Source organism: Aethalodelphis obliquidens, unplaced genomic scaffold (genome assembly GCF_003676395.1).
Source record: "Aethalodelphis obliquidens isolate GAN/ISIS:26980383/991018 unplaced genomic scaffold, ASM367639v1 scaffold12, whole genome shotgun sequence".
NCBI lineage: Eukaryota > Metazoa > Chordata > Mammalia > Artiodactyla > Delphinidae > Aethalodelphis > Aethalodelphis obliquidens.
In genome coordinates, this window is record NW_020837956.1 from 3964362 (window position 1) to 4252719 (window position 288358).

At 40.6% G+C, this 288358-nt stretch overlaps 3 protein-coding genes across 8 annotated transcripts; 1 reads left to right on the forward strand and 2 right to left on the reverse strand.

The window, feature by feature from the left end:
* The first annotated feature begins 8191 nt into the window (after positions 1–8191).
* On the forward strand, positions 8192–69899 carry LHCGR (luteinizing hormone/choriogonadotropin receptor). Of its 2 annotated transcripts, none has more exons than XM_027113894.1 (11): positions 8192–8427; positions 27506–27577; positions 29572–29646; positions 32653–32727; positions 34765–34839; positions 34928–35005; positions 45169–45237; positions 50304–50378; positions 54083–54268; positions 57554–57634; positions 68833–69899. In XM_027113894.1, the coding sequence occupies exons 1-11, from the start codon at positions 8252–8254 to the stop codon at positions 68873–68875; spliced, it is 1005 nt and encodes a 334-aa protein (XP_026969695.1). In that variant the 5' UTR covers positions 8192–8251; the 3' UTR covers positions 68876–69899. The 2 variants fall into 2 exon arrangements, with proteins under 2 accessions (XP_026969695.1, XP_026969694.1); XM_027113893.1 differs by having other exon boundaries at positions 8252–8427; positions 68567–69899.
* Positions 69900–76424: 6525 nt separating this feature from the next.
* Positions 76425–205949, reverse strand: STON1 (stonin 1). Of its 2 annotated transcripts, XM_027113162.1 has the most exons (11): positions 205872–205949; positions 165711–167672; positions 158270–158472; positions 133506–133607; positions 133189–133312; positions 112002–112057; positions 102787–102871; positions 101135–101724; positions 84878–85135; positions 84092–84181; positions 76425–76626 (listed from the first exon to the last, which is right to left on the reverse strand). In XM_027113162.1, the coding sequence occupies exons 2-11, from the start codon at positions 167623–167625 to the stop codon at positions 76519–76521; spliced, it is 3531 nt and encodes a 1176-aa protein (XP_026968963.1). In that variant the 5' UTR covers positions 167626–167672; positions 205872–205949; the 3' UTR covers positions 76425–76518. The 2 variants fall into 2 exon arrangements, with proteins under 2 accessions (XP_026968963.1, XP_026968962.1); XM_027113161.1 differs by lacking the exons at positions 76425–76626; positions 84092–84181; positions 84878–85135; ... (3 more) ...; positions 133189–133312; positions 133506–133607 and adding an exon at positions 152724–155753.
* An 11142-nt stretch (positions 205950–217091) lies between these two features.
* PPP1R21 (protein phosphatase 1 regulatory subunit 21) lies at positions 217092–273853 on the reverse strand. 4 transcript variants are annotated; one of them, XM_027113164.1, is made up of 22 exons: positions 273634–273853; positions 265206–265274; positions 262250–262396; positions 260027–260128; positions 258720–258884; positions 258090–258148; positions 257021–257115; positions 254818–254870; positions 254179–254328; positions 251589–251690; positions 251413–251501; positions 248931–249067; positions 242970–243062; positions 238691–238818; positions 236110–236262; positions 233700–233792; positions 230757–230999; positions 224690–224722; positions 223384–223500; positions 221182–221280; positions 220035–220163; positions 217092–217767 (listed from the first exon to the last, which is right to left on the reverse strand). In XM_027113164.1, exons 1-22 carry the CDS (start codon positions 273688–273690, stop codon positions 217738–217740), a joined length of 2343 nt encoding a protein of 780 aa, XP_026968965.1. In that variant the 5' UTR covers positions 273691–273853; the 3' UTR covers positions 217092–217737. The 4 variants fall into 4 exon arrangements, with proteins under 4 accessions (XP_026968965.1, XP_026968966.1, XP_026968967.1 ...); XM_027113165.1 differs by lacking the exon at positions 273634–273853 and adding an exon at positions 269496–269528; XM_027113166.1 differs by lacking the exon at positions 273634–273853 and adding an exon at positions 265344–269454.
* Between the last annotated feature and the right edge of the window lie 14505 nt (positions 273854–288358).

A 288358-nucleotide genomic window follows, 5' to 3' on the forward strand; every position in this document is an offset into this window, starting at 1 on the left:
ACACAGCAAAAATAAAGAGAATAAAATACACAGCAGTTAATTAGAAAGGAAGCAAATGCCAGGGCTGTGGATGGGGGAGGAATATGAGAAAGTATTATATGTTTCCATATTAGCTGTTTAAAGCCATTGGGATAGTTTTAGCAAGAACATTACTTTGATGTGATTTTTGTAAAGTAAAAACTTAAACACATTAAAGGACTGTTGAAATGGGTGTTAGTACCTGAGGTGGTCTGACACTGGGACAGCCAGTCACAGCAGGGTCTGAGGGGAAGATGAAAGTCAGGAGTGGAAGAAGCCACATGCTAATATAAAGTGAGGAGGGTCAGACGTGGCATCCTAAGCTCGTATAAAGAGGCAAGAGTGGGAAGGAAGAGTTGGAAACCAAACCAATAATGAAGCTAGCGAGAGGGGAGGGGTAGGCTGTTTGCAGAGCTATCTTGGCCATGTGAGAAACACATAACACCAACTGGTATCTGTGTTTTGGTTTATGGATTACCGGGTATACAGTACATGATGTCCTGAGCTGACTTGGAGGTGTAGGATTAGGACAGAAAATAACTCTCTGTTGTTTTTCTCCTCAAAGGAATATGTTTACCTTATTGGATTTACAGTGTAAATATTACTTTGTATTCTGACTTTTTAACACATTCAACTTTCCTATGTCTCTCAAATTATTTTGTTACTGCATACTACATTGATTAAATGAATCGTAATTTCTTTAAATCACTGTAATACTGCTGAATATTCAGTTTATTTCAAATGTGTCATGTGGAATGGACCATAATGAGCATCTCCATTCTCATGGCATTTTTAGTCTGTTCAATTATTTTCTTTGGAAAATCCTCAGTTCTAGGGTCACTGGATTGAGGAGCATACACATACGCCTAGATCTGGATGGGAATTACCACATTGCTTTCCAAAAGGCTTAAACCATTTTCAACACATGAGTGTATTTGTTTTACAGTTATTTCTCTACCATTTGGTGTTTCCTTTAACTGACATTTCTCTTGGCTAGTTAGTAGAAGTAAAGTCATACACAGGATTTTCTTTAATTTTTGTAGCTTTAAATTCAAGGAAGAAAAAAATTTACTTTGTGTTTGTCTATCATTTGTCTCGTTTCCTGCATGGATAGTCTATTCTCTGCTGCACAGCCGGCTCTGACAGCTCCTTTTTTTTTTTTTTTTTTTGCGGTACGCGGGCCTCTCACTGTTGTGGCCTCTCCCGTTGCGGAGCACAGGCTCCGGACATGCAGGCTTAGCGGCCATGGCTCACGGGCCCAGCCGCTCCGCGGCATGTGGGATCTTCCCGGACCGGGGCAGGAACCCGTGTCCCCTGCATTGGCAGGCGGACTCTCAACCTCTACGCCACCAGGGAAGGCCCTGATAGCTCCTTTGATTCCTCCTCCTTCCTGGTAGGTATCCTGCCTGCCATGCCGTCCTGAGCCCACGGCTTTTCTCTTCCAGCAATCTCTCCCAGGGTTTCATTAATCACTCTGGAGCAGTGTTTCTCAGAGGGTAGAATGGGGTCCCTTCTCCAAAAAAAAGTCACTTGAGATACTTTTAAAACGCACATTTCCTATCCTGATGCCAATGTACAGAAGCAGAATCTCCCTGCATCTGCCTCTTAAGCAACTTCCCAGAAGTGATTCTAAGAACTTGACAACCACTGATGTAGAAAACCCAAGTCTGTCTCTCCCATTTCACTGTTTCCCTTGCTCCGCACCAGTGAGGTTCAGCCACCTCCTGGGTCTCTCCAGCCTGATGTCACCTCAAACTCCACACATCCTAATAGCACTCCTCATCTTCCAGCATGGCCCCTCTCTCACAGGCCCCCTCAGCACTGTTGCAAGTCAGCCCCTGCTACATTCCCTTGTGATGAAAACAGGACCACCATTCTTCCAGTCCATGGGCCCCACGTGCACCGTTCAGTACTGACGGCTATTTCCAAACTAATCTTTGAAGGAGATTCGCCTTTTGATAAAGGCCTTGCAGACCCTAGGGTAATGACTGGCCTTTCTGTTTGTCTGCATGCCACATCATGTCCGGAAAGCATAACTCAGTGTGACAGATATGATCAGCAGTAGGCAGACAGATGGTACGGCTCCCCGTGCATCTCTAATAGAGCCGCACCCAGCAAGGGGCTCTCTCAGCAGGCCTGACAGCCCGTCACCATGCCCGCCCAGGACAGGATGAGAGCAGTAGGGTGAGGGGAGAGGGCCGCGGCCTCCACACAAAGCAGCCGGGAGGAAAACAGAGGTTTTCTTCACTCTCCAGGCCCTGATCTCTGTGTTTTAAATGCATCTGAAGGCAGATCACAGACCGGGGTCCTGACACAGCTCTCACGGGAGGAAGCTTTCTGCGAGCTCTTCCCTCTGTGCTGGCAAAGGGCGTCTACCTCCTAAACTCGACATACACATGGACTTCAAAAAGTATTCTAAAAATTAATAATTCAGGTGAAGATACAATCGAATCAATATGCTCTCACCCTGTGCTGTATTTTCATTTTTAAAGGGGACCTGGGAAAGCAATGCTTAGCCTAAAATAACATATTGATAACATTGGGATTTCTAGATCTTGAGTATCTAAAAATACTCAGAGGATGGAATACTCAGAGAGGGATCCAGGCAACCTTGCCTTTCACCACCAAAGCCACACATTAGTGGGCTATATCCATGCTAAGGTCAGCTCTGGCTTCTAGTTCAGTGAAAGAGTTCTTTGCCCTAAAAGTCAAGTGCCTGAACATTTGTGAATAACTCAGTTTTCTCAACCTGTTTTCCCAAATCCGTATTCTCAAAACATGTCCCAAAGTCACAGGGCCATATGCTATGGCCCTCTTGGAGATTCAGAGTGCATGTTAAAAGTTCTGAGAAATTGTCTAGTAAAGAACCTTATTTAACTTTTTTAACCCAATTTTTCCCAAATTTCTTGAACTTTGACACATTTTCCCTAAATATTGTCAATGAGCATGGCAGGCAACCAGTATCCTGTGGTACACACTTTGATTAATGCTATATCTGCTTTTAAAAATCAAATCCTGCAAGAGGGAGGAGATATGGGGATATATGCATATGTATAGCTGATTCACTTTGTTATAAAGCAGAAACTAACACACCATTGTAAAGCAATTATACTCCAATAAAGATGTTAAAAAAAAAATCAAATCCTGTTTCCTTGTGGATTTATTTCACCATTTCAGAAAGTTTTCTCTCTTTCCTTGTATTGGCTCTAGCTAATATTTTAGCTTGAGATTTTATTTCTAAACCAAGGTCTCCGTTTGCTAGGAGGCCTTGCCTCAAATGCAAAGAATGTTTTGTGAATTCTTTAGCAAAATGCAGCTTCTCTAGAAAGAATAATATGGTTCTATGTCACTACCTCTTTGTTCACTCATTTATCATTCATTCATTTGTTCATTCACTGACTCCACTCCTTTATTCCCAGAAGCACTGTGATAAATGCTGCCAGTGCAAAGAGGAAAAATTCACTGTGTTTGTGATGAGTCCTATGACTGATATAAGAATAGAAAAGTCCTATTTCTTTCCCAGCTGAGAAGGGGTGAAGGAGGTAGACAGAATAAAGGTCACAGCAAGGCTGATAGTGGAGATTAGGAATTCTGGTTGCAAATGAGTGAGATTCAATTTCAATTTGCTTTTAAGCAAAAGAGGTGATGTATTGGCTCATTACATTGGCAAGTCCAAGGGAGGTGCTGGCCTCTGGTCTGTCTCCCAATGTGTCTCTCATCTCTGTTTTTCTCTCAGTAGCTTTAGTCACTGCCAGAACAGACAGGCTTTTTCCAGGAGACAAGGAGGACAGCAGCCCCCAATTCATTCACAGCCTTCCGGCAACATAACCAAAAAGGCAAGCCCCCTTCTCTAGCTCTCTCTCTCTCTGTCAGCGTTGCAGAAGGAATCTCATGCCCCAGACCAGCCTTCGCCCTCCATTTCCAGACCCACTCCTAGGACCAGGGCCCAGGTGCCCATCAGCCTGTAGCGCTGAGTTCCTCTCAAGGCCCACAGGAACCCCAGGGCCACGTTGGAGGTGGCACACAGCTGACCACATCTCTGTTTCCACACCATGGATGAAATTTTCAAGCAGGCAACAGAGAGGTTGCATGAAATATCAGAATGTAACTTTCAGGGATCATCTTTTTTTATTTTCTTTGTTTTGTTTTTTGTTCCAAGTGGCAAAAGTGGACAACTGACAGGCATAACTCCATTTTTTCTTTCTTTTCTTACACATTTTTTCTTCCTCTGCCCTTACATTCACATTTCTTCTGAGGAAAAGGTAAAACCACTGCTTTTAAGAGGAAGATGTATCAGTTACGGTACTCATAGGGCATGTGTTCAGAAGCACAGAATCTTGCCTAGTGTACTTGAGGATTGTTTTTTATTACTTTGCTGACTTCTTCCAACTCCAATGTCTTAGTGTGACATCAAGTGCTGTTGAGTTTTGATCTAGTAAGACATGAAGAAAAACAGGATCCATGATCTTGTAAAATTGCTCACTCCCGCCCGAAAAGAAAAAACTTAAAATAAGTAAACTGATTGCTACTTAAAAGGAAAAGCTTCAGCATTACAACCAATTGAGCACTTTTGTAAACACACACACACACACACACACACACACACACTGCTATTTTATGCATGTGCTTGTATACACCAGGTTTCTTTGACAGTGCATCCCAATTCTTAGGCTTCACTCAGAGTCCTTCAAAAAGATTCTTGAACTTTGTCTTCCCAAAGCAAAAGTAATTCTAGAATTTCCATTTTAGTGTTTCGCCAGTTGTGCTCTGGCAATCCCGTGCATCAAAATTCCATGGGGGTTGGGGCTTCCCTGGTGGCGCAGTGGTTGGGAGTCCGCCTGCCGATGCAGAGGACGCGGGTTCGTGCCCCGGTCCGGGAAGATCCCACATGCTGCGGAGCGGCTGGGCCCATGAGCCATGGCCGGTGAGCCTGTGCATCCGGAGCCTGTGCTCCGCAACGGGAGAGGCCACAACAATGAGAGGCCCGTGTACCGCAAAAAAAAAAAAAAAATTCCATGGGGTGCTTGTTAAAATGCAGACTCCTGGACCCCACCCCATACCAATTAATTCAGAATCTCTTTAGAGAGGGTGTCCCAGGAATCTTTGTTTTTAAAGCTTCCCAAATGATACTTCTGTCCCCTACAACATGAGAAGCTCTGTTCTAGAATTCTGGAGAGCTCTATTAGGATTTCTGAGTTGTGGTGTCAGATATTTTTATATCTCTAAGGTAGAATAAACTTCTTCTGAATTCCATGAACTTTAGTTTGTCAGCAAAATATAATTAGCAATCCTTGTGGGTCATGCTCTTTTGCAGTTCTGTGACAAAAGCAACTATAAGCATAGTTATATGACTCAGAAGTCCTTCAGGTTTAAAAATACTCACTCTAAATAGGTCACATATTAATGAGTAGGATAGGTAAGTTCCATTGTAACAAACTTTTGTGATTATAGCAAACAATTCCATATGATTTTGTTATAATAGGTACATTGCAAGAACTGACGTGATGATTAAGATCCAACTGAAATTACTCATAGATAGAAAAATTTTATGAAAATTCATTACAGTTGTGAGTTTTCTTCCAAATAAACAACTTCACCTCTTCATAAACAGGATTTGATTTCCAATCCAAGACAAGCAATAAGAAATCAATGTAAACAATTCAACTCCTTCTACTTCCAATACAATAAGTGCATTAATAATACACAAAGTCCTTGCATTTTAGAGCTAGAAAAGCCTTAGGGATCGTGGACTCCAACCCCTCCTCCTACAGATAAGGAAACTGAAGACCAAAGTCACACTATTGATGATGGTCAAGATATCCTGACTGCCCAAAACTTCTCCTACTGGAGTGTAAGTAGCCCCCAGGGATATCCAAGCACAGAATCAAATGGTTCTTCAGGGATGAGTGAGAACAATGGTTCATTTTATATAACAGAAATGCTATGAAGTAAAAAGAAAAAGCCACATAAAACATAAGACTTGGAATAAATGCCACTCGGCCACCTTGAGTTATTCATTCCTTCCCTCCTGCACTTCATGCTACATGGTGGAAACGTTTGAAAAGCCAGTGCTATCCCAACTCCCTTACCAAAATCTGACAAATTAAAAGGGGAAAGAAAATGTGACCTCAAAGTAGTCATGAGTAATTACTTGATACTTATCCAGATAGATCCATAGTGGTTGAGAATTAATCAAGCAAGTCTGTTAAGCTCATCTCAGATGATTTACCGAGCATCTATATATAGATCTGTGCTTGGGTTTCATTTATTCATCTTGTTATTCAACAGATATATACTGAGCACCTATTAGGAGCTAGAAACATGTCCTAGCAATACTAAGATGAATAGTAAGGGGGGAGCGAAACTAAAGCAGTAATTACAGAGTGTTATATTACAGGCCATAAAATCAAGTGCTATGGGCACAATTACTCAGCTAGGTTGGGTCCAGGAAGGCATTACAGTGGAAATGACTTTGGGCTGAGTTTTGAAGGACAACCAGGAGTTTACCTAATGGAATATGGGAAAGGAAGAGAAAATCATTCCAGGTGAGTGAATAGCATATACAGTGGTATGAAAGGGTGAGGAGATCAGGTAAACAGTAGAAGAGAGGGATCCAGAGAAGAAAGACAATATTATAGACAAAAGCTTTGTTGTTTTTTTTTATGCCATCTAGCACAATGTGGCCAAAGCCATACGATTTTTTTTTTAATTAAAAAAATAAATCTGGGCTTCCCTGGTGGCGCAGTGGTTGAGAGTCCGCCTGCCGATGCAGTGGACACGGGTTTGTGCCCCGGTCCGGGAAGATTCCCACATGCCGCAGAGTGGCTGAGCCCGTGAGCCATGGCCGCTGGGCCTGTGCATCCAGAGCCTGTGCTCCGCAACGGGAGAGGCCACAACAGTGAGAGGCCCGCGTACCGCAAAAAAGAAAAAACAAAACTACCTTCCTCAGGCAGGAGACTCACAAGACACTACAGACTGGTGACTTAGCTGGTCTGACCTTGAGAGTTAGCTTCAAAACAAAAAGAAGGAACTCTGTTCTTTTACTTCCTGTCTGTAGAGTCTTAGACACCTTCCCAGCTCTCAAAGTCCACCTCTTTCCAGAATCCAAACAGAGTCCTTGGAAGGAGGAAAGGAAAAGTGTTTTAATGATGAAATTAAATAGGGGAAATTTTGCATCCCCGTGGTTAACCATAAAATTTGTCTCCTTTTCAAGTCCTTGGTATGTAAATTATATATTAATTTTTTTCATAGGTAAGACAAAGTGAGTGAGAGACATGAGTTCAAACAGGTTTCCACTAGTGACTTAAGAGCTCTGTGATTTCGCAGAAGTCACGTAACCTCTCAGGACATCATTTTTCTCGTTGCAAACACCCTTCTAGTTTATGGTGAAACTTAGACGTGATGTGAGGAAGAGAACCTGTCACAGGGTCTAGCCTATCCTGGGCCTCCCATTGCAGCGGCCGCTGTACATTATTATAGCAGTTTCATTCATTCAACACATCTTTATTGAGGACTTACCATGTAGAAGCCAGAAATATAAAAATAAATCTGAACTGGACTTTGCTTTCTAGGACCTCACAGTCTATAGTGAAGGTAGAGAACACGCTCAAATCACTACTGTTAGGAGGAAAGTGGTTACTACCAAGAGAAAAATTACCGGGGTTGTTGGGAGGACAGAGATTACCCATAGCCTGAAGGAGTTGCTGGGAGAAAGTGGGAAAGGATTTGGGGGCTGAGAATGAAAGAGTGGAGGAGGAGCGTCTTTCACCCCTTCTGAAGCGGCCAGGGCTGGTATCGAGTATCATCAGTCCGTCCCTCTCACAGATGTAATAAGAGAGATTCGGGAAAGGAACACAACTCGCTCAACTTCACACTCATAGTTACAGCAGAGCCAGGACGAGAACTCAGAACTCCCCACCTCTTCCCGTATCCAAAGCATTCAACACTTCCACACGCTACCTCCTGTAACTAGGACCATTTGGAGATGCAGAGGCCAGGCTGGGGAACGCAGCAGAGAGGAGGTGATGGGGTCCCTCAGGCCACTGTCCTGGGTCGAGGCAGAGCGGAGACTCAGCAGCGGGGGCGCCGTCGGGGGTGGGGGGGGGGCAGGGGCGGGCCGGCGCGGGAGGAGCCGGAGGGCAGGCCAGTGGGCGGGGAGAGGGGCGCGGGCCGCGCTCCCGGGCTGTCCCGGGCACTGGCCCAGCCGCAGGAGCCCGCGCTCAGGCTCCCGGCCATGGGGCGGTGGCCCCCCGCGCTGCGACCGCTGCTGCTGCTCCTGCTGCTGCCGCCGCCGCCGCCGCCGCCGCCGCTGCCCCGGGCGCTGCGCGGGGAGCCCTGCCCCGAGCCTTGCAGCTGCCCGCCCGACGGCGCCCTGCGCTGCCCCGGCCCGCGGGCCGGCCTCAGCCGACTGTGAGTACGCTGCGCCCCCGCCCCGGCACCCTCGCTCGCTCCGGCCGCCTTGCCTCCCTGCTCTTTGGTCCCCTGGATGCTAGGAGAAAGACGCTGCACCACCTCTCAGGGTGATAAGCCCAAGTTTGGCGTCTTTGCCACGCCCCGCCACACCTGGAGTTGGGGTCCCGAGCACCCTCCAGCCCCAGATGGCCCCAGGCCCTCTCTTTCACCCTGGTTGGGGCCACGGCCAGGGGGGTGGAACTGCCCAGAGGCCACACGGGATGGCTTCGCTCCCTGCAGCTGCTGGAAGCGGACAGGGTGTCATGCTCCTCAGTCAGCAGCTATCTCTGCCCGGAGAAGTCTTGCGTGTTCTTTGAGCCTTGGGCCAGCCAGGATGGCGAAGGTTACTGTGCGCTCTGTTTACCCTATGTTCCTCTAGGAATGGGGCACTCGGGCCCAGTGTCCAGGCGTGACCTGGTCACTCAATGGGGACTGCTGGCTGGCGCATCCCCCAACCAGTGCTCCCCTACACTTCAGTGAGCATACAAGTCATTGCTCCACCCCAGCCCCAGATGTACTTGCATTTCAGCCTGGTTGTCTGATCAGATGTACTTGCATTTCAATCTGGTTGCCGAATCGATGTGAGGCCTTGAGTTCCAGCTCTGGCACACCACCACCCCTTAGGGAGCTGTATACACTGGCAGGCAGGTGGAGGAAGCTGGCTGCTGTAGTGATGGGGTATAGAGGAGAGGGGGGTCTTCGATACTAGCGTATCTGAGTGTCACCAGACACTTTTTCGGGAAAAGGTACCACATATTATGTGGTTCTCTTTCTATGAAATGTCCAGATAGACAGAAAGGAGATGAGTAGCCATCAGGTTGGAGTGAAGGCCCAGTGACTGCTAATGGCTGTTGCTTTTTGTGGTGATGAAAATTATCTAAAATTAGATGGTGGTTATGGTTGCACAACTCCATGAACATACTAAAAACCATCGCAATGTACAATTAAAATGGGTGAATTTTAGAGTATATAAATTACATCTTGATAACGTTGTTAAAAGAGAAAAGGAAAGAAAAAAAAAGACTATAAAAGTGTCCAAAAGGCACCAGGCTGGTAGAGGTGTTGGTTATGTTCTAACCGTTAGACGTGATGGAATTCCATGCTGGGGGAGGAAAGAGATCCCCCCGCCCCATGTCCTTGGGCTCCCAGCAGTCTGTCAGGAGCTTGCTTGATGGAGGGAATTCCTCCACCCTCCTGAAGGGCTGAGATTCTCCTCTGGGACAGTTAGTGGCCTTTGGGGAATATTTGTGGTTAAGAGATACAGTTTAAAGGTTGAGGGGCTTATATTAATTGGTTTGCGTTAATTATCTTGTCAGCTCAATTCCCTGAGGGTGAGGACCACGCTAATAGAATTTGTTTCAATCCATCAATAAACCCATAGAAGCTGCCTTCCGAGTCCCAGCCCTTGTCCTTCCCTGACAAGCCTCCCATCTTGCTCTTAAGGATGATTGTGCCACTAACACTGGGCCTTTCTCACTCACCTGGTACTTATCATACAGGTTATAAGAACCTGAGATCCAAAGAGTTGGAAAAATCAACCCAAGGTCCTACAGCTATTGAGTCGCAAAGACAGGACTTCACCTGCTATCTTTTCATATTTGCTAGTTTTTGTAAGAAAATTACCCCTTCCTTAAAAAAAAGAAAAAAAAATTCTCAGCTTCTCCAAATTGGCACTGAGTTAGAAAACCTCCTGGTTTCTACCAGGAGACAGGCATGGGTGAGGCAGGCATGGGTGAGGCAGTCCCAGCCCCTTTCAGATTCAGCTTTTCACTGAGGTCTCTCAACAATTCCTGCTGCCACACCCACACTGGCCTCAGGAGAGTAGTACCTCTTCCCTGGAGTAGGCTGAAGTGAAAAGACTAAAACAGAAACAAATTCTCTCACTGCCCCACGGCACAGTTTAAAGAAGCCTTGAACACCTCAGAAAGATTTTACAGGGTTAACTAGGTTTGGGGATGGAAGTGGGAAACAGGTACAAAATAAGTACTGCTGGCATGCTGAGGCTGGTTAGTCCCACTCCCCAAAAGAAGCCAGCTGTCCAGGCTCTGAACATTCCTGTGGGATTCTAGAGAATCCCTGACTCCCTCCCTTCACATGCATTATCTTGGCATGCACACCAGCAGCATCTCCTCCTAGACATTTAAACCCCTTAGGTCAGCACGCGCTCTGGCCCGCACAAAGTCAGGCTTCCCAAGGATCAGATAATTGAGAGATGACCTCATCCTTCAAGGGAGAAGCCTATGGAGGTGGAGCCTATAAAAGCCAAAAGGGGATAAGTTTTTCAGCACGATAAGGTGACTTCAACGTCCGTATGACAAGAGGATGCATAGAACGAATAGGAGGGTAGTTTCTTTAAGGCCATGTTCTTCATACCAGCAGCATAAGTACCACCTGGAAAATGTTAGAAATGCATACTCTCAGGCCCCAGTTTCTGCATCAGAAACTCTGAAGGTGTAGTCCAGCAATCTGTATTTTAACAAGCTCCCCAGGTGATTCTGATGCATGTTAGAGTTTGAGAATCAAGGTATTCCTCCATGGAGGATATAATCTTCTGGAAAGCAGGGAGCATGTTTTAAACTTCTTTGTGCCAGACACTTCTCTTCTCCATCCCCTCCAACACCCCTGACACACACACACACCCAGTACCTATTTATTGCAAAAGGCAGCTGTGATCAGATTAAAACTTCAAAGTCTGAGATATGGAAAAATAAACAAGATTAAGAAAGAATTTTTTGTTTTGTTTGTTTTGTTTTGTCTTCAAAAAAAGGAGTAGAGGAAGGAATCCATGGAGAAGGACAGATTGAAGACACAAGGGATGATGGTATAAGATGCCCATGGGAGTGGGAGGAAGACATCAATGTCAGATCAGAGGGGAAGGGTTCATCTTAAAAGAGAGGGATACTTCTGAGCTCTGGCAGAAGAAGACAGATGGATGAAGGTATAACTTAACATTGAGGCAAAGGAAAGAAAAAGTGAATGGGTTCTGCTTACATCCTCTTTTCTTGACGATGAATGAATGAAGTGGTAAACAGTAATTACAAGATAGAAAATGCCATGAATAATAAGTTATTAGGAGTTCATAAAAAGAAGAGAGCTGAAATTATGAGATAAGGGATAAGAGGGATGTGGTCTTACACTGTTATCCACAGGGTCTGATTCTGCAGAGAGAAGGGTAGATTTCTCAATTCTGGGGCTCGGAGGAGGCGAGTACCACAGAGCACCTTAAAATTCATCACTGGCCCCTCAGTAGATGCTGGTTCATGTTTTAATCATTTCAGGCCTTGGTAGTCCTGCCTTATAAGACTTCCATCTAAAGTCCACTATTTGGTTAAAAAAAAAAAAAGGAAAATGGATAACAATTGCTTATCATTGATAAGCCCACTGCTTGCAAATTTTGAAAATGGCATTGTTCAATTGTTCAGATCTTTCCAGCCCAATAATATTTGATTAAAACCTTAGGTATTTAAAATCTAAAATATGATACAAAAAAGAAAAAATACCTCCCATGTATTCACTCATTTTAACTGGAGAAAAAAAAAAGTAAAAGAAAATAATTAATTTAAAAAATGTCCTTTTCCTTTTGTTATTAGTTCCAGACAAGTCAAAGGAGGGAGAGGGAAAAAAAAATCTCACCTTGCCCATGGTTATATAAAGATCTTTGTCTCTATGACAACAGAAAGGTTGATCTGCTTGGTATGGAAACAGCTTCTGAAAAATCTGTTAGTAAGAAAATGCTAATAATAATAATAGCAATTTATTTTTTGCATGCTGTGCCTACTAAACAGAGATTAAACTTTTAGACTTTATTATAAGACACAATCCAGAGACTTTGGAAGGATAAAATGTGCTGTATCCGTCAGTCCAGTGTCACAGGAAGATGTTAATTTTCTGACATCTTTCCTGAATGTCTTTCTCCTTCTCCTACCTTGAGAATAAATCAGGATCCAGAATGGTGTTCTATGCTGTAGAAGGATGTACCAATGGAGGGCATAGTCCCTGTCCTTGAGGAGCCCACAATCTAGGTGGAAACACACCCACACCCAAGAGACGTGTAGGTAGGAAGAGAGAGGCAACGAGGCTCTAAGGAATTCAGGAAATAGATCGGTCACTGTGGACTGAAATCTCCAAGCGAAGGTGTCATGGACCAGGGTTATGAGGCTAAACCTTGAAGGAGAGAAGGGAAGGAGAGTCCAGGTGGAAGAAAAACACAGGTGAGAGTAGGCTAGACATTTCCCTACTGAGAAGCAAAGAATACGGTTGAATGGATCCTTCCCTTTTTATACCTCTCCCTCGTTCTTTGGAGAAATTTTTTGGTAAGGGAAGATATAAAGTCATCAGAAATATTTGATTAAATTACCCAGAGAGTTGTTCAAAAAGAAAAAAAAAATTCCTAATATGTAGGAACTAATAAACTAATCTTAACTAATAAACTAATCTCAACTAATAAACTTTCAAAGTCATTCTTGGACAGTTGATTACAAAGGCATTAAGTAAAAATCATGATTTGGAGTCACTTCCAACAAGCTTTCCCCAATGTCCCCTCTCTCCCACACACACATACTTGCTTTGATACCTTGTACTTACATCTACTTTTGCATACACCCCACATAACGTAACTATTTATTCCATGTGTACCTCCTCTGCAACAGCAGGGTTTCTCAGCCTCAACACAATTGTCATTTGGGGCCAGATAATCATTTGCTGTTGGGGGCTGTTTCATATACTGTAGGGCGTTTAGCAGCATCCCTGGCCTCCACCCACTATATGCCAGTAGCACTGCCCTCCCAAATGATGACAACCGAACATGTCTTTAGACATTTGCCAAACGCCCCTGGCGTGTGTGTGTGTTGGGGCAAGGGGTGGGGGAGTCCCCACCTCACCCCACCATGGTTTTGAATCATTGTGCCAAGTGAGAAGCACCTGAAGAGGTCTTAGTCAACTCAGGATTCCCAAAATTTCACAGGTAGTATGATAAAAGTGTCTATCGAACTACATGATGATCAAACTGAGTGGAGAGCTGAATAGGAACAATTAACCAATGCAAAAAGGAAGTGTGTATGTTAGTTAGCATGTACCACACCTAAATGTCACTTAAAAATCTCCATCCTAGAAAATGGGGAGGTGATGAGGTGCTATGAGTAGCAGAGGGAGTCAACATCCAGGTCTCAGATTTGCAGACCTCCCAGTCTCTCCTTTGAAAGGGCCATCCAGAGAAGCAAGACTAGAAGCTTACCTACATTAGTACAGCCCAACAATTCCATAGATTGTTCTACTGTTTGTTGTTAATTTGTTTTAACTTACTTATTAGAGAAAAATCAATCCTCAGCCCAGGGTCCATTAAAACAAAACAAAACAACCACCAAGGCAGCCTGAATTGAGATCTATTGGTTCCCGTCCAGGACACCAAGTAAGAGTCCACAGGATAGAGGGAAGCCTACCAAACTCTTACAAGTAGGACAGCTTGGCCCTACCTACCGCTTCCCTGAAGCTGAATCAGACAAAACAAAAACAAAAACAAAACCTTGGAATTCTGAAAGCTCATGTCCCACCTTCCTACCCTACTCCCACAAAAACAAACCAAAAATAACCAACAACAGCAAAAAAAAAAAAAAAAAAAAACAAAGACCCAAGGTAGAGGTTGATCTTGAACCTCAGTTCTGACTCAGCTCTCCCAGCTATTACCTTCAAGACAATTCTTAAACCTGGCTGTGCCTATAAACAGACTCCCTGGGGGAAGCTTTGCAAGGGCCAGATTTTATTAGTTTAAAAATCATCCTTTTGGGGAAAGTGAATGGTGACCCCGAGCAGGACACTAAAAAGCAAGCAACAGAGTTCCCAAAATCTCAATGAACGTGTAGAGCCAAAAATCTTCACACACGGATCCCTTTGTCATTGGACCCAGCTCTCCCTCTGGAGAGCAATAATTCCTTGGATTTTTTTCTACATTATTCTTTTTTTTTAATTTCAAAAGCAGTATGTCAGGGACTTCCCTGGTGGTGCAGTGGTTAAGAGTCCACCTGCCAGTGCAGGGGACACGGGTTCGAGCCGTGGTCCGCGAAGATCCCACATGCTGCGGAGCAGCTAAGCCCATGCACCACAACTACTGAGCCTGTGCTCTAGAGGCCATGAGCCACAACTTCGGGGCCCATGCGCCACAACTGCTGAAGCCCACACGTCTACAGCCTGTGCTCCGCAATGAGAGGCCACCACAATGAGAAGCACGTGCACCGCAATGATGAGTAGCCCCTGCTCGCCGCAACTAGAGAAAGTCCACGCACAGCAATGAAGACCCAATATAGCAAAAAACAAAGGCAGTATGTCAGATTGATTCAGGGCTCCGGTTCTGTTCCTTTACCCACCTCTATCTTCTTCCCAAGCTCCTCAATTTGGCTTCTTTTCATGTCTTGAAATGAGGCACAAAAGCTTTCTTTCCAAAATACAATCTCCCAGGTTGGCTGCACCAGACGGTGTCTTGGCCTTGTGTAATTTTGATCTTACACATGGAATTTTAAAGCCAGTTGAGTCATGGTGGTGGAGAGAGGCCCTGCTGCTCACTTCCAGACCCAAGAGGGCTGGCTCCACGGGAGCATATGTGTTCTGTGCTGGCAGCTCCCCTTGGTGTGTGAAAAATCACATTTAATGCAGATTTTAGCAAATTTTGCACCAGCTTTTTTTTTTAAGAAGGCAATTAAAATAATCCCACCCACCAGTCAGGTGGGCTTCCTAACTCCGTGGGCAGCTTCTAGCAGCTTCTCCACATGGTCCTCATTTACTCTCAGCTTCTGCCTCCCAGGGAGATGCCACCCCGTCCCAGCCAGCAAACCACTCACAGCTGCTCTCTGTGTGGCCCTGAACCACACAGCTCTTTAATGCCACCTGGGCCAAATTCAGAAAAGTCCAATTTACAGGTAAAACTCAACTTTCAGAATGAAGGCTTTATCCTTTGCTGCTGTTAAATTTGTCCTTGATGCTGATAAAATGAGGTGACTCCTAGGTTCATAATTCTACCTCACGAGCATCAGCGGACAGCATTTCTGAGGCCGCAGGGGTGGAGATGCCCTGGTACGACAGGGCAGGGTCCAACACAGTCCCCAGATTATCTGAATTGCTCAACAGGACAAAGACCTGCAGACGCGAGTTCTAGCACCAGGTCCCTCTTTCCCTAATGTGCACTGTGGGCTCAGGACAGTGTGAAAACCTCTGTGCTGTCTGTAAAAGGGGCGTGATGATTCTTGCCCCTGAGTGGGGCTGACTGTGGTGAAGATAAACAAGACAGCAGGGCCCAAAATACTCGGAAATAAAGGTTTCCCATAACTACAAAGTATTATTGTAACAATCTGATGATGCAGAGAAGTCCTGAAGAACCCGCAGCCCATATATGAGGTTGAACAGTAAATATCTATCATCCAAGGGGCCTGATGGAATAGTCTTGTTCCTGTGGGGTGTTAATTAGAGAAAATGACCCACTAGGTCTTCTCAACCGGGAAGGTGAATAAGTTAGAATCCCAAAATAGCAGAGCTCATTACTGCCTGGAGTCTGATATGCTAGTTTTTTCAGCCCAGGCTGAGCTGCCCCTCAAACATGCCACTTAACACCTGATGATACCCTGTTTTCTATCATTCAATTGGGTCAGTCCTATCTGTCCAGCTAGAGCGTACGAGCCTCTTCTGGGTCCTTTCCCCATTCCGCATCCCTAAACTTCCGTCTGGACACATAGAAAACCTTCAGGTCAGACACGCTGACCGCTCAGGAGCTACATGCTGAAATGTACAGGACAATGTGCAGGATCCGTAGACACCGCCCTGCCCTCCAAGAGCTTACAGTCTTCCAGCCATAGGAGAGAGAGGACTAGTTCTCAGATGACGGCAGCGAAATGCAGAAGGTGAGAAAAGCCAGATGATGGTTATAAACAAAGGCTGGTGAGAGTTTAGAGAAGGGAGCTATCCCTTCTAGCCAGAGTAACAAAGATACCTTGGTGGAGGTATTATTTGAGCTGTAGTTCTTTAAGCCTCACTCTCTACAGGGGCAACTGGGCTAACACGCTTATCCCATAAGCTCCCTCCTGGCCTTTGACACCAGCTTAGAGAGGCCACCAGGGAAGCACTATTCAAAGCCTTCTGCTCTCTCACTGACCACCAGGCACGTGCCCTGTCTGTGTTACGGATCATCAATGGAAGAGTGGATGACTTCCCCCTGGAAACCTTGGGTGGGTCTCTGGTTAAGGCTTTTCTCATTTGCAAGCACCAGAAATCATCTCTGACAAATTTAATCATAAGAGATTAACTTAACAGAAGAATAAAGAGGTAGAAAGATGTGAGCAAGATCCAGAGAGAATATGGCGTTTTAGCGGCAAGAGGTCAGGGCACTTTTCTGTAGATTCCACCTTTACAATGAATCAGGTCCAAAGATTCCTCCCATCTATTACAAGTTTAAATTCCTGAGAGAGAGAATCTGATGGCTCCACACCCTACTCCTGAGACAGAAGCACAGTCAATGAGATGCTTCCACCCTATTGCAACCAGCAGTGAGATGCTTCCAGAGAAGGGGCATTTTTGAACCAGGCACCCACACAAATCAGTGTCTACCAGAGCTGAGGAGTTAGTGAAAAGTGAAGGTGCACATGCCAGTAATTTCAGGCAATTCAGACCTATTCCATCAAGTCAATTAAAAGTATGTAGGGCTTCCCTGGTGGCGCAGTGGTTGAGAGTCCGCCTGCCGATGCAGGGGACACGGATTCATGCCCCCGTCCGGGAAGATCCCACGTGCCGTGGAGCGGCTGGGCCCGTGAGCCATGGCCGCTGAGTCTGCGCATCCGGAGCCTGTGCTCTGCAACGGGAGAGGCCACAACAGTGAGAGGCCCGCGTACCACAAAAAAAAAAAAAGAAAAGAAAAAGTATGTAGTATATCAGTTGCAACCAGCTTTTACAGGCTCACCAAAAAAAATGTGTCTGCAAACAGAAGCTTGCAGAGTAATGAAAGAGTTTCCTGGAGCATATCTGCAATGTCACTGCCCTGACAACATAATATTCTCTGCTTCTAAAAAATATTTTTGAGAAATCATTACACAAAATGCAGACCTTCCCTGGGGAGAATTCAACATGTAGTTTTATTTACCAGAGTTATTCTTGTCATGTTATATTATTGCTAGAAGAATTCTAGTTTGGGGGCAAAGATTGGGTTACTTTGCTTTGTGTCTTTAGAAAACTTGAAATGGGTTTTGAGTAAGTGCTAAGATGTGTTTACCATTCTCCTCTGAGGCTTTATATTTTTAATTTAGTTGTCGCACAAATGACTTGGAAAATCCATCATCCAGGGAGTCTCATTGAAAAATCTTGGTTTACATTATATCAATAATTCGTAAACTCCCCAAGCTTCTTGGGTGCTCTGGAAAGGCTGTCTTGGAGAAGTCATGCAAATTGAACTTTCCAATGGGAGAGTTCCAACTGACTGAACTTTTTTTTTTTTTTTTTTTTTTTGCGGTACGCGGGCCTCTCACTGTTGTGGCCTCTCCCGTTGCGGAGCACAGGCTCCGGACGCGCAGGCTCAGCGGCCATGGCTCACGGGCCCAGCCGCTCCGCGGCATGTGGGATCTTCCCGGACCGGGGCACAAACCCGTGTCCCCTGCATCAGCAGGTGGACTCTCAACCACTGCGCCATCAGGGAAGCCCTGACTGAACTTTTTTAAATCAATGAGCAAATGAGAATTCTGCAGAGTGGCTTCCTAGAGTTGAAATATTTAATGGAAGGTTGTTCTTTATCACTTCCTTATCATTTCTTTAAAAGGCTATCAGACAAAGTCTATCAGAGATACTTGAGCCCAACAGAAAGGTACCAAGGCGGAATGTCTACCCTCTCTCTCAGTTGTCCTGTGTATAATCAGCAGACAATAAAGAGCTTGAGACAAGCCACAGGCATTTTGTAGACGTAAGGATGTGACAAATAGAAGAGTCCAAAGTGCTGAATCCACCCCATCCCCAGCAAGGAAGGAGAGCTGTCATCAGGCATAGCTGGGGCAGCTTGACTCCTTCATAGTAAGCAGCTGTGAATTTAAAGTACTTACTGAGCTCTAACCTTGTACTAGATGCTGTATGAATATTACATACACATTTTCTTATTTAATCTAAAAAATTTCTGCAGTAGTTAGTATCATCATCACTTCATACATGTGAAATGAACCCAGGCAACCTGGCTCCAGAGTTTCTACTCTTCACTATCCCACTATGCTGCTTCCAGAGAGAAAGCACATACAATTGGTGATGAAGACACATTCCATAAAGTATATAGCGCCTGATAGACAGACCTTCAACCAAGGGCAGAATAGAATCTGACCGGCAGAGAAGGGTAGATGTGCCAGATGGTAGAAACAGTGTGAATGAAGGCAGGAAAACGTGACGTAAATTCAGGAGACACAGTAGTCTGATGTGTCTAGGGAGGCACTGTCCAGTAGAAATATAATGTTAGTCACAAGTGTAATTTTAATTTTTAATAGCCACATTTTAAAAGGTTTTAAAAGGTGAAATTAAGTTTAATATTTTATGTAATCCAACTGTACAAAATATTATCATTTTGTCGGAAGGCAGAAATATTGAAGAACGTCCTCCAAACTTGAGACCGAAGAACAGAGCAGGCAACTCCATGAAGCGCAATTATGAGGCTTATTGAGGGTAACTTACATACAGGTGGGATCAGGCTGACGCGACATTCCACATTCGAAGTTGTACTCCGTACCACAGGGTATGGAAAAGGGGATAAGGGGCTTTAAAGGGGCCAGAGCTAAAAATAAAACCTGACTGCTAGAGAGAAGCACACCCACACTGGATGGAAACCAGGGGTTTTTCCTTCCTCCGGGGGTCTCATGACCATTAACCATCTGCATCAGCAAAAGGCATTCTTCCAGTTTTCATTTCAGATGAAGACAAGGGTAAAAGTTGATAGGGAACTCATCTGGTTTGGGTGCATTCCTCACGAGTAGGCTAAAGCTCCGTCTTGCAGAAAGGGGAGGGAGTAGGACTGTGGGCCTAAGAGAGCTGAAAAGATAGTCAGTGTGGTTTAGCCACACCCATCTCAACATGTAATCAATATAATAATTGTTAATGAGATCATTTACATTATTTTTTCTTGCTAAGTCTTTTTTTTTTTTTTTTTGCGGTACGCGGGCCTCTCACTGTTGTGGCCTCTCCCGCTGCGGAGCACAGGCTCCGGACACGCAGGCTCAGCGGCCATGGCTCACGGGCCCAGACGCTCCGCGGCATGTGGGATCTTCCCAGACCGGGGCACGAACCTGCGTCCCCTGCATCGGCAGGCGGACTCTCAACCACTGCGCCACCAGGGAAGCCCCTTGCTAAGTCTTTGACATCTGGAATGTATTTTAAACTTACAGTGTGTTTCAATTTGGACTGGACATACTTCAAGTGCTCAATGGTCATATGTGGCTAGTGGCTGCCTTTTTTGGACAGTGCAAGTTTAGTGTATTGGTTATATGAGGGGAAGAGTGGGTGACAGGACTGTCAAATAAAGTTCAAGCCTTTAGTTCGGGGGCCTTGAATGCAAAGCTGAGACACTTGTAGATAAGTAGACTGGCCAAGGGGTGGCACAGAAGAATCTGAGTGTAAGAGTGACATGGTGGGAGTTATCAGGGAGACTAATCTAGACTGGGCAGAGGAAACCCGGGATGGAGTACAGGGAAACCAGTTTGGGGACTATAGAGCAGTCGAGGTGAAGAAAAGAATGACCAAGGAGAGTGGCAGTGGAAAAGGAATAGAGGGGCTGGAAGCAAGAGACAGTCAGAAGGCAAAATCTACCAGAGACTGGGAGTTCAATGGTAGAACAGAGGAAACATTCATACAAGGCACCTGATAAATTCTCAAAAAATAGGGCAGGAAAAAGAAAAAAAAACTGGGTAGTCATTAGTGCTGAGGAGGACAGGAGAGGAAGAAAAACACTCTGGTAGGCTCTGAAGCTTCATGGAAGAACAGGAATTTGAGCTGCACCTTTGAAGTTAAAGACCGTGAGCACATGCCCTCAAGAAGCTGGTGGCTCTATCAGAAGGTGAGGTTTTCGCAGAAGAACCAGAGGATTGCATAGTGGGGTGTATCAGCAAACCCCCAAAGGAACAGTACTGATGTGATGTGACTAATGTAGGACACAGCACTGGACCAGGAATGAAGTGACCTATGTTCAAATCCAGATCTGCTGCTGAATTGCCATGTGGTTTCAGGGAAGTCATTTTACTTTTCCTCACTTAAGATTCTTCATCGAAAGTGAGGGGTTGGACCAAACCAATGGCAAGCAGCCCTTTTAGTCTGATTCCCTGAGTCTAATACAGTAAATACTTAAAGGAGTGTTCTAAAATTTTCTGATGTAAAACTTAACGTCTTGGAGGTCCATCTATACTGACGTCATATTTCAGTTAACGTTGACGTCTGAGCTCCCTCTAGGTAAATGCTGAAGACAAGAGGCCAATGAATGAAGACATACCCAATAATGAAGTTACCAAATAGATCGATGCATTTGAAAGCGCAAAGATTTAAAATCGTTTGTAAAGGAGAAAGCCATTTTTATTTCACCCCAAGATGAAAGCAAGTTTATTATAACTACTGAGTGACTTTGATAAGAACACAGGAATTCTTAAGCCTCTGTTCAATGTGGAACAAGGTCTCGTGTAATAAATATAAAAACATTAACATTCTTTTTAATTTAAATAAGGTAATGTTTCCCTCCCCCCATTTCTATGAGTTCATTAGGCAAAAAATCTTTGACCATCCCTGGTTTCTGTCTTTTTGTCTCCCCCTGATTTTGTAGTGTTTTAAAATTCAGGGTGTGTAGCTCTAGCAATAAACTAATCATCTGTGAAAGATGGATGGATGTTTGTAGCTTTCTTAAATCGATAATATAGATGGCTTTTCTAAACCATTAGAGGGAAGTGAAAAAAATAATTCATTTCTGTCATTCTGGGCAGAAGAGGTAAAGGCTCCTGCAAGGCGAGCAAAGACCCCACCCAGGCTTTGAGGACTCCTGATGAGTGCTCGGATTTCTTCCCTGGCTGTTGTCTTCCTCTGCCCCTGCTCAGCCTGTGGGCTTCAGAAGGTGGTCCTACCCTGGAATTCCAAGCTCTTAAAAACCAAAGTGAGGTAGGGGAACCTACAGTTGTAATTGGCTTTAGGCAACACCTGTGTTTGAAAGTGTTAATTGAGCCATATTTTCCATTTACCTAAGGAGTTTGCTATTTAAGGAACCTTTCATCAATCCTCCTGTAGAGCAAAGAACTCTTTGGTCATGCAAATATCTCCCAGTAGATAGGTTTTTATAAGCAAGGATTTCTAAATCTTGGGTTCCCTTGAAGGGGAACAAAGAAACTCCTGACCCTGAAACTCTCCAGCTAACATTATTTTGAGGGTTCATCAACAAGCCAGTGAACAGGACAAACTGGCTTTGTCCAAGGTCATCTGTGTTATTAAACTTAGAAGAAAAAAAATAAGAGAGGCCCAAGCCCCACCCTTGAGTACTCAAGAGGCGTTAGGAACAGTTAAGGAGGACCTGATAATGCAGCACCTTCTTCTTCAAGGAGATTAGGTTTATCTGAATGCTATTTGTTTATCTGTTGCTAGGCTCTGACAGAAGGTGAGCTGGTGCCTTGACAACTGGGCCTGGCTAGGAAGGGGACTGAGTCAGGGCCCAGGAGAAAGAGTTGATGGAAAAGAGCTCTGCAAGTGGGATGGGCCTCCTGAGCAGTCTCACCATGAGGCAGAACGAAAGGGCTGGGCGTTTATTCCATGCATTGACCGGTCACTGGATGCAGGCTGCAGAGGAGAGCAGACCTGACATTAGGTGAGGTGGCAATCTTAGGCTGAACGTAATTCCAGGAGAGCAACTCCGCTGAGAGCTTCAGTTGCCCACTCTCCCCACAGCTGGGGGAATGAGTACCTCAGTCCTAAATGGTGATTTTGGCAGCCCACCAGCAGCCACTGGAGGAACTAACCCAGCTGCACTGGGTAGCCCCAGCACAGGGTCCCCATCTGTTCCAGGGGGCCCAGTTTGAAAGTCAAAACCAAGTAGTGAGAGAGATGACATTGATCCTAACCAGATAGCAACTAGGAACTGTTCTGGGTCAGCAGTGTCTTCTAAGAGGGAAAAATACAGGGACCAGGATCTGGTGATTGACAAGAAGAGAAGGCAAAGGCTCCACTCCTGGATGGACTCTGGGGAGACCGAGCAGGCTACAGGATGAGCAGTCAAGGCCAAAACAAGTACCAATACGGGGAGGGGGCCGTGTGATTCAAGGTACTGCAGGCACACTCCTGCCCTCCAAATAGTGTCGGGTCTAGTGTAGACAATGCAGAAAGACACAGGACTTCACCAGGGTCATGACCGATCACAAGATCCCAGAACCAGGGTGAGTCCTTACTTCCAATCCTAAGGAGTAGAGACTGCTTCTAGACCAACTTTAACACATAACTGGAAGGTTTGGGGGACTTGTATGTGGGATTCATGAGTCGATGGAGTTTCCAGAACTGATGAAACTAAGACAGCCTTTGTCATCCAGTCTAAGTATTTGCTTCAACATCTCTGGTAAAGGCTCTTGACCAAGGTAGAATTTGGCCATAATTCAGGTATCGCCTGTGTTATATCATCAATTAATTTAAAAATCAAAGTTTAAAACTATAAAAAGGACTATGAACTGTAATAAATATAAGTAACTGCATGATTCCACACCACATACTTCCACAGCCATCTCACTGACTACTCAAGAGGCAGAGAGAACGCTCCACTCTGCAAGTTCAACTTCACATTTGCCCAGTAACCTTGGTTCCCTACCACCCATCTGAGATGCATAGTTTAGGAGTGTCAATCTCTTACGTTTCTTTCCCTTTGTTGACACTGGACAACAGAGCTGCTGGACTGTCCTTGCTTTCGGCCCCTTTTTCCTCAGTTCTCCTTGGCTTCTGCTCTGTATCAAATGATATTAACTAGACCTTTCCAGAAGAGTTCCTGAAGTTCACAAAATTCTTAGAATTCATGTAGACCTAACTTTCAAAAAAAAAAAAAGAAAGAAAGAAGGAAGGAGGAAGGGAAGAGAAGGAGGAGGGAACTCAGTACATCAAAACGAAAATATTATCTTCTCCATTGGTCTCTCAGGTACAGAGGGTTAAGCTGACCATACTTTTGCCTTCAAATAACATAATCAGCGGGTCATTCAAAGTCCCCTCATTTTAGTTATTCATTTTATTCCCTCCTCCCACTTTCTCTCAACTCACCATAGGCAACCATGCTGATGTATGTTTTCTAATGGCTCATGTTTGGTGTGTCTGTATTTTAATTCTGCAAGTAGTGTCGTGTATACATATCATTAATTTCTTAGTTGTTTCTCTTAACACCATGATTCTAAGACCCACACATGCTGCTCTGTGCACCTTTCCACTCTTGCTCCTAACTGGCGACCCATTCGCAGGTGTACACTTGAGCCCCCCTCCCTCACAGCAGTGGACACTCAGGTTGCCTTCGATACCGCTTGATGCCGCCACAAGGCTGTGAAGAAAATCCTTGTGCAAGTTTCCTTGAGTATCAGTGTGCAGATTTCTCTGGGACATATACAGGAGTAGAACTGCAGGGTTATTGAGACAATTGTTCACATTGCTAAGAGCTTCTGGCTTCATGGAAAGAATCACAGAAGCATCCGTCAGACGAGGGATCACCTTCAAAGGGAGTACGTTCAAATGGTTATTAACAAGTCATGGGCCACGTGAACATTTAAATACAGGAGACAGCCGCTTGAATGCTTAGTAACCGCGCCCACTGCGATGAATCAGAAAGGAATACACAATACCTCTAAAATAAAAATATAAAAATATAATAAAATATAAAATAAAAATATAAAAATATAAGTGGGGAAAACAGTTTGGGATTCACAGAAGCATGTTCTCCACACCACTTCATGAGAATACTTCTGTTGTGAAAAGCTTGGTGCACCTGTCTCACCCCACCTCTCTCCCCATTCCCTGACCCCCAGGCCTCTTTCTTGTCCCAGCCACACCCATAAAGCTACCTCCTGTTTGCTCAGTGCCTCTTTTAGGGTAGGAACTCTGTTTTCACTCTCATCACTGCTGCCTTTCCTGCTCTGAAGCATCAACATCAACTCTACAAAATTTCATCCTGCACCAGGGCTGTTCTGCAGTCACCGGGGACAGCCAGTGCGTGATCTACAGCTTCTCTCCCTTCTGCCCAACCTTTGCTCCTTATCCCTCATCCCTACATCGATCAAAAACTCAGGCACCCTCCCTGGTCAAATCTGAGCCACACTGTTCTCCGGGGAGCCACACTGTGTTCCTTTTTTGGAGGAGGAGGGTGCCTGCTGAGAGGCTCCAGCTTCTGGGCTCCATTTACATGAATAAACAGCTCTGAAAGGTTCAGTTGAAGCTTTTATGTAAACACTCTCCAAAATATGTTCTGCACTGCATTATCCCCAGCAATAAAGATTCTGGAATCAGAATTTGGCTGTCAGTTTTATTGATGTTGCATGGGGTACAGTAGAATACAGCTTTCTCTTCTGGAAATTTATTGACTTGGCAGTGCAGACAGCAATAAAACTGTGTTTTTAATCAGTAAGCCAAGCAGACATGATTGCAGAGGAAATATAGGAAGGAAACATGCCATCATAAGAAGATTTCTCCCCCTACAGTCCCTGTTCTTCTCGGATGCCCTGTTAAATAAGTTTGGGTACTGAAGGAGGTACTTGGTGGGACTGTCTTCAGGAATAAAATCAGAGGAGCAAGTTTGGATTACTTGTTCAAGGTTGTAGCATCTCTAAGAGACAGTTGAGTGAAAGCATTTTTCTGCAATGAAATTTGTTTGCATTAGCCCTAGAGAGGAACTGCTGGTAAGCTGCTTTGCAGGAGGAATAGCAAGGGTGTGACATGCCTCTTCTCAAGAGAAACAAGGTTCCAATTCATGTCCCTTCACCTTGCTCACTGAGAGAGAGTGAGCGACCTGGTATACATCCAAAGGAAACGAAAGCACTATCTCTAAGAGACATCTCCATCCCATGTTCATTGCAGCATTACTCATAATAGCCAAGAATAAGGAAACAACCTAAAGTCACTTGACAGATGAATGGATGGAGAAAATTTGGTATATATATATATATATATACACACACACACACACACACACACATGACAGAATATTTTTCAGACATAAAAAGAAGAAAATTTGCCATTTGCAACAACCTGAATGGAAGTGGAGGGCATTATGCTAAGTGAAATAAGCCAGAGAAAGACAAATACTATATGGTATCATTTCTCTGTGGAACCTCGAAAAAAAGCCAATTTCACAGAAGTAGAGAATAGAATGGTGGTTGCCAGTGGCTGGGGTAAGGGAAAATGGGGAGATACAGGTCAAAGGGTACAAACCTTCACTTATAAGAAGACTAGGTTCTGAGGATCTAATGTACAGCATGGTGGCTATAGTTAAGAATATGGCATTGTATATTTGAAAGTTGCTGAGTAGATCTTAAGCATCCTTACCACAAAAAAAAAAGTTAACTACTTGAGGTGACAGATGTGTCAATTATCTTGATATTGATAATCATCCCACAACGTAGGTATACATCTAATCATCATGTTGTACACTTTAAGTATATACAATTATATTTGTCAATTATCCCTCAATAAAGTTGGGGAAAAAATTTAAAAAGAGAGAGAGTGGGTTAGGAATCATACACTTCAGGCCAGTATTGCACAGTAAAGAACATTTGGAGACTCTCTGCTTGGTCATGTTACCTTGTCCAGGTTACTTAATCTCTTGTGATCAAGTTTCTTCTGCTATCGAAGGGAAATACCCACCTCACACCATTGTTGAGTGGATAAAATAAGGTTACAGGTGGGTGTGCATAGTTCCCACAGCACGTTACAAGCATGTTACAAGTCCCTTCTGGGACTGTAAGACATCTCACTGATTTGAATATGCTCATCATGGTGGAGGTGCTCTCCCCCAGCAGCTAAGCCAGTTTCTGCTGCATAGACACACGAAAAACAAGGCAGCATCTCCCACTTCTATTCTCCATATTCTTGATATTCACGTCCCTCCTGAAATGTCCTGGTCTACTCCCCTCTTGTCTTCCAGTCCTTGAGCCAAATCCTTGAATCACTGTACATGCTTGATAAATACTGGTTGAACATTCATCTACGCCTTGCAGTTGCTTTCTCCTGAGTTATCTTAACCCCAGTTTCCTTTATCATCCTATTCTGGTTTTGCTCTTGCTGAGTAGTCACTCTTTGCTCAACTTTTATGTAACGCGTAACTTTTATCTCAGTTCAAGAACACTCAGATTGTTCTTCTGGATATAAGTAAGTGCCTGAAGGAGTCTCTGTAGATACTCCCCGCAAACGGCATGAGAGGCCCGCTCGATTTAACCACAGGAGCAAAGTGGTCTGGTTGGGATAATATTAAAATAGGCTGCCTGGGGAAAAGGTGGTAAAGATCAAAATAGGAACACGTTCTTAGTGACTCTTCCCTTCTCTTGCCTGCCTGGTTTTCAATTGTAATTTCACCATCTATTTCTCCACTCTACCCAAGATAGCTTCTTTTCCATCCTCCCAACAAGCCCGTAAGTCCACTCTAAAACTGTGTGTTAACTATTTACTTGGTGCCAAGCCCTACCCTTTATACAGGTTATCTTGTTTAACCATCATAACAACCCTGTGAAATAGAAATTATTATTTCAATTTTATAGATGAAGAAATTGAAACAGAGGACGTAAATAATATGCTCAGGGTCCTATAGCCAGGTAGTAGGAGAGTGGGGATTTGAACCTGGTTGGGTCTGATCCCAAAGTTCACTATCTTCGAAACAAAATTACATACTCTTTGATAAAGACCAAGAATGAGTCATGGCGCCTCTCTTTATTGATATAAGTTAGAACTTTCAACCTGAATCTAGCTATTTGGAACTCTGTAGTCACACACACACATTTTATTCATGAATTTAAAAGGCACCCAATCTTAAATCTTAAGCTCTTGGCTCTCCTTTTTTCTTTTCTAGATCACTCACCTATCTCCCTATCAAAGTAATCCCATCTCAAGCTTTCAGAGGACTTAATGAGGTCATAAAAATGTAAGTAAGATACTGCATATCAAAAGACATTTATAATTGGAATAAATTTTTCCCTCAGAGAACACATAGTTGAAAGGGGATAATTTTTCTAGGAGAGGAATTGTGTTTAGGAAACCCTAGTATTTTTATCTTTAAAGTACAAATAATACCCAGGGACCTTTGAAGAAAAGGTATGATTTTCAAGAGTTATTAAAATCCAGATAACTAACCTTGCTTCAGTGAACTGAATGTCTTTTGATAAGTGATGATAAATTACTCAAGTAGAAAAGAAGATAGATTTCAGTCATAAAAACTCTCCCTCTGCTAGAGCAGCTATTCCCTCCTGTCACATTTTTAGATCACACCTACATAGAAGAAAATGTGTTGAAAGTTTATTGTGCATCAGAAGATTATCTTTGTATCTAAAATATAAGTGTATCACAAAAACACAGTATCTATAGCCATACTGATAAAAGGCATTTATCAAAATTGTAAAGCAGCCTGATAATGCAATGTGATCTCATATTTGTGTCACATGTTAACTTCAATCCTACATCCCTGTGTCAGCTTCTAGGACACAAGATCCCATACGTGGAAAGAGAATTTTCAAAGGAGTCCAGTATTCCAGCATCCTCCTTAATGTTAGTCTGAGTCAAAGGACCTCAGAGGCCATTTAGTTCCCAGAGAGCATCTTAACAATCCTCTGGGCTTTGGAAGCAGATTTGCATCTCTAAAGGAGACGCTGCATCATCAGTCCTAGTTCCTTGGGGAACCTCTGATTGCTCTTTAGGGTATAAGCAAGCAAGGAGGATATTAAAAATAATTCATTAAGAATTAGTGCATATTATAGGAAATACACTGCAGGTTACGTAAATGTCAGTTTGCTTGAGGCTAACCCTTACTCTTCTGCTCTCAAGTTTAAATGTTGAGTTTTGATAGCTTTTAATATATTAAGACCTCCTAGTGAGGAAAGCAGCCACAGTTAAATAAGTGAACCATTAGGGAGGAATAACGAATCAGCCTAGGAACTATCCATCACTGCGTTGTTCATAAAAGACCTTAACTGCCTTAGGCTCAGCCTTCCTGTGGGCTAAAGCTCTCATCAAGTCTGAAGCCTTCAGGGAATGTAAACATTAGATTTTGCGACTTCTCAGCTGGCAGCAAATGGTAGCTTCTGCTGGGATTTTAGGGTAACATTGACATTACCTACATGCTTGGTGGTGGTAAATATATGGCAAAGTTGGTTCCTTTACTTTTGTGTCTTTTTTTTTTTTAAATCAGTTCATTCACTTATCTATTCATTCATTTATACCCTATGTGCCAGGCTACATGAAGCCACCAGGGATTTAGAAGTGAATAGGACAATACACCTTGTCCTCAATTTGCTAATGAAGTGAAGGAAATGGTCAAATAAACAGACAGTTACAACACAAGAAGGACACTTCGTGTAGGAGTTGACCACTTTGCAATTGCACCAGAACAGGATTTGGGGAAAGGGGTAAAGCGTTAAGAAACAATGAATCCTAACCCAAATTAAAACCTCACTAGAGTGATGGCGTTGAGAACGCAGACATTCTGATCCTGGCCCTGAATCTTCCCATGAGCATTATTTGCCTCTCCTCTCAGAGCTTTAATTTCAAAAACTGTAAAACAAGGGAATCTGACTGGATTTTCCCAAAGGACGTGCCCACTTCTAACAATCTGTGACTCTGAGTCATAGATAAATAAGGAAAAGAACCTGTCACATCAACAGGTAATACTGAAACTTGCATTTCAACTGCATCTGGGCTGCAGGCGCCCATTGGTGTTCCTAAAGGAGGGGGGAGGGGGGGATGGGCGTGTTAGCACTTTATGATGCGAGGACAACTTAAGGCTTCCCTGTTCTTTTTTAAAAGGACACACTGGAGCCCCCAGTTGTTGGGTTGTACACACAGCTTATTATTATGCAGACACAGTCATTTCTTTCATGTTTCTTCTTCTTTTTTTTTTTTTTTTTTTTTTTCTCTCTCCCCTAGTGAAATCTCTCAGAGTGATTCCCTGGAAAAGATAGAAGCTAATGCCTTTGACAGCCTCCTCAATTTGTCTGAAATGTAAGCATCAGCTAACAGATAGTTTATTGCTGTACACTATTACCCTGGCTTGCTGGAGCCCACTCAGTATTTGTATTCAAGCATCCACTGCTAGGAATCTAAGAGGAAAAGACCACAGCAATTACTAGGTCTGGGCAGGCACTAATTTCTCTCACTGCAGTGGCCTGAAGGTTGCCATGGTGACAACTGCTTCTCCCTGGGAGCTGTATAAACTCTGAAACATCACAACACAAAGTTGGAAATGAAAATTGACATTGTGGAGTCCTGTCAAGGAGCTCTTACCTTATGGAAGGGAGTGTATGGAGTTCTTGGGGTGGTGGGAAAATTTGGAAAGGAGCTTAGAGATCATGAATTAGTTCACTGGGGACTGTTTGAGCATATTCCTTGGTTTAGTAAATGGTTCTTGGAAACCTACCATGTAAAAGTGTTTGGCATGTGTATGCTGGATTTGTTGTTATTATTGTGATGTCTTTGAACGGAGTCTTAAAAATAATCCTTTCCAAATTATCATTTTCCTCCAATTTACAAAAAAGAGGGGATGGGAGGAGACTGGCTCTATTCAGTTTTCAGATGATACACCTGTGGCCCAAAGAGGTTAACTGACTTGTCACACAGCAAGTTAGTGCCAGAGCTGGGGCTAGAAATCAGGTCATGTGACTCCTAAACCACACTTCTTACTGCTGTCTTATTTGGCCCAAACCTGACCTTCTACAAACCACATCTGCAGCAGAGTTTCAAAAGTTACGGAAGCGAGAAAGATGTTAGCAACAAACATATTTTGAGCACTTGTGCTTGGCCTTTATTTATTCTAGGTTGTGTCATTTAATTCTCACAGCTGCCCTGCAAAGTGGGGTAATTATCTCTTTTGTTCATGGGAAGGAATGGGGGCTCAGAACGGTCAGTAACTTGACCGATGTGGCACCTGAGACAATGGCAGGGCTGGAATTCAACCCCAGCCTATCTTCAAAGCTTGTGTATTCTCCACTATACCACAAGGCCTCCCTATGAATGGTCCAAATAGCAATTATCTAAAGAGAATAATTAATTAATAAGTATGTGGGTGCACATGTCCAACCAAAGGTCAAATGCTACTGGAATACAGAGGAGGGAAAATATAAATCTCCCCCAGGAAATGATGGTGTAACCACAGAGGTAAGACTAACTCACCAACGGTTATGGGGGAATCCGAAATAATGGGTGTTTTAGTGCAAAAGGTATCGTCTGGACTTCGCTGTGAAGTAGAATTTCAAGAGGCGAGTGGGGAGCGGGGCAAGGTCATTTCCATTACAGGTGACAGTCCTATTCCAGACCTGGAAATCTGAAATTCTTCAGTTTTAACAGACTTCCCAAGCAATGTTGAAGCAGAGCAGCTTGAGATAAATAAAGCTGTTCGTGATGCAGAGCAACATTTATTAATAGATAAAGTATCAATTTATCAATACAGAAAGAAAAATAAAGTGCTCTAAGGGAAAGTTTATGGACTTTTCCCAAAGAAGGCCCTGAGACTAGAATGTTAGCTCCCCGCAAGCCCTCTTTGTCTTGTTCACAGCTGTATCTCCAGCACCTAGAACAATGCCTGGCACATGTAGGTGCTCAATAAATGTTTGTTGACTGAATGAATGTATGGATGAGTGGTCAGACCCCAAAAGAGTCTTAAGAAATAAAAGTTCTTTCCATCCTACCCACATAATGTCTTATGTGGCCCATGACTGCTTGACTCAGTTGTTGTAAAAATAATTACAACAAAACGTCACTCACCTCTTAAGAATCAAAGGGACAGAAAGGACGGAAATAGGCACCGAGAGTGGGTTACTTTAGAAGGTAGAATGCACGCTAGACTCAGAGTCAGAAAAACCGAGTTCACCTCCAAGTGCTGCTACTTCTCAGTTCTGTGGCTAGAGACAAGTCATTCAACTTCCTGATTTCATCAACTGGAATAGTCATTGTTAACACTGGTGGAGGCCTTACTGCGATCGCGACACACACATTTACCGCTCAGAAACCACACTACGAGGAAACCAAGCTTTAAGTGACGTATCCAAGGTCATACAATTAGTAAAACCAGCATGTAAAACCAAGCTGACTCCAGAGTCCGTCCACCTAACCAATACACTAGATTTTCTCTACAGAACAAGAGTAATTATCATTTCCTTAGGTGGTTGCTGCATGGGTTAAAAAAGCCAAATGCATGTACTACCTTTTACTGAATCCAAAGTAGACAGAACCCAGTAAATGTGGCTGCTTCCCAAAGTCACTGGGGAACTAGGGAGACGAGCAATAACGCCACTGTGGTATTATGGCTGTACTTTCGTATTTTGCAAAGCCCTGCCTTGTACATTATCTCTACCTATTATGTTACTCACTACCTGCCAACCTGTGAGGTAGGAAGAGTACTATTATTATTCTAATTTTACAGAAGGGAGCATTAGCTCCGGGAAGTTAGGAGGCTTGGCATCATCACACAACCAATTATCTATAGAATGGACAAAAAATCCCCCCAATCCAAGCCCCCGGCCTCTGCCCTGGGCTTTTACAAAGACTGAGTGCCCGTCTGGATAACTGGTCAGTGTGACTGCCAGCACACTACAAAGAAAACCAGTTTGCCTACAAGGACAAGTAGCCAATTTGTTCATTTCTCCTGAGAATGGAATCTCCCATCACCCCCAGCGTGCTGGCTCCGTGGTGGGGCACGACCTAGCTGGCCAGGAGCCCTGGATGTTGGTGCTTCCTCAGGGGGTGCAAGGGAGAATGGAGCAGACTGCCAGCTATGATGCTTACACCTATCTCAGCAAGAGGTTGAAAGCAGAACTTCCTGGCAATAGCCGACCCGCTCTCACCATTCCGTTTCTATCCCCAGGGTCCCTGGAGCTCCCCTCAAGCACAGGAAAGTCACTTGATTTTGCTGATGCCACTTTCAGCCAGCATCCTCTGGTGACCATGACCTTGTGCATTGCGAACGAAACACATCAATTCAACTGCTGCCTGTTTCTCCATTTCTCTTTACAGACTGATCCAGAACACTAAAAATCTGGTGTACATTGAGCCCGGAGCATTTACAAATCTCCCCCGCTTAAAATACCTGTGAGGAATTTTCCTTTTTTAAGCGATTGGGGAGGGGGACGTGGGCATCTGATGAAAACCTAAACAATTAAAAGGTTGGAGAGAATTTTTAAACCGCATATTTAGCATTATCTGCATGTCTGTCCTCAGCCCTCTGATTATTTAATTATTAATTATTATTTAATCAGCATTTCTTATCAGCTACCGTGCTGGGTGCTTTCAAATACACGTAAGTGGTTCCCAACATTTTCTCCGTGCCAAACATCCAAGAAGAATATCACCCCTTTGCAATGATTTTCAAAGTGATGGTGGGCATGGAACAGGGAGGTCAGGACACTTTCAAAAGGGTAAATCGGCATCTCTAAGGTGAGGTGTTGAGGTAGAGAGAGCATAGGTGAAAGTGGAAGAGGCAACTCTGATTTGATCCCCATCCCTGGTTGAAAATTACTGATCTCCTTTCTCTCATGTGTTCATTCATTCGTTCAGTGAAAACTTTTAAAGCATTACTTTGAGGTAGGCACTGTGCCATATAAGCGAAATCATTATTTTCTATTTCCCATTAAAACTTTTTAAGTCCACTAGTTAGAACTATAAGTTAAGTACCACTGTAGCCCAGCAGATTCATTGCCTTGCCAGCAAAACCAGAATTCCTGAAACTTGATACAAATCTATAAATTAATCACCATGGATCTTCTCATATATCAAGTAATCACTCATTCACACAGAAAAAAATGAACATTTAACCCTCTAACACAGATGTCCATTCTCTCTTCTTCCTGATGAATTAAATTTCATAAAATCTCTAGAGGATGCAAAGTCCACAACCCCTACCAGCTGGAAAAAAAAAAAAAGAGGAGGAGGGGCAGACACCTCTCTAGTGTTCCACAACATGCAAGCAGTCCTGCCCTGGGGGATGGGCACGAGTGTAGCTCCTTCAGCAGCTCTAACATTGGATGATGATTCCTAACCCAAGTGTTCTGCTTTTCCAGACCTCCAAGGGGTCTATGGGACACATAAGTATCTGCAGCATCAACTACTTTGGAAAAACATAAGAAAATCCGAGAACCAAACTTGACCACTGCAGCCCCTTGTTGTTGAAGAATCATTGTCTTTATTAAATAGCATTTCACCCCTAAAAAGCAATATTCCCCCAACCCCAGTACACACTGCAGTCCAAGCCCACACTGCCTTCACCAGCCACAGACAGGGCAAGGATTGTGTGATCTGGGGTAACAGGTAAGGAAGAGAACCAGAGTGAGCCCAAAGAGAAAGATGACTTCCTTTCATTGTCACCAGAGTGCCGGGCAGTTCATTTCAGTTGTCCAGTGTCCATGACTGGTGAATTTAAAACGCGATTGGGGGGAGATCCAGATGCCTGGACTCCATTCCCATTCTTGTGTAATAAAATATCCTTCAGTTTAACCTATCACTGAAGCCTCTCTCCTCTTTGAAGGCTAAATAAAAGGTGGGAGGAAAAGAAGAGGAGTCCTGAGTAGCTCCAATAACCCAAAGAATGTTTAATGATCTCAGTGAGATACAAGGAAGAACTCCCTGAATCGCAAGGTAGCTAAATAAAGGGAGATTGTTAATAATGAGGAAATGGATTTCTCACATGGAGATTAATCCTCCTGAAGTGTTTGAGTTAAAACCTGTTCTAAAGTAGTGAGATGCTTTCTGGAACCATCAAGAGCACGGAATAAACTAGTTAGCAAAAGGAAATGGAACGCAATACAATACAAAAATGCAATTGATGCAATAGTAAAAATACAGGCTGGAAATATTTACAGATGTAAATGAAAAAGACTTAAAAGTTTAGTCGCATCTCCTAGATCTCTAAGTAGGAGCCATTAGAGTAACTACCCCCACAGTGTTAGGGGCTTTTAAATTCTGATGACCTTCAGCAGCTAGAAGTGTTACTGATAAAGCCAGACTCCATGTTTTTAAGTTTAATGTGAAAATAGTATCACAAAGTGCCTTTCTACCGCTTTTATCTTTATTCCTTAATAACGATCACTTTCACTCACTCTGCCCACATTCCCACCCTGCCCCAAACCACAGGAGCATCTGTAACACAGGCATCCGAGAGCTTCCAGATGTTACGAAGATCTTCTCCTCTGAATTTAATTTCATTCTGTAAGTACCAGGCTGATTGCTATGCATAACAGTTTCCTATTTGCATCTGAAATTTGGAAAGTAAATATTTCTCATTTCATTCCTCAAGGGAAATTTGTGATAACTTACACATCACCACGGTACCAGGAAATGCTTTTCAAGGGATGAATAACGAATCCATAACACTGTGAGTAAACTGGCAGATTCACGCCCTGCCATACAGTTCCTGCCATTCCCACTTCTAGCTTGAGGTGGGCTCTTTCTCATCTTTTACCATGTTCCTAACTCTCTGGTGACATTCTTTTTGACCTAAAATGCCAAGGGTGAGAGGAGTTGTGTGGGATGGCAGCTAGGTCACATGTTCACATGACAATCAACCAACCCATTAAGTTCAAAATTAATCAAATGGGCCCTGAGGATTTACAGTGACCAAATTTCCAACTGATGAAATTATTCACTACATCAGTGGACTGCTTTGAAGCTAAGAAGAGACAGCCTGGAGGGGAGTCGCTGCCCTGGTTAAAAGAGAGCACAGAAATTTCAAGTTTCAACTGAGAAGAGTTTGAAAGGATATTCTCCAAGTAGGTAGAGTAGTTGATCAATAGACCCTGCCCTCTCTCTCTCTCTCTCTCTCTCTCTCTCTGATTTTTCACCCTCCCCTTAGAACCTGCTCACTTTGCTTCTGAAGGGACACCATCGATGCCCATTCCCTACATCCTTTAATACCTGAAAATAATGTCTTTTTATCTGGCAGTCACTTATCAGGTTATCAGGCTCACAGGCCTATCCCTTTCACGCTCTTTCCTAAGGCCTTGCTACTAAAAGTATGGTCCATGGACAAGCATCTACAGCATCTTCTGAGAGCTGGTTAGAAATGCAGACTCTCAGGCCCATCCCAGACCTACTGACTCAGAATCTGCATTTTCATAAGATTCCAAGTGATTCACATGCACGTTAAAGTTCAAGGGGCATCATACTAAGATAACCCAACTCATTCTCTTCACTGTACACCTGCCTGGCTTCCTTCCCCTGGGATCCCTGCCGTCTTTACATGGGGCACCTTCCTTTGCCCCACCATTCAGAGGCAGCATCCTGGGTACCATGTCTCATTTATGTCCAAAGCCCAGTGACAAGTGTTCAACCCTGCTCCCCACATCCACATCCGCTCACTCATTCTGCTTTGGTTACGGCCCATGACAGGATCTGTGATGAGGCCATAAATGAGCTTAAATGTCCTTAAAGAAAGACAGAGCGTGCATTGGGTGACCCTGAGATGAGGAGGTAGTTGTGAAACAAGAGAAGTGACCATCTCAGAGGACTCTCTTCTCTACAGTGGATTCTAGAAATTGGTATCAACGGTACACTGCATTTGAATAGTACTTTTACTTTGTGTAGGTGTAGTTCAACACATGCAAGTGTCACGTTACAAAGCTGTGGCCAATACAGCGTTGACTCAGAGTGTTGCAATCAAAAGAAAACAGAGCAGCAACCACAAATAGTTTCAAAATAACTCAAATTCTTAACTTAAAATTCTTGAACACCAGAAACGAGACTAGACCCTAGATAAACTTCTCTACAGTCTTTCTACTCCGTTTCCCTCATGTACTGTAGCTCTTCCAGCTGTTTAGAAAGTGTTTCTCACTCACTATTGTATATGGATCTGGAACTACTCATTCATCATGTCCCCTGTCAGAAACAGGGCATTTACAGAGCAAACACTGAGTCGGGAGGTACCTCACGCTTTAGGATTTGGGGTCTTTCCACGTCTTTATTGAGGACACAAAAGACATATAAGATCCATGGCTTTGAGAAGCTCATCATCTCAATGGGGGAAAACATGAAAGAAGGAAAGAATAATACAAGCCACTAGACATTCACTGTGAGTGTGTGGTACACAGAAATGAGAAGTATTGGAGAAGTCCTCTTGGGCTGGAGAATCGGAGAGGCTGCAGACTTGAGTTAGACCTTGTAGAATCAGTAACGTTTGTATGAGTAAAAGTGATAAAAGCAGCTAATATTCATATAGCACTGACACTGTTTTAAAGTACTTTTTTAAACTCATTTTAGTCCCGCAGCAACCCTATGAGGTAGGAACTATCAGCCCCACTTTTAGTTGAGGAAACCAAGGCACTGAGAATTTAATTTGGCCAAGGTCAAGCTTTAGACTCAGACAGTCTTGGCTCCAGAGTCATGGTCTTACCCATTTTGTGATACCATAGACCGAGAAAAGGGGAATGAATATTCCAAGTGGACATGAGCGAAAGCATGGCTGTGGGAAGGAGGAAAATGGGATGAGGCATACTTATTGGGAGTAAACATCCTGCTTAAGAAATGGAAAATACATTTAGATAAATGGCGGGGGTGGAGGAGACACTGGATTGCAGAGGGTTTTAAATGCAGGGATAAGGGGCTAAAGGCTTAGAAATAACCCTGAAAAAAGTATTAAGAAGAAACCACTCAGTAGAGTAGACTTTAATTCAAAGATCACAAATATCCAATCTTCCCTTTGATTTTCACCTAAATCTAAAAATAAGCAGGAACCAATAGGTACTCCTCCCAGATACATGCACAACAATGGGGGTGGAGTGGAATAAGAATGAAAGAGCGGAAGATGTGGAAGAGGACCAATAAGAAAATGAATGTTGAGATAACCCATAGGGGCCTATGAGCTCACAAGACGGGGCCACCCCACCGACGCCAAGGGACAACTAAAGATTCCTTCTCACACATCACATTTCAGCATTGGTACACAAGAGCTGCACAGTGGTTTTATTAGGGGCCATTAACTTATTTTCGTTATGATTTTAAGAAGAACAGTGCCTACCGGCAGGGCATCACTGCCCCACCTCTGAAGTTAATGAGGACTGCAGCTCCATCCCTCCCAGAGAGCGTGCATTGGGAGCGTGCATTGGCATCGTGCCTCCAGCGCCTCCTCACGCTCGGCCCTTCGTCTGGAAGGAAGTGATTAGTCATTCGCTTGGCACCTGTTCTCAGCTGAATGGGCCCTTCTGTAAGTGAAGGACCACGTGGAGCGCCCCGTTGGAAAAGGGTATTACATTCAAAGAGGAAAGCCTTATTTCCTGAGCTATAAAGTTCAACTCTCTAATTAGAAAATAATGAAAGCAAGCCTTCTCTTTTCATTACTAGTAGTATTTGAGATTTTGGTTTTCATGGAACCTTTCCTGTTCTCCCTCCACCCAGATCTTTACCAACTGTGAGCTCATTTAATGAAAACAAAACACTGCCCTTGATGCTCGAGAAGCTCAGTGGGGCGAATGCTAAAGCTATGCATTATGCTGTTATGTCCCTTCATAGCCAGTTTGGCTTTTCATTAAATCCCCTCAGGAGGCTACCTTGAAATGTTCCCCCCGAATGCACAGAGTCTGGCTGCACCACCTTTCAAATATTCTAGATGACTTATCACACCAGTCTCAAAAAGGAGTCAACCTTGATTCACGTCTGAACTCCACACAGAGAAGGAAAGATCACAGCAATTAATTCTCTAAGACCCTTCGGAGAAGGGTGACCTGGCAAAGGAAGACAAGACTCCAAGCTACACCTGTGACAAGCGCAGTGGAGAGGCTCTTGGGCGCTGAAGTAGAAAGCCTGGCTTCCAGTCCTGGCTCTGAGTCTAACCAGCCTTAGTCGAGTCACACCACGGCAACAGGCCTCTGCCTCTGTCTCTCCAGTGGGATTATTAATACCTCCTTGTGCAAATTCAATTACATTGTGTCAACTACACTGTGCCACCACTTAAAAGCTCATATTCAGGAAGCCAGTTATTTCAGACCATCATGAAAACATCGTGTGTCATCGTCTCTTTCTAAACATTTTTTATTTTGAAAATTTTAACTGACAAATGGAATCCATTTGTCTTTCCACTGACAAGTGGAAAGAACTGCTCGATGAGTAGCCCTGTACACCTTACTGAGTTTCACCTACTATTAACAGCTTACCACACCCACTCCAGCTCTAGATAGCTAAGTACATACAACACGTTTCCCTCTTGCCAAACCATCCAAAAGAAGTCTATAGGCATCATGACACTTCCTACCTAAAATTCAAAGTTTATACATTGCATTTTTACTGTTATGCGCCTTTGTCCTCCCAACCTTACCTCCCATCCCCCCCTCCTGAGAACTGCCCCCCTGCCTTCCTCTGTTCTGTATGACACTAATTCCTTTGAGGGCCCAGGCCAGTTGTCTGGACTCATCTGACTGCATTGTCCTGATTAGATTCAGGTCAACATTTCTGCAAGAATACTGCAAAGGGAGGTTATACGTCTCCCACTGCATCAAACCAGGAGGCCCATTGTGTCATGTTGTGCCACTCCTCGGCCATCTGGTTAAGGTGGTGATTGCCAGACCTCTTCATTGTAAGGGCACATTTTTCCCTTTGTCATAAATAAGTAAACTATTGTGGGATACTCTGAGTTCATGTGACTATCGAGTTGGCCAACAACCTTTCACCCAATGGTTTCAGCATCTGTTCATTATTGAGTTATTACATAGAGAGCTACAAAATGATAGTTTTACACTTATCACTCCTCTACATTTACCAGCCAGCCCTCTTCTGTATAAAAGAGGTTTGCTTCTTCTTCCTTTTCCTCTCTTTCTCTCTTGCTCTCTCTTTTTTTCTAAAATCTTTATTGGAGTATAATTGTTTTACAATGGTGTGTTAGTTTCTGCTTTATAACAAAGTGAATCAGCTACACATATACATATATCCCCATATCCCCTCCCTCTTCTGTCTCCCTCCCACCCTCCCTATCCCACCCCTCTAGGTGGTCACAAAGCACTGAGCTGATCTCCCTGTGCTATGCGGCTGCTTCCCACTAGCTATCTATTTAATATTTGGTAGTATATATAAGTCCATGCCACTCTCTCACTTCGTCCCAGCTTACCCTTCCCCCTCCCCGTGTCCTCAAATCCATTCTCTACATCTGTGTCTTTATTCCTGTCCTGCCCCTAGGTTCTTCAGAACCTTTTTTTTTTAAGCCTCCATATATATGTGTTAGCATATGGTATTTGTTTTTCTCTTTCTGACTTACTTCACTCTGTATGACAGACTCTAGGTCCATCCACCTCACTGCAAATAACTCAATTTTGTTACTTTTTATGGCTGAGTAATATTCCATTGTATATATGAGCCATATCTTCTTTATCCATTCGTCTATGGACACTTAGGTTGCTTCCATGTCCTGGCTATTGTAAATAGAGCTGCAATGAACATTGTGGTACCTGACTCTTTTTGAATTATGGTTTTCTCAGGGTATATGCCCAGTAGTGGGACTGCTGGGTTGTATGGTAGTTCTATTTGTAGTTTTTTAAGGAAACTCCATACTGTTCTCCATAGTGTCTTGCTCTCTTTTTAAGCATCACTATGAAACATGGATTTTTCTAAAACTTTATTCAATATATTATACTGCATTGCTGTCATCATGATTTTAGATACCTGTCACCTTTTTATTGTTGCATGTGGTAAGTTGACATGAACTTGGCTGTGGTGGAGGGAAACAGAAAAAAACTCAGTACTGCTGAAAAGCAAGAGGCATGCTCATATCAGAGAGAGGAATCCCTTGCTATAGAGACTGTGAGCCCCACAGAAATGGGGGAATTCTGATGAACATCCAAAAGTAAGGTCATGGCAGCATATAGTAGTGACCAGAGACAGTTACCCATACAATGACTGCCAGGGTATCCACTAGAGAAGTGTCTTCATACATGAGGAATCATTCAGATATAAAAGGACTTCAGCAAAGTACTGCATGAAGAAAGCAGTGATGGATAGGATAGGATCCCTCTGCTTTAGGATGGTGTTTATATAGTCATTTGATAAAAATTTGCTTACAGATACACTCCCACGAGGCATATTTTCTAAACTAGTATGCTTTCCCCTTCAGTAACAAATATTCCTAATTCTGCAAGGTCTGACTCAAGTCTCAGCTCCACCATGCAGCCTCTCTGACTTCTCCAACCCAGGAGGACTTCTCCAAGACTTCTCATTTCTGTGTGCCACACGTGCTCACAAGGAATGTCTACTGGCTTGTATTATTCTTTCATTACTTCATGTTTTCACCTATTGCGATTATGAGCCTCTCAAGGACATGGATCTTATATGTCTTCTGTGTCCTCAGCAAAGACATGGGAAGACCCCAGATCCTAAGGCATGAGGTACCTCCCCATTCAATGGGGTCACTTTGTGAGACCCCAAGGATCTGTAAACCTAAATTAGGCTTTCTTCTTTGAAATCATCCAAAAACTAGGTGGCTACATGATCAAGTGGGAGCTATGGCAGAATGTCTAAGACTGCTAATATAACCCCAGAAACGCTTTTAAAGCCCCAGGAATATTTGGAGTTTGCTACAAGGCAGTATTCAGAATTAGAGTGTCATCTGTGATTGAGTTCTAAAGCCCGAATCTTATTTTGAATAAAAAGGTGCTATTCTCTCTGTTTGAGTCAGAATTTCTGACACTTGAATAGAGAATGTAGACACTGCTTTAAAGTAAGGTGCAGCTATTATAATGGAGGAGAGAGAAAAATTCATTTCTATGCCTGTGACAGCACCCTCAAAGCAAAGGAAGCCCTCCTCATTTAATTCTGACACCACGATGTTTTAGAAAAAAGCTATGTGAAGTGACTCTCCAGATGTTTTAAAGGGCATTTAAAGCATTGTGCAGCCCTGACAGCATGAGGTTTCCCACTCACATCTGTAATTTCTCCAAAGTAAGGAAGCCACTCTTTTAATCAAAACAAGGCAGCACATTCTATTGTCTGCAAATGTTAAGAACAGAGCCAAAGAGCAGCGGCTGAAAAGGAAATGGTGAGCCATTTTCTTTGGAAAGTTGAAAGAAGCAGAACCCAGGCTATGAAAAAAAATTTTTTTTAAGACATAAAAAATGTCCAAATACAAAAATGTCAATGGTGCCAGCACAGACCAAAGGTGGTTGAGGGCCCCCGGAGAATAAGCACATTCGGGGCAGCCCAGGCCACTGAATTGACCTGCTCTACCCGGGAGAAGAAAGGCCCCTACCTCAATAGAGGAGAATGACAGTTCAATTAGACAGGTCACTGTATTTCATGACACGCTGTCCAGAGCATGGAAAGGGAGATCTTTCTCTCTGTTCTGGCCAGACAGCTGGAAGCCACTGTTAAGTATAAGAAGAAGAAGAATCATAGGAGCAACACATGAAGCATTTACTTTGTTCCAGAACCTATTTCTAAGTACTCAGTGTATGTTTATTGTTTTAATCCTCACAACAGCCTTTTGAGGTCAAGACTATTATTATCATCTCTGTTTTCAGATTACCAAATCGAGACACAGATAGGTTAAGTAAACTGCCCAAAGTAACTCAGTTCATAGGTAGTAGAGCTGGGATCCAAGCCCAGGCAGTTGGATTCAGGGCTTGCAGACTTAACTGCGAGGCTGCACTTAGAGCAATGGCATTGTAAGCCCCACCAAAAAAGCCAAGCCTAAAATCCTAATATGTATCAAAAGTAGGATCAGGGTATCACATACCAGTGATGAGGAACTGGCATCCAGACAAGTGCTGGCAGCTTTGCTTTGCTAAAAGCACGGTAGGGGCTAGTTTTTCTACACATGTAGTTCCACCACTAAGAAGGTAGAGAAAGCAGTAAGGGGACCAGAGTCTGGACTCAATTCTGTCCAGCAGACCATCTGATTTGCGCTATGGAAATAATGAGAGCTGCACCATCCTAGGATATACCCTAGGGCAAGGTCCCAAAGTGGCACGCCCAAAGCTCACTGGGAGAGCTTGTTATAAAAGTGCACTTTCCTGGATACCACGGCCAGGTTCTGATTCCGTAGGTCTGCAGTGCACCTGGTCAGTAGGTCTGCATCTGCATTGGTGGCCAGCAGTTCCAGATGATTCCTATTCAGTGGATGGAGGAGAATGATTTGACAGACACTGGCCTAGACTCTAAGAAATCCAGTTTCAAAGGAGTCCAGAGAAAAGACAGGTATGATTTCTTCATCTAAAAGAGATTACTGCAAAGGAATTCAATCCCCAAAATGACAAGAGACTGCCAAAGGACAATATTCTAAGTGTAAAATAAAAAGAGAATTCTAGTGGGATTGTGTGAAAGTTGTGTGTAATGCCACAAGACAATAGAGATAAACCAAATACCAATCTCCTCGGATTCTACAATATAGACGGGGACAGAAAACTATTGAAAAATGGCATCCAATAATCCATTACACAATATAGTGAGGAGCTCGTGTGTGAAGCTGTAAACTCAGAAGAATTCCAGAAGGAAGCCCATGGGAGCAGGGAAAGCCAGCCAAGGCTCTTCCTCCCGTGGAAGGGCAAGGCCACCGCTCCCCCCAGCCTGTTGACTGAACTCGTGTTAGGTAGCAAGCATTATGAGAGACCTGGGGGTTTAACAAAACGAATTAACTATGCTCCCCTGCTCTCTTTGAACTCAATTATTTTGGAGTCTCTATATTCTCTGAATTTCAGTGTTCAAGTGTCAAGCTTCAACACTGAGTCCCAACTATACTTATTTATATGCTGGTTTGTCTCAGGTGTGTTGATGGAAAGAGACGCCCCCCCCAAACACACACACACACACACACACACACTATATACGTACAATGTATGTATATAGTGTGTGTGCACCTATGCACACATATGCACCTCCACACTACACACATATACATACAATGAAATTAAATCCCACGCTTGTTTTATTTAACAAAGGCTAGAGAAACCCTGCGGACAGCAGCCACCTGGAGGAGTAGGTGGAGACTGTGTCTAAACTGTTTCTCATGTCGCCCCCAACCTGTCCCTGACATGGGCGTGCAGCTGCCCTGTAAAGGGAAGCTAGCACCTGGCCAGATGCGGCGGCTCAATTTCATATCACACCACAGCCCTTTCTCACTTGAGTCTCATAGCATTGTTCATAAAGAACTTACACAAATATTTCTATCTGAGACTGTGGCTTTCAAACTTGCTTGGCCATGGTTTACAGTGAGAAATTCATCTCATATATAACCATTTGTTCATCCAATTCATTTAACATATGTTTACGGTAATCCTTCCTCCCAGGCGCCAGGCACTGTCCTACATGCAGGGGATTCTGCAATGAACAGAACAGTTTGAATCCTTGCTCTCATAAAGGTTACATTCTGCCGGGGAGGCAGACAGTAATATAATCATGGGTCAGATGCTAATAAAGCAAATCAGAGAAGGGAGACAGAGAGTGCTGGAATGCTGGGGGGGCAGTTTAAATAGGGTGGCCAGGAAAGCCCACGCCGAGAACATGACATCAAACATAGCTCTACAGGAGGAGGAAGAGGGGCCGCGTGGCTGTCTCAGGGGAGACGAGTCAAATCACCCAGCGAAACTGATGTGCTGGAGGTAGCCCCAGTCACAGTGTGTTCTGGTCTCATTTCCACCTATTGTGAACTTCAGACAAGTCACTTTCTTCTCTGAGCCTCTTTCCTTCTCTGTCAAATGAAGGGTTGCCGCTTGCTCCTCTCCAAGCTCTTTTCTGCTTCTAACATTTCCCAGCATCTGTGTTCTAAGGAGTCTCCTATGTCTTGTTCTGGGCAGACTTATACATATAGATGTATACATATACTTACATGTATATAACATTCAAAAATGGTGGAACAAAACTTCAGAAAGAGTACTACCCCGATTACATGCAACATACTCTAACATTTTCCATTTTGTTCCATTCTGTTCTATTTCATTTTTTTTAAGGCTGATTGTACCCAACTAAATTGATTTCACTATCCACCAATGGGTCTTAAAGAACTGTTTACAGACATTGAAATCTTGGTTGTGGAACAAAATGTGGCATCAGCAAAACCACAGGCTCATCCAAGAGAAAGAAACACTCGCTCAGTACTGGAGCCTTCTTCTGCCCTCAGCTTTCGGCGGCCCGGAAAGCCCATATGCCCAGATTGTAAAGCCAGACACAAGACTTGAGTGTTAGACAGCTCTAGCCTCACATTCCAGTTCTGCCACTGTTTTCTCTGACCGTAAGCAAGCTACACAACAACATGAAGGCTTAGGTTTCTGACCAGAGCAATGGAAGTGACGATGAGGATGAAATCATAAATACGTAGAATGGTTGATCAATATCTGGCACTTAATAAACACTTAACAAATTAGTGGTGGTGCTGGTGGTAGAGGTGGAAGCCAGCTAGAGCAAGAACACAGTCTCATCTCAGCAGGCCCCGAGGATCTAAGATGTTAGAGAGACAGAGCTACATATTGTAAATGCCAGTAATTATCCCAGTAATAAATGTCACAGAAGGAAGAATGTGTGATTCCAAACTGTGTTTCTTTCGCTCCTAAAACCTCTCTCCTCCCTCCTTAGAAAACTATATGGAAATGGATTTGAAGAAATACAAAGTCATGCATTCAATGGGACAACGCTGATTTCCCTGTAAGTATGTGCTTATTTCCCCAGCTCATGAATAAAAATGAAATATTACTCTGGCTACCACATCACATTCAATCTTCAGCAACTAACTCAGGACAAAAATAAACTTTCAAGTGGCTGGTCCTCAGTGTGGTACGCATGTTACTAGGCAACTGGCTGGCTGGAAACCGCAGAGCACCCTGATATCGAAGATAGATGCAGCCTGCATACATTGAAGTTGACAGTTTGCTGAAATATTCAACACCCTACTCTAGGCTCCCCCACCTCACAGCCTCCCTCTCTAGTCCCCTCGCTCGGGTCGATGGTGTGTTAGAGGCAGCGTGATTTCAGTGAAGAAATTCTTCCTCCCGGCCCCACTGCAGAGAAATCGGATAATGCCATTTACCAGCCGATTCAGCCACAACAGGCCCACACAGAAGCCCATCTCCTTACTGCTGCGGGCTGGGTGGGGGGGGAAGCGGGGGGGAGTAAGGAGTTCACATTCCACAAGGTGAGGGAGCCCTGCGTTTTCACCACATCCGACCCCAGTCCCCAGTGTTAACAGCCTTCAACTTTAGAGAAGCATCCCTACTGCTCCCTTCACTGTTCTCAACCTTTCTTTCTATGGCTCCTTTCCTAAAAAAGGGGCTCATTCACAAAGCTCGCAGGGCCAGGGTGGAGGCTGCTTGAACCGTGACAGGTACCGGGTAAGGTGACAATCAGCATACACCTGTGTACAGTAAAACCTAACGGCACACGAAAGGCTCAACTAAAGCCAAAGTTAAGGAAAACAAACAAATGAAAAGGCTTTTAATAATAAATAAGCCATAGGTATAAACCATGGTCTACACCAGTGCTTCTCAAATAACACACATAAGAACCACATGGAGACTGCTAAAACACAGGTTCCTGAGCCCCACTCCCAGACATTTTAATTCAGTGGGTCTAGGGTAGGGCCCGAGAATTTGAAATTTTAACAAACTCCCAGGAGATGCTGATGCCGCCAGTCTGAAGTTAAGTAGCCTGTCTATACAATATACTATTTATTTTTACTACAAATAGTAACCAAAGACCCTATTATATGGATACCATGTTATATAGCTTGGTGGAGAAGAGAATGGATCTAACAGTCACTAACTGGGACTCAAACTCCAATCCCATTATTTATTTATCACCTTGACCCTGAGCAAGTTACTCAACCAATCTAAACCACAGTGTCTTCATCCATAAAATGGAGCTGCTGATAGGCTTGTTTTGAGGATACCGCCACCAAAATGCAAAGGTCTGTTTTGCATCCTCAGTACTTAGCACGGTGCCTGGCATAGAGTACGTGCTCATTTATTATTTGTTACATTATACAGTTAATTATGAATGAATGATAATTAAATAAGATTGTATTTTTATGCAGTTAGCACAGGTCTGGCACATACTAAGTGCTCAAGGAATGGTAGCTTTTTAAACAGTTGTCCTTCCTACCATGGAGTGGATTTTCCCTCATTTTCTTGTTGATTTGAATTCAACGCAGGGTTCACTCTGGCCAATCGAATCTGTTTCTGCCAAATTAAAATCAGAGGCTTATCCTCTCCTGGCACAGTCCTCTCAGATGCCTCATTCTGTTACTCACTCAAAGTGTTTGCCAAGCATCAGCTGTGTCTGAAGGAACGTGCTATATTTTGAGGGGAAATGAAGATGCAGAAGCCCTGGTGTTTGCCCTGCAGGAGCTTACAGCCTAGGAAGAAACATCTCCAAATGGTATATAAACTGTACACTACGTAGTTACTAAAACAGAAGGCAAAATATGGTGCCTGGCCTGAGAGAGGTGAAGTCCTCTGAGATTTCAAAGGCAGAAGAGAAGGAAATTAGAGAAAGCCTCATGAGAGATGTAGATTTTGAGCTGAACCTAACTTGGACAGGCAAAGATGGAAGGAAAATGCACTCCGGTCAGAGGACAAGAAGAACAGCCCAGAGGAGGATGCATGGGATGTGCTCAAAGACCAGAAAACGGTACCTTTTAGAAAGTCCTAGATGTGGGTTAGAGACAAAGCAGGAAGGGCCTCAGATGCTAGAGTAAACAATTTGGACTCTCTTCTGTAGAGAATAAGCCATTTAAAGTCCTGGGATAGGAAGTGTGAGAGGGGTGCTTAAAGAAGGTTGGCTCACGGGTTAGCAGGGAGGACAGAGGGCTGGAAGCGGCAGGCCAGGGCTAGGGACACAGAAGTCAGAATTACCTGAGGAGAGGGGATGGGTGAAGTTCTTTGTGGCTGAGGTCACCTGCACAAGGAGGAAAAGTAAGAGGACTGAATATAAAATTGGGGGGAAACAAGAGATAAGGAAAAGAAGCCAGAGCAAAAGCAGAGGTGAGAGGCTACTCTGCAGAGTACATCTTTGGGAGGTCAGGGAAAGCAGAGCGTAAGGTGGGAGGTCCTTGGTCAGCAGTGTCTCAACGGCTTTAGAGGCGCCAGAATAGGTGTGGACTTAGAAAAGTCCCAAAGTCCCATTAGTATGCATTCCCCATACCTCACTGTCGCCAGAAAGAGGAAGCCGAGAACACAAATCAGTTTGCCAAGAACACAAGTTAATTCCATTCATTTATTCATTCAACACACCCTTATTAAGCATCACCAATACATTAGTCACTACGTTAAGTGCTGTGTCTACAATGGTACAGTGGAAACAGTCCCTGCCCTAATGAAGTTTCTGTACTAGCAGAAGAGACAGGGAAAAGGCAAGTAAATAAATGAAATTATTGCAGGTAGTGATACATACCTATCCCTGAGATCTGAGAGAGTACCAGGGGCAGACTGACTCTAGGTTAGGTGCTCAGGGACAGCCTCACCAAGGGTATGATATTTAGACTGAGCCTAAAGGATGACAAGGAGTCCGCACTGGCAATCATCAGACAAAGCGCATTACAGAAAGAGGGAGCAGCATGTGCAAAGGTCCTGAGGTGGGCAAGAAAAGAAGTTGATAAACTCCAAGAATTGAGAGGAGGCCAATGCGGCTTAAGGGTCATCGGCAAAGGGAACACTGGATGAGATTAAGCTGGAGATGCAGCAGGAGCAAGTCATCAGAACTGAGGGGCCGTGAGAAGGAGTCTGAATTCTCTTCCAAGAGTGAGCAGACCCATTGAAGGGTTGAGCAGGGCAGAGGGAGTAGTTTTCAAAACCATCAAGCAAAACTTTCAAACTATGGGCATGTCCAGCCCCATTTCTGACACCTTCCTCATATAAAGGCCTGTCCAAAGTTGTTCAGAACAATGACACCACAGCCCTACAAAGTTCTCAATATGTTACTTACTAAGACAGGGTGGAGAGGAGCAGCTTCAGAAGGTTACCCTCAGACACCTCCAGGGGTCCGAGAGCCCAGCCCTACCATTCCCGGAGCACCCCCATCAAGGAAGCCTTGGCTGGAGTTTGGGAGGTCTCCCACTGTACTTCAAAAGGTCATCCTTCCTATCCTTCTCACACCTAGAAGGCCATGCCACTCGGGAGAGTTCCCAAAAGCGACCCCCCAGGAAACTGTGGTAGATAACTTTTGGATTTATTTTTGACCAAGTTACATAATACAGAGTTATCATTATACAAAAAGATCTGAGTTTTAATAAAACATGAGAAATGCTGTCCTGAAATTTGAACAATTAATTTGACCTGGCTGACATGAGGATTATTTGCTCACAGAGCCCGGTTTCAATGATTTATGACCATAACTGAACATAATTAAAACAAATCAAATCAGGAAGAAGAGCCATGGAGGTTGGGAAGGAATTTTTCTCTTGATTTAGATTTTAAACAGCAATTGACTCTGACAACCTCATCTCCTTGAAAATGGAAATACACCCAGGGGATGGGACGACGTGAGACTGACGGGTGCATCGTGATGAAAGGGCCGAGGCTTTCCGAGGAAAACGCTTAGTAGACGCATGTGGAAGGCAGCCACCGAGGGAGTGAGATGCAGGGCTTTTACAGTTTTTAAATGGCAGAGGTGATGTGGAGACTTGCAGAAAGACGATGAAGAAGATATAAAGCTATGAGATGAACCAGGTAATTACTGAGGACCCTGCAAGGGAGGGGGCAGCGGGTGTTGGTGTATTTGTTTTGCCACTGTAACAGTGGTGCAGAAGAATCATGTCCTATGCTCAAAATCATCACGCCAGCAATGGATGTACACCGTGCCCACTGTCCAGCGTTTTCCAGAATGCTCTTTGAGACGCCACCCTTCTCTTGTAGGAAGAAAGCAATCAAAAGTAAGCTGACAAGTCTGGGCCCAGGGACTCCTCTCCCGGCTTCCTTGTCCACCCAGAGAGGGACCTGTCCTTGGAGACACCAGCGTCAGGGCCCAGACGGGAGCTGCTCAGCGGGGCTAGGCTCAGCTGGTCCTGAGCAGTTCACTCTGAGCTGTCCTGAGCTTAGGGAACAGAAGCCCTCAGGTCGTTACTCCCATTGCAGATTTTGGCTTCCTGAACAGCAGTGGCCTTCAACCCTTTTGTTTCTACAATACACACACCTGGCAACGATCAAGCACAGGGCACAGACCCGTGGGGCACCCGGGGTAGGGGGAATTTTCTATACAGGCTGTCCTTCCTCCCCTTTCTAACCCACTGAGAAATGCACAGCTGAAAGAAAGAGTCCAATTAACATGATGAAAGGGGCTAGCTTTGAATGGACCCTACTTTTCTTTTAAGTAAAGAATTTGCAAACTTCAGTCTGTTACTATGAACAAACATTGAGCCCTCCAAGGTCATGACGGCCTGATGCAGAGTGGGCTGCACTTCCACCCTTCAGCCTTGAACACGGGAGCAGCATTTTCTTCACAACTCCAGGACAGAGGTAGGGAGTACTTTAAGTTGTAGGACAAAGGGTTCCACTGAGTGAGGGGAAAATCGCAGAGGAAAGGCGGAGCCAAGCACACCAGCGATTTCACAATTTCTCCCAGGACAAGAACGTCTTTTTCTCATTTTACCTACAGCCCCGCCTTGTCCCCTCGACCCCTGAGCACCATGCCCACAGGCTGCTCTCACCGTGCATGCGCACAGCTATGACTGTTTACACATGAGCTGCAAACTCCACTGAGGACACTGTCCTTCCCCACAGGGAGCTAAAGGAAAACGCGCACCTGGAGAAGATACACAATGGCGCCTTCCGGGGGGCCACCGGGCCTAGCATCTTGTGAGTACAGTACTGCTGCCCCCCCCTCCCCACCCGCTGCAGCCCAGCAGGCCCGCTCAGGGAGTCCAGCCACATGGTTCCCAGCCTGCTTTGCGGGGAACCAGTCTCTGCACGTGCAAGGGTTACCGTAACAAAGCACCACCAACTCGGGGGTTGAAACAATAGGAATGTCTTGTCTTGCAGTTCTAGAGGCTAGAAGTCTGAAATGAGGGTATGGGCAGGGCTGGCTCCTCCTGAGGGCTGCAAGGGCAGGACCTGTTCCAGGCCTGTAGTTCCTCCTGGTGGTGGCAGCATAAGTCCCGTCTTCACAGGGTGCTCTGTGTGTCTGTGTGTCTGTCTGTCTGTCTGTCTCCAAATTTCCCTCTTTTTGTAAGGATACCAGTCATACTGGATTAGGGTCCATCCTAACGATCTCATTTTAACTTGATCACCTCTGTAAAGACCCTATTTCCAATTCAGGTCACATTCTGCAGTCCTGGGGGTTAGGACTTCAACATGTGAATTTGGTGGAGACACGGTTCAACCAACATCAAACACGGAGGGCCTCCTAATGTGCTGGCAGGGGGGCGTGGTGTCCCCTGGCATCCCCTCATGGGAATTAAGGCTGTGTGAGCTGCTATGCGTCAGGCTCCCTCAGGATGCAAGGAGCAGAGGCAAATGCCCTCAGTTAATGGGAGCTGAGCATAAGGACACAGGGGAAAATGAAGAGGAGCAGGAAACTGAACCATTAGTCTCCTGACAAGGCCTTAGGAAGTCGGAAACATCCTGTAGGAAACAACTGCAGCTGCAGTCAGGCTTCAGGGAGCGATGCCACAGGGCTCCAGAAACTCTGCAGCAGTGACGGCAGTGGCCTCGTCACCTTCGCCACAGAGATGCCGGCCCATTAGTCCCTACCCCTGGCACGCTATCACTTATGCCTTCAACAAGCGTGGGTGGAACACGTCCTGTTTACCAGGCACCGAGCTGCAGGGACAGCGGCCAGCTCCGGGACCTGCTCGTAAAGAGACTAGAGCCATGGAGGGGAAAGAACAATGAACAGGCAAAGTGATAAACAGGCACGTGGCTTTAAAATGAGAACGGCACTAGAACGGCACTAGAAAGACGGGGAGCAGCGCAACCCAGTTCACTTGTTTGTTTATCCATTCATTCCCTGATTTATCCAGTAACTGTAAGTCCACACTGTGTGCCGGGCACTGGATTAGACATCAGGGAAGCAGCAGAGAAGAAGAAAAGACAAACGTCTCTGCCTTCATAGAGTGGGGAAGACAGACAAGGATCAAATGAGTAAAGAAAACATGTAGTATTCCAGGTGGCCGTGGAGGAGAAAACTTCAGGTGGCTGGGCAAAAGGAGTTCTAGGGAGGGAGCTAGCATTTTAAGGAGGATGGTCAGGTAAGACTGTCCTGAACAAGTGTTATTTAAGAAAATACCTGAAAGACGTGAGGGAGCAAGTTGTGTGGGTATCGGTAGGAAGAGCATTGCAGGTGCAGGGAACTAAGCAGGAGGCCAGTGTGGCAGAGTGAGCCAGGAGGAGGGGCCTAGAACAGGAGGACCGAGAGGTGGCGAAAGCCAGGTTATGAGGCTTGTGGCTTTTATAAGGACTTTGCCTGTTCTCTGAGTGAGGTGAAGGGGTTTTAGGGTTTTGATCAGGGGGAGGAATGAACTGACCCAGGTATTCTTTATACCCTAGCTCCTGCCTGTATCCAGTCATGATTCTGTCTAATTTCTACAGCCCACCGAACTCTACTTCTTAGCTCCTGCCACTGTCATCTCCTGAGCATCTACTTCCTACCTCCTCTCTATCAACTCCCGACTCTGTCTACCGCCTACTTCTGCCACTATCAACTCCTGACTTCGTCTAGCTCCTAGCTCTTGCCACTATCAACTCCTGTCACTACCCATTCTGACTCTGTCTACTTATTTCCTGCAGCCGTCAACCCCTGATTCTCTCTACATCCTAATTCCCACCAGTAAAACTCCTGACCTTCTCCACTTCCTAACTTCTGCCATCATCCATCCTAACTCCTCTCTCTTCTCCACACGACGTCATGATTTCTACTTACTCATGGCTTCCACCTCCTCGTGCTTCCTGCCTACTGTTTTTTCTACTGTCTCTCAGCTTCTGCCATCCTACCCTAGGGGTCCCTGTCTGTTATGTCTCATATTCAAAGTACACCAGACTCAGAATCTTACACATTGCTTGAATACTCTCCAGTCTAGCACACCCAATAGGCAGAGTTCTTACAGCAAACTGGTCACCTACTTGGGCACTGAATAGCTAAGGAGAGTTGCCTTTGGTCAGGCACAAGAACGAGTGAGTATGATCATAAGACGCCCTGCACGACAGTTTTTGCTTGAAAACCTGCTTGGTCTGCCTGCTAGAAATGACTGTGAGCCCGGTAGGCATCTACACGGACTTTTCCAGAACAGTGGGACCAGACCTAGGTCTCTTACTCTCCAAATAACTATTCTCATTATACCCTTAGGGTTTAAGTGATATCTAGAAGTGGTCCTTCCTTCCACACCCCCAAAACATGAGTCTCTCACTGAAACTGAAAATCAATCATCAGAGATTCACTCCTTTGTAATGAGACCTTGCCATTTCTAAAATCTTAATTTAAAATAGTTTACCCCCACCAAAAAAAAAAAAAAAAATCACCAGGCCTGCAAAGAATCATGCGGTCAATCCCTAATACATCTAAGATAATAACTCTGTAAAGCAGAATGAGAACACTGGTTACGTAAATCAATAAGGACACAAAAGCAATGAGTCTGCAGCCCCCCAGGCAAATTCTGCCACCTTGATTATTCCACCAAGGGCCTACACTAGTCATCATGCCACATTGTCAAGTTCATCTGTCCATCAATCCCCTACTGAGCCCCTCCCATGAGATGGGCACTAAGTATTGGGTCAGTTTGCTGCAGGGGGCTATGCTCCTGGAAAACTTTCATGGCAGCAGCCACTTAGAAGATAGGCAGAATTTTTAAATTCCCACTGACTCTTCCTCCTCACATTTACTTTGTTTGGAGTTTTCTTGGGCATTGCCTCGAGTCTAGAAAAGCTGAGGCATTCAGGACCTTGTGTGAAAAACCTGAGCTTTCCACACGGTTTTGCTTGCGTGGCCGAGCGTTTGCTTGCTTTGGACTGATGAACCCAGCTTGCCTTTAGAGAAGGTAGAGGGTGGCTAAGGCCACACAGTGGCTCTGAATAGCGTAACTAGCCTGTGCTTCACGAAAACCTACCCTGCAGAACTTGATCGATCAAAGACCGAGGCATCTGAAGCCCTAAATATTTCCCCCTGGAGTAGAGCACAAAAGCTGATGTCACTGCACGTGCCTGCTCTCTCTTAAAGCAAGTAGTTATTTCACTTCTGCTAAGTGGAGAGAGGGAGAGGGAGGGAGAGAGGGGGAGAAAGGAAGCAGCAGAGGGGAGAGAGAGAATGCTAATGAATGTGTGACAGGTACGAGGAGTCATACTCAGCCTTGAAAAGAATAATGGGGTGCCTATCAGAAAAGAGACCACGTAGCTTTTTTGAATTCAGATGTTAATGAGACTAACTGAAATGGAGAATGGGGGAGAAAGCGAGATGGAGAAAAGATTCCTCAGAACCTAGAAGGATACTATTGTGGAGAGGAAGTTTCATTCTATGAATCATACATGTTAAGTAAATCAATCGATAAACCTTTCTCCCTTTTACTTTTCAGGGATATTTCTTCCACTAAACTGCAGGCCCTGCCCAGCTATGGGCTGGAGTCCATTCAGACGCTAATTGCCACATCATCCTATTCTCTGAAAAGACTGCCCTCAAGAGAAACACTTACCAACCTCCTGGACGCCACGCTGACCTACCCCAGCCACTGCTGTGCTTTTAGAAACGTGCCAACAAAAGAGTGAGTAAAAAACAAACGGTAAAGCCTGCCGAGCTGTGGCAGAAACTCAGATTCGAAAATAGTCAGCGGGTCGATGGCCCCCTGCCCCTTCACTCCCTGCCTTCTAGACCAGCTCCATAGTCATGGGGTCACTTTCAGATAGACCAGAAGAAAATGAACTGTCCTATTTCCTCCTGAAAACTGACTCCAAACAGTCGATTCAGCCTGCAGCTAGAAGACCCTCATAGCTTATTCTTAGCTAATTCAAAACTCTAGCCTTAAATCAGACTATAACTGCAGTTGCAAAATGGAGTACAAAACTGGTATCTCAAAGATCAACTAGCCCTAATCCTTATCAGAGAGCATCATTTCTGAAGAAGTGGAGGAAGTAGGCTCAGTAGGGTGATTTTTACCTAATGTCTTAATCCTTAGTTAAAAAAAAAAAGAAAACACTATAGAAGGTTTCCAGTGTTTGGTTTTTTTCTTGTTTTTTCAAGCTATTTCTCTCCCAACAGAAGACTATCTTCCATTACAGAACAGATTCCTAGCCCCGTAAGGACTAGCTTAGTGTGGGGACAGAAAAGGCACAAGCTCCTGGCTGGTTTGTGATCAGTGAGGGACATCTTACTGATTCAAGTAATTCACTTCAATCCAGAATGGAATGGCAGGGTGTGAAGGATTTCATTCTTTCCTTAAAGCACTGTTCTCCGGACTTTTTTTCTTTCTCACTGAAATGCATACTAAGAAATACTTTTTTTACATTGCAACCCAGTAAACACGACACATGTAACTGAAATAAAACAAAGCACTACTTAACTGTTTTACATGTGATACACTGATATTCTCTTGTCTATTTTATTTCATGTTTTTTGCTTTTAACGCTAGTCTTGATTTACTTATTGTTTTCATGACCCACTAATGGGTCACAACTCACAGTTGGAAAAACGTCACCCTAAAAGGATATTATACAGCCTAAGCAGGTATTCTCAATCAATTAATTAGATGAGGCACTAAGAGAGGGACACTAGAATGCCACTGTCTTAGAATCAACCTATTTATAATTAATCAACCAGCACGTGTTATCATCATACACCTACGTTGTGCCTTGCGTAGGTAGGTGCAGTTCTACCTGAAGCTTTTGAGGTAACCAAGAAGACAGACCACTCACTGTACTCAGAGAGCTATGCACTATTAACTGAGCTTCAAAGAATATTAACTGAGTACTCGCGGTGTTCCAAACACTACGCAAAAGTCTGAAGATACAAAGATGAGTAAGAGCTCATCCCAACCATCAGAGTCACAGGCAGCTGTTTGGGGACAACACACATGACAGCCAATATTTAGGTCCAATAAAGCAAATGTTATGATAGAGCTGAGAACAGAACAGAGTACTCTGGGAGAACAGAGGGAGAATTTCTAAATGGCAGCAGGGCTTATGGAAGGCTTCCTGAGGAAGTGACTTCTGCTGAGCCCTGAAGAACAGACAGGAGTTAGTCAGACACGTGTGGGGAAAAGCATACCAAGAAGATGGAATAGCTTGTGTGAAGGCACAAAGGCAAGAGACAGTGGGATGAAAGTCATTCAGAAAAACTAAAACAAGAAGACTTATGGTTACATGGAGGAGGATGAGTGAGGAGAGGAGACCAGGGAGAAGCAGGCTATGACGGGCTCTGAGTACCAGGCCAAGTTGTTTAGAGGACGGGGAACCACTGAAGAATTCAAAACAGAATTACTCAGATTTGCTTTTGTAAAGTATCACTCTGGCAGCAAGGTGGAGGATGGGCTGGAAGTGAGCAAAGCTGGTGAGAGAACAACTAAAACAGAGGATACAGATGCCGGTTTATGATAAAGCTGATTCTGGTCACCTCCACTTTTGTGGCAAAGAGGTCACATCACTTCTGAAGTCACTGACATGTTAAAACTTTAGTTCAGGGGTTTTCTATTTCAGTAGATGAAAGAGACTACAACCTCCGGGTTTAAAAAAAAACAAAACAGCATTATGCAATTGTGGGCCAGTATCAAAGTGAGATGGGAATGCAGTCACACAGAGGTTGTCTTGATTGGAATTACAAGCTTCAACTGACTCCCTCTCTATCTCTAAAGCTAGAAACCTTGGATGTTAGCGAGGATGGAGAGCCTGAAGCTGGGTCAGTGGACTGTTTGTGCAAACTCTGGGTCACCCCTCTGCCCTGCAGCTGCTGTGTGGATAATGCACACAGCTGCCTAGGCAGATGGCCCCCAAACTCTCCTTGGTATCTATGATTAAAATTTCAAAAAAGATACAGTAGACAGAACCCAGTGCTATTATCTGAAGGCCAAGAACAACCACATTTCCTGTTAACTGTAGATTGGTTCACACAGAGTGTCTCTAAGTATCAGCTACAGAGGCAGCATCAAACACACACACAATCTCTCCCTCTCGCTCCCTCTCTCTATCTCTCATGCAAAATAACAAGCTGACTGATTTTTGAAAGTGAGTCCAGAAGCTCAGATAGTTCTTATATATTCTCCACCTTCCTGCTTTTACACAAAGTCATTCCTGCAAGGAACTGTCTTGCTAATACTGGAGAAGAATAATACGTAGACGTATGCATTCTGTATTGCCTCATTTCTCCTTCCTCCTCAGGAAAGGTTGAGGTTCGCACAGCCCGCTCTCCTTCCCGCTATTTCTTCACCCAGTTTTCCTTTGTGCCTCCCTTTGGTTTCATCTTAGGAATAATAAGAGTACAGCCTTCCTTTAATTTCTTGACATTTGCCCCTTTCCATAGGCTAAATTTCTTAGAGGGAAACATGAATGAATAGGGAGCAACCACATTATATTTCTGCACATAATCCAAAAAAGCAGAAAATTCACACCATAATGTCAGGTCCAGAATCTTCAAATCTTTACAAAAGAGATTCCCAGTTATAATTCAAAGCCATGAATTCTGAATGGTTATTTGTTCATCGAGGCCGGTGTGGTGAGGAGAGCAGTGAGGAGCAAACCTTAATACACCACGAAGATAGCTTTAAATGAGCATTGAAAAATCCATGATTCAATGTGATACATTTAAGTTTTTTTCATCTCTAGAGCCCACACAAAAAACTTAGCATTCAAAAGCATCTTATCTAAGCTGGAAGCATGCTAATGATAATTCAGAAGCCTTTACTCTCTCCCAGGAAGCGTTTCAGATAGGACAATGGTGCAGAACACGAGGCTGATGTAATAGGTAGAGAATTTGGATGAACAAAGCATAAATAGACATGATCAGGTTTAGTTTAAAAACCAAAAGCTCAACTGTGGTTGTTTGTTTTTACCTCTTTCAGGCAGAATTTTTCATTTTCCATTTTTAAAAACTTTTCCAAACAATGTGAAAGCACAGCAAGGAGACCAAATAATGAAACACTGTAAGTATTTGCATGCAAAGAAACTCGGGAAGCCATGTCTCATTCTGCGTGCATCTTATTATTATCAGTGCCAAAGATTTCTTTTTTATATATAACATCTTTATTGGGGTATAATTGCTTTACAATGGTGTGTTAGTTTCTGCTGTATAACAAAGTGAATCAGCTATATGTATACATATATCTCAATATCCTCTCCCTCTTACATCTCCCTCCCACCCTCCCTATCCCACCCTTCTAGGTGGTCACAAAACACCGAGCTGATCTCTCTGTGCTACGTGACTGCTTCCCACTAGCTATCTATTTTACATTTGGTAGTGTATATATGTCCATGCCACTCTCTCACTTCGACCCAGCTTACCCTTCCCCCTCCCCGTGTCCTCAAGTCCATTCTCTACCTCTGTGTCACTATTCCTGTCCTGCCCCTATGCTCTTCAGAACCTTTTTTTTTTAGATTCCATATATATGTGTTAGCATACGGTATTCGTTTTTCTCTTTCCAACTTACTTCACTCCGTATGACAGTCTCTAGGTCCATCCACCTCACTACAAATAACTCAGTTTCGTTTCCCTTTATGGCGGAGTAATATTCCAGTGTACATAAGTGCCACATCTTCTTTACCCATTCATCTGTCGATGGACACTTAGGGTGCTTCCATGTCCTGGCTATTGTAAATAGAGCTACAATGAACATTGTGGTACATGACTCTTTTTGAATTATGGTTTTCTCAGGGTATATTCCCAGTAGTGGGATGGCGGGGTCATATGATAGTCCTATTTTTAGTTTTTAAAGGAACCTCCATACTGTTCTGCATAGTGGCTGTATCAATTTACATTCCCACCAACAGTGCAAGAGGGTTCACTTTTCTCCACAGTCTCTTCAGCATTTATTATTTGTAGATTTTTTGATGATGGCCATGCTGACTGGTGTGAGGTGATACCTCATTGTAGTTTTGATTTTCATTTCTCTAATGATTAGTGATGTTGAGCATCCTTTCATGTGTTTGTTGGCAATCTGTATGTCTTTGTTGGAGAAATGTCGATTTAGGTCTCTGGCTCATTTTTGGATTGGGTAGTTTGTTTTTTTGATATTGAGCTGCATGAGCTGCTTGTATATCTTGGAGATTAATCCTTTGTCAGTTGCTTTGTTTGCAAATATTTTCTCCCATTCTGAGGGTTGCCTTTTCGTCTTGTTTATGGTTTCCCTTGCTGTACAAAAGCTTTTAAGTTCCATTAGGTCCCGTTTGTTTATTTTTGTTTTTATTTCCATTTCTCTAGGAGGTGGGTCAAAAAGGATCTTGCTGTGATTTATGACATAGAGTGCTGTGCCTATGTTTTCCTCTAAGAGTTTTATAGTGTCTGGCCGTACATTTAGGTCTTTAATCCACTTTGAGTTTATTTTTGTGTATGGTGTTAGGAAGTGTTCTAATTTCATTCTTTTACGTGTACCTGTCCAGTTTTCCCAGCACCACTTATCGAAGAGGCTGTCTTTTCTCCATTGTATAGTCTTGCCTCCTTTATCAAAGAAAAGGTGACCATATGTGTGTGATTTTATCTCTGGGCTTTCTATCCTGTTCCATATCCTGTTCTATATTTCTGTTTTTGTGCCAGTACCATATGGTCTTGATTACTATAGCTTTGTAGTATAGTCTGAAGTCAGGGAGCCTGATTCCTCCAGCTCCATTTCTCTTTCTCAAGATTGCTTTGGCTATTCGTGGTCTTTTGTGTTTCCATACAAATTGTAAAATTTTTTGTTCTACTTCTGTGAAAAATGTCATTCGTAGTTTGATAGGTTTATTGCTAGGTATTTTATTCTTTTTGTTGCAGTGGTAATTGGCAGTGGAATGCAAGAGATTTCTGTACATTAATTTTGTATCATGATACGTTACCAAATTCATTGATTAGCTCTAGTAGTTTTCTGGTAGCATCTTCAGGATTCTCTATGTATAGTATCATGTCATCTGCAATGACAGTTTTATTTCTTTTCCTATTTGGAAAAGTTTTATTTCTTCTTTTCCTATTTGGACAGTTTTACTTCTTCTTTTCCTATTTGGATTCCTTTTATTTCTTTTTCCTCTCTGATTGCTGTGGCTAAAACTTCCAAAACTATGTTGAATACTAGTGGTGAGAGTGGGCAACCTTATCTTGCTCCTGATCTTAGTGGAAATGGTTTCAGTTTTTCACCATTGAGAACGATGTTGGCTGTGGGTTTGTCATATATGGGCTTTATTACGTTGAGGTAAGTGCCCTCTATGCCTACTTTCTGGAGAGTTTTTATCATAAATGGGTGTTGAATTTTGTAAAAAGCTTTATCTGTATCTATTGAGATGATCATATGGTTTTGCTCCTTCAATTTGATCATATGGTTTTTCTCCTTCAATATGTTAATATGGTTTATCACATTGATTGATTTGCGTATATTGAAGAATCCCTGCATTCCTGGGATAAACCCCACTGGATCATGGTGTATGATGCTTTTAATGTGCTGTTGGATTCTGTGTGCTAGTATTTTGTTGAGGATTTTTGCATCTATGTTCATCAGTGATATTGGCCTGTAGTTTTCTTTTTTTGTGACATCTTTGTCTGGTTTTGGTATCAGGGTGATGGTGGCCTAGTAGAATGAGTTTAAGAGTGTTCCTCCCTCTGCTGTATTTTGGAAGAGTTTGAGAAGGATAGGTGTTAGCTCTTCTCTAAATGTTTGATAGAATTTGCCTGTGAAGCCATCTGGTCCTGGGCTTTTTGTTTGAAAATTATTAATCACAGTATCAATTCCACTGCTTGTGATTGGTCTGTTTATATTTTCTATTTCTTCTTGGTTCAGTCTCGGAAGGTTGTGCTTTCCTAAGAATTTGTCCATTTCTTCCAGGCAGTCCATTTTTTTGGCATATAGTTGCTTGTAGTAATCTCTCATGATCCTTTGTATTTCTGCAGTGTCAGTTGCTACTTCTCCTTTTTCACTTCTAATTCTATTGATTTGAGTCTTCTCCCTTTTTTTCTTCATGAGTCTGGCTAATGGTTTATCAATTTTGTTTATCTTCTCAAGGAACCAGATTTTACTTTTATTGATCTTTGCTATCATTTCCTTCATTTCTTTTTCATTTATTTCTGATCTGATCTTTATGATTTCTTTCCTTCTGCTACCTTTGGGGGTGTTTTTGTTCTTCTTTCTCTAATTGCTTTAGGTGCAAGGTTAGGTTTATTTGAGCTGTTTCTTGAGGTAGGATTGTATTGCTATAAACTTCCCTCTTAGAACTCCTTTTGCTGCATCCCATAGGTTTTGGGTCGTCGTGTTTTCATTGTCATTTGTTTCTAGGTATTTTTTGATTTCCTCTTTGATTTCTTCAGTGATCTCTTGGTTATTTAGTAGCATATTGTTTAGCCTCCATGTGTTTGTATTTTTTACAGATTTTTTTCCTGTAATTGATATCTAGTCTCCTAGCGTTGTGGTCGGAAAAGATACTTGATACGATTTCAATATTCTTAAATTTACCAAGGCTTGATTTGTGACCCAAGATATGATCTATTCTGGAGAATGTTCCATGATCACTTGAGAAGGGACTCTATTCTGTTGGTTTTGTATGGAATGTCCTATAAATATCAATGAAATCCATCTTGTTTAATGTATCATTTAAAGCTTGTGTTTCCTTATTTATTTTCATTTTGGATGATCTGTCCATTGGTGAAAGTGGGGTGTTAAATTCCCGTAGTATGAATGTGTTACTGTCGATTTCCCCTTTTATGGCTGTTAGCATTTGCCTTATGTATTGAGGTGCTCCTATGTTGGGTTCATAAATTTTTACAATTGTTATATCTTCTTCTTGGATTGATCCCTTGATCATGAGGTAGTGTCCTTCTTTGTCTCTTGTAATAGTCTTTGTTTTAAAGTCTACTTTGTCTGATATGAGAATTGCTCCTCCAGCTTTCTTTTGATTTCCACTTGCATGACTATCTTTTTCCATCCCCTCACTTTCAGTCTGTATGTGTCCCTAGGTCTGAAGTGGGTCTCTTGTAGACAGCATACATACAGGTCTTGTTTTTGTATCCATTCAGCCAGTCTACATCGTTTGGTTGGAACATTTAATCCATTTACATTTAAGGTAGTTATCAATACGTATGTTCCTATGACCATTTTCTTAATTGTTTTGGGTTTGCTATTGTAGGTCTTTTCCTTCTCTTGTGTTTCCTGCCTAGAGTAGTTCCTTTAGCATTTGCTGTAAAGCTGGCTTGGTGGTGCTGAATTCTCTTAGCTTTTGCTTGTCTGTAAGGGTTTTAATTTCTCTGTCAAATCTGAATGAGATCCTTGCTGGGTAGAGTAATCTTGGATGTAGGTTTTTCCCATTCATCACTTTAAATATGTCCTGCCACACCCTTCTGGCTTGCAGTGTTTCTGCTGAAAGATCAGCTGTTAACCTGATGGGGATTCCCTTGTATGTTATTTGTTGTTTTTCCCTTGCTGCTTTTAATATTGTTTCTTTGTATTTAACTTTTGATAGTTTGATTAATATGTGTCTTGGTGTGTTTCTCCTTGGATTTATCCTGCCTGTGACTCTCTTGCTTCCTGGACTTGATTGACTGTTTCCTTTCCCATATTAGGGAAGTTTTCAATTATAGTCTCTTCAAATATTTTCTCTCTTTTTCTCTTCTTCTTCTAGGACCCCTATAATACGAATGTTGGTGTATTTAATGTTGTCCCAGAGGTCTCTGAGACTGTCCTCAATTCTTTTCTTTCTTTTTTCTTTATTCTGCTCTGTGGTAGTTATTTCCACTATTTTATCTTCCCGGTCACTTACCCGTTTTTCTGCCTCAGTTATTCTGCAATTGACTCCTTCTAGAGAATTTTTAATTTCATTTATTGTGTTGTTCATCATTGTTTGTTTGCTCTTTAGTTCTTCTAGGTCCTTGTTAAACATTTCTTTTATTTTCTCTATTCTATTTCCAAGATTTTTCCATCATCTTTACTATCATTACTCTGAATTCTTTTTCAGGTGGACTGCCTATTTCCTCTTCGTTTGGTCTGGTGGGTTTTTACCTTGCTTCTTCATCTGCTGTATATTTCTCTGTCTTCCTATTTTGCTTAACTTACTGTGTTTGGGGTCTCCTTTACACAGGCTGCAGGTTTGCAGTTCCTGTTGTTTTTGGTGTCTGCCCCCAGTGGGTTAGTTTTGTTCTGTAGGTTGTGTAGGCTTTCTGGTGGAGGAGACTGGTGCCTGTGTTCTGGTGGATGAGGTTGGATCTTGTCTTTCTGGTGGGCAAGACAGTGTCCGGTGGTGTGTTTTGGGGTGTCTGTGAACTTAGTATGATTGTAGGCAGCCTCTCTGCTAATGGGTGGGGTTGTGTCCCTGTCTTGCTAGTTGTTTGGCATAGGATGTCCAGCACTGGAGCTTGCTGGTCGTTAAGTGGGGCTGGGTCTTAGCATTGAGACAGAGATCTCTGGGAGTGCTCTCGCGGATTGATATTATGTGGGGCTGGGAGGTCTCTGGTGGACCAATGTCCTGAACTCGGCTCTCCCACCTCAGAGGCGCAGGCCTGACACCCAGCTGGAGCCCCAAGATCCTGTCAGCCACACGGCTCAGATAAAAGGGAGAGAAAAAAAAAAGAAAGAAAGAAAAAGAAAAAATAAAGTTATTAAAATAAAAAAATATTATAAAAATTAAAAAGTAATAAAAAAAAAAGAAAAGAAAGAAGAGAGCAACCTAACCAGTAAACAAATCCACCAATGATAACAAGCACTAAAAACTATACTTAAAAAAAAGGACAGATCGGGCTTCCCTGGTGGCACAGTGGTTGGGAGTCTGCCTGCCGATGCAGGGGATGTGGGTTCGTGCCCCAGTCCGGGAGGATCCCACATGCCGCGGAGCGGCTGGGCCCGTGAGCCATGGCCGCTGAGCCTGCGCGTCTGGAACCTGTGCTCCGCAACGGGAGAGGTCACAACAGTGAGAGGCCCGCGTACCGCAAAAAAAAAAAAAAAAAAATCATTCTACAGTTACATTAAATTCTCTTCAGGAATTAAAAATTTATTTGCAGGTATTTTGATGTCACTAAGAGCTTGTTTAATGATAGCCTCATTTGTAAGGATTTTCACTAGTCATGTGGTCAGCATTCCACAAAGATTAACTGATTGCAGGCACAGCTTCTACAAGTAGCCACTTCCCTTCAAGGAGACTTAGGCCACCTTGATCATTATGCTCTGGAGCTTAAAATTATTCAGACTTAACGCTATCACTGACACACACTAGACAGGAGTTCCACTTCTATTCTACTAACTGATTTTTTTTAACATTTTTCAGCCGCTTTGGCACTTCACATACGTTAAAATGTAAGAGAGCATATGCCTCAAAAGATAATCCCAGTGTCCCTATGCCACATTTACTGTGATTTAGAAGTTTTATTATTTCCCTTCCACTCCCATCCCCTCACCATGTCCTTCAGGCTACAAAACCAGATGCCCTTCTAAGATACCTTGCCAATCTCCATTCCCTCCTCTACATCTTTTTCTTTTCTTTTCTTTTCTCTTTTTTCCTATCAATCTGCAAGATATATAGAGTCAGCAGGGTAATATGGAGCTCCTCAGAGTTGGATATGAATTCTTTTTTTTTAAGATCCATTTTTAAAGTCTTTATTGAATTTGTTACAATATTGCTTCTGTTTTATGTTTTGGTTTTTGGCCACGAGGCATGTGGGATCTTAGCTCCCCAACCAGGGATCAACCCCATACCCCCTGCATTGGAAGGCAAAGTCTTAACCACTGGACTACCAGGGAAGTCCCATGGATATGAATTTTGGCATTAATGTTCCTATAACACTAGGTATCCCTGTGCAGTACTTATCTTTTTTGAGACTTTTTTCCTTAACTGTAAGGGACAGCAGAAATATCATTTGGCTTTCAGAACCATGAGAGTGAAGGGAGTTTTTAAAGATTGTGACAGCATCGAGGGTACCTTATATTATAGCCTGTATTCTTCTCTTCTTTTTTCCTTCATTTGGGTCTGACACCAACTATCCTCCAGCGTTCCTTTTCCTCACCATTCCCACTCTTCTCTCTCAATACTCTCTCCATCATCACCTTCCACATAACTCTTTTGCAACCATATGGCTTTTTTTTTTCTCATTAATAGGATACCACTTCTGGGTAGAGTCAATGGTACCATCAAGGGATGTTATGGGGGAAGGGGAGACTTACCTCAGTCTCAGTAACCATCAGCCCCTACCACTCCACGCCTTTCAAACTGAGCATCCAATCTTGAGTTTACTATGCTAACACTGTTTTAAAACAAGTCCTCTATCTTCAGCATCCCCAAAACTACCTGAAATTAACACATAATCTAAGTAAAAAGCGTGTGTTCCCTGTGAAAGCATCTTGTGTGATAAGACCCCTTCCTTCCCTTCCCACCAGATTGCTATTCACGAGTCCCTGGAGTTTAGAAATTCTAGAGCCAGCCACTAAGTCTTATCTGCTCTCCCCAAGATATTACGGTGCCCTTACTGCTATGGTTGGCCCCACTGTCCTCCTAAAATCCCTGTCTTTTCTCCTGCCTGTTGATTGTAACTGGAGCAATGGTGCTACTGCTTCTCCTTCCTCTGACTCAATATTGCTAAGCCCATCCAAGTCCATTCACACTCCCTGCACAGCCTTCAGTACTAAAGACAGCTCCATGCTGGGTTTTGTCAACAGTCATGTTGTTGCCCTCAGGAGCCATCCCAGGACACATGTTAAGGAGCAGCAGGTAGGTTTTTGGTCTGAAGACAAATCACCAAGGAGAAGAATTGCTAGACATGTGCCCAGTAGGGCAAAAAAAGAAAGAGCAAGGGACCAGGGGAATGGGAAAGGGAACTTTTTTTTTTAAATTTATTTATTTTTGGCTGTGTTGGGTCTTCGTTGCTGCGCACAGGCTTTCTCTAGTTGCAGCGAGCGGGGGCTACTCTTCATTGCAGTGCGAGGGCTTCTCATTGTGGTGGCTTCTCTTGTCACGGAGCGCGGGCTCTAGGCGCGCAGGTGTCAGTAGTTGTGGCATGCAGGCTCAGTAGTTGTGGCTCACAGGCTCTAGAGTGCAGGCTCGGTAGTTGTGGCCCACAGGCTTAGTTGCTCTGCAGCATGTGAGATCTTCCCGGACCGGGGCTCAAACCCGTGTCCCCTGCATTGGCAGGTGGATTCTTAACCACTGCGCCACCAGAGAATTCCAAGGGAACATGTTTGACCTCTTAGTGATACAAGTTTATTCAGAAATCATGGCAGAATTTTTAGTGGCTTTGAATTAGTGCTTCTAATAGCAGCTGAAGTAGTTGTAATAACGGGAAAGTAGTAAGGGAAACTAAAGCAGCAATAGTTGGAAAGTTTTCATCTGATTAAATATAAAGGCTATTTTGTAGGAATCATCCAGGGAACTTGCTTAAAATGCAGATTCCTGGGCTCTGTCCCTAGAGAGTTAGATTCAGGGTCTGAAGTAAAGCCAGGAATCTTCATTGTAACAAAGACTCTGGTAATTCTGATGCAGGGGGTCCAAGGGCCACACCTTGAAAAATACTGAGAGATAGTGAGTTAGAAGAAAGGCCCCTGGACTATGCATAGGAAGACCTAGCATTGCCACCAGTGCCTAGTGCTGAGGGACCTGAGGCAAGTCACTTTCCTCCTTTAATCTTGGTCTCCTTACCAATAAAATGAAGGGTTCAATGAGCTGGTCTTTAAGGACCTTGCCAATGGTAAGAAAAAACCTATTTTCTCTCATCATTCTTATAACCACCATATCTCTTTAAAGATTTAAAAATTAGGTAATTATACTGATGTGCATGAGGACAAACAAATGTGCTACTTACATTTAATAATAAAACAAGTGAGGTTCCTATGCAGTCTCCTGTGTCTGGCAGCAGTATTTCTCCGGTTCCAGTGTGGTTTCTATGATATGCTAGCACGTTTTTGGAGTCCCCGGTCATAGATTTCTTTTCCATTTTTTTTTTTTAAATGTGTTTCTTCCCTTAGGTAATTGTATTGCTCAAATATATCATTTTATCCACTCACTGTATTAGGTACACACTTCCTTCTACAGAAAATGAGAAGCTAAGTTTTAAGACTAGAGAAAAATGCTCTTTTAATGTGTGAGGAACTCTAAGGTGAAATACATATTTGTAATGGCCCTGACAGAAAAATTATGCCCCTTTCTCCACCTCCCAAGATTGTATTAGCCAACTGTGGGCAAAGAGAAAATTTGTTAAGCCTACTTGCATCATACTGTATCATTCATTGTCTCTGTATCCTCTCAATTCCTTTCCAAGCCAGCATCACCCTGGTTTATTCATTCCACAAACATTTATTGAATGGATAGTCTGAGCTAAAACTATGTGAGGCACTGAGATTTTAGACATAAGTAAGACCTAATCCCCTGACTTCAAGGCTATTAAAGAATAGCCTCACAGACTATGAAAGAAGACATGCATCATCACATAATGGCAATCTAGTTTGAGAATTACAATAGTACTTAAGTGCAGTCATGGCTGAGAGAAGGGGTGATAAACTCCTTAGAGGTGTAGAGGAAAGGCTTCATAGAGATGCTTATCTTTAAAGATCAGGAGGAATTCTCCAGAGAAATGAGGAAAGAAAGAGAAGAAGAAACAGCACATTCAAATACGAAGGGATGAAACAGTAGAACTTATTCTGAGAGCCACATGTCATTTCATGTGACCAAAGGGTTGGTTGCACAGGGGATTTGCAAGAGATAATTATGAGAATCTCTAACAGTCACTGAGCACTTAATAGGTGTCAGGCATTATCCTGAACAATCTACATGTGTTAATACATTAATCCTTAGCACAACCCTAATGAGGGAGGTATGATTATTATCCCTACTTGGCAAATGAAGAATCTGAGGTACAGAGATGTTAAAATAACTCTCCCAGGTTTACACAGCCAGTGAAAGCTGGAACCCAGGCGGTCTTGCTTTAGAGCCCATGTCCTGCACTGTGCAGCACGATTGCTTCTTAGAGACGGACTGGAGAAGGAGACAGGACGAAGATCAAGGAGAGACTTAGAGGTCATCACAAGGAGTCTGGAGTTTATCCCCTAGCCAATGAGAATCTAGGAAATGTTTGAATTAATATATCTGTGCGTAAGAAAGGCCATACAGAAGGAATATACAGATGCACTACAAGAGGGCTAAACCTACAGGAAGGATGGCAGGAAGAAAACTAATGTAATTGTCCCTTAAGAGAAAATGAAAATCTGAACTCAAGCAGTAGCCAGTGTGGCTGGGAGTAAGGGAGTGGCGGAGGTGGGACTATTCCTTCTCTAGGGACAGAGCCCCTCTTCAATCCACTCTCTGAATTTGACTCATACTGTAAGAAATAGCTATTTAAAACTATTTCTTCCTATTGTTCATGACTCTATTCTTCCTCTGCTCCTAAATTTCTATCGAGCAACCTACCCTTGGTTTCTGTTTCTCAGCTGGCCTATCTGACTAGCCAGGGACTTAAGTGCAAGCATGTCCTTCAGTACCTGGTGATCTTTAACGATGTGAGCCTTCCAATCCCATTTGTGTTCTACTACAGACAGACAGCTTGGTAACAGTTTGGTTGACAACTAAAGGAGATAAATAGTTAAGAAAATGTCAAGAAAGGTTCTTTTACATTGAGCAAGCAAGATTATGTCTCTAAATTTGTTTTCCAAAGAAAATCATCCTCTGTAAACAGCTTCATTAAGTCTTTGCATCATTGTGTAAAATCTACATATTAAAAAAAAGTCTAAATGGCTTTTCATTCCCTTCTTAAGGAAATCCTACATCAATTCAGAGTTCTCAGATAAATAAATGTAAGACTAAGGCTGTTGTGACTTTGTTTGCTTTTTGTTTATTTTCCTTAAAAAAACACTACGGATGATTGCTGAATATTTTCAATACCCAGAATCGTAAAAATTCTAAGTTTACATTGAGCCAAACTATTCTTCTTACAGTTATTCTGCCATCTTTGCTGAGAGCGAACTGAGTGGCTGGGATTATGACTATGGTTTCTGCTTACCCAAGACACTCCAATGTGCTCCTGAACCAGATGCTTTTAATCCTTGTGAAGATATTATGGGCTATGACTTCCTTAGAGTACTGATTTGGCTGATTAATATTTTAGCCATCACGGGAAATGTGACTGTCCTCTTTGTTCTCCTGACCAGTCGTTATAAACTGACAGTGCCCCGCTTTCTCATGTGCAACCTCTCCTTTGCAGACTTCTGCATGGGGCTCTACCTGCTACTCATTGCCTCAGTTGATGCCCAAACCAAAGGCCAGTATTATAACCATGCCATAGATTGGCAGACAGGGAGTGGATGTAGCGCTGCTGGCTTCTTCACTGTATTTGCGAGTGAACTTTCTGTCTACACCCTCACAGTCATCACACTAGAAAGATGGCACACCATCACCTATGCTATTCAGCTGGACCAAAAGCTGCGATTAAAACATGCCATTCCGATTATGCTTGGAGGATGGCTCTTTTCTACTCTAATCGCCATGTTGCCTCTTGTGGGTGTCAGCAATTACATGAAGGTCAGCATTTGCCTCCCCATGGATGTGGAAACCACTCTCTCACAGGTCTACATATTAACCATCCTGATGCTCAATGTGGTGGCCTTCATCATCATCTGTGCTTGCTACATTAAAATATATTTTGCAGTTCAAAATCCGGAGCTGATGGCTACTAACAAAGATACAAAGATTGCTAAGAAAATGGCAGTCCTCATCTTCACCGATTTCACCTGCATGGCACCAATCTCTTTCTTTGCCATCTCAGCTGCCTTCAAAGTGCCCCTTATTACAGTAACCAACTCTAAGGTTTTACTGGTTCTTTTTTATCCTGTCAATTCGTGTGCCAATCCGTTTCTGTATGCAATTTTCACAAAGCCATTCCGAAGGGATTTCTTTCTGTTGCTGAGCAAATTTGGCTGCTGTAAATATCGAGCTGAACTTTATAGGAGGAAGGATTTTTCAGCTTATACCTCCAACTGCAAAAATGGCTTCACTGGATCAAATAAGCCTTCCCAGTCTACCTTGTAAGTGACCACATTACAATGTCAATATTCAGCTGTCCTGGACAAGACTTGCTGTAAGGAGCGTTAACTGTTATATCAGTAACCACATTACTGAATTATACTTAAATATGTAAAAAAATTATCTGTACCAGTAATTTTAACAAAGAGCTGATTTCAGGAAATTATGTTAGGCACATTAGGCAAAAAACGACCTCTTCCTAGCTCAAAGTGTGGTCTATGACCATTGCCAGTCTAAAAGCTATGCGTCACTGGCACATGACCATACAGAAGTTGAGAGTGTTTAGAAACTTTTACAGCAATTTTGGCAGAGTAATTTTATGTCTGTTGAATCTAATATTTTAAAAATGAGGTGATATTTTGCATGTCTTTAATTTTTTCTTTTTGTCCTTGCAATAATTTTTATTGCATTTTATAAAAATGTTAGTCCATAACATTTGAAGTTTAAAATAACTTGTCCTTTTCATCAGATAGCTTGAGAAATACACTCTAGAGATGCACTGTTCAATCTGGTACCCACCAGACACATGTAGCTAAATTAAAATGAAATTAAAAATGTAGTTTCTCAGTTGCACTAGCCCCATTTCAAATGCTCAATAGCCACACATGATCAGTGGTTACCCTATTAGACAGCACATACACAGAACAGTTTCATCATCACAGAAAGTTCTATTGGATAGTGCTGTCCTAAAGACGTTTATCTATCCCATCTAGGTTCTACTATTTAAAGTAAAGTAAGCATCTGAAGGCACATTTCAGCCTGTTGGTTTGGTGTTTACTCTCTAAAGAGCAATGAAGCATTAAACAGTATACTGTAAACTCCTTGTGGGTAGGAACCCTGTCTCAGTTTTGTTTCCGTCTCCTAGCTCAGGATCTCGGCAATAGTATCCAACAAATGTGCTGAATTACACTGAAGTTATGAAATCAATAAGGGAAAAAAAATTTTTTTTTTTCTTTCTAGGGCCCTATCTTTTATGGAAGTAAAAGAAAATATTTAAATATTTTAAAATGCTTAACTTTCATCATTTCTATCTTTGAGGGTACAGAAAAATATATCCAATATTTGCTAGAGGTATTTTTATTTATCAGAATTGACTCTTCTAGGACAATGAAATCACGGTTTTAATTGCAGTGGTTTTTGTAAGTTCTTCTGACACTTTAAAGTAACTTACTGAAAGTTTATTACATGCCAAACATGTTGATAAGTATTTTATATAATTTAACCCACTTAATCTTCATAAAACTCTATGATGAAGATATTATTCACATTTTATAATAGAGGAAAACCTATTACAATTTTCCCAAGTTCTCAAAACTAATAAAAGATTCAGCTAATGGGATTCAAACTCAAAGTTCTGATTCAGGACCCCAGCCTCTTAACCACTGTGTTCTACTGCCTCCCATACTGGTAAATCATAGTCATCCAAAGGTTTAATATGTGTTCAAAGTTCTTTCAATTTCCCCCAACATTTTCCAACATAAGAAAAGTTGAAATAATTGTGTGTGCACAGCCGTACACTTAGATTCAACATTTTACTATATTGGTTTCATAACACACCTATATAACTATCTAGCAGTATTTATCCATCCATTTCTGATGCATTTTAAGTTGCAGACCTCAGTAATTGTCAGCCCTTAAACGCTTCAGCATGCTTATCATTAACCAAAGTTTAGTATTTGTCTACATTTTTAAGGTAAAATTTACATATGGTGAAATGGACAAATCCTAAGCATACCATTTAATGCATTTTGAGAAATGCAGACACACAAAACCTCCATGAAGATATAGAACACTCACCCCAGAAAGTTTCCTCATGCCCTTTCTTAATTAACCCCTCACCCCTACCCTACAGGGGTAATAATGGTTATGATTTTTTTCCCCATAGATTAATTCTTGTCTGCTCTAGAACTTCATATAAATAGAATCATACAGTTTATACTCTTTTGTGTAAGGCTCTTTGACTCAATACAATGTTTTTGCTATTCATCACTGCTGCTGCTTGAATTAGTAGTTCATTCCTTTTTCATTGATGAATAGTATCCCACTGTATGAATATAACACTGTTTTCTATTTTCTTATCAATGGGTATCTGGCCTATTTCCAGTTTTTAGCTCTGCTTTGGCATTTATTAAATAAATGTGTAGGCATAACTAGACTCTCCAAACATTTGTCTGCTTTCAATCATTATGCCATTTTGTAAAATAATTCAAAATAGATTATAAAAAAGTATAAACTTTATAAAATACCTCTTTTCTGTAATGTGTTTTTTATATTTCTGACTTTTCTACTCCACAACTAGTTACTTGTCTTTACTCAAATGCAGTCCTCTCTCTTGTAAGCCAGTGTTCTAGAATTTGTCTCAATGATATGAGAGAATGCTAAATTAGTCATGTTGCTGTATACACACACAATAAACTTTCTGATTCACAATCACAGAACCAAAACAACTAAGCAAGGAAAACAGAACGTAAAACAAAAGAAAAAATAAAATATAACCTTGTGGAGAAACTTTAAATTATGAACTCTTAATTATTGTTTGAGCCTAAGGTACTTGTACCTATACTCTGAAAACAACTTTTACAGCCTTTTCCACAAATACTGATCTTTATTTTCTACATTATAATTTAAGTTTTAACATATAGAGTCATAGTGTACTGTCTTCCTCATTCTCACATCCTTTCATTCACTAATTATTCCTTTCAATTGTCTTCCACATCAGTTCTTTATTTTGCTTCCCTACCACCATGCCCACATCTCAGGCCATTTCCCCTTACCTCTGGAGTATTACTATACCTCCCTCATTTTTATTCATATCCAACCTTTCCCATTTCCATGCGCTCATCCCCACCACCACTGATTAATCATCCTAAAATGCTATCTCATCTTATTACACACCTGCCAAAAATTCTGAGCAGCTCATCATTACCTATAAATTTTAGCTCCTAGCCTAACATTCAAAGAGCTCCAGAATCCACCCTCAAGTTTGCTCACTTTATCTCCCGTTTTTTTACATGAAACAAGTTGCCCCAATTACTTTTCCCTAGCTATGCATCTCCATGCTGGTGCCTGTGCCACTCTTACCATCTGGCGCACCTTCTTCCTTACCTGTCCTCCTCCTGCATTCTTTAAGATCCCAGCTACAGGTTTATCTTATCAAATTCTTCTTAATCTACTCCCTCCCTAATCCACTATAGTCAAGACACTGCCTTTACTTCAAATAAAGCAGGGCATAAATAATAAATATGTAACCCAAAATGGTTTATCTCTTTAGACTTCTTTAGTCCCTGTCATCTGTATCACGTATTTTTTGTTCTACACTGCTGGTATTATCTTTACAGGTGTATCTCTTATTTCACCTACCTTATAAATTCCTTTAGTGATATACTCATCTCCTACTCCTTCATTTCTCCCACTATATCTATCCTAGTCTTGCACATGAGGTGATTAATATTTTTAGCTGATTCACTTTTATAACTGAAATATAAAACAATCCTTGTTAAGAAGCATTTTCCTTATGAGATGGTCTCACAGAAAGTGTGTATATTCCTAATCTGTATGATCTCTCATACATAAATCATAAAAACATGAAATGCTCAAGAAATTTATATTTCTATCATGTATTTTTTTTTTACCACGTTTGACGTTATCACTTGTAGGTTGCAAAATGACTAAAAAGAGTTAATTTGGAGTAGCTCATCTAAACTTACAAAATATTTTTAAAAGGCATTTTGTCCAAATGTTGTAACATTTGCTATAAAGGGCCTGGTTTTAGTTTCCTCAACAATGTATTAATAAGCCCACGTGTAAATTAAGAATCTTTATGTCACTAAGATTTCAATAAATGTGTTCACAATTGGAAAGAATCTTTTCTTCAAAATGTGCAATATTTTTATTAATATCAAGTCACTTCCTAAGAGTTATTACCATGAGCCACCTATTTATAATTTAGCTTTCTAGTTACAAATAGTAAAATTTCCACCTAGCTCAGAGTATATTTACATGAAAAACAGCACAGCATTAACCTACTAACAAGAGTCAAAAGAAATTCCCCCACTAAATTCCCCTGCTCACCACCCAATTAACCTTTGCTATTCACTCTAAGTTATTAGTTTGGCTACACAACTTAAATGACTTCAACTGAGTGCCTCAGCCAGAACTGGAGTCTCATTGCCCTATGAAGTCTGAGCTGTAACAGATAATCTTTTACACATATTATAGCACACTGAATAAAACAGGTAAAGAAGGTAATCCAGGCAAGGTCAGTTGGTCAGTCCCTAAGAGACTGTGCAAACTCAAGACCTTCTTAGCCTACAGGGAGAGGTGGAAAGTATGTTAAAAAAGCACTGCAGGATGCATGCATGAGAAAAAGTTTGCGTTAGGAAATTACTATACATGATACTTACATAAATTTCATTTAACACAACAAACTAACTTCTTTCACAGAGACATTCACCATCTATAATATGATGTAGGATGACATTTGCCAAGTTATTGTATTTATAAGAACATATAACTTACTTTACGATATTTTGTTAAAATATGCAACAAGAAGTGTTAAGCTTGGACATGATAAAGAGGTTCCTGAAAGTAAAAGTAGTATCACATTAAAGCCAAGTCTCAGGTAAACTCCACCAACTTGCAGGACTTAAAGTACAATTTACTCTTTCAAAATGGATTAAGATTTGTCTCACTTTATCTTTGGCACATGGGCTAAAAATGTATTTAACTGTGAGTCATGACCCACCAGTAGGTAGTGAAATCAACTTAGTGGGCCAATACCATCAAAAAGTTTTCTGTAATGTAACAGAATAGAATCAAATATAGGAGGGACACACAAATGGGACAGTGACTTTTTTTCTCTGATAAAATGTGCCACATAAATAAAGACGGCAATATAGTAGTATTTGTGATACAATTTTTTTTTAAATCACTAAAGCAAAGTGAGAATTTAAAATTCACAGTGGAGAGGAGGAAAAGAATTTTAGAAACAACTATTATTGCCTCTCCCAAACACTTAAACCAACATTAAACCCCAATTTCCAAGTGAATGCACCTTGTCGACAAATTCAGCAGTTAATACAGGGTGACCGTGTGAGCCTGGGAAAAAAAAAGCAGGAAGAAGAATAGAAAGTGTACCCCCTCCTCAACACTGGAGGGGGTACATTTCAGCAATGACACAAAGAATAAGTGCTCTCATTTGCCTCCCATGTAGAAAAGATGAACATTTCATGGTAGGCAACATCCATGAGGGAACCCATAGCTCCTGGGAGTTATCAAGAGACGGAAAAGGATTTGGAATAGCAGTGGTGGTGGTGGACAGTCACTCTGAGGATGAAGAAGGCATAGCTGGAGAATCTGGAGAGGGGACCAGCTCACTCACTAGTACTAACTGAATCCTCATGCAGCTGCCAACTTTAGGCCAAAGACAGTGTCCCCCTCATGTTGTTCATGACCCAGATAAGATTTATCCAGATTTTGAGAAGACCTAACAGTAGCTGAGTCCCTTGGGTAGAACAGAACAAGTGTTGGAATAAATTAAACCCTCCAAGTGGGGTTGCCTCTGAAAAAGAAGTGGGGAATTCACCCTGTGACCAGCCAGATCCAGGTACCTAACCCTCAAGGAGCTTTCACAGACCATAACCCACTCAATCCCAGAACTGCTTTTTGTGAGAGAATTACTACCCTGGCGAACACCATTCAGGGCCAAAACAGGGATCCTAGACTTGGATACCATGTGTACTCCACCCACTAAAAGAAGCAGAATGATGGAGAAAACGTTCCTTTGAGGAATTTGAGTCTACTAAGGAAAAGAATATTACAGAATAGGTTACTAATATGCTTTATTTTTATTGGTGTAGGAAAACGGTGCTATTTGCATTTTACATTTTGTTTTCTCTCCCTGGTTTTAAGAGTTATCCAGGTCTTCTCTTTTCAAATGAGATTGTCTCACCTAAGCAGAAGGTTCCTAAACAGAACATCTCTTCTTGACTTTTGTTTTAGAAAACCTAATCTCAATGAGGGAATTCCCTGTTAGGAAAAAAGAAGAGAGTATCTTTGAGGGGTAAAGACTCTGCAAAGGGGTCTTCAACGGTAAGAAAAATAGAAAAAAAAAAAAATAGGGAAAGAGGGAAGAGGACAGAAGTATGAAGCAACAAGAATTAGAATGGGAACCCAACCCACTCCCTACAGTTCCCCAGGGAAATAGCAGGTACAAAGAAGAATGGCCTGGCCACATGATAAACCCAGAAAGGCTCATCCTTGGCTCTAGGGATCCTGGCCTCAGCAACTATTTTCATGTTTAGTATGAGCTCAACTGAGGCATCTGCCTCCAAGGAACCATCTGGGCTTGCACAATCAGCATACTGCTGGTGATAAGCGTAGACTGAAGATCCAGAGAAGCCTTCTTAAATATCCTGCTACTTATAAGACTCTCCAGGATCCTTTTTTTTTTCAAATATGATTTTTTTTTAATTGGAGTATAGCTGCTTTACAATATTGTGTTACTCTCCAGGGTCTTTTGTAACATGGTTTGGTGAGAGGTGGGAAGAACACCAGCCCCAATCTAATAATTGATACTGACTTCACCATGAAGGGGAACTGGAGTCTGATTTAAATTTTACTTCAAAATTAAAGAAATATGACATTTTTTCATGCTACATCACACCCGATACATCTATGCTTTGTAATGGTATAGACAATGGGGGTTAAAAAATAAAAACCTGTTAAAACAGTTTGAAATGTAAAATGAAAGAAATGTAAAACTGTATATTTGTATTTGCATCTGAATTATAATTTTATTAAATTCCATGCAGTGAACAACATGTGATCTAGTCCCACTGATCTTAATGATGTACTGAGCTCATCAGTTTTACCACTCTGCATCACCAACGGCTTTTGCAAATACATAGTCTCTCCCTCCAAAACACATAATACCATCTTTCAAATAGAATTTCCATTTGTTCTTGCTTCGATGAATCTGGAGGGAGAAAAACAGCCTAAATTAATTAAATTTAGAAGTCAAAGGATCATTTACATTTCTTTGCATATCTCATGGGATTATTCTGACCCTAAATGGGAGTTCTTTATAAATAAGACCCTCCTCAAGATAGTTTATTCATTCATTCAGTTCCTATGTGTCAGGTATTGTTTTAGGCACTGGAGATCTATACTAGCTTTTTAAAAAGGATAATATAGATATAATTTTTTAGAACAGGAAAAAAATTCCTGTCTTTGAAGAGGTTACATTTTAGTAAGGATGGGAGAAACAAACTTAATAAACACGTAAACTATACAGAATATTAAAAGGTGGTTAAGTGTTATGAAAAATAGATCTGGAAAAGGAATATCACAAACACAGAGGTGGGGTTAGAATTTTAAATAGAAGAGTCAGGGTGGGCCTGACTTGTGAAGTAACATTTGAGCAAAGACTTAAAAAGAAGATATTGAGTAGAGAGCATTCCAGACAAAGGGAACAGAAGTCCTGAGGAGGGGCATGCCTGGATTGCTCAAGAAAAGTAAAAAGTTCACTATGTCTGCAAAGGAATAAACAAGAGAGGATGTAGTTAATATTATCCGGAATGAAAAAATAGTGGTGTTTCATTTCTAAGAAGAAAGTCACAATAACGCACTGAGCAAGGTCTGAAAATACAACTTACAATCTATCAGATTCTATTAGCTATTCTTTGGATTCAGTAAATCAGCCTGATACAAAATTAAAACCAGAAAATCCTACTACCTTAAGAGGTAAGAAATCATACAATCATTGTTACTTCTGGGTAGACCACAAGTGACTATTTTAAAAATTTAGAAATATATGATCTGAAATCAAGGGTAAAAATTAAACCTGGGTGTTGATTGCAAATAGTCAAATCAAGGAAGAAAAGCCTGTGACTAGTATTTGGATGCATTTTGTGAAGCATAAGAAAATACAAAGGATAAACCCTCTATTTGTGTGTGGGGGAAATGGCCTGGCGACAGAAAATTTCTTTTCTGAGTTTGACTTCCAAATTTCCACTTGCACTTATCTTAAGTCTCGGGGAACACAACAGTGACAACAGAATCCTTAACAAAGATGATAAAATCTGGCCAGAATTAGGAAAAGAACAACGGTAGAAGCAGCAGCAACAACTCATCCCAGTAGCTTTATCTAGTGACTACATTATTCTAGAAATGCAACAATGGTTCAAAATTAGGAATTTACTAGTACAAACACTATATTACTAGACCTAAGGAGACAAATAATATAATCATCTTCAATGATGTTGAAAAAGCTTTTGATAAAACTCATGCATCATAGATTTTTTTTTTAAACTAAAATAAGAAAGACTATGCCCTACAAACATACACACACACACATACCCCTACCTCAACCCAAAAGCCGTGACATACTGCTTAGTGCGGAAACCCTAAAAGTACTCCCGCTCAAGTCAGGACATAGACAAGAATACCCACTCTTAACCAACTTGTCACTCTAGAGGTACTAGCCAATACAATTAGACGAGAAGAAAGAACTACAGAGATAAATATTGGAAGAGATGAAATAAATTTGCAGATGCAATGACTGGATGTCTGAAAAACCTAAGATAATCAATTTAAAATGACTAAATAAGAATTCAGTATTGATACAAAATTAATAAACTGAAATTCATTGCCTTCAAATAGATATATAAGCAACAGTTAGAAGATATAAAGAGCCCGTTTACCACAGCAACAAAAGAGATAACATAATAAGGAAAAAATTTTAAAAATACTTGATCTACTGGCACCATTCAATATATCCTCTTTGAAATATTTTCCTTACTTGGCTTCTAGAACATTCCTGGCTTTCCACATGACTCTTTGGCCACTCCTTTGATTCCTCCTTCTCTCTCTTACTTCTCAATTTTAGAGTGTACCAGGACTCTTCTTTCTGTTGATATTCACTCTCTTGGTGATCTTATCTAATCTCATGGCTTTAAACATCATCTATATGCTGATGACTCTCCAAAATCATATCTCTAGCTCAAACCTCTCCCTTAAACTCCAGATTCTCATTCAACTGCTTCAGCACCTCTTCATAAATGTCCAATAAACATCTCAAGCAAGTTTAAAACAAGGACACTATTATACTCTCCCCCAAACCTCACAGTCTTCTGCATCTCAGTGAGGAATGGCCACTCATTCTTCTCATTCAGGCCAGAAATCTTGGACACAATCCTTACACCTCCTACTCACACCTCATATCCAGATCCATCAGTAAATGTTAGTTCTACCTACAAAGCATATTCCAACCACTTCTACCACCTCCACTACTATTACTCTTGTCTAAGCCACCATCCTCTCTCACCTGGATTAATATGTCTCATGACTAGTTTCCCTATTTTCACCCTTGTCTTCCTCTTAGTCCACTCTAAACATGGTAGCCAGTCTACTTTTACTATGGCCCTACTAAAAACATAAACCAGATATCATTTCTATGCTCAAAACTCTCCAATGACTTCTCATCCAAAAAATAAAGTCCTTAAAATAGACTATAAGATCCTGCTCTTCCACTCACTTACTGCTCTGCTCTCCTCATTGTTCCCTGAACACACAGGTATTCGTCTACCTCAGGACTTATGTATTATTTACTGTTCCCTCTGTCTGAAATGATTACATCCAAATATCCTCATGGTTTATTCTCTTACCTCCTTTTTTTTAAAAAAGTTTTTAAATTTATTTGGTTGCACCACGTCTTAGTTGTGGCAGGCGGGCTCATTAGTTGCACCTTGCCAGCTCCTTAGTTGTGGCATGTGAACTCTTAGTTGCGGCATGCATGTGGGATCTAGTTCCCTGACCAGGGATCAAACCCAGGCCCCCTGCACTGGGAGCACGGAGTCTTAACCACTGCGCCACCAAGGAAGTCCCCTCTCTTACCTCCTTTTGATATTTACCCAATCACGTTCTAAGTAAGGCCTCCCCTGGACATCACATCCAATACTGCAACCTACTCCTCCTTAACATCACTAAAATACTAAATTCTATTAATTCAATGTTAATTAATTACAAGCTATTACCCACAATGCAGTACCACAAAGAATACTATATCCATAATAGTCTAGAAAATTATCTGTGACTCTAAGAAATGCATATATAATCTAGTGTCTATACAGTACAATACACTGATTATAGAACACAATACACTGTTTATAAGAATCTAAAAGAACTTTCAAACCAAGACCAGTCCCTTTTCTATTACCTATTCCTTCTTATGCTTATGTTTACCATCATCTAAACTGCCATTTTCTATCTATAAAAAATGTTATAGGAGAGAAAATTATCTTATTTTTAGAGAAAAGGATTCATTTTTTACAGCAATTCAAAGTACCATCCTCCATCTCCCCTGAGTATATTGAAATTGTTACTGAAAACAAGTCAAAGATGTAAATATGCATTAGTCATCAGGGAAATGCGAATCAAAACCACGAGATACCACTTCACACCCACTAGGATGGCTAGAATCAAAAAGTCAGATAACAAGTGTTAGTGAGAATGTAAAGCAATCTAAACCATCACACACTGCTGATGGGAATGAAAAATGGTACAGCCACCTTGGAAAACAGTCTGGTAGTGCCTCAAATTATTACCATATGACCCAGGAATTCTACTCCTAGGTATTTACCAAGAGAAATGAAAATATATAGTCACAAAAAACTGGTACATGAATATTTATAGCAGAATTCTTCATAATAGCCAAAAGGTGGAAACAACTCAAATATCACTCAACAGATGAATGGATAAACAAAATGTGGTATATCCATTCAATGGACTAGTATTCATCAATAAAAAGAAATGAAGAACTGTTACAAGCTATAATATGGATGAATCTTGAAACACGGTGTGAAATAAATGAAACCAGTCATAAAAGACCACATATTATATGATTCCTTTCATATGAAACTCCAGAATAGGGAAATCTACAATGATGGGAAGTACATTAGTAGTTCCTTACTACTGGGGATGGGAGAAAGGGGGCAATATGGGAGTAAGAACTAAAGGGTATGGGCTTTCTTTCTGAGGTGATAAAAATTTTCTAAAATTGACTGTGTTAATGGTTACACATATCCATAAATATACTAAAACCACTGAATTGTACACTTTAAATAGGTGAAGTGTATAGTATGTGAATTATATCTCAAAGCTGCTAAAAAATGTAAATATGAATAAGTTAAGAATGCAAAACTGACTACATAATCACAGTTACAGTGTTTAAAAACAAATTTAAGCTGTATTTTATTTTAGTTGCTAAAGTTCAATTGCTACTAACCTAATTTTTAGGCTTGAAACCTGATAGACACCTTTAACTCTCCGTTGTCAATCATTCTCTCATGACCAACTAATCACCAAGTACCAATGATACTTTTTTAATTTTAATGAAGTACAGTTGATTTACAATGTTGTGTTCATTTCTTCTGTACAGCAAAGTGACTCAGTTATACACACACACACACACACACATATTCTTTTTCATATTCTTTTCCATTATGGTTTGTCACAGGATATTGAATACGGTTCCCTGTGCTATACAATAGGATCCTGTTGTATAATATTATATTATTATAATATATATATTATATTATATATATAACTGCAAACTCCCAATCCTTCCCACCCCTACTCCCCCTCCCCCTTGTCAACCACAAGTCTGCTCTCTGTAACTATGAGTCTATTTTCGTTTCATAGACATAGTGATTTGTGTCATATTTTAGATTCCATATATAAGTGATATCATATGGTATTTCTTTCTCTTTCTGACTTACTTCACTTAGTATGATAATCTCTAGGTCCATCCATGTTGCTGCAAATGGCATTATTTCATTCTTTTTTTATGGCTCAGTAATATTCCACTGTATATATATACCACATCTCCATTCATCTGTCGATGGGACATTTAGGTTGTTTCCATGTCTTGGCAATGGTAAATAGTGCTGCTATGAACATGGGGAGGGGTGCATGTATCTTTTTGAATTAGTTTTGTTTGGGTTTATGCCCAGGAGTGGGATTACTGGATCATATGGCAACTTTATTTGTCGTTTTTTGAGGAACTTCCATACTGTTTTCCATAGTGGCTGCACCAATTTACGTTCCCACCAACAGTGTAGGAGGGTTCCCTTTTCTCCACACCTTCTCCAGCATTTGTTATTTGTAGACTTTTTAATGATGGCTATCCTAATCGGTGTGAGGTGGTACCTCACTGTAGTTTTAATTTGCATTTCTCTAATAATTAGCAATGTTGAGCATCTTTTCACATGTCTATTGGCCATCTGCATATCTTCTTTGGAGAAGTGTCTATTTAGGTCTTCTGCCCACTTTTGGATTGGCTTGTTTGTTTTTTTGTTGTTGAGTTGTATGAACTATTTGTATATTTTGGAAATTAAGCCCTCGTCAGTCACATCATTTGCAAATATCTTCTCCCAGTCTGTAGGTTGTCTTTTCGTTTATTTTTTTTTACTTAATTTTATTTTGACTTACAATGTTGTGCCAATCTCTGCTGTACAGCAAAGTGACTCAGTTATACACATATAGACATTCTTTTTTTTTTAATTCTTTTCCATTGTGGTTTATCACAGGATATTGAATATAGTTCCCTGTGCTATACAGTAGGACCTTTTTGTTTATCTTTTCATTTTATTTATAGTTTCCTTTGCTGTGCAAAAGCTTGTAAGTTTGATTAGGTCCCACCTGTTTATTTTTGCTTTTATTTCTATTGCCTTGGGAGACTGACGTAAGAAAACATTGGTACAATTTATGTCAGAGAATGTTTTGCCTATGTTTTCTTCTAGGAGTTTTATGGTGTCTTGTCTTATATTTAGGCCTTTGAGCCATTTTGAGTTTATTTTTGTGTATGGTGTGAGGGTGTGTTCTAACTTCATTGACTTACATGTGGCTGTCCAACTTTCCCAATGCCACCTGCTGAAGACACTGTCTTTTCCTCAGTGTATATTCTACCAAACATACAAAGAAGAACTTATACCAATCCTACTCAAACTCTTCCAAAAGATTAAAGAGGAAGGAACTCTCCCAAAAATATTTCATGAAGCCACCATCACCCTGATACCAAAACCAGACGAAGACAACTACCAAAAAAGAAAATTACAGGCCAATATCTTTGATGAATATAGATGCAAAAATTCTCAACAAAATATTAGCAAATTGAATCCAACAACACATAAAAAAGGTCATATACCATGACCAAGCTGGATTCATGCTAGGGTCACAAGGATGGTTCAACATTCACAAATCAATCAATGTGATACACCCCATCAACAAAAAAAAGGACAAAAACCACACGATCACCTCAATAGATGCAGAAAAAGCATCTGGTAAAATTCAACACCCATTCATGATAAAAAACCCTTAGGAAAGTGGTATAGAGGGAACATGTCTCAACATACTAAAAGCAATTTATGACAAACCCACAGCCAATATAATACTCAAAGGTGAAAAGCTAAAAGCCTTCCCACTAAAATCTGGAACAAGACAAGAATGCCCACTCTCACCACTTCTCTTCAACATAGTATTGGAAGTCCAATGATTTCTTCCACCATAATCTCTAACTCTTCCACGTTCTATGCTGCCATCCTTAGTCTGGGCTCTGTTACTTTATGTGCTATCCCTGTTCTTCTTACTATTTGCCTCTTCCAAATTGGCAAACAATGCCAGTTTTTAAACCCAATTACAATTTTCTCAATATCATCCTCATAAGGTTAATGTCCATCAAATCAAGTTTGAACTTCCCCTACCAAGATTCTGGATTTTCCAATCTGCTCCCACCTCTGTCCACCACCCTGCCTCATTTCCTAACACATTCAAAAGGAAAACACCTCATTCAAGGCAGAGCTGTCTCTTCACTGTCCCTTATAAATTCTACATGCATTCATTTCTCTGCCTTTTATCAGGCTACTCTACTCTGAATGCCTACCCTCCACACTTATCTATATCCTACAAATCATTCAAGATCTATTTCAAAGCCCCACATCACCCATGAAGGATTTGTGGAGAACTCCAACTGCAAACGATTTCTTGCATTTCCTAGCCCCTTTTAGGACTAACTGTCTGTGCCACTCATCTTAGCATTTGATTTATATGCCATGTATTTTAGTATTTGATTTACCTGTCACATATTTTAGCTTTTGATTTACCTACTATCTTATTGTATGCCATTCTATTATTCCATACAGAAACACCTTTCTTCAATAAGACTATCACCTCCATAAGACAAGGCCTATCACTTTTTTGGCATCACCAAGACAACACAGCACAGTGTTAGACCCAAAATACCCTCCCAAATTTATAGAATTACTTAGCTATTTTGAGATTAATTTAACTGAACAGTAACTGATCATCACATTTCCCATTATTTTGTTCATTTTCTACTATAAATGCAATTAATAAACCTAAAGTCTAAAAGGTGAATACAGTACCTTTTCATACTGACAGACAATTACATTATCTGTGTCAAACAGGTCCGGCACATCCTGCTCACTAACATCATCCCCAGAATTTAAAGGGTCCTAAAGATGAAAGATACTCACATTAATGAATTTCATGATGCTTTGAATTTTTTAAAGACAGAGGGACATATTCTCTCCCTCCAAGGACACAGAATAGTACTGTATTTAAAAGTAAAACAGCCTGAGTTTGAATCCCAACTTAGTCACTCAATAACCACAAGACTGACCTTTGGCAAGCTACTAAAACTCCTTGTATCTCAGTTTTCTCATCTGCAAAATGAGGACAGTAATAAGACTCATAAAACCCATAAGGCAGTGGTAATGTTAAATAACAAAAGGCAGTAAGATTTAGTATGGTACCTGGCACATATGTACAGCACCATAAATGATAGTTAATACATACCACTTACATGCTTCTTAATTATCACATTCCACAAAGATTTCACAGCATTTATTAGGATTAGAGCAGATATGATATGCTTCTACCCTAGCTGCCCTCTTTACCTCCACTCCCATCCCTTAAACCTCTCACTACCTCTAGCTAAGACCAACAAATATAGTAGCTGATTCCTAAATACTTAATACTGAGTTAAATTACAGTTTAAGATTAAAAGTTTAAATACTAGATACAAATAAGTCTCATTTTAAAGACAAAAGACAGGATTAACCTTAATTGTTATTCCTCTTGGTTCCAAAGTATATTAAAGTACAAATGCTATAAATTTTTAAAAGTTTCAGCTCAAAAATAATCCTTACCTCTTCCACAAGGTCTACTTGAGGGTCTTCATTATCACTACTGTTGGCCATTGAATCTTCATTTGATATACTGCTGGTTTCTTCAAGTACCTTCAGGTCTCCCGCATCAGTAATCCCTAGAAATTTGTTCTCATCTACATCTCTCGTACTTCCTATTTCATCACTGGAAGCTGTATCTCCAGTTCCATCTATTTGAATTATCTCGTTAATATCATCATCAGTTACCTGAAGGCTTAAATCCATCTGAGAATTAGAATCCTAAAAAGAGAAATAAATGCAATAAAGTTTTTTCCTGTCAAACAAGGTATATAAAACATTGGATCACACAAAATATAAAATTACTTAAACAGTTCACAGGTGGCCTCTGAAAACATATTTCTTCCCTGTCAGATGATATTCCCTAATTTTGAATTTTAGAACACCCCTAGCATTTCTGTATAAGATGGGAATAACTTTTAAGTTGTAAATAAAGTAAACCCACTACGGTCATACATAGACAGCAAATCAGTTGACTGTTTTCAGATAATATTTACCAGTTTTTATACATACTATCTTAAGTTTATATACCTCTTAGGTTTTAACTATTTTATTTTAAACAATAATTCAATGAAGTACAAAGGACAAGTGACATCATGCTCAATGGATAAATAAAAAATATAAAGGATTGTACTAACTAGAATAAGCCAAATACAAAAGGACAAATATAAATCAAAACTGATAGAACTGAAAAGATTAAAAAATTCACAAACATAGTTGGAGAATTCAGCATTCTTCTTCTTACTAATCAATAAAAAAAGCAGACTGAAATTCAGTAAGAATGTAGAAGCACTGAACAACACAATCAACCAGCATAACCTAACTGGCATTTATAGAATACTCCACCCCCAAAGAGCCAAATGCACATTCTTTTCAAGAGCACACAGAATGTTCACCAAGATGGACCACATTCTGGATCATAAAACAAATCTTGGCAACTTTAACACATACAAAGTATGTTCTCTTAGCACAAAGGAATTAAACCAGAAATCAGTAACAGAAAAATCTGGAAAATCCTCAAATATTTACAAATTAAACAACACATTTTTAAATACGCATGGGTCAAAGAAGAAGTCACAAGGGAAATTAAAACATAATTTTAATTGAATGCAAACAAAAACATTACATTTTGAAACCTGAGATGTAGCTAAAGCAGTGCCTAGAGGGAATTTATAGCATTGCATGACTATATACGAGAAGAAGCAAGTCTCAATCAGTGGCCTAAAATTCCACCTTAAGAAACTAAAAAAGAGAAGATCAAATTAAGCTCATAGCAAATAAGGAAATAAAGATAAAAAGAAAAATACATGAAACTGAGAACAGAAAAAGTCAATTAGACCAAAAGTTCATTCCTTGAAAAGATGAATAAAAATGAAAAAATGTAGCCAGACTAACAAAAAGAGAAAAGAAATGATATTACTAATTAAGGATAGGGTGTCACCATAGATCCCCAAAACATTAAAAGGATAAGGAAACTGTTTTAGATCATTTGGGCTGCTATAACAAAATACCATAAACTAGGTAGCTTATTAACAATGGAAATTTATTTTTCACAATTCTGGAGGCTGAGAAGCCTGAGATCAAGGCACCAGCAGATTTGGTATCTGGTAGAGCCCACTTTCTGGTTCACAGACGATGGCTTCTCACTGTGTCCTCATATGGCAGAGGGGCTAGGGAGCCCTGTGGGGTCTCTTATAAGGTAACTAATCCCATTAATTGAAGACTCCATCCTCATGACTTAATCGCCTCCCAAAGGCCCCACCTCCTAATTACCATCACCTTTTGGGGGTTAGGATTTCAACATACTAATTTGGGGGTTACATAAACATTCAGACTGATGTAAGGCAATTTACAAAAATTGTATGGCTGTATAGTAGCAATAAACAATTGGAAACTGAAATTAAATAACAGCACTATTTAAAGCAGCAAGAGAAAAGCAACTCATCACATACAAGGGATCCTCGGTAAGATAACAAGCAGATTTCTCACCAGAAACTTTGAAAACAAAAAGGCAGTGGTATGACATATATTTAAAGTGCTGAGGGACTTCCCTGGTGGTCCAGTGGTTAAAATTCCACGCTTCCAATGCAGGGCGCATGGGTTCGATCCCTGGTCAGGGAACTAGGATCTCACGTGCCATGTGGTGTGGCCAAAGAAAAAGAAAAAAAATGAAGTGCTGAAAGAAAAGACTAAACTAGGAATTCTATATCTGGGAAACTGTCCTGCAAATAAGGCATTTCCAGGTAAAAGCTGAAGGAGTTTATTACTACTAGGTCTACCCTACAATAAATACTAAAGGGAGTCCTTTAAATCGGCATGAAAGGAAGCTAGACAGTAATCTGAAGCCACACAAAAATATAAAGTTCTCTGGTAAAGATAAATACAATGACAAATATAAAAACCAGTATTATCATATTTTGGTTTGTTAACTGTACTTTTTAGTCCTCTATGAGATTTAAGAGGTAAGAGCATTAAAAACTATAATTATAAATCTATATCGAGTACACAATATATAAAGACACAATTTGGGATATCAGTAATATAAAGTGGGGGAGGGTAGAGCTGAAAAGAAGCAGAGTTTTTATGTGAAATTAAAGGTGAGTTGGTATCAGTTCAAAATAGATTATTACAACTTTAAGATGCTATAAGTAATCTCCATGATAACCACAAAGAAAATACCTATAGAGAACACACAAAAGGAAATGAGAAAACAACCAAAATGTGTCATTACAAAAAAACTACACACAAAAGAATGTAATAAGGGAGGAAATAAGGGACAAGAAAGCTAAAAGACACACAGAAAACAAAAAAGCAAGAGTAACCTCTCCCCTATTAGTAATTACTTTAAATGTAAATGGATTAAACTCCCCAACCAAAAGCAACAGACTGGCAAAATGGATAAACAGTATCCAGTTACATGCTGTCTACCAGAGACTCACATTAGGTCTAAGGACACACAAGGTTGAAAGTAAAATGATGGAAAAAGATATTCCATGCAAATAGTAACCACAAGAGTTGGGGAAACTATGCTAATAACAGACAAAATAGACTTTAATTCAAACACTGTTACAAGAAACAAAAAAAACATTACATAATGATAAAAGAATTAATTCACCAAGAAGATATAACAATTCAAATATATATGCACCAAACATCAGAGCTCCTAAATATATGCAACAAAAAGGGATAAACAGCTCTGCAGTAATAGTAGGAAACTTTAATACTCCACTTTCAATAATGAATAGAACCACCAGACAAAATATCAATAAGGAAATAAAGAACTTGAGCATGACAGACTAACTGTACCTAACAAACATATACAAAACATGCAAAATAGCAGGATACACATTTTTCTCAAGTACACACAGAACGTTCTCCAGGATAGGCCATAAATTAGGCCACAAAACAAATCTTAGTGTTTAAAAGGACTGAAATCATACAAAGTATCTTTTCTGATCACAATGGAATGAAACCAGAAATTAACAGCAAAAGGAAAACTGGAAAATCCACAAGATGTAGAAGTTAAACAACAGTCTCAAAAAAGAAAAAAAGTCAATGGGTCGAAGAAGAAACAAAAAAAAACCCCAAAATCTTTTGTCAAAAGATAAAAAAAATCTCAAGACAAATGAAAATACAGCATACCAAAACATATGGGATTCTGCAAACGAAGTGGTAAGACAGAAATTTATAGCTGTAAATGCTCATATTAAAAAAGGAGAAAGATCTCAAATTAACAACCTTAAGGAACAAATAAGGAAGAACAAATAAAGCCAAAGCTAGTAGAAGGAAGGAAATAATAGCAATTAGGGCAGAGATAAAGTAAAGAATAGAAAAACAATAGAGAAACTAAACAAAACCAAAAAAGATCAATAAAATTTATAAACCTTTGGCTAGATTGATGAAGAAAAAAGATGAAGATTTATAAACCTTTGGCTAGATTGATGAAGAAAAAAAGAGAGAAGACTCAAATAACTAAAATCAGAAATAAAGAAACTTTACTAGTGATTTTACAGGAATAAAAAGAATTAGAAGACTAACTGTATGTCAACAAATTGGATAACCCAGATGAAATGAACTAATTCCTAAAAACACAAAACCTACCAAGGCTGAATCATGAAGAAAGAGAAAATATTAATAGACTTATAACCAGTAATGAGATTCAATTCGTCATCAAAAACCTCTCAACAAAGAAGTGCCCAGGACCAGATGGCTTCACTAAAGAATTCTACCAGGGCTTCCCTGGTGGCGCAGTGGTTGAGAATCTGCCTGCTAATGCAGGGGACACGGGTTCGAGCCCTGGTCTGGGAGGATCCCACATGCCGCGGAGCAACTAGGCCCGTGAGCCACAACTACTGAGCCTGCGCGTCTGGAGCCTGTGCTCCGCAATGGGAGAGGTCACAACAGTGAGAGGCCCGCGCACTGCGATGAAGAGTGGCCCCTGATTGCCACAACTAGAGAAAGCCCCCACACAGAAACGAAGACCCAACACAGCAAAAATTAATTAATTAATTAACTCCTACCCCCAACATCTTAAAAAAGAAAAGCAAAACAATTATCTAACTCAGCAAAGAAGTTTCTCATATTATTAAAAAAAAAAAAAAAAAAAAAAAGAATTCTACCAAACACTCAAAGAAGAATTAACACCAATCCTCAAAAATCTTCAACAAGGGAATTATCTGGCAGTCCAGTGGCTAAGACTTTGCACTCTCACTGCGAGGGCCCAGGTTCAGTCCCTGGTCAGGGAACTAAGATCCCACAAGCCACACAACATGGCCAAAAAAAAAAAAAAAAAATCCTCAACAAAATATTAACAGAATTCAACAGCACATTAAAAGGATCATACACCATGACCAAATGAGATTTATTCCTGAAATGCAAAAGTGGGTCAACATATGAAAAATCAATGTAATACAACACATTAACACATTGAAGAGGGGAAAAAACGACAATCACCTAAACTAATGCAAAAAAAGCATTTGACAAAATTCAACACCCTTTCATGATTTAAAAATAAAAACAAACACTCAAACTAGGAATAGAAAGAAATTACCTCAACATAATAAAATTGACCTATGAGAAACTCTCAGCTAACAGCATATTCAATGGTGAAAACTGAAAGCTTTTCCTCTAAAATCATGAACAAGGCGTGGATGCCCACTCTTGCCACTTCTATTCAACATAGTACTAGATGTCCTAGCTAGGGCAATTAAGCAAGATAAAGAAATAAAAGGCATCCGAATTAAAAAGGATGTAGTAAAACTGGCTCTGTTCGCAGATGACATAATGTTCTATGTACAAAACCCCCAAAATTCCATACACACACAAAAATGTTAGAACTAATGAATTCAGCAAAATGTACAAAATACAAAACAACATACAAAAATCAGTTGCATTTCTACACACTAACAATTAACAAACTGAAAACAAAGTTAAGAAAGCAATTCCACTTACAAAACCACCAAATAGAATACTTAGGAGTAAACATAACCAAGGAGGAAAAAGACTTGTTCACTAAAAACTACAAAACATTGCCAAAAGGAGTTAAAAATGATACAAATAAATGGGAAGACATTCCATGTTTATGGATTAGAAGAGTTAATATTATTAAAATGTTGATACTACCCAAAGACAACTAAGATTCACTGCAATCCCTATCAAAATCCAAATGACATTTTTGGTGCCAATGGAATAGTAAAGCATCTTGAAATTCATATGGAATCTCAAGGGACCCTGAATAACCAAAACAATCTTGAAAAAGAAAACACAGTTGGAGGTCCCATTTATCCTGATTTCAAAGCTTGCTACAAAACTACAGTAGTCAAAACAGTGTATTTGCATAAAGACAGACAAAAGACCAATAGAACAGAGAGATCAGAAATAAACTCTCACATATATGATCAAATGATCTTCTACAAAACTGACAAGACCATTCAACAGGGAAAGGACAATCTTTTCAACAAATGCTAAGAAAACTAGATATCCACATGCAAAAGAATGAAGTTGGTCCCCTACCTTACACCATATACAAAAATTAACTCAAAATGGATTAAAAAGTTAAACGTAAGAGCTAAAACTACAAAACTCTTAGGAAAAAAATCATAGAGGAGAATCTTCATGACACTGAATTTGGGAATAATTTCTTAGATATGATACCAAAAGCATAGGCAAAAAAAAAAAAAAAGATAAAATGGACTTCATCGAAATTAAAACCTTTGTGCATCAAAGGACACTATCAACAAAGTGAAAAGGTAACCCACAAGATGAGAGAAAATATTTGCAAATCATATATCTGATGAGTTAATATCCAGAATATATTTTAAAACGCCTACACTCAACAACAAAACGAAAAACTTGATTTAAAAATGCGCAAAGAACTTAGACGTTTCTCCAAAGAAAATATACAAATGGCAATAAGCACATGAAAAGATGTTCAGTATCACTAATCATTAGGGAAATGCAAATCCAAACCACAATAAGATACCACCTCATACCCATTAGGATGGCTATTATCAAAGAAAAAAAACAAACAGAAAATAAGTGTTGGTGAGAATGTGGAGAAATTGTGCACTGCTGGTGGGAATGTAAAATGGTGCAGCTGCTATGGAACACTACAGTAGTTCCTTAAAAAATTATAAACAGAATTGTCATATGACCCAGCACCATATCTGGCTATATATTTGAAAGCAGGGAATCAAGGAGATATTTGTACACCCAAGTTTACAGTAGCATTAGACACAACTGTCAAAAGGTATAAGCAATCCAAGTGTTCATGGATGGATGAATGAATTAACAAAATACAGTATATATACACAATGGAATGTTATTTAAGCATAAAAAGGAAGAAAATTCTAATATATGCTACAACATGGATGAACACGAGACATTATGCTAAGTGAAAAGGGACACAAAAGGACAAATACTATTTGACCTCCTGCTTTGAGATACCTATAGTCAAATTCATAGAGACAGAAAGTAGAATGGTAGCTGCCAGGGGCTGGGGGAAGATACAAATGGGGAGTTATTGTTCAATGGGTACAGAATTTCAATTTGGGAAAATAAAAAATGTTGCAGAGATGGATGGTGAGGACTGTTGCACGAGAATGTGACTGCACCTAATGCCACTGAACTGTACAGTAAACAATGGTTAAAAGGTAAATTTTTACAATAGACAAAATCAATGGTGTAAACTGTCAAGTATGTGGTAAAACTGATAAAGAGTGCTGGTGGCAGGAAAAATTGCACAACCTCTTGAAACTATTGTGGCAATGTACTTGAAGAACCACGGAAATTTTTAGCTTTTTTCCTCAATAATCCTATCTTTGAAAATAATATTTTTAAAATTAATGCAAATGAAGCTTAAAATATAAATAACGTTGTGCTTTATGGTGTGTATTATTATTTATGACAGCACCCAAAACCATGAAACACTTAGATAAAAATAGAATATGTGCAATATATGTATGTTGAGAACTATAAAACTTTAAAAGTCAAAGACCTAAATAAAAAATGTAGCAATAAATTGGAACACTCACTGTGAAGATGTCAATTCTCCCCTTGTTGATCTATAGATCCAACAAAACCCATATCAGAATCCCAGCAGCTTTTTTTGTAAAAAATGACAAGCTCATTCTAACATTTATATGGAAAAGCAAAGAATTAGAATAACCAAAATAACTTTGAAAAAGAATAAAGTTAAGAAACTCGGGGCTTCCCTGGTGGCGCAGTGGTTGAGAATCTGCCCGCCAATGCAGGGGACACGGGTTCGAGCCCTGGTCTGGGAGGATCCCACATGCCGCAGAGCAACTAGGCCCGTGAGCCACAACTACTGAGCCTGCGCAACTGGAGCCTGTGCTCCGCGACGAGAGAGGCCACAACAGTGAGAGGCCCGCGCACCACGATGAAGAGTGGCCCCCACTTGCCACAACTAGAGAAAGCCCTCGCACAGAAACAAAGACCCAACACAGCAAAAATAAATTAATTAATTAATAAACTCCTACCCCCAACATCTTCTTTAAAAAAAAAAACAAACAAGAAACTCATACTCTCTGATGTCCAGACTTACTACAAGGCTGACATAATCAAGACAGTGTGGTGCTAGTGAAAAGATAGACACATGAATTAATGAAACAGAGTGGAAGTCCAGATATAAACCAACATACATTATAACTGATTTTCATTAAAGGTGAACGTGCTTTAAACACTCGATGTGATTTAGGCAACTCAATGGAGACAGGGTAGTCTTTTTAACAAATAATGCTAAAACAACTGAATATCCATCCATATGCAAAAAAAAAAAACCTAAACCCTAACCTTGCACTATACACAAAAATTAACTCAAAAACGGATCACAGTCCTAAATGTAAAATCCATAAAGTTTTTAGAAGCATTCAATGATCTTCACAACCTTTGGTTAGATAAGACACATTAGCAGAAATCAAAAGGAAAAAAGAATAAATTAGACTTCATCAAAATCACAAACTTCTCCTCTCCTAAAGACAGCGTTAAATAGCAAGGACATGAAGCAACTACAACTCTTACCCACTGGGAGCAGAAATTTGCATTCCACCATACACTGCTGCTGGGAATACAGCCACTTTGGAAATGAGTTTGGCAGTTTCTTATAAGCATACAGGTATCATATGACCTAGAAATCCCACTCCTAGGTATTTACTCAAAAGTAAAGAAAACCTAAGTCCACACCAAAAAGGAAGGAAGGGAGGGAGCAAGAGAGAAAGGAAGGGAGGAAACCCACAAACCCACACATGAATATTTTTAGGGGATTCGTTCACAAAAGCCCAAACTGGAAACATCCAAATGTCCAAATGGTGAATGGATAAACAAATTGTGGCACAATGGAATATACTAATATATGCAAAAACATGAATGAACTGCGAATATATCATATTAAAGTTACATAATGCATGGTTCCATTTGTTTGACATTCTGAAAAAGGCAAGCCTATACCAAAAGAAAACATCACTGAGTGCCAGGGACCAGATGTGAAGGGAGGGTATTGGCTACACAGGGGCCTAAGGGACCTCTTTGGGGTGATGGAAATGTTCTGTATCTCAACTGTGATACTGGTTATATAACTCCAAGTGTTTTGACAAAATTCGTAAGTACATCTAAAAACTGTACACCTAAATAAAGGTGAACTTTACTGTATGTAGATACTACCCCAATAAATCTGATTGGGTGAAAAGTAAATTATGGTAAGGTTAGTCCTGGGCCTAATCACATGTTGGAATTGGCTTTTCATGTTAATAGCAACAAGTACTGAAAACCTTAAACCGCAAGATCTTTTGTTACAAAATGAATCAGCGCTCCCATGGTACTTTACCAGATTAGTATAAGCTTATTAAGGAATATTAAAGATTCCAGGACTCTTGTAATTGAATTCACGTAGCATCATCTTATTTTACCTATATCAGTGAGGTCCTCTTTATTCTGGGAAAAGAGTAAGATTACAAATCCAAATTTAATATCAATAACTGCAGAAGAGTTTCGTCACTCTCAACTTCTTTCTTCAGAAGCACTTCCACCAAGCATGAGAAAGTTCATATGATTATCTGACTCCAATCTCCTTTTCCAAGGTGGTAGTTTAACCAAAATAGCAGGCAGTTTTGCAGCAACATCCATAATTGATACCACAGGCCCATGAATAGAAAGATTTAAGCCTTTCATATGGCAAACATCCACTACATAGATCAATGAACTCCTCCAAGTCAAATTGTTATTAGGAGGTTTCCACTGTCTCTCAACAATAGTTAATGTCTCCCCAAGGATCAATTAAGGGCTTCAAGTACTGTCCTTTGAAAAGCCATAAAAAATTTGCATAAAAAAGAATAGAACATTTTCCCCACACTTTTTGACAAATGTCTTGGAAAAGATGATGACTGGAAATTAAATTGGAAATCATTAAATCAATTTAAATCATTAAATTGGAAAATTTAATAATTCAATTAAATTCTAATGCATTTGAGTGTCACGGCAGCCGACAAAACTTCTTTTAGAATTATTGGCTGGGTCTCAGCACTAAGGTATGCCATGTGCTGAAACAGACATTGAAATGCTCTCTCCACTGAAGCAGCAAAACCATGTGTTGCCAAGCATCTCAGGGGCTCCATCAGTACAGAGAGTACCAAATTCTGCTAATCTATAAAAACTTCATTATTACAAAGATATCAGTTTCCAGTTTCAAAAAAAGGTCTCACAACACAGGAATTTTTTACTGTGCCAATGTGCAAATATGATTAAAATCAGATGTCGGCTGCCCTGAGAAGTACTGGTATTTTTATCCTGCTGAATGTTAAAGAAAAGTCACTGCTGATTCTTCTATGAGTTCTGGCTGAACGTGAAGAAATGTCAACAGTTCTAGTGCAGATGACGTCATCTGACAGAAGCACTGCTTTAGTTTTCTTTCTCTGCTCTAAACAAACCAGCTCAATGATTTCCAAGATTCTCAGCTTCACCCAAGGTCTTTTCAATTGCATACAGCTTCTGTGGCTGGGCAGTACAATGAGCAAATGCATAGGACGCTTCAAGATAAAGCTTTATTTGCCAAATACAGCTTCCAACCTTTTCAACTTAAGCTTTCCCCTAATGAAAGGACAATATTTTTCTAATGGTTGGTAAGGACTGATACAACTTCATACGCATATGTGGGAATAAAGATAAAACAGGAGAAGCCTAAGCTATAACATATTTTCTCTTCACATTTTCAAACTAAACTATGTGAAATTCAGTTGCCTATAATCATAATGGAAGGGTACATCTTTAATTCTTAACAGAAACTTAATCCAGCTATCTCCCACAACATAATGGCAATAATGATTATATATTACCTAACCATGTACAGTAGCATCCCATGCCACTCTACTCTTATTTGGGATGAAATATACCTCAACATATTCTGACAAATACAAAAAAAAAGTATCTTGTTAAATTGGCTTTTTTCCTCTAAAGAAATAAAAATGTCATGTATCTTGTTAAATTGGTTTTTTTCCTCTAAAGAAATAAAAATGTCACATACCTGGTTTAAAAATCTGATTTAGAGATATTCATTTAGAACTAGCATACAGTGACTCAAAAATTATGTGCTCAATTAACTGAATCATGAATTCAAACAACTATTGGTATGATATTTTATCTTTTAGAAGAGTATCAGAATGGACTGGAAAATAAAAGCTCTTAAAGTTATATATTCTCTAATCCCCTCACTCCATCCATTTTTCATTCATAAATTGATATTTAGCTAGATCAGTCGTTCTTAATCTTAACTATGTATTACAATCACCTCAGAAAACTCCAACAATAGTAAGTGGACCCCACTCCAGACCAATTAGATCCATATCCCTTGGGGCAGACTTGAACATTTTTTTAATGCCCCAATAATTCTAATATTTAGCCAGAGTTGAGAACTATTGAGCCAAGTAAACTAGTCATAGATCCTCTTCTTTTAAAGAGAATATATGTATGAATATATATGTGTATGTGTGTGTGTGTGTGTGTGTGTGTGTGTGTGTGTGTGTGTGTGTATTCTTAGGTGTTGGGTATACAAAGATTAATAAAATGTACCTCTCAATACACACAGGACATTTTAATGCAACTCTTAACTACATTATGACAGATACATACATAAGGTGCTATGATAACACAGAAGAGATACATCCAACCTAATAATGAAAGGGGAGAGGGCAGATAGAAAGGTATTAAGTAAGATTTCTGGAGGAAGTAATAAATGGGTAAGTAGGAATTAACTTTGTTGTTTCCTGCCTCTCTTTGCTTTTGTTATCCCCTCTGCTTTGTGCCTGGCTTTTCTGCCACCATCCTTTCTTGCGATTAACACAGATCATTGCTCACAGTTTGTTGTTACCAATAAAGTAGTAGGCATGAAATAAAGAGCAAATAAGAAACTCTGGCCAAAAAAGAACATGGAGGTCCTCGTATGCCACATTAAGAATACTGACCTAAAAAAAAACAGACTGCCAGATATTTCTCAGGCAAAGATAGGTTTATTCAGGATCAGCAGAAATGTGGGGTGTGCAACCATGGCGAGCCACATGCAAGTCCCCTCGAAGGAAGAAAGCTTATATAGCGAAGAAAAGGAAGTTGGGAGGGCTACAGTAAACAGAGTCCACAGCTCTTCATTGGTTAAGTTGTTGTCAGGATAGAAGCGGAGTCTTCTAGTTGGGCTCTGCTATTGTCACAGGGCGTGAGAGTGCCCCCCTCAGGTCTCCCAATTCTATTTAATTGAGATTTCTGTTTATTAATTTTTTTTTCAAGGGGCTTAAATTTTATCCTGTAGCTGATAGGCAGTCAGCGACATGTTAAGCAGGCTGCATGCTGAGTAAATCTATGGTAGCCATGAGGAGCAGAGGTCATAGCTAATACTCACTGAGCTCTTACCATATGCTAGGCAGTATACTGCTGAGCACTTCACACTGATTATCTCACATAATCCTCCCACCACCACAATTCTACGGTAGCTACTATTATCTTTATTTTACAAACGAGGAAATAGTAGCTTGCCCAACTCATGTAGTTATTAAGGGATAGAGAAGGAATTCAAAACATTTCTGATCCCTGAAGCCTTTAACCTCTAGGATGGATGGATTGGAAGGAGTGGAGTAAGAACCAGCAGAGACTACAGGCTAATAAATTAGTTAGAAACTATATTGTCCCAATTGAGAGACAATTAGGGCAATGGCAGTAGGGATGGAGAAGAGGAAAAAGATTCCAGAAATATTTGGTTTTAAAAGTTGTCAAAAGTTATATGATTCAGCCTTTAAAAGGAATGAAATTCCCATATATGCTCCATGAACGACCCTTGAAAATGTGCTAAGCAAACTAAGCCAGTCACAAAAGTACAAATATTGTATGACACCACTCACGAGGTACCTAGTAGTAGTCAAATTTATAGAAACAAAAAGTAGAAGTTACCGGGAGCTGAATGGAGGGGATAATGGGGAGTTATTGTTTAATGGGTACAGAATTTCAGTTTGGGATGATTAGAAAGTTCTAGAGATGGACAGTACTGATGGTTGCACAATAATGTGAACATGCTTAATGCCACTGAACTGTACACCTAAAAATGGTTAAAATGGTAAATTTTATGTTATACCGAGGTCCCTTGAACAACATGGGTTTGAAATGCGCAGGTCCATTTATACGTGGATTGTTTTCAATAAATACATACTACAAGGTCTGTGACTGGTTGAATCCGTGGATGCAGAATCATGGATACAGAGGGTTAATGATAAAGTCAGACGCAGATTTTTGACTGCGTGGAGCTCAGTGTCCCTAACCCTTGCACTGCTCAAGGGTCCACTGTATATACTTTACAAATTTTTTTTTCAATTTTTAAAATAATTTTTAAAGGACTTCCCTGGCAGTCCAGTGGTTAAGACTCTGCACTCCCAGTGTAGGGGGCACAGGTTCGATCCCTGGTTGGGGAACTGGGATCCCACATGCCACGTGGCGTGGCCTAAAATAAATAAATAAAAATAATTCTCAGGCTTCCCTAGTGGCGCAGTGGTTGAGAGTCCGCCTGCCGATGATGCAGGGGACACGGGCTCGTGCCCTGGTCCGGGAAGGTCCCACATGCCGCGGAGCACCTGGGCCCGTAAGCCATGGCCGCTGAGCCTGCGCGTCCGGAGCCTGTGCTCCGCCATGGGAGAGGCCACAACAGTGAGAGGCCCGCGTACCACAAAAAAACTAATAATAATTAAAATAATAATAATAATTCTCAAAAGCACATGACATAAGGAGGATGAGGGGGAAAGGGGGCCAAAAAGTCATTGTAGTCCTTAGCTTGGGAGACCAGGTGGGCAGTGGTACTATGCAGTATCTCTGATGAGGAAACAATAACTTATTATAACATTCAGGGAGAGCTGTCTAGAAAGGAAACAGACATGAGAATGAAGCTCAAGGGAATAACTGGGCTGAAAATGCAGTCATCAACAAGCAGGTCATAGTTAAAAACCACGATAATGCATGAGATTGCCCAGGGAAAACATGAAGTAAGAAGACAAATGGGCTGAGGCTAGAACCTTAGGAAACAGCAAGGTCAGATAAAGAGGAGCTCACAAAGGAGATAAGAGGAAGCAGTCAGAAAGGTAAATAATTAAAAGAGAAGGTAGCAGAAATGATAATATTTGGGAGAGAGGGCAATGAAGATGGTGGGGAGAGCCAGCAAGGAATAAAAAGGAGCTGGAGAAGATACACCACCCTACCCGTTTCTCTCCTTCTGCTCCTACTTTTTGCAGTTCCAATGAAGACCTGAGTTTCTAATTTTCTATAGCATTATAAGATTAGCAAACAAAATTCCTACACTGAGGAAAAACTTAACATAGTAATATGCACTTTAAAATAGGAACACGTCAAAAATTGTCAGGAATATATTTTATGAAACAGTAATAATGCTAAATCTACATAAAAACTTAAGATCTCTGGCAGTCTACACAGGAAAAGTAAATAAGTAGGGCTAATTGTAACCTGCTTTAAGCAGTAAGAATTTCTGAAAAGCTACTTATAGAGAGCTATTTATAAAATTTTCTGAAAATTCAATCAGCATAAACTTTACCAGATTACTATTTTAAGTTAACCTACAGTAAGTTTTTTAAAATGTTATAAATTAAATTCTTTTGACTGTTTGGATGTTTGTGTTTTAAACATAGATTTTAAAACCAAGCAACAAGTTATATGAAAAGTTATCTAATATATCACATGCCCATAAAGCATAATAGCACTAATCTAAAGCTTATTATGGTGACAGAGCTATCAAAAACTCTATACATCTCTGATAATTCTAAACATTATGAGCTTGGTTTTATGCCCAGTTTACAGACTTATGACTGAATTTCAGAAAGCAACATTACCTAGTTTGCTTGTAAGTGGTAAATCTAGAATTTGAACCTATTGTGGCTTTAAAGCTTAAACTCTTAACCACTAGCCCCTAAACAATCCTTAATCTCCCTTAACTAATCTACTTCCCATATCAGAACAAAGTACAATGTGACATCTAATAAGTAGAATAAGTCCTTGAATCATCACACCAGAAATCTTCAAAGTTCATACAGAGTGCAGGAGAAAAATGCCTCTAAAAGTTATATTCCAAGTGATAAAAACAAACGCTTATTTTACAGTTATTTTCCCTCAAAACCAAATGTTTCGTAATTATGAGTTTATCCTCCATTTCTTAATTTTATATATTATGTGAAAAATATAATGAACACTCAATAAACATTTTAACCTTAATACATTATACCAAACTAAACCAAAAACAGACTTGCTAAAAGATTTTGAACAGGCTTCATCAAACATCTGAAATATTCTAAAACAAGTCAAATGGTTTCTGATAGACATATTCTTTGTTCATTATCCTTCACTGTACCCTGTACCTTCCCCTTCTACCTAGAAAAATGTTAAGGTGACACTTAACTACTACACTGCTACAGATTTGTACAGCGGTTCTAAAGGACCACTAAACCATTAGCTAGAGACACAAACCTTTATTTGTCATATGTCACTAAATTGTATAAATGGAGTTAGCTGTAAGACATAATTTTACATTTGTAAAAAGATAATGCAAGATTTTTAAATTTTACCATGTGAAATTCTCCATGAATCTTTCTGCCATCACTATGAATTCCTTGGAAATTAATAATGTAAACCTATTTTTTAGTGGTTTGAATTCCAAAAGAAATTAAGTTAACTAGTATTTTAGCAAACGGAGAAACAAAGTATTTACTAGCAAGATAATTCCTCATGTAGAGAAAACTTTCATATGGGAGTTTAGGAAAATTAGGTAGAGCAAGAAAAAAAATACTTTGAACCTCTTTTGTATATTAAGTATGACAATGAATTACCTCAAAACACTCATTTAATTACTAGAATGCATTTCTGAATCTTAAATTTTATCTGCAGACAAAAAACAATTCTCACAACGTAAGGGAGAGGTAAATGGATTACCTTAAAACAAATGCATTTTCTTTAAAGAAATATTCTAATTCATTAATTGAAACTAAAAGTTTAGAAATGCTGAGCATGAATACTTTTAAAAACTGATAGTTATACTAAAAATAATAAAGAAAGAATCTTCTAAAGGGAAAAACAAAACATGCTTTTGAGTAACCTTACAGTTTAAAAAAAAACACTCAGGACATCTAATCACTGGCTACTGTTTATCTCCTAATTCCATTAAATTGAACATAGAACTACCTTCTTTGAGACAGGCAGGCTGCTGGGCTCCTCTGTATTCCTTGGCTGCTTTACAGAATCCCATCCACACATCCTATCTTTAAGAACACGAAGCTGAACATCAGGCGTGTGCTGGTGCTGAGCCCCCTGAGGGCCTGTGGACTTGGGCCCACCATGCAGATTTTGAGTCATGCTAGCTGAAACACCGAGCACTGGCTCCACATTAGAATCCATTTGAGAGAGCTGTGGAGGAAATACAACACCTGAAAGGCTGATATACTGAGAGTTTTCCGGCTGACTCAGTAAAGCTTCAGACATGATTTTATGCTGATTTCCAGGATGTAAAAGAGTATCACCAGTAGCATTTTCTAAACGTTTCCTATCCACTGTCCCAGAACGAAGAACTACAGGTTGTTGGAGCACAGTTTCCATTCTCTGTGATTTTTCAGTAGTTACTTGAAGACACCACGGGTTTAATTGTGGAATACTGGTCTGTATTATTGAAGGCTGCCCAAGCTGCTGAAATACTTGCTGAAACGGATGCTGAAGAATACTTGCTCTTCCAGAAGTCTGTGTCACCATAATTGGTACATTAACTTTATAAAGGTAACCTTAAAAAGAAGAAAAAAAAAAAAAAAGAAGAAAACAAAACTATAAGTATAACAGAATCCTAATTTCCTTTAAATTTCCTAAAAAAAAAAATCTCATGCACAGGAGGCTGGGAGGAAATACGTCAATATGTTAATAGTGGTTACCTCTAGGAGTTTTCCTTTTATTTTTCAGATTTTTTGTGTTTTCTATAATAAATATATATTACTCTTATTTTTTTAAATTAAATATATCTTGCTTTAACTCTAGCCATTTCCCACTATTGCTTATATGGCACATTCTGAGACACATACAGGCTACCAATATTTAGTCCATGAACCTCTCCCATTGTTTAATAAATTACAGTGTTAACAACCCAAATTGGGATTTTAAGAAACCTAACCATGGAGAATGTATTTCATATAGTTAAGATGTAAGATACCACATAACAACTATAAGACAAGGACATCCAAAAAGGGTTTAATAATTTCAAAAGGTATCAAATTTCCCCCCTCTTTCCTTTAAAATAATACTAACCAGAAGAAAGAAGAAATTTATTTTTTGAGCATTGAGTCAGGTGCTTGCTTAAACTCTGTAACAACCCAAAAAATAGATATGATTCTCTTTCAAATGAAGAAACAGTTCTTTGAAAAGCAGAGGTTAATCTCCAAATTTTTCAAATATTCTTATACAATCTCCAATAAGAAAGGAGGCAAAGGTTGATAAATCTAATCTTTAGATTTTCTTGATTAAAGCTAGCCGGGACACATGTGTGTCAAAATTCAGGTAACTGACTTGAATTAGAGAAAACTATATAAAGCATCTTACACAATGTTGGGATGAGAACTGGAAGTGAAATATAGGACAAGCTTAGTACCTGCCTTAGTAGACAGGCTTAGTGTATTTCGTGGTAGACTGCTTCCATAACAATAAAAACGACCATTTATTATTTTTAAATAAGTTTTATTAAAAGTTCCTATAACTTCAATAACTTGTGGTATACAGTTTATTTAAAATCATGAAAGTTAAGACCCAGAAGTTAGTACCAAAGCTAAAAACAAAATATTTTTAAACTATACTCTTACCAGATGCCGTCTGTAATGTCACACCTGCTGGTACATGAACAGGATAACCAGGAAAAGTAAAGTTTGCACTGGAGTTTGAGGTGCCCTAGATATGAAAATTTCATATTAGAAAGTTAGAAAAAGGCTTTACTTGAACCTTTTTTTCCTGATCTTATGGAGGATAAAAAAAATCTGACTAAGGTCAACAGGACAATAGTAGCACTTAACATTAGGGCTGAGTTCTCTGAATAAAACAACTTTTTAATATTTGATTTAGATCATCTCATTAAAAATAAAAGGAATTCTGGGCTTCCCTGGTGGCGCAGTGGTTGAGAGTCTACCTGCCGATGCAGGGGACACGGGTTCGTGCCCCGGTCCGGGAGGATCCCACATGCTGCGGAGCGGCTGGGGCCGTGAGCCATGGCCGCTGAGCCTGCGCGTCCAGAGCCTGTGCTCCGCAACGGGAGAGGCCGCGGCGGTGAGAGGCCCGTGTACCGCAAAAAAATAAAAAATACATAAAATAAAATAAAAGGAATTCTGTTCTATGGCTATTAGCAATGAAGTCAGTAAGGCTTCATAAATAACATGAACACTGACTCATAAAACTTGCCCACAACACAGCTTTGCGTGGGCCACTGACACCCAGATATCAAATATAAGAACCACAGCTGTTCATAGGAGTCCTCTAGTCTGTAAGTTGATCACTAATGTTATTTTAAAACAGATAACACAACAGTGTATAATTTTTATTTTGGAATAATTAAACCGTAGGGTTTTACATTTTTAATACTAAATGAAAAGACAAAAAAAGTTTTTGCCTACTAGACCTGCAAAAATTTAAAAGATTGATTAATAATAGCCAATGTTGGTAAGGATGTGATAAAAATCAGTTCTCTCAGACCACTGCTTATGAGTGTATATGGTACAATCCTTTCAGAGGCCAATTTTGTAACATATACCAAAACTGAAAACATGCATAATCTTTGACCCAGAAATTCTACTTCTAGGAATTTATCGTGATTACCTGATTATCACACAAATACACCAAGACATATCTACAAGTGTAATCACTGGAATGCTATATTAGAAAAACACTAGCAAGAATTTAAATGTCCATAAACAAAAGACTGGTTAATTAAACTTGATACATCCACTAAGGCTAATCAATATTTAACTGGCATTGAAAACAGTCCATCTATATTACTAAGTTTAAAAAAAAATTACGGAAACAGTATAGAGAATGATCCTGCTTTTACCCTGAAAATTAAGGTTAACTTTCTTTAATGAAAGAAGTCTAAATGGATATACATCATACAGTTAAAACAGTTATCTTTGGGTTATAATACTACAGGGCTCTATCACTTTTTACTTTATAAATTTGTTTGGTTTTACTCTTTAGAAGTATATTATTTCTTTAATGAGGAGAAAAGGTATTGCCAAGAATTTCAAAGGCAGAGATATTTCTTCACTGGTTTCATATAAAAACCAGCACCATTCTTCCCAAAAATCCTAGTAAGGGCTATGCTTTTTGTTTGTTCTTAATGAAGAAATAGAAATAAATGGCCTACTAAAATCCTGTACCCTAGAAAGGAAGCTCATGGGCTGAAAGAAAATGAAAAACTTTATAATCACGTTTTACCTTCAAAGAAAGGTAACAGAGAAAAAGTTCTATTTTGCCCCACCTGAAAAGTACTCAATTTTCTATATATAAGTTTTAATTTTATCTTCTGCCCCCAAATCCCGGGGGGGAGGAAATCTAACCTCTATTATACAATGGTAAAAAAATAACCAAAATATTCCACTTAAATAAAAGGAAGAATTATGATGTGCCTCAACCCTAGGGGAAAAAAAAATCAGAAAAACATTTGTATCAAAATCATCTATTTAGGATCCACCAAGTATGTAACATTATACAGTGTATTAAAACTCCATACAATGTAAGTTAAGAAATTTCGTAACCTTGTAGGCACAGTCTTGGCAGATGCTAACAACTGCTCTGGAAGACAGGAAAAGTTGGTAAGAAAATATTAATTCTGGAACTCCTGAATTTCTGCAACACCTATGTTATAGGAGCTATTTCTATCTCCTCATCCCTTACCACATCTTTTCTCATTCAACAGGAGGATTACAAATTACATCTCTGCCCAGCCTTCTGCCACCATTCACTAAAACTGGGGCATCTCTGTTAAAATATATCTTAGATATTGGTTCAAGATGGCAGAATAGAAGGACGTGCTCTCAGTCCCCCTTGCAACAACACCAGAAACACAACTAACTGCTGAACAATCATCGACAGGAAGACACTGGAACTCACCAAAAAAGATATCCCACACCCAAAGACACAGGAGAAGCCACAATGAGACGGCAGGAGGAGCACAATCACAATAAAATCAAATCCCATAACTGCTGGCTGGGTGACTCACAAACTGGAGAACACTTAAGACCACAGAAGTCCACCCCCTGGAGTGAAGGTTCTGAGCCCCACATCAGGCTTCCCAATCTGGGGGTCCGGCAACAGGAGGAGGAATTCCTAGAGAATCACACTTGGAAGGCTAGCGGGAATTGATTGTAGGACTTTGACAGGACTGGGGGAAACAGAGACTCCACACTTGGAAGGCAAACACAAAGTAGTGTGCATGTTGGGACCCAGGGGAAGGAGCAGTGACCGCATACGAGACAGAACCAGACCTACCTGTTAGTGTTGGAGGGTCTCCTGCAGAGACAGGTGGTGGCTGTGGCTCACCATGGGGACAAGGACACTGGTAGCAGACGTTCTGGGAAGTACTCCTTGGCGTGAGCCCTCCCAGAGTCCGCCATTAGCCCCACCAAAGAGCCTGGGAAGTCTCCAAAGTTGGGTTGCCTCAGGCCAAACAACCAAGAGGGAGGGAACACAGCCCCACCCATCAGCAGACAAGTGGATTAAACCTTTACTGAGCTCTGCACACCACAGCAACACCTAGCTCTACCCACCACCAGTCCCTCCCATCAGGAAGCTTGCACAAGCCTCTTAGATAGCCTCATCCACCAGAGGGCAGACAGCAGAAGCAAGAAGAACTACAATCCTGCAGCCTATGGAACAATAACCATATTCACAGTAAGGTAGACAAGATGAAAAGGCAGAGGGCTATGTACCAGATGAAGGAACAAGATAAAACCCCAGAAAAACAACTAAATGAAGTGGAGACAGGCAACCATCCAGAAAAGGAATTCAGAATAATGATAGTGAAGATGATCCAGAACCTCAGAAAAAGAATGGAGGCAAAGATCGAAAAGATGCAAGAAATGTTTAACAAAGATCTAGAAGAATTAAAGAATAAACAAACAGAGATGAACAACACAATAACTGAAATGAAAAATACACTAAAAGGAATCAATAGCAGAAAAACTGAGGCAGAAGAACGGGTAAGTGACCTGGAAGACAGAATGGTGGAATTCACTGCCTCGGAACAGAATAAAGAAAAAAGAATGAAAAGAAATGAAGACAGCCTAAGAGACAACATTAAACGCAACAACATTCGCATAACAGGGGTCCAAGAAGGAGAACAGAGAGAGGGAAAGGACCCGAGAAAATATCTGAAGAGACTACAGTCGAAAACTTCCCTAACATGGGAAAGGAAATAGCCACCCAAGTCCAGGAAGTGCAGAGAGTCCCATACAGGATAAACGCAAGGAGAAACACACCGAGACACACAGTAATCAAATCGGCAAAAATTAAAGACAAAGAAAAATTACTGAAAGCAGCAAGGGAAAAACAACAAACAACATACAAGGGAACTCCCACAAGGTTAACAGCTGATTTCTCAGTACAAACTCTACAACCCAGAAGGGAGTGGCATGATATACTTAAAGTGATGAAAGGGAATACTTACAACCAAGATTACTCTACCTGGCAAGGATCTCATTCAGATTTCACGGAGAAATCAAAAGCTTTACAGACAAGCAAAAGCTAAGAGAATTCAGCACCACCAAACGAGCTCTAAAACAAATGCTAAAGGAAATTCTCTAAGTGGGAAACACAAGAGAAGAAAAAGACCTAAAAACCAAACCCAAAACAATTAAGAAAATAGTAATAGGAACATACATATCGGTAATTAAACATGAATGGATTAAATGCTCCACCAAAAAGACACAGCCTTGCTGAATGGATACAAAAATGAGACACATATATACGCTGTCTACAAGAGACCAACTTCAGACCTTAGGGACACATACAGACTGAAAGTGAGGGGATGGAAAAATATTCCACGCAAATGGAAATAAAAAGAAAGCTGGAGTAGCTACACTCACAGCAGATAAAATAGACTTTAAAATAAAGAATGTTATAAGAGACAAGGAAGGACACTACATAATGATCAAGGGATCAATCCAAGGAGAAGATATAACAATTATAAACATATATGTGTAAGGTCGGATCTTAACAAACAGCACCGCGAAACAGAGGAAAGCTTCAAGTGAGCTTTATTAGGGAGCGCTCCCGGGCGAGGTTCACTGGTCCGAGAGAAAGGGGCCAGAGAAGTCACACCTGGGCAAGGGTTGGGCAAGATTTTATAGGGGAAGAAGGGAAAGGGGTGTGGTGAATCTGGGAGGGTGCAGGGTACTCCTTATTTGGTGGTCTTTTCGGGTATCCTGGGGGACCGTTAGTCCCGCCCCTCGAAAGGCGGGAAGGCTGGACTGGGTTCAAAGTCCCCAGGTCAGTTCCTAGAACTGGATGGTCTGGAATGTCTCCAGGGCCGTTTCTGGAACTGGGTGGTCCAGAATGTCTCCAGGGCAGTTTCTGGAACTGGGTGGTCCGGAATGTCTCCAGGGAAGTTTCTGGAACTGGGTGGTCCGGAGAATTTCATTCTGATGCAACGTGTGAATCTGATTGTATTCCCCTGCCTTGGGCCAGTTGGCCTTGCAATATGCACCCAACATAGGAGTACCTCAATACATAAGGCCACTGCTAACAGCTCTAAAAGTGGAAATCGACAGTAACACAATAATAGTGGGGGACTTTAACACCTCACTTACAACAATGGACAGATCATCCAAACAGAAAATTAATATGGAAACACAAGCTTTAAATGACACAATAGACCTGATAGATTTAATTGATATTTATAGGACATTCCATCCAAAAATGACAGATTACACTTTCCTCTCAAGTGCAGATGGAACATTCTCCAGGACAGATCACATCTTGGGTCACAAATCAAGCCTCGGTAAATTAAAGAAAACTGAAATCATATCAAGCATCTTTTCTGACCACAACGCTATGAGATTAGAAATCAATTACAGGGGAAAAAAAACATAAAAACACAAACACATGGAGGCTAAACAATACATTACTAAATAAACAAGAGATCACTGAAGAAATCAAAGAGGAAATCAAAAAATAACTAGAGACAAATGATAATGAAAACAGACGATCCAAAACCTACGGGATGCAGAAAAAGCAGTTCTAAGAGGGAAGTTTATGCTATACAAGCCTACCTCAAGAAAAAGAAAAATCTCAAAAAACCAATCTAACCTTACACCTAAAGGAACTAGAGAAAGAAGAACAAACAAAACCCAAAGTTAGCAGAAGGAAAGAAATCATCAAGATCAGAGCAGAAATAAATGAAATTGAAACAAAGAAAACAACAGAAAAGATCAATAAAACTAAAAGCTGGTTCTTTGAGAAGATAAACAAAATTGATAAACCACTGGCCAGACTCATCAGGAAAAAGAGGGAGGGCTTCCCTGGTGGCGCAGCGGTTGAGAGTCCGCCTGCCAATGCAGGGGACGCGGGTTCGTGCCCCGGTCCGGGAAGATCCCACATGCCGCGGAGCAGCTGGGCCTGTGAGCCATGGCCACTGAGCCTGCACATCCGGAGCCTGTGCTCCGCCATGGGAGAGGCCACAACAGTGAGAGGCCCGTGTACCGCAAAAAAACATGGAAAAAGAGGGAGAGGACTTATATCACTAAAATTAGAAATGAACAAGGAGAAGATACAACAGACACCACAGAAATACAAAGCATCCTAAGAGACTACAAGCAACTCTATGCCAATAAAATGAACAACCTGGAAAAAATGGACAAATTCTTAGAAAGGTATAACCTTCCAAGACTGAACCAGGAAGAAATAGAAAATATGAACAGACCAATCACAAGCACTGAAATTGAAACTGTGATTAAAAATCTTCCAACAAACAAAAGTCCAGAACCAGATGGCTTCACAGATGAATTCTATCAAACATTCAGAGAAGAGCTAACATCCATTCTTCTCAAACTCTCCCAAAAAACTGCAGAGGAAGGAACACTCCCAAACTCATTCAATGAGGCCGCCATCACCCTGATACCAAAACCAGACAAAGATACTACAAAAAAAAGAAAATGACAGACCAATATCACTGATGAATATAGATGCAAAAATCCTCAACAAAATACTAGCACAGAATACAACATATTAAAAGGATCATACATGATGATCAAGTGGGATTTATACCAGGGATGCAAGGATTCTTCAATATATGCAAATCAATCAATACAATACACCATATTAACAAAGAATAAAAACCATATGATCATCTCAATAGATGCAGAAAAAGCTTTTGACAAAATTCAACACCCATTTATGATAAAAACCATCCAGAAAGTAGGCAGAGAGGGAACTTACCTGAACATAATAAAGGCCATATATGACAAATCCACAGCCAACATTGTTCTCAATGGTGAAAAAGTGAAAGCATTTCCTTTAAGATCAGGAACAAGACAAAGTTGTCCACTCTCACCATTATTATTCAGTATAGTTTTGGAAGTTTTAGCCACAGCAATCAGGGAAGAAAAAGAAATAAAAGGAATCCAAATCGGAAAAGAAGAAGTAAAGCTGTCACTGTTTGCAGATGACATGATAGTAAACATAAAGAATCCTAAGGATGCTACCAGAAAACTACTAGAGTTAATCAATGAATTCGGTAAAGTAGCAGGATACAAAATTAATGCACAGAAATCTCTTGCATTCCTATACACTAATGAAGAAAAATCTGAAAGAGAAATAAGGAAACACTCCAATTTACCACTGCAACAAAAAGAATCAAATACCTAGGAATAAACCTACCTAAGGAGACAAAAGACCTGTATGCAGAATACTTTAAGACAGTTATGAAAGAAATTTAAGATGAAACAGATGGAGAGATATACCATGTTCTTGGATTGGAAGAATCAACATTGCAAAAATGACTATACTACCCAAAGCAATCTACAGATCAATGAAATCTCTATCAAATTACCAACAGCATTTTTTACAGAACTAGAATAAAAAATCTTAAAATTTGTATGGAGACATGAAAGACCCCGAATAGAAAAAGCAGTCTTGAGGGAAAAAAACGGAGCTGGAGGAATCAGACTCCCTGACTTCAGACTATACTACAAAGCTACAGTAATGAAGACAATATGGTACTGGCAGAAAAACAGAAATATAGATCAATGGAACAGGACAGAAAGCCCAGAGATAAACCCACGCACCTATGGTCAACTAATCTATGACAAAGGAGGCAAGGATATACAATGGAGAAAAGACAGTCTCTTCAATAAGTGGTGCTGGGAAAACTGGACAGCTACATGTAAAAGAATGAAATTAGAACACTCCCTAACACCATACACAAAAATAAACTCAAAATGGATTTGAGACCTAAAATGTGAGACCAGACACTATAAAACTCTTAGAGTAGAACATAGGAAGAACACTCTTTGACAAAAATTAAAGCAAGATCCTTTATGATCCACCTCCTAGAGTAATGGAAATAAAAACAAACAAATGGGACCTAGTGAAACTTCAAACCTTTTGCAAAGCAAACTACAAACAAGACAAAAAGACAACCCTCAGAATGGGAAAAAATATTTGCAAATGAATCAATGGACAAAGGATTAATCTCCAAAATATATAAATGGCTCTTGCAGCTCAATATTAAAAAAACAAACAACCCAATCAAAAAATGGGCAGAAGACCTAAATAGACATTTCTCCAAAGAGGACATACAGATGCCCACGAAGCACATGAAAAGCTGCTTAACGTCATTAATTATTAGAGAAATGCAAATCAAAACTACACCTCACACCAGTTAGAACTGGCATCATCAGAAAACCTACAAACGGGCTTCCCTGGTGGCGCAGTGGTTGAGAGTCCGCCTGCCGATGCAGGGGACGCAGGATCATGCCCCGGTCCGGGAGAATTCCGCGTGCCGTGGAGCGGCTGGGTCCATGAGCCATGGCCACTGAGTCTGCACGTCTGGAGCCTGTGCTCCGCAATGGGAGAGGCCACAGCAGTGAGAGGCCCACGTACCGCAAAAAAAAAAAGAAAGAAAACCTACCAACAACAAATGCTGGAGAGGGTGTGGAGAAAAGGGAACCCTCTTGCACTGTTGGTGGGAATGTAAATTGATACAGCCACTATGCAGAACAGTATGGAGGTTCCTTAAAAAACTAAAATTAGAGTTGCCATATGACCCAGCAATCCCACTACTGGGCATATACCCAGAGAAAACCATAATTCAAAAAGACACATGCACCCCAATGTTCACTGCAGCACTATTTACAATAGCCAGGTCATGGAAACAACCTAAATGCCCATCGACAGACGAGTGGATAAAGAAGATGTGGTATATATATACACTGGAATATTACTCAGCCATAAAAAGGAACGAAATTGGGTCATTTATAGAGACGTGGATGAATCTAGAGACTCTGAGACAGAGTGAAGTAAGTCACAAAGAGAAAAAAAATGTCGTATATTAACGCATATATGTGTAACCTAGAAAAATGGTACAGATGAACTGGTCTTCAGGGCAGAAATTGACACACAGATGTAGAGAACAAATGTATGGACACCAAGGGGGAAAGCGGTGGGGGGTGTGGGGGGTGTGATGAATTGGGAGATTGGGATTGACATGTATACACTGATGTGCATAAAATGGATGACTAATAAGAACGTGCTGTATAAAAAAATAAATAAAATAAAATTCAAAAAAAAGAAAAGAATAGATTTTTAAATGCACGTAATACCACAAAGTTGGTAGGGACAGAAATGACGTAACACAATTAATGCCATACCATACTGAAAATGCTATTTAATACTATATACTGTCTGATTATATTTTGTCCTTATTCAGGCTTTGCATTGTAGAATGACAAACTGTTTTAAAGCTGAAAAGAAAAATTTTAAAATATATATATATATATATATATATATATATATATCTCTTAAATAAGATACATACCAGTTCTGCTGTGGTAAAAGTGGGAAGAGTTTTACCAGCAGGAATAAGTAACGATGCTGTATAGGAAACAAAACAAAAATTACACATTCGTTAGAATTTACCAACTGAATAAAATTGCTAAGCATACCTTATTTTTTAAAAATGTTTTCCATCACTAACATATTCAAGCATGATGAATTCTAAACTTTCTGATTCCATATGAGGTAAAAGTATTTAATTACATCTTTTCCCAACAATTTTAGGTAAAGTATAGGTTAGTTGTAAGTCTTTAAGTAGAGGTTATAGATTATAGTATAGATTTCCAAAATGAAATCTCATTGTAATCAAGTATACTGTATTATAGAAATCCATAACAAAATACCTAAAAGGTTGTCTTTAGGAAGCCAATGTACCACTAAACCTCCATTACAACTTTTTAGATGGGAGAAAAAGTAGTATTTGTTAAAGTGGCATGTTTCCAACCAACTATTCTTTGAGCAAAAAAATGTAACCCAACATAAACCATTCCAAATCGTATAGGTTCAAAAAAAATTTCAATTCACCAATTCAACCTGCAATAAACCTATAATTTCATATATCTTTCCTTTATTATCACCAATTTTCTATGCTAACTATCCCTTCATTTATCATACATCTAAAAGATTGACCTGAGAGATACCAAGATGGTGGAGTAGAAGGACGTGCCCTCACTCCCTCTTGCGAGAACACCAGAATCACAACTAGCTGCTGGACAATCATCGACAAGAAGAGATTGGAACTCACCAAAAAAGACACCCCATATCCACAGACAAAGAAGAAGCCACCATGAGACGGTAGGAGGGGCGCAATCACAATAAAATCAAATCCCATAACTGCTGGGTGGGTGACTCACAGACTGCAGAACACTTATAGCACAGAAGTCCACCCACTGGAGTGAAGGTTCTGAGCCCCACGTCAGGCTTCCCAACCTGGGGGTCTGGCAATGAGAGGCGGAATTCCTAGAGAATCAGACTTTGAAGCCTAGTGGGAATTGACTGCAGGACTTCGACAGGACTGGGGGAAACAGAGACCCCACTCTTGTAGGGCACACACAAAGCAGGGAGCGCATCAGGACCCAGAGGAAGGAGCAGTGACCCCAGGGAAGACTGAACCAGACCTACCTGCTAATGTTGGAGGGTCTCCTGCAGAGGAGGGGGGTGGCTGTGGCTCACCGTGGGGACAAGGACACTGGTAGCAGATGTTCTGGGAAGTACTCCTTGGTGAGGGCCCTCCAAGAGTCTGTCATTAGCCCCACCAAAGAGCCCAGGTAGGCTCCACTGTTGGGTTGCCTCAAGCCAAACAACCAACAGGGAGGGAACCCAGCCCCACTCATCAACAGTCAAGCAGATTAAACTTTTACTGAGCTTTGCCCACCAGAGCAACAGTCAGCTCTACCCCACAACTAGTCCCTCCCATCAGGAAACTTACACAAGCCTCTTAGATAGCCTCATCCATCAGAGGGCAGACAGCAGAAGCAAAAAGAACTACAACCCTGCAGCCTGTGGAACAAAAACCACATTCAGAGAAAGACAGACAGGGCTTCCCTGGTGGCACAGTGGTTGAGAGTCTGCCTGCCGATGCAGGGGAAACAGCTTCGTATCCCGGTCTGGGAGGATCCCACATGCCATGGAGCGGCTGGGCCCATGAGCCATGGCCACTGCGCCTGCGTGTCTGGAGCCTGTGCTCCACAACGGGAGGAGCCACAACAGTGAGAGGCCCGCGTACCACCAAAAAAAAAAAAAAAAGACAGACAAGATAAAAAGGGAGAGGGATAGGTACCAGATGAAGGAACAAGACAAAACCCCAGAAAAACAACTAAATGAAGTGGAGACAAGCAACCATCCAGAAAAAGAATTCAGAATAACGATAGTGAAGATGATCCAGGACCTCGGAAAAAGAATGGAGGCAAAGATTGAGAAGATGCAAGAAATGTTTAACAAAGACCTAGAAGAATTAAAGAACAAACACACAGAGATGAACAATACAATAACTGAAATGAAAGCTACACTAGAAGGAATCAACAGCAGAATATCTGAGGCAGAAGAACGGGTAAGTGACCTGGAAGACAGAATGGTGGAATTCACTGCCTCGGAACAGAATAAAGAAAAAAGAATGAAAAGAAATGAAGACAGCCTAAGAGACAACATTAAACGCAACAACATTCGCATAACAGGGGTCCCAGAAGGAGAAGAGAGAGAGAAAGGACCCGAGAATATATCTGAAGAGATTACAGTCAAAAACTTCCCTAACATGGGAAAGGAAATAGCCACCCAAGTCCAGGAAGCGCAGCGAGTCCCATACAGGATAAACCCAAGGAGAAACATGCTGAAACACATAGTAATCAAATTGACAAAAATTAAAGACAAAGAAAAATTATTGAAAGCAGCAAGGGAAAAACAACAAATAACATACAAGGGAATCTCCATAAGGTTAACAGCTGATTTCTTAGTACAAACTCTACAACCCAGAAGGGAGTGGCATGATATACTTAAAGTGATGAAAGGGAAAACCTACAACCAAGATTACTCTACCCGGCAAGGATCTCATTCAGATTTGACGGAGAAATCAAAAGCTGTACAGACAAGCAAAAGCTAAGAAAATTCAGCACCACCAAACGAGCTCTAAAACAAATGCTAAAGGAACTTCTCTAAGTGGGAAACACAAGAGAACAAAAGGACCTACAAAAACAAAAACAAAACAATTAAGAAAATGGTCATAGGTACATACATGTCAATAATTACCTTAAACATGAATGGATTAAATGCTCCAATCAAAAGACATAGGCTTACTGAATGGATACAAAAAGAGAACCATATATATGCTGTCTACAAGAGACTCACTTCAGACCTAGGGACACAACAGACTGAAAGTGAGGGGATGGAAAAGGATATTCCATGCAAATGGAAATCAAAAGAAAGCTGGAGTAGCTATACTTATATGAGATAAAATAGACTTTAAAATAAAGAATGTTACAAGAGACAAGGAAGGACACTACATAATGATCAAGGGATCAATCCAAGGAGAAGATATAACAATTATAAACATATATGCACCCAACATAGGAGCATCTCAATACATAAGGCCACTGCTAACAGCTATAAAAGAGGAAATCGACAGTAACACAATAGTGGGGGACTTTAACACCTCACTTACAACAATGGACAGATCATCCAAACAGAAAATTAATAAGGAAACACAGCTTTAAATGACACATAGACCTGATAGATTTAATTGATATTTATAGGACATTCCATCCAAAAAGTGCAGATTACACTTTCCTCTCAAGTGCGGATGGAACATTCTCCGGGACAGATCACATCTTGGGTCACAAACTAAGCCTCAGTAAAGTTAAGAAAATTGAACTCATATCAAGCATCTTTACTGACCACAACGCTATGAGATTAGAAATCAATTACAGGGAAAAAAACATAAAAACACAAACACATGGAGGCTAAACAATACATTACTAAATAAACAAGAGATCACTGAAACAACTGAAGAGGAAATCAAAAAATACCTAGAGACAAATGACAATGAAAACACGACGATCCAAAACCTATGGGATGCAGCAAAAGCAGTTCTAAGAGGGAAGTTTATAGCAATACGAGGCTACTTCAAGAAACAAGAAAAATCTCAAATAAACAATCTAACGTTAAACCTAAAGGAACTAGAGAAAGAAGAACAAACAAAACCCAAAGTTAGCAGAAGGAAAGAAATCATCAAGATCAGAGCAGAAATAAATGAAATAGAAACAAAGAAAACAATAGCAAAGATCAATAAAACTAAAAGCTGGTTCTTTGAGAAGATAAACAAAATTGATAAACCATTAGCCAGACACATCAAGAAAAAGAGGGAGAGGTCTCAAATCACTAAAATTAGAAATGAACAAGGAGAAGTTACAACAGAAACCGCAGAAATACAAAGCATCCTAAGAGACTACTACAAGCAACTCTATGCCAATCAAATGGACAACCTGGAAGAAATGGACAAATTCTTACAAAGGTATAACCATCCAAGACTGAACCAGGAAGAAATAGAAAGTATGAACAGACCAATCACAAGTAATGAAATTGAAACTGTGATTAAAAATCTTCCAACAAACTAAAGTCCAGGACCAGATGGCTTCACAGATGAATTCTATGAAATATTTAGAGAAGAGCTAACACCCATCCTTCTCAAACTCTTCCAAAAAATCGCAGAGGAAGGAACACTCCCAAACTCATTCTATGAGGCCACCATCACTCTGATACCAAAACCAGACAAAGATACTACAAAAAAAGAAAATTACAGACCAATATCACTGATGAATATACATGCAAAAATACTCAACAAAAAACTAGCCAACAGACTCCAACAACACATAAAAAGGATCATACACCATGATCAAGTGGGATTTACCCAGGGATGCAAGGATTCTTCAATATATGCAAATCAATCAATGTGATATTAACAAATTGAAGAAGGAAAACCATATGATCATCTCAATAGATGCAGAAAACGCTTCTAACAAAATTCAACACCCATTTATGATAAAAACCATCCAGAAAGTAGGCATAGAGGGAACTTACCTAAACATAATAAAGGCCATATATGACAAACCCACAGCAAACCTCATTCTCAATGGTGAAAAACTGAAAGCATTTCCTCTAAGATCAGGAACAAGACAAGGATGTCCACTCTCACCACTATTATTCAACATAGTTTTGGAAGTCCTAGTCATGGCAATCAGAGAAGAAAAAGAAATAAAAGGAATACAAATTGGAAGAGAAGAAGTAAAACTGTCACAGTTTGCAGATGACATGATACTATACATAAAGAATCCTAAAAAGGCCACTAGAAAACTACTAGAGCTAATCAATGAATTTGGTAAAGTAGCAGGACACAAAATTAATGCACAGAAATCTCTTGCATTCCTATACACTAATGATGAAAACTCTGAAAGAGAAATTAAGGGAACACTCCCATTTACCATTGCAACAAAAAGAATAAAATACCTAGCAATAAACCCTCCTAGGGAAACAAAAGACCTGTATGCAGAAAACTATAAGACACTGATGAACGAAAGTAAAGATGATACCAACAGATGGAGAGATATACCATGTTCTTGGATTGGAAAAGTCAATATTGTGAAAATGACTACACTACCCAAAGCAATATACAGATTCAATGCAATCTCTATCAAATTACCAATGGCATTTTTTACAGAATTAGAACAAATAATCCTAAAATTTGTATGGAGACATGAAAGACCCCGAATAGCAAAAGCAGTCTTGTGGGGAAAAAAAACGGAGCTGGAGGAATCAGACTCCCTGACTTCAGACTATACTACAAAGCTACAGTAATCAAGACAATATGGTAATGGCACAAAAACAGAAACATAGATCAATGGAACAAGATAGAAAGCCCAGAGATAAACCCACGCACCTATGGTCAACTAATCTATGACAAAGGAGGCAAGGATATACAATGGAGAAAAGACAGTCTCTTCAATAAGTGGTGCTGGGAAAACTGGACAGCTACATGTGAAAGAATGAAATTAGAATACTCCCTAACACCATACACAAAAATAAACTCAAAATGGATAAGAGACCTAAATGTAAGACCGGACACTATAAAACTCTTAGAGGAAAACATAGGAAGAACACTCTTTGACATAAATCACAGCAAGATCTTTTTTGATCCACCTCTTAGAGCAATGGAAATAAAAAAAAAAATAAACAAATGGGACCTAATGAAACTTAAAAGCTTTTGCACAGCAAAGGAAACCATAAACAAGACGAAAAGACAACCCTCAGAATGGGAGAAAATATTTGCAAACAAATCTACGGACAAAGGATTAATCTCCAAAATATATAAACAGCTCATGCAGCTCAATATTAAACAAACAACCCAATCCAACAATGGGCAGAAGACCTAAATAGACATTTCTCCAAAGAAGACATACAGATGGCCAAGAAGAACATGAAAAGCTGTTCAACATCCCTAATTATTAGAGAAATGCAAATCAAAACGACAATGAGGTATCACTTCACACCAGTTAGGATGGGCATCATCAGAAAACCTACAAATAACAAATGCTGGAGAGGGTGTGGAGAAAAGGGAACCCTCTTGCACTGTTGGTGGGAATGTAAATTGATACAGCCACTATGGAGAACAGTATGGAGGTTCCTTAAAAAACTAAAAATAGAATTACCATATGATCCAGCAATCCCACTACTGGGCATATACCCAGAGAAAACCATAATTCAAAAAGACACATGCACCCCAATGTTCACTGCAGCACTATTTACAATAGCCAAGTCATGGAAGCAACCTAAATGCCCATCGACAGATGCATGGATAAAGAAGATGTGGTACATATAACAATGGAATATTACTCAGCCCTAAAAAGGAACAAAATTGGGTCATTTGTAGTGACGTGGATGGATCTAGAGACTGTCATACAGACTGAAGTAAGTCAGAAAAACAAATATCGTATATGAACGCATGCATGTGGAACCTAGAAAAATGGTACAGATGAACCAGTATGCAGGGCAGAAGTTGAGACACAGATGTAGAGAACAAATGTATGGACACCAAGGGGGGAAAGCCGCGGGGCGGGTGGGGATGGTGGTGTGCTGAATTGGGTGATTGGGATTGACATGTATACACTGATGTTTATAAAACTGATCATTAATAAGAACCTGCTATATAACAAAATAAATAAAATAAAATTCAAAAGTTAAAAAAAACAGGGCTTCCCTGGTGGCGCAGTGGTTGAGAGTCCGCCTGCTGATGCAGGGGACACAGGTTCGTGCCCCAGTCCGGGAAGATCCCACATGCCGTGGAGGGGCTGGGCCCGTGAGCCATGGCCGCTGAGCCTGCGCGTCCAGAGCCTGTGCTCCGCAACAGGAGAGGCCACAACAGTGAGAGGCCCACGTACAGGAAAAAAAAAAAATAAGTCTTAATACTACTCAGCCATAAAAAAGAACAAAATAATGTCATTTGCAGCAACATGGATGAACCTAGAGATTGTCATACTGAGTGAAGTAAGTCAGACAGAGAAAGACAAACATCATATGATATCACTTATACGTGGAATCCAAAAAAATGGTACAAATGAACTTATTTACAAAACAGAAACAGAGTCACAGATGTACAAATAAACTTATGGTTACCAGGTGGGGAAAGGGGGAGGGATAAATTGGGAGATTGGGATTGATATATACACACTACTATATATAAAATAGGTAACTAATAGGGAACTACTGCATAGCACAGGGAACTCTTCTCAATACTCTGTAATGACCTATATGGGAAAAGAATCTAAAAAAGAGTGGATAGATGTATATGTATAATTGATTCACTTTGCAGTACAGCTAAAACTAACACAATATTTTAAATCAACTATACTCCAATAAAATTTTTTTAAGTAAGTCTAAAGAACAAATAGTTACTAGAAGGATCTCAGTTGACCAATGTAACCTTAAACCTTACCTCAAGGTTCATTTTACCTACTTGAACCTGACAGAAGACCATTTTGCCTTTTAATAAAAACAAAAACATTTTAGCATGTTTATGCAGCACGTATTTACTGAATGTAATATTTTTTATGGTATTTTTTCACATATTATATTAAGAACTGTCCTAAAGACCCATTTCTGACACTAGCATGGCTCCATGATATACCACAAACAGCTCAGAAGAGCAAATTTTTTTTAACTAACGATTCTTCTCACATTAAGACAACAGGAGTGAAGCTACAAAGACTGATGGTTAATGAAGTACAAAATTATTTTTATCCTCTGTCATCTATAGCTTTACTTCTTAACCAGCATTCTTTTTGGAAAGGCTAAATTAGAACTGGAGTGGCAGGAACACAATGGTATTAGTCTTAATTAGCTGAAGTGAGAAAAGCTTAGGCTGGTACAGCATAAGCCATAGCCTGAGAGGAAACAAAAATCTGTTAACATACTGTCTGAAGCAATTAAATGAATTTCTTGAGGAAAAATAGCAACGATTCTCCCCTGTTAAATACTCAGCAATAAATCCCAAAGGATAATTCTCTCTACTCATACAAATCAAACAGAGCTAAAAGAGTTTTAAGAGTTTCTTTAGAGCCATCACAAAATTGAACTAACAAAATTTTAAAGTTTCATGTAGCTTCTACTTAATTCTGATACTAAATTCACAAGTTATATTCATCATTCATATACATTCACTAATTACCTACACCATTATATGTGCCTGAAACATACTTTTTAAAATACTCAAGATAGTGTCAATAACCAATTAAGTTTTAACTGAATACATGTTTTTACTTAAAGTGTCAGAATTTTGGTCTTCATGTATATATTCTAGAAATAGTAAATTTCATAAACAATAAGCTTTAGAATAAAGGAAGAATTTAATCCGACAAATATAATTTAAGGAGTTTTGCAGAAAAAATAGTATAGCACAACAACATTCACATTTATAAGTGTATTTTTCCCTACACACCAAAAAGTCTTTGATACATTAAGGCAGTTAATCATTTAACAATATTTGGTCCCTCTTTGAACCATACCAAATTTTAATATCCAAGTCACATTATTCAAGAGGTGCAAAAACTGGTAAATTTCTCTTTTGTGACTACTCTTTAGTATATGACTGTCTCCTGATGACCAAACTGAATATTCTAACTCAAACCACCTCAAGAAACAACAACATTGCTGAATATTTTAACAGATCCACATTCAAGAACAACAGGACATACAGTTTGTACCTGAAGTTTAGGAGTTTTAATGCTCAAAGATGAAAGCTAACAAACCTCTCAATGTTCCTGGTTCTTCCCTGTCTTCCTCCCACAATGACTGATGGCTTCATCAAAAAGACTATGTGACATGAAGACCAAAGAGCAGAAGATGATTTGAATTGCCCTAGAAATAAGGCAATTATAGACAAAGTGACTACCTGTCCCAGTGTGCTCAGGACAGTCCTAGTTTACACCTGTTATTCTGAGGTTATTATTATTATTACTATTTATTTATTTATTTATGACTGCCTTGGGTCTTTGTTGTTGCGCGCGGGCTTCCTCTAGTTGCGGCAAGTGGGGGCTACTCTTCGTTGCAGTGTGCGGGCTTCTCACTGCGGTGGCTTCTCTTGTTGCGGAGCTCGGGCTCTAGGCACATGGGCTTCGGTAGTTGTGGCATGCGGGCTCTAGAGTGCAGGCTCAGTAGTTGTGGCGCACGGGCTTAGTTGCTCCACGGCATGTGGGATCTTCTCAGACCAAGGATCAAACCCGTGTCCCATGCATTGGCAGACAGATTCTCAACCACTGTACCACCAGGGAAATCCTGAGGTTATTATTAACAGAATCCCATTTCTCTCTCAAAAGTGGATTATAGGGCTTCCCTGGTGGTGCAGCGGTTGGGAGTCCGCCTGCCGATGCAGGGGATGCGGGTTCGTGCCCCGGTCCGGGAGGATCCCACGTGCCGCGGGGTGGCTGGGCCTGTGGGCCATGGCTGCTGGACCTGTGCGTCCGGAGCTTGTGCTCCACAGCAGGAGGGGCCACAGTGGTGAGAGGCCCGCGTACCGCAAAAAAAAAAGAAAAAAAAAGAAAAGTGGATTATAAGCAAAAGACCCAGAACAGCCAATATGATATTCAAGGAGAAAATGATGAACTACTATCACTACCCAACTTCAAGACTTACTGTAAAGCTACAGTAATCAAGACAGTGTACACAAATAGATGGCAAAAAAAATAGACAAATAGATCAGTGGAACAGAACAGACAGCCAAGAAATAGATCCCCATAAATATAATCAACTGATCTTTGACAAAGGAGCATAAGCTATACGGTGGAGCAAAGACAGGCTCTTCAACAAATAGTGCTGGAACAACTGAACATCCAGTGCAAAAAAAAAAATGAACCTAGATACAGATCTTACACGCGTCACAAAAGTTAACTCAAAATGGATCACAGAGCTAAATGTAAAATGCAAAACTGTAAAACTCCTGGAAAATAACATATGAGAAAATCTACATGACTTGAGCATAGCAATGACTTTTTTAATACAACACTGAAGGAACAATCCATGAAAGACAGAACTGATAAGCTGGACTTCATTAAAATTAAAAACTGCTTTGCAAAAGACAATGTAAGGAGAATGAGGAGACAAGCCACAGTTTGGGAGAAAATATTTGCAAAAGACATACCTGATAAGGGACTGTTATCCAAAATAAAAAAAGAGACGGAGGACCTTCAAGGTGGTGGAGGAGTAAGACATGGAGATCACTTTCCTCCCCACAAATACATCAAAAATACATCTACAGTCTACCGCCATACCATCCTGAACACGCCTGATCTCGTTTGATCTCGGAAAAATACATCTACATGTGGAACAAATACTACAGAATACCTACTGAATGCTGGCAGAAGACCTCAGACTTCCCAAAAGAGCCATGTGGCTCACAGGGTCTTGGTGCTCTGGCAAGGGGTCAGGCCTGAGTCTCTGAAGTGAGAGAGCCGAGTTCAGGACACTGGACCACCACAGATATCCCGGCAAGATATCAATATAATATCAATCGGCAAGAGCTCTCCCAGAGACCTCCGTCTCAATGCTTACACCCAGCTCCACTCAACGACCAGCAAGCTCCAGTACTAGACAACCCACGCCAAACAACTAGCAAGACAGGAACACAACCCCACCCATTAGAATAGAGGCTGCCTAAAATCATATTGAGTTCACAAACATCCCCAAAACACACACCAGACGCGGTCCTGACCACCAGAAAGACAAGATCCAGCCTCATCCACCAGAACACAGGCACCAGTCCCCTCCACCAGGAAGCCGACACAACCCACTGAACCAACCTTACCCACTGGAGGCAGACACCAAAAACAATGGGAACTACGAACCTGCAGGCTGGAGACCCCAAACACACTAAGTTAGGCAAGACGGGAAGACAGAGAAATATACAGCAGATGAAGGAGCAAGGTAAAAACCCACCAGACCAAACAAATGAAGAGGAAATAGGCAGTCCACCTGAAAAAGAATTCAGAGTAATGATAGTAAAGATGATCCAAAATCTTGGAAACAGAATGGAGAAAATGTAAGAAACATTTAACAAGGACCTAGAAGAACTAAAGAGCAAACAAACAATGATGAACAACACAATAAATGAAATTTAAAATTCTCTAGAAGGAATCAATAGCAGAATAACTGAGGCAGAAGAATGGACGAGTGACCTGGAAGATCAAATAGTGGAAATAATTACCTCAGAGCAGAATAAACAAAAAAGAATGAACAGAATTGAGAACAGTCTCAGAGACCTCTGGGACAACATTAAACACATCAACATTTAAATTATAGGTGTCCCAGAAGAAGAAGAGAAAAAGAAAGGGGCTGAGAAAATATTTCAAGAGAATACAGTTGAAAACTTCCCTAATATGGGAAAAGAAATAGTCAATCAAGCCCAGGAAGCACAGACAGTTCCAAGCAGGATAAATCCAAGGAGAAACATGCCAAGACACATACTAATCGAACTATCAAAAGTTAAATACAAAGAAAAAATATTAAAAGCAGCAAGGGAAGAACAACAAATAACATACAAGGGAATCCCCATAAGGTTAACAGCTGATCTTTCAGCAGAAACTGCAAGCCAGGAGGGAGTGGCAGGACATATTTAAGTGATGAAAGGGAAAAACCTACAACCAAGATTACTCTACCCAGCAAGGATCTCATTCAAATTCGATGGAGAAATTAAAATCTTTACAGAGAAGCAAAAGCTAACAAAATCCAGCACCACAAAGCCACCTTTACAACAAATGCTAAAGGAACTTCTCTAGGCAAGAAACACAAGAGGAGGAAAGGACTTAAAATAACAAACCCCAAAAAACTAAGAAAATGGTAATAGGAACATACATATCAAGAGTTACCTTAAATGTAAATGGATTAAATGCTCCAACCAAAAGACACAGACTGGCTGAATGGATACAAAAACAAGACCCGTACATATGCTGTCTACAAGAGACCTACTTCAGACCTAGGGACACATACAGACTGAAAGTGAGGGGATGGAAAAAGATATTCCATGCAAATGGAAATCAGAAGAAAGCTCGAGTAGCAATACTCAGATAAAATAGACTTTAAAATAAAGAATGTTACAAGAGACAAGGAAGGACACTACATAATGATCAAAGGATCAATCCAAGAAGAAGATATAACAATTATAAATATACAGGCATCAAACATAGGAGCACCTCAACACATAAGGCAACTGCTAACAGCTCTAAAAGAGGAAATCGACAGTAACACAGTAATAGTGGGGGACTTTAACATCTCACTTACACCAATGGACAGATCATCCAAAATGAAAATAAATAAGGAAAGAGAAGCTTTAAATGACATATTAAACAAGATGGACTTAACTGATAATTATAGGAGAATCCATCCAAAAACGACAGAACACACTTTCTTCTCAAGTGCTCATGGAACATTCTCCAGGATAGATCATATCTTGGGTCACAAATCAACCCTTGGTAAATTTAAGAAAATTGAAATAGTATCAAGTATCTTTTCCGACCACAATGCAATGAGACTAGATATCAATTACAGGAAAAGATTTGTAAAAACTACAAACACATGGAGGCTAAACAATACATTACTTAATAACAAAGTGATCACTGAAGAAATCAAAGAGGAAATCAAAAACTACCTAGAAACAAATGACAATGGAGACACGATGACCCAAAACCTACGGGATGCAGCAAAAGCAGTTCTAAGAGGGAAGTTTATAGCGATACAATCTTACCTTAAGAAACAGGAAACATCTTAAATAAACAATCTAACCTTGCACCTAAAGCAATTAGACAAAAAAGAACAAAAAACCCCAAAGTTAGCAGAAGGAAAGAAATCATAAAGATCAGATCAGAAATAAATGAAAAAGAAATGAAGGAAACGATAGCAAAGATCAATAAAACTAAAAGCTGGTTCTTTGAGAAGATAAACAAAATTGATAAACCATTATCCAGACTCATCAAGAAAAAAATGGAGAAGACTCAAATCAATAAAATCAGAAATGAACAAGAAGTTACAACAGACACTGCAGAAATATAAAGGATCATGAGAGATTACTACAATCAACTGTATGCCAATAAAATGGACAACCTGGAAGAAATGGACAAATTCTTAGAAAAGCAAAACCTTCCAAGACAGAACCAGGAAGAAACAGAAAATATAAACAGACCAATCACAAGCAATGAAATTGAAATTGTGATTAAAAATCTTTCAACAAACAAAAGCCCAGGACCAGATGGCTTCACAGGCGAATGTTATCAAACCTTTAGAGAGGGGCTAACACCTATCGTTCTCAAACTCTTCCAAAATATAGCAGAGGGAGGAACACTCTCAAACTCATTCTATGAGGCCACCATCACCCTGATACCAAAACCAGACAAAGCTGTCACAAAGAAAACTACAGGCCAGTAACACTGATGAACACAGATGCAAAAATCCTCAACAAAATACTAGCAAACAGTATCCAACAGCACTTTAAACAGATCATACACCATGATTAAGTGGGGTTTATCCCAGGAATGCAAGGATTCTTCAATATACACAAATCAATCAATGTGATACACCATATTAACAAACTGAAGGAGAAAACCCATATGATCATCTCAATAGATGCAGAAAAAGCGTTTTACAAAATTCAACACCAATTTATGATAAAACCTCTCCAGAAAGTAGGCACAGAGGGAACTTACCTCAACATAATAAAGGCCATATATGACAAACCTGCAGCCAACATCATTCTCAATGGGGAAAAACTGAAACCATTTCCACTAAGATAAGGAACAAGACAAGGTTGCCCACTCTCACCACTATCATTCAACTTAGTTTTGGATGTTTCAGCCACAGCAATCAGAGAAGAAAAAGAAGTAAAAGGAATCCAAATAGAAAAGAAGTTGTTAAACTGTCACTGTTTGCAGATGACATGATACTATACATAGAGAATCCTAAAGATGCTACCAGAAAACTACTAGAGCTAATCAATGAATTTGGTAAAGTAGCAGGATACAAAATTAATGCACAGAAATCTCTTGCATTCCTATACACTAATGATGAAAAATCTGAAAGGGAAATTAAGGAAACACTCCCATTTACCACTGCAACAAAAAGAATAAAATATCTAGGAATAAACCTACCTAAGAAAACAAAAGACCTGTATGCAGAAAACTATAAGACACTGATGAAAGAAATTAAAGATGACACAAGCAGATGGAGACGTATACCATGCTCCTGAATTGGAAGAATCAACATTGTGAAAATGACTATCCTACTCAAAGCAATCTGCAGATTCAATGCAATCCCTATCAAATTACCAATGGCATTTTTCACAGAGGTAGAACAAAAAATTTTACAATTTGTATGGAAACACAAAAGACCCCGAATAGCCAAAGCAATCATGAGAAAGAAAAATGGAGCTGGAGGGATTAGGCTCCTGGACTTCAGACTATACTACAAAGCTACAATAATCAAGACAGTATGGTGCTGGCACAAAAAGAGAAATATCGATCCACGGAACAGGATAGAAAGCCCAGAGATAAACCCATGCACATATGGTCACCTTATCTTTGATAAAGGAGGCAAGAATATACAATGGAGAAAAGACAGCCTCTTCAATAAGTGGTGCTGGGAAAACTGGACAGCTACATGTAAAAGAATGAAATTAGAACACTTCCTAACACCATACACAAAAATAAACTCAAAATGGATTAAAGACCTATATGTACAGCCAGACACTATAAAATTCTTAAAGAAAAACATAGGCAGAACAACCTATGACATAAATCACAGCAAGATCCTTTTTGACCCACCTGCTAGAGAAATGGAAATAAAAACAAAAATAAGCAATGGGACCTAATGAAACTTAAAAGCTTTTGCACAGCAAGGGAACCATAAACAAGATGAAAAGACAAGCCTCAGAATGGGAGAAAATATTTGCAAACAAAGCAACTGACGAAGGATTAATCTCCAAAATATACAAGCAGCTCATGCAGCTCAATATCAAAAACAACCCAATTCAAAAATGGGCAGAAGACCTAAATCGACATTTCTCCAACAAAGACATACAGATTGCCAATAAACACATAAAAGGATGCTCAACATCATTAATCATTAGAGAAATACAAATCAAAACTACAATGAGGTATCACCTCACACTGGTCCGAATGGCCACCATCAAAAAATCTACAAACAAGAAATGCTGGAGAAGGTGTGGAGAAAAGGGAACCCTCTTGCACTGTTGGTGGGAATGTAACTTGATACAGCCACTATAGAGAACAGTATGGAGGTTCCTTAAAACCTAAAAATAGAACTACCATATGACCCTGCAATCCCACTACTGGGCATATACCCTAAGAAAACCATAATTCAAAAAGAGTCATGTACCACAATGTTCATTGCAGCACTATTTACAATATCCAGCACATGAAAGCAACCTACGTGTCCATCGACAGACGAATGGACGAAGAAGATGTGGCACATATATACAATGGAATGTTACTCAGCCATCAAAAGAAATTAAACAGTTATTTGTTGTGAGGTGGATGGACACAGAGTCTGTCACACAGAGTGAAGTAAGTCAGAAAGAGAAAAACAAATACCATATGCTAACACATATATACGGAATCTAAAAAAAAATGGTTCTGAAGAACCTAGGGGCAGGACAGGAATAAAGATGCAGACGTAGAGAATGGACTTGAGGACACGGGGAGGGGGAAGGGTAAGCTGGGACGAAGTGAGAGAGTGGCATGGACATATATACACTACCAGATATAAAACAGATAGCCAGGGGGAAGCAGCCGCATAGCACAGGGGGATCAGCTCGGTGCTTTGTGTCCACCTAGAGGAGTGGGATAGAGAGGGTGGGAGGGAGACTCAAGAAGGAGGATATATTGGGATATATGTGTTCGTATAGCTGATTCACTTTGTTCTACAGCAGAGACTAACACACCATTGTAAAGCAATTATACTCCAATAAAGATGTTAAAAAAAAAAGTAAAAAAAAAAGATAAATAAAAGGCAAATTTACTAAAAAAAAAAAAAACACAAAGAACTCTCAAAACTTAACAATAAGCAAACAAACCAATTAAAAAATGGGCCAAAGACCTAAATAGACACTTCACCAAAGAAGATATATATATGGCAAATAAGCATATGAAAAATATAAAAGATGCTCCATATCATATGTCATTGGGGAAATGTAAATTAAAACGAGATACCGCTACACCCCTATTGGAATGGACAAAATTCAGAACACTGATAACGGCAATATGCTGGCAAGTATGCGGAGCAACAGACTCTCATTCATTGCTGGGGAATGTAAAATGGTTCAGCCACTTTGGAAGACAGTTTGACAGTTTCTTACCAAGCTAAACATACTCTTACCATATGATCCAGCAATCACACTTCTTGGTATTTGCCCAAAGGAGCTGAAAACTTATTTCTTCACAAAAACCTGCACACAAATGTTTACAGCACTTTTATTCATAATTGCCAAAACCTGAGAGCAACCAAGATGTCATCCCTCAGTAGGTGAATGGATATATAAACTGTGGTACCTCCGGACAATGGAATATTATTCAGTGCTGAAAAGAAAGGAGCTATCAAGCCATGAAAAGACATGGAAGAAACTTAAAATCATATTACTGAACTTCCCTGGTGGCACAATGGTTAAGAATCCGTCTGCCAATGCAGGGGACACAAGTTCAAGCCCTGGTCCGGGAGGATCCCACATGCCACGGAGCAACTGGGCCCGTGCGCCAGAACTACTGAGTCTGCGCCCTGGAGCCCACAAGCCACAATTGCTGAGCCCACCATGCCACAACTGCTGAAGCCTGTGTGCCTAGAGCCTGTGCTCTGAAGCGGGAGAAGCCACCGCAATGAGAAGCCCGTGCACCGCAACGAAGAGTAGCCCCCGCTCACCGCAATTAGAGAAAACCCGGGTGCAGCAACGAAGATCCAACGCAGCCAAATATAAATAAATTTATTTTTTAAAAAATCATATTACTAACTGAAAGAAGCCAACCTGAAAAGGCTGTATACTATAGTGTTACAACTACATGACATTCTAGAAAAGGCAAAACTATGGAGACAGTAAAAAGATCAGTGGTTGCCAGGGATTGGTGTGAGGGGAACAGATGCAGAGAAGCACAGAAGGTATTTTGGGCAATGGAAATACTCTGTATGAAACTATTACAATGGAGTCAAGTCATTATAAACTTGCCCAACCCCACAGAATGTACAACACCAAAAGTGACAATGTAAACTATGGACTTTGGGTGTTTACGATGTGTCAATGCAGGTTCATCAACTGTAACAAATGTACCACTCTGGTGGGGTATGTTAACTGGAGAGGCTATGCATGAGTGGGAGCAAGGAGTATATGGGAAATCTCTGTACCCTCTCTCAAATTTGCTGTGAACCTAAAGATGTTCTAAAAAATTAAGTATTTTTTAAAAGTGGATTATAAATTATATATAATAGAATATAAGAATAGAACAGCAGTTCTCAAAGTTTAGTGTACAAACCCCTGGGGGTCCCTAAGATACTTTCAGGGTGTTCATAAGGTCAAAACTATTTTTATAATATCAAAACAATATATGCCTTTTTAATTTTTCACTAAATATTTTAAGGCGGGGGGGTGGTGCTGACATTTGCACTGATAGCACAAAGCCGTGATAAATAAAACTGAAGGCACCTTCACATGAATTAAGCTTGTAAGCACCAAACCTTACTAGTGCTCATTGTATTTATTCTCCATTGCTATTTACTCACAGTTTAAAAATAAATAAAACCAGCAACAACAGAACTGTTTCACTTAAGAAATTCCTTAATGTAACCATAAAGAATTATTTTTACTATATTTCAACCCTCAAGTATACTTGCTTTGAATATTCTGTGTGAGGAAATAGGAAGAACATATAAAGCATTTCTGTAGCATACAGAAGTACAGGGAAGTATGAGGAAATCCAATGGTGCTATTGTTTAAGTTGGGAGCTGACCTAGCTAATTTCTTTTTTCAAGAAACACTATTTTAGGGCTTCCCTGGTGGCGCAGTGGTTGAGAGTCCGCCTGCCGATGCAGGGGACGCGGGTTCGTGCCCCAGTCCGGGAAGATCCCACATGCCGCGGAGCGGCTGGGCCCGTGAGCCATGGCCGCTGAGCCTGCGCATCCGGAGCCTGTGCTCCGCAACGGGAGAGGCCACAACAGTGAGAGGTCCGCGTACCGCAAAAAAAAAAAAAAAAAAAAAAAGAAACACTATTTTACCTGAAAGAAAAACTGACAGAAACTATGGTTCATCAGACTTGGGTATTTGGCAATCTTTTGAAAATGAACTAAGTGTGCCCATCACCTCAAGGAAAACAAACTGACAGTATTTGTTTGGCAATGATAAAATTCAAGCTTTCAAGCAAAAATTAGAATTTTGAAAACTATATCCACTACAGTAAGCTTCATCGCTTTCCAATACTTAAACACTTTTCTGTGAGATATGTGGAGATATTAATATGATTTTTTATCCTGTACAATGAACAATGTGTCAAATGTATAACTCAGTGAACCAATATTTTCCACGTCACCCACGTATGTTACAAAATTACACAGGGGTTAGACAGTCATTCAAAATGCAAGATATACCAGTGAACTTTAACATCACAAAAAGTCCATTGATATGGTTTCAGATTACACTTTGCAGCTAACCTCTCAGAAACTACCACGTGTTGAGTTTTAGCATAGTACCAAATTACCTGAAAAAGCTATTAAAACACTCTTCCTTTTCCAATTATCTATCTGTGGAAGATTAGATTTTCTCCTGCCAAAACTACATATCACAACAGATTAAATTTAGAAATAGATATGAGAATCCAGCTGTCTTGTATTAAGCCAGACATTAACAAGAATTGCAGAAAAGTACAACAATACCAGTCTTCTCACTAAATATTTTTTTATTCTGGAAAAGAGTTATTTTTAATATATATTAACATACAATCATTTTTAAAATTAATAAATCAACATTTTAAAAATTTCTCAGCTTTAATTTCTAATATGGTAAATAGATACTAACAACCCACATAAAAGGAAGCACTTTGAGATTCTCAATTTTTAAGTGTAAAGAGGTCCTGAGACCAAAAAAAAAAAAAAAGTTGACAACTGAAGATATGGCAAATGACTAAACAAATGGATAATAGAGTCAAAGAAAATACAACAGGGCAAACAAATTTTAACAGTGGAGAAGACAAAGGCAAAGGACTTATTCCACTGTAGATTTAATTTGAACTTGTTATCAAGAGATAGAAAGGTTGTAGCGTATGTTTAGGCTATCTTAATCAGGCTTTTAGAAGCATACAACAAGATGATATAATTAAAAAGTACTTCAATTTTATGAGGCTGTTTACTTCAAGAATCTTATTGCAGAGAACCTAGAAATGAAGAGGGATAGGAAAAAGGCCTATAACGCAGTTTTACAGGATACATGTGCTTCCTCTTCACTTCATCATGAATGATGCAGAAAAGAAGAAGAAGAAAAACTGTCTTGTTTAAATGGAATTATTTCAATTATTCTAACCTCTAAGACAGAATTAGAAAGAAAGAAGTGCTGAGTGAAAGTCAGCTAGATATATTAGTTGCAAGACTATTTTGTGATTTAAATCACTGGTAATATTACCATCTTGAGGCAAAATCAAGTATTACAATAGTGTTCCAGCTAGTCTTTTCTTAAGAACCATGGTTTTCATAAAAGACAATCAAATATTTTACTACTCCACATTCACCACCCTCCAAGCCACTCCTAAGGAAAAAAATCTTTAAAGTTCTTTAATGAAGAAAAAAATTAAAAGAATGTTATTTAAATAGAGAAATAAAAGGGATGCCCTAATAAAACAGTAAAGTTAAAAATGAAAGCATAGCCAAAAACGGAACAATTGATGTAATTCAATGTGTCAACTTAATAATTAAAACAGCCATGGCTAACTCTTAAAGAGCAACGTTACACATTTTAAGCACAGCATTATATAAGTTGTGTTTGGTAACAACACTCATTGTTATTTTCATTTTTATACGTTATAATTGCTGTCACACTTAAATTCTCTCATTTTGTAATAGACGAGGTAGTAGCCTCCTTACTATCGATATTTTCCCCTCACCTTGACCCACAAGATTTTCATGTGAATTTTCCCAAGTATGCCATGAACAATCTAGTTTTTACTGACAATCTAATCCAAAATCTACCCTTACCTCTTGCAGACATTCATCTATTGAATTTCGGCTAAATCCAATAAAACCTACTTGTGTGTGTCTGTCTGTATCTGCACACGTCTGTATCTGGGTGTGTCCCCTGAGTCTGGATATGTCTGTTGGTGTGTGCCTCTGTGTCTGTCAGAGCATCCCTATGTGCCTGCGTCTCTGTACATCAACATGTAGATGTATACACACACACACATCAGGATAGCATAAGGATTATAAGAATCAGAGGGGAAAAAAAGAAATAAAGGCTAGAAAGATATAATAGTATTGTTTTATCTTTTAGCAGTTAGTCTTTTCCAGTTTAAATTGATAGACATAATATGGACAAATATTTCCCTTAAAAGCAGAGGTCTAGATTTAAGTCCAAGATTAAAGACAATACGCATATGGTCCATTTCTAGCCATCATTTTATATCCAAAACTGTGAAGTAGCCTGAATAACCTCCATATTCCTGTTTATACTCCATTTTGCTTCCGTTTCAATTACAGAATTACAATACATACAGATAGCAAGAGAAAGAGAAAGAATGCACAAGCTTGCAAGCACCCATCTTTCCCTCTGCTTCTTCACCAACTGGCTGGATTACTCCTTTACTAGAGCCAATCAAATCCTCTGAGATAAACAAAGGGTATTTCCAATAGCCCACAAACTATATAATTTGTTCCTATGAAGTAAGGCTTTGTCACCTTTGTGGACTATAATAGTTTTAAAAATAGTTTAAATAACCTAATTTTTTTGTCAATAATTACATGGCAGTGATGACTTATCCTGTGTTCTTTTAATAGCAATGATTTTGAAGTCCAAGCCCTCTCCCCTTAAGAACATTACCCTAATGCCAAACCACCACCAAATGAGAATTTGTTCTGCATATAGTACTAATTTACTAACTATATCCAACCTGTTGATGACTGCAATGTTTGGTGCAAGCTGTGTGGCAACTGAAGGGTGAACAAAGGCAAATGGACACCATTTCTGAAGAAGTCTTCTGTTGCTTTAGACTGCAAAACCTTTGTTTCCCAGAGCTGCAGAGAAAAACAAAATGTTTGCTCTAAAAAAAAAAAAATTAGGATATTTACTCATATTTTTTACTTTTAAATTGTCAGCTGAAGGCACAATAAATGGGTAAGTATTAAACTATAATTAAGGGGTTTGAATTTAATTTATCCATTTTTTTAAGCTGAAAAAACAAGAGAGAAACTTCTACTGTCTACAAACCTGCTTCAAGTCTTTTAAGACTTGTTCCTCTATACCTTCTTCAGCAAATAGATCCCGCACTCCTTCAATTACATCTTCAATTACAGATCTGTAGAGTTTAGGCTACATAAAAGCAATTGTTAAAGTTTTACATTCTCAAGTTTGAGTGTATCCAGCCTTAAAAAACATGCAGTATACACTTTCTAATCTTATATTTGAAGAAAAGCCACCATAAGGATTTTCACTCTGTGCATCCTATTCCCAATACAGTCTTAGCTTTCCATAAATTGGTTAACTTCAGACCCACAGTCTCAGCTTATCTATAGGGCTGAATCACAATACTACAAGAAACTATGAGATAATAATCTCATCAAGATGTATGGTTACTTTTAGGATCCTTGGCTTTTGTGTCAGTGTTTAACCTCCACACTCCTTTTTAAAAAGGAAATTAATTTAAGACAGGTGGAAATGAACCTTTTGTTTTCAATTTACCTTTTTCTCAGAGGGACCCAGAGAGCTTTTTTAGAGTTTGCTATATTACTTCCATAAATGTAAATAAATTCCAAGCCATAAATTTGGGGCAAGCATCTACAATAGAGTCACCAAATTCTGTCCCGCTTCCAACATACAGAGTCCAAAAAGATATTCTGAACCATGGTCAAGTAAAAGTACAACTGCACCAAAAAGGATTTCCCAAGAGAAACTAAGGAGGACATAAACAAACCTTACCCTTCCACAATCTGCATACTGCAGAGACTAAGTAACATCCTAAAAGCAGATCTTTACCAGATTAAAAACTGGTCAATATCAATAGAAAAACAGCCCTGTGAAATAAACTGAGTCCTTCAAATCTATGTAAACTGTGCTCCACTCCCACCCTAGTCCAAAATGGCAATGCTAGGAAATTCCCTGGCAGTCCAGTGGTTAGGACTCAGCACTTTCACTGCCTGGGTTCAATCCCTGGTGTGGGGACTAAGACCCCGCAAGCCACGCGGCACCACCAAAAAAGATCAAATAAAATTAAATAAAATTTAAAAATGCAAAAAAAGAATGGCAATGCTAAGTGTACTGACAATACTGACCTAGTGGAAGTTCTACTGATAAGAAATAACAAAATAGGAATTTAGTTGAATTGCTCTTATTTCAAATTGCTTAATCAGGCCAAATTGAAAATTCTGTCATTCTAGGACTGCTTTTTCATACTACTCAGTAAATATTCTAAGTACTCCTATTCATGCGAAGAGTAGTTAGGTATTAAACTTATTCCTTCTAAAGACCCAGAGTGAGCCTATGAAAAAGCCAATCAGTAATATTTAAATAATACATTATTCACAAGCATAGTCAATAAGATTAAGTGCCCTAGATTAGTTCCTTCTTCTAAAACAGTCTACCCTGATAAAGCCGTGCTTAACTGATGTGTCAGTGTTAGGCCCAGCTAGTGTGATCACACTTAAAGCTAGAGGTAAAAACTCCTAGGGATAAAAACATCTTTTAAGATCTACCCTCAGAATGTAACAGCAGCCATCAAAAATAACCCATTAGAACATAATTTTTCAAAAGCAAAGTAGGAATTGAACATACTTTCTCTTCTAGGACTACAGCTAGACTTTATATTCTTTCCCTGTTATCTTCATTAGTATATGTATAGTCCACTATGCATAGCCCAGGAAATCCATCTTAACCTCTTCCCTATGTAAAAGAAAACACACACGCACTCGTTGGAGTTTCACCATCAAATAAAATGGTATACACGGTAAGCTTACATTCAAGCATAATTATTTCACATATATTAAAATACATTATCAGAAAAAGGATACACATTAAAAGAATAACTTGTCTTCAGAAATGAACCATTTTATCCTTCGTATGTATAGATGGAACCCATAAAACAACACAGATCAGGACAAGCACATTGCCTTTCACCAAATGTGAAGTCTGTTGAAATGAACTGAAAATAAACGTGATTTCTTGACTTTTTTTTCCTTAAATCAATTTTTAGGATTGATAGAGGGTCTCACAAGACCATTTAGCCTGTCAGTTCTCATGCGAGGTTTACGTACTCCTTAACGAGAACAAAGCAACGTCTGGGTTTATCAATTCCAACTGTACACTTAAACATTAAGATGCTTAAGGATGGGGAAATGGAGGGGTGCGGGAGAACTCTAAAAATATGTGGTGGGGTAACCTAAAGTATCCCATTACCTGTCATTTCGGGTAAATAATATAGCTTAGACTCAACAGTGGTCATACTAAAATTAAGAACTACAATTAGAGTACAACTGAACTCAGTAATTCTAAACACACTAAACTGGGAGGCTTAAGTTGCGTTCCATCTCTAACCACCTTCTCAAATCCTCACTCTAGAGGACCTCAGTTCGATGAGGAGTAAGAAGAAGAAGAGGGGCGCTTGTTTTTCTGGCGGGGGGCCTGGTCCAACTTCCGGCTGAGCTACTGGCCCTCATCCACTTCCTCTAACACGGAGGAGAAGGACAGAGGAGCCCCTAAGGGAGAGGGCTCCTGAAAGTCTGTAAAGAGCCAGGAGGGAAAAAAAAAGGGTGTGCGGAGCTCCACTGCCATGAGCGCAGGACCGCGCTCCCTCTGCACGGAGCACAGGCCGAGAGGCCAGGCTGGTGGTCCTTACCACCGGGTTGACGGACTCCATGACCGCCGCTCCAGCGCCTTGCCGCTTGCGCCTGCGCAGCACGCGATGCGCCTCTGAGGACCGTTCTTTGCGTGCGTTGAACGTAGGTGCACGTTGTCCACGCAACGCCGTCAGGACGCTGGGGGCGGGGCAGGGGAGGAGACAAAGGTTAATGACGAGGGTTAAGTGGAGTCGCGCTGCAGAGGCAGTTAAGAGGTTGACCTGAAAGTGCAAAGAGACCAGATAAAACGGGGTGGTTAACTCTGGTGTAACCAACTTTGGGCCGTTCACATGACCCTTGAAGAGCCTTTATTTTCTCAATCTATAAAATAAAGGCTAAGAAAATAGGGGATGAGCAATGCAGCGGTAGATCCCAGTTCACTTTACCTTTGAGAAGAGGGGAGCTAGTGGTATCTGTCCTCTCCTTCTGCCAATTTTCATTCCTCCCCTTACGCCCCAGTCACAGCTGAACTCCAGTATATAATAAGAGTCAAACTCTTCTAAGATTGGTTCTCAAAGTGTACGACAGCAACATCAGCTTCATCTGAAAACCTGTTAAAAATGCAAATTATTGGGTCCCTCCCCAGACCTACTGAATCAGAAACTCTGAGGCTGGGACCTAGCCTTCTGTAACTTTAACATGCTCTCCAGGTGATTCTGATGGGCACTTCAATGAGACTCTTTGTCCCAAAGCAAAGATTTTCAGCTTTGGCTGCACACTGAAATCACCTGGGGAGCTTAATAAAGGTTTGGCACCTGAGTCTCACCCCAGAGAATCTGATTCTATTAGGCAGCCAAGTTGGAGAACCACTGCTAAAATAAAGTCAGCACCCCAATACCACCCAGGCTCCTTTTCCTCCTCAGGCAGAAATGACACTCTTGACCTGTAATAATTCCCTCCTTCCCCTGAAGGGTAGAGCATCTAGGGGCATACCTTGCCTAGGGCTGAGGGTAGATGTAAGCACAGATAACCTAGATGGTTAGATAAGGGAACAAGTCATTTATTGCCACTACTCTGCCTTTTAAAACAGACTTTCTAGCCTGCAGATAGATCCTGACCTAACCAGATGGCTAAATTACTGAATGATTAAAAATCCTATCAGGTTTAAAATTGGCTGTTTATTTATTTATTTATTTGTGCATGTAAGTTCAGTAAAGCTATTTATATCCAACCATTCTGTATTTGCTTTGCCTGGGCCAGGTACCTTATAGTTTGTGAGTTTCAAGAAGCTAATTTATATGAAGCCCTTTAGAAGACTTTCCTAAATTGAAAACTATCTGAAATTTCTTTTACAAAAAGCCAAGAATGTTACATAGTAATTTTTAATGATTGTATCTCTACCTGGCAATTTACTACCAGAAGTATTCAAAGTGACTTAACTTACACCCAAAACAGAAAGCTAAAAGCAGTCATTGATTCCTACTGATATCATAAAAATTCAATTCAATTATTCAGCTTATTGCCAAAAAATCTCATTTTTCATCTTTTTCATAGCCAAGTTTTAAAACTTTATTCCTAAATGCATAGGATTAGTAATCACCTAACTTTTTGTGACAGCATACTGTTTTATATTACTTCATTATATATTTTACCCTTCTCAGGGCTATACTATAGATCATACATACTTTTGAAATTAAATTTGGACCTTGGTACCCATAAAAAGTGTGACTGAGTTGAACTGTTGTTTCTTAGTATACTTAGTAGACTCAGGTTGCCAAGAGGTTATGTAACTGGCAGAGAAATGTCAGTAACTTTCCATTTGCCCCTGGTGGTCTGTCTGCATGGTCACTAGTAGACTAAGATATAGTTTCTTCCCAGTAATAGACAATGGCTTTTAGAGGAGGTATACTTTAACCTACATTCCAGGTGAATCCAAGTTGCAAATCTGCTCGGGACCTGAGATAGCCAGCTTCCAAGATGGCCCCCAAAGATCCTTACCTCCTAGTATTCGCAACCTTGTGTTCTCCCCTCCCACATTGTAGCATGGTTTGTCTGGGTGACCAACAGAAAAGCAGAAGTAATGATGTATCACTTCTAAGATTAGGTTATAAATGACTGTGGCTTCCTTCCTTGGGATTCCTTCAGATCACTCACTTGGGAGAAGACAGCTGTCACGTTGTGAGGACAGTCAAGCACTCCGCCTATGGAGAGGCCCATGTGGCAAGGAACGAAGACTCCAGCCCATAGCCAACAGGGATCCCTGTTGGAAATCGATGCCTCCCCATTTGGGCTGTCAGATGATTGCAGCCCTGACTTGTCTGCATCCCTTTGAGAGACTCTGAACCGGAAACTGTGTGAGATAATAAATATTTGTCATTTTAAGCAGTTAAGTTTGGGGATAATTTGTTGCACAAAATGGGATAACTAATACAGGACCCATTCTCTGACTGGACGGTGCCTAGTGAAGGCTTGGTTTTTCCTCATTGTAATCTCAGAATTTAAGCTTTCTTGAGTACCCTCATCAGTCACAAGAGCATTTGAGAAGTATGTAAAGGAATCTTTATAGGCTGATATTTGATAGTGTTGACCCCAGGTTATCATCAAACAAGCAGACTGTTGTAGTCATGTAATGATCACATTTCTTTTGTCAATTTTTCAAACTCAGAGGGGAAGTGTGTTGCATACACAAAAGACTTTTGATGCTAAAATTGAAATGTCAAGATCCCAAAGCCTCAGTGAGGCAATTTTACAGTAACTTTTTCTTTTTACGTTAGTAATTAGAGAATAAAAAAGGAATGCTGAGCTTTGGTCTGTCTTTGAGTACACAGTTTTTGAAATTACACCTGTGGCAAAATATAAAGCTCTTCCCCAATTGCCCATCACAGTTCAGAGCATCAGATTTTCATTTTCTCCTGTTTTGTTTAGAGGCTATAATATCTATTTAACATATCATTTGTAATCAACACTAGTTTTGTAACATTTAAGCAAATCTTAATAATCAGATTAATTTCTCTGCATTCTGTAAGTTCATATTACTTTTGCCTAGAGGTCTCAGTGATATTATAAAAGTAAAGAAAAAACTTCTCTTTGTTTATTGTGAGAAAAGGCCCTATCTATGAAGTCCTTTCTCTGAATAAGAATGTTTTTAAAAATGTATTTTAGAGACAGCCCATTATCTTTTACATATTAAATTTTACAGTCAAATGCAGGGCATTTCAGTAACTCTAGACTCTAAATAATATATTTATCAGTAATGAAAAATACAAGTTAGGCTATGAGCATATGCCTTAAGGCAGCAAATATTCACAATTAGTTTCTGAACATTTTTCACCCAATGCACTAAACCCAGCAGTACTGTGTTTCTCTGCCTCTGTTTCATCCTTCACATCATTCAGGAAATGAAAATCCACATAATCTCTACCTCACCTTGTAACTTTGAAATGGCTGCAATGTTAGTAGTTCTGATTTGTTTATATTCTGCACTTTTATAACATTTTCCATTTTCTAATACAACTCTAAAATCAACTTATATTATTTGAACATCAGATACAATTCCACCACGATGAATCCCTCCCCCCTACCCCAATAGGATTTCAGTTAAAAATGACCATGTGACACAGTGCGATGGCCAACTGGTGACCTTATCACACAGTGGAACACTGTTAATGTTCACATTACTACCTATTTTAAAATGTTTTAGTATGAAAGAGATGTATACATTGTGTGCATATGAAAATTAGTGACTATAATTAACTCAAGGAAAGTGTGAAGGATGACTTCAAACACAGTTTTCCCTATGGCTACTTTTCAACATTCTCATCAGGGTCTTGATAAGAATTCAGTAATTTCCAAGCTAACAAATTATTCCATTTTCATTTCTTTAATCACAATGTGTATAATCAAATGTGAACATGAAATATTAGCAAGAATAATGTCTGCTGTCTCCAGTGAATTTTCCAACCTAAATTTCTACTTAGAGAAGATGGAGGTAAAGACCAATAAATTGAACTTAAGGCTATGACCTGGAAAGAACCAACCAGCTTTGTTCCCACAGTAACTGTACTTATCTTCTTTCCTAATTGGTCTCATTTTGTAAGACGTAAAGGTAGCATCTTGAATATTCTATATTATTCTAGGTGCTTCAAATATCAGGAGAGGCAGGAACAACATGGAGTAGACACGCTCCTTCCTATTCCTTCTGCTAAGCACAGCTAAAAAAATCTCTGGATATTATACATAAAACAAAGATAAGAAGACTCTGAAAGGTGGAGAGAAGAGCATAGACAGTTAGGGACCTCACAACCCAAAGAATGACACAGCAGTAAATCCCCTTGTTTTCTTTTTGCCTCGCCTGTACCAGCCTGGGTACTGGTGAAGCTTGCAAACCCGGAAACATCAAAGGTCACAGACCAAAAAGAACAAAAGCCTTTTTTCTCAAGCTAAGGACCAGAAAAGGGGCAGCAAGACAGAAAACTTTTAGACAATATCTGCTCTACTTCAAACGCCACAGAAAAAAACCAGCCCCACCCCAGAGCCGTCAGCAAAGGCAGAGTAGGGAGTTTAAACTTCCACTCTTGCCCAGCTGTAACGAGGTGTAGCCATCCCCACAATGTCACTGGAGGCCACCTGGGATGCCTGGACTCGTCCCCCCAGCCCAGCTATGATGAGGCATCCCCACCAGCCACTAGGGTTGTGTCAGAGAAGACCAAGACCTTCATTCCTGCTGGGTGATATTGAGACCTCCCCCTGCAGTGTCCGTGGGGGCCATGTGAGAAGGAGTTACAAGGTCCCCTCCCCTGCGTCAACCAGCGCGATGTCAGTGGAAGCCGGGTGGGGGGCCTGAACCCCTACCCTACCCAACTGTCACGAGGAGACCCTCCTCCCCTGGGCTGTCAACAGAGGCTGAGCCAGAAATAAGGCCTGGAAACCTTGGCAGTAGCAAGTGGGTACTTTCACTTTCCCCTACTGGCCCTGTGTCAGAGGAGACCTACTAAAATAGAAGATTTAAACAAGATCCAGAGTCTCCTAATAACCAAAATGTCCAGGATGCAATTGAAAATCATTTGTTATACCAAGAGCCAGGAAAACCTCTACTTGAATGAGAAAAGACACCAACACAGAGATGACTAAGAGGTTGGAATTATCTGGAATTATCTGACAAGAATCTAGCCTTCATAAAACTGCTTTAATGAGCAGTTAAGCAAGCAATTTAACGGGCGCTTTAAACAAATGAAAAAATAGAAAGTCTCAGCAAAGAAACAGAAGATATAAAGAAGAACCAAATGGATATTTTACAACTGAAAATACAATAATCAAAATAAAAAGTTCAATGGATAGGCTTGTGATGGATTGAATTATGTCCCCCCTAAAAAGGTATTTTGAAGTCCTAACTCCCAGCACTTCAGAATGTGACCTTATTTGGAAATGGAATCATTGCAGATATAATTAGTTAAGATGAGATCATACTGTAGTAGGATGGGCCCCTAATCCAATATGACTGATGTGTTTATAAGAAAAGGACAAAGATAGACAGAAAGACAGCCATGTGAGAACAGAGGCAGAGATTGGAGTGACGCATCTACAAGCCAGGGAACACCAAGGATTATTGGCAAACACCAGAAGCTAGAAGAGACAAGGAAGGAATTCTCCCCTACGAGTTTCAGAGGTAGTATGGCTCTATCAACACCTTGATTTCAAACTTCTAGCCAAACTTCAAACTTAGGACAATAAATTTCTGTTATTTTAAACTACCCAGTTTATGGTAGTTTGTTATGGCAGCCCTAGGACACTAATGTAGGGCTCAACAGTAGAATGGAAATGAGAAAGGAAAGAATCAGTGAACTTGAAGATAGAACCATAGAAATAACCCAATTTGAACAACAGAGAGAAAACAGTCAATTCAAATGTAAGTGGATTTCTTGTCAGAAACTATGGAGGCCAGAAGGAAGAGGCCTGAAAGAAAAGTGCTAAAAGAAAAGAACCACCAACTCAGAATACCATACGCAGTGGTAATATTACTCAGGAAATAAAGGGAAAATCAAAACATTCTCAGATGAAAGAAAACTAAGATAACTTATCACCAGCGAAACTACCCTAAAAGGATGGCTAAAGGAAGTTTTGAAATAGAAAGGAAATGATAAAAAGGAGGACTATCAGGAAGAAGAATGAAAAGTAAAAATATATGTAAATATAGTAGACTTTTCTTCTTTTGAGTTTGCTAGTGTGTATGACAGTTGAAGCAAAAATTGTAATACTGCCTCATGTGGTTCTCAAATTCTATTATCAGTGGGGGAGGATAAAGGAAAACACGGTTTCTTCAATTCACTGGAACTGGTAAAAATGTTGACTATGATAAGTTATGCGTGTATAATGTAATACCTAGAGCAACCACTAAAAAAAATGCTACACAAAGAAATACACTCAAAAATACTATAGATAAATCAAAATGGCATTCTAAAAAAATGTATAAGTAACCAACAGGAAGGCAGAAAAAAAAGAAAAAGAAAAGAGAAACAAAGAACAGAGGGAACAAACAGAAACCAAAAAGGCACAAACCAGTGTTGGCAAGAATGTGAAGAAAGTGTAAAATGGTGCAGCTTCTTTGGAAAACAGTTTGGCAGTTTCTTGAAAAGTTAAGTAGAAATGTACCATATGACCCAGCTATTCCGCTCATACCCAAGAGAAATGAAAATATATGTTGACACAAATACCTGAACATGAATGTTTGTAGCAGAGCTATTGATGATAGTGAAAAAGTGGGGAAAACCCAAATGTCCACCAAGGGATGAATGGGTAAATAAAATGAGGTATAGGGACTTCCCTGGTGGCACAGTGGTTAAGAATCTGCCTGCCAATGCAGGGGACACGGGTTCGAGCCCTGGTCTGGGAAGATCCCACATGCTGTAGAGCAACTAAGCCCGTGTGCCACAGCTACCGAAGCCCATGCGCCTAGAGCCCGTGCTCCACAACAAGAGAAGCCACTGCAACGAGAAGCCTGCGCACCCCAAGGAAGAGTAGCCCCCACTCGCCACAACTAGAGAAAGCCCACATGCAGCAACGAAGACCCAATGCAGCCAAAAATAAATAAATAAATATTTTAAAAAATGTGATATAGCCATACAGTGGAATACTATTTGACAATAAAAAGGAATGAAGTATTGATACATGCATGAACCTGGATGAGCAACATGGATGAACCTCAAAAACATACTAAGTGAAAGAAGCCAGAGACAAAATGCCTATATTATATATATATATATATATATATATTTTAGAAGATGTTGGGGGTAGGAGTTTATTCATTTATTTATTTATTTTTGCTGTGTTGGGTCTTCGTCTCTGTGCGAGGGCTTTCTCTAGTTGCGGCAAGCAGGGGCCACTCTTCATCGTGGTGTGCGGGCCTCTCACTATCGCAGCCTCTCTTTTTGCAGAGCACAGGCTCCAGACGCGCAGGCTCAGTAGTTGTGGCTCACGGGCCTAGTTGCTCTGCGGCATGTGGGATCCTCCCAGACCAGGGCTCGAACCCGTGTCCCCTGCATTAGCAGGCAGATTCTCAACCACTGCGCCACCAGGGAAGCCCTATATTATAAAATTCTATTTTTATGAAATATCCAGAAAAGGCAAATATACATAGACAGAAATTAGATTAGTGGTTTCCTGGGGCTGGGGTGAGAACAAGGAGTGACTGAAGATAGGCTTTTGGGGGAGATGGAAATGTTCTAATATTGATTGTGGTGACGGTGGTACAATTCTGTGACTATACCAAAAAACATTAAATTGTACACTTAAAACAGGTGAATTTTATGATATATAAATTAATCCTCAACAAAGCTGTTGAAAGGTATCAGGGGAGGCTCTCTTCTTTAGGTTGGAACTAATTTCTTTTTAATTGTGGTAAAACACACGTAACATAAAATTTGCCATCTTAACATTTTTAAGTGTACAGTTCAGTGGCATTAAGTACATTCACATTGCTGTGCCATCCATCTCCATAACTGTTTTCATCTTGCCAAAGTGAAACTCTGTACCCATAAAACAATAACTCCCCATTTTAATTTAAGGTTACATTTTATCCTTATGTGGACAGGTCAAGGAAATTAAGTATCTGGTCTCGTTTCAAGTGCAGGAAAAAACCTTCTGCAGTTACAGAATGGTTCCAAAATACTTTTAACAAAAGACAGATACTCTCATTTCACAACCAGAAATAAAACTTTATTGGATTTTTGAGTATTAAATGAAAAAACTCGATCCCTAGCACACCGTAGGAGCTAAAAGCCTAAAGGTTCTTCTTCACTTTGGGCAGCTTTCACAAACAAATTTAAACCAAATTTTAAAATAGACATTTTAATCTTTTCAACCCCTTGAAGATATATGTGTGTGTTTATTAAGAAAAAGTGTATTTGTAATTATAAGTGTGATAGATTTTAAATTAATAGGACTGAGGCTACTATTCATCATTATATGCCCCCTGAGTTCCTAGCATAGTACCTCCAATATGGAAAGCATTCATTAAATGTTACTGATTTGGAAGGGTAAAGCTGGGATGAAGAGAGAGTGGCATGGACTTATATACACTACCAAATGTAAAAGAGATAGCTAGTGGGAAGCAGCTGCATAGCACAGGGAGATCAGCTCAGTGCTTTGTGACCACCTAGAGGGGTGAGATAGGGAGGGTGGGAGGGAGGGAGACGCAAGAGGGAGGAGATATGGGGATATATGTATATGTATAGATGATTCACTTTGTTATAAAGCAGAAACTAACACCATTGTAAAGCAATTATACTCCAATAAAGATGTTAAAAAAATGTTATTGATTTGAATATACTGTTAAACTATTGTAAAGTGGAATTTCTAGCCTGTTTGTTGGTGAAAATTAGGGACTAAATTGCAACTATGTTTAGGAGAAGTGGTGCATAGATCTAAATTCATCCTATCATTCATTCATTCAAAATTTTTTATCCAACGTATCGATCATAAGCTCTAGCTACGCTTATGATTAATGGACATTGATACCACCATCACCTACCACCACCCCTGTATTTGGGCCTCTTCCCCCAAAACGGGAAATCACTGTGGACAGAGCACCCCAATTGAAATCCTAGTTGGGGAGGAGGGGGAAGAGAAATACACAAGCATCTACAATATAATGGGATCAGTACTAAAAATTATTTATGAGGAGCAACTAACCTGAATGGGGGTAGTCAGGGAAGGCTTCCTGGAGTAGGATGCCTAAACTTCGATCTGTGGAATGAATAAGGGACAAAGGAAGGGGGCAAGGAAGGGTGTTCCAGGGAGAGGGCACTGTACAAGCCAAAGCTTGGGGTGTCAACACCTCTAGGGAATGCAGTGGGTTTGAGGAAATGACAGCAGTTTGGTTTGGCCAGAGGATAGAGAACAGGGAAATCTTGGCAAAGCTAAGGCTGGCTGGTAAGTAAGGGCCAGATTGCATGTTCTCCACTGACTACAGTGTGGAGGTAGATTGGAGGATGACCACACAGGAAGCAGAGAAGCAGTTAGAAGTCTGTGGGGTAAGGAAGAATGAGCAGCTCTGTTTGAAAAGCCTGCAGCAGAAGCAACTTCCCCGGAGAAGAACAAGATCTGAGTTACCAATGTATAGCCTTTTCTGGCAGTCAATCATATAAGGCAAAGAGGAAGAGAGGGGGAAGACTCCAAGAGACTTTAGGGGAAGGGGATGGAGCACCCACTGATGGGGGAAAAGGTAATAAAAGGTGTCAAACATCATCTAGTTCACAATTTTACCCAAGGCCACTTCTGGTTCCAGTGTAAGTTTAATATAGAATTTGTCCTTTTCCACAATGAGTACTTAGCAAAGCCTTTGAAAAATATTTCAATGTCTCAAAATAATCCACTGGAGAGGCAGGCTCTTGGCATTTAACAACGCCACCGTTCAGAGATGCTCTTTCCTTGTCCTTTTCATGGCACTTGAGGACCTTTGGGTGGAATTCTCTCTGAGCAGTGTGAAAATATCAAAACAAAACCCTACAGAAAAGGCCAAGTGCTGCAACCGGGTGCCATGTCCCACCCCCATGCAGCCACTCTCAGACCGGCAGCATCTTTCTCAGAGATGAGAAGCAGAAGGAGACCAAATTCTACACTGATCACACTTGGGTTTCCCCAATCAGAACATTTATTCTCTGTTAGAGGGAATTCATAGTCTCAGTTCCAAAAATCACAAAAATGTGCCTGTTGGGTCAGCATAGTTGATATTCAAACATTAATACCAGTAAAGAGCAAATAAATTGAAGGACATGACCAAAGTACTCAAGAAAATAAAATCAAAGTTGGTCATAAAGGGTCCTTAAAGGAAATTCATAGACACCCACCCTCTATGGGAGGGTGGAAGGTCTCTGAATCCAATGCCATTTCTGTAAAAGAAACTAAGAAATAATACCTTGGATATACAGGCCTGCCTGCATCTGTACCCGTAAACTCTGCCTTGCCTCCAACTGCAATGTGTTAACTGTTTACGCCCTTATCTAAATCAGCCCTCTGCTGGCTGATCTCATCCCCTCTGATCTACTCAGAGATAAGGCCCTAGCAATTTTCTCCCTCTCTGTCTTCTGCAATATCAGTTTTCCTTTCACAACTGATCACTGCTAGCCTGCAGAGATATCCACCACCTGATGTATACCAAGGAGGGGGGAGAGGGCAGTCAGTCCTGGGTGCAGGCAATAATGGTACACACTGTCTGTAGAGAATTTAAATACATGAGGAAATTGACTAAAAGTCTCTCTCTCTTTTTTTTTTTGACCATGCCACTTGCAGGATCTCAGTTCCCCAACAAGGGATTGAACCCATGCTCCCTGCAGTGGAAGTGCAGAGCCCTAACCACTGGACTGCCAGGGAATTCCCATAAAAATCTGCTTTCTATTATCACCGTGTGCTGACAGTTCTAAGCAACGTCTGAGCTAAAATGCCCCCCTCCCCAACTTTTTTATTGGCATAGTGTTCTAAACAGTTGCTACAATTACTGTTGTTTTAATAATGCATATGTAAGCTTCAAATTGGCACATTTTTTTTTCATTAGCATATTTTAATTTCTTCACATTTAATAAACACATTTAATAAACTTAACATTTAATAAACACTGTGTTCTACATAGAAATTAATTTGGAAAACTCCCAGTTACACAGTTGGACCAGGACACATGTGGACTTAGATACACATATTTGTTGTGCGAATACATAATGGCCCAGAATTGTTCAAAGTTGCTTCAGGCACAATTCTTGTCTCCATCCCTTTTGGTACTACGTATTCCTGGGTTTGAACCATAGATTCAAAATAAACAATGATCGTAAATATGAAGAAATAGAACCTGAGTTACTTCAGTTTTGTCATTCTATGTGACCACTTGGAGTTGCTATTTGTGTCTTTAAAAGACTGTAGCAGAAGACTGGAGGGGTGGGATAGGGAGGGTGGGAGGGAGGGAGACGCAAGAGGGAAGAGATATGGGAACATATGTATATGTATAACTGATTCACTTTGTTATAAAGCAGAAACTAACACACCATTGTAAAGCAATTATACCCCAATATAGATGTTAAAAAAAAAAAGAAAAAAAAAGACTGTAGCAGAGTACGAATGGCAAGATGTAATAGTTTTGTTTGGTAAGTTTTGTTTGGTTACTTTACACATGAAATACTGTATTTGAATAATAATATATTTAATATGGACATTTATTCTTCTATTTTAATCATTAATTGTTTTAAAACTAAAGAAGGAATCAAGAAAATAAAACATTACATCAGCAGCTACTTAAATTGTACTTTTTCTAAATGTTTTAATTTCACTAAAGTTCATTTATTAGTTACTAGAAAACTATTGACATAGAGTATTATTATACCAGACTATAACAAAGAATCAAAGTACAAACTCTTAGGTAAATATAAAAACTACTAAATAAATAGTTGTGTATGGGACTTCCCTGGTGGTCCAGTGGTAAAGAAACCACCTTCCAATGCAGGGGACGCAGATTCGATCTCTCGTCGGGGAACTAAGATCCCACATGCCACGGGGCAACTAAGCCCGTGTGCCACAACTACTGAGTCCGTGCTCCTCAACTAGAGAGCCTGCATGCCACAAACTACAGAGCCCACGCAGCACAACTAGAGAGATGCCAGCACGTCGCAACCTAAGAACCCACATGCCACAACAAAGGCCTGACGCAGCCAAAAACAAACAAACAAACAAAAAATAGTTACGTATATTTTGTCCTCTAGGAACTTGGAGGAATTTGCAGGTGTTCACCATATCAACATGAAATGACACTGACCAGTAGAGTTCAATCAAGAAAATATTTAAAAGCAAAACAAGAGACAATTGAAGCAATGGCTGAATTTATATTGAAGTATATAATACCTTCAACACCACACATACAGTTAATGAAAACTGAAGAAATAGGCACATCTGAAGATATAAATGACACAAGGTTCAGATGACATGGGATTGAAAGATGACAAGGAATCATTTTCTATAAGTGCTGACAGTGAGAAAGAGGAGGAAATTTTTAGCAAGAGTCAACATCAGTAAGGTTAAAAAATAATAATAATGGAGAGACACTAGTAAAGACCAAAGCCAAGACTTAGGTCTCAAGTGTTGAAGGGATGTTAAGAAAGATCTCATCCTCACCAGCTACTGTCCCAAAGTTCATATTTGCAGCAAAGCTCCCCCCAAAAGCCATCTACTCACGGTCTCCACATGCACTTGAGTTGTCTGTCAAGTTCACCGATGTTCTCCATGTTGCTAAATTCAATGGTCAATTCTTAGTCCTCATCTTATCCTATAAGCAGAATTTGAAGCAGCTGATTACACTTACTCTAGTGAGCTACTCTTCCCAAGTCTCCTTTATGGGATCATCCTCACTTTCCTGACCTCTGAACTTTAGAGAATGCGAAGGGTCAGTTCTCAGACCACTTCCACTCTTTCTATTCACTCCTAGGTGATCTCAACCAGTCTCACAGCTTTAAGTACTGATATCTATAAAAGTCACATCCCTAGCCCAGACCTCTGTCCCTCCTCATATAGCCAGTTGTTACTTAGTGTCTCCAACTGGATATCTAATAGGCATCCCAGAGTTAACACATCCAAACTCGAATTTCTGATCTCTCTCCTCAAACTTTCTCCTAACAGTCTTCCCCTTCTCCGTAAAAGACAGCTCCATTTTGTAGCTGCTCAGCCAAAACTCCGGGAGTCATTTTTGGTTTCCTTCTTTCCCTCACTCTGGGAATCCAATCCAGTCCATCAGCACACACTGTTAGCTCTGTATTTCAAACGTGTTCTGATTCCAACCATTTTTCATCTCCCACCCTAGTCACCATCCCCTCTCACCTGGGTTATGGCAGTAGCCTCCTAACTGCTCTCTCTGCTTCTCTCATTGCCCCGCTTCTATGTCCATGGAACCATCTCAACATGTAATTCAGCTTATGTCACTCCTCCGCACAAACCTTTCCAGTGGTTTGCGTCTCACACGAAGTTCTTCCCATAGCCCGTTGAGGCCTACTGATCTGCTTCCCTCACCTACCCACAACCTCTCTGATTCCTCCCCCAACCACCCTCCTTGCTCACTCTGCCCTGGCCACCTTATAGCCACCTGCCTCCTTGGTGTTCCTCTGACAGGCTAAGCACACCTTGATTGCAGTGCCTTTGCACTAGGAGTTCCCTCTGCTGGACACACTCTTCTCATTTCTTTCGGGTCTCTGCTAGAATGTCATCTCATCAGACAGTACCTTCCTGACCAACCTATCTAGAAGGGCTTTCTCTGCCACTCTGTTGCTTTTTTTTTCCCCCTACATAGCAATGATCACAGCCTGATACCTGTTTATTGTCTCACTTCCCCCACTATTACATATCCTTTACAAGAACAGGAACTTACTGTTTCTGTGATTGTTTACCCCCAGTGCCTAGAAAAATGCAGGTACTTAGTAGACACGCAGCAAACAGTAGAATTAGCAAGACAGTTAATTGGAGCAATGGTCACATAACATTTTGAGGTGATTCAAAGTTACCACTTAAGGCACCCAATGTCTTAAACAAGTCTTCTGTACTTCAGAGTGTGGAAGACAGCTTCAGGAATGCCTCAAATGTTTAGCCACATTCATAGACTTACTCATGCTCTAAGGTTTTTGGAAACACATCGTTCTAACAGGCTTATAGAATGACATCTATAAGGGAATGACATCATCTACCCAGAAAGATTTCTGAGAGAAAGACAGAGCCCATCTTGAAAAGACAATGCTCATCATTGATTTCAGAGAACTGAACAGGGTAAAGTCTTATCCCTGAGTCAAGGTGGCATGGAATACTCTCCTGAAAGCACATATTTGCTTGTTCTTACCTCAGAACCTGAAAGTACAATCCTGGGCTGGAGCTCTTCAGAGACCACATCGATCTTGATATATGTACCTGGAAGCTCAGAAGCTGAACGTGATAGATTCATTGTAATATGTTATACATCTTTCAAAGTAAGCAGATTTAGAGTTCATTAATTCTCATCAGAAAAAGTTTGTTTGAAATGTGTTGAGAAGAAAGGCACTATTTTTCTATCTCTTTAGTACTTACAAATGTTTAGAGATAAGTATGGTATTTAAATCTTCGGGATGTGTAAAATTGTATTTAACAGCCTTTTTAGACAAGGCATTAGGAATACTTTAGAGTGTTTGTCTATTGCATTAATTTTAATTATACTCCACTGGATTCACAGTGCTTTGAAAATGCTTTACAAAATGCCCCCAAGATCTTTTATTAATCATAATACAAGCACCATCAAATTCAAACGCTGTTTCTCATTCTGGGTAGCAGCAGCTTGCCTGCGAGCGCCCTCTTCTGTTTCAAGATAATACCGCAAATTGTATTACAGGGAATTCCCAGCAATTCTGGATAGTACAAAAATGGGCTTTTCAGGAAAATGTCCACACACACAATCATATTATTTAAATATGCTATCCTCCCACCTGAGGTTTGTACGGCTCTTCTGGAGCAGATAGATGAGGCGAAGATGAGGGAAATGTTGCAGTCCCCGAAGTATAGTGGTGATTTGCATTTCTTCCCTAGGCAGTCTCATAGAAATGAACTTTAATCTTTAAAAAAAAAAAAAAGGGGCAACTCGTCTAATCTGTTCTCCTTACAGACAGGACATGATTTTAAGGCATAAAATCACCTGGAGCTTTTATCTAAGGTAGTTTTTGTAACTCACCTATTTGCTTTCTGGCTAGCAATTCTGTCTTGCTTTAAAAATTGACAAATTCGTATTTAGATGCCAGGTCTAAGCAGGATCTTATTAACAATTATAGCAAAAATCTTTTGTTTCAGTATAAACTGGGGAAATATGCAGGCGATCAGGTTGAGCGCCATGAAATTGCCATCAAGAATGGTTAAATATTGTCAATTTCACACGGTTCAATTAAATACCTTGGCCGTCTTGTCAATGTAATAGCCTTCTCCGTTAGGACCCTGGGTAAGAGCACAAAAGGTCCTGGGAGTAGAGTAGCTGCTGAGAATGGGGAGGGGCTGGAAGAGACTCAGCAAAATGTAGTGAAATCACCTTGTGTCTACACAAAGAGGGGGGGCGAGTCTAGGTGAAGTTGAGACAAAACAGGAAAGAAATGATTGATGGAATTTGAGAACTTTTGTTATAAATAGGATTGGTTTATGTTACTTAATCTTTTTGTTGTTCCTGCCCAATGAGAATCAAGCCCTGTTAATTTCAGTAGTGGCTGAAACAGTTCCAAATGATCTGGCCTCTATGAAGTTCCATTTCCTGATGCAGTTTTGAAATTTAACTTTAATATAGCTAGGTAAGAATTGAATTCCAACACATGGCAGCTTCCTCATGCAAAGGGCGGGTGGAGAGGTTGTTAGGTTGGTTTTTATTAGAGCTGATTTATCTTCATATCTTTAATGCCCCCCCAAAACACACACCCTTTATCTGAAATAGATTCTGTAAAATTGCAAAAAAATAATTTTCTAAACTTAAAAAAATTTCTTTACATGCACATCATTTCCAGTTGCCAAAGTTTGAAAGTTCCTTAGAATTCTCCTGGTGATAAAGTTCGTCCCGTTGGGAAGAATTGTGAGAGACTAACTAGTTCATTTATCCAGGTTATCAACACCTTCATTGTCTTTGAGTTATTTTACAACTCTGTAAATTTTAGAAAACTGATAATAACATACATGATCTTTGTCCAAACAAATGCAAATTAATTAGGGGAAATTGATTATTGATATTGGCCTATGGATAGATCCATTTTGCATCTATTTGTAAATTCTTTTCAGAATTCCTTATTTCCTGTACATGTCTCTGCTCTTTGAATTCTCCTTAGAACCACTTGTAACGTCTTACCAGTTCCCGTGTTAGTAAATGAGTTAAGTTAGATCTTGGGCATCTACTCATATCATTTATGAGAGTAATGATTATATCCTCTTTTAAAAATCATCCTTTAACATCACAAACTGTAGTTTGATTGTGTTATTTTTCCAGGATGTGCCAAGACGCCATGTACGCTGAGTCCTTAATAGTGAAGCAGGTATACATTTGCCTGACAGAGTCAATTGGTTAAGCTTATTGAAATTGATTTCATACCTTAGAAAAAATTGCCCCAGACCTTGCAAAAGAAGATATAAGTCCATTGCACAGCAAGAATCATTTGAAATACACCTTTAATTTTTAAAAATCTATATGCAATCTACAAAATACTTCGTTACATGATTATTAAGGCTCAATCTGTTTTATATCTGTATTGATGACATAAAATCATATTTTGAATAAGATATAATAATACTTAGTCATTATTAAGGAAGGCCTTCTGACATAATTTATAAGAGAAGAAGGGCTATATCGAAAGCACAGACCCAGAATGAAGGGAACTAAAACCCTAGAACTGTTTAATATATAAATCAGGTCAAAAAATGCCAGCCTTTATTTATGCTAGGAAGGGTTTTTTTCCATACTTTTTTTAATGGATAAACTATTTCTATCCCCATAAAAAAAGGAAATGTCCTTAAATTCAGATCTGTAAATTGATCAGGTAACCATCAAGCCATGAATGCATTTACGCAGCTAATACGATCCTTTGACTGGTAAGGCAACCAGACCAAACCAATTAGAGCAGAACAATTCATCCCAAACTGGTCCACTCCTCGGAAGTCTGCCATTGTGTCAATTAAACAAATGACCCCAAGGGGGTCAAACTCATAAAGCATTGATCTAAATTACCTAAATTAAAATGCTAGAAAGGAGTAGTTCCTCCTCCATTCACTTCCTTCCTCCATTCCCTACCTTAAAAGCAGGAGTTTTTATTGTTGTTGTTTTGAAGATCATCATTTACTTTCCGGCAAAGGAGATTCTACTTGTTAATTGGTAAGTCTAAGTGGACCCTACCTGAGTTTTCACTTAAGGATCACATTTGACCTTCTGCCATTTCTGAGGTCAGAAGAATTGTATTAAAAAGCCTCTCCACCTGACACAGAATGTTAATTTAACGTTAAGTAATGAATATTTAAGGATCCTAATAGATGTGCAAATGAACAATTATGCTGCAGCACCCCGCTGTTCCTGCCATCAACCTCTGCATTGCTGCAGAAACTCACTTGGGCTTCAGTCAGCCTTTTGTTACATTTCCAGCACTGAATCTTGAGACGTTCCTGAAGGCTGAAGGGCTGGTGAATAAATGACCCCAGCAGTGAGGTACCCACACATACTGGCAACCTGTGAAGCCTAAGGAGTGATTAATTGAACCCTGTGCTGAAATTACTTTGAGGTGTAAATATTCATCAAGTTCATCTGAATCAGACTCTGAGTTCTTTACGGGCAGGACGCCATAAAACAGATCTGCAAGGACCAGCAGTAATTAACCCAGCTACCGTCCCTGGTATCGTGGAGCAGCATCAGGTTCGGCCCGCCTCCATATTTGTTCTGAGCAGATTGAAGTCACTCCAGAATGTGCCACACCAGATGATGAGGCCGGATGGTGGAATTTTTTTTAAATGACGCGCACATAGATTTGCCCTCCTATACATCAACAGTGAGTCTCAAGCATATGATATTATGAGCAATACATCAGCTGAAGTTAAAAAGAGCAATACCAATTCATTGTAACAGTCAACTTTTGCATTCTTTGCCTTTACAGTAAAATAATGAAAAGCATTACATCTGCTGATTGATACAGATCATAAATGTTTGTTTTATAAAATCTGCATTTTTTAACAAATTAAAATGAATGTAATGTAACATTAAATAAAATGTATGAGACAAACTCTGTGGGCCAACTAATAATGTTTGGAAGAACGCTATTATATCAGTTTTGACTCAAAACAAATCTAGTAAATAAAGAAAAATACCCACTAATCATATTTAAGGATCAACATAAATTGAAGGTACATTAATACCACATGTTTTTTCCACGTGTTTTTCTGACTAAAAAAATAACTAGAATATAGATTTCCTAAATTTAAAAGTCTGACCTTTCACTATAAACACTGAAAGGAAATTATGAACAGAATTATAACTGCTAATGCCATTGGCTTTTCATTAAAAAACAAACATTTACCTGGCTTTGAATAGAAATAGCACTTCTTAGGAATGTAGATAAAATAATCTAGTGTCTTTCACTTCGCTCATCTTTTAAAGAAAATTACTCTAAATTAAGCAGAATTAGCATAAATAGCATGATAGCAGAGCTAACATAAAATAATCATAATATGATTTCGACTTCTACTCAAGAGAAGCTTGTGTTAATTACAAAAAAAAATACTTTATCAAAATACATTCTTAGAGTCTGCACTTCTGGGAAACAATATTCATGAACTTTAAAAATTCATTTTTAACATACATAAATATTTTAACTAGTGTCCAATACTGGGATTCCATTTTGAAAGGAATCTCTCCAGGCAAAGGGCAATATGTCTTAGTGATTTGTACTGAAATATGTATATCAACAGAACTAGCTTCTTTGCAGCACACATCAGAATACAAATGTATTTTGAAAATAATGATACCGTGGGTGAAAGACAGGTACCAAATACAGCTGATGGTTACTCACCAGTGTGGTAATAGGACAGGAAGATAAATAATTCAGAGTCAGAGATAGTCCCACATCTCCACGTTAGCCTGTGGTTTCAACATCATCCTACAACTAACCACGTTTCAGACAAGAGCAAGAGGGAAAATTAAGTACTTCGGTTTACGTCTCCTTTGATTGCCTTGTCCTCTAGTACTAGTGCTAGTGCAATAAGAAGAGGTAGGGGCTGGAGGATAATAACTATGGCCCTAGGTAACCCAGAGGGCAAAACAATCAGCCACCAACTAATCAAAAATCAAAAATGCTTCGGCCAAGTGGCTGTCAGGTCACAATAATAGCGCCTCTGAGTTTCACTAGGAAACAAAAACATCATGAAAATTATAGACACATTTTAGATCACACCCCCAGGGCACAAACATATCAAAAGCATAAAGTACAGACGGTTCGGCTGCAGGTCTAAACTTCTCTAAACGTAACCACTGGACCTGTCATTTCCACTCTACAGTAGCAGAACTTTGTGTGGTTTCTGTGAATTACGTATTTGGAAAGTGGGTCGTCATCACTGACTCTTGCTACTCCTACTGAGTTATGCAGTCACCAGCTTTATCTGGGTCTTCTCCATCGATTTTAATCCACTTCTTTTCTATTTCAACCTGTCATGCAAAAGCAAAACAGGGGCAGCATTAACAAATGCAACACAGCACAACATGTCTCCAGTCCTCGTTTGTAAATGAGGCAAGGACTCTAGCCACCTCATCCTTTGGACACAAACACAGCCCCTCTACCCTGTCGTGCCCGTTCCCAAGTGAAGCACATTGCTCTCTTTTGGGACCACAGAGTCTCCCAAATCCTTCCCTTCTAGGGTCAGATCTGGAAGAGGACAAACTTTCTTCCAAGTCAGACACAGGTTTTATAAAATGTATACGACTACATATACTGATAAGACATTTACAAATCTGGCTAGACATGCGATCAAAGATGCCCCCGAGTATCATATATCCAGCCTCTGGCCCACCTGAGATTTAGAGCACACCCAAAATCATCTCCCTAACTAAAACTAGTTTACAACAGTAAACAGCTGGGCCAAACCATCTGCCTGCCCCTCTTCTTTTTCATCTCACCTCAAACGGCACCTCCTCACAGAGGCCCTCCAGGACCACTCTAGATAAGGAAGCCCTCCATCCCTCTCTATCCTGTGACCCTCTTTTACTCTCTTCTTAGAATTTGTCACTACCTAAAATTACGTTATTTGCTTGTTTACTAATTACTTTTTGTTCCACCACTAGAAGGTAGGCTTTATGAGAACAGGGGGTGGTCTTTTGTTCACCTTTGTGTTCCCAGCATCTACGGCAGCAGCTGGCGCTTTGAAACTGCTCAATAAATACTTATTAAATGGAAGATAACATTTTGAAACTGACTGCCACCAATGCTATTAAAGCTAAAGAGACTTTGGTATATAATTGTGAGCGGTCCTCTACAACTATGTGAAACTGGTACCTCCCAGGAACAGCAAACAGTATAAATGACATCTCCATGAGCACCTGACACACATTTCAGTCACACACAATACTTAGATGCCTAGTGTTACAGGTCAGGTTCCCCAAGAAGCAGATGGTGAGATGGAGACTGATGTGCAGAAAGTTTACTGGGGAGGGCTGCCGGGGAGGACACCTGACAAGGAGGGGAGGGAAGGGAGCAGAACAGGAAGAGGGAGAAGTCGGGCCGCAAAGCAGTCCCAGTAAAGGCTTCAGCCGATCCCCAGGGAGGGCTGAAGCTACGAAGGCCCTGCAGGGTTATTCCAACTTGAGGTAAAAGGGTCTTTAGACCCCTAATCCACCAGTTACTGGACACAGGCTGCCCCAGGAAGGGGGCATGACCTGGAGCATGGCATCCTTCTTCATCCAGGGCAATTCCCAGCTGCCGAGGGAGTAAGTCCTTCAGTCCTGAAGGGGCTGCACAGAACAGCGCCCATTCATCATTCATTTTACCAATAGAATAAAAATCACCAGACCCAAACATACAGGCTTCTGAACAGATAGTCCAAAATAAAGAAAAATCCAGACTTGGTTACTATATTATAGAACCACCAGTTGGTGCTAATGATGTCTTATATAATCACACCATTTCAAGATACTATGGGGGACTTCCCTTGCGACGCAGTAGTTAAGAATCCGCCTGCCCATGCAGGGGACATGGGTTTGAGCCCTGGTCCGGGAAGATCCCATATGCCACGGAGCAACTAAGCCCGTGCGCCACAACTACTGAGCCTGCGCTCTAGAGCCCGCGAGCCATAACTACTGAGCCCGCGGGCCTAGAGGCCGTGCTCCGCAACAAGAGAAGCCACCACAGTGAGAAGCCTGCGCACTGCAACGAAGAGTAGCCCCTGCTCAACGCAACTCGAGAAAGCCAGCGCACTGCAACGAAGACCCAACACAGCCAAAAATAAATTAATTAATTAAAAAAAAGACACTATTGGAAATGTGTGGCAGAGGTTATCTCTATATCTAAGTCTGAAGATGAGAAGGAAAAGCAAGTTTAGGAACAAACTTGTGCAAGTGTATGTCACTCTTTAATTCATCTGGCGCAAGAATGCAGATGAGCTGATGGTGAACATGTAAAATTGTGGTGATAGAGTAACTCAGTATTTCCCAAACAGTGCTCCACAGAATACTATTCCAGAAGATACTGATAGGTGTTTTACAGGAGACAAGATTCCATAATTGATGAGTTGGGAGAAACTGAGTTAAGTTTAACAAGTTTCCTTATTGCAGAACTTCTCAGAGCCTTTGTTCAACATTAATTTAGTGTACGATGTTCCCCAACTTATTTTTTTCCTGGATCATTATATGGGACATATGTTCCATAGAACACACCTTGGGAAATGCTGTTCTAACAAAATCTATATTATAAATATGCTTCTGAAATGTGAACTTACTTTTAATGCCCTATTTTTCATTGAGAGCTAAGTACACAGCACTGTGTCCTCAGGCTTCCAATATTCTCTAGAACTGAGGGGAAGAACTAGGCTCACCGGTGACCATCACTCTTTTCTAGGTCAAATACACACATACACACACACAGTCACTTAACAGGGCAAAGCAAATACCTAAAGCCAAATCAGGTCAAACTTCGGAAGCCCCAACTTGAACTCAAGGGCTTCGGGATGTACCTGGATGTTGTAGCAGGCTCGCTGATGAACATGTTTCTGTGGCTGGACGTCACTCTCCACCCCCAGAGACCTGACCTCTGTCCTTGAGGCACAGGTGTCAAGAATCCCAAACTGAACAGTAGCAAATGGATACCAATCAGAGGGAATTTCTTGGTCTGATCCAAGTTCTAGTTTGTATAACAAACAATGGGGATGATCAGGACCTTGAAGAAAAAAATCAAATGGTCAGTCAAAGTATTTCAACGGCCATTGAACATTTCTCTTGAGCATAAGAGGCATGTATCCCTCTCTTTAATAAGCATTTCCATTAGCACTATGGTTGTGTGAATTCCACTAAACGACATACCATCAAAATTCACAATTTTGCACTAACTGGAGGGAAGTCTACCTGCATTTTTTAAGTACTAGCTTTGAAGTAAGTACAACTTTATCATTATATAGTTATATATGTTAACTCCCAAAATGTTTTCAATGAGAAGTATGCTGTTTCTTTTTTAAAAAAGAAAGTTTAATATTTCATTTAATTATTCAAATAAAACAATGACCAACAATACAGCGATCCGAAAAATTTAGAATTATATCAAGTTCATATGTGAGTGCCTTATATTGGGTGATTCTAATTCAGAATAATAAAAGTATGCTAAGTTTTTTAAATTAAAAGGTGAGTAACATTTATATTAAGCATCATTATTTGGCTATAATGTGCATAAGATCTGTGAAGAGAGAAAACTTTCTCTTAAGTAGACTGAATAAGATCTTACAGTAATTCTTACTTTATTCATTTTCTTACCACTCTATTTATTGATAGATAATGCAAAGGTAAATTTCAGCCTAAATTAGGTCACATTATAAAGAATTATGATTTTTTAAAAAGTTAAACTTAATGAATTTTTTTACATTTCAGAAAATATTCTAGGCCAAGAATTCTTTTTTTAGTAGAATGGATTATTTTTTAGTACACTAATTCCCACTCACCCTCCTTAAAGCTTTGACTGGAACAAATGTACCGTGTAAATACGGGCATACTGACTTTCAGTGTTTCAATGCAATATCTCTTTTCACTTCACTTTGCCATATATTGAGCATCTACTCTATGCCAAGCCAGGCCCTGTGCCAGACCTAGGGATATCAGATACACACAAAAGCTTTAAGAGGGGTCAGGTACTGTGTGTGTGTGTTTACGTGTGCGTGTGTTACAATGGAGTAAAAAATATTTTCAACGTAATCACTATAGTAACTCTATAAATGTTCCATGACTCTGTTGCTTTAGTCCACAGCATCTACACATCCCATGCAGCTATCTTTACTTAAATTAAATGTATGAGATGACAATAATTTCAAAAGCCAGATTAAATTACTATACCACTGACACGACTCAAGAAAGAACATTTCCATCAGAATATAGCGTTAGGCACAAAAACAAGAGTTTAAAGGATTTCACTTAATTCTTAAAAGATAAATTGCCTTTCATTCCTCACAACCTGTTTCTTGTAGAGAGACTAATAGAATTCTAAGGCTGTAAAAGGCCTTGAGAACTCATCCATCAATTAACCAACAGATGCTCATTAGCATTTCCTCTCACTTGTAGGGGAGGACAACAGCGGCCTCAGAGGTGCTCTAAGCTACCCAGATCACTGCAGGCAAGTGATAACTTTATTCACACACACACAAAGCCAGGGGAGAGTCCACAATCCATTAGCCTTTCTGGCCTTCTGTCTGCAGGATACATAAGTTTATTTAAACTTAATTCAGGCAGTCTTCAGTCCTTTATGGCATAGTGGTTAAGCATATGAACACTGGACTCAGATGGCCCAGGGTCAGATCCCAGCTCTGCTACTTAAAAGGTGGCTGACCCTTGGCAAGTTATTTGATCTCTCTGAGCCTCAGTTTCCCCATCTGAAAATGGGGGTGATGATGATGATAACAACACAAACCTTATGGGACTGCTGTGAGGATTAAACAAGCTAGTTGGCACACATAAGAGCTCTAGGGACGTGGTATACTATAGTGGTATAGATAGAAGTGCACAGTGCTATTCTATTACAAATTCAGTATTGTTATTTAATTACCATAATTTTGCTAATGAAAGCACCATGAATTCTACCCTTGTAGAGCTGAAAATGATATTGGAGATGATCTAATTGATATTAGATGTGAATACTGATATTCACATTTTAAAGAGAAACTCTTTTGGAACTTTTGCAATGAAAATCACCCAAGCTGAAGACCTAGTACTCCAAAAATAGGTTTAGAAACAAAACCTTTCTACCCCCTTTTCTAAAAAACTGGTAAAAGGAGAACGTTTTTCCTTTCAAGTTTTCTGGCATATTTTTCCTGGCTTTTAAAACTCTAAATACTCTACAATGTTTAATAACTCACACTCCCTTTGGACTTTGATATCCATTAAGAGCAGTATCACGTCCGTCCTTAGCACAAGCCTGGCACATTAGGGGCTCAAAGGATATTTGTGGAATTTACAAGTGAATGAACAAAAGATAGAGGAAAATCATGTTCTTTATCTCAGTACTGACCACCAGGGGGCACTCTCGGGCTTCGGTAATTAGTCCCTCATCACTTTCTAAGGACCAGGAATGCAAATCACGAAATCTATTTAGGTCTAGTAGATACCGGGTCCCTCTTGAACCAAAATATTTCACACGTGAAACTGAATTGGTGACAGCTGGAGGGAATGAATGGTAGAAGGATGACACAAGTAGTGGAGGAGGAGAGAACAACCAATGTGCTGAAGAGAAAGCAAAGAAAAAAGTAAAGGCGAGTCATATTTAAAAATTGGTTAAAACTGGGAAAGTGGAGATAGATACATTTGTTAACTGACCCTCCACCATGCCCACTTCTCTAATTCTACGCTACCATATGTACCCTCTATGACTAATCGGTGTTTTCAAATGTCCTCATTCTCTTCTCCCTTTCCTTCCTCCCTTTTCCTCTCTCTCCCTCCCCCTCCTTTTCCACCACCTTCTCTTCTTCCTTCTCCCCCCTCCTCCCCCTCTTTCCCACCCCCAGCAAAATCTGTGCACAAGAAACTGTCCTCTGTTGTCATTCACACCTTAGCCTGAATGAACTATCTGGGGCCAACCTTTGTTGTAAAACGAAAGGCTCACCCACTGTTAAAGGAATATTAAGCATCGATGTGCTGGTAGAAGAGACATTTAAGGAGCCAGCATCCCTTCCCATCTCCCCTGATATCACATGTAAGTTATTTCACCAATAGGAAAATTCAATTCCGATCTCAAAAATCCCCAGGAAAGGGGCATAAAATTTTTTTTTAATTAGTACATATACTTCATACATTTTTTTAGTTTCCTTTCTAAAAAAATTTTTTTTTCTAACAGGTTTTTCAGAAACTAGCTTGAAAGGGTAACGTTTTAAAGACCCTCTTTTAAAATCCTCTGTTCTCTAAATGCCCAAGTGATTTTAAAATCATATAGAAACATCGAGATACTCTAAGTCCTTGCTCCTCTACGTGAGGTCCATGGCCAGCTGCACTGGCATCACTGGAGCACGTGTGGGTGGCACAGTATTGGGGAGCCCCACCTGCTGATTCAGAGTCCACATTTTAACAAGGTGATTCATATGCACACAAAAGTTTGAGAAGCACTGCCTTGGGATAAAGATTTCCTCTCTGCCCCAACCTTACTCTTTCTATGCTTCTTCTCAAGAAGCAAAATGCCAGGCAGCCTCTTACTCTTCGCATTATCCTCCCCCAACCCCTATCGTGGAGAAGCCTCGGCGACAGGGCCATGTGATCCCAGAAGTGTCTGGGCCCCAGCCTGGCTCAGAGCTGCCCCCTGCCCCCTCCCCCAGACTCCACCAGACACAGCCTCACTGCCTTTTCCCGGGCCTCCTCTTGGTGCACAGACCTGATTTGAACAAAGCAGCTTTATCCCAAAGAATCTGGTCAGTGAATTCTCACCACGTAATCGTCTGGAATGCTCACATTCTGTGTGAGCCTGGTGCTATGACAGTCTTCCACAAATATTCCCAAAGGCCAAGACCAAGTCCAGCCAGCCTCTCTGGGAATGCACACTCTTCGAATTGTTCTCAGTGAGCTCAACTGCTGGTAAATACGGATGGGAGGGCAATAACAGGGCTCTAGAAGACACAGGGATACACAGCAGGGAGGAGTGATGCCTGGGAGGCCATGACAGGTCTCCCAGGAGAGGTACGAGGCCAGCTGCATGGGAGAGCCTCTTACAAGCACCAATAGCTGGGCCTCACCCTGGGAGTCTGACTGGTAGGGATGAGGCCTAAATATGGGTATTTTAAATATTAAAGCTCTAATGATTTTAAGGACTCTTAACATGCAGCCAGGGCTGGGAAACAGATTTTAAAAGGAGTGAGGAGAGGCTATCTCAGCTAATGGCACCATCGCCCACCCGGACCTCCTCCCAGCCCCTCCCTTTCCCCCAGGCCCACAGACCATTGTCACTGTCTCGAGGTCACCTCTTCTGAATTCGCTCACCCACCGCTCACCTCTGTCTCAGTGCTCCCACTGCCCTCCACCTTGGTCAACCTCTCTCCCCTCCTACCAGCCTCCCTGTACTATAATCTACTCCTGAATCTTGCCTCTGCAACGTACGCCTGACTTTCTAAAACAAGGTAGGATTCTGTCACAGTCATGCCTGAAAACTTTCCTGAGGCCCTGCTGACAAACTCCACACCCCACAGCCTGGCTCACGGCCCTCCTGGCAGGCTGGTTTCTTCTCCAACTATCCCCTCGGCCCCATAACTCAGGTAAGGTCCCCCACCGACACGCCTGTGTTTCTGCTGTTTCTATCCTTGATGGATTCACTGATTCTCACAGGCCAAGCTGAAGCAGAGCCTTCCCTACTGCCCCCTGCCGTTGATGGCTCCTTCCTCTGGGACCCCTATTAGATAACGTCTGTACCTGTTCCAGAAGAGAAGAGAGCAGATTTCCACAGCTCATTTGGATAGCTGCTTCCGCGTCTGCCTCGCCTACTAGACTTATGTTTCCAGACAGCAGGGATCATGTTTGCATCTGTATCCCCCAAGCACCCAGCACGGAGCCTGTACCTAGAGGAAATTCAGTGGGTGTTTGTGGAATGGACGTGTGAGTGAGTGAGCCCTCTTACTAAATTCTTGTTGACTGAATCAATTAACTCTACCATTAATTCTGAGAAAATGCACCGTTCTGAATAGGAACATTTTCACAAGAAGCTTTGTATGTTGTTCTCCTTCCAAAATTAGAAAAGAATGATTGGTACAGGTTCTCAGTTAAAAAAAAAAAAAGGCGTGGTTGCCCCGGAGGGTCTAGCTGGAGTGCCTGCTCCGAGGTAGAGCAGCTGGAGTGGGCTCATTGCGACCCTGTCCCCCTGGTCCTCTGACCCCAGCTGGACAAGCCAGCAGGCTGAGTCCTCTGTGCTCCTCTCTCAGAGGCATAAGCATTGCTGCAAATCCAGGCAAAAGGTGCACCTGACCTTTTGTTCTGGGCCCAGTGACCATCCCTAGGACCAAAGGAGAACAGAAGTCAGGTTATCACCCAGACCTCAGAGGACATCTGTGGACCAAGGAGGTTACAGTTCGCGTTCCAGCCTACCTCCCCCTTTCCCTTTGTGTTCAGCAAAATAAAAGGCAACGATATTCTGATTTTTATAACGTCTCTCACCTAAAAGGTAGCACAAATAACTTTGAGAACAGATCCCTTGTAACCACACACTCAAAACCTCAAAATCTGTTTCCCTGGGGGGAAGATAATCTGAGAATGGTTTGAACTTGCTCCTCCAGCAACGTTATCAAGAAGGCAGGAAGCATTACCGCTGTGGATGATATCCTGGAAGATATTCCCATCATGCTGGAGTTGACCAAGAGGTACCGTTAGAGGCCACGCCTGTGACCACGCTATCGTATCACTGCCTCTCCCCGCCCTGGGCCTGGGCTCTCCTGGCTGTTCTTGGGACTAGAAGGTAACCACCAACTACTGTGAGTCAGGAGGACACGGTGGAGGGGAATTTGGCATGAATGAATGGAGAAAAGCAGGGAGTGTCAGGAAAGGCTACTGGATGGGGGCTTCCCTTCAGCACAGGGGCCTAGGGCTCCTCAGCTGCCAGCTGTGTCTCTCACCTGCTGGGCCCTGTCTGTAGCTCAAGATACAATCAGTTGACAGATGTTAAGCCAGAAAACTGCAGGGCACAGAAAAGGTGGCATGCTGCCCCTTAGGTCCACTGTAGTCTGGGGCTAGCTCTTCCGGCCCCAAAACAACACGAGACCTGCAGAGCAGTTTCCCTCAACCTGGGTCATACATTAGGTTCACCTGGGGAGCTCTCAAAACATATGGGTGCCTGGGGCCCTCCCCCAGAGGTTCTGATTCAATTGGCATAGAGTAGAGCTTAAACATCAAGGTTATTTAAAAGCTCTCAGGCTATTCTGACGGCCAGTTTTGAGAAACACTGCTGTAGGTCCACCCTGAATAAAAATGCTTCCTCCGCAGTCCATAGCGTGGAGGGCCCTAGGATGTAATTCAATTCCCCTGAAGGATTAGACTAGATGTGAGCTATTTGGAAACAGGGATCAATCTTACTTCTCTTTAGCCCCAGCACCCGATGTGGCACTTGGAATACAGTAAGTGCTCAATGAAGGTTTGCCTAAATGATCAATGCATCAACTCAGATGCCCCAAATCTGCCCCCAACTTAGCTCCATAGCCCAGTGTTCTGCCAGAAGTAACTGAACTAAAACAGGCAGCAGCCCTAACTTCAAATTTTGCCTTTTTGCTTTATTATGTTATACCCACTACTAACTTACTACTTGAAAATAAATGCAGTACTAGGGCTGTCTCTTCAAAGTTCTAAGCTTCTAGATTCATTGTTTGCCTTACAAAATAAAAAAAAGTAACCGAATTTTAATGCTTAATTAAAATTAAAACAACTTGTCAAGATGGTCAAATTGGTCAATTCAGCAAAAGAAATTAGCTTGGGTAAAAATGAAAGGTAGTCTTATTTCAAGAAGCAGGGAATAAAACCTAAGGAGGAAGTGGTACTGGCTGAGAATACAAAACAGTTCAGGTATGTTCAAGGATGACAGATCTTAAAAGGTCAGTTAGAGAATCTAAGCTATATGAACAATAATTTTAATATCTGAGGCTGACGGTTGATGTCAAGAAGTCCAACTAGAAATTTTCCCTCGGTACCACCATCCATAATAAAATCCTAGCCTCGGATGGTATTTCTTATGATACCTTAAAAAAATGTTAGGCTAAACTTATCTGGTAGAAATAGGCATAAGGGGACACAATAAACCAGCTGTTTGACTAGATGTTCCATCTCCCACCCAGCGATGTAAGCATGGCCTCAGCTGAATGACGTCACCCCAACTGCCTCAGCCTGGTTTCAACCCAAGGAGGAGGGGGGGAAAACATTTAAGTGATTTCACATGAAAATCAGCTTGGAGTGTTGAATATTTACTTGAATTTTTATCAGGAAGCCGGTCTATCTTCCATACGACGGCCCGGTAGGCACTCTCATATTTTGCTGACCCCACAGTGACCTGTATGACAGGTTCAGATTCAGGTTCATGTAAACTCCCCAGACACGCCCGGCGGTTCATTTTGGCTTTCAGGGACTTCTGCCTCTGGAGGTTCATGGTCCAGAGGGCCTTGATCCACTGCGATGGCACAGGAAAGTGTATCATTATGTTGTCACAGGACCTCAAGGATGGTCTCTGGACCAACGGGGCCATGTTGACAAAGGCCTGAAGCTCCACATACGCCCCCTGGACAACCACTACAGACTTCAGGGAAAAGGGAAGGTCTTCGCCGCTATACAAAGTCTTGAAACGCATCAGCTCAAACCGGCAGGCATCCAGAGGTACGAACTTAATGATTCTTGATTGCTCAAATTCTTGTGCGTTCACACACTTATGGAAATGATAGTCAAGAATATCAATCCCCTTCTTTTCTGGGTCTTTTTCAAAATAGCATTCATTTCGCTTCTGCAGCTCAAGGTCATTCAAGGTTAAAAAGCATTCTGTGTTCCCATTCACAAAGCAGAGGCACCAGATTTGAGTTATCACAGCACTTTCAACCGATTTTCCTTCTTCTTTAGTGATTTTACCCCAAAAGTTGTCCACAATTTCAAGGAAAACTTCTTGCTCCTCATAGTTCTTCTTTGGTTTTGAAACAGCTGGCAGCTTCATCAGCTCCTCCTCCACACTGGTCAGAAAGTCAAGGAAGTCATGGTACTCTGTGGATCCCAACTTCAGCATTTGTTCTATGTCTGGTTCGTGAACTACTTCTGTCTTAGAATGGTATTTCCTTTTTTCTGTGTAAGACACATGTTCGATCTTCACGGTATGGATTTTTCCTGTCACACTAAAGTTCTCAACTTTGGGTTCAGAAAGCCTGCAGTATGGATTGAGCTGTAACTCTTTAAATGGTTTTTCTAACCCCTTCTCATAATACATTTGCAAAATTCCTCCAGGTAAGACTTTTAGAAAAATTGGCCCCCACTGACGGGAAGACATCACGTTCTTCTTCTCAGGAATTCTCAACATGAAAGACCAGCCGGCTCTTGGCTGACTCCTGAAGAGCATGTGGGGCACAAAGGAAGAGGCAGCATCTTCAGCATACGGATACCGCGTAGACAAATTTCCAAATGAGTCTTGGTTCTCAGCTGATTGGAGATGTTCAAGTTTCTCACAGATGTAGTTGAGTGAACATTGATTTAAGCCTTTTTGATCAATAGGCATCTCTTTGTCTCTTGATGGGACCATCTTTCTGCTTCCTGGAGGGTCAAAGGTGAGCTGGGAAGCACTGCCTTCATCTTTCCAAAATGGACTTGAAAAGGCACAGTCCTCCTGAAAATACTGAAACTGGGGAGTATCACTTTGGAACCCTTGGCTTTCAGCCTGGTGAGGGCTCATTTCATCTGGAAGACCCACTTTGGGAGCTGGATGTATACATGAGTGGTCACTGAGTAAGGAAGCATGGGATAAACAGGTTGGTTTAGTAGGCAATATGGAAGAACCTGCTCCAGGTATAAGTGGACTGTTTGAAGATGATTCTGGAATAGGATAAAGCACATGAGTCCCTGCTTTGGGGATGCCAGGAAAACCTGGGAAGTCTTTGGTAGGTGTAGAAAGAGGAGAGTTACTTGGAGGTCCTGGACTGAAATAAAAGTCTATGATGGGAGAGGAGAGAGGGGTACTGCTGGTGGAGGAATATCCACTGGGAAATTCCTTAGTACCAGAAAGGTTCAGTTTAAGTCCATTTGGCCTACAAATGCCTTGATTCTCCAGAGGGAAATTCTTTGACTTTTGAGAAGACTGAAAAGCAGGGTCATCATCAAATGTGACCCAATTGCCTGGGTTTGTGGAGCACATCTTTGGGATCAGATTGCGGTCTTGCCAATGAATCAGATATGTTGTCTCTGTTAAAGGAGAAAGAGAAAATAAGAACATAAAATGAGGGGGAAAAATTCAAGTTACTAGAGGACATTTGTTCTGAGAAACACTTGGATTTAAAAGTATCCAGATTTATAAATTAACTGAGTTTAAAGAAATGCTTAAAAACTGTAACACTTTTAGGGCTTCCCTGGTGGCGCAGTGGTTGGGGGTCCGCCTGCCAATGCAGGGGGTGTGGGTTCGTGCCCCGGTCCGGGAGAATCCCGTGTGCCGCGGGGCAGCTGGGCCCGTGGGCCATGGCCGCTGGGCCTACGCATCCAGAGCGGCGGGAGAGGCCACAGCAGTGAGAGGCCCGCGTACCGCAAAAAAAAAAAAAAAAGCAACTGTAACACTTTTGATGGCTGAATGAATTAAAAAAACAAGATCTAACCATACACTGTTTATAAGAGACCCATTTTAGATTTAAGGACACACATAGACTGAAAGTGAAAAGATGGAAAAAGATATTCTATTCAAACAGAAACCAGAAGAGAGGAGGGGTAGCCATGCTAATACAGAACAAAATAGACTTTAAGTCAAAAACTGTCATAAGAGACAAAAAAGGGCATTATATAATGAAAAAACGGTCAACTCACCAGGAAGATATAACAATTATGAGAATCAGAGCACCCAAATATATGAAGCAAACATTAAAAAACTGAAGGGAGAAAAAGATACCAACACAATAGTAGTAGGAGATTTCAACACAGCAACTTCAATAATGGATAGGACATCCAGATAGAAGATCAATAAGGAAACAGAGGACTTGAACAACAGTATAGATCAAATGAACCTACCAGACATATACAAAATATTCCACACAACAGCATCAGAATACATTCTTCTCAAGCACATGCATAACATTCTTCAGGATAGATCACATGTTAGTTTACAAAAAAAGTCTCAAAAATTTAAGAAGACTGAAATCATATCAAGTATCTTTTCCAACCACAGTAGAATGAAACTGAAAATCAACAGCAGAAAAAAACTGAAAAACTTACAGGCATGTGGAAATTAAGCACTACACTCTTCACTAACCAATGGGTCAAAGAAGAAATAGAAAAGGAAATTAGAAAATATCTTAAGACAGAAAGGGCAGATAGCAGAAGCAAGAAGAACTACAATACTGCAGCCTGTGGAACAAAAACCACATTCACAGAAAGACAGACAAAATGAAAAGGCAGAGGACTATGTACCAAATGAAGGAACAAGATAAAACCCGAGAAAAGCAATTAAATGAAGTGGAGATAGGCAACCTTCCAGAAAAAGAATTCAGAATAATGATAGTGAAGATGATCCAGGACCTCAGAAAAAGAATGGAGGCAAAGATCAAGAAGATGCAAGAAATGTTTAACAAAGACCTACAAGAATTAAAGAATAAACACCTAGAAGAATTAAAGAACAAACAAACAGAGATGAACAATACAATAACTGAAATAAAAAATACACTAGAAGCAATCAGTAGCATAATAACTGAGGCAGAAGAACGGATAAGTGACCTGGAAGACAGAATGGTGGAATTCACTGACGTGGAACAGAATAAAGAAAAAACAATGAAAAGAAATGAAGATAGCCTAAGAGACTTCTGGGACAACAGTAAATGCACCAACATTCACGTTATAGGGGTCCCAGAAGGAGAAGAGAGAGAGAAAGGGCCCAAGAAAATATTTGAAGATATTATAGTCAAAAACTTCCCTAACATGAGAAAGGAAGTAGTCACCCAAGTCCAGGAAGCGTGGACAATCCCAGGCAGGATAAACCCAAGGAGAAACATGCTGAGACACATAGTAATCAAAGTGACAAAAATTAAAGACAAAGAAAATTTATTAAAAGCAACAAGGGAAAAATGACAAATAACATAAAAGGGAACTCCCAAAAGGTTAACAGCTGATTTCTCAGCAGAAACTCTACAAGCCAGAATGGAGTGGCACGATATATTTAAAGTGATGAAAGGGAAGAACTTACAATAAGATTACTCTACCCAGAAAGGATCTCATTCAGACTTGATGGAGAAATCAAAAGTTTTACAGACAAGCAAAAGCTAAGAGAATTCAGCACCACCAAACCAGCTCTACAACAAATGCTAAAGGAACTTCTCTAAGTGGGAAACACAAGAGAAGAAAAGGACCTACAAAAACAAATCCAAAACAATTAAGACAATGGTAACTGGAACATACATATTGATAATTACTGTAAATGTGAATGCATTAAATGCTCCAAACAAAAGACACAGTCTTGCTGAAGGGATACAAAAACAAGACCCATATATATGCTGTCTACAAGAGGCTCACTTCAAACCTAGAGACACATACAGACTGAAAGTGAGGGGATGTAAAAAGATTTTCCATGCAAATGAAAATTGAAAGATGGAATAGCAATATTCATGTCAGATGAAATAGACTTTAAAATAAAGAATGTTACAAGAGACAAGGAAGGACACTATATAATGATCAAGGGATCAATCCAAGAAGAAGATATAACAATTATAAATATATGTGTACCAAACAGAGGAGCACCTCAATACATGAGGCAAATGCTAACAGCTATAAAAGAGGAAATCTTTTATAATGATAGTGGGGGACTTTAACACCAATGGACAGATCATCCAGACATAAAATTAATAAGGAAACACAATAGACCAGATAGATTTAATTGATATTTAATTGATTTAAAAGATACAATAGACCAGATAGATTTAATTGATATTTACAGGACATTCCATCCGAAAACAGTAGATTACACTTTCTTCTCAAGTGCACAAAGAACATTCTCCAGGACAGATCACATCTTGGGTCACAAATCAAGCCTCGGTAAATTTAAGAAAATTGAAATCATATCAAGCATCTTTTCTGACCACAATGCTATGAGATTAGAAATCAATTACAGGGAAAAAAACGTAAAAAAACACAAACACATGGAGGCTAAACAATACGTTACTAAATAACCAATAGATCACTGAAGAAATCAAAGAGGAAATCAAAAAATACCTAGAGACAAAGGGCAATGAAAACAGAATGATCCAAAACCTATGGGATGCAGCAAAAGCAATTCTAAGAGGGAAGTTTATAGCAATAAATTCTACCTCAAGACACTAGAAAAATCTCAAATAAACAATCTAACCTTACACCTAAAGGAACTAGAGAAAGAAGAACAAACAAAACCCAAAGTTAGTAGAAGGAAAGAAATCATCAAGATCAGAGCAGAAAGAAATGAAACAGAAACAAAGAAAACAGTAGCAAAGATCAATAAAACTAAAAGCTGGTTCTTTGAGTAGATAAACAAAGTTGATAAACCTTTAGCCAGCCTCATCAAGAAAAAGAGGGAGAGGACTCAAATCAAAAAATTAGAAATGAAAAACGAGAAGTTACAACAGACACCGCAGAAATACAAAGCATCCTTAGAGACTACTACAAGCAACTCTATGCCAATCAAATGGACAACCTGGAAGAAATGGACAAATTCTTAGAAAGGTATAACCTTCCAAGACTGAACCAGGAAGAAATAGAAAATATGAACAGACCAATCACAAGAACTGAAATTGAGACTGTGATTAAAAATCTTCCAACAAACAAAAGCCCAGAACCAAATGGCTTCACAGGCAAATTCTACCAAACATTTAGAGAAGAGCTAACACCTATCCTTCTCAAAGTCTTCCAAAATATAGCAGATGGGGGAACACTCCCAAAGTCATTCTACGAGGCCACCATCACCCTGATACCAAAACCAGACACATATGTCACAAAAAAAGAAAACTACAGGCCAATATCACTGATGAACATAGAAGCAAAAATCCTCAACAAAATACTAGCAAACAGAATCCAACAGCACATTAAAAGGATCATACACCATGATCAAGTGGGGCTTATCCCAGGAATGCAAGGATTCTTCAATATACGCAAATCAATCAATGTGATACACCATATTAACAAACTGAAGGAGAAAACCCATATGATCATCTCAATAGATGCAGAAAAAGCTTTCGAGGAAGTTCAACACCCATTTACGATAAAAACCATCCAGAAAGTAGGCATAGAGGGAACTTACCTCAACATAATAAAGCCCATATATGACAAACCCACAGCCAACATCATTCTCAATGGTGAAAAACTGAAACCATTTCCTCGAAGATCAGGAACAAGACAAGGTTGCCCACTCTCACCACTATTATTCAACATAGTTTTCGAAGTTTTAGCCACAGCAATCAGAGAAGAAAAATAAATTAAAAGAATCCAAATCGGAAAAGAAGAAGTAAAGCTGTCACTGTTTGCAGATGACATGATACTATACATCGAGAAACCTAAAGATGCTACCAGAAAACTACTAGAGCTAATCAATGAATTTGGTAAAGTAGCAGGATACAAAATTAATGCACAGAAATCTCTTGCATTCCTATACACTAGTGATGAAAAATCTGAAAGAGAAAGTAAGGAAACACTCCCATTTACCACTGCAACAAAAAGAATAAAATACCTAGGAATAAACCTACCTAGAGAGACAAAAGACCTGTATGCAGAAAACTATAAGACACTGTTGAAAGAAATTAAAGATGATGCCAAAAAATGGAGAGATACCAACAATCCATGTTCTTGGATTGGAAGAATCAATATTGTGAAAATGACTGTACTACCCAAAGCAGTCTACAGATTCAATGCAATCCCTATCAAATTACCAATGGCATTTTTTACAGAACTAGAACAAAAAATTTCCCAATTTGTATGGAAACACAAAAGACCCTGAATAGCCAATGCAATCTTGAAGGAAAAGAATGGAGCTGGAAGAATCAGACTGCCTTACGTCACACTATACTACAAAGCTACAGTAATCAAGACAATGTGGTACTGGCACAAAAACAGAAATAGAGATCAATGGAACAGGATAGAAAGCCCAGAGATCAATCCACACACCTATGGTCAACTAATCTATGACAAAGGAGTCAAGGATGTACAATGGAGAAAAGACAGTCTCTTCAATAAGTGGTGCTGGGAAAACTGGACAGCTACATGAGAAAAAATGAAATTAGAACACTCCCGAACACCATACACAAAAATAAACTCAAAATGGATTAGAGACCTAAATGTAAGACCAGACACTATAAAACTCTTAGAGGGAAACATAGGAAGAACACTCTTTGACATACATCACAGCAAGATCTTTTTTTGACCCACCTCCTAGAGTAATGGAAATAAAAACAAGAATAAACAAATGGGACCTAATGAAACTTCAAAGCTTTTGCACATCAAAGGAAACTATAAACAAGACAAAAAGACAACCCTCAGAATGGGAGAAAATATTTGCAAACGAGTCAATGGACAAAGGATTACTCTACAAAATATATAAACAGCTCATGCAAGTCAATATTACAAAAACAATACAATCAAAAAATGGGCAGAAGACCTAAATAGACATTTCTCCACTGAAGACATACAGACAGGGCTTCCCTGGTGGCGCAGTGGTTGAGTCGGCCTGCCGATGCAGGGGACACGGGTTTGTGCCCCGGTCTGGGAAGATCCCACATGCTGTGGAGCGGCTGGGCCCGTAAGCCATGGCCGCTGAGGCTGAGAGGCCACAGCAGTGAGAGGCCCGTGTACCGCAAAAAAAAAAAAAGACACACAGACAGCCAAGAAGCACATGAAAAGCTGCTCAACATCACTAATCATTAGAGAAATGAAAATCAAAACTACAGTGGGGTATCATCTCACACCAGTTAGAATGGGCATCATCAGAAAATCTACAAAAAACAAATGCTGGAGAGGGTGTGGAGAAAAGGGAACCCTCTTGCACTGCTGGTGGTTATGTAAATTGATACAGCCACTATGGAGAACAATATGGAGGTTCCTTAAAAAACTAAAAATAGCATTACCATATGACCCAGCAATCCCACTACTGGGCATATACCCAGAGAAAACCATAATTCAAAAAAGACACATGCACCCCAATGTTCATTGCAGCACTATTTACAATAGCCAGGTCATGGAAGCAACCTAAATGCCCATCAATAGACGAATGGATAAAGAAGATGTGGTACATATATACAATGGAATATTACTCAGACATAAAAAGGAACGAAATTGGGTCATTTGTAGAGACATGGATGGACCTAGAGACTGTCATACAGAGTGAAATAAGTCAGAAAGAGAAAAACAAATACCGTATATTAACGCATATATGTGGAATCTAGAAAAATGGTACAGATGAACTGGTTTGCACGGCAGAAATAGACAGATGTAGAGAACAAATGTAGGGACACAAAGGAGGGAAGGAGGAGTGGGATGAATTGGGAGATTGGAATTGATATATATACACTAATATGTATAAAATAGATAACTAATGAAAGCCTGCTGTATAGCACAGGGAACTCCACTTCACTGTATAGCACAGGGAACTCCACTTCGCTCTACAGTAGAAACTAACACGACAGTGTAAAACAACTATACCCCAATTTATAAATTTTTTTTTAAATTGCAGTGCTTTTGAATCAATTCAAAAAGTCTTTATTTGAATGACTACTATGTAGTTAGACCTTGTTAGTGCTATAGAAAATACAGGAGAAGATAAAAACCCAATTCATAATGAACTTATAACCCATTGACAGGCCCAAAGGTTTACAGTTTAGAAGCATTTTCAAGTTCATGATCCCACTTATCAAAACAACTCTGGGAGGTATATATCATTATTCCCATTTCATGGCTGAGTTGACTTGGATTTAGAGTCATTACCTAAAGTCACCCAACTGGTAAGAGGCAGAACTAGGATTTTTTTTTTATAATAGGTTTATTGATATACAATTCACATATATAGGGACTTCCCTAGTGGTCCAATGGGTAAGACTCCACGCTCCCAATGCAGGGGCCTCGGGTTCAATCCCTGGTCAGGGAACTAGATCCTGCATGCATGCCACAACTAAGAGTTCGCATGCCGCAACTAAAGATCCTGCATGCCATAATGAAGATCCCGAGTGCTGCAACTAAGACCCAGTGCAGCCTAAATAAATAAATAATTTGAAAAATTCACATATATAAAATGACAATTCACCGATGTTTCATTCAGTGATATTCAGAGCTGTGCAACCATCACTATCTAATTCCAGAACATTCTTATCAATTTAAAAATAAACTTTGTACCTATGAGCAGTCACTTCTGGTTTTCCTCCTCCCCCAGGCCGTGACAATCTCCTTTCTTTTCCTATGAATTTGCCTCGTCTGGACATTTCATTTAAATAGAATCTACAACATATGGCCTTTTGTGCCTGGCTTCCTTCACTTCGCATGATGTTTTCAAAGTTCATCCATGTTGTGGCATTTATCAGAACTTCATTCCTCTTTGTGGCTGAGTCATATTTCATTGTGAGAGTATCTCACATTTGGTTTACCCACTCATGGGTTGAGGGACATTTGGTTTGCTTCTAATTTTTGGCCATTATGAATACTCCTGCTATAAGCATTTGTGTAGAAGTCTCAGTGTGATCATTTCTCTTGGGTATATACCTAAGCTAGGAAAGAACCAGATTTTGAACACAGGTCACTTCATCCTGATCTAGTACAATGTATATTATTGGAAGTATTCTAATGATATCAGAGGCAATGAGCTGTACAGGCCCCAGCACTGACCTAGGAGCTGGATACCCGAATGCTGGTCACTGTTCTACCACTTACAAGCTGTGTGCTAAGCCCCTCCGGACATTCACTGATTAGAGTAGAATAATCTCTAAGGTCATTTCCAACTCTAAAATAATTCTATTGTGGTTGACATCCAACTGAATTTTTTTTTCCAAAGCAGAAATTGTGTTACCACTGGGATTTTTAACCAAACTTCCAAACTGACAGAAAGTAAAACTCCATGAGATCTACTGATGTGAAAATTCAAACTCTGTTGGAATAAAGCCCATGAGAAAGGCAAGTTTTCTCCCTCTGACCCGCTTGCTCACCTCCCCTTGTGGATAATGAAGGCTCAACCAGTGCAGTCATTCCAGCTTGGAAAAGAGCCAACACAAAGAGAGAGAGGGCCTGGGGCTCCACTGGGGACCGGGCACGCTCAGTGTTGTCATTTGCTAAATCCACACATTCCTGAGGGCACAAAAACACACGGTGGAGCAGCAGCCCAGGCCAGCTGGCTCTCTCTGGAGGGCATTTCACTGTCACTGCCCTTGAGCTAGAGTTGCCATAAAGCGCTTTCCCTTTGAAGCAGGAAGAGCAGTGTTTCCATGGGACACAGCCAGGAGGCTCAGAGGCAGGAAATCTGCAACAATATTTCTTGATCCAAACCATCCCACCATCTTCAGAAGGAATCCAGCCAAAATAATTCTTCATATAGGGTGAGAGATTGTGTAAATATTTGCTTTAGTTGGGTTTATAAGAAAGAAAGAACAAGAGAAGAAATAATTCAGCTTCAGACTGAACTCTGTTCTGATCTACACCAAACATTTCACTTCATCCATTTTCCATTGGGAGCTTCAAAATTTGGAAGTGATACTGGTTTCTTCAGAGTTTTTGCTTATTATGAGAAAAAAAGTGACTTCCATAAGCCAAATAAAGAAATCAATCCCACTACTTTTTAAGTGACCCTTGAACTTTTTAAAAGCACACCTTGCAAAAAAGTCTCCTACCTTGAAGGCAAAATCTATGCAAAGCGCACTCTGACCCGTGTTAGACTCTTCCACAGGGAGGCACTCAGCAAATATAACGTAAGTTTAATCCAACCAAACAGAATTGTGCCCAATAGGAACCCAAACCTTTGTCCTTGTTGAAAAGGCAGCACTTAGATGTTGCTCTGAGGTGAGCAGCTAAGACTCCAGCGCTCTGTGGTCAGGGACAGGTTTGCTTCCCACTGTGCTCCTCTTTCTCCTCTCTGTACCCCTCTTGTGCCCTTATCAATCCTTTATATACGTATTTCCATTTCTCTCTTACCTCTTTTGCCCCTTCCCTCTCTATATGACCTCATCTTTCTATTTTAGTCTCAAAGCACCCCGAACCCCAAGCAGTTCTCCCGAAGTCAACAACCAGAGTCAATTCCAACCAGCACTTTCCTTCCCTCCTGATCCATCCCCACCCCAAGCAGGGAAAGGGGGGAGCCACATCCTATCCAGAGCATTGGTCTGTCCAAGGCCCACTGGGTCTCAGGGAGGGATGAGAAAGCTCAGAGGCAAGGGATCTAGAATGTGTCTTCTTTTAATCATCTGCAACTTCACGCCATCTACTTCAGGACATTGGAATCCAAAAGTATTCAAGCAATAACACCTATTTAACCTCAGTATTTTTTTTCTGCATTGCAAATGGAATAGGATTTAAATCTATGCCTCCCAGAGGGCCCTGAATTCTACCATTCCAGAGCCCTTTCAAGGCAACATGTCATTTAGACTTTACAACAATCCAGAGGTGATGAGAGCATTGGAATGCCGTCTCCAAAGTCAGGATCCGGTTAGTGGAGAGCTGGGAACCCAGGACTCCTGGGACCACGTCCCCAGCTGCCTTCCTCTGAAGCAAAGATTCCCCTGGTTCGACTCCCTGGCTTTCTCCTCAGCTGTGGATTCCATCCTATCTTACATACCCTAATCCTTTCAGAGGTCTGTTTTCAGTCGATCTGGATTATCCTGAAACTCCTAGAAGACAATTCCAGACAAACTTCACAGACAGGGCAAGACACCAAGACTCCAAATAAGGCACAGAGAGAAAAGTAAAATGTATTATGGTGGAAATTTCTAGAAGTCAATCTCTGAGGTTTGAAGGTTTCTAGGGGAGCGTGTTTGCTTCCCCTTAAGACTATTAGACATTCTTTTCAGCTGCCTATTTTCAAAGCAGCATCAGGGTCCAGTAAACTTAAGAACAAATTAAAAGTCATTGCACATGCTTACACTGGGAATAACAAGGTTGTAGGTAGACAGTGGATTTTCAACCTTTTACCTCAACACCTGTGACAGTGGCATTCAGAAGCATTTAACCACCTCTCAAAATATTTAGGGAAGCCCTAAAATAATTAATTACAACCACCATTCTAAGTGTTGGGTCAGCAAAGGAGGGCCCCAGGTCACGACAAACGTGAGAAAGGCTGTACTTACACACAATTCCTGAACCTGACCCCCTTCTTCCACTGAAGAAATCATACCAGGAGAAAGACAAATATTATATGATACCACATATCTAAAAAAGTAGTACAAATGAACTTATGTGCAAAACAGAAACAGACTCACAGACAAAGAAAACAAACTTATGGTTACCAAAGGGGAGGGGTGGGGGAAGCATAAATTGGGAGTATGGGATTAACAGATGGACACTAACACATAAGAATAGATAAACAACAAGGATTTACTGAATAGCACAGGGAACTATATTCAATAGTTTGTAATAAACCACAATGGAAAAGAGTCGACAAAATATATATAGATATATACGTATATATGTATAAACGAATTACTTTGCTATACACCTGAAACTACCACAATATTGTAAATCAACTATACTTCAATTAAAAAAATAAATCATACTGGAATTCTTATAAAAGTAGTATGGAGATTGTCATAAATTTATTCAAATTATTTTAAAAAGTAAAGCTTTCACCAATAGAAATACCTTAAATATTATTAATAATATTGCAAATTATTTACAATAAGCCTTATGAATAACGAGCACTGGTATGGAAAAATGACCTCACCAAAAAGGATTCTGGGATACAAGTTTTCAAGTTATTGTAGGAAAAATTCATATATTCTTTGAGAGTCAGAAGGAGGGGTCATGTCTCATCCATTAGGGCATTTTCCACATTGCCTGCAAATGTCTGACATAAATATGCACCTCAATAAATTTTTGATTGAATAATTTTAAACGGTCTTTCCAGTTTTCCATAAAGTAAATCTCTATACTGCCCTCCCCAGTTCAAAGAATCACTGAATTTAGAGTTTATTGTTGTGTTAACCTAACACAACAACAAACATGTATCAAGTACCAGGTGCTCACGGTCTGCTGAGGACTGTATGTGCATAATCTCATTTAATCCTTACAACCCTATGAGGGGTTGATATAATAATATGATCTAATATAAAATTATATATTATCTTTTTTTTAGAAAAGGAAAATAAGGCTCAGAGAGGTTTATCTACTTGCCTAAAGTCACCCAGCCAGTAAGAGGCAGACCTGGACTATGACCTGGTCTGTCTGATCCCAAAGTCTATGATTGACAGCATCCACCACCCGAGAGGTACCGACAGATCCAAGGACTTGCCGGTGTCACCATGCCACCTTTCACTAAGGGGAAAGCTCCAGGGCAGGAACCACCACTTCCTGGAGCCAGGAACTCTCTAAACTGAAGGATGCTGTTCTCACCTGAGAAGAGCCTGTTTCTCCACAAAGCCCAGACCAAGTGTCTGCCTTGGGACATCAGGCTGTGGGTAAGACAAACTCTGAGACAGCTGTTCTCAAGAACAACAACTCAGGAGCAATTTGGGTCAATTCTGAGAGTAGCTTTCACATCTCAGCCTGCCCTACTTCCCATCCCTTTTCGACTGCATCAACTGGCCATCCCACCCTTAGTGATGAACAATTATTCAGACTTGCTGCCCAACACACACATTTAGGTCCACCCTCTCTTCTCGAGACCATCTTGGTGCACTGTCTAAGTCCCCAAACTCTGCGTAACTCCCTGCAACCGTCCCTCCTCCCCTACCATCCCCCTCCCGCCTCTATTCTCCAGGGTCTACTTCTGCTGTTCTTGGCAGTTTTCCTTTGCTTCTCTGGAGACACCATGCAAATAACGTGTAGATATGAAGTTCTACCTTTGCCCGTAGATCGTCAAACAAAATCAGATTAGAGGCATTTGGTTGTTAAATCAGCATTCCAGGTGGTCTGCAGCTGCAGACTCTGTCCCCACTTCAGCGAGTCATCTGTGGAGACCCCACCCCCCCTAGGATGATCTCTAGGCTCTTGCTTCTCTGTCTCTGCCAGGTGCTGGGGGAGGACTGATGCTGAAGAGGTATCCGGCAGCGCTCAGGGAGGCGCCACCGATACCTAGCAGCAGCTTCTTGCTCTCAGCCCCGCCCAAACTGTCACTGTCGGGCTGACTCCTACTCAAGCTCCATGAACACATCTGGACCCTGAGCAACGCCCGCGCCTCTACAGAGGGCTGAATTTAGTCCTTTATGCCTGTGACTTTATTGCTCTACAGCAACGCTGCATAATCTAGAGAAAGAATGTCTTCATGTCAGTTTCTGTGTGGTTTCATTGACTGCCCCCCAAAGAAGGAATTCTCTGACTCTCCCCAATGCCTGACTCCTCAACTGCAATAGTGGAACCAGGCTGGAGCTGCATTTGAGAAAAACAACCTCCCCCTCATTTTGTGTGGTTGGGAGTCTGTAATACCCTCTTTGCATTCGGGGATATATCGAGATATCCCAGAAACAAAGCCAAAGTCAGGGATAGCCCAGTGTGCAAAATGCATCCATGAAGAATTTTCTTAAAGGTTTGCTATGAAAGTGTTTAAAATATTCCTCTAGAATTTTTCCCTTTAAAGGGGAAACTGAACGTTTGAAACAGACAACACAAAACCCTAAGTGGAGGGAAAACCCTTGCAGAGCACACTCTCAACCTAAGTCGTAGGAGAGGTGCCCACTGCATGTACTGGCATGTACTATTAACACATACGTCTGCAGCCCATAATATTTCATCACAAACACATGTGGCATTTAGTTCAGCTCTGTGACAGGAAATACCATTTGTAAAATATTAAACCACAGCAAAACCTATCCATGCCTTCCAATATTATCCTTGCTGGTGCCCTTCCTGCATGTGGCTGGTGGCTGTAAACTTAAAACCTCAACACCTGGGACCCACAATCCAAGACTCAGCATCACTCCATACGAGCGGTTCTCAAGTGATTTGATTTCCCAGTGTACGTGTGGCAGAGTCTGGAGACATTTTTGGTCGTTACAACTAGCGGTGGGCAGGGGCTACTGTCATCTGGTGAGTAGATGCTGCTGAACGGATCCTATATGGCACAGGATGGCCCCACAGCAAAGAACTATCCAGCCCAATGTATCAGTAATGCCAAGGCTGAGAAATCCTGCCCTATATTGAGGTCAGTGAGCTGAGTGTGGTGAGCGGGTGTCCACCCCCCTGCATGTGTCTACTTTGTGGACAGTGAATAGGAAGCTTCAATTTGGCGATTTGCCTGAAGTTGCACAACCAGAAAATGGTCAGAATTGAACCCTGTGTCAGTCTGCAAATCTCCTGCTCTTTCCACTACATCACATGGTCTACCAGAGCAGGAATCAGAATAAGAGAGAGGGATTCACAACAGCCAAGACATGGAAGCAACCTAAGTGTCAACAGATGAATGGATAAAGAAGATGTGGTATACATACACAATGGAATACTACTCAGCCATAAAAACGAATGAAATAATGCCATTTGCAGCAACATGGATGGACCTAGAGATTATCGTACTAAGTGAAGTAAGCCAGACAAATATCCAATGTTATCACTTATATGTGGAATCTAAAAAACTGATACAAATGAACTTATTTACAAAACAGAAACAGATGTACAGACATAGAAAACAAACTTACGTTTACCAAAGGGGAAAGGGCAGAGGGAAAGGGATAAATTCGGAGTTTGGGATTAGCAGATACAAACTACTATTATAAAATAGATAAACAACAAGGTTGTACTGTATAGCACAGGGAACTGCATTCAATACCTTGTAATAAACTATAATGGAAAAGAAAAAATATAAACAGAAGTTATACATTTGTTTCATTTCAACAAATGAAACAATCCAAAAATGCATAAAGAAAAGTCAATCCTTTTCCATTTATTTTCATCCCACTATGGTAATTCTGTTAAAAGCACAGTATGCGTTTTTCCACACTGTTTCCATGTTCATATAAATACAAACAAATATATGTACACATATGGAAGTTTTGCTTTAGGATCATGCTATACATGATGCTTGCTTTTTTTTTTTTTTTTTTGCGGTACGTGGGCCTCTCACTGTTGTGGCCTCTCCCTTTGCGGAGCACAGGCTCCGGACGCGCAGCCTCAGCGGCCATGGCTCACGGGCCCAGCCGCTCCGCGGCACGTGGGATCTTCCCGGACCGGGGCAGATGCTTGCTTTTTAAAATATCTGCTTAATAATATATTATGGATATCCCTCCAGTTTGATAAATACAGATCTAACTCAAAAAAAAAAAAAAAAGAATAGTAGAGAGGGCAATAAGGGAATATTTTATTTTTTGTGGGGGGGTATATTTTAAAAGAAGACTTGACAGGACTCGGACACCAAACGTGATCTAGAAAACATGGGAAAGGGGAAGTCTGGCACTTGGAAAAGTAGAGACATAGTACAGGCAGGAAGAGGAGCCGCGTTTACACACGTCGGTCAAGTCTGAAGTACATCCAAGTGGAAACACCCAGCAAGGAGCCTGAAACACGGGATGGTACCTGGAGAGAAAACAGGCGGCAGTACATATAGAATTGGGGGTCTTTTTTGGGTAAGTGAGAGTTGAACGCAGGAGAGAAAGGGAGAGGCCACAGGGTGCCCAAAGCTGAGGACTGGGTGGCTTTACAGGAGGAAAAGAAAAGGAGAAAGGAAGACACGCCCAAGAGGCCAAGGTAAAAGCAGGAGGCGCAGGGACCCAAAAGGCAGAAAGCGGGTCTTCATGGGACCTTGAAGAGCTGCAAGGGGCAGGAAAATAGAGACGGACAGACGACGTTCAGGTCTGGTGATTAGGTCAACGGTGACAGGGGTGGGAGTGAGGCCAGTCTGGAAGCAAAGGGAGCACGGGTCCTGGGGGTCCATGGGCAGAGTCTGGGCTATATCTTGGCCACCTCCCCTGCCCCGCCGCTCCAGTTCCTGGGTTTCTGCAACTCTGGGGCTGTGTTGTTTCCTGGGTGGACTGATTTCTGGCAGCCTTATAACTGCCCGCCTCTTCATACCTTACCTACCTCCTGGTCTCTGGAGCACAAAAGGGCCCCAGGGCCTCCCACTCTCTGAAAAACCCAGCCCACCCGGGGCCAGGGACAGCGTGCAGGCAAGGGCCTGCGCAAATAAGGCCGGCTTTCAGGACTGCCTGTTGGTATTTATATCCCGTGGGTTGCTCAGGAGCGAGGGCATTATCTCCATAGGGGCCCCCAGGGCAGGGCTGGGTGGGGGGCCCTGTGGTTATTATTAGATGGCAGCTCCTGGATTTGGATTCTGAGTTCTCAAAGGAATCCATGAAAAAGATGTGGGATATAGTTAGCTGTAGCTGCAGGGGCGTTGGCGCAGATCACACATCTTAAATATGCAAATCTCCTCCTTTTTCTCTTCCCCCCCCACCCCCCAGGCCCACGGGACCTCCTGAAGATAAGCAGAAAGTCCTGGTATTTTAAAGAACTAGAAAGAGAGTCTCTCTCTGGACTTCAATATTTAGTGGGGGGAAAACCAAAGTCAACCACTTTGCTATGAAAATTGGTATTTTTCTTAATTACCACGTAATTGCTTTTAGTGTTTTGCGAGAAGGCAGTAGCTAAATGGCCCAGAAAGGCTGATTAACACTTTAAAATGTGATTCCTTCTGACACACTAATCATACTGCGTTCAGATCGGAATAGCTTGTACGAGAAGTTAAGGACCATCATATGCCGAAAGAGATGCAGGATCTCGACCCTTGGGTGCTGGACTTTGCGGAACGTCTGCCAAACATTCTGGTACAAATTCTTGTCCCACACACCCTGCTCATTCATTCAGTGAATAAGTTACTATGTCTTCTGAGTGTTGGATCCTGGGTGGAGCACACTGCAGACCACAGATTAAGACCTGAGTCACTGGTCGTCTGGTGGGGAAAGAAGGGTTTAGACTGTGAATCCCAGTCCTGCCACTGACTACCTGTGTGACCTGGGGCAAGTTACTTTAATTCCCTGAGTCTCAGTTTCCCCAGGCTTGAAACAGGGATGATAATTGTTAACTTTTAGGATTTGTTTGGGGCTGAACTATTTCCGCCCCCCCCCAAAGTCATTCCTAACCCCCAGTACCTCCCAATGTGACTGTATTTAGAGAAACGGTTTTTACAGAGGTAATTAAGTTAAAGTGAGGCCATTGGGGTAAGCCCTGAGGCAATCTGAATGGTGTCCTTACAGGAAGTGATCTGGACACACAGACATCAGAGATTCGAACACACAAAGAAAAAGCCATATGAGGACACAGAGAGAAGGCAGCTGTCCCCAAGCCAAGGAGAAAGGCCTCAGAGGAAACCCAACCTGCCGACACCTTGATCTTGGACTTCCAGCCTCCAGAACTGTAAGAAATACACTTCTGTTGTTGAAGCCACCCAGTGTGTAGTGTAGTGTCCTGTTATGGCAGCCAGAACAAACTAAGTACGTGCATCTATAAAACGGCAGGTGGCGGGGGAGATCCTAAGTAGAGGCTGTTATTACTATGGATTCCTGCTCCTAATGCAACCTATGGGGCCTTCCTGCAACCGACCCCTCCTGCCACGTCCTCTGCCTGCCTCTTGTTTGTATAAAAGCTGTAGTCTCCCAGGCCTCCCCGGGGTCACAGAAGCCTGGTTCAAGAATTAATGATTGAAAGGATGTGAACGGGTAGTGACAAAAGTAGCAGTTGGGCCAGAAGAACTGGTAACAATTTAAACAGTAAGTCAGTCATATGGCAGTCACAGAATCTCTAGTTCCTCCCTGAAGTACCTAGATAACTGTATCTAATGCACATTTCCTGAGTTGTTTTACAGTTGCTAAAACCCCCACCAAATGGAAGAAGTTACCTACTTAATGACCATGAGCACATGGTCCCCAGACCTACTAGAGCTTGAGGATTGATAGTGTTAACCCTTATGACATTGTTCTGTTACTTCACCAACAACCAAAGAGAGAACTGTGCAGGAGCTGATCACACACCCTGTGACTCCCTTCCCTCACCTCGCCTTTAAAAATGTTTCCCTGAAACCCGTCGGGGAGTTCAGGTCTTCTGAGCATGAGACGCCCCGTCCTCCTTGTATGGCCCTTGCAATAAACCTTTCTCCCCTCCAAACTCCAATGTTTTCTTTTGTTTGGCTTCACTGTGTGTTGGGCACATGAACTTGTGTTCAACAACACTAAGGTACTTACAACCTGGAAGGAAAGACCAGAGAAAGCCACAAATGACAGGCAGAATGTGCCCACTCTCCTGCACTAATGTGCACTGGGAGGTTTGGAGAGGAAAGTCCCGGCTCAAGGGCAAGAGGCTTCCTGGGGAGGGGGCATCAGCTTGGGCAGAGACAAGGGGCAGCAGATCAGGCAACAGTGATCATACCCTCTGCCCATGTGTCTGTGCATTTGCATCACATGCCAGCTGACACCAGCATAAGGGAATTTCTCCCAGCTGGCTGCATTCACTCCACTACGCAGACACAAAATCCAGTCACACACAACCTGAACATCGCTCTGGCAGGTCTCCTCTCCGGCTGCCCAAACTGGGCCACGAGCCACGGAGATGACCTCAGAGGTGATCAGGGCTGTTTGCGTTCTCCAAATCAAATGCATTTTGGTTTATCCGTGGCTAGTCCGAGGCTACTGCTGACCACCAAGCTCACCTGGCGATGTCCACGTCAGTGGGAATGCAGAGGCGGGAAGCACTGACGTACAGAGGGCACAGCACGTTTGTTTCGATTCTCACCACTGTCAGGAATGCCATGAATGTACGTGTGTACAAATATGCAAAACTTGAGCAATTCCGAGAATAGGGAAAGATCTTTAAAAATCCTTTAGTAAGGTCCTATTTACAAACCAAGTATAGATCAACATTTATTGGGCTCTGAGTCTCAAATGCAGATATCACACACAAAACTAATACTTGTGTCTCTAAGTCCAAAGGGAGCGTGTGCAAAATATTTGTTAATTTTATCACATTTCGAAGGCCATTAAAGGCTTTACAAAGAAGGTTGCACTTAGAGCAAAGTCTGATCAGAAATGTGTGAGTGGATATGAATGAATGGAATTGTCATATGACACTCTCAGCCATGGGTGTTGGCTTATATTGAAACTTAGGGATCTCTAAGTCTCAAGCTGGGCACTTGAGCCTATAGCGGAGTGACATCCTTCATCCTGACTCAGAGTCTTCATGTAAATGAGTAACTTCCAACATCCTCACAAAGCGCCCCAGGTGCCTCTGCACAGCCCTGCCCAGCGAGGCCCATGTGCTCCTGCGAGAACCAGCCAGCACAGCAAGGGGCTCACCCAGCCTCTAAGATGTTGGGTCTCCAGTGGACACCACCCAGGGCTCCGCTCTCCCGCCACACCCATCTCTCCACCAGATCTTTGTACTACTGCTAACAGTCTCCACAGCTGCTTGCCCAACCTGGGAGCCAGGAGGCCAGTGTTTGGGAGGTTTGGTTCCAGCTCTGCTTCCCTCTGCTCTGTAATTTAAAACAAGTCCCTGCTAGCAAGTGGTTTCAAGGGCCCTTCAAACTCTAACAAGTTATGAAGATGAATTCTCCTAAAAAGGAGTCTGCAGAGAAGTATGTGCCTCCCTGAAGACCCCTTCCTACCTAAATACCTTAGGACTCCTGCAACCATGCCCAGGCTGCAAGTTTTCCAAAGATGGCCACAGCAATATCGCCCATCTAATCGCCCATCTAATGCCCATCTAATGCCCTTGTCCCTCCCCCACTGAGAGGGGGCTCTCTTTCCCCTCCCCTTGAATCTGGGTGGGCCTTTTGCTCCTCTGACCAATACAATGTGGCAGAAGTGACATTGTGACAACTCTGGGTCTGAGCTGACCCAGAAGCTGCCATTTCCTGCTTGTTGGAGCCCTGAGTCACCACATAAGCAGCCCAGGCCATGGAGGAGCCACGCTGAGGCGCCATCTTGGACATCCAGCCCCTTGGGCTTTCAGTGATTCCAGCCCCCATCACCATCTGACCACAACATGACAGACCCTAACCAAAAACCACCCAGCTGAGCCCAGGGAACCCACAAACCAGGGGAGAGAATACTAAATTGTGGTTTTAAGCCTCTACATTTTCTGTGGTAAAACACACATAAACATAAAATTTACCCTTTTAACCATTTCTAAGTGTACAGTTCTGTGACACTAAGTACACTGACATGGTTGAGCAACCACCATCCATGTCCAGAACGTTTTCATCTTCCCAAACTGAAACTCTGTGCCCATTCAACACTGCCTTCCCATGCCCCCCACCCCCGCCCCGGCAACCATCATTCTACTTTCTGCCTCTATGGATCTGATGACTCTAAGTACCTCATATGAGTGGAATCATACAACATTTGTCCTCTTGTCACAAAAGGCTTATTTCACTTAGCATTATGCCTTCAAGGTCTATCCATGTTGAAGCATGTGCCAGAACTTCCTTCCTTTTTCGGGCTGAAAGACATTCCATTGTATGTGTATACCAAATTCTGTTTATCCATTCATCCATCGATGAAAACCTCTACGCTCTGGAGTGATTTTCTGCAGCTATAGACAACTGGAGCAAGGACGATGCGGCTCTAGGGCAGCAGAGCAAGGCTCCCAAGGTAGATGTCGGGGTCCGGAGAGTGTGACAGAAACAAGAGCACCAGGGCACTAACCCCCCAGAGTAGGTGACTGGCCAGGAGTTCGCAATAGCACTTGTCACAGGGGGCTGGGTATCTCCTGGGGTCTCCATTCTAGGCTGGAGCAACCCCAGGGCAGGGACTGGCAGGATCTTATTCAGGGCTGGGTGCCTTGCCCTGGCACAGACTGATAGGTCCAATGTGTGGTGAACGAGTGAAGAATGTACCTGATGCTGAAGCCAGGTTCTGACTCCTCCCAGAGTTTCTTACAGGCTACCTGTAGGGCAAGAACTGTGCCAATGAAAGCACAGGAGAACAGCTGCTTCTGGCTGGAAAGGAAAAGGGGTGGGGAGGTGGGGCAGAAGAACATTCTGACAGGAGAAAGAAAATTCATGGCCAGGCCCAGGCTTCCCAGGAAGCTCAGTCTCCAGCGAAGCGCCCACCTGACCTAGGCAGCCTTTGCAGGGGCTTCACCGTCAGGAGCCAGCCTTGCTCAGTTTGTTGGGACCAAATCCCAGGGCTCAGGGCAGTAGAACTTCATGTGCCCTTTACAGGGGCAGGCGCAGGGCTTAGAGGGGCTCAGCCCATGGTCATGGAGCAGGCCATGGGGGTAGGGAAGGAGACCTGAGCTGTGAGCTGAGTTGCATATTCCAGCCCTGGGAGCTTTGGGATACGGAACTTGCTTCACTGCAGAAGGACCCAGATTGGTGGCACGATGACCCCAGCCCTCTCACCCGTAACCACTTCACCAAGGAAACCAGTCTATTCTTCCTGCTGCACTGCTCCATTTGGCCATTCAACTAGGGAGCCCGACACAGGTCAGGAGGCGCCAGAGCACAGACATTAACTCCAAATCGAAGAAGAGGACTTGTACCTGGTTGACTTAAAGAGTGAATGCCACCTCTACAAATGCCCATTTGAGGGTTTAGTAAAAAGGGCTCAGATTGCATTCCAACTCTGCATTTAGGTTTTCCAGCCTCTAAAGATAAAGTGAAACCCTGGGTAATAACCACGAAGCTGTTTTCCTCTATTTCTCTTCAAAGCATACTTACACCTTGAAGGTTAGGAACTGCTTACCATGTGGAAAGCAGTTACAAGTACCAGTAAAAGAACTCAGAAAACATGGATTTGGGACTTGGCTCAGTTTCTAAGTAACTATAGGAATTTGGACAAACCAATTACCCTGTCTGGGCCTTAGTTTCCTAACCCATGAATGGAGGAAAACACTATGTATCCCCATGGTTTGTTTATGTGCATTAATAAGAATAAATATATGTGAGATCTAGAGAGATATGTAGATAGCTATAGGTAGATACAGATACAAACGCACACATATATGAGGTCTTCATGAGAAAAGCCGTAACTATGTAAGAGATCTACTTACGTTCAGTAGGTGCTTGCTGACACTGCTGAATAAGTGGCCGAATAACACAAGGTTGCAACAAGACCCACATTGGGTGAAAGCGGGTCGCTCTTCACACTCTGGAACCCCCAGCTAGCATACCTACCAGATCCTAGAAAGCCACGCCTTCCCCCACATCTTAACTACCGACACCCCAGCCTGCACGCTTCCTCCCACCTGGCCTTATATTCTCCCAACCCACTCGGATGGAGTCGGCCTGACCTCCAGGGCCACAGCCGGACCCCATGCCCCTGCCCCAGCCCCCTGGCCCAGGTCCCACCTCCAAACATAGCATGAGGCCACTTCCTGGGCCAACTGCCAAACCCAGAACCCTAGGTTGCCCCCAGAGTCTCCACTGCCTTTGGTACCAGATGGAAACAACTCTTCCCCTTTCCCTGATTTTCCAGAAGCACAAACACATGGAAGATTTGTGGACCAGGAGCCAGGGTGTCTGCTCAGGGGCTCCTCCCCAACAGCTCACGCCTGGACTCTACCTGTGACCTTGGCCTGCCAAATGAGGCTCACCTGGGGTCTTCCACCTCGAGGGGCTTTGGGGAGCATCACATAAGGTGACAGCACTGCAAGTTTCTTTGAAAAATATGAAGCACTCCGTAAGTTCTTTAGCTCTTGTCATTCTTGTTAGTTTATTTCAGTGTGCTCACAGACTGAGTCTCTAAAGCCTGGGATTGGTCCCTGGGTAAGTTCTTTTGGTACAGTGAGCACACACACAGAAATACTTGATGCTCTTTTTGACTACGGTGCTATTAGCAAATGCAGTGTGACCTCTGGGACAGGACAGCGGCTGGGACGGAAGTCAGGAAACCCGGTTCCAGCCTCTTTGGCTCTGCCAGTAAATTAAGCACATCACTTAACTTGTCTGGGCATTTTTCTTCATATGCACAATGGAGCTGACAAGCCACCCACATTCTTATTCACCAGGATTCAAGGAGGGCAAAGAATTTGAAAAGAAAAACATTGTGCAAGTGGAAATGTCATAGTACTCAGCAGGAAAGAAGACATGCAGAAGAAAAAAGAAAGGGGAAAAGAAACAAACACCAGAGAGAGAAAGCATTTGGGGTGAGATGTGAGGCTCTTGAGAAGGTAGGAATGGAATGCCATGGAAGATCCCAGTACAGAAAGTTTCCCCCAAGCCTAAGAGTCAGCGTCCAGATGAGCAGATTTACCACAGAGACATCTGAAATCCACCTCTGAGGTGGAAGGAAATGAAGTCTGTGCATCACCTGAGGTGGCGCAGAACACACCAGAAGCCGAGGCTCACTGCTGTTCCCTCTTACAGCTCAGCACAGAGCGAGGAGGTAGATGAGAAATTAAGAGGTCCACTACCTGTCATAATTGTGGAATGTCCCTGGAGAGGCCCTGGCCAAGCCACGTCCTGAAACAGGAGGTCCCGTCCAGGGTGCTCCACTTTAAGGGGGACATTCGAACACCAAAGAGTTCCCAAAAAAGGCTGGTCACAAGCTGATCAGAGTGGGGTGTGCTGGGATCACGTCACAAAAGGAAGGGCTATGAAATCCGGAAGTGTTTCCCTAAACAAGATTTGGGGAAGACGTGAGAAGCAAAGCCTCTCTTAGAATCCGAAAAAGAAAAACTTTAAACATCCTCCAGTCCGACCTTCACAAACGGGGAATCTTTAACACCGCATCTCGGCTGAGGAATTACGCAGCTGCTGTGGAAACTCTTGCAGTGATGGAGACCTCGTTACTTTATAAGTGAGTTCATCTCATTACCACTTGGACAGAATTAAACTTTTCTCCCTCCTATTAACCCCCAATTAACCTCCTCCTGGCTTCCATCCATGCTCTGGCAGGGACACAGACTAAGCCTAAACACTTTTTCACCTACTCATTCTTCAGACAACATAAGACGGCTGGTCTTGATGACTTATACTGGGTTTTCCTGACTCTCCAGCGAGGGGCACATTTTCAGCACACCCCTGAAAGCACGCTATCCATTCCCTGTCAGGGCTTCTTTCCTGGTTATCTCCAGCCACCTCTGACCTCAGACTGCCATCAGACGCTGACGGCTGCCCCTGCCGTGCTCAGGGCATCCCATCCCGGCCACAACCCCTAGCTCTGTATTTGCTTTATAACTAGGTCTTGGCCTTCTGCCATAGTTTGGGCAAACTCTGGTCCATCTCGTGGGCTCGGTTTTGCTGTTCTGCCCGGTTCCCAGGGCTTGTCATGAACATGCTCCGTGATGAGGCCAAAAAATATAAGTCCCAAATTCATGCCACTTAATGGAAAGCAGCTGGTCATTTGACTTTAAGCCTTCTGATAAATATTGAATCTAGAATGTTCAATAAGCATTAAATATCTTTTCTAACAACTCATTTGACAGATGAGGAAACAGAGGTCCAACTAGGTAAAGTGAGGCACACAGCTAACGTAGTCAGGAAGATGAACGTGAACTCTAATCTCTGGTTTTCCAGTCCCACATTCTCTCTACTGCAGTTAGAGGAAGCGAGGCTACACTGCAGCTCAGGGTACATTTTGGAGTAAATTTTCCATAGTCTGTGTGTATGTGCATTCATTCTTTCTTTGACTCAACAGATATTCACTGAGCACCTACTATGTGCTTTGTAAATATCCCAGTAAGAGTTGAAGTAAGTTTCCATACAGATCTACGTCCTGCTGTGTGTGTGCACACGCAGTGTGTGTGTGTGTGTGTGTGTGTGTGTGAATTAGTTAATTCTTTCATGCATGCTCACATTCACTCAACAATATGATAACTGAGCACCCTTAACACTATGCTGTGCACTGGTGCAAGTGAAAAAGGCACAGTCTGTGACGCCAGGGCAGTCTCTGTCTAGCAGGGACAATTCTCAAATGTTATGTTAATGTGATAAAGCCCAAGGCAGGGCATTGCAGTACTTAATTAAGCCACATGCTTCATTAAGATTGGTGCCAGAGATGGTGGTAATGTCCATAATTTTGATAGGAATAAAGCTGCTGGTTCTGGTGGTTTGAAAAGGCCTCAGGAAGAGTGGGCTTCTGAGATGAATCCTGAAGGATGGTATAAGTTGATCAGGCAGAACAGAGTGGAGAGAGGCGAGTGTGTGTGTGTAAACCCAGGGAGGGGCCGCTGCTGCAGGTAGACGGGCGTGGCTGAGGCCAGGAGTTCGTGCAGGTGACACAGCAAAAGAGGCAGACGGGTGAGTAAGGTGCAGAAGCCCTGCTGTAGCATGCTGAGTAGTTTGATTTTATCCTAAAGGCAACAGGATTCAGTGAAAGAATTTAGAGAGAGAATAAACAGGATCAGATAAGAATTTTAGAAAGTTCTGACGGTGGAGGATGGAGTGCAAGGGGTGAGGCCAGAGGCAGGAAAACCAGACAGGAAGCTCTGGCAGGAATCCAGGAAAGAAACCAGGGTTGAACCTGATGGTTCCAGCCTACACACACGTAGTTTTAAAGGCTGAAATATTAGAAAAGAGAAGAGATTGTTTTCCCGTACCTCTCTCGTGGCCTGGGGCAATTTCCGCAAAACTGTGCAGAACCACATCACCTTCATCATTCTCCACGGTGATGTGGTGGCACCAGAAAAGTGATGTTGGCTGTAGCGTCACCACAAGTCGTGGTGTGCAGGAGCCTCAGACACAGCAGCTGCTCCATAAGTGATGGCTGCTTGCATGAACCACATCTACCAAAAGGGGATGGGGATGGACAAGCCCTAAACAAAGTACGGTCGGGTCCCAGAAGCATGAATAAGTCAGGTCAGAGCAAGGCAACAAGTCAGAAATAGGACAAACAGAAAAGTTCCAGGAGCGATGGGATTAAAGGATCCAGTTCTCCACAGGAACAGAGGATGAAGAGCACAGACAGACTAGGAAACCAATGAAGGAGCCAGCACCTGTCTCAGGTGGTGAGATTCTGCGGGTCTCTGTAGGCACGATGCAGTTGCGGGGCCCACACTGCGCCCTTGTGAGGATCTGGGAAAGGCGTCCCCTCCGGCCAGACCAACAGCAAGCATGCCACAAGTGGGGGACTTTGCAGCCAGGTTCCACCCAGAGCCGGTGAGAGCCTATGTGAGCATGCGGATGGGCACGTGTGAGTGGGTAAGTAGGAGCATCTGGCTGGAGTGGGGAACGTGTGGGTGGGGATGAGGCACATCTCAACAAGCAGGGGGCTGTCTCAAGCCGGGTACCCCATCAGGTGCGGTACAGGGCCATCCTCACTGGGAGTTTAGAGTCAAAGACGAATGAAGGGAGGATGAGGTGGAAACCCTAAAATAATTTCCTTCCTTATGAGGGAAAAATGTTCATCTAGGAAGGTCTGAGCCTTCTTGGAATTGGAAGATTCTCAGATTATCACCCAGTTCCTAGGAAAGCCTGACTGCTATTCCCCACCCTCCCCCACGATAATTTTTCTGAGAATCAGGAACACCTGACCACCCGTGTGCTACCTAGAATGACCCCAAGTAGGCACCTTCCACTGCAGTCACGACTAGCCAGGGACTTTCACAAAGTTTACAAGGTTCTGCTTCAAGCCACAAACTAGCAACAGGCCTGGAGCTGCACAGCGGGAGGAGGGGGGCGGGGTTCTCAGTTGTAAAAATCTGAGATTAAAACATTTCTCTATGTTTGTATTAACGGTAAACTGAGGCCAACAAAAGCAAGGTTGATGGCATCAATTACCATTTTCTAGGGCCTCCAAATTGGCCTGAATATGAGTTATCATGAGCTAGGGGGAAAAAAAACCAAAAAACATTCAAAGTGATGAACAGAGGCCAATGTGCCAGCCCCAACTCTGAAGTTCTGGGCCACGGCTGTTTTAAATTAGATTCTCAATGCCGCTTCCATGAAACTCCTGGCTTAGCTCTGCAAGAAAAGTTATTTTTGTGCTCTGAGCCACAGACATTTATATGGAAGCATATCCATAATTCCAATTATGTTCTGTTTTCATGATGTCCTTTTCCTCTACTTAAGAACAGTCATAACTATCATTATTATTATTTCTGATGAGACACATAAAAAAGCTCTGGGCCAAGTACAGATTCCACAGGCCTGGATAAATGATTGTTGTAAAATAGGCCGATTTTACATCTTGTGAAATCCTTAAGAAATACCTTCGGTTCTTCTATCCACTATGGCTGCCTCTTCTTTGTCAATTCCCTAACCCCACCTACCCCTCAATCACTCAGGGCCTTCATGATGTCTCTTGGGAAAACCTAGTCCCAGAAGTAGTTCTGTTATTTATGTACGCTCTCTGAGGTCTTTGCATTTAAAAGGTTATATTCTAAAATGAAATGGAAGGTTTTTTATCTCCTTAAAGAACAGAAGCACCAACAAATAAAGCAAAGAGATATTCCTGGTTAAGAGAGGCATGGTTCTTAAGTAATAACATAGTTATTCTATAGAAAGGTTGATCCATAGGCTGGGAGGGCTGTGAAGAAGTGGTACAGATGCAAAATAAAAATGGTGGAAATTCGTCCAAGAGAAATCTAAACTGATTACCAAGAAAATATAATATATTGGGAGACGTACCCATGGCCTCTCCCCAGAGGTCTCTCTGATTAGAACTTCTGAAGCACAATCCTGGTTCAGAAGAACCAATGCAGGGGAAGGGAGATGATGGGAGGAAACTAACATTTGTGAGCATTAACATATGCCAAGCACGTGGCCCATGTTATTCCCTGTTATCTCACTTAATCTTCAGAACAACCTTTTGAGGTAGGTTTTATTATCACTGTTTTATGGAAAAGGAAACTTGGCCCCAGAGATGTTAAGTAACTTGCCCAAAGCCACTGCTATGGTCTGAATGTTTGTGTCTCCCCAAAATTCACATGTCAAAATCCTAACCTCCAAGGTGATGGTATTAGGAGGTGGGGCCTTTGGAAGGTGGTTAGGTCATGGAAGTGGAGCCCTCATGATGGGGATTCTTATAAATGAAGCCTCAGAGAGCTAGCTCACCCCTTCTACCATGCAGTCACACAGACAGAAGTTGGCCATCTGCAGCCTGGAAGAGGGTTCTCACCAGAACCATGCCAGCACCCTGATCTTGGACTTCTAGTCTCTAGAACTGTGAGAAATAAATCTCTATTGTTAATAAGCCACCTGGTCTGCGGTATTTTGTCATAGCAGCCTGAACCCAGTGAGCCACACATCTAAGTTAGTGGCAAAGCTTGGATTCAACCCCAGATCTGCTTGACTCCTAAGTCCATTTCTTTTCCATTACCACATAGATGTGAGGGCCAGAGAAGAAGGCCAAAGATGACTGCTGCTTTGGTTTCCTTAAAATAACAGAATTTGTTGGGAGCTATGGGAAAGATATGTCTATATAGATTTCTTTAAACATTATAAACAAGCTCTGCTGATCTCGATCAACATTCCCAGAGATGCTATCAGCCACAAGTAAAAAATCAATTTTTCAATGTAAACCTCTCTGCACTGTTAGAGACACAAGTAAACACACATGTCAGGGGAGAGAGAACATCATCTCCATGACCAAAGGGAACAGGAACCTCTCCATAAAGGCTTTTCTTCTCAACATCGGTATGAGTTAGGATGCTGGTTGATTGTGAGAAGGTTTTAATCTACTATAAAGAATCTAAAGGACAGCATTTGGGGACTGGAACGGTGCTGAGGAAATTCAGATCCCTTCTGGACTAAGAACATGTGGCCAGATGTTGAGTGAGACACCATCCCACAGTGCAGAGTCCCCCTGTGATGCTGGTGTTAGCACACTGTACTGTTAGGGCCTCTTCTCTGCTGCATTCATTCAGTAGCAGCGGATTTCACATCCAGGGGCTAACGTAGATGCATTTACTTACTTGTATTCTACTTTACGTAAAAACTTTAAAATCAGTAGTTAAAAACTTCAGTCAATATGACAGGTTGAGTTGACATAAGAAATTACGCCTTCCAATCCAAACACTTCAAAACACTGAACAAAGCTGTAACAACAAATATTACCACATAAAACATAGATAAAACAGAAATCTCCAGATACCAGAAATAAGGAGGGAAGTCAAAGCAGATCAGTCAGTGGAAGCTGAAGCTAAGGGCCTCATGGAACCATCCAGACCAGTTAGAGGCCTAAATGGCTGGCGGCTGAGACTTTAATGACATGCATGCAGTGGGGGGAGTCCACCTGATGGCCACCTGATGCCAGGAGCTGTCAGTGAAGCAATTACATAAGGCTGGAGGTCATAAAGGCCTACTTCATAAGTGAAAGAGTTCGAGAGGAACATCACTTGCCAATCTGAGGAAAACCGTAAGAAAGCTTGTCATCTGCTTGGGCAAAGAGTAGAAAACGAGTGACCTAAAAAAATTTGAAATCCAGGCTTACAGCACAATGCAGGAACAAGGTTTAAATGCATACTTTCAGGTTATACAGGGCCTGTATGCCAAGACATTAACAAAAAGGCTAATTTGGAATGGGTAAAACCCAGAGAGGATCAGCAGGAACAAATGTGAAATCACTTTATAGTGCTATGCTAGCAATCCTGAGGTACATAGGATTTCTATGGAACACAACTCCTAATGAAGATGCAAGACACAAGAGAAAATGAATCGTAATTAAAAAATTCAAAAGCAGAAATAACAAAAAATCTAAAACTACAACATGTTTAAAATACTGTAAGACATAAAAAGGACTAGAAATTAAAAGGCAAAGAGATAATATTAAAAAAAAAAGAACAGGTAGATATCAAGTACAAATAGAAATTCTAGAAATAAAAATATATAGACATTAAATTAAAAAAAAAACAATGGATGGGTTGAACAGTAGACCAAATGCAGTTGAAAAAAATTAATAAACTGGAAAATAGAACTAAAAAAATCACTCAGAATACAGCTGAGAGATAAAGAGATATATATAGTTGACCCTTGAACAATATGGGTTTGAACCATGAGGGTCCACTTATACGCAGATTTTTTTCAACAGTAAATACTACAGTACTACACGGTCCACGGTTGAATCTGGGAGATGTGGAACCACGGACTTGGAGGAACTGCAGATATAAAAGAACTGCATATATGAAGGGCCAACTATAAGTTATAAACAGATTTTCAGTTGCACAGAGGGTCATCACTCCTAACTCGTGCATTGTTCAAGCGTCCATTGTAGTATGAAAGAGAAATCTTAGACGAAGAAGGCATAGAAGATAAAATGAGAAGGTTCAACATTTGCCTAATGGGTATTTCAAAAGGAGAGAACACAGAGTATGAGGGACTCAATATCAGGGTAGGGGCGTTTGTCTCTTATGCTCATTTCTATATCTCTAGCACCTGGAAGCATTCCTGATACACAATAAGTGCTCAATAATTACTTTAAAATAGATTTGTGGAGAAAACAACTGAGAAACCTTTAGATATGAAAACAGAGATGAGTCTTCAGATTAACGAGCACACTGAATTCCAAGTAGGATATATAAAAACAGACTATCCCTGGACACATTATAATGAAAAGGCACAACATGAAAGACAAAAAGATCAGACTGAAAGTCTCCAAGAGAGAAAATAAATTGCCTGCAAAGGAATGGCAGACCGAAAAGAGATTTCCCATAAGGAACAACTGAGATGAAAAGACAGTGGAGTAATAATTTACAAAACGCTGAGGGGAAAATATCGACTTAGAATTCTATACCTTGATAAATTCTCTCTCAAGTGGGACATGAATAAAGACAATTTCAAAACAAAACCAAAACTACCCACAAGATTGGAGTATTACAACTCTAGACCTTCAGTGAAAAAATTATTAGTATGAAGAAAATGAACACAGAAGTATAGAATGGTATGCAAGAGGCAATGTTGAGATAAGAAATTGGTAAAGTTAAATAAATTTTGACTGTAAAAAAGAAAAAAAAAAGTGGAAATAACAATGATGACTAGTTGCAGGGGTGGGGAGAGGACTATACACAATGTGGGATTAAACCACTAGACCACAATAACCAGGAAGATTGGAAGAGAGGCAGATTAGGTTTAAAGCCATCTAAGGCCACTGCATTGTTGACAGGAAATAGAGAAATTGATTAACTTTAGATTCAATGGATGCACATGTTAAAAATTTATGAATACTAAAAGGTAATACAAATAGAATTTTGTCTTTCAAAACAGTTGACAGAAGTAGGAATATATAAAACATGATCAATCCAAAGAAAACTATGCAAAGAAGTATAAAAGAAGCAAACAAAAAATGCTAAATAGGAAAAACAAAAACTTAAGATGGCAGAAAGAGGTCAAATGCATATAAATTACAAAGAATGTAAAAGTTTAAACTCAATTATTAAAAAGACACATTTTCAGGTTATAATAAAAACGAAAATGAAGCTACACATAAAAACTGTTCCTAAGATTAACAATTAAGGCAAAATTATAGAGAGAAGTTAATATAAAAGGATATAAAAAGACATACAAAAAGTAATAACCAAGAGGAAGTAGGTATACCAACATTAATTTCAGGCAAAATAGAATTTATGCCAAAAGCATCAACAGAGGACAGTACATAACATAATAAATTCACCCCAGAGAAATAACAATCGTGAACTTGCATAAACATTGATGGATTACAAGGAGAAATTGACAAATCCACAGAGTGGAAGATTTTAACATTCCTTTCTCAAGAAACTGAAGAGAACTCGGAAAGCAGGCAAAAGAAAATCAGAAAGAACATGAGAAATTTGAAAAACACAGTTAATAGGTTTGACCTGTTAGATTGATATAGAATGCTACAGACACCAAGCAGGGAATATATTTTTCTTTTAAACCACACATGAAATATTTGGAAAAATTGTTTATGTAATCGGACACAGAGGATTGCTATTATACAAACCATGCTGTCTTTTCATAATGCAACTAAATTAGAAATCAACAATAATTTAAATAAAGTTAAGAAAAAGCTTTTTTAAAAGTTGAAAATGGAAAATTAAATCCATGGGTTAAAAAGAAAATAAAAGAAATATGAAAATGGGATTGACATACATATGCTAATATGTATAAAATAGATAACTAATGAGAACCTGCTGTATAGCACAGGGAACTCCACTTCACTGTACAGTAGAAACTAACATAACATTGCAAAACAACTATACCCCAATTAAAAAAAAAGTTATAATAGAAAAAAAAAGTCTAGAGCCAAGTGGTAATGAGAGTACACATATCAAAACTTGTATGATGTGGCTAAAGCAACATGTAGAGCTAACTTTATAGCTTTAAAATGCATTTATTTTTTTGGCCGTGCCACACATCTTGCGGGATCTTAGTTCCCTGACCAGGGATTGAACCCGGGCCATGGCAGTGAAAGTGCCAAGTCCTAACCATTGGCCCGCCAGGGAATTCTCTAAACTGCATTTATTGAAAAACAAAAAATAAATGAGCTAGAAGTTAACTCAAGTAGCTAGAAATGGAAAGAAAAAATAATAAAAATAACAGGAAAAAAAAGAAATGAAAAGCAAAAAGTATAGATAAGAAAGAAGCTGCTTCTATCAAAAGACTAATTAAGTAGACTTCTATATTAATTTTTAAAAAGAGATGGCACAAATAAACAATATTAAGGGGCTTCCCTGGTGGCGCAATGGTTAAGAATCCTCCTGCCAATGCAGGGGACACGGGTTCGAGCCCTGGTCCGGGAAGATCCCACATGCCGCTGAGCAACTAAGCCCGTGCACCACCACTACTGAGCCCGCGTGCTGCAACTACTGAAGGTTGTGCGCCTAGAGCCCATGGTCAGCAACAAGAGAAGCCACTGCAATGATAAGCCCACGCACCGCAACAAAGAGTAGCCCCCCCCACTCGCCACAACTAGAGAAAGCCCACACGCAGCAACGAAGACCCAACACAGCCAAAAATAAAATAAATAAAATAAATAAATTAAAACAACAACAAAAAAAATATTAAGAACTAAAAAGGGAACATATCTTAAAACATAGTCAATATTTATAAAAACCATAAAAGAAAATTATGAATAAATTTATGCTAATAAATTTGAGAACACATGAAATGGATCATCTAAACAAACAAATTATCAAAACTGGATCAAAAAGAAATAGATCAAATCTATCAATAATCATTTATGAAATTGCATTGTCAAAAACTTGACACACATACCCTGACTAAGCAGTGCAGAGGATTTTACAATGAATTTTACCAAACTTCTAAGAAATAGTCTTTATCTCTCACAAACTGCTTAAGAAAAATACATATGAAAGAGAAAAAGTTTCCCAACTTATTTCATGGAACTAATATAAACTTGATACCAAACAATATTTTTTAAAAAAAGAAAATTATAGACCAATTGTTTCACTTATGAACATTTGCAAAAATCCTAAACAAAATACTAGCAAATGATATCCCATAGAATAAAAGAACACATCTGTATATGTGTATATATATATATGTGAGTATGACTCAAAGTAATTACATATACTCATATTATCACTTTATAATATTAAGAAAGAAAATTATATCACCTCATATAATTTACATAAAAACATTAAGGCATTACATAAAATCAATAGTCATGATAAAATGTTTAAGTTATTAAAAAATATTAATAGAGGGAACATCCTTAATTTAATAAAGAATATCTACTGGAAACTTAAGCAAACTTCACGATTAATGGAGAAATTTTAAAAACACTTGTTACAAGACAGTACGAAGACAAGGATGTTCGCCATCACTGTTACTATTAAATACTGTACTGAGGGTCTACCCAATGCAATAAGATAAGAAAAAGATATGGTCATAAGGAATTAAAAAGAAAAGACAAATATTATTTTGTGATTGTCTACCTAGAGATTTCGAGAATATCTACATACAGACTCTTAGAACTAATAAGAGAAGTCAACTGGGATGCTTGATACAAGATCAAAATTCAAAAATCAGGAACGTTTCTATGGGCCAGCAAATAATCAATTTGAAATTATAATCAGAAAAAAAGACATTTATAACATCAACAAAACTATACAAAATAAATATAGCAAGAGCTGTGTAAAACAGTTATGGAGGAAATCACCAGTCATCTTTCACCTGAATAAAAGGAAAAGATGGGAAGACCTGATATTGTAAAGGTGTCAGTTCTCTGGAATATAAATTGAATGAAATCAATAAAAATACCAACATGATTTTTTGCCTGTGTGCAACTAGACAAACTAACATTTATATGAACTAGTAAAATCCAAGAAAGCCAAGAAATTCTGAAAAAATATAAAAGTAATTGTAATAGCTAACAATTATTGTGTGCTTCCTTATATGGCAGGCACTATTCTAACATTCTGCATACATTATCCTTAAAGTGGATACTATTATCTATTTTATAGACAAGGAGACTAAGAGAAATTAGGAAACTTGCCCAAGGTTATTTGGTATTCTTACGAGTAGCAATAGACGAAAAGAAGACAATTATGTAATATGTTCCAAATACTGAAGGAAAATAATTATGAGTCCAGAATTCCACACTCAGTCAAACTCTCATTTATAAGAGCAAAATAAAGACATTTTCAGCAATATAAATATTTTAAAGTTTACCAAAGGCCTTCCTTCTATGAAAGAACTTCTAAATTTCCATTGATATGAACTCAGAAGGAAGGAGTGGGGTATCAGAAGTAGCAGCCTCCAAAATGCATTGGATAAATAAAACAAAACAAGGTAAAGTAGGTGAGAAAGGTGGAACCAAGTATACATAGGAAATAGAAGGTATATAATAATGTTATTAGTTATTCGAAGTACAGGCCATAAAGTCCTATGCATATGCTAGAAGTAGGCCACTAAGTTGGCCCTGTCTTCCTTTTGGCCAAATAGGAAATGGGAAACGTCAATTAAAGGATTCACAGCACCCACAAGACAAAACAGACAAGTTGTTCACAAGAAGTATTCCTGGCACTGAGACCACAAAGACATTTCTCATATGGTCAAACAGATACAAGATCTGGGATTTTGTTCCAAGTGTGATAATGTGGGAAAGAGATCCTTGACTCTTAACAATTTTTTTTCAACAAGAAGGTGATTTAGAAGCATCAGCCTTTCAGAAAACTTTTCCTTGAAGAATAAAAGAGATAAAGCCTCCTACTTAAGATGTGTTATTTGAATGACCAAGTGTTTTAGAAAAGCCCATCTTTAGGTATATTCCAGGAAGAGGATGGATAAGGTGACCTCTAGGGGCCTGGTTGCCTGTGAGGATACATGGTGGTACAGGATGTGGGCTTCTTCCCCAGAGCTATCCCCAGAACATCTCCATCTCTGGTTCATCTTGCCAATGCGTGGGATCACCCACATAGCCAGGCTTCCAAAAAATAGTTTATTATTGTGTTTTCACAGTAATAAACATCGAGAAGCAATACACTTTTCTCTTCCTTTCCTGTTCCATGGTAAATCCTTGACCTACCTATCCTGACATTCCATATAACACGTAGATAAGATAAATGGGAGCCTGGCAGCTTTCCCTGGGCCTTCCTACCCATCTCACTCCCCTGACAATGCCAAGAAAAATGAACACCCATACTGGTAGGGCTCTGAAGACATAATTTGCTGGTCTTTAAAAATTCTGCCTTTTACCAGGACTGTTCCAGAATCCCATGGGGTTCCTGGAATTCCAGGCTGTCCAGGAAGCGTCTGAGGAATTCTGGATTATTTCTCATGGGTATAGCTGGCTCCCAAGGGAAGGTGAGCTACCTCTGGCTAAGTCTGGAGCAATTCCCAAGGACTTCCAAAGAGAAGTGACAGTGGGAGATGGAAGAGATGGGAGATAGAGGTTTTTTACAATTAATCAAAATATCAGTTCTTACTGAACCACAAATTACTTTCCCTTCCTTTTCTATTTTTTCTTATAATTAAAATAACGATAATAATACATGTTGGACTTCCCTGGTGGCACAGTGGTTAAGAATCTGCCTGCGAATGCAGGGGCCACGGGTTCAAGCCCTGGTCCGGGAAGATCCCACATGCCGCGGAGCAACTAAGCCCGTGTGCCACAACTATTAAGCTTGCGCTCTAGAGCCCATGAGCCACAACTACTGAGCCCACATGCCACAACTACTGAAGCCCACGCGCCTAGAGCCCGTGCTCCCAACAAGAGAAGCCACCGCAATGAGAAACCCAGGCACCGCAACAAAGAGTAGCCCCCGCTCGCCGCAACTAGAGAAAGCCCGTGCACAGCAACCAAGACCCAACACAGCCATAAATAAATAAATTAATAAATTAAATTTAAAAAAAAATAATAATAATACATGTGCATGGAGATGGTAGACAGCAGTGATTGATATGAATAGACTTTGGCCACTGACCTGATTTCAAGATTTGATTCTAGCACATAGTAGCTATGCAACCCTCTGATTCTAGTTTCTGAATCTTATAGCATGAGAATAATATTAGTACTTACCTCAAAGAGTTTTAAAATGAAATACTATATGTATGTGCTTTATACTCAATAAATGTTAGCTATTACTATTGTAAAAATGTTGAGAAATACAGGCAAGCACAGAGAAAATCAAAAGTACCTGTAATCCCACCATCCATTTTCAGGCATACAATTCCAGTATTTTGGGGGTGTATTTTCAAAGAGTGAGATACAATGCTTTCTATTTCATAACCTGCTTTTAAATTTTAACAAAACAGGGCTTCCCTGGTGGCGCAGTGGTTGAGAGTCCGCCTGCCAATGCAGGGGACATGGGTTCGTGCCCCGGTCCAGGAAGATCCCACATGCCGCAGAGCGGCTGGGCCCGTGAGCCATGGTTACTGAGCCTGCGCGTCCGGAGCCTGTGCTCCGCAACGGGAGAGGCCACAACAGTGAGAGGCCCATGTACCGCAAAAAAAAAAAAAAAATTAACAAAATACCCTAAGCATGTCTATATAATTTGGTATCCTTGTACAACATGATTTTAAAAGGCCACATCATATTCCTTTAGGTTTACTTCTTAAAACAAATAAGAAGTAAAAATAACCCCTTCCCTCCTTTCTCCTCTGCAGGTTCCACTGTTCGTCTGTTTCCAACTCATCTGACCCGTCAGATGATAGCTGGCTGCTTTCTATTGGCTAACTGGGGATGCAGCCTTCATCTCACCGTCCAGACCACCTGCTCCATCAGCCAGCCTTCATTACATCCCCAGAATCCAGAGCAGCCATTTGGGGCTGCACAGCAAACCCTCGTGCATGATGGCAAACCACCCAGTTTAACAAGATTCCATGAGGTGGTACAAAAGCTGAACACGGCAGAAAGGCAATTTCTTTGCAAATAGTATGAGGCTGACTTCTGGGACGTTAAATACACTATTAAAAATTCTCAGGAAGAGGAAGAGACTGAAGATTTTTATCTGAGTGCATTGTTTTTCTAAGCACCAGGGCCAAACAAGTTCAAAACTTTTAAGGGCTTTCTTTTTGAATGGAAGTCACAACACTTTCTTACCAATGACATTTTGAAACCACAGTAAAACCTTACTAATTCATACTAATGGGGAACTACCCCACTCAATCAGCAGAGAAAAATGAATTATATCCTTTTTAAAATAAAGAAGTTTCTTTCCAATGAAATTCATTTTTTAAAAAATCTTTATTTCTGAATAGTTCAACACCTTGACCTGTTTTGACGGGTTGTTCTGAAGCTGATCTAAGACATATGTTACAACCACATTTATTGTTTATATAGAAACAGGAATGGCTTACGTTCTTGAGAAGGGCATTCTCCCTAAAAACAATAAAAGTTCAACACTCCCCACAGTCCTGTTCAGACAGCTCACTCCTTAGGAAAGCTTTTTCCTCCTTGGTCACGTGGAAGCAAACCCCAGTTCAGGCTGCCCCCGGCTGCTCCAGTTCTGAGTGAGTGGGCAGAAGTTTGTAATATCAAGCCCGATCAACCCCTTAAAAGAAAAAATCCAAAAACCTCCAGATTCCAGGCTTGAGCAGACCCATCTGAGAATTAACAAGCTCCTTCTCAGCACCCAGAGAACTAAGGCTGTCATGGAAACACTGATTCAACCCTAATAAGAACAGACATAAAAACCACACAAGTGAACTAAACATTCCTCTACCCAAACGGAGTCAAGTTGAAGCAACAGCCTCAGGATTAAAGTAAGTGAGGCTGTTTTTTTCTTTTCGATCCTGCTCAGTTTTGCCTCTTCCACTGCCTTGTTTTCACAACTCCTGTTTATGAGAAAGTGGGAGTCGGGGAGTTGGGAGAGGGATGGAGAGGAGGGCTAGTAGGAGGGAAGAGAAATGCAGGGTGAGTAGCCAGGCTGGAGAATGCCAACAAACACTGCGGTTTATGTCAGGCAAATGAAAACTTCTAGCCTGGGAGAGGCTGCAATAATCTGTTTGGGGTAGTCCGAAAATAAGCTACAGTGAACTCTCATCTCCCACTAAAACAGTTAAGTATGGAATGAAGTCTTTACTTTCCAAAGATCAGGTTCTGCACAGTATGTTAGCAAGCACTCTTTTTCTCTATTTTTTTCTTTATTATTTTTTCCTGTTTCTTTCAGAATTAGAAAGGCTAATTAAATGACATATCATTATTATTGGAAGAAAGCACAGTCAGAGAGGTTAAAAAAAAAAAGATGTCCAACAGAAATAGTGAAATCCCAAGGAGGAATATATTTTCATTTCCCCTTGGACACACAAGGCATGATTTGTGCGGCCAGGGGATCCAACATCAACTCCTACTTAAAGTCCTTCCTGCAGGAAATCTTTGGGCAAGTGTGAAGACCCCTGTGGCTATGGCTCCCTGGCCTGGGTCATCGCCTTCTAGGGCTGGAGGGGGCACCAGGCTGGAGATATCAGCCAGTGGGACAGGAGCCTCCCGGAGAAAGATTGGGGGGGGGGACGGGGGTGGAGAAGGTAGCAGCATGAGTAACAGGAGCCAGGAAAACACAAGGAAAGTGAGAGTCCTGGGGGTGGGGGGATGCTGAGCCTCCCGGGGGAGGGATGGAGGACCGGGGCTGGTGACCCTGGGCCGGGAGGCCAGGGCCGCACGGGCTGTAACGAGTCCCCGCCCCCCGCCCCCCCTTGGAGCTGAGTCTAGATTCTTTTCTTTCCTGCTTGAGTTTTCTTTCTCTTGAGAGCGGGACCCAGGTCACAGCAGCAGCCCCAGAGCTGTGGTGTAGACGGGAAGCCGGGTGGGGCTCACCCCGTGCGGGCGCTGCCCTCTGGGGGCTGCGAGGGCGGCGAGGGGGAGAAGGGGCACCGCGCGGCGTACCCAGCCTGCCCGGGAGATGCCTGCGTCCCGCGACGTCGGCTGCGGCCCCCCTTCTCAAACTTTCCCAGCAAACCGGGGGTAACCCACCCCGGAGAGGGGGCTCCCATGCCTCCCCGTCTGTCCCCTGGGGGCGGTCACTCACGGGCAGCGCGGCTGGGGCTCCGACTCTGGCCGCCGCCATCCACCCGGGGAGGAGAAGCTGTAGGACGAGGAGGAGGAGGACAGGGGAAGGAGAGGGAGGGCCCGGAGCGCGAGACTGGAGGGGCGGGGAGGGCGTGGCCACTCCGCAGAGGCTCTCCCGCCCCTGCCCCACCCCACCCCCTGCTTCGTCCCCGCTTCTCTCCGCACTCCTCCCCGCCCTGGATCCCCCAAAGTTTTTCTGGTGTCTGATTCACCATTCTCTTCTCTCCTCGTCTTCCTTCGGAGTCTCCAGCCCCCAAGTGGGGGGAGAGGGTGCTCCCTGCAGCAGAAGTGGGGCGGGGTGGGGGCAGGTATGGGAGTTACGTTTAGATGCCCCTGGAAGCAGACGGCTGGGGCCTTTGGCAGGTCTGAAACCACCCTCCCCCTCTAGGACCTTGTCTTTTCTGGGTGGTGGGGTGATGGGGGGGGGACGCTGGGGGGGCGGCGGGAGGTTGAGGCGACTTGGGGTCGTGTTTCCACGTTGCTTCATTGAGCTTTTGGGCTTGGCTTTCTCTTGTGATTAGAACTGAAGAATTTTTTTTGCCTTTTTAAAAAACTGAAGTACAGTATAGCTGATTTACAATCTTATATTAGTTTCAGGTGTACAGCATAGTGATTCAGTATTTTTACAGATTATACCCCATTAAAAGTTATTACAAGGGCTTCCTTGGTGGCGCAGTGGTTGAGAGTCGGCCTGCCGATGCAGGGGACACGGGTTCGTGCCCGGTCTGGGAAGATCCCACATGCCGCGGAGCGGCTGGGCCCGTGAGCCATGGCCGCTGAGCCTGCGCATCCGGAGCCTGTGCTCCGCAACGGGAGAGGCCACAACAGTGAGAGGCCCGCGTGCCGGGAAAAAAAAAAAAGTTATTACAAGATAATGGCTATAAGTCCCTGTGCCATACAGTATAACCTTGTTGCTTATCTATTTTTTACATAGTAGTTTGTATCTCTTAATCCCACACCTTTAATTTTCCCCTCCCCTCTGGTAACCGCTAGTTTGTTTTCATGAATCTGTTTCTGTTTTGCTACATACATTCGTTTGCATTATTTTTTAGATTCCACATATAAGTGATATCATACAGTATTTGTCTTTCTCTCTGCCTTATTTCACTAAACATAATATTCTGTAGGTCCATCCACGTTGCTGCAAATGGCAGAATTTCATTCTATTTTATGGATGAGTAATATTCCATTGTGTGTATATAGACACACACACACCCCATATCTCCTTTATCCATTCGTCTGTTGATGGACACTTGGGTTGCTTCTATATCTTGGCTAAGAATTATTTTTGAAGCCTCTGTTGAGTGCCTCCTCTTTTCCTCTAAGGTGAGACCAGCCCTGGTCACAGGGTAAGACGAAAGGTAAAGATGGAACCCCACCTTCCAGGGCCCATCAGTACGCAAGAGGAGGACAGGGATAGCCTAGTGAAGGGCCAGGCTGTGTGGATGGGGCAGGAGGCCGCCTGCAGAATGTAGAAGAGAAGGGGAACTGTCATCTGAGGAGAGGTTAGAGGGTGACATCTAGTCCCTAATCCATCACTTGCTAGCAGGTAACTCTGGGCAAGTCGCTTGACATCTGAGCCTCTTCCGCAAGCAGGGCTGCCTCACTGGGAGTCAGAATGAAAGGAGAAGATTCACTGGAGGGATATCCAACCCCAGGATGGGAGGCTTGAGTAGAGTCTGAACAGACTCAGAGGAGAGAAAAGAGGGTATTCCAGGCCCTGGCACACAGAGCTTTGGAGGCTGGCAAGGCTGGAAGGCTTAGGAAAGGTGGGAAATGTTTGGATGAGAAGGTGGAACTAGACATAAAGCAGGAAATGGGAAATCCATGAAAGTTTTTAAGCAAAAGAATATTTTGATGCAAGTGGTATCCTATTCACTTTTGTATTCCCAGAGCCTGGCATACAGTTGGCTCTCAGTAAATCTCTGTGGACAGCCTGGCCTCAATAGCTATGCCACCACATCTGTTCATGGCCAGCTGTGACCTCATTTTACTCCAGTTCCTGTCCTTTTCCTTGCTCTACAGTAAGGAGACCCTCAGACTATATCATTCTCCTTTTCATTAACAAGTTTCCCTTTTCGGACAGCCTTTTCACAGAAACCATTTAGAATTTCCACACTGTTTAACAAGGGGTCCCCAAGTTGTCTGTAAATATGATCTAGTAGATTAACCTGGAACCTCAAAGTCAGCTGAAGCTGTCAGGATCAATTAATATAAATTCAAACCGGCTTTCAGAAACGCCCAATTTGAAAGGGGACTTGGTTGGAAAGTGAGGATTTCAGATCTAGGATAAGCTTAGCCCTAAACGCTTGATAAGAACATTCCTCTCTAAAAACTTTACAACAGTAAGTCTCTATTTATATTGCAACATTCATTCAAAATAAAGACTTGTGGAAAACCATATTCAAAACAACATTAATCAGTGATAGCTTCAACTACAGTGAAAATGAAACAGGAAAAAAAAAAAATCACCATTTTAAGTACATGATGCATTCTGGCCTGATTTTTTTTTTCTCCTTTTTCAGCCTTACCACACGGCATGTGGGATCTTAGTTCCAGGGATCGAACCCGCATTCCCTGAATTGGAAAGGCGGAATCTTAACCACTGGACCGCAAGGGAAGTCCTTGGCCTGATGTTTTTAAACAACTTTATCCATGAGGAAACCTGAATATTCTTTCAAAGGAAATTTCCAGAGATAAATAAAACACCTACGTCTTCACTGAGAATGCCAGCTGAAATCAATGATACTTAGGAGGATGACCACTTATTTCAGAATGGCCTGAGATTCCAAAAAGCACATAAAAAGATGCTCAACATCACTAATTATTAGAGAAATGAAAATCAAAACTACAATGAGGTATCACCTCACACCAGTTAGAATGGCCATCATCAAAAAATCTACAAACAATAAATGCTGGAGAAGGTGTGGAGAAAAGGAACCCTCCTACACTGTTGGTGGGAATGTAAACTGGTACAGCGACTATGGAGAACAGTATGGAGGTTCCTTAAAAAACTAAAAATAGAATTACCATATGACCCAGCAATCCCACTCCTAGGCATATACCCGAAGAAAACCATAATTCAAAAAGATAAATGCACCCCAGTGTTCATTGCAGCACTATTTACAATAGCCAGGACATGGAAGCAAACTAAATGTCCATCAACAGAGGAATGGATAAAGATGTTGTACATATGCACAATGGAATATTACAGACATAAAAAGAACAAAATATGGGGCTTCCCTGGTGGCGCAGTGGTTGAGAGTCCGCCTGCCGATGCAGGCGACGTGGGTTCGTGCCCCGGTCCGGGAAGATCCCACATGCCGCGGAGCCTGCGCGTCTGGAGCCTGTGCTCCGCATACGGGGGAGGCCAAAACAGTGAGAGGCCCGAGTACCACAAAAAAAAAAAAAAAAAAAAAAAAAAAAAAAAAAAAAAAAAAAAAAAAGAACAAAATAATGCCATTTGCAGCAACATGGTTGGACCTAGAGATTGTCATACTGAGTGAAGAAAGACACAGAAAGACAAATATGATATTGCTTATATGTGGAATCTTAAAAAAAAGGGGTGGTACATAATGAACTTATTTACAAAACATAAGTAGAGTCATGGATGTAGAAAACAAACTTATGGTCACCAGGTGATAAGCAGGGGGAGAGATAAATTGGGAGATTGGGACTGACATATACACACTACTATATAGATATAAAATAGATAACTAATAAGAACCTGCTGTATAGCACAGGGCACTTTACTCAGTACTCTATGATGGCCTATATGGGAAAAGAATCTTAAAAAAAAAAAGAGTGGGGCTTCTCTGGTGGAGCAGTGGTTGAGAGTCCGCCTGCCAATGCAGGGGACACGGGTTCGTGCCCCGGTCTGGGAAGATCCCACGTGCCGCGGAGTGGTTAGGCCCATGAGCCACGGCCGCTGAGCCTGCGCGTCCGGAGCCTGTGCTCCGCAACGGGAGAGGCCACAACAGTGAGAGGCCCGCATACGGAAAAAAAAAAAAACAAAAAAAAACCAGTGGATATATGTATAACTGATTTACTTTGCTGTACACCTGAAACTAACACAACATTGTAAATCAACTATACTCCAATTAAAAAGGAAAAAAAAAGCAATGGCCGGAGATTGGCTATCCTTTGTCCTAGAGATGGGACACTCTTAGGTGTGGCTTAAGCTACAGTTGTAGTCCCTTGGCCTGCTTCCTAGAGTGTATCCAATTAGCAGTAAGTGAACACCTACTATGTACAAGACATTCTGCTAGGCACTGTGGGGGAGTAAACACAAGGCCATGGTTCCTGCCACACAGCACCTGGAAGTTGTTCAGGGAGACGGCATATGTGAAAATGACTGTGAGGTGTGTTGACAATTTAACGTAACAGAAGAGATGCCCTAAGGAAATACGGGAAAGCTGGAGAAAGGGAGAATATTCTTCAGCATCTAAGCGAGATAGTAAGTGACATTTTTTTTTCTTAGTTAACTGAACTGTGTTGTTTCTATTCTTGGACCTATGGGGTGTCACCATTGAGCTATCCCACTGGTGTTTAGGGAGCAGTGGGGCTATTTAGGGAGCAGAGATCATTAAAAATAACACAAAGGTTCTAAGTGGGTAGGTGCCTTTTGAGGCTCCTACACCCACAAGCCAGACAATAGCCTCTAGCATAGCATGTTTCCACCCAGGAGTCAATTCTTCTGATCCTCCCTTTCCCAAACCAGTTATTCTAATCCTGCTCTATAACCTTTTCTTTCAAAGAGGTAGAAGAACTGTAACGGGTTTTCCTGCTCTAATTCTCTGATTGCCAGTTAATTTCCCAATTTGGAGCTAATTTACCAAACAGCTTAAAAATGTAAGGCACAGGCAAAGCTTACTGACAAGCTTTCCATTTATCATCATGGTATCTGAGGACTGGCCCTTAGCCAAGAACAGAGCTTCCTCTTCTTTCCAAGAACAGACCACTCCTTGTCAGTGTGGCTCTGCCAGATGGTTTCTTAGCCATCATCAACCAAGGTGCTATCTTCATATGTGAGAGTTATAGAGGAGTTTGAAGCCTTTTAAGAGCTGGGAACAACTGCCAAGGTCAATGCTGCATAGAACAAAACTGCACATTTTTCTGTCTGAGGATTTTTCTTACGAAGAAAGCTTTAATTCATGGTCATTTGGAGAGAGCTTTTTGCTCCAAATTTTTGGTGGCTTTCTTAGCTAATTGGTTCCTTACTTTACTTATTTTTTTCTCACATTTTTGTTTGGAAATAGCGCAGCCAAGTTTTTGTTTTGTTTTTAGTGGACAATGAACTTGGAAAGTTGTCATGTTGTTAAAAAGTATCTGTTAGTATAACTGATACAGTTTCTTACCAAAAGCAGTGGAGAATCCAGTTTTATCAATTTGGAAGTGAGCAGTTCTGCTTATAACAGCATAATGGGGGGTGGTGTTTAAAAATGACATAACAAGACACGTGCTATTTATCATAGTTTCTCAAGCTGTGCCTGGAGCATCTTATCCCTTGACCCAGGCCTGCTGCAGAACAGAACATGAACAGTGCCCCCTGGAGTTGTCCAGCCAGCAAACCTACCTCCCCACCCCATCGCATCTCATTAAAGAGCCCTTTTTCTTTATTGGAATTTCTTATAATCCTAATTTTGATTAAAAACATATATATGCATGAAAAAGAACAGGAATAAACAAAAATATTAATAGCTGAATCTCTACAAAAAGAGATGTGTGCTCTTCACACTTTTCCTCATTTTCCAATTTTCAACAAGAAGCATGCAGTATGTAATGAAGAAAAAGTTGGAAATGTCGTTTCAGTAAGTTCTGAGAATGCTGTCTTCTCCAGGAAGCAATGAATGACTAATTAAAAGCCCTTTTCTTTTTTTTTTTTCTTTTGCTTCTATGTGGACTTCAGCCAATTGAGTTCCCACTCTGTGCCTAGACTGAGAATTATCTCTCATTTTTCACTTTCCATGCTTTAAGAGGCCTAGACAGAATAGATGATTCTTTGAGAGGGCACTGCAATGGCACGTAGAGGCAAAGGACACCCACTGGAAAGGCTCGTGGAATGAGACAGAGTTATTTTAAGAGCAGGACACACTTGATGCCTGGGATGGTGAGGCAGGGAGATCCCAAGACAGCAGCAGTGCTGCTGGCCTAGAGACCAAGCAGGATAGCCTGGAGCAGATCGAAGGACTCTAGGAGAGACTTCTTTTTTTTTTTCTTTGGCCATACCACACGGCTTGTGGGATCTTAGTTCCCCGACCAGGGATTGAACCCAGGGCCCCGGCATTGAGAGCACTAAGTCCTAACCACTGGACCACCAGGGAATTCCCTAGGAGAGACTTCTTGAAGAAGATAAATTTAGCTAAACACCCAATTGAATCAGACCACACTGAGACAAGAGTTATACACCTGGGAGAGAATTTAGGAATAAATTAGTGATAAGCACCATGGAAGACATAGATAGATAGATGATAGAGAGACAGACAGACAGACAGGCAATTATTTACTCCAGGGAAAACAAAGAGTTGTACAAGAAAGGAAAAATCATCATAGTACATTACATGACCCAGCTAACCAACAGCATTTAAATAATCATACTAAAGTATACATGCAATATCGGCCTAATCAAAATGTTGATGTTAACTAGTTTGAAGAGAAGACAGGAAAACAGAAAGCATGTACATGTATGTGAGTAGCAGGGAGAGGGAGGAAGATGAAACAGAGACAAATCCTCATCTTCCAACTGCGAAGTCAATTCATAATGCCTAACTGGAAAAGCAAAAGTAGCATGCAATTTGGAAATATGGAGACAGATACCAAAACAGTGAGTGAAAGTGCTTTTCTCTGGGGAGCATGAAATGAGGGGGAGGAGCAGCAGACTTTGTTTTTCCTCATTTTTTCTTTGTAATAAGTTTTTTTTTTGTTTTTTGTGGTACACGGGCCTCTCACTGTTGTGGCCTCTCCCGTTGCGGAGCACAGGTTCTGGACGCGCAGGCTCAGTGGCCATGGCTCACAGGTGCAGCCGCTCTGCGGCATGTGGGATCTTCCCGGACGGGGGCACAAACCCGTGTCCCCCGCATCGGCAGGGGGACTCCCAACCACTGCGCCACCAGGGAACCCCTGTAATAAGTATTTTTAGAACAGCCTGACTCAAACTGAGTTTGTAACTTTGGTAAAAATACAGACATTTAATAAAAGATGTTACAGCCTCTATGTATTATTTCTCACTTGCTGCCTTGTCTGAGATAAGCCCAGGGCAGGATGGATGACACATGGCAGTTTGTAATTATGCATTTTCACGATCACTTTGTTGCCTCACTAGCAGACTATAAGCTCCCAAGGGCAGCCAGCATGTCTGTTTTGCTTATTGCAGTCTCATCAGCACTGAGCACTCAGCGGGCACTCAACACATACTTGTTGAGTGAATGATGAAATGGGTGAGGCAGATTTAGAAGTCAGCGCTCACCATCTTTACAAATGTATACATAACTGAAGTGTTTACAGGGGAAACGATCCAATGTCTGGGACCTGCTTTAAAATACTCCAGGAAAAGAAGAACTGTGGGGAAAAAAAGTGAAACAAGATTAACAAAATGTTCATAAGAAGTGATGGGGACATACGGGTTCATACTAGTCTCTAGTTTTGTGTAGGCTATAGAAAATTCCCTTAAGAAAAGAGAAATAACAATGAAGGTTGTACAGAAAGAGGATTATAAGGAAGGGGCAGCATCATGGCATAAATTTATTAAATTCAGAATTTGGTAGTTGGGAAGGTTTGTGTAGCAGGGAACACATAAATAAAAATAAGGGTCAGACAGAGAAAACCATAATTCAAAAAGACGCATGCACCCCAATGTTCATTGCAGCACTATTTACAATAGCCAGGTCTTGGAAGCAACCTAAATGCCCATCGTCAGAAGAATGGATAAAGAAGATGTGGTACATATATACAATGGAATATTACTCAGCCATAAAAAGGAATGAAATTGGGTCATTTGTCAAGACATGGATGGATCTAGAGACTGTCATACAGAGTAAGTCAGAAAAACAAATATCGTATATTAATGCATATATGTGGAACCTAGAAAAATGGTACAGATGAACCGGTTTGCAGGGCAGAAATAGAGACACAGATGTAGAGAACAAATGTATGGACACCAAGGGGGGAAAGTTGCGGGGGGCGGGTGGTGGTGGGATGAACTGGGAGATTGGGATTGACACGTATATACTGATGTGTATAAAATGGATGACTAATAAGAACCTGCTGTATAAAAAAATAACTAAAATAAAATTCAAGAAAATAAAAAGTAAGTGTCAGAGAAGAAAAAAATCATGTCAAAAGCAAACCTTGTACCCGGGCCATTAGCCCAAGAAGCTAAATAAATGCTGAAAGAAGGGGTAGGGATACTTAATGAAGACATGGGAAGGGAAAGTTGAATGAAGTACAGGAGTTACTGAGAACTTTAATATTTTATCCTCCAAATATATACCAACAGTGCCTGTAGGAATAGAACTGAATGCCCCTGATGTAAAAGGCTCACACCACAGCAGTGAATAACCCATGCTCTGGAATCAGACTAGCCTGGATCTGAGTCCCGGCCCTACACGTACTAGCTGTGTGACTGTGGACACACTGCTGAGCCTCTCTAAGCCGTAGTTTTCTGTCTATACAATGGGGACAGTAATAGCACCAATGAGATACAATTATTGGAGGTTCCAATGAAGTAAGTTCTGTCAAGTCTTACCCATGCCTGACTTAAGTAAATGGCTAACAAATGGTGTTCACTATATGCCTTGGCAAGAGATTCTGCCAAGAGAGTGAAGATCTTAGCAGTTAAGTTAAAAGGGGACAATTTTGTCAGGAAACAAACTGTACCCTCTACAGTCCTGCCCTGTCCCTCAGGGAACCCTAGGAAATCTCCCAGAGGCACTGACCCTTACAGAGTGGCCGAGCAGTCCACAAGTACAGCCTGCAGGTCTGTGGGACCAGCCACCAAGCAGGGTGATAAGGGTGCCTGGTCTGGGAGCTCTGGCAGCTCACGGCTGGTAGGAGATACAAGTCCCAGCCACCAAAGGCAAGAGGGACGCAACCCAAGATTCACATTTTCTCTGTAAATGTGAAAACAGGACAGGTCCACGTCTCAGGAGAAGTGAACTTAGAGAAACAGGCCCATGTCTCAGGAGAAGTGAAACTCTTCCTGACCCAGAGGTCTGAGGAGTTTCAGAAAGGCAGAGGGAGAGTACACTGGGTGCTTGGAGGAGAACGAGGAGAAAGCGAGCGATGGTCAGCGTACATGTCTCATTTGTACACGCTACAGCCAAATCGCGCCCAGTGGGCAATGACGGGCCACTGTGAAGGCCTTCTTTCCAACAGGGAAACAGCTCTGCAGAGATATGTTTCAGAAAGAGTCTGGTAAAAGGGGCGGGAGGTCTGGAGAACAGGTCCAGACAGTAGGGAGCCAGGACTTGATTTAAGGTATCCAATAAGGAGAGGTTAGAATGGAGAGATATGCAAAGGCAGGAAGATTCAGTAGGACAAGATAAGCAAATGAGACGTGCCAGGCGAGGAGCAATCCAAGGTGATTCCCAGGTGTTCAGCTAAGTCACAACCAGGTGGAAGCTAGCTCGACCCTCCCTCTCAGTCAGGTTTGTTCAGGTCAAAATCCTTGGCTTCACCTTTGACTCCTCTTTCTCTCACTCCACATTCCGCCCAGTCAACGTTCATTCAACAAATAAATGCTCACTGAATGCCAGGCAGTGTTCCAGGTACAGAGGAAGACGGCAGTGAACAAACTAGACCAAAACCCTGCCTTCGTGGAGCTGTATCTTCTAGAAGAAACAGGCAATAAATTGCCTGGAAACAGGCAATAAATAAGATAAATAAGAAAAGCATATGGTATGTTAGATTCTGATAAGTATTGGGTTGGCCAAAAAGTTCGTTCGGGCCTTTCCATAAAATGTTATGGAAAGACCCAAATGAACTTTTTGGCCAAACCAATATTAGGAGTAAAACAAGGCAGAGAAGAGTAATAGAAGTGTACAGGGGAAAGAGTTGCAATTTCAGCAATTCCTATCCACTCTCTTCAAAATAAATCCAGAAATAGACTTCACACAACTTCCACTACCACCAGCACGGTCCAGGTTACCATCATCTCTCAACAGCCTCCTGCTACTGCAGTAGCTTCCCAACTTGTCTGTCTGCTTCCGCCGTTGCTCCCCTACAATCTATTCTCAGCATAGCAGCTCACAATTCCACTAAAACATAAGCCAGATGAGGACACTCCTTCATCCCAAACTCTCCAAAGGAGGAAGAGAAATGGACCAGAAATTCCAAATGCAGCATCACAGAACACTGAAGGTCTAGCAGGCGCGGGAAACTCTAGGTTTACGGTGGAGCTAATCAGCACGGTGCTTGGGGGCTTAGGTGCAGCTGCAGTGAAAACAGCTGGTTCAGTTGATGGAGAATTAAAATGAGCAGGTCACAGAAAACGGAAAGGGCAAAGGGGCTAGGGACTCAAAGGGCCGGGAGGATGGGACTGAGCTGACTGACCCAGAGATCCCCGAGACAGGATTCAAACACTTTCATACTATGGGGACTGGGCACAACCACCAGAGTCTGCCTCTACAGTGGCCCAGAGGCCAAGGAGTTGGCCTTTATGTTGAGCACGGAGGGAAGCTGGTGATGAGCTCTCAGGTGAAACAGAATAAAGCATTTTTGGAGGGTGACTAGCAACTGCCTAGAGAAGAGGCTCAAAGGAGATGAAGCTACAGGCAGGGAGGTGAGGAAGAAGGGGTTTCAGGTCTGCGGACCTAGTCTGGGGACTTGGACCTGGAGTGAAATGGGCATGTGCAGGAAACTCAGAAGAAAGGAGCAATATATTTAGAGACTTGGGGATGGAGGTGCTGGGAAAAATTTCACCCATGAAATACACACTGAAATGACACAATGTTTATGAAAGAAACCAAGAGGAGCCTGAAAGGGCTCAGGGTCCTTGCTTGAAGCATGGTTACAAGTACCTTGGGAGGTACTCAAAGCCTTATTAAAGGATTAACTGTACAATTATTCCAATTTGGGGGATTAGAAAGATTATATCAAAATCAATTGGGATTTGGTAATTTTGTGAAGCTTACTTTAATAAGTTTTAGTTTCCTTCATCAGATTTTCATAGAGAGACTGAAAGTTTGATATAAGTACGAATTTATTGACATCAATTTCCTTAAGCTATTATTCCAACACAGAGAGGGTACTGAAGAGCTGAAGACAATGATAATAAACCCACAAGATCTGAAGTTTTCAAGGCCCACTCCCTCCAGAACAGACAGAGAGAGCAGGAGAGAGGGAGGGAGAGAGAGAGAGAATGAACAAGTCATCAAAAAGAATTGGAAACTGCTTTCAATTACAGTAAGAATTAATGACAGTTTGACAATTTAAGCATTTTATCCAGAAACACATACCTATTCCACAGATACCAAATTGATTACCATATCACTGAGTTTGAAAATATACAAAATATTTGTTGTTCTTACATACTGAAATTAAAGCCTAATTTTTAAAAGTGCACAGTAAAAACAGCATAAGGAAACCTACAATATCCATGGTATGTGTACTGTTTTCCGTTTCACTGTCAACATCAAATTCTGGATTTACCTTACTGGTTACAAATATATTTTAAATACTTCAAGGCCATTTACAACACTGACTACTTTACTAGGTCCAACAACACTCCAGCTTCCTGAAGGCGGCCAGCCCTGGACGTGGAGTCTCGGCCCCGCAGCTCCGCGCAGCAGTAGCAGCTCTGCAAAGAAGTCACCAACCAGCTCTGTAAACTATCGACTCTTGTTCTTTTTAGAATTCCCCTGTGCAAAGAAAAATGTCAACAATAAGAACGCCAACCTCTAGAAAAATCATTCACACAGTTTAGACACCAAGCTGTCTGGAAGCCATATTTCACTGTGGAAAACTTTAGTTTCCAAGAGGGAGAACAGCTGATAACCTTGCGTCGCTAACTTTTGAACAGGAATCACAGAGCAGTTTGTTACTTTTAACTCTCCCCACTTTCTCCATCCGTGAACCTTATTCCCTTGGGGTCTGAGGACAGGCAATAAAGAAAGAAAAGAAAGCTATCTTGGATTTATCAAACCTCAAATATTCATTTTGTTCCAAAGACAATGTAGTTTATGATTTCATAAAGCTGATAAAAACTTTTAGCCTGAACATGTTCCTTTACTGTTGAAATAAGCACCTTTTAAAGGGTCTTAATAGGTACTAATTTTGAACATGTGCCAACTAACACCCCAATGGGAATGATTACTGTCAAGGGGAAGATCAGATACCAGTTGAGAACAAGTTAGAGAGAAGATGTCTTAACTTATTCCCAATTCCCTCACATATGGAGATTTGGACTTTCCAGTTTTATGTAACTTTTCTTCTTTCTGGAGAGGTTCAAATTCCTACATTTAACTATTACATATAAATACTTTTTTTCATTAAGTAGGAAATGATTGCAGAACACAAACATTAAGAGCAAGATCATAGCAAACAAATGGTTTCAGGACGTTTACTTGGCATCCAATGGAGGCCATGTCAACTCAGCCATAAGATGATGCCATAGCAATTTAAATGACTAAAAAATGGGGGAGGTGTGCAAAATACAGGAACCACAGAATGATCAAAGAAAGGTTAACAACAGAAACTACAAAGTGAAGAAGGATCTCTAACTCAGTGTTTTATTAATGACAGATATTCTAAGGACTAGATTAAAAAGTTCTAAGAGGGCTTAAAACTTCCCTCACTTCTAAAGTGGCTGCAATACAATTACCTTTGGGACAATGAGCTTTGTTTGCTATACCCCACAATAACCCTTCTCAATTCAGAACCGAATGCCTTCTGCAGCTCTGAGGCCTGAAAACTTTCCCTATAATCACTGCTACTTTTTTTCAAATGTTAGGTGCTAAAGCAGGCTTTCTCCTACTACTCCCACTAACACATGTGCTTTCTACATGAGTCGGCTATCGCCCTGATGGAATATCAAGAGGCCAAAAGGGTTAAAGGAGGCCCAACACTCCACCCTCTACCTCCAAGCTAAAGTTCCTGAAGCACAAGTAACTGGAGAACCCGAATCAGAACCACACTGGTGGTTACAATCATCACAAGATGTCCCAGAAAAGCATGACAGACATTCTCTGAAGAAGCCAGAGGCCAAACAATAACACAAAACTCCACTGAGAAGCAAAATTACGTAACGCAGATTCTAGTGCATTAACATGATACATTTTCCAAGGAGATACCAACTGAGTGGGATGCTGCTCTGTACCACCACTGGCAGATGCTAAAATGAAGCTATAGTTTGTTCATCTCTATGTCTTCCCCAGAGCCAGCACACGGCAGGAACTCAATACATGCCTGCTAGATCGGTAAGGGGCAGCAGTGGATTTCAAAGAGCACAGGCTGGAGACAGTAAATCCAAGCTGCTGGTGGCAGAGTATTGTCTGAGTTATCAAAATATGCCAAGCATCTGAGATGATGCATGAAACCAACTCTCTGGCCTCTTGAAGCTTACCTTTCATGATAAGAGTATATACATTATGATACAACAAAGAGACATGATACGTGGATATGCCCTTCAACACAAAAACATTACCAATATCTACTGACCCGAGCCTGGACAAGCAGAGGCTTTATGGGAAATGAAATCTATGAAGTTTTTGGAATTTAAAGGACAAGACAGTCCTAGGTTATATGAATATGTATGAGAATAAATTTGCTAAAGAAGGTTACTCTTCAACAGCACCATTTTAGATTCACATAGATAGAGTAATCCCCATCATAAACCCCCCAAGAATCCTCCTAACTAACAGAACAGTAGCAGAAATGCCCAAAATGCCAAAAATGCCAAAAAGCAACCGTCACAGTGTTAGGGCCTCAGAGGTTAGACCTCCTCTCAACTTACAACTCAATCAAACAATCTTCATTCTACTTTCAGATAAGAAGACAAGTGAAATGATTTATAAACACTTCAGATCTCTTAACCTTTTGTTTCTGAAACACACAGCAATGAAATACCTTGTATTAAATACATTAAATATTAAATATTACACTGCAGAGAGACCCCTTCCTCCCCTACCTTACTAGACATCTTTAGTGTGTCAATCTCTTCTCTCTGTTTAGATAGTGTCTCGTTCATGCTGCACAGGTGGTCGCTCATCATACTTAACTGATCCTCATAACTCCTCTTGGTAGTCGTCAGCTCATCCTAAATGGCCAGGGAAAAAAGAAAAGAGAAAGCAAAACCCCACTAGTCATACCACTCTAAAGCTTTTTTAATTTAGGAAAAAAATGTTTGAAAAGTAACCTATCAAGATGACCTATCTGATCAATTAATATGAAGGTTAAGCCACAGGCCTAACAAGAGAGCAAAGTTAAAAGAAACAGGGCAGAGGTTTTTCTCAGCCTTCAAACTATGTTCGGAATTTCTTTGCAAAAATAAAAAAGTTTACTTCTGTGCCAGGTATAAAGATGTCACAAAAAAAACAAGAGTGCTATATGATCTTTCTCAATTCTCTTAGGTTTTCCTGAACCTTCGGTGAGGTGGGGAAGGTGATCTCTGGCATGTTCCCACTACCCCACACCTTGACGGCCCACCATCCTCTAGGCAGGGCCCTCCCTGGAAGAAGCACCTTCCTCTCTCTTTCCAGCTCTCGGGCTCTCTTTGACCTTTTAAAATCTAATCCTGTGCTCCTAGCTAATTTGATAAACGAATTTGAAACCAGGAGGAAGTGCATGAATTATTTCTTTGCCTGTATCACTTCTATATTTAATAGGGGCTTTCTGGAAGCTAGGCTTTAAAACAAAGCAGTGAGTAAGGAGGAAAATTTTGCAGCCCTACCTTTCAGTTTACATGAGTTTTATGAAACAGTAAAGGGAAGGAACAGAGTCACATGAACAGAACAAGCCTCCCGCCCACCATGACAAGGACTAACTGGAAGGAGGAGAAAAAAGAAGGGCTTTGGGTAAATAAGTACTATTCAAAGAAATGCTGACTACAAAACTACTTACAATTAAAATAAAGTCAGAGCAATAAATAATACAACTACTTCTTGCCTGACATAAATGAGATGTTACTTTAAAATGAGTTAGAAATAAAATGGTTAGAAAAATGTTATGTCTAGAGGTTAAATGCCACCATTTGAGAAAGGAAATGCTGATTCTTTTGGCCCAAGAACTTTCAATGAAAAAAACATACCAACACTGCTTAGGTAGCATGAACTCACCTGAAGTCTGCTGTTGTTCTGACTGGCTGCTTTCATCTCTTCTGCCAGTGCCTCTTTAGACTTTTCAGCCAAGGCCAGTCTTTTAGAGAGTGCTCGGCACTGTTAAATCAGAAAACATTCAATTATCCCAGGGACCATTTCCCCAAACCAAATTTACCTCAGGGAAGGTTACTAGAAAACAATCCCCCAAACCGAAAGTACTTCCTCCCTTCCTTCCACAAATATCTACTGAATATCTACAGGCCTTGTACCACACACTGGAGCACACAAAAGAAAGATGTGGTCCTCACTCTCATCATTTTAATAAGGGAAAAAAAGTCTACTAACCCAAGCTCATCGCTGTTTTTTCTTAGCTCTAGCCTGATGACCAGTGGCTACAAAACCACCAGAAGTTTCTACAGTTACCCAGGATTCATTCACACCCACACTGGGTGAGAAGGGAAGTGGCATCATGCAGTATGAATCCTAAGATACTTTTCTTGTGTTTTAAGTCCTTTATTGGAGACCATATCACAGAAACAATAAAAGCTTTGCAGCCCCACTCAACAGATGGAAAAAAAAAAGTGAGTGCAGGACTTCAAAGATCCCGCTTGCTTTCTTTGGGGATTCTAACCAAGGCTATCCAGAGACAGAGTAGATCAAGAAGCAAAAAGAAAAATTCTATTTCATACTACTGTTCAAAGAGGGCGTGCCATTAAAAGGATCACTAAATTTTCTGATAAACCATGAGATTGACAAGGAGGATCTGTTGAGACATGTTCGAATGTTATGTCAACATCAGACGCTCAGACTGACCATTCCAGTAAAGTAGTACAGAGGGTTGCCGCTTCCTGTTTACAGACAAGGAAAAACTAGAACAATTTAAAAATTCTTGTGTCACAATTGTGCTGAAAGAATTTACTAAGATAAGCAAATCTCTTGGAAATAAGGCAGCCTCAGAAATTCCCCGGTTACTCATTTCACTCCTCACAAGAGAATTTCAGGAAAGTTCAGCCAACCAAATCAACCACCCTCCTTTAACCGCACATCTATCGGTGTGCTTAGCACTGAACCTGAAAAAGAGGGAAAGAGTTTTGCAAAGCACGGGTCCTCATGAGGATGACAATCAAGTCTAAGAGAGTAATTCAGAAGGCAGTTAGGGATCCAAACCAGGCCACCATGATGTGCTGCGTGCACTGAGTGGCTGGGATGGTAAGCACTGCAACAGTTCTATGGTGAGTCGTCCAGCTTGCCATCCTCCCCGTTTTCTACAGCTCAACAGCCATCACTACTGATCATCTTATCAAACAGGTATGCATCACTAAGCTAGGCACATCATTCATTTCAGCAGGAGGAAAGAAGCAAAGCCCCCCTCCACTCCTAGCAACTGGATTCCCATCAACTCTTCTCTGTCTCTGTAAAACAGGAGAAAATCACAAAGTCGCATCCCAATGAAGGGTGTTGTCTTTCCTTTGTCAATTTCCTTAACAGTTTAAAGCATTATAATTCTCCGTCTAACATCTATAACTAACCTTTTAATGAAAAGTTTCCCATCAGAGACCTTACAGGTATTCTTATATATTGAGCGACATCCATTCTATCTTATCATTTGTTTCTCACTCTTTGATATCTGTAATTTCTTCCTTCATTTTCTCCCCTTCTTATCAATGAATTTGTATAATTTTATTATCTTGCATAGTGTTTTTCTAATCCTCTTAAGAAAATGAATTATTTGGTGAGGGAAGAAGAAAATGTAACAAAAAGAAAGATTTTGTATTTTTTAAAGGTTGAAAGAGGTTACATTTTGCATTTTATCATTTACAAAAACTGATTTCCACAAGTTGTCATTAGAAACTAGAGAGTATTTAAAAAAAAAAAAAAAAGAACCAGGCATACTTTGCTTTGAATTTCCCTAAACGAAAATTCCTGACCTATGAATGTTACCTGCCTATAACTCTCTAAAACAAGATTATAATTATAATCTATAATTATAATGCTCCAAAACATGCTACATAACCATAAGAAAGGCTACCTGTTATATTCACTGCAATAAAGATTTTTGGTTGGTATGTGGACCAATCTCTACGAACTCTAACCAAATCCATATTGCAGACACACAGACTCTGACCTCTCTCTTCTAGTGAACAGCAGGAAGCCAGGACAGTGACCTAATTCCTGAAGGGGTTAGAAAAATCCACCTGATCCAATTAACTCTCCACTCACCTCAGCATAAAAATGCACTGACTTGCTATCAGCCAGCTGCAGCTGAGACGTCAGTTCCACTATCCTTGCCATGTAGTGATTTCTAATTAAGTCTTCCCGAGATTCCACATCTGGAGCCTAAACAGAGCACACATAACTCAATAAATAAATGCCAGTGGAATGAAGCAGTTCTGAGAGAGAGAGAGAGAGAGGAAAAAAAAAAAATAAATATCACTTTAGCAAAAAAAAAAAAAAAAAAGACATTTCCTACATTTTCCTTTGAAATTTGATGGGAAATCCTAGTTTTCCCACCCCTCAGAGAAACTTCAGACAGGGCAGGTAAATAGATATGACAAATTTCTTTTATTCAGCACCCTGCCTATCTCACAATGAAGCTGGGGCTTCAAGAGAACAAAGCAGCAGTGAAGTCTTGGGAGGCCCACCACCCATGGGGCCATGTCTCTCCACTCAGTTTTTACTTGCCACACACCTAACTTGCAAAATCTCAATCTGTCTGACTCCTATGTCCTCCTCTAACTGGAAGAGAACAGGTGAAAGGGGAGCATTTATTGGAACTCCTAAAAATCTGAACATTCTTTTTTTCCCCCAAATTATCTTAAAAAAGCTCTTATACTCTTAAACATACTAACAAATTAAACTATTTCTATAATGAACAATTTATGGCCCTTGTCCCAGACTAGATTTCTATTAGTTACTCTAGCAATGACACACCACTCAGTTTAGTTTAAAAATATATGCAGAAGTTCAAGGTTACCTAAAGTATAAGGCTAATAAGGAAATCAAAGAATTTACTTGAACTATATTTACCAGTTTACCATACTGACTGGAAAGCTGAGTGACTTCAGTGTTCTTTTAATGGTTATTTGTGAGCTTGTAATATCTGTAATATTTCAAAATCTTGTAATATTTCAAAACTAAAATGTGCAAACCTATCTGACAAGCCAAATCTGACCTGGGTTCAGTCACTTGAGGGCTGAAAAGAACTACCAAGCCCACTGATGGTCAAGGCCCTGAAAAGCCCCGCTTTGCCAGCTGGCCCACTGGGAGGGTAATGGCTCACAGCCTCCTGCCACATGCCAGCGAGCTTGTCAAACTGCCAAGTCAAGTCATTCAAGGAGGCAATTACAGACAGGCTGTAATTTATTGGTGACAGTTAAAACTGACCCAGAGAGAAAAGCAACATGGATCCACATTTGCTAGAATTGTCAGAAACGCAATTAGATGAAGCTGACTTTTGCCGGATTTTGTCAACAAACATGTGGCAAGATGTTTACTAACAAACAACATGATGTTAAGCACACATTACCTCACTGTCAGACGTCCTGGTTAAAATCCCAATCTAGAACATAACGGAAAAAAGCTTTAGAACAGACTGCTTACACTTCAAACGCAATAGCTTAAACACTTGTAATGTTTTCCTCTTCTCAGTTCACACTGTTTCAAAGCACACTTGTGGGAATTCCCTGGCAGTCCAGTGGTTAGGACTCAGCTTTCACTGCTGTGGGCCTGGGGTTCGATCCCTGGTTGGGGAACTAAGATCCCACAGGCTACATGGCATGGCGAAAAAAGTAAAATAAAAAAATAAAAATAAAATAAGCAACATTTAAAAAAAATAAAACAAAATGAACAAACAAAACAACAACAGCAACAAAAAACCAAGCACACTAGCAGTGGAGTTCTAGACGATTACCCTCAAATCAATCATCTTTCAACACAAAGAAGCTGGACCTACAGATAAGTAACCACAGTCATGATTTCTATCATGAGGCAGTAATGGATAGTGACCATCACTATTTCCTCTATCAGAATGCTGTTAGCCGTTTTCACTGAAACCCAACAAACTGTCTGGGAAGAGAGAGAGGAAGAACAGTTTTTAACTCCTCTTGTCATTGCTATGCTTACTTCCAAAGCAGCGGCCAAGGAGGCCTAAAGACAGTTTCATGGCAACCATAATAACGAAACATTCCAAACGCAAAACACAAATAGCAAACTCTCTGGCGGAAAGGTCAAAAGGATAAAGAATATCATTATGACATTAATAAGTATTAACTTCAGATTTAAACTAATGAAAAAGTATATGTATTATAGACATACTGAAGTGCTGCCAGGTTTTTTAAAGGTTGCTTTTGTGGATTCAGAGTTCAAAACCAGATAGTAGTCATGGTTCTTGAATTCATTTTATTGTTTAAAGTGGAAGGGCATGTGCTTGGGCTCAGTAAGTTAAGGAAACTATTGGAAACTCAGTTTTGATAGATTCTGTTAATCAGAGATGACACCCAACAAACAGTTTTCATGGATTCTAAATAATATTCTCAAGAGTACTACTCTGAACTGTGAGCAGTATATGAATGTTATGCCCAACTAGCTGTAAAAGGATCTTTTTTATAAGACCTTTTTTTATAGAGGAGCCATAATTTTCTACACACTAAAGCAGGAATAGCAATTAGTCTTTCAGTGAAAAACCGTTTACAGTAACACACTCATCATTTTAATTTTATACATTCAAATATAAGTACATTTGGCAAAATAAATCACAAGCATGGGATCTACCCCTTATCCCCTTTACTCCTGGGTTATGGTTTGAGAATGTGGTACAGCAAACAGTCCTGAAAAGGAATGGAATCATATAACTTCAAGAAAAAGTTGCGAAATTTATAATTTCAACATTTTCTCATATGCCACTGATGAGAGTTTAAACTAATACAGTCCTTTGAGAAAATAATTTGGCAGTAGAGATCAAGGAACTTAAAAACATTCATGCCTTTTGACCCAATAACTCTAATCCTAAGAATATACCCCAAAGAAATCATCTGGATGCAGAAAGAATCTTATGCATAAAAATGAGATGTTATTTAAAATAATAAAAATTATAACCAATGTCATAGGTAAACTAAAGTATATTCTATATAGAATACTATGGAATCAATAACTAAGTTTACATAGAGTTTCTAATAACAGGATGTTTGTTTATTAATGTTATGCTAAAAGATTTTAAATTTTATATAGTATAATGTCAACCAAGTATGAAATTATGTAAAAAAAATGTTAACAGTGGTTGTTGGGTATTCAGGAAAATGTCAACATTTTTTTCTTCTTTCACTCTTCTGTATTTTAAAATTATCTACAACGTACATGTATTGTTTTTATACTTGAAATATATATATTTTAAAATTCTGTGAATTTAAGCAGTGCTTTTTTTTTTTTTTTTTTTTTGCGGTACGCGGGCCTCTCACTGTTGTGGCCTCTCCCGTTGCGGAGCACAGGCTCCAGACACGCAGGCTCAGCGGCCATGGCTCACAGGCCTAGCCGCTCCGCAGCATGTGGGATCTTCCCGGACTGGGGCACGAACCTGTGTCGCCTGCATCAGCAGGCAGGCTCTCAACCACTGTACCACCAGGGAAGCCCTAAGCAGTGCATTTTAATTTCAGCAAAAAAAATGAAAACTTGTAGTTTTCTGTGCTTTTTCTTTCTTGAGGTTACTGTTATCTTTTTTTTTGGCTGCGTTGTGTCTTCTTTGCTGTGCACGGGCTTTCTCCAGTTGCGGCGAGCGGGGCTACTCTTCATTGTGGTGGCTTCTCTTGTTGCGGAGCACGGGCTCTAGGTATGCGGGCCTCAGTAGTTGTGGCTCGCGGGCTCTAGAGCGCAGGCTCAGTAGTTGTGGTGCACGGGCTTAGCTGCTCCATGGCATGTGGGATCTTCCCGGACCAGGGATCGAACCTGTGACCCCTGCATTGTCAGGCAGATTCTTTGTGTGTGTGTGTGTGTGTGTGTATGTGTGTGTGTGTGTTTGCGGTACACGGGCCTCTCACTGTTGTGGCCTCTCCCGCTGCGGAGCACAGGCTCTGGACGCGCAGGCTCAGCGGCCACGGCTCACGGGCCCAGCCACTCCGCGGCATGTGGGATCTTCCCGGACCGGGGCACGAACCCATGTCCCCTGCATTGGCAGGCGGGCTCTCAACCACTGCGCCACCAGAGAAGTCCCTATCTTTTATTACAATAATTAACAGGGGGCTGAATGTTCAAATTACAGTCCTAGATATGTTAATTAAACATAATAAACATTTAACTTTTGCAATGTTATAGGGTTAGAAATAAGAAGTTTCTATCTGATGTAACTTTTTCAGCCCCAAAGTGCTTGAACCAAAGGAATCTTCTGGGGACTTTTGAGTTTCCTTTGTTAGTCAATTAACTTTAAAATGGGCATAGACTTTGTACCAACACCCAAGAGGAAGACAACAGAAGGAGACACACACACTCAGTTCACTTAACTTCACTTAAGGCAGGATGGGAGGTTGCGGGGGGTGGGGTGATAAAAAGAAAGGCTGAAAAGGAAACATCAGGGAAGGCAAAAAAAAAAAAAAAAAAAAAAGCCTCCCTTTTTCTCTCTATTGTCTCCAGGTTATTTTCGGCAGGAATCTGCCACGTGCAGAGAGAGAAAGTGAATTATGTGGGGAGACCCTTCTCTCAGCCTGAAATACTCTTCTCCTGCCTTGGCCTCCTGCTCATTTATGAAACACACCCATGTTACCTCCTTTGGGATGCCCTCCCCAAGCCCTCCAGGCGACTTCTCTGTCATCTCCCAGCACTCTGGACAGATGTCTATCCAGGCTCTCATTCCATTAGACTGAAAGCAACCACGGGATGGGAATAGATTCACCATATAGACTAGACTGTGAAAAATGCAAGGAGGCCAACCAGGTCTTGGTTCTCTGATCCTGACTGTCGAAGACAATGCCCAAAACTGGGGTTCATGGAAAATGTGGCAACTCAACTGTACCTTAATGATGGGAAGAGTTTTGAATTCAAGAGAGTCGAGGAGTTGGAAGGCAAAGTATTTGAGTATGTAGGTGACAGGAGTTATGAATAAATAGGCATCCAGGCAAAAGAAACAGCTTGAACAATACAGGGAAGCAAAAACACAAAAAACGTTATCAGGAAAGAAAGCTCGGATTGAGTTTGTACAGGGAAATGCTGAAGAAAGGTAGTTTGGAATAGGTGTTCACAGACCTTGAATGCCAAACTAATGAGTGGACTATATCCTATAGATAATAGGGAGCCACTAAAAGTCTAGAAGCAACAGAGTGCATAATCAGTAACACACTCTACGAAAATTACTCTGCTAGCACCTTATGAAGTGGGTGGGAGGAAAGAGATCCTTAACAGATGCAGACAGAAATAGCACACACATGCTAACCAGACAGACAACTGAAAGTTATAGCAACTTCCAAACTCACCAAACCCAAATAAAGTCATCATCACTCACAGACCAATAGTGTTTGGTACTAAAGGTTTCTCATGTCCCTGGAAATCTTTCTCACTTACATATGTAAGAATAGTGTGCTCTCCTTTGAAAATGTTCAAATAAAAAGACAGTCCTCAACTTTCAGCAACTGACATTAATGACTCAAATACACCAGTGTTGCCAACTTCCAGTACTTCAGAAAGGCAAGCCATAAACAAATACGTTTGTCCGCTGATCTATTTTCTGACACCCATCAGAGCACAAGGCCATGCTGATTAAAAGGACAGGGTGTGGACCTAGATGTTCTGGGTTTGAACCCTAGATCCATCACTTACCAAGTGTGTGACTTCAGATGAGTTACTCTACCTCTCTGTCCACCAGTTTCCTCATCTATAAAATGAAGATATGATAGTACCTGCAACCTCATAGGATCTGTGTGAGGACTGACTGAGTTAACACACTGAAAAGTCCTTAGAACCGTGGCTGGCATATGATTACTGCAATTACTATCACTGTCATCAGTGCCCTCCCTGGTCTGGTCCCATAGTTACTCCCTGACAGCACCAATTACTGTTAGTGCAAATGGGAGAAAACGGAAGGAGCAGATGCAGGGAAGCAGGGAGAGAAGACAGGAGAAAGAAGAAATCAGACCCAATGGAGAACAGTCTGACCTGATCAATAACCAGACTCTGAAGGAAAGTCCAAAGATGAGTGCTGGCAGTGCTGCACTTCCCCAGATGGTACCCGAACTGATGTCAGGATTCTGCTCTGTTTGCTAAATGTTCTTCTAAGCAGTCACCTGCCCCTGTCAGAGGCAACGTGCAACACCTGCGGCTGAGACTCAGCCTTGCCATCAGGGGTCACATAGGATCATCCAGTGAGCATAGCAGCCATTCAAACCACTGCTCTGAGAAGTCTGCTTTATGTTTTTTACTTTTCTAAAACATTTTCATTCTTTTTTCCTCCCCTACATTTTATTATGAAAATTTTCAAACATATAGAAAAAAGTATGATAATCATATGTAGCCACCATCTACATTCAGTAATTAACAATTTGCTCATTTGCTTAATTTATCTGTGTGTGTAGATATTTCCTGAACAATCTGAGAGTAAGTTGCAGATATGATGATACCTTACCCTGAGTACTTTAGCATTTATCTCCAAAAAATAAAGGTATTCTCCTAAATAATCCAATTATCATTATCACACCTAAGAAAACTAATAATAATCCACGTTTCTCACACTGTTGAGGTGCAGTGAGGTCTGTATACATCTTGAAAACGGAAGTTAATTTGTATATATTACTATCAGGTATGCTCTGAATCAGATGCAAGGGAGATGTGAGAAGGACCATGACTTGCTGTTCAAAAGCATTAGTGAGCTACAGGGGTAGCCTTAGGACAGGGCTGTCAAAAAGTGCCATGGTTCTCCTTAAATTTCTCAAAAAATGCTAACGAAAATATATTTAATGAGATCATTCTAATTTTGAGGGTTTTTTCCCCTTCCCTTCCTGATTTCAGTTTTTCTAGATTTTCTAATTTTTTTTTAACAGTGGGCAGAAAAATATAATCAGAAAACTTTTCTCAATGTAACTGAATTTTATAATTCCAACAGAGATGTTTCTTCACCTTCTAAATCACTGCTTTAAATATAAGCAAGAAATATAAAGTTGCAAAATAACTTGTCAGTATATTGTCTTATGAAGTTTAGCTAATCTGATGGGTTTCTATATTATACGTATGTCATAAAGCTTTATACTACCTAGGAATACACCATGTAATTGGTTAAAAATGGTATTTGTCGTCATTTCTATAAAAAGTTAGGCAGTTAGTCCTTTGTCAGAAACATAACCCCCATATCACCAATGCTGCAGTGGAGAAACAGAATCATCTTAAATTTGACTTACTATATCTTCTCCAGGAACACAAGCCCTTACCGTGGGGAAGTCTCACATGTAAAATCAAAGAGAATTTAATAAGGTTGCTTTTTTGAAGGGGGCATCCTGCTTACCAATCTGCTTTTTCTAGAGCACATGGATTATTCCTGTTATCAAGTGACATGTACTTTAGATGGTTAACACTGAACACTAAGATGGATTCCCACCAATTACCATTTAAAAAAAGACACTTACCAAACTAGTGCTGTGAACGGGCACCGGCACAGCCTTGGCAGACGCATCTTCCTGGCCCGCAGCGGTCACCACGGCGGCCCCTTCCTGGGCTACCCCAACCGCCTGCCCACTACTTGTGCTCTTCAGTTTATCTGCAGTTCGCTGGTTTTCTTTCTCCAGCTTGATTTTAGCTAACTGTGCTTCCAACATCCAATGTTCTTTTTCCTGCTCCAGTTTAGAAATCTTCTCCAAACTCTGCTGAACCTTGAAAGCAACAGAGAGTTCTGCACCTTAGAGGATGATGCAGACAAAACTTACCAGCCAAAAAAATACTTTATGGAATGTAGACCAAAACTACTTCACAGGTGTGAAAACAAAAAAGCTTGATCCTGGAATAGGGAACGTTTTATTAAACAGGATACAAAAAGCACAACCATAAATTGAGAAATTGAACTAGAATGAAATTTTTAAAATCTCTATTTATCACAAGGTATAATAAAGAGAGTAAACAGGAAAGCCACAAAGTGGTAGATGCATGTATCCAACAGTGGACTAATACCCATTACATATAAAGAACTTCTATAAATCAATGATAAAAAGACAGTCAACCTAATAGAGAAACAGGAGAAAAGGAGACTTGAATAGGCACCTGAACGTTACTATAAACATAAAAAAGAAGGTATCCAATGTCACTATTAACCAAGGAAAAGCAATTTAAAACCACCCAAATGAATAAAAACAAAACACACAAAAAAAACACCCAAATGACTAAAATGAAAGACAGAAAATACAAAGATGGACATGTTTATGGAGCAACTGGAACTATCATATAGTGCTTGTGGGAGTGGAATTTGGGACAAACACTTTGAAAACTGTTTGGCAGGATCTTTGAAAATTGAACTTGTATCCTATGACTTAGCAATTCTACTTCTAAGTATACGCCCAAGAGAAAAACATGTATGTTTATCAAAAGACAAGTATAAGAATGCCCATAGCAGCCCTACGATAGTCAAACACTTGAAAACTACCCAAACAGTCATAAGCTGTAAGAATGGATAAATAAATTATGTATTTTCACACGACAGAATACTCAACAGGAATGAAAATGGACCAATTACAACTACATATAACATGGATGAATATTATAAATATAATGTTGAACAAAAGAAGCCAGATCTGAAAGAGATGCTACATAATTCTCATTTAATATGAAGTTCAGTATCAGGCAACAGAACAAAGAATGCAGGATAATGGTTACCTCTGGGGAAAGAGGAGAGTAATAACTGGAAAGGGGCATGAGGAAAGTTTCTGAGGTCCTGGCAGTCTTTTTTTTACAGGTATATACCTTACATAAAGAAATATTCTTTTCTAAAAATTTTATCTAGCTACCGGTTACATTAATGTGTTTACTTATGAAAATTCACTGAAATATATTAATAATTTATATACTTTTCTTTAAGTATGTTATGCTTCAATAAGAAGCTTAAAAAAAGCTAATTTTCAAGGCAAATGAAAGCTTGAGAATTAAATAAAAACAATCTTAAGAGTGAATTCCAAATGCTTTACCAACTATCATCGTTGAACAATTACCACGTACCACTGTTCATGATATTTTCCTGCCAGTATCCTACTGAAGCCTCCTAACAGTCCTACAATTCTCACGTCTCAAAGAGGAGAGCTTGAAGTCCCAGCAGCTTGACCACCTGCAAAGCTAACAAACAGAGCCAGGATGTGGGACCTCATGAGTCTGGCTCACAAGTCTGATTCTTTTCACCCTATCACACTGCCTCTCATTGGCTCAATTAATCCTTACGGGACCCTGAAAGGTAGGTATTATCCTCGCTTTAGAGAGGCAGGATGTGAGACCCGGAGTGCTTATCAGACTAGCCTGCAGCTGGTCAATGGCAGAGTGGGAAAAGCAATAGCTCTGAAGTCAGACCATTCTGCTACTTACTAGCTACTATGGATAAAAGCTGTTTAATTTCTTTGAGCCTTACTTTCCTCACATAAAATAAGAAGGAAATCTAAAATGAATTTTTAAGATACTCCACATTTCACTGTTTGTCTCAGGAATTTTTTTTTTTTTTTTTTTTTTTGCAGTATGCGGGCCTCTCACTGTTGTGGCTTCTCCCGCTGCGGAGCACAGGTTCCCGACGCGCAGGCTCAGCGGCCGTGACTCACGGGCCCAGCCGCTCCGCAGCACGTGGGATCTTCCCGCACCGGGGCACGAACCCGCGTCCCCTGCATCGGTAGGTGGACTCCCAACCACTGCGCCACCAGGGAAGCCCAGGAATTTTGTTTTTTAGGAATTATTATGTGGATTAAATTTTTAGCTTCAACATCCTATTGAATTAATGTTGAAAAGATAAGTGATATGTGTCCAATGAAAATAAGGTCGGCATAGGCAAAATACTGTTTCAGATAAATTTGTGCTCTCTTTAAAATAAATGTTTCCAAAACTAAAGCAAGCCAGGTGTTAAAGTAAATAAATCTCTGGCGAATGCTAAACTGGGGTCAGTTTGTACCAACTTCTGAAAAAAATAATACCACCTACCTCCACCTGCCACCCAAATTCAACTGATCAATTGAGCATTGGAAATTTTTCATTCCTGTCCATTTAGGAAATAAAAATAACTCACTGAGTCTCTAGCCACACCCCCCTTTTTTGCCTTATTATTTCAGACATTTAAATCTAGTACCTAAATAATTAATCAGCATGGCCAGAGTGTGCTGATATTACTTTACTGGCAATCATAACACCAATTGAATCAGGATGACTTATTTAGAGTATCAACAAATGGTTTTCAATGAATTATGCTTATGGTGCTTTTTAAGCATGTGTTAATTAACTTCACATGTTTACTTACATAGCCTTTTAAATTGCTCTATGTGTATGAAAACCTTTTATAGGGGATTTTATATTCATGCTCTTTAACAAGTACCATGATTTTCCCGATGCCATACCTGTTGTGCAAGGCCTTCTCGACTTTCAGTAGAGCTGAGAAGGACCCGGCGGTTTGCCAGTGCTTCTTCATAAGGCACAGATTCCAAGAGAGGCTATGGAAAAAGCATCATAAGAAATAAAGAAAAAGGTCGCATCATTTCCCTGATCTTACAAATAAGAATGCTAAATGAGGTTTGATAATAAAATTCAGATGTATGTCCACATAGACTAGTTCCTTTAATACACATAAAAAAAGAACTTTAAAAATAAAAGAAAAGAAAAAGAATGAAGGGGAACATGTCATACCAGTTACAAGAGACACTATCTAAAACCATAAGACTTGCACCAAAATAGACAGATGAAGGAATGGCAAAGAAAATCTAGAAACAGACAAAAGCACATACAAAAATGTATTATGTGACAAATGTTGCATTTTTAAGTCAATGCAGAAAGGATAAGTCATGCAAGGACAATCAGTTAATAATTTAGAAAAATAACTATTTAGACCCCAATTTCATACCTATATCAGAATAAATAAATTCAAGATGGGCTGAAGATTTCAATCTAAAAAGTTTAGACCACAAAAATACTGGAAGAAAATATAGGTGAACTGACTTTCCAAGAGTCACCTGAGAATCACCACCGTAAAGAAAAAGCCTGGTTTGATGATATAAAAATTAAAACTTCTAAATTTTGAAAAATTATTACAGCAAACTGAGGAAAAATATTTCCGACATAAACAAAGGACTAAAATCCTTAACATAGAGCTCCTTCAACCTCAATTAGGAACATTTATTTAAAAACAGGTAAACAACTTGAACAGGAAATTGAAATAATATAAACAGTAAATTTATGAAAGGATGTTCTATTTCAATAACAAGCAAAGAAATGAAAATTAGAACAATAACACAGAACTTCTTGTTTCTAAGATTGACAAATTAAATTTACGGGTTAAATTTAAACTTCTATTGCTGGTGAACTATAAAAAGGTAACCTTTGAAACATTCACAGACTTTGAATGAGCAATTCCATTTTTAGGAATTAATCATAAAGATATAATTAAAACAATTAGGTAGCCTTATACGTTTCTAGGAGTGTACAACCACTCTTACGGGTAATCTGGCAGTAAATATTAAAACTTAAAACCACATTATCCAGAACATTCCACCTCTCAGTAATCCACACATATGCCCAAGGAGGCATTTACAAAGCTATCCATTGCAGTATAATTCTAACAGTGAAAAACTGGAATCAACCTAAATGCCCACCAAAGAGAGACTACCTAAATGAACCACGGAATACCTATATCATAGATTTCAATGCTGTGTTTAAAATGAATAAAGTAGCCATTATATCTATTGATACAGACAGGTCTCTAAAACATATTTTAAATGAAAAAAGGAAGCTACACAATGAAATATGCATTTTAGTTAAAAAAAAATTAGAAAAGTCTTTATATTCTTCATATTTTGCATATAGTTCAAAGTTTACAGAGATGAGTACAAATGCTCCAAGAGTCTGGAAGGTTACACACCAAACTGATAACTATAGTTACCTCCGGAGAGGAACTGGAATTAGGGATTGTAATTTACCTATAATGCTCTCATGTAATATAAGAATGTATTTATGCATTGTGTAACTAAAAGTTAGAAAGAAATAAAGAGAGAAAGGTAAATACACAAAGTTGCATGTGCAAGAATATCCCCTGTAGTATTGCACATAACAGTGAAAAATAGGAAGCAACCTAAAAATCCACTAGCAATGGATGGCTTAATTAAATTATCACACATTTATAGAATGAAATACTATAGATGAAATACTAGATGCATTAAAATGATAACAATTTATACTTATAGATATATATTTTTGTTATATAAAGATATCCACAATGCATTAAAGAGGAAAAAACAGATTCTGAAACAGTCTATGTATCCAGATACATTGCTTTTTATAATGTGTGTGTGCGTGCATGCATGTATACACATTAAAATTTTATGGTTAAGAGGAGCTACCTTTGGGTTGTGGGACTTTCTTCTTCATGTACTGCTGTTTCTTCTGATTTCTTTTTGCAATGATCATGTATTCTTATTATATTGAGAAAAAAATTATAAATGTATTTCAATTTTTTTTATTTCTACAAGTTTAAGATTTTCTCAAGTTTGACACTTAATGGCTGCCTGGCTGTCTCACCCTAAACACTCTACCAGCCACTGGAAACGTTAAGTCTAATACGGCCTAGGAAATGAGATTCAGGTCTCTGTCCCATCCTCCTCTCCAAAGACCCCCGCCCACCTCACAACACCCACCAACCACCTGTCCCTCAAAATTGTATAAAACCTAAACAATATGAACTGTGGGAAAACAACTGCCATTCTCTGGAATTTTTCCAGATTTTCCCTCTGATTTAAATGTTAACAGCAGCTCACAAACCTTTCTCAAAGCCTTCATGTAGGCAGCAGCTTTTTTCTTGTATTGCAGCATGCATTCAGCTGAGAGAGGACTGATGAATCCACTCGCTGTCTTAGGCCCGTAGCTCAGGGAAGCAACGAAGTAGTCCACGTTGTTGCTGAAGAAAGATGCAATCTAAACCAAGTGTGACAAGAAGATAAATTTTATTTTCCAATAATATATCTAAAATATATATCTAATAGTTTTCAGATCAAAGTTAAGGATACTCAGAATGGAAATGAAATTTCAACACATGCTCAAAAGCCCACATTTATTTGAAAAGAATACATAGGGAATGATTTATAATAAACACAATACAGTATAAATTTTGAAACCAGACTTGTGACATGTCTTAATCTAGACAAATTCTACTGTTTCTGAAAACCAAGGCTGATTCTGATTTATTCTGTAGACAATGTTTATGAGCTGTTTACCTTACTAAGTCTGCCCCTGCTCTCAAAATATATACGTTTGGGTTTATACATTCCGTTTGCATTTTAACTTTGAATGTTTCATATTCCAACACAAGACATGACACAAGCATATTGAATATATGATCTCTACTTAAATTTCATTCTGTAAATCTCAATCTGTGCATTACAAATATAACAGGAAAGAAAAAGACTGAAAATTCAGCAGACCCTTGTCATTTACAGATTTAACATTTGCTTAATCTATGTAAGCAACAACGAAGATCCATGACTGTAATTGTGCTGAGCCATGATTCTGAATCTACAGTGCTATATGAAATGGTGACATAAATAAAAATGTCTAAGAAAGTTATTAGCCAGAAAAATTAAAGTCTTCGATACATTAAAGAGTATTCTATTTCAATAAATAAGAAAAAGTAACTTGTGAAACAAGAGTACTTTACCTTGGCAAAAACTGTTCAAAAAGTAAGCAATCACTCACTAATGGTCTAAAAGATTATCTTTCTCGTTAATATTTTACTGTGTCAAACGAAATTCTATGTTAGGTAGTATTCAAGAAAATGAAAACTCTAAAAATCTTGAGCTGTATATTCCTCGTGTATGACATAGATAGTACAGTGTTTGCATTTTAGTCATGATAGTATACGGTGAGGTTTAACTTTCTTTCCTCTCTCTAATATTTCTACATTTCCCAAATGTTCTTTAACATGCATATGTTATACTTTCCTAGTGGGTTTTTTAAAAATTACAAATGATAAAATTTAGTTTAATCAAATCACATTAGCTAAGTATTAAGCTGCCACCAACTAATACTTAGTTCAGATACTTACTTTAGCTAAAAACCATTTATAAAAATTTCAGAGTGAAGATCAAGTACCTTTCCTTGAGACAACTCTTAAGGTTTCAGGCAAAGCAAATGTAAAATAAGCTATGAAGTATATAGGTATTTAATATTCCAGAGTTCTCCTAAAAAAGTGACAAATGCAGAGACTCTTGTAAAATGTCAACATTCTCTTTTTCCAGAAATTGCTCACAATTGAATCAAAGTCAGAATCATCCACAGAAAGTTTCCAGAATGCCTGTGGGTGAAAGCACTAAAGAGGAGGCAGTGGGGATGGTCTTCTGGCTAAGGAATCCTGTAGGCACTCACCTGCGAGCTGACAGATCCGAAAGGCAGCACCTTTTAATTACAGCCCCAAACTTAGCAGACTGTCAGGAAGACTGGCCTGACTTTGGGAAAGGTTAACACTGAATACCTACCATAACCTATGATCATTTCTGATTAACTTAAAACACTTGAAAAAAGTGTGCTCCTACTAAGGTCAACCTGTCAGAAAAATAAAGGTATATAACACAGATAGAGATTAGCACTTTCTTGAGAAATTATGTTGAGTCTGCTGAAATAAATGGGCTAAGATAGTCCTGAATACAGTACTTTTGGTTTTATATGTATGGGTAGTTCTCAGAGAAATCTTAGTCACTAAAGGCTTTGATGACAGCCACATGAACATGTGCTCTTAGAATGTGACCTGCTGAAACCAGTTATCCAAGACAGAACAATTTTTAAAGAAACTGCGCTCTGGTCAGTTTATAATAACAATTAAGTACTTACTAATCCAAATGATCATTATCTAATATTAAGAATTCAATGAGAAGACACATGTTGAAGTCATCTTAGAAGTACTTATTAGGGTACAAAAACCACAGAAGTAGCATTATCACAAGCGTTGCCAAAAAACAAACAAAAAACTTGGAGGGGGAAAAAACAAAATATTAACAAAGGTCTTATAATTCTTTTTCTTTTTCTATATCCCAATTTCTGTATAGCAGACCTTTAATACACACAAGGATCTATAGTGAGACCACCTGGAATCTTTCAATCATCAAATATCTCATTAAAATGTCAGAAGTGCCTGACCCACTTCCTCATCACAAATGCTTAACAGTAACTACCATATTGTTTCAAATATTAGGTAGGAAGGAGGAAAAGGGAGACAACTTTATTTTACAAAAAAGCCTGGTAATCAAAAATCCTTACACAGATCAATTTTCCTACTAGGTCACTCAAAAAAAAAAAAAGGAGCACATTTAAGAGTTGAATTTAATGTCAGTATAAACCAGAGAAAAATTACCTTTCCTGCTCCATTTGTCAATGCCACTACTGATGACAGGATGCAATCATTAGTTGTTATGAGCTTCTGTGTTGCTGTTGGAAGTTCATGCTCTATTGTAGCCTTTTGACTATAATGTTTGGAAATATCTATAAACCCAATCAAATGAAAACTCATTACTATCTATATACAAGTTGTATACAGATAACCAGCCCGTTAACTTCTTATATCTACTCTTACAAATTTACAAGACAAATCTGACAAAAAATGGTCCCAAATATGAGGATTGTGCTGAATATCAATTAGGTCTCAAGTTCACATGGAAAGAAGAGAGAGTAGTGAGGGTCTCTTAACACCATCCTGGTGTCTCTATTACGTTCCCCAGCAGGTGGGTCTCATTCTCCTTCATTTGAGTGTTAAGCCCTTATTCTAGCACCAGGTAAAGGACCCTGAGCAATATTTACCAGTCAAAAACCTTGTTTTCATAGCCCAGCAGGCATAAATGAGAGTTTACATTGTGCTTATACAAACAAACCATGAGGCTGGAAAAGAACAGCCAACACAGGCACAATGTCCCACAATCCTTATTGGATCTTAGCTGGTTTGCCAGTACATACTTCAACAATAAGAAAGGTCTGCATGGCCAAATAAGGATTGGATACTCTAGCACCTGGCTTCACGTTCTATTGCCTCTAGTACAAGAAAGCTATAACAAAGGCCTGTGGTTATGGAAGCACAGAAGAGAGGCTTAGATATAAATGTGTTGACAGAAACAGCAGTAGGTGAAACTGGCCAAACAGCTAAGCCTGGGGTTTTCTGGGTCTCTGAGAAATAAAGTAATTTCATCCTGGAAATAAGGGAAAATGGAAGAATTACCAAGACAACATTGATTTACAAGGAAGGGCAATTGTATTTTTAAATAAAAAGGTGTTTATGATACAGCCTCCTTTGAATATTTTACAGTACTTCAGTTACAACAGCATTAATTATCATTACCAACAAAGCAAAAAATAAATCACAAAACATGGAAACTAACTTTTATAGCAGGTGTGCATACAAAGAATTTCATTTATTCAGAATCAAGAAATTTAGTTGATTTTAGACTATAGATAATTAAAAGGGAATAAGACTATTCAAAAAGAAAGGGTATCTGAGATTTAACCTAGTATGATAATGATTTTTAACAAAATTACTGTTTTATGAATAAGATTACTTTTACTGAAATTTAAAACTAGGAAATTGCATTACTTATATATATTGTGTTATATACACATATATATAAACTTTTAATTTAAGATAGTCTTAGATTTATAGAAAAATTACAGAGAGTTTCTGGATACCCTTAGCCAGTTTTCACTATTGTTAACACCCTACACTACTATGGTAGTTGTCACAGTGAAGGAACCAACTAATTGGTAATTACTATTATGTTTAATATTTCTTAAAAATAAATGATTATCCTCTATATATTCATAAGATATCCAAGTGAATGAAAATTCAATTGGAACACTGAACATTTTTTTGTATACCGAACTTGCTAGCCCCTAGAGTAGACATTTTCTTTCTATACACCACAGAAAGTTTTATTCAATATTTTACTGTCTGTATACAATGCTATAATACAACTGGGTTGGTAGGCAATCTTGGTTGATTGGTGTAGGTGATTGAAATACTTATAAAAGATGTACAATACTAAGAATCCTCCCATGGCATCTAGTGGATCAGAGCTACTGTAGTTTGACTATAATAATTCTCCCAATCCAACTGTTTACTCTTTATCGAGTCCAAATATTTTCATTACTTAGGGTGTTCCTCGACATTAAAGTTTAACTCCAAAAGGTACAAGGAAATCATGTGACCTAGACAACAGATTTATTTTCTTTTATGTTTCCTATGAGTCTACCTGCTTTAGACTTGAGACCAAAGATCAAACAATTCTCACTTAGAATGCCACTTGTTAAAAGATTAATTCACTTCCATTTTAATTCCTTGTAGGATACACATTTTTATAAATCTTTCTTTTTATACTAAGACCAGCCTGCCTTCTTTTTTTTTTTTATAACTTTATTTATTTGTTTATTTAATTTATTTTTGGCTGCGTTGGGCCTTCGTTGCTGCACGTGGGCTTTTTCTAGTTGCGGCGAGCGGGGGCTACTCTTCATTGCAGTGCGCGGGCTTCTCCTTGCGGTGGCTTCTCTTGTTGCAGAGCACAGGCGCTAGGGCGCACGGGCTTCAGTAGTTGTGGCTCACGGGCTCTAGAGCACAAGCTCAGTAGTTGTGGCACACAGGCTTAGTTGCTCCACGGCATGTGGGATCTTCCCAGACCAGGGCTCGAACCTGTGTCTCCTGCATTGGCAGGCGGATTCTTAACCACTGTGCCACCAGGGAAACCCCAGCCTGCCTTCTTGATTGCCTTCCTTCCTTCCTTCTTTCCAACTTGGACCAAGCAATTAAGGGCGAAGCATCAAGGGAAAAGATTTGAAATAAAAGTTCTCTTAAAAACAAAGTATATTCTGGTAATGCAAGTTAATGCTCACTCTGAGTTTTCATGAGAGATACACAACAGTCTTCCAACTGCGTAAGAAGACAGATTTGAACTGTAAAACTAGCCACAAGAGGCCATAATCTGCTTGCCAACCATCCTTCATGTTTCCCAGTCTTCTCTCTTTATATTATGTTCACTTTCAAGGACAGAAACAAGCAGAGGCACAAAGGGGGCTAAGGGAGCCTCTGATCCTCCTCTGATAATCTCCACCAACTCATAGCAAATAATAATAGTAACATTCTTTGATTTGGACCACTTGGCATCTTATGTCATATATGAACAAAAGCATTCTAAAAAAACTCAGAAGTACATTATTATTTATAGAAATATAAATAAAATCAAGATTTTTTGAAATGTAAATGAAGCTTTAAGATCCTCAATGGACAGCTACCCTCCATTGCTCTAGCCTCTCTTTTATCAAAATTCTAGAGAAAACACTAGCAGGAACAAATAGTAACATTAGCATAGGAAAACTTAGGAAACAAAACCAAAAAACGTGTAGCCACAGAGCTACTTGTGGTTTCAATGGCCTAGTTCTACGTTACGTAAAGTTCTGGAATAGAGGACTATGGTTAAGTCTGAGCTCCCCAAACCAAAAGCTGCACAGGAAAAAGGTACCAGTCCCTTGGGTTTTCTATGGACCAGACTAGGTTCTGCAGGGTTGGGCTGCCTCTTGTCACCTGCCACCAAGACTGTCTATGCAAGCTGTGATTCCTGCAACCAGTGTTAGCTCCAGAAGTACAGTGACTTTTAAAGTTCCTTATAATTGAAGACAAGCCACAGGAAGGACCATTTTCCAGACTGAATGGTAAGGTAGTACTGGGTTCCAGACTGAATGGTAAGGTAGTACTGGGTAATTCCACTAAAACTAAGAATGATTCCCAGTAACAGAGGTTATTATGTGGTTATGTGCCAACCTATAGAAAGGCCCCAAATATAGCCATCTTATACATGCCATCCAACAAAGTTTTAAGTTTTTAAAAAGTATTTTCTGTGAAACCAGCAATTGGTCACTAACTGCACACTAAACACCTCAGTGAAAAATCTAGGCACCTGGACTATTTCCAATAGTCCTTAATAATTGCTCCTGCCCTCCTCTCCTCCCCCTACTCCAACAGTCTTCAAACGGAAAAGAACCGAGGAAAAAAACCTAGAAGCCATGCAGAAATATAGATTACAAAATCAGGACTCAGAATCACATGTTAGGAAGCAAATGAAATGACCGTCGACAAGCATATTCTTAGAAGCACATAGCAACTAAAAACTGACCAAAGCTTGAAGACAGACCTTCATTCCTTAAGGCTCTCCTGAACAAAACAGGACTTATAATGGGTACTCTAAACACAGAAACACACAGGAGGCTACGTAGAAAACCAGTGCATTCTTTCTGGGATCTTTAAACCTTCATTTCCTCAGTTCCTTCATGTTTGGGCTCTAACAAGTGCAGTATTTTGCTAAATGCCTCTGAATAGCATGTCTGGCTTGATAAAATTCATACACCTGCCTTAAGTCAGTGTAATGTATTTTTGGCTAAAGTTCCGGGCACAAGGGTTTCTCTTCAGCACTTTGTTTACCTTCAGGAAAGAAGCAGATGGGAAAAGCAGAAGGCAGTAAGCTGTGCACTTCAACGTTAAGCCAAATGCTACTAAACCTTTATGTGGGGTCTATTAGCCTTGACAGTATTTGTTTAAATCTCACTCAGGCAGATCTGAGAAAATGGGACAAAGCTTATTTATGTTCTTTTCCAAGCCTCACCTTTCATGACATCATGAAATCCATGCAGAGCAGCACCAACATTTGTTAAGACAGAACTGTAGTTTGTCCGAAGGAGTCCATCTGGCTCCGTACCTAGGAAACCAAGATCACAAGCCTAAGCATTTTCCCAGAAGAATTCACCTGAAAAACTGACAGCCCACCATCTCCCCTCTACTTTTGGGAAGAGAGAGAGTGAATACTGATTGTGATATGTTGAAAATAATGGCTCTTAAAATCATTGTAGACACATTCAGATAGAATGGTGATAATTACAGGGATCTTAACTGATTTGCATCCCCCATGTCCACAGATATTAATGGTTACAAGAATCAAAATTAAATTGCTAAGCAGGATTATGTCTTTCATGATTCTTTTTGAAATGAAAGCCTTTGTGAATTTCACCTTGTTACTACAGAACACATTTCTCATTTTGTGCTTTTCCTACATATTATTGTTTGCTGAACATCACTAAAAACACTATTATTCAAACATCACAGTTCCAATTCTGGCATGACAGCATAAGCAAGCTCCACATACCCACTCACCAGCACAACTGGTGAAAATGATTTAAAAATAACCACTTTAAACTCTGGAAATTATCCTAAGGGCATACAGCAAGTAAAGAAACATTTAATCAAGAAAATCTGTATTAACTCAGTAACAAAAGCAAGAATCTGTGGTATGTGAACCAAAACCCACTCGGTCCCCTCACCAGTCAGTGAGCTAGAAATCCCAGTCCCGAGGGTGCAGCCAAGAGCACAAGGCTCCCTCTCCCCTAGCTCAGCTGGAGGGCTGCATTGCTTATCTCGCTCTCAGCTACCTGTTGCTGAGGCTAAGTTCTAGGTAAATATGACTCAGAGGTGGGGGGTTCTCTTCTTTTACCCAGCCCTGACTTGTGGGATGGAGGCTCTACGTGGCATGGCGCTGCTGAGAATCTGTGGCCCTGATCATCCTGGCCCCAGCTCATTAACAGGAGTTCCATGCTGAAAGAAGCAAGCTGAGGAGCCCAGCGGCTGCTGCCCTACCTCTCCATGGAGTAATGCAGGGGTGTCACTCTGAGAGAAGTGCATCACTGTCATCATCCCCTGCACAGAACCATGGCTCAGAGATTTAGCCCAAGGGAGAAACAGTTCTTAAAACAGAAAGCTCTGAATCTCTTCCCAAAGGAATTGACTTAATTCACAACAGACTGTGGAGAAGTTCAAGCCTAGGGATGCTCTCAAAAATAATGGCACTTGTGCTGAAGGTAATTCGGAGGATTCATTGGAGATATAAGGTAGACTGACACCTAGACACACAATAGAACAGTTAGACTTAATTGATATCTACAGGACACTACATTAAAAAAAAAAAAAATAGAATACACATTCTTTTTCCAAGGGCACATGGGACATTCTCTAGAATAGACCACAAACTAAGACCCAAAACAAGCCTCAACAAACTTAAAAGGACAAAAATTATTTCAAGCACCTTTTCTGACCACAAGGGCATGAAACAAGAAATCAACCACAGAAAGATAAACGAGAAAAAAATGGTTATATGGTGACTAAACAACATGCTACTAAAAAGCAAATAGGTCAACAATGAAGTCAAAGAGGAAATTAAAAAATACCTTGAGACAAACGACAATGAAAACACAACCATACAAAACCTATGGGATGCAGCAAAAGCAATCCTAAGAGGGAAGTTCATAGTGATACAGGCCTACCTCAAATAAACCTAAACTACCACCTGAAACAATCAGAAAAAGAACAAACAAAATCTAAAGTCAGCAGAAGGAAGGAAATAATAAAGATCAGAGAGTAAATAAATAAAATAGAGATTTTAAAAACAACAGAAAAAAATCAATAAAACCAAGAGCTGTTTTTTTGAAAGGATAAACAAAATCAACAAACCACTGACCAGGCTCACCAAGAAGAAAATAGAGAGGGCCCAAATAAACAAAATAAGAAATGAAAGAGGAGAAATAACAACCAATACTGCAGAAATATAAAAAATCTTAAGAAATTATTATGAACAGTTATATGCCCAAAAAAAATTAACAACCTAGAAGAAATGGACAAGTTTCTAGAAACATACAGACTGCCAAAAAGGAATCAAGAAGGAACAGATAATCTGAACAGACTGATCACTAGAAGTAAAATAGAATCTGTAATTAAAAAAAAAAACCTCCCTGCAAACAAAAGTCCTGGACCCGATAGCTTCATTGGGGAATTCTACCAAACGTACAAAGAAAAACTTACACCTATCCTTCTCAAACTCTTCCAAAAGACTGAAGAGGAAAGAACACTCTCAAAGTAATTCTATGAAGCCACTATCACACTGATACCAAAACCAGAAAAAGACACTACCAAAAAAGAAAATTACAGGCCAATATCTGATGAATATAGAAGCAAAGATTGTCAAAAAAGTTTAGCAAACCAAATCCAAGAACACATAAATAGGATCATACACCATAATCAAGCTGGATTCATTCCAGGGTCACAAGGATGGTTCAACATATGCACATCAATCAATGCGATACACCACATGAACAAAAGAAAAGACAAGAAACACATGATCATATCAACAGATGCAGAAAACGCATTTGACAAAATTCAACATCCATTCATGATAAAAACTCCCACCAAAGTGTGTATAGAGGTAACAAATTTCAACATAATAAAAGTCATTTATGACAAACCCATAGCCAACATAATATTAAGTGATGAAAAGCTGAATTCTGGAACAAGGCAAGGATGCCCACTTTCATCACTTCTATTCAACATAGTATTGCAAGTCCTAGCCACAGCAATCAGACAAAAAAAAGAAGCAAAAATATCCAAATTGGAAGGGAAGAGGTAAAATTGTCATTATGTGCAGATGACATAATAATCTATATAGAAAACCCTAAAGACTCCACACAAAACTACTAGAACTCATAAATGAATTCAGTAAGGTAGCAGGATATAAGATTAATATAGAGAAATCTGTTACATTTCTTTACACTAACAATGAAACACCAGAAAGAGAAAGTAAAAAACAATTTTGTTTAAAATCATATCAAAAAAAAAAAAACCTAGGAATAAGCCTAATCAAGGTGGTGAAAGACTTATACGCTGAGAACTATTAAACACTGATAAAGGAAATCAAAGATGATTCAAGAAAACGGAAAGTTACCTCATGCTCTTGGACTGGAAGAAATAATATTGTTAAAATGCCCATACTAGCCAAAGGAATCTACAGATTTAATGCAATCCCTATCAAATTACCCATGACACTTTTCACAAAACTAGAATAATTCTAAAGTTTATATGGAACCACAAAATATCCAGAATTGCCAAAGCAATCCCGAGGAAAAAGAACAAAGCTAGAGGCATAACCCTTCCAGACTTCAGATAATAATACAAAGCTACCATAATCAAAACAGCATGGTACTGCACAAAAACAGACATATGAATCAATGGAACAGAATAGAGAGCCCAGAAATAAACCCACACACCTACAGCGCATTAATCTTCAACAAAGGAGGCAATAATATACAAAGGGGAAAAGACAGTCTTTTCAGAAAGTGGTATGGGAAAGCTGGACAGCCACATATAAATCAATGAAGTTAGAACACTGCCTTACACCACACACAAAAATAAACTCAAAATGGCTTAAAGACTTAAATATAAGACATGACACCATAAAACTCCTAAAGAAGAACACAGGCAAAACACTCTTTGACATAGATTGTAGCAATATTTTCTTAGATCAGTCTCCCAAGGCAAAAGAAATAAAAGCAAAAATAAACAAATGGGACCTAATCAAATTTATAAGCTTTTGAACAGGAAAGGAAACCATAAACAAAATGAAGACAACCTACAGACTGGGAGAAAATATTTGCAAATGATGCAACCAACAAGGGCTTAATTTCCAAAATATACAAACTGCTCCTACAGCTCAATATCAAAAACACAAACAACCCAATCAGAAAAATGGGTAAAGGGAATTCCCTGGCAGCCCAGTGGTTAGGACTCTGTGCTTTCACTGCCTAGGGTGCGGATTCAACCCACTGATGGGGGAACTAAGATCCCGCAAATCGCATGGCACGGCCAAAAAAAAATGGGTAGAAGACCAAAACAGACATTTCTCCAAAGAAGACACACAGATGGCCAACATGCACATGAAAAGATGCTAGAGAAATGAAAATCAAACCTACAATGAGCTATCATCTCACACTGGTCATAATGGTCATCATCAAAAAGCCTACAAATAGGGCTTCCCTGGTGGTGCAGTGGTTGAGAGTCCGCCTGCCGATGCAGGGGACACGGGTTCGTGCCCTGGTCCGGGAAGACCCCACATGCCACAGAGCGGCTGGGCCTGTGAGCCATGGCCGCTGAGCCTGTGCGTCCAGAGCCTGTGCTCCGCAACGGGAGAGGCCACAGCAGTGAGAGGCCCGCGTACCGCAAAAAAAAAAAAAAAAAAAAAAAAACTTGTTCACAAATGTCTATAGCATCATTATTCACAATAGCCAAAAGGTGGAAACAACCCAGATGTCCATCAACTGATAGGTAGATAAATAAAATGTGATATATCCATCCAATGGAATATTATTCTGCAATAAAAAGGAATGAAATACCTATACATGCTACAACTTGGATGAATCTTGAAAATATTATGCCAAGTGAAAGAAAGCAGTCACAAAGGACCACAGATTACATGATTCCATTTATATGAAATGTTCAGAACAGGCAATTCTATAGACAGAAAGTAGATTAATGGTTGCTTGGTACTGGGCGGGGACAGAACAGGGGATGATAGCTAAAACAGAGGGTGATAGCTAAAGTATACAGGGTTTCTTCTTCTTCTTCTTTTTTTTTTTTTTTTTTTTTTGCGGTGCGTGGGCCTCTCACTGTTGTGGCCCCTCCGTTGCGGAGCACAGGCTCCGGACGCACAGGCTCAGCGGCCATGGCTCACGGGCCCAGCCGCTCCGCGGCATGTGGGATCCTCCCGGACCAGGGCACGAACCCGCGTCCCCTGCATCGGCAGGCGGACTCTCAACCACTGCACCACCAGGGAAGCCCGACAGGGTTTCTTCTTAAGGTGATGAAAATATTCTAAAACTGACTGTAGTGTTGATGCACATGTCTGTGACTGTAGTAAAAACTACTGAACAGTACACTTTAAATGGGTAAATTGTATGATATGTAAATTATATCACATTTAAGCTGTTACAAAAAACAAATAATCAAATCACTACTATAAAAATCATGGTTTTCTTACAAACATCATTTAAACTGAGGTCCATTCAATGGCCTGAAAATACTTTTTTCAAATTAAAACAGCATTTTCTTCCCCAAGACTTTCAACCTTTACATTTTGGGACTTTGTTATGATACAGTTCCTCTAAAAATAGCATTTTTACTATTAATCTTCCCTTCCCCTATGCTACTTGTTGGAAAGTTGCTACGAATTCTTACGCTTTGCCCCTCTCCATTTAAAAAAGAGGAAGGAGAGAAAGAGATTTAATTTTTTTTTTTTTTTTCGGTACGCGGGCCTCTCACTGCTGTGGCCTCTCCCATTGCGGAGCACAGGCTCCGGACGCGCAGGCTCAGCGGCCATGGCTCACGGGCCCAGCCGCTCCGTGGCATGTGGGGTCTTCCCGGACATGAAGCCGTGTCCCCTGCATCGGCAGGCGGACTCTCAACCACTGCGCCACCAGGGAAGCCCAAGAGATTTAATATTTAATGTATGTCTTCGATGCCTGATATTGTACATTCTTAATTTAACTTAATCACATTTACCTCCGTTTTATAAGTGGGAAAAGAGAAGCAGAGAAGTGATTTGCCCAAGACCCTAAATGTATAAGGAGCTGGAGGATTTGAATTCAAGATTTTCTGAACCTCTTCTCACTTCAACACGCCAAAGCACCTCCCTTCTCAAGCTTCTTGTACTCTAATTTCTTCAAGTTGAACCATGAGTAACAAACATGCTTACTTGGCAAGGCGAGAAGACCAATGTAAGTCTGCAGCTTCTCAAACACAGCTGTCATCTTTTTCATGTCCTGGGACAGCTCTAGATTCCTGGCTCGTAATGCAGACGTGCAAAGGGAAGCTTCACATTCTTCTTCTAAACTAAGAATGGGCAGATTTTATAAAAGTGAGCATCCTGAACGATTTTCAACTAGCTATAAGAAATCATCTAAATTCTCAAACATCTATATCCAAAGAGAGAATTTACCAAAAAAGGAATTTGATCTCATTTACAAGGTTCCATTTTTTATACCATAATACATACACCTGCTTGCTGCAAACGCCAATGCAGCAAAAGACAACTAAATGGAAGAAAAAATAAAGGGAGGTGCCCATTAGCTTTCCATCCGGAGAGCAGCAAAAACATGTTTCCCTTCAAAATATTTTCAGGAGAAAAATATTTCATAGACTGAATTCCTAAAGAGAATTAATTACACAGGAACTAAGAAAGAAAATCATTGAGAAACCTTTTTCAGTGTATGTAGGTTCAAAAGTCAAACAGATTGGAAAAAACAATCTATAGGCTCAATACAAAAATAAATGCTTAACATTCATAAAATACATTTTACCATTTTCAATTTTAAATGGTGCTTTGGAAAACTTAATTATAAGGTTAAAAAAACTACATTGACTCTTAAGAGTGTTTATTTAAAATGTGCAGTAATTAAGTAAAATGCTTTTTACACAAAGCTACGAAAGTAATTAGCACAGAATGATAATCATATCCATTCCCTTGACCTTGCCTCTTCTATTTATTTATAGCAAACAGCTTCATTCGGTACTAAGCCCATTTACTACTAATGAACATGTCATCTTGTCAACTAAAGTGGTATTTAAACCAATGACCAAAAAATTGCCTAAAAACATAAATACCTGATAACATAGGGCTGAAGGCATATGGAACAGAACATTCCAAGAATAGGAATCTTAAATCAAGAAAGGACTTATCCAGTGTTTCTAAAAATGTAATAGTGAAAAAATAAATTAAGATAAAATAACAATGCTTAACTGTTTCAAGTAGTAAATACCACTTTTGCAATGGTTCTTTTTTTTTTTTTAATAGGAGAAAAAAAAATTTAATTACATATGTAGGGGAGTCCACAAAGACATTGAGACTCAAGGGCAAGTGGGGCAACTGAGGCTTATATATGCCATCCTGAGGTAAGGAATGGGATAGGAGCCTGGAGAAGGGGAAGTCACAGGATGATAAGAAGAGCAGATGTTTGGCAATTAGAAGTTTTGCAATGGTTCTTAGAGTCTTTTCAACGTAAGCCAAATCAATAAAGTGTATTCAATTTAGTGTTAAACTTCCAGAGTCAATTTTCAAAAAAACTTTAATTATACTGAACTAAAACATTTAAGGATCTGAATGAAACTGTTTGTTTGTTTCAATAGTTTACTTGTTTCAAAATGTTCATTTGTTTCATTAGTTTGTCATAATTCCCTGATTCCTAAAATTCTGTCATGTGCACAAATCATAGAATTCAGTTACTGAAATGCCTTTGTTAGGTTAGAATTAGGAAATAAGATGGAAATAAGATGGCTCTTAACACATTAATTTTTAATAATAAAATTTCATATTATTGAAGAGCTAAAACCTACTACTTTAGTTTTACAAGGACTTAAAAACTATAATTACTTGTATATTTTCAACATCTGTAAGTTATTCATCTACGTATTTCCTAAACCTTATTTTGCAATATACTATACTACATATATGCTCTAATTTCTCCTATGTATTATTATTATTATTGTATTATTCTTTGATTACTTTTTTTAAAGACTAAATCTTAGGATGAAAAGATTTAGATGAATTAGGACTCTTGGTAGTTTTAGACCAAAAGTATCAAAATGTACAAGGAGTATTCTCAAATTTCCAATTACATAAATTATTTTCTCTTGCCTTTCTAGAAATGTTTAAGATGGAGCATTTAAGGCTACTTAATGACATATCCTATGAGGGCTGAAGTATGTACACAAAGTTTTTACTTTATAACTTAAATAAATCACCAATAATAAAAACAATATACTATTTCAAAGAAACCTAAGGATTATAAATTGTAATGTAGAGGTTAACTATTATAACCCCCACCTAGATGTTTATAGTAAAAGGATAAAAAATACCCCAAAATGAAATATTTCCTTCAATAAATGTGTCATTCACAATCATTAAAAATACTGGTTCATATTGCATTATGTGGTTATAGTAGTAATCTCAGTACAGAATACTGAAAAAACCTTAGCTGACAAACTACAATTCAATTTTCTTAAATATAAGTTTGTGCTGCTCAAACCATGACTTTCCTTTTTCACAAAAGTCCAAATTGGTTGTGGTGCAGAAAGGTCAGGCAGATCACAAGAAGCACATGTTATTACTTTAGTAACTCCAGCACAGCTCAGATGATACCTCGCAATTCCCCAAGTTCCCTGGCCCAGAGGGTAAGTACCTTTTTAACTGATAAGGAAGAATCTTCCTAAGAAAACATATGTAAGAGGTTAAATGCTCTGAAAAAGTTTTCAATTTCACAGTTGTCTCCTGGAAAAGAAAAAATTTCAAGGTTAACAGAGTCATTTGAAAAAGAAGAGCTCCCATTTCCAGAAGTAAAACATAGAAGAAAATTACCAGGACAGTCACAGTATCCTCAGTAATACTTTCAAATAAATGAAGCATTCCTTCCTCAAGAGGGCGGACATAGGATGCATTTTCATGAAGATACTGTGAGAACTAAATAGAAGGGAAAGAATTGTGAGTTAAATCACTGGAAAATAAAGAATAGCAAAACATTTGTAAATGGACTCGCTGAGTTTTAAACCTAAATTCTTTTGCAAACTTTTTTTGGGAAATCAGGCTTTTACACAGAGCTCCCCTCTAAAATCCTAGATATTATTCCCAAGTCCCCATTCCATTGCAAAATGAGGAACTAGAAGAGGGATGACATAATTAATGACCAGGCATGAAGCAAATGGGGAGGGGATACTATTTACAACACAGTACCAACAGGCCTTCTTCTCTAAACAACTGCTTCTTCATAGGGGTCCCAGTTAAAAAAAAAAAAAGGTTTGATAATCAAAACTGTATGACAGATTTTTGTGTTATATAACTCATTTAATTTAACTCATTTTTTAGAAGCAAAGGACTTTTAAGTACAGTTTCTTATTTTCACTGTATACAATGTTCAAGGTTAACAAATTCCATGAATGTAATTATCATCAAAATGAGAATATAAAAACTTTTATAACTGTCATGGATACTGTAATATTTACAAAGGACTAATTCAGTATGAAGAATAGATTCAGAAAAAGATTCCCCAGGCATTTAGACAATTGAGAAGCAAGAAGTTAATTTTTCACTTGTGAAATATCTCAGTTTTCTAAATACTGTATAATGGCTCAAATTTCTTTTTCTCAGTATAGAAATGTAAGGTCTCATTTTGCAGATAGGTGATTCAATTGGCCCTACTGCAAACTACACAGATATATGGCCCTGGGAAATTCAGTCTCTCTGGGCTTCGATCTTTAGAGCTGTAAATAAGTTGAACTCTAAGCTCAGGTATAAACGTTTACTTTATGATTCTATGAACAAGTCTAAACGCTTTGGTCATCTTTTAACAAATGGTTTCTGAATCTTCAGTAATACAGACTTAATAGAAAATCACATAGGGCCTTTCAGAGGCCAAAGCACCAAGGGTAAAATATTGAGAAAAATAGGAATTCTGCAAAGTAATGAAATGTTTCTATTAAGATTAACATATTTGATTCTCGCTGTGTGGGCATAATATGGCAACAAGCTAAAATAAAGTAATGGCAGGAATTCCCTAGTGGTCCAGTAGTTAAGACTCAGCGCTTTCACTGCTGGGGTCCGGGTTCAATCCCTAGTTGAGGAACTAAGATCCCGCAAGCCAGACGGTGTGGCCAAAAAACCCCCAAAACCAACCAACCAAATAAATAAATAAATAAAATAAAAAGTAAATAAAATAAAATAATGGACGAAGAATCAGTGGAAAAAAATGTTTTTATATTATAGGAAGTATAAAAGAAAATATAACTACATTAAAATGCTGCAGTTCCATTTTCCTTACTGAGGTCATCTGAAAGCTTTTTCCCACGGTGATATTAAAGAGCATTTCAAAGGCCCAAAGTTTAATTTTTATGAACTTCAAAAGATTTGTGGAGTCAGATGAAAATTGATGAAAAGCAAGCATCTGCTGAGGGCTTCCTATGAGTACGGCAGCATGACGACAATGGTAAGAGCTAGCCTTTACTGAGTACTTACTGTGTGCCAAGCACTGTTCTTAGCACTGTACATGTATTATCTCATTAAATCCTCAAACATACATACCTGTGGGGTAGGTACTTTATCCTCCATTTTCAAGATGCACAGAGAGGTTAAATAAACTGACCAAGGGGACATAGAAAGTGGCAGAACTGGGCTACCACCCCAGAAGTATGACTCCAGAATCTAAGCCTTTGCTATACTAACAGGATCTGTGGACATAAATACTATTCAAACCCTGGAAATACTGCATGATGCACACACAGACACCAACAAAAAGCTGATGAGAAGAATCAGGTAAGCAGAGAGTGGCATGACTCACTTCAGACACCACAGTATGGGGCACTTAGAGTTCATCTATCACAAGCCCCCTAATTTCCTCCCTTCAAGATGGCCCCAATAATCCCCACCTCCTGCTATTCTTGGCTCTGAGTAACACCCACCCTCACACACTGTGTCAGGGCCAGTCTGTGTTACCAGTACAATATGGCAAAAGTGGTGGTATGTGACTACGTGCATACTCCCTATGGTTTCCTACTCCATGGTTTTGCTCATGTCTTTCCCTCTCCTGCGGTGAAAAAATACCCACCCCGCTTCACTCCTCCCATGCAAATCATGCTCATTTTTCAAAGTCCAGTTAAATCACCAAAGAACCTTTCCAGACACTACCACCGACAGCAATCTCCCCTCCTTGATAACCTCGTATCACTTACTGCCCATACCACTCACTCACACTAAGGTCTTTAACAACTCCCTTGCTATTTCATTTCTTAAGAATCCCCACGTTTGCCATATTTTACCTTAAGGGTAAAGACTACGATTTGTAGCTTTTCCCATGTCCTCCACAGTACTTGGCAGAGGCACACAAGTGGTCTGATAATTAGTAACAAGTCTCCACGTTTGTTCAGGGCAAACAAAAGGTATCCTGAGTTAAATGTACCTTCTGATTCAATGGAGATATAGTGTCAATGGCAGAATCAACAGGAAAAATCTGAATCCTCTGTTCTGTATAGGTGTGAAAGTTCAGAAGACCCTTGACGAGATCTTGAACGAAAGCCAGGGCCTGCCCAGCGATATCCCGCATCTTCAGCTTTAAAACGAAAAGGATACAGTTAAAGTCAACTATCAAGTTATTACTCCCAAACAACTTTAAGAAGTCTGCTTTTGGAGAAACATTTGAATTCTAGTATAATTATTCCTTAATTTAAATTCATTTGCTCCCACTTAGATTTTAATACTACCGTCTAAGTAAATTACAATAGAAAGCCGCCAGCTTTGGTAAATATACCTCTCCACTTAACCTAGACTGTTTAAGTGCAAAACCTAAAAGAAAGGTATGACTCAAAAATCAGTGCATCCCACAATTCAGTTCTAATGTTATCGGACAAGAGATGGCAAAAATCTATATTATTTACAAATTCAGAAAACAGCGAGTTTCACAATTTTTAAGAATGTATGAGGAAAGAAAGTAAAAGTGAAACGCAATGGTTTGGTGCACTAAACAGAGGCCCAAACAACTAACTGGTGTTTCTGAAAAGTTTGACACACACATCACTGAAAATAAAAACTTCATCTTTACCTGATGTCTCCTATTGTGGACTGGAACGTTCAGAGCATTATACTGACTATATTCTACAAAACAAAAACGGCTGTTCATTAAGTCATTTTACATTTACGAAAAAAGAGCTTAACTGAGAAATAATAAATGCTCACCCCGTTTCCCAGCTTCTCTCCCCCTCAGCCCCTTCCCTTCCTGATCACTGCAGTGCACTCTGCACAGGCCTCTTTGTACTATGCGCCCCTCATTCCCACCACTCCCAACACGGGGGCTCATCCATCCCAGTTGGGTCAATCAGCTGGTGCATCAGTTTCTCTCCCCAGATCTAGGCTTTTATTCACAAATGTACACATCAGTAGGGAAAGAGATGCACACCAATCTGTTAGAATATTAAGCCACAACAAAGTTACCGTCAACATCTTTCCCAGAAACCTGCTCCCCGTCTGCCTCTTTGATTTCTGTCAGCTGCACCACATCATTCCACCACACTGCCTCCTGTTGCTCCCTTGCCTCCCTGCATCTCCCTGACAACTCAGCCTCCAGCCCCCATCACAGCACACCAGGACTATCATCACAGCAGCATCAGCCCCCTTCTCCCATTCCAGGGTAGTCTGCACTCTGTTGCCAGATGAACTTTGTGAGTGCACAAATTTCACCAAGACATTTCCAAAAGCTTCTGCAACAACCTACTGACTTGCAAATTAAGTCCTCCCAAGCCCTTTGCCCAGAACTTGAGGGTCCAGCCCCACCCTCCCTTTCAGAACTTACCCATCATTGGCATCCACATCCCACCCACTCTGGCCTCCAGTCATACTTAACTAATTACTGCTGTCAGGCCCTGACAGCACCTTTATCCTACATAACCACACTCCATGCAATTCCCTGGCTCGTTCTCCCTCACCTCTCTTACCAATAAAACCTACTTTTGCATCCTGGCCCAGCCCAAAGCACACTTCTTCCAAAAGGCTTCCCCAAACCACCCCACCAGTAGTAATCATCCTTACTCTGAAACCCCAAGAGGTTCTTCATGGAATAGCTTAGCTTATATTTTAGATATTTCTCTACCTTATTTCTTCCCTACTGGACTATAAATTCCTTGAGGGTAGGTAGAGATTTTTGTCTTATACGTTTTTGCATATCCTGTGCTCCCCACCCATTTAGACTTTCAGTAAATAATCTCTAAATATTTCGGAACTAAAAGTAGTAACCTACTTGTGACATGGTAAGAACCTAAAATAGGGTGACAACTAGTACTGGAAAAGAAAGGATAAACCCAAAGAGACTCAGAAGGAAATGATTAGAACCTGATGACTAAAGAATAAGGGGAAAATGAAATGCCAAGGTTTTAAGCCTAGTGGATCAAAGTATGCTGGTGCTATTTACATTAATGTAGAAAGCAGTAACAGGTGTTGTTTTCAGATGAATTTAGGTTTTTGATATAATAATGACATATGCTGATTTCAGTGTTAGAGCAAACTACTATTTTTCTTTGGTGTCTTTTCTTCCCTCTTTTTTTAGGTCTTCCCTAAGAAAAATTGAGAAGAAGTCAAAAATTAATTTCAATGATATAATTGTAAAAAAGGAAATGTGTACTAATTTAAATTTAAGTTTCCAGATCAAAACAATTGTTTTCTTTGTCTTCAAGGTTTAGATTTAATACCTGTCTAAAGGTTACAAATTTGGCATCTGTTATATATGTAAGTTGATTTTTCTTTTTTTAACTTCTTTTTGTTGCTCTTGGCTGTGTAAATTACCAGACCATTCCCAGAATGAGCAGGAAGCAGGGCTTACCCAAGTCAACTCCCTAACTATCTCTGGGGATTGTCCAAAGGGCAGGAGATACCAGGCTAAGAAGATTCACCTCCCACCCACCCCGCTACTCCTCTCCCACCTTGCCGCCCACCATGATCAAATTTTCTTGTACAAATATTCAGGTACTTTATGTGAAGGTTGGTTTTCACCTTGGGATATGTTAAATACATGCAATTAAAAAATGTGGCTTTGGGCTTTTGCCAAGAAGCCTAGCTTCAGAATAGTTATGTGACAAATTAAAATCTCCCTATGAAACATGAAGGCCAAAGCTGATCAAAAGGACAAAAAGAAAGCAACCCTCTGTTAGGCCAAAGAGATTTTCTGCCAAATAGATTACAAATTATTTTAATTAGTTGGCTATCATAAAGAGGTTCAGAGTTGCAAATAATGGAAAACTGTACATAATACCTACTTGTATCATTAAAAGGTACTTTTTCATTGATGATTGATAAGGATTCCTCTAATCTACTTGACAAATCTTCATGAAGATTCTTTAACTGTAACTGACTGAAAGAAAAAATACAAAACCACATTATCAATAGACAGTAGGTCATGATTTGCTTGTTACCTCAACAGCTGGTACCAGGCTGTCAGAGGATGGTACCTGACATCTGGGATACCCTTGGTAGTAGAGAATTGTTAAAAAAAAAAAAAATGAAGATAAGAAAAATACTAAGCCTTGACTCTAAAGCTCCTGAGACTCCTGTTGAATGACTGGAAGTTTCAAAGAATTTATCACAGTCCCAATATCTTATACAATTTTAAGTTTATCTCCCCAAGCTCAAAATAATCTTAGAGCCATTTCAAACTCATAAATTTTCTCTTTACAACACATAAATATTTGTCCAAGTATTATGGTAAACGTTTTTAAAGTATTAAAGCGTTTTTTTTTTCCCTTGAGCTGAAAATCTGATCATTTTGGGTTTTGATTCAATTAAGACCATAGATACACCATGCATGTTCAATGCAACTAAACTGAAAAAATGCACTTGATTCATTTTATTAAAACCTAAAATATGTCATTTATCAAGTAAATGTTGGTGCATGCTCTTACTACCTAGAGATAATATTTTAAAATGTAAATATCTCCAAATTATCAATAGATTGCATAACCTCATTTTATTTAAAATTATTTAAAATTAAAAGGTTGACACCATGATCATTAGTCAGTTTTCCTGACTAATGAGAAGGCCTTCTCTTTAGAGTAGTCTGAAACAGAAAGGACCCAGTCCTCAGTACTGGAGCCCCAGAATGCCATCTGCCACAGTCCAAAACATCTGCAGGTTGAGGACTAACACACAGGTCACTCTACAAAGAATTCATAAGGTCCCACAGATAACAAAACTGAAAAGGACCGTGGAGACGATCTACTCCTGTCTCATTGCAAACGTGAGAAAATTAAGACAGAGGAGCTACTACACCAAAACTCGGGTCTTCTGATTCTCACTTCAGGGCCCCTTGGAATTCACGTTTCCACATACCATTCTTCTGTCCGAAGTCGACATTCCTTGGCCTCCTTTTCTAGAGTCTGAGATTTTACCTGAATTTTAGAAGGAAAAAAAAGCACAGGGAACTCTACTCAATATTCTGTAATAAACCTATATGGGAAAAAAATCTGAAAAAGAATGAATATATGTGTATGTGTAACTGAATCAGTTTTCTGTATACCTGAAACTAACACAACACTGTAAATCAACTACACTCCAATAAAATTTAAAAAAATAAAAAATTTTAAAAAATAAACTATGCCAAACTATATTGTTTGGCTTTCCATTTTGAAATCCTGCAGGTAGAGAAAAAATTTTTCTACCCTTTTTTTTATTTTCTGGTTTTCCCCTATAAATTTTATATAGCTATTTACTTGAAATTGTGTTCAATTTGCTAGAAATGTGGTGTGACAAATATAACTAACCAAAATTATATGCATATTGGTCTGTCAAAAAAATAAAAAGAAGAGCAGAGGGCTCAGGCCACAGATGTGAGCTCGCTGCGGAGACGCTGCAGGCAGCAGTCCTGCCTTGAATGGCTAACTTTTGTTCTATAAAGCAGGTGGATGATTTCCAAAAGCCTGGACTATTTTTTCACATGCTCTCACCAACGGCGGGTCTTACCTCTAGTTTAGCCTTGTCGTTCTGCAGCTTCTCGATGGTTTCCATGTACTTCCGGGTCAGGCCATCGACCACAGCTTGGTGCTGGGCCGCTTCCATCTCCAGAGTGGCCAGCCGACTCCTTAGCTCTGCTTCCACGTGCTTGTGCTGCTCATCGGCTTCAAAAAACTGAAAAGAAAAGATCATGGTGTCTTCTCACAACATCCCAATATATACAAATGAAGAGAAAACAACTGCAGCGACTAATCATTGAGCAACTTCCATAAGGTTCCATATGCTCACTGTGCAAAACCACGCAGGCATGAGCTCGGTGGAACCTCAGGGCAGGTCAGAGGCGGTGTACTTGTAATCCCTCCTTTACAGATGGGGAAACAGAAGCTTCAAGGGATGACCTAACTTGTCAAATGTCTCACAGTCACACACTGACTCCAAAGCCTGTACCTCCTTCCTCCCAGGCTCATGGATTTCTATTTTAAACCATTTCTGGCACACAGAAAACTCAACTGACCAGGGTATAACTTTTCTGTTAGGCTGACTTCTGCAATTAAATAATCAAAAATCAAACAGGTGTTACTCCTGAAGCAGGTAAGGCTCCTTTCCTTAATGAGAAGCCAGTAGTAATTAAGAATTATGAATACTTAACAGAAAATTCATGAAGTCAAAAGTTCATTTTGTAAACATTTTCAAAGACTGAGAATGCATATTTATTTTCCACTGTTTGACTATGCTCACCATTTCACACAAAAAATCAGGAGACATAGTTGAATACACTACCCTATGACTCTTAAAATATGCTGAATGGTTTGGAGCAGACACTGATTACTCAACATTCCACAAATATTTGAGGGCCTGCCATGAGTGAGGCCCTGTCCTGAGGCTGGGCAGACAAAACCGACATGGTCTATACACTAATGAGACCTTACAGACTAACAGGGAAACAGATAAAAACCAACTAAGCTATCATAAATTAAAAAGCAAACACTACTTATTGATAAGCCCCCATCTAAATGATCCATCCAACCACCTCCTATATAAAATGAAGAGTGCCCAGTATACTTCTTTATTGTTAACTTATGAAGTTATTCTGCTGTACTCTGAACAAGTGTATATTCAAAGCACACATCCGTATTAAAACATGAATGAGATCTAAGAAATGAATGAACGACAGTGACGTATGTACCTAAGGACCACAGGAAACATTAAAACACCCACCCATACACAAAGCACTCTATCTTGCACTGGTTTTTCCACATTGCAGATCATACAACCCATTTTTAAATTCATATGGAAAAACAGAAAGATTTTCTCACTTGTATGTGCAACCGTTCATTCTCTTCTATCTTCTTTTGCAGGTCTTCATCGAAGACACTCTTCTGCTCTTGACTCAACTGAGAAGAAGATTCTCCACTTTTCTGATGGAAAGAATAAGTTATGTCCACATAACTTTCATCCTTTAGAGAAACATCCTAAGGTACACAGATTCTCTATCACCTTAGTAGCTTGTCTCTTCTACGTGTTCACCATTCTCAAACAATCCTGCAAAAGGTATACAGTCCATCATTTAACTTTTCCTATGTGACACAAGTTGGAACTGCAAATATTGCAACGAGCAGGAAAGCTTAAAAAAAGAGAGAAAATAACAGATAAGGCTCACTATTCTTTGCAGATGAATTCAGGAGTAGTTCTTTTGGAAGACAGAGCAGACCCAGAAAGCTAGCAATACAAATATGCTAATAAATATCATTTCAATTGATCTTTTGGTTTGGGAAATGACAGTTTTACCAATTCCATGAGTCTGAGTTGTTAAAACTCCTTTAAGAAATTAACAGCATTCACAAAAACACATTTATACAGAAGTTCACATAAATTTCTAATTTAAAAAACATAAGATAAAGCTATTATAAATAAACAGAAGGAAAAAGCTCAAAGATTATGAAAAATACTTGCCTTTTGCCTTTTTACCAATATTAACTTTTTCTACATAGAACAGCACTATTTAAGAGCCAATAATGAACATCTGTTTTCATGGAATACACACAGAAGTGAGACTATTCAAGGGGCAGCCTAACAATGAACTGTTCAGACATCAGTCACCACCCTCCTCTGCCTTTCTTGTGCTTCACTCCTCACTTAAAATGAAGTCATTTACTGATCCAATGTGAACCAGTGATTAGAAAGCCCTTTGAAAATGGAGCAGCTATGTAACAAACAGACAAACAAACAAACATTAAATGCGAACACAAGAGGTATGTGCACACAAGGAACACTGTTGAATGACATATTCTGGGTCCTTAGTGCTTCCAAATGTGGAAAGCTCTTATTAAAATTAATTCAGAAGTAATTATACCCAAATCTCTGCTAAAACAGCCCTGGGAGAGGATCTCACTAACCTGGGGAGCATGTTTGAAATACAGATGGCTATTCTCTCCCCAAGGGTCTTTCAGAATTTCCAGAGCATGTGTATTTTGACAGTTTCCCAAGTGATTCTAATACATATCTGTTTTGCCCTCTCTCTTCCCCATTTATTTGAAAATTACCACTCTAGAGAATTCTTCCATGTAGGGGAAATGCATATGGAAATGTACTAACACACAATTATGTCAACTGCCCATCATATGGCAAATACAGTCCTGGGTACTTTTACATGATCCCATTTAATCCTGACAACAAACCTGAGAGTATCTTCCCCACAACTGAGGCTGCAAGGCTAAAAAATTTGCCTAAAGTCATAGAACTATAAATGGCAGACAAAGAATTCAAGCCTGGGCTCAACTCCAAAGCCAGCACTCTTCCCTCCACACCATGCTGCTTCAGAGTTACCGCGGGCCTTCTTCCCTCCAACCATTCTATTATTATTGCCTCAATCCACACATTTGTGGGGTGCTGTTCTACAAACATGCAAGACTTTTAAAGACTCAATCACTAGCTCCTGCCCTTAAAAAAGAAGCAACTTCTAAATCACAGAATGATCAAAAGTACTGGATCATCCATCTTAGAGTAATCAGAATCTCACCTCACGACATAAAACCAGAAGGGAAAAAATCATATTTACATCTCAGGACAATAATACCAAATTGAACTCCTAAGAATAAACACCCGAAGAAAATACATCTGCAACAAACTTACAAGCCTAATGTATGAGCACTTCAACTGCTACTTTCACAGACAGCAGCTACACTTTGACAATGTTTCTCATTCTATCTGCCCTACCTTGGGTTAATGGCAACTCAGTATAACTAAAAAATATCCATAATTTTGACCAATATGAGATACTCCCTTCACTTTTCTCAGTCACTAAATCAACTATGTGCATGTTGGCTCCTAATAAATTCTTGAAAACTCACTTCCATATGAAAATGCCTCTAAGACTGGTATATATTAATAATAAATGTCTGCTTTCTTAACCCAATATCCAGGTGTAATAATGGAACTTTAGAGTATTTGGAGGTGAGGTCTTCTGTTAAAACCAGGATGGCCTGGAGATGTCTGTACCTAATGACAAGGTCACACTAACTTGCTTTTACTTGACCTACCTTGTTTTTCTTGCCTCGGGGTTCACTTAGAGCCAGCTCATCTTGAAGTAGCTCTACTCTCTTGGCAAGCTGCAGATTTCGGAATGTCAAACTATCCATTTCCTGCTGTAGTTTTCTCAGTGATTGATCCTTCATTTTCAGTTGTTCCTACATCAAAGTGAAAAGAGACCATTCCTTGTAATTTAGCCTTAACATTTAAAAATAATGGGAAAAAAATATTTTTTCTTTCACCAAAATATAATCAAAACCTCTTGCTTTAAGGAATTCAAGTTGTATGTTTATCATTACAGTTCCTATGTTTTTAGGTCTGTTTTGTAGCAAAATCATTTTCTGGCCAAACCAAGCATACTTAAAAATAAAACTAAAGGAGTATATATACTGAAGTAACAGTCATCGACTTAGAGTAAGATATCCACAACTATGTGTTGTTATGTAATGTTCTTATACTTGTGTCTGGCAGTGAGGAGACGCAAAGTCTGAGGCTACAATTTTATAAACTTGAAAGTTTAAAGAGAACCTCAGACTCCTGATGATGCCCTTTAGTAATCAAGAATGGAAGAAATATATTTGTATTCACTATTTCCTATAAATCCTCCTTGAATTTAAGTCAGTCGAAATGAAGTCTTTTTAATACACTTTAAATTATTCTGATTTGTCAAAGATAAAAATCAGTATTATCCTACCACAAGAATACTTTCAGATGTCTTAAAATGAAAATAGCAACAAAATCTAAACAACACATCTTCTACTGACCATTCTGTACTGTTTATACCATGGTAAGGGTAAGAAAATGGGAAACAAGAGAAATATTTAGTTTCACTCTATTTTTTTAAAAAAATATTATTCTGGGGCTTCCCTGGCGGTCCAGTGGTTAAGACTCTGTGCTTCCAATGCAGGGGGCATGGGTTCGATCCCTGGTTGGGGAATTAAGATCCCATATGCCACGTGGCGTGGCAAAAAAAAAAAAAAAAAAAATATTCTAACTATATTTTCCTTACAACGTTCTGACAACTTTGTGTTCACTGGTAATCAAACACAGATGGCCATATGCTACCATATATTGAAAGATCTGTGCTTTTATTACTTTCATTGAAAAACCACTATAAAGCTAAGAGGTCAAGTTTTAATGAATAGGGGATTTAAGGATATTGAAACAGCAACCTAAAAACCAGAGGCTGGTGTCTACAATCTATTGACATTATTTGCATGTTGAGGGCACAGCTAGAGGGATAGAATATGTGTTCATTAAAGAGAAATACATTTTCCTTTTCTGTTGTTTGTTTAGTAAGTCCTTAATTTTTACTTGAAGTTCAATGGTAAACTTAGGCTCAGCCCATGTCCAAATTACTATATATTTCAAATTATAGAAATTCAAATCAATGAATGCTTACTGTATCTAACAACTCATTGAAGAGACAAACCCAATATAATCAAATGCCTACTCTAACAGAGACATCCTAACATTCCCATTGAGCAAACTGGCAAACTGTCATTCTCACTATAATTTTAATGACCACTGTGATGAATAGTAAAACATAAAGTAATTTCTTTACATCCTTATAATTAGTTAATCACTAGTTGACTAATGTTCCAACTCCATTAACCAATCAGTAATTTCAGAAGACATCCATCCCAATCTCTCTGTAAACCCTAGTTTCTGCAATGAGGACGATAATAGTGGCGTCTGCCCTCACAGAGCTGTTGTAAAAACTGAGATAATGGATGTAATGTGTTAGCGTAATGTCTGACACACAGTGGGTGCTCAATAAATAGAGCCTGCTATTGCCACCACGGCCACTATCACAGGGTTAATTGAACACAACCAGCAACAGGAGGGTATCAAACACCAGAGTGGGCTACTAAGACGAGCTAGGAAATACCTTCCCCAGTAATAGGTTTTAAACATCATGAGGAGAGATAATAATCATTTCTTCAGTGATTTAGGCAAAATAATAACTTGGCTAACATATCCTGACTTTAAAGCTTATTTTTAATCGTCTCAGCTTGGGCGCAGAGAGCTTTGGGAGTATGGGTAAGATGCTCTGAACTATCTCAGCCCTGAGTCTGTGGAACAGCACCTGAGGAGGGAGCGCCCTCAAGACACAGATTTCTCTAGTGGAGGATCCAACACCAGCCACGTGAAAAGACGTATCTCTGGGTCTTGGAGACCTGAGTGGAAATTCTCAGGATATGTCACTGGTTGGGGCCTACTCCAGAAAGAGAGAAGAGTAAAGGGAATCTTAAGCCCTTTTCTCTAAAGAGGAAGCAAGGGAGAGAGCGAAAGAATGAAGTAGGCAGTATTAACTGAAGCTTGGCCAAGAAGGAATCCATATCCTCGAATTAATTTTTCCAATTAAAAATATCACTAAGCAGTACTTATTATATGCCTACTAAAATGAGGTAGAAACATATTCCTGCAACTCCCACCATATTTCTCCTCTCAGTTAAAGGTGCTCATGGTAAGATGTATCACTCAAACAGTCCTCATTAGCACAGGTTATTACTATTAAACAGCTCGACCTCAAAGCAAGATTGATGGACTAAATGATTCACACTTTCAAATCCATTTAGTACGGGACAACCATCGGCTGAATGCTTGGGATATAAACATGAATATGACACAGACCCACAGAGTGCTATCAGATGAAGCCAGATAAGAAGCCCCATTAATCCTGATGAATTTAGCTATGAGAGAAGCAAGGTATGAGAGAAATGCATTACACACAGTCCAATAATACATTTTTGTAATTTCTAGCTAAGGAAGTCAAAGCACATCACATTCATACCTAAGCAAGTAGGAAAGTTAAACACAAAAAAACTCTATTACCCTCCCCTATTCCTAGTGAGTCACTGTCAGAGTTGGGAATTTAACCCAGAAAACTGAGCTGAATTCCCTGCTGTGAGCCTCACCAAACACTAACCTAACCCTCACAACACAAAATACCCTGTAGCCTACCTTTAAAGCAGCAGAATTTGCTTGTTCATCCACGACACCTTTTTTCAAGACCTGATTCTGAGCCCGAAGCTGAAAACAGAGGAGGTAATAATTAATTTTTAATATAAAGCAATCACTTATAGCAAGGAAATCACTTACCATAACTTTACAGGAATCAGTACGCTGAGTAACTATCTGCTCACATATATATGAGAACAAGAATATTAGCCCGGAAGAGAATAGTAGAGATCATCAGTCTGCCATTTTACAAATAAGGACACAGAGGCTGAGCTGCCCTATGACATAAAACTAATCAATGCAAAATTGAGACTAAAATCCAGGTCTCTCGACTTCCCGTACATGGTTCTTTCTATGAAACCAATCACCTCCCTAAATAAAAACTAATACAATAGATAATAGGGTACTGAGTATGTCATTTTCCTTGAAACTCTGACACACCATTCATCTGTAAAATACATACAACTGGACTGATTATGGAATAAGAATTCAACAGAAAATCAAAATATAGGGCGTCAACATACCCAGCAGTACACTGTGCCTAATATTAGTCATGCAAATATCATCGCCCGCAATAGCCTCAGGAATGGAGGACTTTTAATCAGGCATCAGTGGAAGCAGTGTACAAAAGCAACTAAGAAGCAAGCTCAATTTAGAAATTGATAATAATAGCAGCTAGCATTTGAATGCTCCGTTACATACCAGGCACTGTCCTAAATACTTTACATACACTACCTCATTAATCCTCACAACCCTATGAAATAGGTGCTATAATTATCGCCATTTTACAGATGAAACCAAGGTACAGAGAAGTTCAGTGGCAATGCTGAGATTCAGACAGCAGCAGTTTTGACTCCAGGCATAATGTCAGTAGACAATATTGGCTACTATTTTATAAAGCTACATATGAGAAAAGTAGTGGGCTGGAGAGGTGACAGAAGCCTTTGAAGGGGTAGGACTTGGGCTTCTTTCACAGTTTTTTTTTTTTTAATTGAGGTCTAACTTTATTTTAAATAAAATATACAAAACAGAAATTATACAGCTTGATGAATTTCTACTTAGGTATACATCTGTATCACCACCACCAGCAGGGTTTTGAAAGATAAACCTTCTGTAGTTATCAGCAAGCACAACACAGAGCATATGAGTATAAATATACCAGCCCAGTGCAGCTGAAGCAAAAGGGTTACAGACTAATTTCCTGAGGACTCAGTACAGAGACCATGACAGACCAGGTTCTTCTCTGAGAAACTAAATGAATGGGAGAATTTTATCTATGAGCTTAAAAAAAAAATCTACTTCTAGTTCTGCATAGCTCACATCTGTCTCCTGAGAACAGAAATGACTTTTTTCTATGCCAGAAGAGTAGGAATATTTGAATATTTATGAATTATCTATGATTGTTTTTGTGTGACAATGACATTAGAGATGAGTAGATGCAACAGAAACCATATGGCCCCAAGCCTAAAATATTTGCTCTAGAAGTTCAGAAGAGAGAAATAAATCCCACTTTAATGTTGACTTCCATTGTGTAGTATTTTACCTTTCAAGCAATATGAACATATTCTTGGATAATGTGCTACCTAGGTAAGAGAATTCAAGAAATACTTTCAAATCCATATAGCCAAAGGACAGCGATACTACTTCAGTCTTTAGGTTTCATTTCATACCCCTGTTCTAACTTTGCTCTCTGATCTTCTTTGTGTGGTATTTAGAAGGTCCTAATGACTGCCTCAAGGACTAGGGATGAAGCTTGAAATCTGCTGAACTGACAATTTTCTGTAGGACCAGAACTACATCAGTTTTCAAACAAATAAAAAAAACCTCACCTTTAATTTTTAAGGCACACTTATAAGCTACATAAAGCAAACTGAACAGCCTACTGTGTCATAAAAGCAAAATTAAAGTTTTCAAATTACTGCTGTTTGGAACTTAATCTGATTATAATGAAAAAATGATTTCGATTTTCCTTTGGAAAATATTGTTTGCTAAATTGGTAACAATTCAAACACAGTTTCAATGGAAACATTCAACAGAAAATGCAGCTTTTAGAAGTATTTATCGAAAATCCCTTTCTATTGTTTGGTAGGTAGAAAAGGATAAGCTTGGCCTACTCCACTGCCTTGTTACCTGCACTTGGCATTTGGCGTCTTCCTGCATTTCAGCATCACTACTGCCACATCTCTGCATTACTGACCAGCATCTTGTCAAATGCGGATACTGCTGTGACCAGTCTGGTCTTTTAGAATCTTATCTTTCTCCTCACCAGCATTCACCACAGTGGGAGGCAAATGCAGTGTTTGTTTCAGAAAGTTACCAATGGTCACTAATGCCTCTAGGAGACTAGCGTGGAGATTCCAGTGGATGTGAATGTAACTGAGAAACAATTGCCTGAAGTCTCCACTAGGACAGAAAAATTCTCCAGAAGGTGACATAGCCTATTTCTAGTAGCTGTGCCATGCACTTTTGTTCCATTCAGTAGAGAAATGGTCCTCTGAATCCCAACTCAGAAACCCTTAGTCCTTTTCAAACCTCATTTTTCATTGTGTTGTAATCTTTTGATTAGCTTTACCTTTACTCTGAAAACACAGCCTTTTCTCATTTTTACCAACCAAACTCCAACTGTTCTTCTAGAGCCTACTTCCCACTCTGGTCCTACTTCTTCCATAAATTTTCCCTAACCATTCTCTATAGTGCCCCTATGGTCCACAGTGACCTTGCCCTCAGTTCCCTGGGCACTTGCTAGTAACAAGACATCTCTTATTTAAACTGTTTAGTTTTAATTTTACTTTTTAAAGCAGTACATTTTATGTTTACTAATTTATGTATGATTTCTATACTCAAGTCCCATCTGCCAATTAAACTGTCCTTCACAATAGAGACTACAGTGTACCTCCTTGTATCTCCTGCGTACAATGAAAGATCAATGCTATGGATAGAGAAGGCACTCAATAAATTTTTAGTTAATTAATCAAATTAAGTGCTGTAAATAAAAGGTGTTTAAATGCAACACATTAAACAACTATAAGAGATAGCTAGACTCTTCTGTGTTAGAATCACTCTTACATAACTGTTTCCATACAGTGGACATTCTGACATTTATACACGTTTTATGACCCTATAAAACAAATCTTTAGATGTATAGCTTTTCTCCATTACAAAGTAATGTATGCAACAGATAACCTGAAGCCCATCCCTAAGCCTCACCAAAACCCTGATTTCAGCACACCTGAGTCATCTGCAAACCACAGCTTCAGCATCTCTGGCCTGGACGATCCTTAAAAACACTCCCAGTTCTAACATTTTAGGTATTCTACAGTGCTGGAATACCACTTAGTCTCTCTCTCTGCCTACTAACTTGCTCCTCACTGTGGAAAAGGATAAAGTAACTGAAGGCTACATACTATGTACTAATGGCTGGGGTCATTTTGTCACTGAGTTGGGAAGAAAACCTTTTTTCAGAGCTGCCCTCAAACGAGACCCTTTCTCTAGCTCCTGCTCTTATGCGAGGAAATTCATTAGGATGAAACCCCCACTCCCAATCCTGTAATCTAGCTGCCTCACCAGGGACTGGTTGGAAATTCAGCTGAATTGAAGACGGAGAGTAGGACACCCCTTGTCTTTCTAAAGCCTTGCTATTCAAAGTATGGTCTGCAGACAGCTGCAGCAGCATCACCTAGGAGCAGAATCTCAGGCCCCACCCCAGACCTACTGAGAAAGGATCTGCAGTTTAACAGGTCTTCAGGCTAGTCACATAGACACTTACGTTTGTGATGATCTAGGGGCTAAGCTAGCACAGCTCAACAGGGTAGCCATATCCACATGTGCCTATTTAAACTTAAATTACGTAAATAAAATCCAAAATTCATTTCCTCAGCTCAGCTAGCCACATCTCAAGTACTCAATAGCCCCACATGCTAGTGGTCACCCTACTGGACAGCAAATATGCAGAACGTTCTCATTCTCCTGAAAGTTCCATTGGATAGCACTGAACACAGACCGTTTTCCAATCCACCTTTAGTAGTGAACCCTACACATCAGGGAAGAAAAAAGCTGATACTCCATTTTAATCCAATCCAGCCCCAGAGTCTTTCTCTCACAAGAGAGGGCGATCAATCAGGTTCAGCCAAGCCCTGCTATCTGGAACGCAAACACACCAAATCGAGACTGATCCTTTCCCAAAATGAGCATCTCTAAGAGTATAAGTCTAAAAAGTTTCAAAAGGCAATCTCCTTTGTAATTAAAGAAGCATCAATTGCAAAGTCAACTGTTAGAGAAATAATGGATGTTTACCTTTCCCATTGGCTTTTTTTTTTTTGCCAGTATCACGTTGTTTTGATTACTGTAGTGTTTTTTTTTTACTATTTATTTATTTACTTGGCTGTGCCAGGTCTTAGTTGTGGCACATGGGATCTTCGTTGCCGCGTGCAGGATCTTCCTTGCGGCACTCGGGATCTTTAGTTGCAGCATGTGGGATCTAGTTCCCTGGCCAGGGATCGAACCCGGGCCACCTGCATTGGGAGCGTGGAGTCTTACTCACTGGACCATCAGGGAAGTCCCCCCATTGGCTTTTATTGCCTTGAAAAGAGCTTTAAAAAGATCATCTGAGCAAAAGCTACTATACTGATACCATTTCCTGAGCAATGATTCTGGTATGCATCCAAACGACTGGAGAGGTTTGTTACAACACAGACTGCTGGGTCTGACCACCAGTTTCAGATTCAGTAAGTCCTGGGTAGACCTAAGAATTTGTATTTCTAACCCATTCCCAGCCACTGATGACGCTGATCCAGGGTCTACACTTTGAGAACCCAGAGTAACACAAACACTGGAAAGATCAGAACTTCAAACTTGCCTACACGTTAACATGGTGCCAGGCAAGAGTGCAGAAGCCCATTCAGAGAAAGCAGGCTGAAATCAAATGAGCCAGGACTGCATGCTCTCAGCCTCATCTCCAGAATGAGATATACCAGAGCATCAGAAGCAGAGCAGGCCGTGGAAGAAACACCAAGTAAGAAATAGTCTTTGAAAAATGAGGGCTTGATTAACTTTCCCTCACGTCTCAAAGGGGCAGCCTCTGTCTATTACCTATTAACTTCATAGACCTCTGAAAACCAGCCTCTACATACCATTCGCCTCCCCCAAACTCTGTTAAACCAGAAATGTTTAAAGCCTCCAGTGATCGCCTAATTGCCCAAACCAGAGGGTCTTAATCTCCACTTTTACTGACCTTTCCATAGCACTGTTTCAGCAACCTGTCCACCTCAGAAATTCTCACCTGCTTCGGCCTCCATGGTTCATCTTTTATCTAACGAAACTCTCAGTCTCTTTAATGGGAGCTCCTCATACTGCTTTTTTCCTTCTCAGGGGGAAAAAAGATGATGATAGAAGTTACAAAGGAAGAAATGGGCCCCCTCCCGGAACACAGGCCAAGATCTGCATTAAGTAAGAATGAGAAGATTCTGCAAATGTCCTTGGTTTAGGGATCATGCTTGCTGCTCTCTGGATTTGCAGGCCTCCTTCTACATACTAAAAGGAAATCGTTTTTCTTTGTATCCTAAATAAGGAAAAAGAAAGATGTAACTGGATTTCAACATCAGCCCACAATTTCTGCACCGGGGAGGCTATCAAAAAGGTAGAATACCCCCTTCCACAGGCACAGGGCTGAAGGTATCCATAGCATAGATCTTATCTAGAAATTGCTTGGCACTAGAACTGACAGGCAATAAAAAGCACATGAAATCTTTTGACCAATCCGTGTTCTCACATTCTGAAATTTCCATCACACTGCAATTAAAAGGATGAAAAATGGTCTGGCCCAATATGGGAGATAACCTGAAGTCTGGCGGACCTCCTATAGTCTCCTCAGCATTTCCTCCTACTGTCACATCCTTCCCACAGGTGTTCCCCAAAGAATCTACCTAAAGTGATTAACTCTCAAAGTTCAACCCTTGTCTTTATAGGAACTATTGTCTTTATGGGAATTATTACAAAAGCTTTGGCCTTTGTCCTGACTTTCAGCCAGTCCCTCTCCACTAGAAATTTTCAGCAATTACCCCAACATCATCTCAAGCTACTATGTGAATAAGATAGCTTCAATGTACCTTCCAACCATAAATACTATGATTGCACCCAAACTTCGCTCCAAACTGGCTCACCTTTCTGCCCACCTTCCTCTGCCAGTGGCAGTGGTGTTCCCTCAGAGCAGTCCATGGGTCACCTTCAGGGTCAACTCTCAGTCTTCCCTCACTCATCACGTCCCACAGAATGAATGAGACACAAGGATGACTACCTTGACACCTTTATATCCTTCATAAGGTTGCTGCTATGTGTAAAGCAGGCACACAAAAAAGAGGTAAACTAAACCATATTTTTTAACCATAATTCCTAAATCTAAGCCCCCCTCTCCATCTCAACAGCCACAAAAGTTTATTTAATCCTACGTTACACTCCCCAAAATTATTCAGAGAGCCTATAGTCTGGTCTTCTTTTCACCAATCTTTCCCCATTTCAGTCCATCCTCCACACAGCTACCAGTTTTCTTTCTAAAAGCAATGTCACTCTCCTGTTCGAAAACCTTTAACGTCTCTCCATTACTCAAAGTTCAAACTTTTTGACAACCACAACCCTTCATGATCAGGTCCAAATTATCCCTCCAACCATATTTCACCACTCTCTGTCGTGTATCTGAACATGCCTTCATGTCAGCAAACAGAGACTGTCTCCTTTGCCTGGAGTACTACCATCCATCCCTTCCTCCCTATTCCCTACTCCCCAGTCTAAGTAACTTCTACCCTTACCCGCCATTTCTTCTGTGCTCCCAATGAGCTAACACTTGTCATCCTGTATCATAATTATGTACAACACTTGAACATTCTATTAAAGGATTCTCCTTAAGGTGGAACTCTGCCTCACTCAACAGGGCCCGGCAGATTGTTCACAGGTGGCACTAATTGTCTGCTGAACAAAAGAGCTTACAAATCCAAAATAATAAAATCTTTCAAAGTTTTTATTACTTCTGGGAGGCTATACAATTATTTCAGCAATGCAACCACTGTGCAAAATATTTCTGGAAACTCTTCTGCCATTTGGAATTGCCTTGTGAGCTTGTTTACTCTCCAGAAGAGAAAATCAGTCCCCTTACTTTATACTCATGAAACATTTTCACCCAAACATAGTACAGCCAAGTTTGAGTACTGTCATCCTCCACCCACCACACTTCACCACATGGATTTGTTCCAAATAAGTTCTGGCCCTTTCAAACAAAAAAATATTCCTTCAAAGGATAAAAACTCGCCATCACTAACATCATGCCACAGGCCCTTAAGGCAAATTCAAATGGAAACACAAGAAGTTTTGCCAATGGTAGCACCCATGGAATAAGTGTAGCATCCCAAAAGGTTCCCATTTGACGGTCACAAGACTTACGTGTGTATGTTTAGGCACAGGTTTTATTTTTCAAAGAATATTTCATTTTGCCCTGCTGCATATTTGTTACCCGAAATTTAAAAATGTGTCTCAGTTTCTCCAAATTGTAAAAAAGGGACTAAGTCTTCCAGTTGCTCCCATGAATACCAAGATCATTGAAAACGAAGTTTAATGACTAATGAATCAACTTCCAAAAATGTAAGATTCTGCTTTCAGTACTTCATTAGAATATTCTTGAGGCAGAACCACCCTACCCATTAAAGCAGCACCACTCTTCTCCGAGAAAAGGGTTCCATCGTTTAAAATACTGATGCCATAAATACAACAAAGGGACAGGTCCCTACTTTGCTTAATTCAACATGTATTGAGCACCTGCTGGGTGCTCTTCCCCAGTCCAGGTGATCCAAGAAACAGAGAGATAAAAGGACACAGCCCTAGCACTCAAGCTTTCAAACTCATTTTCAGACAACATCTTGCCAAAGCACTGAACCCATTCATAACCATCCATCTCTGGTGAAGGAGTTTACACGCATGACTCTATTTACACTCCTGACTTGACTGGGGGCAGATAAATCTCTTTATCCTCATATCATCCCTGTGGGAAAGGAGAAAACTTGATCCTTCCCATTGCTGGGCTGGGAAAATTGAGGAAGCAGCCGTAGAGGGATGGTCCTCACCTTTCCCCGTCCCCTCCCGACCAGCACCAGAGGCGGAAACCAGGATTTCTGACATCCCAGTCCAAGCCCGCTAGTTCAGTGAGAAGGAAGAATCAAACTCCTGCTCCTTCCCGCAGAAACGCACACGGACCCAGACACCGCCCGGCCCCATCTCCTGAGAGCTGCAGGTGAAGGCACGGTAATGGTGGACAGAAGAGGCGGAGAAGAGAGAAGGGGCGCGCTCACGTTCCCCCCTCCGCCGTCCCCCTGTGTCCCGACAAGTCGCTGCCAAGGCAACCCGAGGCCGCAGGGCCGGGGACCCCCTACTCCCCGCATACGACGGGTACCTTCGAATACTCCTGAGCCAGCTTCTGGTATTTCCCCTGCAACTCTGCCGAGGCCATGGCCTCCCCCGCCCCGTCCAGGCCAGGATGCCCAGGCCGCTCAGCCCCGCCCCCTCGCCCCCAACCCCAGACACGCTGCCTGGTACGGTTCCGCCAGAGCCTGCCCGCTCTGCCACCACCGCCGCACCTCCTCCTCCACTTCCGGGTTCGCCCGGTGAGAGGAAGGCGGAGTGGGGCCGGGGGCGGAGCGACCACCGGGGGCGGGGCAACGTCTTGACATCACGGCCCCCACCCTTCCGCGCCCGAGCACGTGCGCGCGCAGGCTCCCCGGCGCTCCTGGGCTCTGCCTCTGGGACTGGGGGGCGCCATCTTGACGCATGGTCCAAGATGGCGGCCTAGAACAGGGAAGGAGAGAATGGAAAGGGGAAGAGAATGAGAGCCCACAGAATGGGCGGGGGACGGTGGAGAGGGGCGGTGGTTGTGAAGAACCGAGGACCGGAAGAAGAAACATTCTAAGCGCATCAAGAATTCTGGCCGGACACACCGCCCTCCCCCGCTGGTTCCCATGGCAACCGTCTGGCGTTTGATGGTTATGTCTTTCAGAAGGTGCACTGAGAGAAAGACCTCTATATTCCGCTACCTCGTTTTCCGGATATGGTAGCTCCGGACATGCCCTGCATTGTAAACTCTCAGACCTCCCCCAAATTTATAACGCTCAGTGCTGCCACCCTCCCCTGCTCCAGACCAGACAAACCTCCATTGTCTTATATTTTGACACTGAGATGTCTTTGTGTCCATTCTCTACCCACTCCATTCGCCCACCCCTGCCACCATACGGGGACTACATCAGAGCCTTTTCTCAGTGGACTGGGAAACAAACCTTTAGGAAATTTCAGGGAATGACCCCTGCCGCGCAGGCAGAGAGAGTGGACGTTAAGGACAAATAACTGGACGATTGAAGCAAAAAATAGTCTGCCTGAAACATTTTATGCCGCTTCATTCATTAAATATGTTTTGAGGACGTATTATATGTTAGCTATTCTAAGCATTGCATTTATTGCAACATTGAAATGTTCATAGAGGAATGAATAAATAAATTCAGAATATATGTTTGCCATAAATTACAACACAGCAGTTTAAAACTCATAACCTAGATCTGTATATATCTGCATATATCTGTATATATCAACATGACAAAACACTGTTAAATGTAAAAAGCAAATTGCAGTATATACTACAGCATGAAAAGATACATTTAAAAAATATGAAGCAACATTTGTACTGCTCATGGACACATGAACAGGTACTAAAAATAGAGAAACAAGAACTGGAAGGATACACATCAAATTCTGGGTTGTGATTGCCTCTAGTGAGAAAAAAGAAAGGGGAATGAAAAGGAACAAAGGAGCATAAACTTCATTTTCATTTAATTTTTTTCAAGTAAATGTGACAGGTTGTTAACATTGATTATCCAGGTAATAGGGACAGGGATGTTAGTTATTTTGGCATTTTAGAATGCTTGAAAATTTCCATGATTAAAAAAACTATCCTGGTTTCTTGTTTGACTACGAGTAAGCCTGGGATTTTATAGTGAAAGCCTGAGCCCATATGCACTTTTCAGCCATTATAATGTGTAAAAGGATTACAGACTTTTAAAAATGTTAATTATATTTTTCAATTTGCTAATAGCCAAGTCCTGCTGTCCAGCAAACTTGCAGAATTTTTTTAAATTATTATTATTAGTTATCCATGGCACCACCAAGCGGCAGAATTAAATATTGTAAGTGTATTTCTGTGGTTTGTAAGGTAATGGAATTTTCAATTATTTAAAAATAAAATGCCATTTCAGAACTAACATTCCAAAGAAAGAATGTGCAACTTTGGCTATAGAGCCTGTGTAAGTTTATTTTACTGAACTGAGAAATTTATGTTTCCACTGCTTAATCTGGTTGTTCTGTCAGATGCATTGTTTCCAGATCTCAACTAATAAATCTGAATATATTAAAGTTAGGAATCTATAGACTGAGAACCGTGTGGAACTTCCTATGGTTGTACAGATAATGACCAGTTATGACATTGCGTTACTTAGATGTTATTGTCAGTCTCTGAGTGAACATCATTTCCTGGTGCGGTAGAGTCATATGTTCTCTATCTTTACATACAACTGAAAGTCAAGCACTTCTTTCAAGCTTCGAAGCTCTGTCCTTTGAAATCATACGTTCTACTTCATAATAGCCTGCTATGTGCTGCAGCTATTACAGTGACATTGGGAGACCAGCTAGCCCCACCAATACCTCTCCATACAGTCATTAAGATAACTAAGTAAAGATTTTCTCTGGCCTGGTTTCACATCCCCATGGCTGGTCACCACATTTGATTATTGAGATAATGGACAACGAAGAGTGCTTATATCGGTGGATATAAGGAAAGGATTAAAGAAGGCAACTTATAGGCCTTTTATTATGACATATTGTCTTTGTTATTTATTATTTTAATGCAGTGGGAAAATATATGTCACTCTACAATGAAATTAAAAGAAGGTAGGGAAGGAATAAAAGAAAGAAAAGAACTTCCCTCCGCATGAGTTTTTCCTGAGCAGTTAGCTCCAAAGTTTACATTTTTGTAACGAGTACTCAGTGAGACAAAATCTGAAGACTTGCAACTTTAAGGAGCTCTACAAAAAATGGGAATTCTGGGCTTGAAATTTTGTAACTTTTTCCTTTGGCCATGCCTTAATGCTTTGCCTATCTCAGTCACAGCAAGACAGATGAATGACAGAATAAGCCCAGAGCCCTGACATACCTTATCCAAAATCACATGAAAGACACTGGCAGAAGCAAAACTAGAACCCAGCTCCTTCGCCTCCACTGAAGGCTGTATTTTCTCTGTTAGGTTTAGTGCCCACATGTGGTAAACCCTTTACTATTTAGTTTAAACAATAAGGTGAATGAGTCCTAGATTAGGGGTAAGGATGCCAAAGGGTATGTTATGTTCCTTGGTATTTATTTGTACTTGTACCTTCATGAAATAGATACCTTTAGAGCTGTTTAAAGGGAAGGGGATGGGGCTGCTCTAGGTATACAGGGGTCTCATAACCCAAGGGAAAGGTCCAGGAGGTGGGTGGGGTGCAGGTGAGAAGCAGAAACATTTTACTGCTCACACCTCATTTCTGACCCCTGCTCTCCTCTGTGTTTTCACTTCATAGCTGTTTTTTCCCTTCTGGTTTTCTCTGCTGCCCAGTCTTACAGGAGGAAATGGTCACATCCAACATACAGATTTATATAATTAATCTATTAGATTTTTTTAAGTTTATAACTGTATTCTACATGTATTTATGTAGCCTTGCATTTTTAGAAAGAAGACTGTTATTCACTATTTTCTTCCCAAGCCAATCCATTAGCAGGACCCGAATCTGTCCACTATTTTCCACCTCCATTGCTACCATCTCTTGTCTGGATGCCTCAAAAAGCCTCCCACTGGCCTTGCAGCTTCCATCCTTGCCCAACTGCAATCTTTCCTCCACAGAGCACCCAGTGTGATCTTCTGAAGCATAACACTTATTAATTAAAACCTTCTAGAACCCACAGAGCACTTAGAACAAAGTCCATATTCCTTACCATGTTAATAAGCCTTTACATAGTCTGGTCCCTGTGACCTCCCCGCTTCATGTTCCAAAAGGGCGATAGCAAAGCCTCAAGTCTTCTTGAGGTCTAGGCTCTAGAATTTGTACATCACTGCTGCCATATTGTACTGATCAAAGCAAATCACACAGCCAGACCAGATTGATGGGAGTGGAGAAATACACACTGCCTCTTGATAGAAGAGGCACAAAGATCAATTGTAAAGGGTATGAACACAGAGAAGGCTGGCTCACTGGGGTACATTACTAGAACGATCTACCACCCTTCACCTCCTACACTACTCTTCCTTCTGTTCCTCAGTCTTCAGAAACTTTGTACCTGTTTTCCTCCAGTGGCGCTCCAGAATTTCTCTGCAGGAGGAATTTAGGAGGATAGATCTAGTTGGAAGAGGGAACTAGGTAGGAGACATTTAGAGCTGAGTTTGGATAGTGAACTCACTGAACTTATTTAAGATGGTTTGAGGTCGCTAAAACCAGGAACCACCAGCCTTTCCTTGGTGCTACTGCTCATTATACTTGGCCTGGCCTTTCCTGGATCTGGGTATGATTGCATCCTCATCATTCAGGTCTAAGCCCACCCATTGCCACTCGAGAGAGACATTCCCCGAGCATCTGCTTAAATACTTCCCTTTCCCATCTCTCTGTGCTCTATTGTTTTATTTTCACCATAAAACTTATTGCCACTTGAAATCACCCGAGGCAAATCAGCAGCTTTTGTGAAACCCTCCGTGTATCTCATCTTCTAGGACTCTAAGCAACTTCTCCAGAAGGGTTCTGGGGGCCCTGTCTGTGCAGAGCTACCTGCAGACCTAACATTCTAGGTTAGACAGAAAAATGGCCTCTCAAAGATATCCAAGTTCTAGTCTCTGGCACCTATGTTCAGGTACATACAATTAAGGTTGCACATGGAATTAAGGTTGCTAATCAGCTTTCCAAAGAGAGAACCAAAGAGATGGCAGCATGAAAAGGAATCAGCCCAACGTTGCTGGCTTTGAGGATAGAGGAAGGAGGCCACAAGCCAAGGAATGCAGGTGGCCTCTAGAAGCTGGTGAAAGAAAGAAAAAGAATCCTCCCCTAGAACCTCCAAAAGGAACACAGCCCTGCCAAAGACTGATTTTAGCTCAGTGAGACCTCTTTCTGACTTCTAACCTCCAAAACTGTGAGATGACAAATTTGCGTTATTTTAAACCACTAAGTTTGGAGTAATTTGCTACACAGTAACAGGAAAGTAAATAACCCCTATAGTTGAGGTAACTCGTAGTGCTACACCCAGCTCCTTTCTTCTACTGTGACCTGAGGTCATTGATCATCCATGGCTCAGAGTAATCCCAGCCATATTATTCCCAGTCCCCTGCCACATACTGTATATTACCATGGCTACACTGCAATATTGTGACAGGTAAAACAGTGGTGCATGGGAGCAGGTTCATACTGGCTTGAGAGAGCCAGCTGTTAAATTTTCAGGAGTTGTGCAAGTTAGTTATTAAACGCAGCCATCATTAAAGATTAAATTATATGAACGTTAAATAAGTTATATTACAAAGATAAACATTCAAAACTCATCACTTCCTTATTTTACTATATTTACTATATTTAACTCTGATCTAAGCTCTTGAAATTACTTTTATTGTATCTATACAATACTATACAGCAGTGTGCTATGCATATCTTTGCAACTCTGCATTCAGTGACATCATGTTGGTAGATTGAAACTGGCCATCATGGGAGGATTTACACCATGGAAATAGGCAAATGCTACAAATCTGGGCTCCCTCCACCCCAGAGCCAGTTACACATTTGCCACCTGTGTATAGGACATTTGATACCTGACTTTGGAGTGTTACCTACAACTTCAGGGTGCTCTTTGTATTTTCCATAACGAAGGCCATGAACATCTGTGCGAGGCAAAACCCAGGAACTACTGAGGCAAAATTCATCTGCTAGGCCCCTGAGGTCTCACAGAGTCTGGGTCTAATTCATCTTTATTTTCCTAATGCAGTGAGTGCTCAAGAAATGACAATGGAATAAAGAGAAGAATCCATAGTTTCTTCAAGGTGAAAAGTGACACCTAACTTGAGCAAGGCCCTTTCGATCACAGAATTACCAGCACTCTTATTTTCTCTATAATTAATGAGTTATCGTTATTAGGTAGTTAATTTAAATCAATAGGAAATGTTTCATAAATGTTAGTAGCTGCTATCATTACAATTATTACTTTTAGCCCACAATTTATCCAAGTCCATTAACATATCAATGTTCTTCTATATTAGGTATCTTTTTTCTTAAAGCCAGGTGAGTGAGCAAATTCTTCAATTTACCTTTTGAATAGTACTTGATTATGAGAGCTTTTCTTGTCTTAGCCTTTTAAAAAGTTTCTAACAATCAGAGCTGGGAAAACTGGACAGCTACATGTAAAATAAAATTAGAACATTCCCTCATTTACTAAATACAAAAGTAAACTCAAAACGGTTTAAAGACCTAAATGTAAGACATGACACATAAAACTCCCAGAAGTAAACATAAGCAAAACACTCTGACATAAATCATAGCAATATTTTCTTAGGTCAGTATATATATGTGTATATATACATGATAGACTGTTATTCAGCCATAAAAACAGACTGAAATACTGCCATTTGCAGCAATGTGGATGGACCTAGAGAATATTATGCCTAGGGCTAAGTCAGACAGAGAAAGACAAATACTATATGATATCACTCATATGTGCAATCTAAAAAATAATACAAATAAATGCATATACAAAGTAGAAACAGAGTCACAGACATAGAAAACAAATTTATGGTTACGAAGAGGGAGAGGGAAAGAGGGAGGGACAAATTAGGGGTATAGGATTAACAGATACAAACTACTATACATAAAATAGATAAGCAACACGGATTTACTATATAGCACAGGGAATTATACCCAATAACTTATAATAACCTATAATAAAATATAATCGGCAAAAAACTGAATTACTATGCTGTACACCTGAAACTAACACAATATTGTAAATCAACTCTATGTCGATGAAAAAGGTTTCTAACAATCAATAAGCCCAATTAAAATTTTTCACTAGCAAATTAAAGACAAATAATTATTTTTCTTGCCTTTCCTATATGACAATGAGAGAAAGTTGGTAAAAGACGTTTCTTCTTTATAGAACAATTTCACATAATAAATATGGAGGGATAATAGAATTTTTAAAAATAAATTTATTTCTTTATTTTTATTTATTTTTGGCTGTATTGGGTCTTCATTGCTGCGCACGGGCTTTCTCTAGTTGCGGCGAGCGGGGGCTACTCTTCGTTGCAGTGCGCGGGCTTCTCATTGCGGTGGCTTCTGTTGTTGCGGAGCACGGGCTCTAGGCGCACGGGCTTCAGTAGTTGTGGCACACGGGCTCCAGCAGTTGTGGCTTGCGGGCTCTAGAGCACAGGCTCAGTAGTTGTGGTGCACTGGCTTAGTTGCTCCGAGGCATGTGGGATCTTCCCCGACCAGGGATCGAACCTGTGTCCCCTGCGTTGGCAGGTGGATTCCCAACCACTGTGCCACCAGAGAAGTCCCTAGAATTTTAAAAAATCACCATTTTGCAATTCCTAACAAAACTCAAGGCAAAGATCATTTGAAACCACTGGATGAAGAGTTGATGGGGAAGTTTACACTGAGGGGATCAGGTCACAACCACCTGGAGCTACTGCATAGTGTCTTAAATAAGAGTGGGGCAACCATGCCACTTATGGACTTTCCGATGCAGTATAGGATGACCTATACAGCACCACTTGCCAAAGTATTTAAACTGAATCTCATCTGGATTTTAGACCAAACTTCTAGTTTATAAGAAACCCAGGAGTTAGAGGCAGAAGTTAAGCAACACTACAGAGGAGCTGATGGACATATGCAGAGTGTAGGACTATTGGAACATAAGAAAAGGAAGAGCAGGGGTGCTTCTGAGAAGAGACTTGGGGTTTTCTTACAAAGTTAAACATACACATTCGCTGTGACTAGTTATTTCACAGGGTATTTACCCAAGAGAAATGAAAACATACATCCACAAAAAGAGTTATACAAAAGTATTCACAGCAGCTTTTTTCTTAGTAGCCCAAATTGGAAACAATTTAGATGTCTAGCAACAGGAGTGTGCCTAAGCAAATTGTGGTACGCGCATGTTGTGGACTGCAACTTACGATAAAGGGAACATGCAACAACGTGGATGAACTTCAAAAACATTATGCTGAGTGCAAGAAGCTGTACACAAAAAAAGTACATACGGTACATTTCCATCTTATATGAAATTCTGGAACAGGCAGAGCTTATTCACAATGAAAGAAATCAGAGCAGTGGTTGGGGCTGAGGGAAGAGTTTACTGTGAAGGCACAGGAGGAAACTTTCTGAGGTGATAGAACTGTTCTCTTTCCTACAAGGTCCTACTGTATAGCACAGGGAACTATGTTCAATGTCTTATAATAACCTATAATGGAAAAGAATCCAAAAAAGAATAGATATGTGTACATGTGTATAACTGAATCACTTTGCTGTACACTTGAAACAACATTGTAAATCAACTATACTTCAATTTAAAAAACTATCGATAAGGATATGGGTTACCAGGTGTATACATTTATCAAAACTCACCGAACTGTATGCTTAATACCTGTGCGTTTCACTATATATAAGGATAAGTCAATTAAGAGGGAAGGAGGCAGGAGGAGAGAGAGAGAGAAAGCAAACAACTGCAAAACAAGTTTTATATTCAAGGAAACTTGAATGTAGACTGCTTGTATGGGCATTTAGATGACTCCAAGGGATTTTTAGGTGTAATTATTGTGTGTGGTTAGGTAAGAAAATGCCCAGTTTTTAGAAACGCATACTTCAGTATTCAGGATAAAGTGACATGATGTCTGGATTATAATATTTAAGGGGAAAAAAAGGCAACTGAAAAATGAATGGGATACATAAAGCAAGAGTGACAAAATCTTGATAATTCCAGAACCTGTGTGGTGAGTATACGGAAATATTGTTCTCTTCTCCCTATTTTTGTGTATATTTGAAAACTTTCATAATAAAAAAACTGAACTGTCCTAGACAGAATATAATACCCACAGTGTAAAAGCAGAAAATATATGGAAACTCTCAAAGTTATGTTTTCTTTCATTATCAGACCAAGGATCAATTTTCCCCTTTTTTCTGCCTTGGCGGGATTTTTCACTGTTGATTAAAATTCACACATTCCAAGATCATAGTTACGAATGGATTATAATAATCACTTTTATTTCATATTTCCATCAACAGTTATTGAGAAATAACCATTAATACGCCCCGCTGAGAATGTTCCAAAAGTATCCCCTAACGCCCGATTACTCTCCCCAAAGAAGGCGTCACTGGCTCCGCAGAGTGGTTCTTTCTGCCTGGTATAATCTCTTGTTGCCAGCAGGGGGCGCGCACTCACCGAATTTGTTTAGGAAAGATAAAAATCAGACGACAGTCCGACTGGCTGATTATGAGTCTTTGTGGTGCGCCTATGACCAGCGTTTGTAATTGTTTAGGCACGTCCCTAGTGACCTCATCCCACTACACCTGAGTCTTTTTGGGGAAACAATTAGCCTGTTTGAACAGAACTGGCAAGGCAAATTAGTAACTGGAAAATTAGTCATTTTACAGGATGCGATGGGACGTCCTGTATTCCCTTGCGGCTTAGAGTTAGGGTGTGGACCCTTCTTCTTCACCTGGTGGCTGGGAAAGGAGACAAGTCACGCCTCTCCGCAGGGCGCAGCCCTTCCTTTGTCCTGGGTAGGCTGGGCGGGCAGAGCAGGAAGGAAGCGGGCCTTGGTGGACAGGGCTTCCCTGGGACAGATGAGGGGTCCCTCTGGCTCTCAGCCTCCTGAGCCATGAGAGGCGGCCTTCGGAAGACGCCGAAGAGGTCGTGCCATCGGCTCTGCCAACCCTGGGAGGGGATTCCCCAGCACATCCTGGGCCCTCTTCCGGGCCAAATTCCTGCTCCGTGAGCAAGGCCGCAGAAGACACGGGGCTTGAGGCAGAGGATGAGAAAAGGAGGGCTCGCTGTCTCTCAGCTGCAGGCCTTCCCAGCAGAGCCATCACCAGAGGGGGCCCCGGGTGAGAATAGGACTCCACCAGAGAACTACATTCTGACCACCATTCATTTACACCTTCATGCGTTCATTGAACAGGTACCAGTTGTTGTTGGAGGGGTGGGTGCCAGGCCCTGGGATAGGTGGTGGAAGCACCTTCAAGAGCCCACAAACAGCCATCTGTCGGAGGAGGCAGATCATAACATCATACTGATACAGCAAAAGCACTTCAGCAGCTACAGGTACAAAGAGGCACTGCGCTAACACAGAGGAAAAGAATCTGGACCTTTTGTGAATGGAAAGGAGGGAAGTACCGAGGTTAGGGAAGATTTACAGAGGAGGTGGGCATTTGGAGATTCAGTCAGCCTGTCAGCCAATAAACGCTTACTGAGTGCCCTGTGTGTTGGGCACAGTTCCAGGCACCAGGACGCATTAGGAAAGAAACAGTCCCAAATCCCTACCCTCTGTGGAGGTGGTGCTGTGGTGGGGGACACAGAGCATGAATAATAAATACAGCCAATACCTATAGGCTAGAACGCTTTCAGGACAGCTGGGGAGGGGGTAGAGTTTATGGTGAGGTGGTCAGGTGAGCCTCACTGAGAAGGTGAGACTTGAGCAAGGACTTCCAGGAAGAGCAGGAATAAGCAGACCCCCTGGGTGCAGGTATCTGGAGGAAGTGTTCCAGGCACAGGGAGCAGGCAGGCCTGGTCCCCGAAGTGAGAATGTGCTGGCGCATTCGAGGAAAGGCAGGAGGCCCATGTGGCTGGAGCAAAGGGGAGGGAATTGGAGAAGCAGTCATTTACAGGTGGTCTTGCAGGCAGTTGTAACAACTCTGGCTTTTACTCTGAGAGAAGTGGGTCACCTTCGGAGCAGTGGTGTGCTGGTAAATAGTCTCAAAAAAAAGGAGCCCTGTTTTTTTAGCGTCTGCCTATTTCTGTGGTGTAAATACTCCCACCACAGCTTATTCTAAGCTACCAACGTGACACCACTGACACAGTAGGGGAGACGTGTGGGCGTGGTGTCTCACCAGCTGGGACGAGCTCCTCCAGCCCACCATTGCTTTGGAGGGTTTTGAGCAGAGGTGCGACATGATCTGACTGGTGTCTTAAGAAGGCCACTCCAGCTGCTGTGTTGAGAGCACCCATGGGTGGGGGGGAGGGCAAGGGCCAAAGCAGGGGCCACTTTGGAAGCTAGTGCCGAGATCAAGGTGAGAGAGGATTGTCTCGGAGGTCAGCAGCAGCGGAGACGGTGAGTCCTAGACAGATTCTTCTGGGTGTATTCTGAAGGAGGCATATTGAAATCCACCTGGTTTCTTGGCAGACGGGATGTGGGGTGTGAGAGAAAGACAGCGATACAGGAGGGCACTGCGGTTTAACGGAAGGCTTGGAGGGGAATGAGCAGAAAGGCGTTCCAGGCACAGGGAACAGCATGTGAGAGCCATGTTGTAAGCACACATTGTATTTGGGAAAAAGAAACAAGGAGGGGGTGTGGCTAGTGAGCCTGTTACATGGGCAGAGGCTGCAGACGGGGCTAGAGAAGAGAGTGCACCCCAGAGAGAGCCAGGACTCTGGCTGTAGCCAGGGGACAGCCACTAACAGGGTTTTAGCAGAGAAATATGTGCTTAAGTTCATAAGAAGAAGAAATAACTGGAGAAGCTGGAGGCAGTGAGACCAGTTAGGAAACTGCAGCATCGATCGTTCCAGGAGAGGGAGTGGGAATCTCACCCAGACAGTGGTGATGAGGCTGGAGAGAAGAGAAAGAGAAGGAAGAGTCTGATGGCCTGGCACTGGTTCCAAGGCCAACCTTGCACATGGACCACAGAGCACAGTGGGCACTCCGTACCTGTTTGTTCAATAAATTAACTAATCAGCTGATTGATGTGAGCCTTGTCTTTATAAACTTCCTCCCATCCCTGCACTTATCTCCCAAATGAAAATGTCTTTTCCAGTGGACAAATAAATTTATTATATTAGAAATATAGTTTAAATGCACATGCCCCTGTGAGGGAGCTGGAAAGTTCTCACTGTCAATCCAGTGGGTGGCTGCATGGGGGTTCCTCAGGCTGTACAAAGCAGGCGTGCACACTCACTGGATGTGTGTACATGCATATTGGCTGGCCATGATTCACTCTACCACGTAAATGACAGAACACAGAGCCCTTCCTTAGACCGAGCCCTCGTTTCCAGGAAGGAAAAGAAGCCAGGAGTATTGGGCGAGGACAGAAGGTAGAGAGGGGAGAAGGAAGGTGTAGACAGAGCATAAGAGACTATAACATTTGCCCGTTTGTTTGCTGTTGAAAATTCACGTGGCCAGGTTTATCTGTAAATCCACATCTTTCACCTGATGTCACACTTTAGTTAAGGTGGTATGATGGGAGGAGAAAGGACAGGTCAGTACTTGGTGGCTGACACAACAACACAAGACACACAGGGCCCAAAGTTGCCCCTTCGCAAGGCTGTGTGGGACCATCCCAAGACATCATTTTTTATAGCACTGTAAAATCTCCATCATCAGGCCCCTGGTCCATCTGTCAGGGAGGAAGCTGACTTTTTCCGTCCTTCAAATCTCTTCCCACCCCACAAATAGCTTCTCTTCTCCTCCATGCCCAGGACGCACATGTATCTCTCCCACAAGGCCCTTCTGCACAGCACGTGCAGCCACAGACCCATAGACTGTTCCAGACAGATTATGAAGCCCAAACCCCACCTACTCCACAGAACCAGTTATTACTTCCTCAAGTGCAGTCGTGGATTGTTTTTCATTCTCATAGGGTTTGTTTTCTCAGTTAGCCTGCAAGTGCGAGTTCAGAGGCTGACCTAGCCGGGGCTGGACTCCCACAGGCTCTCAAGGATATTTACTGTTCTCAGATAATGACCCACACCCCAAAAAGGAAACGATAGATGGCCACCTTTCGTGCTCAGACTGTGAGGGGTGTATCCATTCAACTCCACCAGATTTGGATTCTCTCTAAAAGGACAAGAAGAGTTTTTGTGTGTGTGTGTGTGTGTGTGTGTGTGTGTGTGTGTGCACGCACACGTGCATGCGCGCATGTGCCTGATTGTAGGTGTGTGTCCATTTTTGAGAGTATAAACGTATTAATAACTATCATTTATTAGATGCCCACGGGCACCAAGAACTTAATATTCTCATTGAATCCTCACAACAGCCCAGTGAGGAAAATGTTATTATGGAATCTGTGATTAATAAATCCATTACAAGCTAGTCGTGGGAATGACATGAGACTTTCTGATTTATTTTCTCTTTGGAGATGTTTGATGATTTTTACAGCTAGGTCAATTTTTTTCCACTTTACCACTTTTATGGGATTACACTGTCTATAATTCAGACTGTTATGCATGATAACCAAGTTTAATAAGAAAAATAAAAATGCATTTCCGCATTTAAACATTTTTAACAAATGGTAGTATTACTCGTGAACAGTTCTAAGTCAGATGATTTTACTAAGAGAAAATACTTAAGTAACTGTTAGATCATGAAAAATAAATCTTGAGCAAAAAGCAAAATAATAATAATGTCTGTTACAAACGGGTATTCGGTGTGCTTTGGTAACTTGTTCTAATTGTTTCCTTAAGAACACAAGTTACTAAGTGCCTCAGTTGCTACACTGATACTCAGAGGAGTAAAGAGACTTGCTCAGGGTCACACAAGCTCAGTCTCTGGACGCCCTTCATCTACCTCTTGCTGGACAGAGAAAGTCATGCAAGAAATACAGGCGTCCCTGCTCTCCATGTGGGCACGAGCTGGGGCCTGGGATCCTTGCAGTTCAGGTTGGAAATCCCCAGGAAACAGTCATCGTAAGCCAAGAGCAAAAGAGGGCGCTATTCCAGAGCTCACACTGGGGACATTACTGACTGATCCTCACTTACTTTCTGGACCTGAACACATTTCAAAACAAAGGGTTTTCTAAGAATGAAGATTCTAAAACGTAGTGGGAAAAGAGCCCCGGACAGTCACAGGGTGGTCATCAGGCAAACACATCACTCACCACGTCCTCAAAAACGATGACACCTTCTCCAGTGTTTGGTTTCTGTTGTCCTGGCAACATGCCATCTCTGAACAGTCCTTCTCCCAGGCACCTCTGAAAGAAGATGGCCAAAGGGCTGGAGCAGGAGATTTGATCAAGATATAGCCCAACCTGAAGTGCAAGTTAGTCGAGATTTATCTGTGGTAAGGGTAAAGATTTTTCACTGCCCTGCAAATATTGTTTCTATGTGTTTGTTTTACACCCCTCTCACTCCTATGGGCATTCAGGGAAGCAGGCACAGCCCCTGGCATAGTTGTACCCACAGAGGAGGCAATCAAGCCACATCTGTGATTGGATGGAATGAAGTGACATGATTTTTAAGGAGGTCATAACATTTTCTTTCCCCTCAATTGTTTTACAGACGAGGAAACAGACACAGAAAGGTTAAATTACTTGCCCAAAGTCACAAAGCAGCTTAATTACTGAGCCCAGTCCCAGAGTTCCTGACCATCATCTGGTCCAGGGAGATCCCACTGGCCTGCAGTTTGCACAGGTTCTCTGTCCCCTTGCTTTGCCTGGGCCAGGCTCCACAGGAGACACTGCTGCTTTGTATCTCCCTCCTTGGCACAAGATGAAATCAGGTGGTCCCCATTCTTCCTGTTCCACTCGGCCAAGTTTATCCCAACACATTTCCTGTGCACAAAGCCAGCTCACCAATTATCTGCTCCAATTAAGGCGTGTGAGATGTGGTTAATTCAGTCACTCCAGCGGGGTGACCAGGGCGAACTGTGGGCTGGCCGTGCAGGCTGCAAGTCCCCTCAATGCCCCTGGCTGTGCTGCTTCCCTGGCACTCTCCCTACCCCCAGATGACCTCTGTGGTTTCTTCAACTCCCCATCCCTTCCTTTCTGAGTCCCTGGAGTTCCAGAACTGTGCCTTGCCCTGGCTCCCCCTCTATCAATAGATAGTTCTGTCCTAATTCTGTGTCCTCTGATAAACTAATGTGTATAGAGTTGTCA

What these genes read in the sequence shown, in the direction of transcription:
- LHCGR (XM_027113893.1), top strand. Translation starts at nt 8,252, where the DNA reads ATGGGGCGGTGGCCCCCCGCGCTGCGACCGCTGCTGCTGCTCCTGCTG. An exon ending in CTTAATGAGGTCATAAAAAT is followed by an intron (nt 27,578 to 29,571) that starts GTAAGTAAGATA and finishes TCTCTCCCCTAG; the next exon opens with TGAAATCTCTCAGAGTGATT. An exon ending in AATAACGAATCCATAACACT is followed by an intron (nt 35,006 to 45,168) that starts GTGAGTAAACTG and finishes CTCCCTCCTTAG; the next exon opens with AAAACTATATGGAAATGGAT.
- PPP1R21 (XM_027113163.1), bottom strand. Translation starts at nt 265,346, where the DNA reads ATGGTAAGTGATTTCCTTGCTATAAGTGATTGCTTTATATTAAAAATT. An exon ending in CGACTTCGGACAGAAGAATG is followed by an intron (nt 257,116 to 258,089) that starts GTATGTGGAAAC and finishes TTTTTCTTTCAG; the next exon opens with TCAGTTACAGTTAAAGAATC. An exon ending in TGACAAATGGAGCAGGAAAG is followed by an intron (nt 236,263 to 238,690) that starts GTAATTTTTCTC and finishes CACTTGGTTTAG; the next exon opens with ATTGCATCTTTCTTCAGCAA.
- STON1 (XM_027113162.1), bottom strand. Translation starts at nt 167,625, where the DNA reads ATGTGCTCCACAAACCCAGGCAATTGGGTCACATTTGATGATGACCCT. An exon ending in GCTTCCTGATAAAAATTCAA is followed by an intron (nt 158,473 to 165,710) that starts GTAAATATTCAA and finishes TTTTTCTTCAAG; the next exon opens with GTCCTGATCATCCCCATTGT. An exon ending in AACATTGCAGTCATCAACAG is followed by an intron (nt 112,058 to 133,188) that starts GTTGGATATAGT and finishes TTTCCTATACAG; the next exon opens with CATCGTTACTTATTCCTGCT.